The sequence below is a fragment of the Podarcis vaucheri genome, assembly GCF_965113315.1.
Source record: "Podarcis vaucheri genome assembly, chromosome: Z".
NCBI classification, from domain to species: Eukaryota; Metazoa; Chordata; class Lepidosauria; order Squamata; family Lacertidae; genus Podarcis; species Podarcis vaucheri.
In genome coordinates, this window is record NC_138758.1 from 42,879,670 (window position 1) to 43,168,027 (window position 288,358).

General features: G+C 45.5%; 2 protein-coding genes and 1 long non-coding RNA gene across 23 annotated transcripts in view; 2 read left to right on the forward strand and 1 right to left on the reverse strand.

Annotated features, from left to right (window-relative positions):
* Nucleotides 1-2,066: 2,066 nt before the first annotated feature.
* On the forward strand, nucleotides 2,067-154,028 carry EHMT1 (euchromatic histone lysine methyltransferase 1). 13 transcript variants are annotated; one of them, XM_082208791.1, is made up of 30 exons: nucleotides 2,130-2,198; nucleotides 4,184-4,302; nucleotides 69,629-69,723; nucleotides 77,400-77,487; nucleotides 80,680-81,221; nucleotides 91,067-91,220; nucleotides 96,801-96,937; nucleotides 98,101-98,283; nucleotides 101,538-101,618; nucleotides 101,850-101,996; nucleotides 106,863-106,983; nucleotides 109,016-109,147; nucleotides 112,551-112,696; nucleotides 115,854-115,997; nucleotides 117,942-118,168; nucleotides 120,849-121,016; nucleotides 122,211-122,293; nucleotides 123,457-123,563; nucleotides 124,463-124,585; nucleotides 128,357-128,458; nucleotides 129,175-129,279; nucleotides 131,368-131,522; nucleotides 134,623-134,790; nucleotides 135,563-135,707; nucleotides 136,928-137,005; nucleotides 138,613-138,728; nucleotides 142,776-142,862; nucleotides 147,685-147,763; nucleotides 149,052-149,227; nucleotides 152,222-154,028. In XM_082208791.1, the coding sequence occupies exons 4-30, from the start codon at nucleotides 77,409-77,411 to the stop codon at nucleotides 152,412-152,414; spliced, it is 3,978 nt and encodes a 1,325-aa protein (XP_082064917.1). In that variant the 5' UTR covers nucleotides 2,130-2,198; nucleotides 4,184-4,302; nucleotides 69,629-69,723; nucleotides 77,400-77,408; the 3' UTR covers nucleotides 152,415-154,028. The 13 variants fall into 13 exon arrangements, with proteins under 13 accessions (XP_082064907.1, XP_082064913.1, XP_082064912.1 ...); XM_082208793.1 differs by having other exon boundaries at nucleotides 4,184-4,299; XM_082208781.1 differs by lacking the exons at nucleotides 4,184-4,302; nucleotides 69,629-69,723 and adding an exon at nucleotides 50,763-50,888 and having other exon boundaries at nucleotides 2,067-2,198.
* Nucleotides 73,188-101,594, reverse strand: LOC309524420. The gene is made up of 3 exons (XR_014215906.1): nucleotides 101,464-101,594; nucleotides 100,148-101,171; nucleotides 73,188-73,876 (listed from the first exon to the last, which is right to left on the reverse strand). It is a non-coding gene; the product is annotated as an uncharacterized lncRNA (long non-coding RNA).
* Nucleotides 154,029-194,434: 40,406 nt separating the features above from the next.
* CACNA1B (calcium voltage-gated channel subunit alpha1 B) overlaps nucleotides 194,435-288,358 on the forward strand; it is a 341,428-nt gene continuing 247,504 nt past the window's right edge. For all 9 annotated transcript variants that reach the window (XM_082208748.1, XM_082208756.1, XM_082208749.1 and 6 more), the window contains exons 1-3: nucleotides 194,435-194,850; nucleotides 198,513-198,619; nucleotides 213,381-213,520. In XM_082208748.1, coding sequence (XP_082064874.1) covers nucleotides 194,547-194,850; nucleotides 198,513-198,619; nucleotides 213,381-213,520 — 551 coding nt within the window. In that variant the 5' untranslated portion in view covers nucleotides 194,435-194,546. The remainder of the gene's footprint in view (nucleotides 194,851-198,512; nucleotides 198,620-213,380; nucleotides 213,521-288,358) is intronic.

Genomic DNA, 288,358 nt, shown 5'->3' on the forward strand with positions numbered 1-288,358 from the left:
TTTGCCGCTTGCGCATGCGCAGAAACGCAAAATGACGTCACGCACATGCGCAGAAACAGCAAATTGCAATCCACATGTGTGCAGATGCGCCGCTGAGGGTTGTGCTTTTTTCATGTTGCAAATGTCCCTCTGGAATGTATCCTGTTTGCAACCAGAGGTACCACTGTACTTCATTTAGTGGAGGGAAGCTCCTTGATTTTAACGCATGGGCAGATTATTCAGCCGTATTTTAGCATTTGAAAAAATTGATATTGTTTTAAGTGTATTTATTACGATCATGTCTTGCACTGAGCTGCTGTTGACGGATTTAGGTGGGACAAAAATTATTATAAAAAATTAAACATATTTACTCAGAAGCATGTCCTACTGAGTACAGTGAGACTTAATTCTCACATGAGTCCTTCTCAACTCTATATGGAAGGCCACGGATTGAACCCAGGACCTTCTGCACACGAAGCATATGTTCTACCACTGATCTTGGTCATTCACTTAAAATACAGCAACAAGGGAAGCCACCGTACACAGATTGGTTCATCTAACTCCTTATTATCTATGGTGATGGTCAGAGGCCTTTTTGTAGTTCTACAAACACTGGGATTCCATGCAGCGTTTCCATACTCACTTGTTGTGAGCGGGTGGTACTTACGCACAACCCCAACCTCTGAGCAGTGTGAAATGGAAGGGGTACCAGGTTTATTTGCACATATATACAACATGAGCCTGTGATGGAGGGGTTCAACAGCAAGAGGTTCTGGCTTCTCCCATAGCCACAGCAGCCTTGGACTTTAACAGATGCCAACCACTGCTCTCAAATATTGCTCTCTGACTCTCTCTCTCTCTCTCTAGCCCACTGCTTCATATTTCCTTTGTGTTGTTTTAATGGCTCATCCCCAGGCTATCACCTAAAAAGCAAATTAGCCAGACTTAATTAGCTTTTCACACTTGTTTATTCCCTGGGATTAAAGAGGTGTCTGACACAATGCTTAAAACACATGGGTCTTGATTAGATACCAACGTGGGTTTCTGACATGCAGTCTGAACACACAAGCCTTAATTAAATTCTAACACTAGCTTGATTCGGAAAACAGTGGTACCTCGGGATGCGAACAGGATCTGTTCTGGAGCCCCGTTCGCATCCTGAATGGAAGGTAAGATGAGACGGCGCGTCTGCGTGGGTTGCGTTCTGCCGCTTCCGCACGTGCGCGTGACGTCATTTTGAGCGCCTGTGCATGCGTGAGCAGCGAAACCCAGAAGTAACGCACTCTGTTACTTCCAGGTTGCTGTGGAGCGCAACCCAAAAGTGCTCAACCTGAAGCACATTCAACCCGAGGTGTGACTGTATAGGGTGTACTGGACCCAGCAACTCATAACAGTACTATTTTGCCTGCACAAGTATCCAAAGTTAGAGAGTACGTTGGCTCCAATTTATAGTATCCAATAACATAAGAAGAACCCTGCTGGATCAAGCCAAATGCCCTTCTTGCTTTAATTTCTTACTTCCAGGCATGGGGAAGGAAGGGCCTCCCCCCCCCCCATACCAGAATTGTGTACAACCACACTCCACATACCTGTACAACAAAAATAACACCCAAATGCTTTTATATAAACTTTTTTTAAAAATAAAAAACCTATTTCCCATAGGTGCATAGCTGTCAACGTTTCCCTTTTTTTAAAGGGAAATTCCCTTATTCCGAATAGGATTCCTCGCAAGAAAAGGGAAAAAGTGACAGCTGTGCATAGGTGAGATCGATTTGGGAAAGCAGAACAAAAAATGCAACTTTTATTTTAAAAATGCGTTTTTTAAAAAAATAAAAATGCATTTTAAAAATTTTATTTACAAAAATGCGCCCCACGCTGTGCAAGAAAGCACGTAACCTAATTTTATAGTATTTCATCTCTCCTCCCCTCTCCTTCAAGAATTTCCCTTTCTCCCGGATCTGTGGGCATTCCTGGCCCGGCGCGGTACTGTACGGACAAACGGAGTTTTAATGGGCGCCGCCATGCCAGCCAGGGAGGCGCAATGGGCGCTGACATGCCATGCAAGGCGGCGCAGGCGCAGCGGGAGCCTCCCTAGCGAATGAATGGAAGGGGGCGGGGCGCGCGGGCCTGAGAGCGTTCAAAAGGGAGAAGGGGGAAAAACTAAGTGGGCGGAGTTACGCTCTAGGGCTGCTTCGTCCACGGCCACAGCGGATGCCGAGGTTGGTAACACTTTTGGGGCTTCACTGGGGAGGGGTGCTGTGGGAGGAAGAGGAGGAGGGAGCTGGGAGGAGGAGGAGGAAGAGGTGTCGAGGGGCAGACCGCGGTGCGGGGAAAGAAGGGCCGCTCATGGCATCGCCCCAAGTCAGGCGCGACCTGGCAGCGAAGCTTCCACACGCGCTGTTCTGTACTCGCACCCACCCTCCGGCACCCCATGGTTCGGTCTAGTCCCTCCAAAGGAAAGCCGGAGTGCTGGCCGCTTCCATTGTGGGAGACGGGGGGGGCAAGGGGAGAAAGCAGCCCGGGAGAGGGTGACCACCCCCGTTAGCCCTGCATAGAGCGCTTGGTGGAATAGAGGGTGGTGTGGCTGCTATGCAGGTTCCGGGGTTCCTCCGTCGGTGGCAGACTATGCAGAGTCCCGGGGTCGGCGTGGAGAGGCCTCGGGCCCGGGTTCTCGCCGGAGGGGCGGGGCCAGCCGAAGGGGAGGGGGCGGAGCGTGTGCTTGTTTGCGTGTGGCCTTTGGTAAAGCGCACGCAGGGCCGCCTTATGCCTGAATTCAGGGCGCGGGGTCCACGGGCTGTTATGAGGTGTCCAGGCTGCGGGGCTCTCATTGGGTCAAGCCGAGGGCGGGAAGGGTTGGGGAAGCCAACCCTCCCCCTCGTTGCTGTTGGTTGGGAAAAGCAAGTAAAAAAAAAAAAACCACAAACACGTTTAATTTAAATCTTACGAAAAATAAAATGTGTTTGTGTTTTTTTTTAAAAAAAACTTGCTTTTTAAGACATACAAAAAGTTTGTCTCGTAAAGCACATTAAAGTCACTTCAGCCATTTCTAAGCACCTGAGTGGGGTTGCCGAAACGGGAACGTTTTTAACAGCAGGCGCCGAAAATAGCACAGCGGAAGCGACCGCTGAGTATCATGGGGCAGGGCGTTCCGAAGTTGTGGGAACCACCGCGCTATAAAGAATTGTGTCCTTTACAGGTGTGTCCTTCACAAGCGCACTTGGAACGGTGGCGATTCCGCCAATGGAGTTGAGGCTACACCTGCATCAGATTCCCTTAAAGCTGTTGCTCCGCCCCCTCCCCTTTTTTATGGGGTAGAACTTGTATTTGTGTATTTATTTTTAATTCAGAGATTTATTTACTTTAATACAAAGGTTGTTTTTTTCATAGCATAAACGCAGAGCGATAAAAACCATTTCCATTTCCACCACTAAAGTATTTCACCTCCTGGGGTAAAGTCAAACTACTTCGTAGGCAGCACAGAAGCGACTTCCCTGGGGTCAGTTTGAAGGGAGTTTGTGGGCTGCCCTCACCAATGTTGTCCAAAGGAAAGCAGAACAATATGTTTGGCACCATCTTATATTCAGGAGTTGCAGGAAGAGGGCATACAAGGCATCATCCAACTCTTTGTGGGGCTCCACTCTGGACCAGCCCCATCTGCCCCTCATTTCCCTCTACACTACAGCAGGTGCAGAAACCACCTTATTAACCATTGGATCCACTATTGCTCTCATCTGCTCAATCCATGGGAGCCTGTCTTTGTATGCAGGGGAAGGATTTGAAACTTACTAATTACTTTCACCTGGTTTAGCTGGCCAGTTACAGCCATTCCTGGGGTGTGGCTGCTCTTGCATGCTGAGAGCTTCTAGGAGCCCCTGGTGAGAGCTGAGTGCAGCCCATACACACTCCAGTTAAGTGTTATTAACATTACTAATATTTATTAGTCGCTTTACTGATAGAAATAACCAAGAGCAACTTCTAACCGCAACAGGAATACTAACAAACACGAGCAGGGCCACTTAATTGATTGCTCTAATTTTTCATAATCACATAAAATAGATTGATTCTGTTTCCATCCAAATCAGTCAGATTTTATATATATGTCAAAATATTAAGGTTAAAAAAAGGCTTTGAGGGTGTTTTTTTTAAAGTGGTGTATAAATTTTATGAAACAAGCAAACAAAATAAACAAATCGTGTTCTCACAGTGGCCAACCAGATTCCTGTGAGAAGCCTGCAAGCTGGACCAGAGTGCTGCAGCCACTCTTCCCTGCACTATTTCCCTGTAACTGGTATTAAAAGCACACTGCGTCTGACAGTGCAGGTAGTAAGTATTGCATACATATTCTTGTTTCATGCTCAGGTTCAAGTAACTTGCCCAAGATCGTCTGTTTCAGTTCCAGGCCTGGCTTACTAGGAGCGTTGGACCCACGATTCTCATTTTAAGATCCAGCGCCTCTGCCTTGGATACATTTAATTTGATAAATAGCAGGAGAAGGACATGCCAAACTGACCACTAGAGAAGGGTGTTTCGCTGCCAATTTTAGATGGGGCTGCTGTTCCTTTGACTTTCTCATTGTGCCCTTTTTGGGAATAATTCACACAGCAGCACAGCACGCAGATCAGGTTTTGCCAGGCTTCGGCTTTGTAGATTTAAAGCATGCGTCTTCTCCCAAAGAATATTGGGAATAGTGGTTGGTTAAGAAAGCTGGGAGCTGTAGCTGTAGCTCCCATCATGGGTTTTTTTTTGGGGTGGGGGTGGGGAAGCCATGTGCTTTAGATGTATCTTGTGTATGCAGCTTAAGGAAGAACATGTTAAAAGTTGCTTGGCTCCTGAGCAGGAGTGCAGGAAATTGGCTGAAAAGGAACTTATCTCAAGGTGAAAGAAGACAATGCATCTTTTTACCAGTGGTCTTTACAGGGTTTTCAGCCACGAGGAGGCTTTGTGTGTGTGTTCTAAACATACTGGTACCCATTTATAGAACACTCAGAAACACTGGAGAAGATGCTACATCTGGGTGCCAGATCTTTCAAGAAAGCTGTGCTTGCCAACTTCCTGGAGCGCGCCGTCTCAGTAGCTGTCATAGTCGTAATTCTGAGCATCTCTGGAGATTAAAAAGCGCAGCTTCTAAATGTAGCACCAGGGACAGGAAGTTTAACATGCACAAAAGATTCATTTCCCTCTGCCTTCTCCTTGAACTGGGGGCTAGGTTTGTAGTACAGTCATACCTCATGTTACGGATGCTTCAGGTTACGTGTTTTCGGGTTGCGGAGTGCAGGAAACTCGGAAGTACCGGAACGGGTTACTTCTGGGTTTCGTCGCTCGCACATGCGCAGAAGCACTAAATCGTGCTTTGTGCATGTGCAGAAGTGCCAAATCACACCTGCACTGAGGCGGCAATTCAGGATGCGAACGCTGCGGGTTGTGGACGTGCCTTTGTCACAGATTAACGTCCACAACCCGAGGTTCCACTGTATTTGATACTTTGCAATATAGAGCATGTCCACTGAAGTTTGTGCAACTGTTGCAGTGATAAAAGTAGGAACATACAGATAATTAGTGGCGGATTTAAAGGTATGTGCAGTATGCACAGAATTGGGGGGCCCCAGTGGTTTAGGGCTCCCCATGTTAATAGTATACATAGTTAACAGAGAGGATACCTTTGAAACATGATGGCAGACAACTGCCAATACTTTTTAGTATTTTAGTGTGTTGTGGTATTTTCACTTTTCATTTCTCCTACTTCCCAAATAATCCAGTGGGGTCCTGCTCTGTAAGGGCAGGGGTTGCCAGTAGATTAATCAGCTAAATCAGAGGTTTTCAACCTTTTTGAGTCCACAGCTCCCTTGACCAACTACATTCTGCAGCTCCCCTGTGGGGAAACATGTTCCAAAATTCAGAAGCCCAATTATTTCAACCATTGCCTGCAGAGCTGGCAGCTTCTCACCCTTTTTCAAACACCCTCCTTTGTGAAGTGTCCCCTCAGCCTCCTCTCTTTGGGAGTCCTGCGGACAGTCACCATGACCACCCCTGGTCCCTGAGCCTCCACCCCAAAGAGAGGCGACTCCTCGTGCCTTTTCACAGAGGCCTGGGAGGAGAATGCAGCCAGCATTAGCGGCCAAGTGGAGACTGACAGAAGGTAAATGTGAGGCCACCATCTTACTCACCTTGAGAGAGGTGGCAGTGGTAGCTGCAGGCGCCGCTGGGCCTGTGTGGCGGAAAAGCTCCCCTTTGGTGCCAGGCACTCAGCTCCCAGGCAGGCCTTGCACACAGCAAGCACAAGAAAGGCCAGCACAGTGCCTGCCGGCCTGCCTGGCCGCCCACTTATCTGTCCATTCCCAACAGCAAGGGCTGGTGGCTAGGCTCCCTCACCCACTTGCTTGCTTAATCCAAGACTGCTTCAGCTCCTGGCAACCAGCACCCCCTGGCCAGCCCCAGAGGCACCACTCGCCTGCGGAGCATGTAGCCAGGGCTTCAACAAACAGCCCTGCAATCCTTTGGGAGGCAGAGACACAAGATGGCATCAGAGCAGCGAGGTAAGGAAAGAGGGACAGAGGCCAGTGTTTCCCGCGGCACCCCTGACCATCAAGGCACTGCAGGATACCATAGCACACTGGTTGAAAATCCCTGAGCTAGATAGTCTGATAGTCTACATCTGAGAGGGGCAACTTCTAAAGAAATAAACAGCTTGCATACTTTGTTTCCTGTCCTCTCCATTCCATTGTTCTTTCGTTTTTTGATAGGGCGGGGCTTGCTCAGGTTCGTGTGGCAGCAGGCCTTTGGTTTTGATGATGCGTATTTGTGTCATAGTTGGCCTCATTGTAGAAAAGACATCCATTCCTGTGGGAGATACTGGGAAACTTGGTATTACCTACTCTGACTGTCAGTGGCTCTCTAGGGTTCAAGGTAGAGGTCTTCCCTGTTCTTTCACCTTATCCTTTAAGCTGGAAATCCCAGGAATTGAACCTCTCGTCTTCTGAATGCAAAAAAGTGCTTTACCAATGAGCTTTGTTCCCATTCCTCACAACTAGTTAGTTGGGTATAGGTTTTAACTCTTCAGAGATAACTGAGCTCATTGTGGCATAAAAGTTTCTTTTTCCTTTTATTAATTTTATTCCATATTACATCACAATGCAAATATACCATTGTGGCACAAAAGTTTCTTACACATTAAAAGTGTAATAAGGTTCTGTTGAATGAGGTCAGATTCATCTAGTCCTACATCTTGTTTTCACAGAGGCTAATTGGATACACCTGTGGAAAGCCTGAAATCAGGACCTGAGTGCAACAGCCATTTGTGGTTCCCAGCAACTGGGATTTAGAAACAAACTGCCTCTGGAGGTAGAATGTGGCTAATTGCCATTGATAGCATCATCAACCACGAATTTGTCTAATCAACATTTAAAGCCATTTAAATAGGTCACCATTGCTACCTAGTGAAAGAGTGAATTCCATATCTTAACTATGCCCTGTGTGAAGAAATATTTCCTTAGCGTGGGGAATAGTTCACATGGAGTTCAGTGCTTGGGGAGGGGGTCAACCTAGCTGATCAGATAAGAGCTGAGTTTTTCCAAGGCCAAAAGCCCGAGCATGCAATGCTGAACCAATTCCTTTTATTTTCCCTTTCAGTTATGTCAGGTGGAGTGGTGTATCTCCAGGCCAATGAATGACAACTTATGTTAAGGGGGGGGGGGACACACAGAAAGTGGATTGAAATATAAAAGCAGCAGAAAAAGACCTGTCTTTTTCTGTGGATGTGAATAGCCAGCATGCAGCTTAAATGGATGAAATTTGGAGTGGTGTGGCTAGACTAGGATTATAGTCAGGTAAGTGGCTTATTCTATGCTTTGCAGACAAATGCAGGAGAGGACAAAAACATAGGAATGCATTCCTTGCTTGTCCATACAGGAAAGGAGAGGGGTTTGGAGGGTCAATTGTTTTGAGTGATTGGCATGAAATCCCAGGGCTCACCAAGTGGATGCAACTTAAATGAGGAGATCTCCATCAGATTTGGAGGAGGCCAGGAGAACATGACTGCTGAGCTCTTGACTCATTTTGGAATTGTTCTTTTTGGAGATGGATTGCATTTGCCTCTAGTCCAGATACTGCAGGCTGTATTTTAACTGGCATTTGCAAATAAAGCCTCAATACAGGTTATTTTCTCCAGTTGTAGTTCTCAGATCTTTTGCTGTGATCTCTTGCTGGACCATCAGAGGAACAATGTACAGTGGTGCCTCGCAAGACGAAATTAATTCGTTCCGCAAGTTTTTTCTTCTTGCGAGTTTTTCGTCTTGCGAAGCACGGTTTCCCATAGGAATGCATTGAAAATCAATTAATGCGTTCCTATGGAAACCGCTTGCCAGGCTGGCGGTGCGGAGAAGGGCTTTTCTCCCCACCGCAAGCCTTCAGGACAGGTACGGGAACAGAGGGGAAGGGGCACAGCGCTTCTCTGTTCCCGGGGCTTGCGGTGGGAGGAGGGTTTTTCCTCCCCACCGCCAACATTCAGAACAGCATTCTGAATGTTGGTGGTGGGAAGGAAAACCCTCCTCCGACCACAAGTCTTCAGGACAGCCATCCGAAGGCTGGCGGCGGGAGGAGGTCTCTCCGCCCCACCGCCAGGCTTCAGAGCAGTCTTCCAAAGGCTGGCGGCGGGAGGAGGTCTCTCCGCCCCACCGCCAGGCTTCGGAGCAGTCTTCCAAAGGCTGGCGGCGGGAGGAGGTCTCTCCGCCCCACCGCCAGGCTTCGGAGCATCCTTCCGAAGCCTGGCTGCGGGAGGAGGTCTCTCCGCCCCACCACAGGCTTCGGAGCAGCCTTCCGAAGGCTGGCGGCGGGAGGAGGTCTCTCCGCCCCACCGCCAGCCTTCGGAGGAGGTCCGAGGACAGTGGGGAAGACGCGCTGCGCTTCCCCGCTGTCCCGGAGATTTCCCTATGGGCTTTCGTCTTGCGAAGGAAGCCCATAGGGAAATTCGTTTTGCGAAGCGCCTCCAAAACGGAAAACCCTTTCGTCTAGCAGGTTTTCCGTCTTGCGAGGCGTTCGTCTTGCGGGGCACCACTGTACCTTTTTTTATATAGCTTGGGATGTGGAAGCTGTTGCCTTCCAGCTCCCATCATGCTAGTCAGCATGGCCATTGGCCATAGTTGACTGGACTCATAGGTACAATAAATGTTGCTGCCTGAGGCAAAGGAGCAAATGGTCCCCCACAGTCAACGTGCACAGTGTGTTTATGAGTTTTAAACATCAGTCCTCTGGGAACGATAGCTCTGTGAGGGGAATAGTGGGTTTCCCAACAACTCTCAGCATGCTTAACAAGCCACACTTCCCAGGATTCTGTGCAGGGAGCCATGGCTGTGAAAAGGTTTGTGACAGTGTGGATGTGGCCAATTGGATTTACTTCTGAGTTAAAACACAGGGTTGCCCTGAACAATAATCAAGCTTGCTGGCTCTAAAAAACACACCCAGTAATTTCGCTACCACTTACCTGAACTGTGGCTGATTGTGAGGGGGATTCCCACTTTCCCACCCCCCCTCCTTTTAACTTGACTGGTGAGCTCTGATGGGGAAATGCTTGAACTCCTTGCTTTTTATTCCTTCCCAGTCTTTTAACTTGAGCCTGGCCTGCTGTGAGGTAATTTATTGCTTTCTCACATTTTGACTTCATAAAGAATACCTGAGCCATTTCATAGAATCATAGAATCATAGAGTTGGAAGAGACCACAAGGGCCATCGAGTCCAACCCCCTGCCAAGCAGGAAACACCATCAGAGCACTCCTGACATATGGTTGTCAAGCCTCTGCTTAAACACCTCCAAAGAAGGAGACTCCACCACACTCCTTGGCAGCAAATAACTCTATGATTCTATGATTCTATGAAATTCCACTGTCGAACAGCTCTTACTGTCAGGAAGTTCTTCCTAATGTTTAGGTGGAATCTTCTTTCTTGTAGTTTGGATCCATTGCTCCGTGTCCGCTTCTCTGGAGCAGCAGAAAACAACCTTTCTCCCTCCTCTATGTGACATCCTTTTATATATTTGAACATGGCTATCATATCACCCCTTAACCTCCTCTTCTCCAGGCTAAACATGCCCAGCTCCCTTAGCCGTTCCTCATAAGGCATCGTTTCCAGGCCTTTTTCTTGTCGGTTTAATGCTTTATGCACGAGGAAGCAGCTTTGGACACCCCACTGGATGACCTGCTGCTTCCCTTGAAAATGGGCCCTGATTCAAAAACGGACCTCCTCCTCCCAAGACCAGACTTTGGTCACATTCACAGCATACATTTGGAGCACTGTTAATATCACTTTTATGGCTTTCCCTAAAGAATCCTGGGAACTGCAGTTTAAGGGTTCTGAGAGGCATTAGAAGACAATTCGCAGAGCTACAGTTCCCAGCAGTCTTAACGAGCTACAGTTCCTGGGATTCTTTGTGGGAAGCCATGCTGGTAAAGACTGTTTTGGGTGTGGGTTAAGAGATAGTGTAGCAGCAGGGTGACCAAACATACTTTACTTTTCCCTCTACCTCTCTCTGCTTCACCTACAAAAGTATCAGCCTTCACATGCACCCAAAAGCTGATAAAAGGGGTTGGTAATACGTGAGAGTGTAAAACCTCTAAAGGCTGCCTACATTGAGCCCTCAAAATGTTGTAGTGGCATATCCACACCGTGCATTTGAAACAAATATAACCCCTGGTAAGAGCTGCTTGAAAGTGGTACACACTACCTTGGAAGATGGTGGATTCTCCTTAAATGGAGGTTTTTAAGCAGATGTTGGGGATGCGGGTGGCACTGTGGGTTAAGCCTAGGACTTGCCGATCAGAAGGTCGGCGGTTCGAATCCCTGTGACGGGGTGAGTTCCCGTTGCTCGGTCCCTGCTCTTGCCAACCTAGCAGTTCGAAATCACATCAAAGTGCAAGTAGATAAATAGGTACCGCTCTGGCGGGAAGGTAAACGGCATTTCCGTGCGCTGCTCTGGTTCTCCAGAAGCGGCTTAGTCATGCTTGCCACATGACCTGGAAGCTGTACGCGGGCTCCCTCTGCCAGTAAAGCGAGATGGGCGCCGCAACCCCAGAGTCATCCATGACTGGACCTAATGGTCAGGGGTCCTTTTACCTTTTTAAGCAGATGTTGGGTGGCCATCTGCCAGGGACTGTAAGCCTGGCCATCACATGGGTGGAATTGGTCCCTCCCCAGTTTCCATTTCTGTGGTTGTATAACAGACCTAACTTCTCCTACACTCTTAAACCACTGTGTGTGTCTCCATCACCTTTCTTTGTTATCCCTTCAGATTTATTATTTGGAAAGGGAAAAGGTGCTAAGCTGTTTCTGTTCTTGCAGTGCCCTTGGAAAACCAGAAAGGTGAGTTCAGTGGTTCAAGTTCTGTGCACAGCTGCCTGAAAGTAAGCCTCGCTGAAACACAGTGGGATGTCTTCCTGAGTGAACATGCATGGGTTTGCGTTGCATAGGAAATGTTTATTATTAAGTTGGATAGTGCTGGTGTTTAATGTGCAGTGTATCACTGGGATGTGGGTCTGAAATTCCCAATGCAAAATCAAGTGGGTCATAGTGATTGGGAATTAATGGTGACTATTTAAAAATATCCATTTGTCCCCCTAAACCTGTCAAGACAATTAATGTTATTGTTGTAATTTATTCAGTTTATTTCTTAAGATTACTTTATGCAAAGATACTTGGGCAAACAAAAGTTTTCTTCTTTTACCTGTCTGCTTTCCTTGAAAAGTATTGCAGTTACGAAGTGGCAACTATTAGTGTTGCTAATCTTTATTAAACAAACAAACAAACACCACCAGTGATTTCTAGCCCTACTTTTAAGGTGGTTGGGGGAGAATTTGCTTGCATTGTCATTATAAGATGAACGTGGGTTTTAATGTTCCAATTCATTTCCTCTGTGTCTAGGCCTGCAAGTGGTGATGGCCATTGTCACGCAATCACGTATTATCGACTGCTCATTTAGGCCAGTGTCTTTGAAAAAGGAAATCCATAGGAACCAATTTCCAACTTTCAAGGAGGGAAGCTTGTTCCTAGATGGGGATTAATGGGCCAGCTCATCTTCTTATTGATGTCCTGACTTCTGACAGGTTACAATCAGGGGTGGAGTCGGATCTCTTGGGGCCCTTGGCATGACATTTCTGATGAGTGCTGCAACCTCCCCCCGTTTCCCATCTATCTAGGCTATAGAGCAGAAATTTCCAAACCCTGTGTCACGACACGTTTAGTGTGTCAGCCGCATTGTGTACATGTGTCATGCAAGCTCTTCCTGTGTTTTTCCTGGGGCTTAAAAGGGGTTAGGGACGCGGGTGGCGCTGTGGGTAAAACCTCAGTGCCTAGGACTTGCTGATCGTAAGGTCGGCGGTTCGAATCCCCGCGGCGGGTGAGCTCCCGTCATTCGGTCCCAGGCCCTGCCCACCTAGCAGTTCGAAAGCACCCTTAAGTGCAAGTAGATAAATAGGTACCGCTTTATAGCGGGAAGGTAAATGGCGTTTCCGTGTGCTGCTCTGGTGCCGGTTCACCAGATGCAGCTTAGTCACGCTGGCCACGTGACCCGGAAGTGTCTACGGACAGCGCCGGCTCCCGGCCTCTTGAGCGAGATGAGCACGCAACCCTAGAGTCGGTCATGACTGGCCCGTACGGGCAGGGGTACCTTTACCTTTACCTTTAAAAGGGGTTAGTTTAACCTCCAGTTTGCTAGTAAAGCTGAATTACTGTGTCACAAGGTGGTGCATGTCTAAAACGTGTGTCACCAACATGAAAAGTTTGGAAAGCTCTGCTACAGAGCTATGAAATCAATAAATTTCATAGATCTATTGGCCAGGGCATTACATTTGAGGTAATGTAAAATGGTGAATGCACACTATAAATGGGAAACTAAGCTTGGCTCTTGTTCAAAAGTGACATTGCTGGACTGCAGCACAAGAGTTTATATGATTCTGCAGGCAAAGTTTTTAGTGTTGTGATGGAAAGCTTGGAGGACCCACCTGTCGGGAAACCAAATCAGAACTTTATTGTGTCTCTCAACAAAGACAGGAAATTCAAATACTCACCTCACAGAGTGTTTGTTGAGGGGGAGGAAGGGAAAGGAGAATGTTAGCCGCTTTGAGACTCCTTAGGGTAGTGATAAAGCGGGATATCAAATCCAAACTCATCATCATCATCATCATCAGCCCATCAAGGGCAGGGAGAAACCTTTGGAATGACCCAGGAAATGGGTCTAAGTTTTTCTATCATACAATAAAATTATATCCAAATGAAGTGCTCAAAAGATTTATAGAAGGCCTATAGCTCAGTGGCAGAGTATTTGCTTTGCATGCAGAAGGTTCCAGGTTCAATTCCCGGTGCCTCCAGGTAGGGCTTTGAAAGTCTCCCTGCCTGAAACCCTGTAGAGCTTGATTGGTGTGACTTCAGTTTCAAATAGCTTCCTATGTTCATCAGTTTTTTTTAAAATCCCCCAAAACAACAAAAACCTCACCTTTCTGTGTTTAGTGAAAAAGTCAAGGGCAGACAAAATAATCGCCAGTCTCCTAGAGAGAGAGAGAGAATACAGAATTATATCGAAAGACATATAGCTTTCATGAGATGGAAAGTACATCTGAGACTGAAGATTGTTTTTTCAGTCCTTGGGAAGTAAATAGCACATGGTGCTAAGGAACATCAAGGTGAACTTTGGAATTGTTTATGGGCTGATATGTGTTGTGTGAACTCTATTCTTGAAATGGCATTTCTTAATGTCCACTGCTGCGGTTCTCATTTCATGAAATGGATGCAATGTCTAAAAGGAGAGAGAAAGAGAAAGAAATCTTGCGGGAGCGTGCTCACTGGAAGACTAATCCTTCAGAGGGAGTTGGCAAGTTAAGCCACTGTGTTTCTCTGCAGTTGGCTGCAGTAAACAACTGTTCAAAAGACATGGGGGGTGGAAATGGATGGAGGGACAGATTGACATACACTGTGCATATCTCCCTGCGTTTGCTTTTGATGTGGAGAGCTTCAGAAATGCTTTTTTATTTAAAGCAGAAAGCCATTAAAACATGGGTAGGCAAACTAAGGCCCGGGGGCCGGATCTGGCCCAATCGCCTTCTCAATCCGGCCTGCGGACGGTCCGGGAATCAGCATGTTTTTACATGAGTATAATGCGTCCTTATATTTAACATGCATCTCTGGGTTATTTGTGGGGCATAGGAATTCGTTCACCCCTCCCCAAATATAGTCTGGCCCCCCACAAGGTCTGAGGGACAGTGGACCGGCCCCCCTGCTGAAAAAGTTTGCTGACCCTTGCATTAAAAGATCAGTGCAGTATTCTCTTGGGTGACTTTCGCAATGTATTTGTCTCTGTTTCTAGGCCAATCTAATCCTCTTTTATAGGACGGCCATGCTAACACTCTGGAAGTAGCAGGCAATGCAGTGTCAGACCACAGCCGCAGTCTTAATCATTTCAACAGTGCAAACCTAACCGTGTCTACTTAGAAGTAAGTCCTTTTGACTTAAATGGGGCTTGGACCCATTTATGTGGGTTTAGGATTTCAGGCTATGGTAGGAAGGAAGCCCCATAGAATGCATGGGGACTTGTATCTGAATACTTTTGCATAAGATTGTGCTGTGCAGGACATTTCTAGGTACAGTGTGGTGCCTCGGTTTTCAAACGTCTTCATTGACGAACGTTTTGATTTTCGAACTCTGTAAACCCGGAAGTAAATGCTTCAGTTTTCAAACACGCCTCGGAAGTCGAACATGCCACGTGGCTTCTGCTGAATACAAGATCCTGAGTGCAATAGCTGTCGGCTATTGAGTTTTCAGTTTTCGAACTTTTCAGAACTTGAACAGTCTTCCGGAATGGATTACATTTGAAAACCGAGGTACCACTGTAATGCCTATCAGACAATGTTCTGTAGTGGTGGTGGCGCACCTGTAGCACTTGTTAAAGGTAAAGGTAAAGGGACCCCTGACCATTAGGTCCAGTCGTGACCGGCTCTGGGGTTGTGGCACTCATCTCACTTTATTGGCCAAGGGAGCTGGCGTGCAGCTTCCGGGTCATGTGGCCAGCATGACTAAGCCGCTTCTGGTGAACCAAAGCAGCGCACGGAAATGGCGTTTATCTTCTCGCCGGAGTGGTACCTATTTATCTACTTGCACTTTGATGTGCTTTCGAACTGCTAGGTTGGCAGGAGCAGGGATCGAGCAACGGGAGCTCACCCTGTCACAGGGATTCGAACCACTGACCTTCTGATTGGCAAGTCCTAGGCTCTGTGGTTTAGACCACAGCACCACCCACGTCCCTCCGTAGCACTTGTTACTACTTCCTTACAATTTTGTGTTTTTAAAAATAAATATATTCCCTTCAGGCGTTGCTGACAAATACGTAAAGAAATAGACATGGCTGTTTGGAAAGGAATCCAGTTTTTACTTATGCTTAAATAAATTCAAACTTACTACTTCAGTTGGGAACAGCCTATGGGAGTATGTCAGTTCTCCTGTGTGCATACTTCACATGCCAAGGTTTATTTTCCTGGCCTGGTTGAATTGTGTCCTTAAACATGGATAATGCCTCTTTCTTGCCGGAACAAGAGTGTATGGTAGAAACTAGCCTACCATACACATGTAACATTTATCTTTCTTGCTTCATCCAGTTTAGCCTCTGGCACTGACTGCCACTGGCATTTTGCCCTTGGAAGGTTTCCTAGAAAGAAAAGCCGCCCTCCGGCTGAAAAAGGCCCCCCACCCCTGCTTCTAAGAAAAGCAAATTGTCTTTCAAGTTTAAGGTGAACTTTAAAAAATAAAATACATAGTTTGTCTTTCAAGTTTAAGGTGAACTTTAAAAAATAAAATACATAGTTTGGTTCATTCTTGTTCTTGATATGGATAGAGAAAGCCATGAGGCAATCTACTGCTAATGAATCCATCTGGGAGATGATGAAATTGGAGTGAGCTGATTGGTAACTGAAAATGCTGAGGGATTTGTAGGGAACGGGCATTGAGGGTTATAGTTTTAGCATAAACTAGTGGCATCTGGTACCCACTGGGGCCTGCGGGGCTAAGCATGGTGCAGAGGGCAGTTATGTAGCTAGTGGGTCGGCAGAGCCAGAGATCACACTTGACCATCCTGCACCTCTGATGGTGGGGTGGGGAATCAAGCAACTGAAATGGTGGCGGTGGGTCTTTCCCTTCTATGAGGTCAGATCAGAAATGGGAAAGGGGGGGAAGGTTTGAAGTTTGATTATGGAAGGGAACTTTATCAAATTTGGGGGAGTAAGTGCATTTGCCTCTAGGGCTGTATCATGAGACTGGTTTGATGCACAAATTTACAATAGCACACAAGGTAGTTATTTGCTGGAGAAGCTGCAAAGCAAAGAAGAAGAAAAAAGAGGAGCGTAGGAAGCTGCTTTATGTTGGTCTGGCTAGTTTAGTTGACAAGGGACGCGGGTGGTGCTGTGGGTTAAACCACTGTGCCGCTTGGACTTACCAATCGGAAGGTCGGCGGTTCGAATCCCCGCAACAGGGTGAGCTCCCATTGCTCAGTCCCAGCTCCTGCCAACCTAGCAATTCGAAAACACACAGTGCAAGTAGATAAATAGGTACCGCTCTGGCGGGAAGGTAAACGGCGTTTCCGTGCGCCGCTCTGGTTTCGCCAGAAGCGGCTTAGTTATGCTGGTCACATGACCCGGAAAAAACTGCGGACAAACGGCAGCTCCCTCGGCCAGTACAGCGAGATGAGCACCACAACCCCAGAGTTGTCTGTGACTGGACTTGAATAGTCAGGGGTCCCTTTACCTTTACCTTTGATTTAGCTAGATGTTGATTTAGCTAGATGTTGAGGAAAAAAATGAGCTTTTGGGATGGGGGTAGATATAGGGAGAAAAGTACCGTATTTTTCGCCCTATAAGACACACTTTTCCCCCTCCAAAAATGAAGGGGAAATGTGTGTGCGTCTTATGGGGTGAATGCAGGCTTTCGCTGAAGCCTGGAGAGCGAGGGGGGTCGGTACGCACCGACCCCCCTCGCTCTCCAGGCTTCAGGAAGCTATCCGCTAGCTGTGGGAGACCCAGCTCTCCCAGGGATAGCGCAGAGCTTGCCGGCACCCAGAAGCTTGGGGCGTGCTGAGCTCCGCACGCCCCAAGCTTCGGGATTAGCGCAGTGCTCCGCTAGCCCTGGGAGAGCCGCACTGCTCTCCCACGGCTAGCGGACTGCTTGCCGTCACCCAGAAGCTTGGGGCGCGCTGAGCTCCACACGCCCCAAGCTTCAGGATTAGCGCAGCGCTCCGCTAGCCCTGTGAGAGCCGCATGGCTCTCCCACGGCTAGCGGACTGCTTGCCGTCACCCAGAAGCTTGGGGCGCGCTGAGCTCCACACGCCCCAAGCTTCGGGATTAGCGCAGCGCTCCGCTAGCCCTGTGAGAGCTGCACTGCTCTCCCACGGCTAGCGGACTGCTTGCCGTCACCCAGAAGCTTGGGGCGCGCTGAACTCCACACGCCCCAAGCTTCGGGATTAGCGCAGCGGTCAGCTAGCCCTGGGAGAGCCGCACGGCTCTCCCACGGCTAGCGAACTGCTTGCCGGCACCCGGAAGCTTGGGGCGCGCTGAGCTCCACACGCCCCAAGCTTCGGGATTAGCGCAGCGGTCAGCTAGCCCTGGGAGAGCCGCACGGCTCTCCCACGGCTAGCGAACTGCTTGCCGTCACCCAGAAGCTTGGGGCGCGCTGAGCTCCACACGCCCCAAGCTTCGGGATTAGCGCAGCGCTCCGCTAGCCCTGTGAGAGCCGCACTGCTCTCCCACGGCTAGCGGACTGCTTGCTGGCACCCAGAACCTTGGGGCGCGCTGAGCTCCGCACGCCCCAAGTTTCGGGATTAGCGCAGCGCTCCGCTAGCCTTGGGAGAGCCGCGCGGCTCTCCCAGGGCTAGCGAACTGCTTGCTGGCACCCAGAAGCTTGGGGCGCGCTGAGCTCCGCACACCCCAAGCTTCAGGATTAGTGCAGTGCTCCGCTAGCCCTGGGAGAGCCGCACGGCTCTCCCACGGCTAGCGGAGACCTTGTCGGCACCCAGAAGCTTGGGGCGTGCTGAGCTCCGCACGCCCCAAGCTTCGGGATTAGCGCAGCGCTCCGCTAGCCCTGTGAGAGCTGCACTGCTCTCCCACGGCTAGCGGACTGCTTGCCGTCACCCAGAAGCTTGGGGCGCGCTGAACTCCGCACGCCCCAAGCTTCGGGATTAGCGCAGCGCTCCGCTAGCCCTGTGAGAGCCGCACTGCTCTCCCACGGCTAGCGGACTGCTTGCTGGCACCCAGAAGCTTGGGGCGCGCTGAGCTCCGCACGCCCCAAGCTTCGGGATTAGCGCAGCGCTCCGTTAGCCTTGGGAGAGCCGCGCGGCTCTCCCAGGGCTAGCGAACTGCTTGCTGGCACCCAGAAGCTTGGGGCGCGCTGAGCTCCGCACACCCCAAGCTTCAGGATTAGTGCAGCGCTCCGCTAGCCCTGGGAGAGCCGCACGGCTCTCCCACGGCTAGCGGAGACCTTGTCGGCACCCAGAAGCTTGGGGCATGCTGAGCTCCGCACGCCCCAAGCTTCGGGATTAGTGCAGCGCACCTGGGGTGGAAATAATTCCCCCCCTTTATTCCCCCCCAAAAAAACTAGGTGCGTCCTATTGGCCGGTGTGTCTTATCGGGGGGGGGGGGGAAATACGGTATATGATTTAAAACAGTGAGGAAGAAAGGCTGATTTAAATTGAAACCATTTCCTATTGCTATTTCAAATATTTCCTAAACTGTGTTGGAAATCTGACCACTCAAGCCATGCTAATTTGCAATGAAATAGAGTATTATTTCATTCCCACGTTGTTGTTTTTTGTCTGACTGAACACAGGTTGCATAATTTCTTTTTAAAAAATAGCTATAGAGTGAATGTCTTAAAAATATTCTCCTACAGATGTTTCTCATGACCAGGTATCAGATCATTTGTGAGGTTAAATATGGGAATACAGGACATGGATTGTTTTTTCTTCTCCTGTTCCTCCTCCTAGTTTTTCTCCTTTCTGTTTCACTTTGCCTTGGGCCCAGCCACGCCTCTCCAAAAACAAAGTATTGAACAAAACTATAATGGCAATGAAATTAAATGCATGGGATGGGGGGGGGGACTTGGTTTGACAGTATTATATGCGAAAAGAATCTTGGGGTTGTACAGTGTGATGCAAAAAAGGCTAATGTAATTTTTAGCTGCATTAATAAGAACCATAGTTTCGAAGGTGATGGACTACATGGAATTGGCAGAAATGACTGGCAGAATCTGAGATCAGGGAGAAGAGGTGGTGGAAGAAGATTGGAAAAAATTTAAAGACTATTTGCAGAAATACTGTAAAATTAATGAATGTTAAAGGGATGTTGGATTGAAAACAAGTGGTATTGGTAAAAACATTAACAAGAGTATGTAAATATGGATTGATAATGGTGGAAAACATATATTTATAATAGGTTAAGATGTTGAGCAAGGATAAATGATAGATGGTAATAGCAACGATGATGATGATGAAATTCTGAAAAATGATGATGAAATCCATAGCAATAACAGCTCCACTTTATCCTACAGTAGCTTAGCCTCACATTAAATACTGGGTCCAGTTCTGGGTGCTGCAGTTTGAGAAGGAAGTAGGCTGCTTGCACACCATACACAGTGGTACCTCGGGTTCCAGACGCTTCAGGTTCCGGACTCCACTAACCCAGAAATAGTACCTTGGGTTAAGAACTTTGCTTCAGGATGAGAACAGAAATCATGCAGTGGCAGCGGGAGGCCCCATTAGCTAAAGTGGTACCTTAGTTTCAGGTTAAGAACGGACCTCCAGAACGAATTAAGTTCTTAACCCGAGGTACCACTGTATTTAAAGCATGTGACTTCCCCCCAAAATTCCGGGGAACTGAGTTTCCCTCACAGAACTATGATTTCCAGCATGCTTAGCAAACTACATTGCTCATGATTCCTTGGGGGAAGTCACATGCTTTAAATGTTTGGTGGCCTTACTGAAATTGGAATGGGTTCAGAAGAGGGAAAACAAGGATGGTATGGAAAACAAGTCCTATTAGGAAAGGTTGAAATAATTGGATACACTCAGAAAGTGCGTCATTCCAGTTCCGTGACATTTCCTTACCTGGTAATTTTTGTTTATTTTATGTGATCTTACACATGACATAAAATCCACTTATGGAAAGCTAGCGGAATCTAGCTTCGCAATCATTTTCCTGTTAATTGATTCCAGGAAAAATCCATTTGTAACCCCATTAGCCTGGGAAATTGCAGGAGTTTTAGACTTCTGCAATTTCCCCCTGGTTTTCAAAGGTCTTGACATGACAAAATTTGGAGCGCTATTTGAACATTCAGTTCTTTCCTGCTCTTTTTCTGGGTGAATCATAGGGGTACAGAAGTGTACATGCGCACAGAGGGCGGTGACATGTCCAGCAATGCCTGCTTGTTGTGTCACATCGTGCCTTCTGGTGTGAACGAAACGTGAAAGGTGGTGGTGGTATGTTGATCAGAAAGCCATAACCCAAAAAGAGAGAGAGAGCCATAACCCAGCAGCTAATGTAGCATAAAATGGATATCTGAAACTGGGATATTGTAACCAGGAAAAATAATGCAATAATCCCCCCCCCCATCTGCTTGCACCTTTATTCTCCAGAAAACAGAACTAGAGCTAATGTGTTAATGTTACAGGAGGGTAGAATTTGGGAGCAGAAGCTTGACTATGGAACCAGTTGTCTAGAGGGGTGAGCTCTGTGAGGTCGTCTCCAGGTTGACTGGAGAACTGGAAAATCAGTTGAGGATGCCTTTCCTCTGAGTTTCCTGCTTCAAGCAGAGAGATTTGGACTGTAAAATGACCTACAGGGTGGCCTTTTATTGGTGGCTCCCTGCTTGTGGGTTACCCCTCCTGTGATGTTTGACTGGTGCCATCATCCTTAAATAACTTTGGTGCCAGGCAAAAACTTATTTTTCACCAGGCCGTTGATTCTTAACTATCTGTGATGCCCTTAGTCGGGTGGAATGATTTAACCCTGCCCTAAAAAGGTAAAGGGACCCCTGACCATTAGGTCCAGTCGTGGACGACTCTGGGATTGCGGTGCTCATCTCAATTTATTGGCCGAGGGAGCCGGCGTACAGCTTCCGAGTCATGTGGCCAGCATGACTAAGCCACTTCTGGCAAACCAGAGCAGCGCACGGAAACGCCGTTTACCTTCATGCCGGAGCAGTACCTATTTATCTACTTGCACTTTGACATGCTTTCGAACTGCTAGGTTGGCAGGAGCAGGGGCCGATCAACGGGAGCTCACCCCATCATGGGGATTCGAACCGCCGACCTTCTGATCGTCAAGTCCTAGGCTCTGTGGCTTAACCCACAGCGCCACCCGCGTTTTAGAGTTTACCTCTAAAACTAGGATTTTTAATGTACATGTTTGTTTAATATATATCGTAAGTCACTTTGAGTAACCTTGATAGTGAAAGCGACCAGTACACTTAAGTAATAGTAACAGCATTTTTCAGTTTTTCCCCTTGAGTTTTAATAATGACAGGTAGGTATTGAGAAAAGAAACCAAAGAAAAATTCAGGTTTGTTTCTAAAAAAATAAAAAATAAAAAAGATTAGTTGTCACAATTGTCAGTGAAGAAATATAGGACGCAGCTCTGTGACTTTATAAATAATATATCATTCTATTTCAATATTTTGCGTCAACTCTTTTTTTCTCTTCTTCCTTCAAATTTTAAACTAATAACTTAGTTTTGTTTAAATTAAATCCTGCCACTTCCCCAAATTCTTGAATCTTTTCTATAACTCTAGGGAGAGAGTTTTTTGGATTCTCCACCATAATTACTAAATCATCAGCATAAGCTTTCAGTTTAAATGTTTTTTCCAGTTTTTATCCCTGTGATCTCATTACAGTGGTGCCTCGCAAGACGAAATTAATTTGTTCCGCGAGTTTTGTCGTCTTGCGATTTTTTTCGTCTTGCGAAGCACGGTGTCGGGAAAGTTTTGGAAAAGCTTCAAAAATCACCAAAGTCTTTAAAAACCTCAAAAAAGGCTACCACACCGTGTTCTATGAGTTGCTCCTCGAAGTCAAGTCGCAACTGTATTAAGGGTGTTAAGAAAAAGGAAACAAACTTGCAAGATGTTTCTGTCTTGCGAAGCAAGCCCATAGGGAAAATCGTCTTGTGAAGCAGCTCAAAAAACAAAAAACCCTTTCGTCTAGCGAGTTTTTTGTCTTGCGAGGCATTCGTCTAGTGAGGTACCACTGTATCTGCTCTTATATTTCTTGCAAGTACTTCTCTTGCAAGTACTTCTAGGACCAGAATAAACAACAGCAGTGATAACTGACATCCTTGTCTAGTTCCTTTTTGTATCTTACATTCATTTGTTATCACCTGATTTACAATTAGCTTAGCACTTTGTTCTGAATATATTGCCTGTATTCCTTTTAAAAATTTAAATCCACAATTAATTTCTTCAAGCAATTTTTTCATAAAATCCCAAGAAACATTGTCGAAGGCTTTTTCAGCATCTATAAACATCATTGCTGCCCCCCTTTTTTACCTCCAGGTATTCTATTACATTCAGAATATTCTCTTTCATTTGTCTACCTGGAAGGAATCCTGCCTGATCTTGATGTATATACTCAATTAATTTTTTTTCCCATTCTGGTAGCTAAAATGTTTGCAAATAATTTATAATCATTATTTAATAGAGAAATAGGCCTATAATTTTTTTATTTGCAACATATCTGAATCTTGTTTTTGGGATTACTGTAATATAAGCTTCTTTCCATGTTTCTGGGATTTCACCTGTTTTTAAAATCTCATTCATCACATCTTTCAATGGGTTTACCAATTGTTCACTTAATTTTTTATAATATTTTGCCGTTAGTCCGTCTAGTCCTGGAGACTTGCCACTTTTTGTCCAATTATTTGCCTCTAGTACTTCTTGAGCTCTTATTTGAGTATTTAAAATCACAATTTTTTCCTCTTTTATTTTTGGCAGATTACTATTTTTTATATATTCCTGTATTTTACAATTCTTTTTCTTTCCTTTCTTATACAATTCTGAGAAATACTTTACAAATGCTGCTCTTATTTCCTTCATCTTATCTGAATCTTTCCATTTATATTAATTTTATTTATGGAGTTTTTTGTTCACTTTTTTCAGCTGCCACGCTAGCAGTTTTCCTGATTTATTGGCATTTTCAAAATATTTCTGTTTCATTCTTTTTATCTTCCAGCTAATTTCTTCATTAACTATCATAGAGTATTGGGTTTGTAATATTCTAATTGCCTGCTTGACTGACTCTTTTATTAGCTTTTTTTGACAATTGTTTCTCCTTTTCCATAATTTCACCTAAGATCTCTTTTTTTCTTTCAATTTCCTTTTGAATGAATTTTGTTGTACAGTGGTAGCTCGGGTTAAATACTTAATTCTTTCTGGAGGTCCGTTTTTAACCTGAAACTGTTCTTAACCTGAGATACCACTTTAGCTAATGGGGCCTCCTGCTCCCGTCGTGCCGCCGGAGCACGATTTCTGTTCTCATCCTGAAGCAAAGTTCTTAACCCGAGGTACTATTTCTGGGTTAGCAGAGTCTGTAACCTGAAGCATATGTAACCTGAAGTGTATGTAACCCGAGGTACCATTGTATATAAGTGTTTTTACTTTCTACTCTGCCAAAGTATCAATCTGTCAAATTCTGTCCAGCTGGCAATGTGTATCCTACCTTTATCCAAAGGACAACTTGACACAGTTGTAGCCAATATGTACCCAAGAGAAAGAGAGTCTCTCAAAAGTCCAAAGTCAAACTGTTACAAAGTCTCCAAAGCTGCAAATACTATGTTCTGCTTCCATTCATAAAAAGTCCCCTTGCAGAGCCTGTCCTCAGAAATCGGAAGCTGACTTCCTTTTTGGCTTACGTTTCACCAAATCAATCAATTTAAACCTGGTTTCTTCTCTTATTCTTATTTGGTTTTTACCTCTTAATTGGGAGATCCACTGCTTATGGTGGCGGTGTGTGGCTCCGGCTGTAGAGTTCGCTGGAGCCGTGAGTGGACTCAAGCCTCTTCCTTTCCCCTGTGCAAAAACGGCAGCCGGGGGATCAGGGCCGGCGGGTTTGTACACTCTGCTGGACCCCTAGAGTCCCCACTCTTTTGTGGGGATTTTTTTTGGGGGGGCACCTAGCCCTGGCGTGCACCCCCAAGGCTCTATCAGCCTGAACCATGTTTAGACAGACAACACGGAGTGCGCCACCAGTGCCTCCGCAGCGAACCGGAAGGTCAATTTACCAAGTCTTGGAATTCCAGTCCATAGCACCTGTACCACCCATATTGCTGAACTATATGTCACTTATCTTAAAAGAAGGATACAAGGAATATATATCCTTGTCAGTGGCTCCAAAACTGGAATGTCAGTGGCTCAGAACTGGAAAGTTACATTACTCTTATTGGAAATAATGGCTTAATAAAGTTTGAGACTTGGTCATAATGGCAAAAATAGCTGAGAATTGCAGCTGACTATAGAAATTAATTCTGGGAAAACTGGTTGCTCCATATACAATATTGTCAGGAGAACAATTACCGTATTTTTCGCCCCATAAGACGCACTTTTCCCCCTCCAAAAATGAAGGGGAAATCAGGGTGCGTCTTATGGGGCGAATGCCTGCAAGCCTCTCGTGCCCGGCAGGAGGTCCCACCGGGTGCGCGAGGCTTGGGGCGGCAGCCTGTCGCCCGAAGCACGGGGAGCCCTCTGGAGGGCTCCCCCTGCTTCGTGCGAGTGTCTGCAAGCCTCGCGCACCCGGCAGGAGGTCCCGCCGGGTGCGCGAGGCTTGGGGCGGCAGCGGACTGCTTGCGCGCACCTAGAAGCTTGGGGCGTGCTGAGGTCAGCGCGCCCGAAGCTTCTGCATGCCGGCAAGCAGTCTGCTGCTGCCCCAAGCCTCCCGCACCCGGCAGGAGGTCCCGCCGGGTGCGCGAGGTTTGGGGCGGCAGCGGACTGCTTGCGCGCACCTAGAAGCTTGGGGTGTGCTGAGGTCAGCGCGCCCCAAGCTTCTGCATGCCGGCAAGCAGTCCGCTGCCGCCCCAAGCCTCGCGAACCCGGCGGGACCTCCTGCCGGGTGCGCGAGGCTTGGGGCGGCAGCGGACTGCTTGCCGGCATGCAGAAGCTTGGGGCGCGCTGAGCTCAGCACACCCCAAGCTTCTGGATTAGCGCAGGGGTCCGCTAGCCCTGGGAGAGGCGCCCGGCTCTCCCACGCTAGCGGAGACCTTGCCGGCACGCAGAAGCTTGGGGCGCGCTGAGCTCCACACGCCCCAAGCTCCTGGTGTAGCACAGCGCACCTGGGGGGGAAATAAAATTTTTTTCCTTTATTTCCCCCCCAAAAATCTAGGTGCGTCTTATGGGCCGGTGCGTCTTATGGGGCGAAAAATACGGTACTTCCTGCAAAAGCAAATTCAAGTAGGGTTCTGTTTGCTTTGAATTTTGAAATTTTATGTTAAGCCATATTTTTTGCAGAATATTATGATCTGAAGTAATTTTATCTGGGTCGAGTTTTGTGGTGGTGGTTAATCATTGTCAAATGATTAAATTTAAAAAGTTCAGAAATTAATGGATCTAAGTCAGTCATGTGCATTATTTTCAGTGGGTCTACTCTGAGTAAGACTAGCATTGGCTGCAACCCACAGTTAGCCACCTGCAGGTTAAACCCACTTAAATTACTGGGCATGGCTTACTTAGGTATGATAATTTCACCCTATGGTGAAATTACCCTATGGTAACAACTGGTTGAAGCAAGGTCTAAAAGCTAACTGGGCAGACTTCAGAACATGAGATGAAAATGAAATGCAGGTAGAGTGCAAATATTCATACTCTTGTTTTTAATTGTTTTCCTAAGTCACTTGGAGTTTGTTTATGGACTGAATTCAAGGTGCTCATGTTAATGTTTAAAGCCTTAAACAATTTAGGCCCCAAATATCTGAAAGACCGTCTCCTGCACTATAGTACTAAGATTGGCAGAGGGGGCCCTCTTGGTAGTTTCACCACCCTCAGAGATGGTGGCAGGGTGTGTGTTCCCCAGGATAGGGCCTTCTCTGTGGTAGCCTGTGGAATGCCCTCCCATTGGATGTCAAGGTGATGGACAACTACCTGACATTCAGAAGACATCTTAAGGCGGCCCTATTCAGGGAAGCTTTTAATGTATGATATTTTAGTGTTTTTTGGTTTCTGTGGAAGCCGCCCAGAGTGGCTGGGGAAACCCAGCCAGATGGGCGGGGTACAAATAATAAATTATTATTATTATTATTATTATTATTATTATTAGCCCCTAAATTGTGGAGCTCCCCACACGGGTTCATCTGGCACCTTCATTATACAGCTTCTGGTAAATTCTGAAGGGGCACCCCCTTAACATTGGTTTTTTGCACTTGAGTATGTTTATAGGGACGCGGGTGGTGCTGTGGGTTAAACCACAGAGCCTAGGACTTGCCAATCAGAAGGTTGGCAGTTCGAATCCCCGTGAAGGGGTTAGCTCCTGTTGCTCGGTCCCTTCTCCTGCCAACCTAGCAGTTCAAAAGCACGTCAAAGTGCAAGTAGATAAATAGGTACTGCTCCAGCGGGAGGGTAAAGGGCGTTTCTGTGTGCTGCTCTGGTTTGCCAGAAGCGGCTTTGTCATGCTGGCCACATGACCTGGAAGCTGTACGCCGGCTCCCTCAGCCAATAAAGCGAGATGAGCACTGCAACCCCAGAGTCAGTCACGACTGGACCTAATGGTCAGGGGTCCCTTTACTTTTACCCATGTTTTTAGGACCCACCTTATCCTTGTGATGGTAAGTTTTTTTAAACTGGTTTTAGTCTTGTAACCCACACTAGGACATTCACACCGGCTTATTTATTCTGAATGTTTGCAAGTCATGCCAGTAAAGGTTTGATGAGGACAATGACTAGGACATTAAAGTGAAGGGTGGGTTAATAATAATAATATAATGTAACAAGATGATGATTGTGTCCATCAATTTCTGTTAGATTGCGCTGAGTAAGGCACATGTGAAAAATGGTGATGTTCCCTGATTCACTCAAGGTGAATCTCCTGAATAGCCAGTCTTGCCAAGATAACCACCCTGAGCAAGACAGATAACAGAGTGCTTAAAACACCTAAGGAGAAAGGGAAAGTGGCAAATAGGCTAGGCGATGCCTTGTCTTCAGTCATTACTTGTCTAATAAGGACCATTGGAGGCTTGTGGCCTTTTCTGCAGTCCCTTAACTCCTTTAGCTGCTCATTATCCAGTTGATGACAATCTTAAATTCTTACGTTATAGCTCTGAGGACTGTAATTATGAGTGGTGATGAGTCCTCTTTATGCCAAGAGGGCTTTAAAAAAAATGTCTCAAAAACAGGAGCTGTAGTCATCTCCCTGGCAATTTTATCTCCCTCTTACACGCCCCACCCTTTTGCTTTATGTTCCAGGAGAAAAGGTCAGTCTAACTTGCTAGCATTCCCTAGCTCAGAGTGTTCCAACACAGAACCTTCTTCTTACAGTACCTCTGGTCCTCTAACCTTGTTCAGTGCCGTTGATGTATATTTAGGGGGGAAATGTTGCAAGGGAAAGAGCTGCAACTTTTGAAAGCTTTGCTTCTCTTTTGTTCCAGGGACACATCATCTGTATGCTCCTTGATGATTTTTACATGTTCCTTGATGATTTTACGTTGAAAACTGCCCTGTAATCTATAGATGAAGGGTGCTACAAAATGTTAATAATAATAATAATTTTCATCAGAAATATGTAAAAACAGGGAGATGTCTGCAACAGAAAGACATTTATGTGAGGGAGGCATGCTTTTTGTTTGCCTGCTGAAGGGAGCTAAACAAGGATGCTAATAAATGCACATGCAACACATAATTATTCTGAATAAATCCAGTCTTTGGCTAGCAGCCTGCAGGAAAGTGACCCCAAATTCACACTTAACAACTTTATTAAGGGATTATGATTCCTGCCGTGATTCCTGCGTCATGGAGAGTGGGCTTAGTTCACTGCTGGAACTCATGCTAAAGGCGTCTGGCTCAGTGCCTACCACCTTCGGGTGCGACTGGGAAAAACTTCCGTCTGCAGCCCTGGAGCACCACTGCAAGGCAGCATGGGAAGTCCTGAGCATGAGGGACCTCATGGCCTGACTCAGTCTAAGGCAACCTCCTCTGTTTCCATTTAGAAACAGTCCTTTATTTGCCACCAAGACGACTGAACTTCAACTTTTAGGCCAAGGGCAACAGTTCTGTGGTAGAACATGTCTGTTGGCATGCCGGAGGACCTAGGCAGTGTTTCTCAAACGTGGGTCCCCAGCTGTTGGACTACAACTCCCATCATCCCTGACCACTGATCCTGCTAGCTAGGGATGATGGGAGTTATTGTCCCAAAACAGGTTTGAGAAACACTGACCTAGGGTCACTCCTTGGCATCTCCTAGGTAGGGCTGGGAAAGACTCCTGTCTGGAACCCCAGAGAAGCACTCCTGATCACTGTAGACTTGTGCTTCTCAAGATCCACCAACCATGGTCCGCTTGAAAATTGCTTATGGTATTGCTGGACCATGTAGTGATTTTTCTGCCTGTTGGAGCAATTGTAATACACTGTGCTAGATGCTGTATGAATTTTAATTTGTATTGCTTTATTTCATTACAACTTGCCTTCCATAGAATTCAAATTGTAATACACTCCAGAACAAATTAAGTTCTTAATCTGAGGTACCACTGTACAATACAAGAAATGCAAGAAATATAATTAAAACAGATATTAATATTTTAATGCAAACATACAGTGGATCCCAGGTGGTCTACAGACCATGGTTTGGGAACCTCTGGACTGAACAATACACAAGTAGATAAGCCAGTGGTCTGACTAGGTATAAGGTAGCTTCCAAAATGGAAAAGCTGTCTGTTACAGTACACAAGGAAACTCCTCGGTAGCCCCATAATGTGTTATTACTATCAAATACTGCCCATTTTTATGTAGCCGCTAGCCTAATGCACGTGTGCTTTAAGCACATAAGAAGAGTCTGTTGGATCAAGATGAAGACCTATGAAGTCCAGCATCCTGTTCTCGCAGTGGACATTCAGGTACTTGTGGGAAGCCTGAAAGCAGGACTCAAGTGCAATAGCACTCTCCCCACTTACAGTTCTCAGCAACTGTCATTCATTATATCCTCTGACAGTGGAGTGAGGAAATCTTCTCATTGGACGTTACTCTGGCTACCTTCATTGGAAGCAGTGTTAGGAACTGGGGTATGAAACTAGGTGCCATGTGGCTCCTGGGACCCGGGGCTTGGCAGTGAGTTGCAAAAAGGACTCACTGGTGAATGCGTTGTTGTGGTGGTGGTGAGTTCTACCCCATGACTACTGTGTCCTAAAATCCCCTCCATGAAAACAAAAATGTTTTGCATATTGAAAACTCATCTAAGCTGATTAATTTGTTTACTCCTATGATCCTCTCCTACACATGCCTTTTTTTCTGAAACCCATTTGCCCTTCGGATGTTGATGCTTGCAAAATGCTGCCCTTGGTTGAAAAGATAGAAGCTGCACATTGAAAAAGCGCTCTTGCTGTAAGCGATGATTTATATTTCAACAGAATTAAGCCTCAGTAGGGTCAAAGAGGACCCACTTATCTTTCCTTTATAATCCATCTACAGATGAAGAAAGGATGGGTGGAAGGGGTTGAGCCTGTTGTGAAAGTGATGTGCCTTCTCATGTTGGAATTTGCGCAAAGCAGTGACAGACTAAATAGGAATCCTTAAAACTACACAGTGCCAAATCTAGAAATAAAAGAGATAATGTTCTTGGGACCAGCCCAGCTGCTTGAGGTGAAGGACAAGATGGTGTCCCCAGTTCCATGTATAGAAGCCAGCTAGCCTAGGTCCCATCTGCGTCATATTTTTAAAGCCTGCCATTGTAAACAGTCATGACTTTTGCCAAAGTATCATGCGTACTGTAGCTTGCTGATAGCGGTGTGAGTTGTTTAAAAAGATAAAGGTAAAGGGACCCCTGACAATTGAGTCCAGTTGCAGACAACTCTGGGGTTGTGGTGCTCATCTTGCTTTACTAGCCGAGGGAGGCAGTGTTTGTCCGCAGACAGTTTTCCGGGTCATGTGGCCAGCATGACTAAGCTGCTTCTGGCACAACGGAACACCGAAACCAGAGCCGCGCATGGAAACGCCATTTACCTTCCTGCCGGATCGGTACCTATTTATCTACCTGCACTTTGACATACTTTTAAACTGCTAGGTTGGCAGGAGCTGGGGCCGAGCAATGGGAGCTCACCCTGTTGCATGGATTGAGCTTCTGATTGGCAAGCCCAAGAGGCTCAGTGGTTTAGACCACAGCGCCACCCGTGTCCCTGGTGTGAGTTGTTAGGAGACTCCTATTCCCCTTATGGAGCTATAGTTCCCTAGGAAGAGGGATTGATTCCTAAACTTGTTTGTTTACTTTTGCAAAAAGTGTAAGTCCAAGGGAACAGCATTTTGCAAAATAAATCCATGCTGGATGTTGGAAATACCTTCCCCAGACAATATTTTTCTAGTCTACTTTGCACCAGGTGCTATCTGTAAAGTGACATAAGATCATAGCTTTGTTCAGAGATATGCTGTTGAAAAGTGGCAGACATCTGAAAGTGACCTCAAAACTTTAAGCAACCTGAATTGCATGCTTTTGGGTTTTGTTTTGTTTTTAATACTGTTTCCCTCTCCCTCCCTCTTAAAGAATTACAAATCCATGTTGCCATAGAAACTACAGAGGTTGATTGAAACACCTGAATTTAGAAGCTTTTTTAAGGGGGGTGGGTGGGACCATAAAGAAAGATCCACAGTCTTATGTCACAGAGAAAGCTGGCTTGATTTATATGACTGATGCTCTTATTTTTACACAGGAAGAATATTTATTCACATATTGTTGGGGAGTTGAACTTGTCCTCAAATGTCTGAGCTTTTCCGTTTTCATTTGAGGCTCCAGAAATAACCTTGATTTGGTTCAGGGATAAAGAGCATGGTGGAATTCATTTGTTTTAGCCTTCCTCACTCAGGGAGGAATGCATATTGTATAATTAACTTGAAAGGGTTTTGTTTCTTGACAAGCTTTGTCTTTGTGTGTAATTATAAGTGTGCATCACAATTTGGTCGTCTACTTTTTTTTAAGATGCATTTTAGGGTCTGTGGGGGTATGAGAACCAAATATTCTATAATGTGTATAAAACTACCCCTCCCAACTCTTTGCAAGGAATACTGTCTCTCCTGTTCCTTCAATTTCCTTCCTCCTTTTTCCCCTCTCTGACTGGTAATGCAATCATTGGGCCTCTGGGGGCATTGTGAGATTGCACTACAGAGCATGCTCCTGAGAGCACCTACTGTGGCTTTGGTTGGAACGCGTGGAGGGAGTAGATTAGGCCTCTGAAACGCCTTGACAAGAATCCCAAAAGGCCTGCACAGACAGACTTGAGGTATGAGCACTTCCAAGTTATATTTTAAAGGGCTGGTTTCTCTCTCTCTCCCCCCCCACCCTTGTCCTTGGGAGGGTATTTCGGAAGGAAATGCCTCTGTACTGAAATAACTCTAGCAGCAAAGCAGTGCCTTTCTGTTATCAGATCCTTTTATCTACTCTGCTGGAAGGGGGTCCTTGTAGCCTGGAACCTTTTCCATTTCCACTGAATGGCAGAGCTGGCTCTGAATTATGAGGCATGCTTCTGTTTTACTTGAAGGCAAGCTGCTCTTGCAAACGTTTATGGAGTCATGCCTCAAAGCAGGCAAAGCCATGCTCAAAGCAGCAAGTTGGTTGCTGCTGCTGCTATTGCTGTTCTGTCTGCCCAGCTTTTCTCATTCTTTGCTATAACCTTTTCCTTGTCCATTGCAAATTACATTGTTCTCAACCTTTTGTGTAAGGGGCAGCAAGAATGTATTTTGAGAGCTCCAAAGAGTAAATAGCACAAGGTAACTAAAACCAACCAGCCAGACAAACAAACTAGGGCTCTAGGGGATTTTGTGGCTACTTTGTTAGGCATGTTGCTTTTTAATGCAGGATTTTGAAATAATTGCTTTAACTGGACCTTATCCCTTCAAAATGGCTTCTGTGTATTAATTTTAAAAGTATAAATGGTCTTCTGTTTTACTCAAACAATAATTCCAAATACTGTATGCCCAGTATTGGAGATGGCGCAGCAAGCTCTTAAGGTGCCAAACATTTTTATTTGAAGTTGGTTTATTATCCTGGATGAGGTTTGCAAGGCTACTTTCTTTTGTATGGTAAATAGTTTTCCTCGCATAAAGGTAAATAAAAGGTAAATTGTGTGTAGAATGACTTTTAATGGGCCTTTCTTGGCTTTGATTTCCTGATTGTATTGATAGAAGTGTGGTACACTTGAAGTTAGAATCTGTTATGTTTAGAAAACAATTCTAAATGTACCTGGCTTTGAAGTCAAAGAGGACCTAGTTTAGAGCTGAGCAATGTTGCCACCAAGTCATCTGTGCCTTTTATAGCGTTCACAGTTGATTGTATTTCAGTCACACTTAAAATTGATGCTATTTTAGGCTGGCAGGCCCAGGTGAAACTAACACTTTAAAAAACCCACGTGCTCCTCTGGATCATCTGGGGTAATGGTTTTCTGCAGGGTTTCTGTGCAACACTACTGGGAAAGCACAAAATAAGGAGGGAAATTCACTAGCACTGGCCAGGCACTTGTGACTGGCTGTCCATTCACAAATCCAGCCTTTGAAGTGTTTGGTTTCAGCCTTTTGTTTTACTTTCATGAGTCTCCCAGGTGCCTGCCACCATTATCAGGTCAATCACCTTTGGATAACATACTGCGGTTACAATAAGGTGAAATAGAAGTAACTGTGCTTTCATTTTGTTCCTTGTTGAAACAGGCCTCAGCCTCTGGCATCCATCTTGGAAAAACAGCCTGAGTGCTGGAGCTTGCTCTGTTTTAACTTCCTAGACAAAATTATTCACCTCTTCGCCAGCTGTGTTGCATTCTTCACCCTGTAGCTTATAACAGGTATACATGCATGAATTAGAGGAGCCCCGGGGGGAGTGGGGAAGAAGAGACTAAATGAACAGAGTATAAATGAATTCAGTATATACTGCTGTACATACAAAAAAATACTGCCTGCCTTATATAACAGAAAACTATTGTGTTTATAAATCCATTCCTTCTCTGGGTTTGGGTTTGGAATAGTGTAGAACAGGCTTTGCAAACCCAGTGCCCTCCTGATGTTTCAGACTACAACTCCCTTCAGCTTATGCAAGCACCAGTCTTCTGCAAAATAACACAAAACCCTCTTCCTCGTAGTTCATACGCACTGGAGTACAATGCTGTCAGATATTTATTCTCTTATTCAGAAGACCTATAAACCTCTTGATCAAAAAACGTCCCTAAACAGTGTGTAAATAAGATTGGAGGTAAACCGCAGCTGAAATCCATAATCTTGATTGAAAGCGTATAGACATAATACCATCATCATTAAAAACAAACATATATGAAAACCTCTCATTTGATAACTTGTTAGCCACAAAAGTGGTCTTGACTATTGTGATAGGACTTGAGATCTGGAGAGGACCATGGTCAGAATTGAGAACCTTAACGATCTCAACAACAACAATTCTATTCTGATTTTTGGCACAAAAGCCCATACAGCACTGAATAGCACATCAATGCAAAAATTATTGATTGATTCCATTCTCTCAAAGGAGCCTAGGCTAGCAAATACATAAATGATACACATTTAAAAGATCTAAAAACAATTTCAATATAGACCGGGAAATATTTATTCTTAAAAGGCTTGATAGAAGATAAAGGTCTTCAGTAGGTGCTGAAAGGGAAACTGAGATGGCACCTGTCTTAATATTTATTGGGAGGGAATTCCAAAGGGTGGTGCCGATAACATTAAAGGCCCACTACAAAGGGTAAACCTATCTTTCATGAATTCTGGTCCCATGCTCTCTGGGACCTTATATACCCAAACTAAACCACCCAAACCAGCACCTTGAACTTATAATAATAGTACAACCCCTTTGGCCCTCCATTTGTTGCTGAACTCCCATCATCCTTGGACATTGAACTATTATCCTTCATCATACTCTGAACTTTGAAATTATAACCACATACAGCAGAATGAGGGGGAAGAGTCTTCAAGGGGCAAAACTAAAGGTTACAATACAGACATAGGACTATTTGCATGCAGAACAGATGCTATACCACAGAGCTACACACAACACTTATTTCAGAGAGCAAACTAATAGGGAAAATGAAAAGGAGATAAAAGAAGCAAAATGCAACAGACTTCAGGGAAGATGGAATTCTAGTAAGTCACAAGGCTCAGGATGCTTAGTGAAAATCAAAGTAGAGATGGTGGTGATTTGGTATTTGAAGGAATAAGGGGAATTTGAACATGTACAAAGAGAGAGAGGAGAGGAGACATTTTTGCAATAATGCTGAATGTTGTGTTGGTATTCAGGATCTCTAGCAATGCACATAAAGGAAGATGGCCATGGAGGTTCTTGTTTGCTTATTGCATTGACATCCATCTTGACTCCAAGGAATTCAAGGTGGTATATGTAGTTCTCATCCTCCCTATTTTATCCTCCCCACAACACTGTAAGATAGGTTGACTAGCCCTCAAGTAAATTTTCCTCAATTCTAAAATTGAAAATGGAATGAACTGAAAGCTGCTTGTGACCTGGAAGTCCATCTTTTGAGCTTCTTCTCTGCTAATTAGCACAGTGTCAGTCTGCTTTTATCTCTCTCAAGAGGTGCTCCGGTGTTTCCATTAATAACTGCCATGGCGATACACAGCAGTAGGAGATCTGGATTTGTGGAGAGTTTGTGGCACAATGATTTTTACAGTAGCTGGACAACGGGTTTGCGTTCATCTTTTCCGAATGATTTGGAGTACCAGACCAGAGCAGAGCAGCACTGGATGTGCTGGACTGTTGTCTTGCCTTGGTAATGATTTGGATGAAAGCCAACAAACTGAAGCTCAATCCAGATAAGTCTGAGGCAATATTCGTGAGTGGTTCCCTAGGTCAGATTGCCTCATCTTGATGTGATTACACTCCCTCTGAAGGAGCAGGTGAATAGTCGAGGGGTACTCCTGGATCCTTTGATGCCACTTGAGGCTCAGGTGGCTTCAGTGGCGCAGAGTGCTTTCCATCATGTTTGGCTGGTGATGCAGCTGCGTCCCTATCTAGACAAGGGATAGTCTTAACTACTGTTGTCTGTTCTTTGGTAATCTCTACAATGCATTATACATGGGTCTGTCTTTGAATACAGTTTGGAAACATCAGCTGGTGCAGAATTCATTGGCTAGGTTGCTCACCAGTTTGAGCATATTACACTGATCTCAGCCCAACTGCACTGGCTGCCAGTTAGTGTCTGGTCCCAGTTCAAAGTGTTATAAAGCCTTAAATGGCCCAGGACCACAATACATCAATGACTGCTTCTCCCCATAGGAACCAACCCGGATCCTGTGATCACCATTTGAGGCCCTTCTTCGTGTGTACCTTCCATGAGAAGTCTGGAAGGTGGCAAAATGATAACAAGCCTTTTCTGTGGTGGAATTCTCTCCCCAAGGTGGCTTGCCTGGTGCCTTTGTTACATATCTTTAGGCACCAGGCAAAAACGTTCCTCTATAACTAGACCTTTGGCTGATTAAGCATTCTATGGCCTATTAAACCTGGAGGAGGAAGACTATTGTTTTTGTTCGTTTTTGGTTTTGATTTGTTTGTAGTCCTCATCGGGAGACTGACTCTTTCCTGCATTTTTGTCAGATCAGTAGAAAGGAAACGGCATTAATAGGCTGCAGATATGCTACAAATGTACTGTATTTTTCACTCTATTAGACGCACCGGACGATAGGACGCACCTAGTTTTTAGAGGGGGGATGCAAGAAAAAAAGTATTCTTTAAAGGGAGCGCTGAGCAGAGCCTGTATGCATCCCAGGCTCTGCTCAGTGCTCCCTTTCACGAGCCGCATGGAGCGTGTGTGCGGGGCGTGCAGGCTTTTCCCTGGCTGTTGGGGGCTTTTCTGGGAGGTGCAAAAGCCACCCACAAAAGCCAGGGACAGCCGCACGAAGCCTCCGCAGGGCAGCGTGAGGAACGCTCCCCGTGCCCTGTGGAGGCTGCGCGCAGCTAAGCCATAAGCCAAGACAGCCAGCGGGATCGCAGTGCAGCTTAGCCAAGCAGCCTCTCCTGGGCAAGGGGAGCCTTCATCCCCTGCCCAGGAGAGGCTGTGCGCGGCTAAGGCTCCCCCAAGAGCTGCGCTCCCTTTAAAGAGCATGCGGTGTGTGCGGCTCTTGGGGGCTTTTTCCCAAGGAGGCGGTGTGTGCGGCTCTTTATAGGGAGCGCTGAGCAGATCCTCCCGCCTGCATTCGCTCCATAAGACACACTTTCCCCCTTACTTTTTAGGAGGGGAAAAGTGCGTCTTATAGAGCGAAAAATACGGTAAGTGCAGACTCCTAGATGGGTTGAATCACTATGCTTTGGGGGATTTAGCCAAAGCTCTTTTTCTTTACAGATTAGTGCATGCGAATTCTGCACATGAATAAGATTTGTGTTGTTATTTATTATTTCTGTAGCACCATCTGTGCATGGTACTTCATAAAGAATAGTTTCAATAACACACACTTTGTTATCAGTTTCACATTACCAAATATATAATGCAAACTAGTTTGGAATGGGATGGGTATAATTAGATAACTTCCATGATTTGATGAACTTCACAGTTCCTTGTTTTCTTGAGCGTTGACGAAAAGTACCAAAACTTTGCCTCCTTTTAGTTTTTCCTGTTAAATCAGCCTTTCAAAGGGATAAAAATAGAAAAAAGGTTGAGCACAAGGTTTATTGACCTGTAATTTTTTCTCCTCCTTGGTTTTTTACCAACGTCCAAGGGGATGTCAGAATCTTTTCCCACTGTAATTATGTGAGCTAGTAAAGTTGTCAGCTTTTTGCACTCAAGTTGAGGCTTCCTTATTTTTATCTCAAGTTGAGAAAATCTCACACTACTTTCCTTTGACAGTGGTTGCATTTTTGCAACCTTAGTCAACCTGTTTCACGAGGACGTCTCTGCAAGGCTGCACAAGTGTATACCATATTTTAGTTTGTGTCCACCATGAGAAATGCATTGCAGAAATGCATGCAACTTTTTTAAGGCTTTTTGCTGATAAGAGTGTTGGGGTTCCTTTGAGTAGCTTGATTCTATGGGCACTTTGCAATAAGGTTATGTAATGCTCAATTTGACCAAAAGTATGAGTCACCTCTGTGTTTCATACATAGCTTAAGGCTGCAATAAGCCCCACCCAAGGTCATAAGAGTGACCTTATTGGTGCTATTTGGTGACAGTCATAAGAAGCAAAAAAATAAGCATGTTGGCCATCCTTGGTAGAGTATTGGTTCTTGGCATACTGATAGATCTCTGGTGATTTGAAGTAGATTGGCAAAGATGCCAGAATCCTGATACAGTGAAGGCAATAACAAAATGATCTGGAGGTATTCTACTTGTGCAACCTCACCCTGAAGAATATACAGTGGTACCTCGGGTTACAGACGCTTCAGGTTACTTACTCTTCAGGTTACACACTCCGCTAACCCAGAAATAGTGCTTCAGGTTAAGAACTTTGCTTCAGGATAAGAACAGAAATCGGGCTCTGGTGGTGCGGCGACAGCCAGTAGGCCCCATTAGCTAAAGTGGTGCTTCAGGTTAAGAACAGTTTAGGTTAAGAACGGACCTCCGGAACGAATTAAGTACTTAACCCGAGGTACCACTGTAATAGGTTGTTGACTCCCAAAAGGATAAAGTCTGCATTTGTCCCTGTACTGTGGAATGTCCTTCTCTCTGTCACACGTGAAGCAGTGACCACCAGTTGCTTCAGATGTCTTGCAAAGATCTTGCCTGTTTGCCTAGGCTTTCCCTGGCTCTTAAAACAGGACCCAGTTTGTGTGTATGAATCCCCTGAACTCTGTTTCATTTGCTTTTATATCTTCATACTGTTGCATTGGTTTTAGGTTGCATTTTTGTTTTAATGGTTGTTGCTTTTACATTGCTTGCACTGCACACCTGTTTAGATACTGGTTGTTTTGGAAAACACTAAATGTTTTAGAAATGCTTTTAAATAAAATGAATAAACTAAAATGACACTGACCCCACATTATATTACTGAAGTGAAGAGTGGGGGTTAACCAGGAGTGGATTTGTGTGGGGGAAGAAATGCTGCCTCAATTCAAAAACAAAGTCCTGGCTTCAAAAGGATTTAGTTCTAAGTCTGCCTTTTGCAGCTTTCTTCACTTGGTGGATCTTGAGTTTCCAGTTAAAAAACCCAAAGTAGACTCCACAAGCCTGACACCTGCCTTCTCCAACTTTAAAGCAGCTTCTTTGGGCGAATAGCATGTAGGCTCAGAACTATTCTGCTGGCCTTTGAAGGAGTTCTACATTCTAGTTTCTTCAAATCAAATAGTTCAGCCACAAAACAAAAAGAGTGTAAAAACAATTTAAAACAGTTCCACATTAAAAAAAAACTAGTTCCAGAGCCAGAACCAGATGGGGATAAAAGAACTCTGCTCATTAGGCTGGTTGGAAGAGGAAGGTTTTTTCCAACAGATGCTAAAAAGATAACAGAGATAACACCTATTATGTAGTATAAGAGCAGGTGCTGGCCACACTAAAGGTCTAATTCCAATATCACCTGGAATTGACCTCCTTATAAGATGGTACCTGCAGGAAGTCCTCTCCTGCAGAGCACAGGGATTGGCTGGGTCTGTAAAGGGTGAGAGTCTTTCTGGTTCTAAGCTTATAGGGCTTTATAAACAAATCCCTGCACCTTGGTATTATCTGGGTCAGTATGGTGTGTGGAACTTCAGTGAACATGCTACAGCTGTGTTCCAACTCTGTATGCTTCTTTACAGTGGTGCCTCGCAAGACGAAATTAATCTGTTCCGCGAGTCTCTTTGTCTTGCGGTTTTTTCGTCTTGCGAAGCACGGCTATTAGCGGCTATTAGCGGCTTAGCGGCTTTAAGAAAAAGGAAACAAACTCACAAGAACTCGCAAGACGTTTCGTCTTGCGAAGCAAGCCCATAGGGAAATTTGTCTTGCGGAACGACTCAAAAATGGAAAACTCTTTCGTCTTGCGCGTTTTTCGTCTTGCGAGGTACCACTGTACTTCCATATTTGTCTGTTCTGTGTTGCCATCTGTAGGAACTAAGTTATTTTGATTATTAGTATACCTTTTGGTTAAAGCCTTTGCTTATTTAAATGAATAACTGCACTTGTGGGGTGTGTGAGAGCAGCCTTTGCCTGCTTGCTAAATCTAATCTTCTTCTGAAGACAACAGAATAAATGGATAAAAAGCCTGTAGGCTGATATTGAACAAATCAACATAATACACAGCAGTCTCATGAAGGGCTGGTTCTGCTTTTGTGGAAAGCTAACTAGCTTATTATTATTATTATTAATTGAATTTATATAACTGAACTCAGGGGGACCTCGCAATGAAGGTTGCACAATAGCTGAAGAAGAGCATCATTTGGCTTTGACTGAAATGTGAAATTGGTTAACTGTGAACAAAAACACACATCTTATCCCTAAGATCAACCCTTGTAACAGAGGACTGGAAAGTAGCCAATGTAATTTTTAGAAAGAAATCAGAGAAATTTATATACTGGTTAGCTTGAAATGGTAGAAAACACAATTTTTTAAAATCAAGTGTATAGAAGAACAAGTCTTGCTGAAGAAGAATCAGCATGGCTTCTGTGAAGGTAAGTTCCAACTCGCTATTTTGTGAGTGCTAATAGGCATATGGATGAGGTGTGATCAGGTAGACATAATGTATTTGGACTTTTGAAGAACTATTTGCAAAGCCTCTCACCAGAGGCTCATGAATAAAGACAGCTGTCATTGGAGAAGAGGACCAGCCCTCTTATGGATTAAAAAGTGGCTAAAGAACAGGAAGCAGAAAGTAATGCCTTCTTTGCTTGTTCATTTATGACTCAGTTGGGGCAAGCAGTAAGGGTTTGTGGGCAGTGTTAGAAACTGAGCTATAAAAACTATTTGCCATATGACCCCATAAAGCTGAAAATAATTTGCATGTATTGCTAGCTCCAGCTAAGATCTGACCCGTGCCACAGCATGGCAGCAAAAAAATGCTTCTGTGCACCAGCTAGCCAGATGGTGCCCATGCTCCTTCACTTGGTCACAAGTGGTCAATAGTCAGGTGCAAAATGTGCCTGCTTCCTGGCTAATTTTGAGCACTGTTTGCAGGTGGTTAAAAACAAAAAGGAATTGTGTGGAATCTCCAAAGGACTCTCTTCAAGTTGGATGGATGGGCAAAAAGGAGCACTAATGGGTTCTGAATGTGAGTGACTAACCAGGAAAACTTTTTTCTACCTCTGGATTGTGGATAGTTAAATGAAGACATTGACCCCAATGGCTGTGAAAAGGCAAATTGCGTGCTAAGGATCATTGTGAAAGGAATGGAAAATAAAACAGCTAATAACATAGTGCCTTTATAGCAATCAATGCCGTGACCACGCTTTGAATACTGTGTGCATTTCTGATCACTCCATCTCAAAAAGAATATTGCAGATCTGGAAAAGGTGCAGAGAGGTTGCTGGAGAAATTCCCCCACGAGAGCACAGTGTTTTGCATGCTTTAACTTAGGAAAAAATGTGAGAAAGGGATGTTTATAAAATAATGTACGCTGTGGAGAAAGTGGACAACGAGTTGCTTTTCACCTCCCTTTATAATACAAGAATCTGAGCTCATCTACTAAAGCTGAATGTTAGAAGTTTCCAAAAAGAGAAAAGGAAATTGAGTTCTTCACTCAATGCCTAGTTAAACTATGGAACTGACTTCCACAAGGCGGGAAGATGGCCACCATCATGAATGCATTTAAGATAGGATTAGACAATTCACGGAGGAGAAGGCTACCAGTGGCCGTGGACATAATGGCTATGTTCTCCCTTCACAGAATGCCTCTTGAGTAACAACAGCTGTGTATCGCAAATGGAGGGAGGATTGTTGCACTCTGGTCTTATTTGCAAGATGTGGTGACTGCCAAATTAGTGGATGAGAAGGCCATCTGTAGCTACTAGCCAGCTATCTCCAGGTTCAGAGGCACATGCCTTTAAATACCAGGTGCTGATAATTGCAAGAAGGGATATTGTTTTTGTTTTGTTTAGGTCCTTTGGCTTTGCCATAAAAGGGTTTGGACACATTCCCAATGAGGAAAGGCTGAAGTATTTGGGGCTATTTAGCTTGTGGGAGAGGCTAATGGTAGGAAGAAAGTGACTAGAGATACGATGTTTTCCTTTTTATCGGGCTGGCACTTGTAGCAGTGTTGGTCACTGAATAGAGGAGGGTGGCTGGATGTTCAGAACAGACCAAAACATGCACTGTGCTTCTGTGCAATGCAAAAATAATTTATGGAATTTGCTGCCCCAGAGTGTGATGATGGTGACTGCCTCAGATGGCTTAAAGTGAAATTGGACAAATGGCATTGGCCATAATATCTAAATCGGGTCTCCATGTTCAGAAGCAGTATATTGTGGAATAACTTCCTGGGCAGGGAAAGGGCATCAATAGAAGAGCAGCTATTATTGTTACGGAGTTTACAAAATAATATTAAGATCTTCAACCTGACCTGGTAGTGTAGGGGCAACCAGTGCAAACTTTTGAGCACTGGAGTTATGTGCTGATGGCAGCCTGTCGCTGTCCACAGTTTTGCTGCAGCTGGAGTCTCCAAACCAGGCCCAAGGGTAGCCCCACATAGAGCGCATTGCAGTAGTCGACTCTTGAGATTATCAAGTTCCTGCAGAGGCAGCCTTAAACTCTGGAACCTGACCTTTTAGCAAAACCCACCTGGGAAACGGGAAAAATGCTCTTTTTGCTCTTGATGCATCCTTTCTTCACTCTGCAGTTCAGGCAAATCTGTTTTTCAAAAAGCGGTGTGCTAATGTGTAACCTTTGATGTTAAAAGGCCTTTACATGGTTTTCTACTTAAATTGTTCATCCACTGGAAGCAGAGTTCCTGCTCTGTTATAAGCAACAGAATCTTGACTTGCATGCTTTCCACCCCATCCCCAAATACCACAGAAGAAAATGCTTTTGGGCACACATCTTCTGAAAGAGGTAGCCCTAATCAGCTGGCTTGCTGCTTTAATCTATATACAGTGGTACCTCGGGTTACAGATGCTTCAGGTTACAGACGCTTCAGGTTACAGACTCCGCTAACCCAGAAATAGTACCTTGGGTTAAGAACTTTGCTTCAGGATGAGAACAGAAATCGCGCAGCGGTGGCGGGAGGCCCCATTAGCTAAAGTGGTGCTTCAGGTTAAGAACAGTTTCAGGTTAAGAACGGACCTCCAGAACAAATTAAGTTCTTAACCCGAGGTACCACTGTATTTTAATAATAGTTCTGTTGGTACCTAGCTGGTTTTCCAAAAAGGCTCATCCCCCCCACCCCGCCGCCCTGTACTGACAAGAGTTGAAGGCTTATTTTCATTATGTAACCATTAAAAAAGAAGCCCTGCTTGCAAGATTTGCAAGAGCCCCCCTCCCTGGTTTCCAAGGAAACAAGCTGGAAATGCTTGAGCTAGGTGTAGATATAATCATCAGATGTGCCAGTTTCTTATGGGATCCAAATATATTTAATATGATATTTTAGGGTTGAAAAAGGAGAGTGCTAGTTTTGTGGTGGTCCTTTTCAGCAGGACCTATGAGGTTTAACATAAGAGGGGCTCTACTGGATTAGACCAAAGGCCCATCAAGCCCACATGTCACAGTGACCCACAAGCAGGACCTGAGTGTAACAGCTTTGACCCCAATTGCTATACCAATCACCTGTCACTTATTGCTTCTGACAGCGGAGGCAGAACAATAGCCATCTTGTCTAGTAGCCGCTAGTAGACTTGTCCTCCATGAATTTGTCTAACTCTCCCTTAAAGTCACCCAGTTGAGTGACCATCACTATATCATGTGGGAAGATTCAGGCTGGCAGACTATGTATTTTGCCCAAGAGAAAGCATATGTCCAGATCCTGAATTTGGAAGTAGATGAACCTTCCCAGGAGAGGTGGCTTCATAAGACCCAAATGACTGCCTCAAGGCCTCTGCAGTGCGAACAGGATAAACAAGCTTCTTTCAGAGAAATAAGAGGCCCCACAAAGTGCACATTTTAAATACCGTTATGGTTGACCTTCCAGCGCTTGGCAAAGTACAAGATCTGAAGATACCTGGTAAAGGTTTATAGCCTTGGCCTTGACATTTTCCTCTGATCAGGAGTGTCCTGTGAGATGAACGGCTTTCAGAAAGAGGAGCCAGTTTTAGTGTAGGATACTTGTGGTCAGTTGGGAGATGCAGAGTAGCTGCCTCTGGCCAGGACTGAATTTTGCTCTTTTGGTTAGCTTTGCCTTTAGAAAACGAAATGAAAATTGAACAATGGTTGCCCTGGCTTGAAATGATGAGGAAGCAGGGCCCAAGTTGCTCAGCCCAGTCTTGACACATGTGCTTCAATTTTAAGCATCTAGTTCAGGGGTCAGCAAACTTTTTCAGCAGGGGGCCACTCCACTGTCCCTCAGACCTTGTGGGGGGCCGGATTATATTTTGAAAAAGAACGAATTCCTATGCCCCACAAATAACCCAGAGATGCATTTTAAATAAAAACACACATTCTACTCATGTAAAAACACCAGGCAGGCCCCACAAATAACCCAGAGATGCATTTTAAATAAAAGGACACATTCTACTCATGTAAAAACACGCTGATTCCCGGACCGTCCATGGGCCAGATTGAGAAGGCAGTTGGGCCGGATCTGGCCCCTGGGCCTTAGTTTGCCTACCCATGATTTAGATTGAGTACAGAAATATTCTCATAGTGTTACTAACTCCCTGCTTGCGTGCATCTGGCATGTACATCACCACCAATGTGCATTGTTTTTGGCCCTGGAATGGGGTGGGATGGGGTTTATGTGCACTCTGCTAAATGCAACCCCTGTGCAAATGGGAGTTGCTTGTATCCCCTAGTGCAGGCTTCCTCAACCTTGGCCCTCCAGATGTTTTTGGCCTACAACTCCCATGACCCCTAGCTAGCAGGACCCAGTGGTCAGGGATGATGGGAATTGTAGTCTCAAAACATCTGGGGGGCCGAGGTTGAGGAAGCCTGCCCTAGTGTGTCTTTGCATTGCATACTGATGATCTTCCCCACCAGCACCTGAAATGTTTTGTTACCTAATAGGAGAAACGAGTAGTAGACAGAAAGGGGCAGAATTTAAACAAGTATTGGATGGATATTTCTGATTGCCCAGTAGAACTTGGGAGAGGCAAAGGGATGAGTGGGGCAAGTTGCATTTTAGAGAATTGATCACAGTAAAACACTTTGATTCTTAATTCTCCTGTGGTTTCCTTCTTTGCTCCTGTGAGTAGCACCATTGATTCTAAACAGCTACTCATGTAAACTGGAAAGATGTCTAGCATTTTACTGTGGGAATTGTTTTTTGTGTGTGCGCATGTGCATTATCTTTTTGACGCTCGGGTTCCTTGATTTGCTTTTTGACATTCTGAGAAGGCATGTGGAATACGAATTAGAAATGAAGGAGTAATTGTATTGTGATATCCCCTCCTCTGTTATGAAGATGGTTGCTAGCAATAGCTCAATTAACAAATCATAGGCTGGATCTTTATTTAGTAGTTCTTTTTGTGCTTCTGTACATTGCACGTGTGTGTCCCTCCAAATATGAACATGAATTGGCTTGGGATGGGTTTCTAGGCAGTGTGTGAAAGATTCCATGTTTAGGGTTAACACGGGAACCTCTCTCACTATCTACATTTTGAAATGTTTGTATCAGTTGGAACATTCTTTAATGGCATCTGATGAAACTTGTGGCCTAGGGTTTCAAACGTTTTCTTCTAATGGATGTGCATTCTTTTGAAGACAAGTTCTTGCACTCATTCTGCTTGGAGATGCATGGCTGCTTTTTGTTGCCTTCTGCCTGTCACAAGTAGGGAGCTGAATCCTGCATTTTTATATGCCTGAACAAGTCACCTTGATAGGGGCTGTGGATGTAACAAGGCGAGGTTGGCTGAATCCCTGAGTCTTTCTGAGCTTAATGGCACTTCCTTCTGCTTACGTTTCATTAAAGCTCTGAAATGGCTGAAGATCAGCTTCTACTGAGCATGCTCTGTTGTGGAAACTGCACCCATAGAGGGAGATGGAATTGTGAACGAAGGAATTAGAGGCCTGGAAGGAGATTTCGCAGCTTTCTCCAGACAGAACCAGAGGTAGGGGTTATCTGGCAGCTTCATTCTCTTGCCAAGGGGGCTTCAGCTGACTATGGGGCTCTAATTGCTGGAATCGGTTTTGAAAGCAGCACAGCCAAGCAGTTGACAGGAGATGGCTTCAGACTGCTTCCTGCTGATATTTGTGTGTGTGGAGGACTTGAACACAAATATATGTAGTTTGGCTGGCCTGTTCAACCAGCGCAGAGCAAGGACCTGCTTTTCCAGTGTTTTGGAGCGTGGGCTGGTAACCAGGAGAGGGAAAGAACTGGCAGAGATGGCTTATGATGTGATTCTGAGCTGGGCCTCTACATCTCACATGGGAAGCCTTCGTGGTCAAAGGCACGAAAGCAATTTAAGTTTCACACCAAAATCTGCTGACTTGTCGTGAAGCTACGGAATGCCATTGCAATAATCTTCTTTTCTTCTGCAGATGATTTATACGATTTACTGACTTATTTATTTATTTTAGCATTTGTTTTGCTTTTCATGGTCTGGTCAATAACATTATACCATGGCAAAGCAAGCAGGCAGGTGAACAAAAGGAGTCTTTCTAGCATTGCAGAGACATGGGATGGTATATTTGTGTGTGGTGCATGGGGCCTTGGTTTGATGCATTGTTTCGCTCTGATTGGCATGTCAGTTCAAGGGGAAAGAACAGCTTTGTCACCCCAAGGCTTTGCCAAAAGGTGGTTTCTGTCATGGCTGGGTTTCTGCTGTTGCACTAGACTGGAAAAGGGAAGTGGTATCCTAAAAAGAGAGGTCCATAACTCCAGGCTTGTTGCTCCACAGTTGTTCTTTTGGATTATTTTGATTTTGGTGTAGGGTTTTGGATTAGCAAAGATTGACACAGGTCCTGTGTGGCTTCCTAAGCAATCAACCTTCCAGGCAGTGAAAAAACAAAACAAAATCCCTCTTCACTGAAAAAAAGGGCCTCAACTGGGGTTAGTGTTTTATATGCTGTTTTGTGTTTGATTCCCAAGATTGCGCCTGCTGCTTGGAAATGTTGCTTGTGTAGATCAGCAAAGCTTGCCAATTTGCTGTGCATTCGCAAATGCAAGCGCAGCAGGGGATTTGAAAAGGACAAGACATGAAAATCTTTCAGTTTCTAGACAGCGCCTACCTAACCTAGGTCAGACGTCATGGTTCAGAGAGGTTTGTCTTGAAATAAAGCCTGTTTCTGGCAGAGCTGCTGCAACTTTCACAGGCAAAAGGTTCACCAGCTGAATCTGGAATGGAAGAGCAGTTTTGCAGACTTGGCTGGGAAGAGTTTGGGATATAATTGACCTAATTTACTCTCTCTTATATAAATGGTAAAAGAGTCGCAAGAGCTGTCTGGAAAAGTTGGCAGCCCTAGGCCATCCGTAGGGCTCAGACCATCCTTCGCCATTGTGGTGCCCTGCAGGTGTTTTTGGACAACAGCTGTCATTAGCCCCAGCCATCATGACACAACTGCCTTGTGTGGTTAAGTCTTTCATGTTAGGCCAATCAGTAGAGTTACCTGGATTAAACTATGTGGGGCAGTGATATAGATTTAAAGTCTCAAAGTCTCTAGCTATGTATGAGGTGACACTCCCTTACACTGATAATTGTAAGTCAGGAAGCAGCACAGTCATTCATAAATGTATTTTGAGCTGTGAAAATAAGGCTAAGCATGAGGGTCTGTGAACAGAAACTAGATCTGAAGTCAGTGCAGGAGGCGAGACTTTGCTTGTCTACAAAGATCTATTCTTTACTCAGGTCATTGGCTTTTTATTACTTTCCCTTCAAAATAGTTTCCGCCCACGTTTTCCTGTACATTTGCCTTCACAGAGAGAGGACTTTACAAGATGCTCAATGTTAAAAATCTTATGAACCCATTTTTGCTGTTGCATGAAAAAGAAAGTGAACTAGACTTTCACTGGTTCACACTACCTCCTTGCAATTACTTCATCACTTTTATTTTTGGAAATTGCAAGGGTGAGTTGCAGTCCCCACCCATGGGTGTTTTTCTGCTCATTATATGTGGAGTAGAGGCCTCACCTTTTGCCTGGCAGAATCCATTGCTTGGTTGACTAACAGAATCAACGCCACTCAAGCCAACAGCAGGCACTACAAGTGTCAGCAGACAATTGAGAAGTTTTTTTTTAAGGGGGCGGATTGCTAGGACAGAAACAAAAAAAACAGGGTTTTCTGCAAAGAGCACAAGAGTGTACAAAATTTAAGCGGTTGAGATAGGAAGGGAAGTGATGTGGGGCGGGGGAGACACCTTAGCCCAAGAGAATTGGAAGCAGAGCTGTTGCTCCTGTTATCTGCAGTGTTTTTGTAAAAAGCAGCATGGAGGAAGCCATTTTGTCTGCCTCTTTCACTGTCAGAGTTAAGATCACATCCAACATGGCTATGCCTTTATCTCACTGTACAACATCTCTGATTATTTCCATCTGTCTCCTCCTCCTTAGGTAGTAGAGAAACGAATTCCCTTGGCTGAATGCAGTCCCATTGATTTAAAGCAGTATTCTTGAAGCACATTCTTGGAAGTTAACAAAGAGTGTGTGTGATTCAGATATTCCTTTTCACTCAAGCAATTTCTAGTTTATGCATCTGCTGCTGCTACTACATGCAGTGGGGCTTAATGAAGACAAGAGATGACCATTATAAAGTACTGTATTTAATGTGTTGTTGTTTGCTGAAGTTCACAGGTTTTGCACGTTGAGCCTTGCCTATAGTTTGTTTTTCAGATATAGTATAGCAGTTATATATTGACCTGATTAGGTTTCATTGAGTTGACGATTCTCAACTTGCATTGTCAGATCAGAACAAGAGCATTGTACACCAGCAGATATTTATTATGAATGTTTTAAGAGTGCAATCCATTGTATTGTGTGCACACCATTCATTTAAAGCACATTACTTCTTCCCAAAGAATCCTGTGAACTGCAGTTTGTTAAGGATGCTGGGAATTGTAGCTCTGGGGCAGGGGTAAACAACAGCAATTCCCAATATTCTGTCGAGGAAGCCATGTGCTTTAAATGTACTTTTAAATGCACAGTGTGTACAGAGCAAAAGCGTTGCTTAAAACTGCTGAAATGAATAGGGCATAGGTTTTCTTAGCAGTGACCCTGATAACTTCCCCATCTTCCTTTGCCCTCCCAACATTTACATTTCTGGTGGATTGAAGAATTAAGCAAATGCAGGTCTTGCTGAGCTTTGACTTCACCTGTAAAAACGGGTGGCCTTAGAATGGGGCAGAAGTTTGGTTCCTCAGTCTCAGATGCTGAATAGGAACGTAGGAAAGCTGTCTTAAACTAAGTCAGACCACTGCCCCATCAACAGTAGCTCAGTATTGTCCACAGTTACTGGCACTGGCTCTAGGGTTTCAGTCAGGAGATCCCACATCTCTAGGGTTTCAGGCAGCTATGACACTTACCTTTCAAAACCGTTTGTGGAGCCTTGTAGGTTTAGAATACCAATCTCCTCCTGAGAGTTATTTCAATGGTAGTAAACAATGGCACTCAGTTGGTTTTTTTGCAGGGATGGTCATCTACACCCCGCCCCCCGAGTATACAGAGGAAAATGAGATTTCTGTGGCATGGGCTGAGTAGCTTTAATTTAATGGGAAAAATAAAAGATGCAGGAAAAATAATTTTTTCTCCCCTTGGGAGTCCTTTGTTTGCTGCAGTCTCTTTATGTATGTTGTGCTGCATTATAATTTCAGTTAAGACTTGAAAAGTGACACACCAGGTCTTGGAAGAGATAAGGTCAAGAGGGAACTGAGAGGTTTGTGCAGGGTGTGTGCAGAAGGCTGGATTTGGGACCTTTCCGCTTTTATACCTGCCGGGAAGGAAACTCTGAAAATTACGTATTATTATGATGTAATTAACCAAAAGCCCTTAAGGAAGAATGTGTCCTTTTTGGAAAGGAATGTTCTTGTTTTTTCCTTCCTTTCTGAAAATAGGAGATCTTGAAAGGAAGAAAGATAAAGTAAAAGAAAGAAAGAAAGAATTTCATGCACTATTTTCAGTTTCTAAAGGAGCTTGATACCTATATGGCCACTTGCAGAACACATTGTGAAAAGAAGCTGTACAGTGGTACCTCGGGTTAAGAACTTAATTCGTTCCGGAGGTCCGTTCTTAACCTGAAACTGTTCTTAACCTGAAGCACCACTTTAGCTAATAGGGCCTCCCGCTTCCGCCGAGCTGCTGGAGCACGATTTCTGTTCTCATCCTGAAGCAAAGTTCTTAACCCGAGGTTAGACTGGGTATTTCTGGGTTAGCAGAGTCTCTAACCTGAAGCGTCTGTAATCCGAGGTATAACTGCTTTTCTTGAACTGAAACTTTCCCTTGATAGTAGCAACTTCCAGGAAGGTTGCCCTGTTTCTTTGGTTGCAGCAAAAGCAACTTAGGTTGCATATACACCGTGTATTTAAATCACACGGCCCCAAAGAATCCTGGAAATTTGTTGTTACCCCTCACAGAGCTACATTCCTCAGCAATCTAACAAATCACTCTTCCCAGGGTTTTTTGGTGGGTGGGATGGGGAGACGAGCTTTAAATTTTTGGTGTGTGTGTAGCCAAAGAATCTTGTGGCACTTCAAAGACTAATTAAATTGTGACGCATTTGAGGCTCCATTAGGCCCCATTCTTACCTGGAAGCCTATTTTGGAGGTGTTGAGGCTCTAGAACAGAGCTTTCCAAACTGTGTGTTGCAACACATTAGTGTGTTGGCTGCAGTGTGTAGGTATGTCACTTGAACGCTCCCTGTGCTCCTCCCAGGGCTGGAAAGCGGTTAGTTTAACCTCTGGTTTGCTAGTAAAATGGAATTACTGTGTCGTGAAATGATGCATGTCTAAAAAGTGTGCCACCAACTTGAAAAGTTTGGGAAGCTCTGCTCTAGAGGCTTCTAAAATAGGCTGTCTTCAAGTCAGAACAGAACCTAGGACAGGCATAGGCAAACTCGACCCTCCAGATGTTTTGGGACTACAACTCCCATCATCCCTAGCTAACAGGACCAGTGGTCAGGGATGATGGGAGTTGTAGTCCCAAAACATCTGGAGGGCCGAGTTTGCCTATTCCTAACCTAGGGGATATCTTAGTGACTAGTTTCTAAGGCCAACTCGCTTAACACTAACCGTTGTTTAGCCAGTACATCCAAACTAATTTCATCCCTCTTGAAGGGGAAGAGTTGTGTTTCTCTCTCTGGGAGGAGGAGAGCAGGAATGAATTCACAAAGTCACAAAGCAGATTGAATAGTTAAAACCTACTCAGCCTCTTTTCCTAAAATGCCAGTAGTCTCACACCACCCTGCCACCGCCTTGTGTGTGAGAGGCGATCATTGAAGTGGTGACCTTTGTTTTAAGAGCATGGTTTGTGCCTATGAAATGGCTGCTGTTTCAGCAGCAAGGAACGTTGGAAGGGAAATGGATCTCCTTCCTGGGCAGACTCACTGTGGTGCAAAAGGCCTGTAGAGGGAGCCCTGCCCTGTGTGGCCTTAGCTATGTCTGTTTGCTCATGTATTCCTCTTCTGCTACAAACAGCCTTTGTCCTGGGCGTCGGACAATGAACGCAGGAACATTTGGGCCATGTTCAGGAAGACACAGCTAGAGCTGAATGTAAAGACTGGTGATGAGCTTCACTTCTGGGTATTGCAACAGATCATTGTAGTAAGTCATGCTTGCAGTGCTTCACTGAATGAGGGTTGGCGGTGTTGTTTTTTTAACCCCTCTCCTGTCAACTCTGCACATTAAAGCTTTGGGTTTAGGGCAGTAGCCACTGAATGGCAGGGCCTGGAGCTAGCAACACGTCTTAATCTTTCCAGGACTGCTTTGGAGCACATGCTCTGCATTTCGACTTTGTGAATTGGCCATGCTTTCAACACCCAAAGCAGGGAATCGTGCACCTGGCAATGTGGGCTCTAGTTCACCAAAGCTGGTGCCGAAATAAAAAATATGTCGGGTCTTTAAGGTGCCATGGGACTCTTTCAGTAAGGAAGGGAGACCTGTTGAATTGCTTGCAACTTGCATCTTGCTTAGGATTGGGCTATTACAACATAGACCAAGATATGACGGACCTGGGCAGGGAATCAATGAGAGGTTAAAAACTGCTTGGTGTGGGAAAAAGGTTTAGTGTGGAAAAATTAGTGAGTCTCAGACATAAAGGGCAGAAGCATGTACAGAGTGCACCCTCTTTGCCAATGAGGAATTCCTCTATTTAGAAAGATTACTCCACAATACAGCAGTATTTCTTTATTTCTAACATTTTTTGATTCCTAGTAATGGTGACTGATGAGGATGATCGATTTATAAAAATAATAAATATTATTGTTTACTAGCTCAGTATTGTCCTTCCTGGGGTCTCATTTGCACTGTACAGTGGTACCTCGGGTTACATATGCTTCAGGTTACATATGCTTCAGGTTACAGACATACCTCAGGTTAAGAACTTTGCTTCAGGATGGGAACAGAAATTGTGCTCTGGCGGCGTGGCAGCAGTGGGAGGCCCCATTGGCTAAAGTGGTGCTTCAGGTTAAGAAGAGTTTCAGGTTAAGTACAGACCTCCGGAACGAATTAAGTACCTAACCTGAGGTACCACTGTACATTTAAAGAGGTAACATGCCTCTCACTGGGTTCCCCCAAAGAATCCTAGGGACTGTAGTTTGTTCAGGATGCTGAGAGTTATTAGATGACACCCCCAACCCCCCCCATACAATGCCCAAAGTTCTCTGCAAAGAGGGATTGATTGTTTAACTGTAGTTCCAGTTCCACAGATTGATGTGGTTGATATGGTTGGGCATATCTGTAGTAAGGCAATTGCTCAGGTAAACTGGTCACAAGCTATTAAGGGCTTCTTGATAAAGAATAGTTGCTTACCTTTCTATTGCCAAGAGAGCACTAAAATGGATAGATTCCGCCTGTTCCATTTAAAATAAAAAATCATAGCCCCACAGCATATCTCAACTCTGTCCTTCCCATCTCCTCTTTCTGGTATTTGGAGAAAAGCTAAATCTTTAGCATCACCGCAAATACATGTTGACTTTTCTTTTTTCATTTGTGCTTGTCTTTAGCTTTAGCTTTTTCTTTGGTAGGGTGTGCTGATTTTTATGTATATATGTAGGTAGTGCTTTGACTGTCATGAAGGATTGCAATGATACGAGCTTTAACAGTGAAAAAGGTGGGAGAACTGCCTGAGATTTAGAAGCTGTGTTTATTCCGAATTTCCATCCAGTTTGTTTGGTTGAATTGTGTGAGTTGCTGAAGCATTCTGTGGCTGTTTACATTTATATCGAGTTCTGCTCGTGTGTCCTCATTAACCCCCCTTTAAAAAAAAGTATATGTTTCTGAACCTGTTGGTGACTGAAACAAAAAATTCAAACTGAGAACAACTGTAGCCATACACCTTGATGCAGCTAAAATACACTTCAACCTGGAGTTTGCAAACACCTTTTTTTGCATTTATACTCATGTTGGGAATCTTAAATTCCAAGCTCCTCCACCATTTTGCCTGTTGCAGTTGGGCCCCTGGCATAAAGAGCTTCTCCATAAAACCTTTTTACTGTACTTTCCTTCTAGGCGAGTGTAATCTGCCTTGAGTTTGGCATAGTGTTAGAACGTGTGCCGATTATCTCGGTTAACCGCATATCATATCTAGAGAGAAGGGCATTGTCCTTGTATCTGTGCTGCCTGAAATACCAGCAGCTACTGAGAAGCCTGCAAGTTTCTCTTTGAAATGGCTGGAGCTTTGAAGGGTGAAATAGTTCTCCACTGAGCATGCTCACTTTAGAGGGAGCTTTAATCACATGAGCAGCAACTGAATGAGGATCTGGTTGAGTCTTCCTCAAAATAAGAAGACATTTGCTGTGTTGATAGGTACAGTATCTTGTCACTTCAACCCTTTCCTTGTGCCATCAGTAGTAGATTCCTTCCTCTTGCAGGAATACTGCCAGCTGCTAAAAGGAGGGAATCTTGGACACAAGATTTAAAAGATGATCATGGCTGGATTTAGTTACTGTATTTTTGTACTGTCCGTTCCCCTACTCGAGAAGCGAAACAGCAGAGCAGAATGCTGCCTCTTGCAAATCGGTGCAGGATATTTTAATGGTGTCTGGGACTTGGGTTTTAGGGTTAAAGAGGATGGAGTGTCTGGAGAGTTTCGTAGTAAAATTACCTGCTGGACTTTTTTTCTTGTTGCTGCTGCTGTTCAGTAGAATGGTATCTATAGTTGAGTGAAAAAGTACCAGTTTTAGAGTGGTTGTGCTGAAATTCCGTAAATGATTGCGATTTTACGTTTTCCTGCCTCATTTAATGTACATTTTTGGGGGAGTGGGGGAGAGGGCTGGGAAGGGGTCGGTTAACAAGAAGTTATAAACTATTCCTTAAGCATGTTGTTTCTCACTGGGATGGCCAGTTTTGACCTCAAACCCTTTAATACACACACACACACACACACACACACACGGATAATGGGAGGTTTGAGTCTCTTGGAGGACTGGGGAGGGGAAAATGGCCAGTAGTTTGAGTTTCACTTGCCTGATGTGAAGTGTTTAAAAAACAACAACATTTCTTTGTGTCAGGAATACCCATAGTTGTGTGTTCGGAACAGTGTGATGTAGACCTGGTGTCTTCGCTTTGAGAAAGAGCAAGCCAGGTATCAGTGGGGCTTGCCTTCTCTAGGGCAGGTGGTGTAATATCTCTATTCAAGGTGAAAGGCCCAAGCATAGAGAGCTATGTACAAGGTGTGACCGGAAAGTTCATTGAATGGTCACAGAAATCGGACATATTTGAACATACATTCGGCATCAGAAACCCACGAAATACTCACAATTGTGTATGGAGATAAAGCTGTGACTTGAAAGACAGTGTATGAGTGGTTTAAGTGTTTCTGTGAAGGGCGGCAAACCATCGAAGATGACCCTCAGTTTGCCAGACAGTTGATGAGCAGAACGGCGGCAAATGTCAACAGAGTTTGTTGGTTATTGATGTGGGACTGGCGTTTGTCCGTCTAAATGGTGGTGGAAGAATTGCATATTCCGCGTGAAATTGTTACTGAGGTTGCTGAGTTGTCCCACCCTCCATATTCTCCTGACCCGGCCCCACCGGATTTCTTTTTCCAAAACTGAAATCTGCACTGAAAGGGTCTGGTGCGTCTTATAGATCGAAAAATACGGTGGAAGAATGGAAGAATTGTGAAGTTGGAATGGTGGTGGAAGAATTGCATATTCCGCGTGAAATTGTTACTGAGGTTGCTGAGTTGTCCCACCCTCCATATTCTCCTGACCCGGCCCCACCGGATTTCTTTTTCCAAAACTGAAATCTGCACTGAAAGGGTCTGGTGCGTCTTATAGATCGAAAAATATGGTGGAAGAATGGAAGAATTGTGAAGTTGGAATGGTGGTGGAAGAATTGCATATTCCGCGTGAAATTGTTACTGAGGTTGCTGAGTTGTCCCACCCTCCATATTCTCCTGATCTCGCCCCACCGGATTTCCCCACCGAATTGGGGAGTTGGAAGGGACCCTGAGTGTCATTAGTCCAATCCCCTGAAATGCAGGAATCTCAATTATATCATGCTTGACATTTGGCCATCAAGCCTCTGCTTAAAAACCTCCAAGGAAGGAGAGTCTACTACCTCTTGTGGGAGAGTCTCTTCCACTGTTAAACAGCTCTTACTGTCAGAAAGCTCTTCCTGGTGTATAGTTGAAATTTACTTTCTTGTAACTTGACTAGGGCTGGGCAGTATCTTGATTTACAGTCCAAAACCGGTTTGAAGTCCATATTATGATGTCAGTTTCGTAATTTTTGACCTGGCAATATATCATGAATCGTGACATGTGTGTGTGTGTGTGTGTGTTTGCATGCATTGCGAAAACCACAGTGCAGGGAAAAACTGAAGTCAGCCAATACCTCTACATAGCTCCATCTTTATTTCAGACATCATGATGTACTTCTGTTGATGTAGCCTAGAATAGCATTTCTTTTTGCTGCTGCATCACATTGCTGACTGATGTTATGTTTGTGGTGTGCTAAGACCCTAGATCATTTTAACATTAGGCACAGGTATGCTTCCTAAGCCTAGAACCTGAGATTTGTCCCTGTTGAATTACATTCTTTAGCCAGTAAACCAGTCTATGGTTTTGAGGGAAACATTTCCACACACACTTCATTTATATTCTTGCCGTGTTTAATGGTTTCATGATCTGTCCATATGATCCGCAAGTCTATCTTTATAATCTTTTATAAATAATTTTTTATTAAATTTTACAATTTTATCATCATCACAATCATTATTTCAAAAACAAAATACTTTATAAATCCTCTGCCCCCCCATGACTTCCTTCAACTTCCTTTCCTGGTTTTTCTGGCATATTACCTCACCCTGCTTATTGGTTAATTCTTACTCTTCTTCACCTATCATTTTAACATCTTATTTCTATTTCTGCATTTTGTAAATTGCAAGTGTTTAATCAAACACTGCAAGTGAGTCCATTTCTTCTCATTGATTCTGTATATAAAACATAAATTGTTCCCTGTCCTTCTTAAAATCTCTATTGCCTTTATCTCGAAGTCTTTCTGTTAGTTTTGCCATTTCAGCGTATTCCATCAGTTTTCCTTGCCATTCTTCTTTAGTTGGTATTTCAGTGCTTTACCATCTTTGTGCTAGCAATATCTTGGCTGCAGTTGTAGCATACATGAACAGTTTTTCCCTCTCTTTCAGCAAATCGTGACCTGAAATGCCTAATAATAACTCGTCTGGATTTTTCACAAAAGTTAACTTCAATTCATTGTAAATCATTTCCCAATATTTTAAAATTCATTTACAATTCCATGACATATGAAAGAACGTACCCTCTTTTTCCTTACCTTTCCAACACTTTTGGAACCTGTTTTAAACATTTTTTTGCCATCTTTACGGATGTAATATACCATCTATACATCATTTTCATTTCTCTTTTAGCAGTATACAGGCAGCAAATTTTAAAATCACTTTCCATAACTTTTCCCAGTCTTCCATTTGTTTATTGTGTCCAATATCTTGTGCCCACTTGATCATTACACTTTCCACCTCCTCATCTTTGGTTTCCCATTCTAATAAGAAATTATACATTTTCTTTAGAAGTTTGGTATTCTCATTTATAATTTCTCTTTGGAATCTAGATGTGGTGTAACTAAATCCTTTCTTATTGTCTTCTTTAAAAACCTTGTTTATTTTACGATATTGCAACCAGTCATAAACATAATCTTTTATATCATTAAACTCCTTAAACTTTTATTTCCCTTCTCTCTCTTCTAGTAGATCCCTATATGTGGGCCATTCTCTTTCCATATTTATTTTTTGAATTGAGATTACTTCTAATGGAGATACCCACCATGGAGTCTTTTGTTCTAATAGGGCTTTGTATTTTCCCCTTTAAAAGTGGCTTCCTAATTATATGATTGTAAAATGCTTTATGAACCTTCCCTTTATTATACCATAAATACACATGCCATCCAAATCTGTTATCATGTCCTACCAGATCTAACAAATCTGTATTCTCTAATTTGATCCAATCCCGGATCCAAGTAACACAGGACGCTTCATAATAACATTTAAAATACGGAAGGGAGAATCCTCTTCTATCTTTATTGTCTGTAAGTATTTTGTATTTTATCCTTAGTTTCTTCCGTTTCCAGATGAATTTTGAGATAGCTTTTTGCCATTTTTGAAAGCATATTGTACAACTTATAAACAGTATTGTCTGTTTGTGTGTTATTTTGTTCTTAAGGGGAGAGGTCAGGGCTGCCGGGGAGTGGGTCCCAGCCAACAAAATGGCTGGGGCATGTTCCACAGGGGGGGGATGCACTGGGACAACCAATCTCGGTGATCACGGGTAGGAGGAGGAGTTACATTAAGACCAGACCATGTCATTACAGAGGAGGCAGGTTTAGTCGTTGTCTGAGGATTATTCCTGCCTTCGGGTCTGGTCCTGACCGGATGGATACTAGAATCAGCAAGGGATACCCACATGACCTGAAGGTGCTGCTGTGCAATGCCAGGTCAATGATTCATAAGACCACTGGCATCCATTACTTGATCATGGATGGAGGACTTGACCTGGCATGTGTGACAGAGACTTGGTTGGATGAAGCAGATGGGCCTGTCCTTGCTGCTGCCTGTCCACCAGGTTTCTCTTATGCACAGCAACCCAGGTCATGTGGGCGGGGAGGGGGGGTTGCAGTGATTTTTTAGGAAGTCATTAGTTTGCACCAGGTGTCCTATTGGGAAGACCCAGTTTTCCGAGTGCATGTTCTGGAAGTTGGGCAATAGGGGCAGTACAGGATTCCTTTTGGTGTACCGACCTCCCCGCTGCACCAAGGATTCCCTGCCCGAGCTGCTTCAGGTTGTGGCGGATGTTCTCTTGGAGACACCTAGCTTGGTTGTCCTAGGGGATTTTAACATCCATGCCGACACGACCTTACAAGGGGCCGCTCAGGACTTCGTGGAAAGCATGGCCTCCATGGGGCTGTCCCTGAATAAGTCTGGCCCAACCCATAGCCGCGGACATGCCTTGGACCTGGTGTTTACCTCTATGGATGTTGGTGATCTGACACTAAGTAAAAGCGAAACGAAAGAAGTGCCATGGTCAGATCACTTCCTGGTGCAACATGACTTCTCCGTGACCCTTCCCCTCTGCAGGGAGGTCCGCCCCTGCCACTTAATGGATCCAAATGGTTTCCAGAGAGTGGTAGGGGATGCTTTATCCCATGTTGATGGCCTTTTAGCCGATTCCCTGGTGGCCCGCTGGAATGTGGAGTTAGCCAGGGCTATTGACTGTTTGGCTCCGAAGCGCCCTCTCCGATTGCATGGAGCCTGGATAGCCCCGTGGTTTTCCATGGATCTGAGGGCAATGAAACAATCGTTGAGACGGCTAGAGCGCCGGTGGCGGATAACTCATTCCGAATCTGACCGGACACAGGTTAGAGCTCAACGTCGAGCCTACCAAGTGGCGATAGCGATGGCGAAGAAGACTTTCTTCGCCGCCTCTATTGCATCTGCAGAAAACAGCAGCAGGAGACTTTTTCAGGTGGTTCACAATTTAGCGGAACCACCTGCAACATTGGCCCAGTACGGGCCACATGATCTCCTGCAATGATTTTGCAAAGTTTTTTGCAGATAAAATCGCTCAGATTTGGGTAGAAGTAGACTCCACCGTGGGAGCAGGGCCAGGGCGGGAGAGTGTTAGAGTCCTGTCTAGTCAAGTTGCGTGGGATCAATTCCAACCTGTTACCTCCGAGGATGTGGACAGGCTGCTTGGACGAAGCCAACCACCTGTCTCCTGGATCCTTGCCCATCCTGGCTTATAAAAGCTAGCCGGGAAGGACTGGGCGATGGGCTTCGTGGGGTGGTGAATGCTTCCCTCCATGAGGGAGCCTTCCCAGACCCGCTGAAAGAGGCGGTTATTAAACCGCTTCTTAAAAAAACATCTTTAGATGCGGCCACGATGGCCAATTATCGCCCAGTCTCAAATTTTCCATTCTTGGGCAAGGTGATTGAGCGAGTGGTTGCTGAACAACTCCAGGCACGCCTGGAAGAAGCGGACCATTTGGATCCCTTCCAGTCGAGATTCAGGCCTCATCATGGGACTGAAACTGCCTTGGTCGCACTGGTTGATGATCTCCGGCGGGCTAGGGACAAAGGTGAGAGCTGTTTCCTAGTTCTGCTGGATCTCTCAGTGGCGTTTGATACCATCGACCATAACATAAGGACCGTCTTGAGGGGCTGGGAGCTGGGGGCACTGTCATACAGTGGTTCTGCTCCTTCCTCCTGGGCCGTGTTCAGAAAGTGGTGGTGGGGGATGAGTGTTCAGACCCCTGGGCTCTCACTTGTGGGGTGCCTCAGGGTTCCGTCCTCTCCCCCATGCTTTTCAACATTTACATGCAGCCACTGGGAGAGATCATCAGGAGGTTTGGGCTGGGTGTTCATCAGTATGCGGATGATACCCAGCTTTACCTCTCTTTTAAATCAGAACCAGTGAAGGCGGTGAAGGTCCTGTGTGAGTGTCTGGAAGCGGTTGGAGGATGGATGGCGGCTAACAGATTGAGGTTGAATCCTGACAAGACAGAAGTACTGTTTTGGGGGGACAGGAGGCGAGCAGGTGTGGAGGATTCCCTGGTCCTGAATGGGGTAACTGTGCCCCTGAAGGACCAGGTGCGCAGCCTGGGAGTCATTTTGGACTCACAGCTGTCCATGGAGGCACAGGTCAAATCTGTGTCCAGGGCAGCTGTTTACCAGCTCCATCTGGTACGTAGGCTGAGACCCTATCTGCCTGCAGACTGTCTCGCCAGAGTGGTACATGCTCTGGTTATCTTCCGCTTGGACTACTGCAATGCGCTGTACGTGGGGCTACCTTTGAAGGTGACCCGGAAACTACAACTAATCCAGAATGCGGCAGCTAGACTGGTGACTGGGAGCGGCCGCCGAGACCAAATAACACCGGTCTTGAAAGACCTACATTGGCTCCCAGTACGTTTCCGAGCACAATTCAAAGTGTTGGTGCTGACCTTTAAAGCCCTAAATGGCCCTCGGTCCAGTATATTTGAAGGAGCGTCTCCACCCCCATCGTTCTGCCCGGACACTGAGGTCCAGCTCCGAGGGCCTTCTGGCGGTTCCCTCACTGCGAGAGGCCAAGTTACAGGGAACCAGGCAGAGGGCCTTCTCGGTAGTGGTGCCCGCCCTGTGAAATGCCCTCCCATCAGATGTCAAAGCGATAAACAACTACCTGACATTCAGAAGACATCTGAAGGCAGCCCTGTTCAGGGAAGTTTTTAATATGTGACATTTTAGTGTATTTTTCATCTTTGTTGGAAGCCGCCCAGAGTGGCTGGGGAAACCCAGCCAGATGGGCAGGGTACAAATAATAAATAATAATAATAATAATTATTATTATTGTTGTTGTTGTTGTTGTTGTTTGGAATAAAAACATTGTTGGCAATACGTTTATCTTTATTCCTCTAATTCAGGGGTCTGCAACCCGCGGCTCCGGAGCCACATGTGGCTCTTTTACACCTTTGCCGCGGCTCCGGGGCGGATACTAGCGAGGGGAGGAGGCGCATTGTGCGCCCCGACACTCCCCACTATGGCGGGCGCTGTACTGGCTGTGATGTCGCATGGGGGCGGTGCGTGCATTAGTCACGCACTGTCCCGACGTCACCTTCCCGCCCGCTGTCAGATCGCAGCTCCGGAGATATTTGTTTTAAATGTCACAATGGTTTTGCGGCTCCCAGTTTTTTTTCCTTCGGAAACGGGTCCAAGTGGTTCTTTTTGTCTTAAAGGTTGCAGACCCCTGCCCTAATTCTACCTATCTTTATAATTTTGAGCTTGTCATCCAGCAAGGGAGACGTGTTTTTTTTCCAACCAGAAGAATTTAAAAGAGCTATGTGAAATACACTTTGGAATGGAAAAGAACTTTAGCACAAGTAAACTATCCTTGAATATGATTTTTTTCTTTTCTTAGCTGGTTGCTGGTCCTGGGCCTAGGACCGTACCTTCAGATGCATTTGATGTTTGTAATGCTTTTCATGAAATGAGCTTTATTACTGATAACTGTTGTAGAAAATTTGATTTGGTCATATTTAAATGTCCATTCTCAATGCCTTCCAACAGACAAATTATTTCATTTTGCAGAACTGAATGGAGAATGTTGAATAACCACAATTAGAAATAATGCATTTACTGTTAATTGCACAGTTAAAAGGTGTAATTAGTTATCTTTATGCTACTTTCCATTGGTTTTGCCAGCACTGTGTGAGCTGCACAAGTATAGAAGAAAAGATACGTTTCAGTGTATAACAAATAATGCACTTAACTTTTTTAAAAAAGTTTCTAATCTAGTTTCTCAGCTGCTTATGTGGGGTTTGTGAACACACACACACACACAAACACACACAGCGCTACCTCGGGTTACATACGCTTCAGGTTACAGATTCCGCTAACCGATAACTTCAGGTTACAGATTCCGCTAACCGATAACCCAGGAATAGTACCTCTGGTTAAGAACTTTGCTTCAGGATAAGAACAGAAATTGTGCTCTGGCGGCGTGGCAGCAGCAGGAGGCCCCATTAGCTAAAGTGGTGCTTCAGGTTAAGAACAATTTCTGGTTAAGAACAGACCTCCGGAACGAATTAAGTTCTTAACCCAAGGTACCACTGTGTGTGTGTGTGTGTGTGTGTGTGTGTGTGTGTGTGTGTGTATATATATATATATATATATATATATATATATATATATATAATGGATTGTGAAACCTCTAAAGCAAGCAGGAGGGCACTTAGTAGAAATTGTAGTGAGCAGGATCACATTGTTCTGTGTAACGCCTTGCTCCTGCCTATGACTACCAAGCAGTTACACATTCACCTTTTCTTGGCAAAGAGCAAGGATCACTGCCACAGAAGTGTAAACATGGCCATTGGTATTTAATTATCAAGAAAATCTTGTATAGGCCACCTTTTGAGGCATAGCTTGCTCATGGTTGATTGTTGTTGTTTAGTTGTTCAGTTGTGTCCGACTTTTCTTGACCCCGTGGACCAGAGCACGCCAGGCACTCCTGTCTTCCACTGCCTCCCGCAGTTTGGTCAAACTCATGCTGGTAGCTTCGAGAACAGTGTTCAACCATCTCGTCCTCTGTCATCCCCTTTTCCTTGTACTCTCAATCCTTCCCAACATCAGGGTCTTTTCCAGGGAGTCTTCTCTTCTCATGAGGTGGCCAAAGTATTGGAGCCTCAGCTTCACGATCTGGCCTTCCAGTGAGCACTCAGGGCTGATTTCCTTCAGAATGGAGAGGTTTGATCTTCCTGCAGTCCATGGGACTCTCAAGAGTCTCCTCCAGCACCATGATTCAAAAGCATCAATTCTTCGGCCTTCTTTATGGTCCAGCTCTCACGTCTATACATCACTACTGGGAAAACCATAGCTTTCAACAGTATATCTTGGAAATTTATGAAAAAAAAACATAAAGTTAATGGGATCAGGAGAAACTTTTAGTAGAAGCATTTTTCCAAATCAGAAAGCAAAACTGATCATAAATACCTGACAGCTTCAATATAAAGAAAGGAACTAGACAAGGCTGTCCATTATCGCCATTGCTATTTATTGTAGTCCTGGAAATATTGGCAATGATAATTAGAGAAGATAAGGAATTAGAGAAGATTAGAGATAAAAGGAATAAGAATAGGAAAGAAAGGCTTTAAATTAAAAGCATATGCAGATGATTTAGTAATAACAGAAGACCCATTTGAAAGCTTACCAAAAATCTTAGAAAGAACCCACGAATTCGGCCAGGTAGCAGTATTTAAATTGAATATAGATAAAGCTAAGTTCTTGGCTAAAAAATATGAAGGATCAAGATAAATTACAATTGCAGGCATCGCCTGGTCTATCAATTGTCAAAAAAATTAAATATTTAGGAATCTGGATCACCGCGGGAAGCATAAATTTATATAACAACAATTACATTAGGACATGGAAAGAGATTAAAAGAGAATTATTAATATGGAACAGATTGAATCTCTCATTTTGGGGGAGAATTTACACAATTAAAATGAATGTGCTGCCCAAAATGTTGTTCCTATTTCAGGCGATCCCAGTAATAGGCAGGGCAGGATGCTTCAAAGAATGAGGAGACACTTTTCAAATTACATCTGGCAGGGCAAAAAGCCCAGAATAAAACTTAAGTTAATTAATAGACATTAAAGCTTTGCCTTGCCAGATTTGAAGATCTATTACGAGGCATCATGTCTATGCTGGTTAAAAGAATGGTTTTTTTGAACTATATAATAGCACTATACACAGTATGGGATAAATACAAAGGCCTATTGGAACAGAAAACTCCCTGGTGGTTTTCACCGTTAGAAGTCATTTTGGTAAAGGGGAAAAAAACATGAAAAAGAATTGGGCAACCTATAAAGAATTATTGAAAGAGGAGGCAAATCAGTTGAGGTTAAAGCAATTTGAAGAAATTAGGCATTATGTGATAGACTGGCTGCAATATTATCAATTGAATGAAACCTTTAAATTAGATAAGAAAAATTCAACAGAAAATTCAAAGCTAGAAAAAGTATTAATACAAAATAAAAGCAAAGTGTTATCCAAAATGTAGATATTATTATTATTTGATTGGGAAGTAAAAGATGAAGAGGTAAAAGAAGTCATGATTAAATGGGCAAAAGACTTTGGGCATACGATACAGATGGATGCATGGGAAAAATTGTGGACCAGAGATTTAAAATTTACGGTGTGCTACACACTAAAAGAAAATGTTATGAAGAAGTTTTACAGGTGGAATTTAACACCTAGTAAACTAGCAAAGTTGTACAAAATAAACTCAAATAAATGTTGGGGGGAGAGTAAGTAGGTAGAAGGAACACTTACATATGTGGTGGGGATGTAAGAAAATTAGAAACTTTTGGGATAGTATTTATGAAGAATTGAAAAAAATGTTCAAACCTTTGTCAAAAAGCCCGAAGCATTTCTCTTGGGTTTATTACCATCAGATATCCCAAGCGATAAAAGGAGGATATTTTTATATGCCACTACAGCAGCAAGAATGCTTATTGCCATAAAATGGAAAGGCGAAGAGGTTCCAACAAAGGAAGAGTGGCAAATAAAGCTATTTGAATGCATTGAGCTGGCCAAAATGACAGAAATTATTAGGAACCAAACAACCCAAAAGTTCAGTTAGGAATGGGAGTGTTATAAAAATTACCTAGAAAAAATTGTTTTCAAATAAAACTCTTACTATGCTTTGATTGACTTTTGCAAAAGACAAAATAGTTATTATAATTGAATAACTTATAATTAATTGAATAATTGAATAACTTAATACCAAGAAATGAAAAACATCTAAAGAAGGCAGTTAAGGAAAGAAAAGAATAACTCAAATTGAGGTGGTGGACGGAAATTAACACAAAGCACTAGAGTGCTTAGGTTTGATAATTCAGAATAGTAATCATGGGTTATTGATGGAGGGAAAGATATTTAGTTGTTGTGTATTTTTATGTATTTGTTTATTCTTAGTTTTAGTTTGAATTTTGGATGGAATTTTTCTGCATATGTATGTAAAGCAAAATTCAGTAAAAAATATTAAAAGAAAGAAAGAAATCATGTAAAGTAGCTACAAATCCAAAGAAACCTTTTGGCATTATTTTTAACCTCCCTTGCAAGCCTGAGCTGATTCTGAGCTTTGACCTACCTGGTCTTCTCCATGCAGCTGGTATTCTGGAACTGGAAGTCTATAGCAGACACTCACAGTAAGGTTGCTGTTATTTCTCTATCCTACAGTTTTTACCCATATGCAGTGGTACCTCGGGTTACATACACTTCAGGTTACAGACTCCGCTAACCCAGAAATAGTACCTCAGGTTAAGAACTTTACCTCAGGATGAGAACAGAAATCACGCGGCAGCAGCGGGAGGCCCCATTAGCTAAAGTGGTACCTCAGGTTAAGAACAGTTTCAGGTTAAGAACGGAGCTCCGGAACGAATTAAGTTCCTAACCTGAGGTACCACTGTACTCTCAATCTGCCTTCCACACTCCAAGTGTGGATTTCTCCACAAGTGTACACATTATTTACATATAATTCTTCTACTTCTCCCTTCCTGCTTGACTTATTCCTTTTAAGCAGATTGTACCCCTCAGTTTCTACGTTCCAGTCATGAGTTTCAGTAATGCTTATTCAGTCATATTTTCCACCATGTATTAAGAGGTCAAGTTTTTGCTTGCTTATTTATTATATTCTGTGCATTTGTGTAGAGGCAACTGAAATGCACACTACTGCCTCTGTCTTCCTCCATAGGGAGTCACCTGCCATCACCACGTGATGCAGCAACACTTGAGGGTAAGGAAACTGGACTCAGAATTGGGAGTCATTGCACACATGATGGGAATTGTTAACCCCAACTTGGTGCAGCCATTTTATCTATTTATCTTCAACTCTGTTGTTGTTGTTTAGTCGTGTCCGACTCTTCGTGACCCCATGAACCAGAGCACGGCAGGCACTCCTGTCTTCCACTGCCTCCCTCAGTTTGGTCAAACTCATGTTGGTAGCTTCGAGAACACTGTCCAACCATCTCGTCCTCTGTCGTCCCTTTCTTCTTGTGCCCTCCATCTTTCCCAACATCAGGGTCTTTTCCAGGGAGTCTTCTCTTCTCATGAGGTGGCCAAAGTATTGGAGCATCAGCTTCACGATCTGTTCTTCCAGTGAGCACTCAGGGCTGATTTTCAACTCTGATCTTCAACTCTTTTAATGTGATTACTGATCTGTCTTTTCTCATTTATCCTTATAATGGTGCCCTCTGAGATGTGAATAGTACTGTACTGGAGAACGAAAGAGATCTTGCAGAAAATTCTTTTTTTTTCTTGCAGAAGATACCTTATTCCTTCTGCCTGAAATGTGGATGTTCTGCTACTTTCTGGCCTTTCCTCAGTGGTCAGGGTCAGGGAGTTGCAGCCCAACAGCATATTTGGAACCCAAGGTTGCAGAACTCTGTGTTAGGGCAAGGGATATAACTCAGTGGTGGATTCCATGTTTTGTTAGCAAAAAGTTCCAGGTTTGGTCTCTGACATCTTCAGTTATAAGGATTGGGCAACAGATGATGTAAAAGACTTCTGTTTGCCTAAGACCATGGAGTGGTCCAGTGACCATCCAGTGAGGCTATGTAAATATTAGCAGCTGGAAACGCTGTGAAATTTATCCCCCCCCCATGTTTCAAGTTGTTTTTCTTTACTTTGCTGCACATGTCAGAGACGTGGCAAGGTTGTCTTCACCCAGTGCATGTTACCCTATTCATTTCCTTGTGCCAAACTTCTATTTGCTGAAGCTGGCACCTGCGCAGGTATACTGGCTGCCTGAAATCTACCTCAGCTGCACTGCAGCTTCCATTTTCTAAGTGTATGGATATTGATTTGAGGAGAGTGCATGAAAGAGGAATCCTGAAGAAGCTTATGGGAGACAGGTAGATAACAGCTAACATCATGCTTAAAACAGCTTAAAACACCAAAGGTTGGGAGGTGGCACAAATGGTAACACAACTTCTAAGGAGATGAATGTGGGCTAGACAGACCAATAGTCTGACCTGTTGGAAGGCAAACAGCTCTGTGTCTAGACTAGTGCTTTTCAAACCTGGGTCCTCAGCTGTTGGACTACATCACCCATCTTCCCTAGCTAGCAGGACCAGTGGTCAGGGATGATGATGGAAATTGTAGCCCAACAACCGCTGGGGACCCAGGTTTGAGAAACCCTGGTCTAGATCATAGAATCACAGTGGATCATTTCCTCATGGTTGTCTTGTGCAGCACACAGCACACCCTGTAAATTAAACCATCCGGGTAGGTGTCTCCCATGTTACCTGCTTCCTGGTCCACTTGAGCACATTCTGTTAAAAAGCCAAGAGCCTCCAGGAGCCCTATAGAGGATGAGGATTTTAGGACCTGCTGCTATGGAAAATTTCCTTTTTACTCCAAGCTATTACTGTCTGTCCATCCTTCTTGTGTCCAACAAGGGCCCTTGTGCATGACCTCTTGGGTGTTCTGCTGATGCCAGTTCTGTTTGTTTTAAAAAGCAAAAGCTGGTTCCTTGGTGTGACAAGCTTTCGAATTTAATGCCTTGTGGAAGAGCAGGGCTGGCCAGGTGTGGTGTTGACTGTCTACCTGGGGATGCAAGAAGCTACCTTACATAGTCAGACCATGGTTCCATCAAGCAAATTACATGGGTAGGCACTCTCCAGGGTTTCAAACAGGGAATCTTTCCCAGTTCTACCTGGAAAGGCCATTGACTGAATCTGGGACCTTCTACATTCAAAGTATTTGCTCTGCCAGTGAGCTATGGTCCTTAACGCAAAAGAACCAGGAGCATAGTGTTATACAGGGTCATACCATTGGTCCATCTAGCTCTGTATAGTCAGGAGCATAGTGTTATACAGGGTCATACCATTGGTCCATCTAGCTCTGTATAGTCAGCGCTGACTTGCAGTGACTCTTCAGGGATTCAAAGAGGGAAACGCCAGGGAATTTAATCTTTGCATGCCAAGCAGATACTCTACCCTTGAACTGTTCCTCTTCTTGTACAGCTACTCCCCTCTCTTTCTTAGTGTGTGCTTCTTTGAACACAGCTCTTGGGTTCTGTGATGGAAGAAAGGCAAGATATAAAAGTAAAAAAAACCAAGCTGATAAAACAAGCATTTGCCTGTTTCTAGAAATCAACCCTTAAAAACATTTGAAGTAGGGTTTTTTTTTTGGGGGGGGGAATATATCCTAGAGTCTTCAAAGATGTGGTGTTAAGTAAGTTCGAGAATTCCTTCCCTTTTAAAAAGTCACCTGGGGGCTTTAGCAAGCTTTTGTTTTTTAACCCTGTATGAGGAGCTTGTGTGTGTGAGAGACACACACTAGCAATTTTGAAATTTCATTTGTACAGATTTGGTTGCCGCTAATCGCTGTGTTTGAATTGCTTTAAGAGGGTGGCAGATTCCCTGTGCCTAACAGTCTCCAGAACATACGATAATCTGGTAAATCCCCCTGATCTAACTGCACAGTATATGCCTGCACGAATGTGTTTTTTTAAAAAAGAAAAAGAAATCGTTTGCACAAACTATACATTCCCTGGAAATTTGCTGCTTTGGGGCGTCCTCAACCTTCTCCTATTGCAGACAGTACTGCTGATGTCCAAAATATTAATGCCCAGAAAGAGGAACCAGAGTGGTGCTAAGAGGGAATTATTTGGGAAAGCCACCCCCTTAAAATGCATTTTCCTGTATCTTTTTCATTTTTGAGAGGATCTGTGCTTTCCTCCCTTCCTTTTGGTTTGGGGCTTTAGTTTAAGGTGATACTTGGTAGGCAGGTGGGTTACCTGTGCCCAGAGGAGATGGCTCTTGACTACTTTGTAGGGCTTTTTTTGCACCATCCACATTGGGGATGCCTTCTTTTGTTTGCCGGTGCCTATTGCAGACATGTGTGTGGGCTTGCATTTGAAGATGGAAGTAGCTATTTTGCTGGAATTTAGCAACTCCATTTGTTGAAGGGAAATAACACATAGGCAACCCTTTCTTCCTCTCCCTACTCCCCCCTACCCCCCAAAAGAAACTCCCCACTGGAAGGCATCAGGGAGGATTGGCATTCAGTCACAAAGAAAAATGCCACCTGGAAATCTTGCTTCCCATTTCAAGGGCAGTTCCTGCAGGACATGTTTTCTACTGGGCTGGATTCTTGCATTCCTTTTCTTCTTTTTTTAAGAGCCCAAATGGCTTTAGACCTGAAAACGTGGAACATGCCCTTATATATATATATATAAAACAAACAAACCAGCGACTCAGTCCAGGATCTTCTCTACTTTTTCAGAGAGAGGTGCCTTTCTAAACTGGGCCGGGGGTGTTGAACTGAGAGAGAGAGGCTCTCCTCACATTGCAAACACTAGCTGCTTCTTCTGGCAAAAAAAGAAAGAGAAGGGGGGAAAATGGCAGGTCGTCCGTATGTCTGTAAACAATGCAGTTATGAAATGGCAGTCCTCAGCTGAGCCGGAGCATGCTCACAAAGCAGCCTGTAGGGGGAGGTGATCTGAGAGGAGATGATCTAATTCAGAGCAATTTTGGGGATTGAAGGGAAAGGCCAGGCTCCATCCCCCATGACAGAGCAGAAACGAGACTTCTGGGAGTAGGGCCTTGTAGGCTGTGTCTGGGAGCTTGTAAAGGGATCTGCTGCTCTTCCTGGGGTCTTTCTTGGCTACTGGGTGGTGAAGATGCCTTGTTTTCTGCTTGGGTTTTGTTTGCTTGTTTAAATGCTATTCCAAAAGGGACCAAGTCTTAGCTGATGACTTTATCTGGGCTTAGTGGGGATATAGACCTTTGGGTGTAGTTCCTTCTTCTTAGTCCTCCCCCCTCCTCACAGCTTTTCTCTCTCTGTTCCTCATGCTGAAACCCTCCCCACCCTCCTTTAGCTAGAGTGCCTGGTTTACTTTGGCCTTTTCCTCCTACTGGCTGAGTCTCATTTTGAACATTTTTTTGCACTCCTTGGTGGGGAGGCCTTGCACACTCCATTTCACAAGCACATGTTTGGGGGCAATGGGCATGGACACCCTTGTTGTGTTTTATCTCATACCTGTCTGAATTCTCCCCATCTAATCTTCTGAAATTTAGAATCAGCCAGGTACAGGGGGAGGAAAGGAGAAGGGCAGTTCTGATTATTTGGGGTTGAAACCTTTATTCAAAATGGTAACTTCTGGGAAGTGAATATTCTCTCTCTCTGTGTGTGATCTTTATCTATCTAACATCTATCTCGCTATATGTTCCCATATTCATTATTTGTATTTCTATGGGCCAACAATCCTAGTTGGGTTTGCATTGCCTCTTCTCTCCCTTTATAATGCTTTGTTCTTGTTACTCTTGTAGGTCTTCTAGTGGCCTGAGGTTTTCGAAATGGACTGTTTCCTGCCATCAAGAAGGTCCTAGTTTGCCAGACAGATCCTAAGCATGTTTACCCGTAAGTAAGTCCCATTTTATATCCTTGAGACTTACTTCCAGGTAAGTGTGCTTAGGATAGCACCTTAAATGCTCTTCTTTCATCTCCCTCCTCCCTTCCTGATGTGTCTTTCCCCTACCCTTGGGGTTATGAGACCAGAGGTTCAGGATAATACTGCAGTATTTTTTTGCAGGGGAGGGTACCAATGACAGCCTGAGCAAAAAGACATTCTCCCTACTGTGTGTTTGGGCATGGAGTTCTGCATTGACCCTTGCAATTAATGCTTAATAGCTCAAAGGGCCTCTGTGATTCCTTTCCTTTTATGTGTGTGAATGTGGGGGGGGGGGCGGCGTTTAATAGCTGTGCTAGACAAGAGGTATTGTCTTGGTGAGCTGGCCTTATGAAATGGTTTTGAATATTAAAAGGCACACCTGAGAACAATAGGGAGGGAGATTTCTTTGTTTGATTGCTGTGGGTCCCATGCTGCAAAGGGCCTCAACCTGCAAAGAGGCAGTGGGGGAAAATGATGATGTAAACCAACGACCTTCCCTCTTTTTTTTTGCATCCTCCATTTTTTGGGGGTCTTATTCAGGAATGTGCAGCATCATTTATGGGCATCTTCGGTGTGCTTGGGGTATCAAAAATCACGCCTATAAAATGCTTTTCAAAATATCCTTCTCTGGAACTGCATCTGCATTTTAATTATTTTTAAAAATAAATCAGTAAAATTAATACTGGTTAATAATTGGCAACAAAAACGCTTTGCTTCCTTGTTTCCCTTCCTGCCCTGCCAGTGTTAAGGAGGCCAGTTAAATAAGAATCACCAAGCTGTAAAGGATGCTGCGTGGGTTTAATCACTAGTTGTTGGGAGTTGCATTATTTTATTTATTATTAAGGGCTTTCGTCTATCAGTTTTGCCTCCTATACATATTGCATGCTTAGGCTGTTTTTCCACAGTACGTGAATAGTTTCTTTGGCGAAACAAAATCCTAGAGTACGTGATTAGAATGCGGTGGGTTTTTGTGTTGGTGTGGGGTTTCTTTTTACTAGAGATAGAGGTGTGAAGTTGTGACTCTAGAAAGCATTAGACCCTTGTGTTGGGTGGGATGTGGGGCTGTGTTGCAAGAGATGGGAAGGGCAGCCTAGCTCTTCTGAATCATTTTGCTCCATCCATCTGTGTGTGCTTTATAGGCCTTTCAGAACATTCCTTCTGGTTGTTTTTTGGGAGGTGTGGGTCCAATTTCCTGCATGCAGATTTTGCTCTGGCTGGGTACAGTATTTTTATACTAGCATGGCTAGATGTTAGCCTCCCCTTGATTTGTTTCCTGCATGTCTTCTGTGGGTTGACCTATTTCAGTTGAAATAAGAAGGCGTTGCTTCTGGGTTTCCCTTTTGTGTGTGCGTCTGCGCTTCCAAATGATAATTTCAAAACAACATCATCAACAAAACCACAGACCAAGAGAAGCCCAGTTAAGGATGGCACCTTAGCATGTTGAACACCTCCTCTGTGTGAGGAAGGGTGTGGGGAAGAGTAGGAGGAGTGAAGGCCGAAGAAAGCTGTGCTTTGCTGTTGAAAGGCTCCTTTTAGTACGTTCTCATTAGATAGATGCAAGTTGCTCCAGGATAGGGTTTTGAGGCTTTGCTCTTAATGGATCTGGTTCAGCGTTTGGAAAAGATGCTCATCCTTGGGGTTTGGGGTCTTCAGGAGCATTCCTTGCATGCACCTTCTGTCATTCCAAGGTAGCAGCGGAGAACGGGACTCAGAAATGGAATGGAAAACCATTCCTAGCTTGAGCTCTTTGGATTGCCATATCCCCCACCCCCTTTCTTTAAAAAAAAAACAACCTCTACAAAGGGGCCTCACCAGCTCCAGGCTTTGAGATGCAATGATTTTTCCACTGTGTTTCTGTGTCTGCATGTCATATAAATGCATATGTATGCCTAACCTTTGTGATGAATCTCCAGCAGCCGAAGATTAATAATCACTCTGTTGTGGGCAGGGAGAATGGAGGAAGACAGCTGTAGGGAAAGGGAGGGAGGAGAGTGATTAGGAGACTCTTATTCTGAAGCAGTCTTTGCTTGGCCGTTGGCTTTTGTTTGGGAGTGCTGTTAGAGCAGACATTTCTCTGCATGGGAGGGTTGGGTATAAGATTTCTCTGCCAATCAGGAGCCGACAGATTGGGGCATGGTGGAGTGTGAGCAGAAGGGAAGTTTGCTTTGCATTTAAGTGGGTGTGGGAGGAGAAATGGAGGTACTGTCACAGTTGTTGGGGGAAACATGTTGGGGTGGGCTTTGGTGGGTGTTTGGAAGGAGCTGGTGGGGCATTGCAGTCTGTGGCTGATTTGTGGGGAGCAGTGTGTGGCTCGAGTGTCGTCTTTGGGGCAGGATGTAGGGTTCTCCATGGCTCTGTTTTGTGAGAAATGCCATTCAGGCTTGCAAATGCTGGTTGCAGTTCATATTTATGATTTGATAAAGGTGGAGGGAGTTTGCATCCTTGGCATTTTCATGGAGTTGAAGCAAGTGCCTCCTTTGGTTATAATACACTTCAAAACCTGTCGTTCCCCTTCTCCCTACAAGACAAAGAGATAAAATAGTCCTCATTTAAACACCACTGTTGGATTTGGGATGTTGTCTTTTGGTGGAGTGAAACTTAATTTTAAAAGAATTAAGGAGCTCTTGGAAGAATGGCTGCAAATGGTGCTCAGTGCATACAAGGCTGGCAAAAGTGGCTAATGGGATAGCTGTTTTTGCATTCCTGGAGGTAGGGATCATGAGCACATTGTGCATTGTCTTTGAAAAGCATTGTTGCATGAACTTTGTGGAAGTGTTCAAACTGTTGGTTATGGCTTGCTCTGTCTTCATAGCCTATTCTGTTGACTACCTGCAAAAGCCTTTGCCAGCTGTGTTGGCTGGGGCTGATGGGAATTATAGTCCACAATATCTGGAGAGCACTAGTTGGTGAAGGCTGCTCTACAGTATGTTCTGGTTTCCCAGGTACTTCAGAGAATTCTGAATTTCCTCTCTGACCCTAAACAATACCTACCTTGTTTGATAGGGGTGTCTGTTTCAAAGATCCTCAAGTACAGTGGTGCCTCGCAAGACTTCCGAGTCTCTTCGTCTAGCGGGTTTTTTCGTCTTGCGAAGCAACCCTATTAGCGGATTAGCGCTATTAGCGGTTTAGCGGCTATTAAAGGCTTAGCGGCTATTAAAGGCTTAGCGGATTAGCGGCTAAAAGGCTATTAGCGGCTTAGCGGCTTAGAAAAGGGGGGGGGGAGCAAAAAAAAAATCGGACCACTCGCTAGACGTTTTCGTCTTGCAAAGCAAGCCCATAGGGAAAATCGTCTTGCGAAGCAGCTCAAAAACGGAAAACCTTTTCATCTAGCGGGTTTTCCGTCTTGCGAGGCATTCGTCTTGCGGGGCACCACTGTATAGCAATCAAACCAGCCACCTCAAACCCTGTGGCGTTTTGCTGGAATTGAAGCACACAAATGAAATGCCTGCCTGCCAATTTTTATTATGGGGCTTGGATAGTGAGAGAAAGTGCTTTTGGTGAGCATAGATGCAAAAGGGCCATAGCCCTGTGTTAGAGCTCTTGCCATATGTATGCTCATCGTCCCAGGTTCAATCCCTGGCATATCCATTTGGAGCTGAACATGTTCCCTGTCTGAAACCCTGGAGAGCCTCTGCCAGTCAGTGTCTATACAATACTGAGCTGGGTGGACCAATGGTTCTGACTCAGTATAAGGCAGCTCCCCATGTCCCCTGTTTTTATGTTAGCATTGAGTGCCCTGGTTTTTCTTTTTCGTGGCTTGCACTTTGTTCGCAGCCATGAAAAACACCTCTTAACAGATGAAACATTGGATTGGCTTCTAGGATTCTGGGTGTCCCTTGAAAGGGAGATGCTTCAGTATATGCTGCACACCTGATTCATGTTTGCTCACCCTCTGATGCTGTGCCTCTTCAGTGTGTCCAAGACTGACACTGGCAAAAGGGGGGGCCTCTTGGAAGGCAAATTCATGGAGGACAAGGCTAGCAGTGACTACTGGAGACATTGACTGTGGTCTTCTTCCGCTGTCAGAGGCGTTTTGCCTCTTGAGTGTCAGTTACTGGGAGTCGCAAGTGAGAAGAGAGTGCTGTTGTGCTCTGAGGTGCTGCTTGCAGGCTTCCTATTGGCACATCTGGTGAGAGGGAAAAGCAAAATGCTCACTGACTGTAGCAGGAAGGATCTGGGGGGGCAAAAGGACACATACCTTCTTGTCTGCAAGAATTCATTTAACACAGTGCACTTGCTTCTGAGCACAGCCAAGTAGTTTACAGTCATAACTCGGGTTACAGACACTTCAGGTTGCATTTTTTCAGGTTGCGGACCGCCAAAACCCGGAAGTACCAGAACGGGTGGAACCATTGGCCCACCTAGCTCAGTCCTTGCCCAGCCCTACTTGTGGCTGCCGGGGATTGAACCCGGACCTTTCTGCAGGCAAAGCAGATGCTCCAGAACTGAGCTGTGGGCCTTTCCAGGAACCTATGAACCAGCGTTATACAGAGTCAGACCATTTGTCAGTCTTAGCCCAGTATTGTCAACTCGGACTGGCAGCAGCTCTTTGAGGTCTTGAGTGGAGGCAGGTTCATTTCCCACATTTTGCTACTTCATCCTATTATTATTTTTCTTTTGTATAAACACAAAGAAACCTGGTGATGCCAGGGATGGAACTGGGGCTTTTCTGCAGGCAAAGCATATAATATTCTCCACCACTGGGTTATAGCCATTCCCCCAGATCTCTGGGAGATAGGGAGGATTACTTATATTGTTTATTTCTTCGTAAGGTCCCTTTGCCATAAGATCCCAAGGTGGTTTGCAGCAATAGAATACAGTGGACGCTCGGGTTGCGAACATGATCCGTGCAAGAGCGGCACGTCTGTGCATGCGCAAAGCGTGATTTGGTGCTTCTGCGCATGCGCAACTGCCGAAACCTGGAAGTAATCCATTACGGTAGTTCCGGTGGTCCGTAACCTGAAAAAACGCAACCTGAAGCATCTGTAACCCGAGGTATGACTGTATACAATTATAAAAGCAAATGAAACCATTGCAGTTATAAAACACACAAATGGAATGGAACAATACAAATTCAAGCAGAAGAGGGGGTTCTGCAAAACAAAACGCTTTAGCTTTTGAATTTAGTTAATAGTTGTATTTTGTTTTTCCAGTGACAATCTTCAGCTCAAAGCGGCTCACGATAATAGCAGTGACATTAAAATTAGCCAGCATTACAATAGCCACAACCACGTCATAAACACAATAGGATATAAATACGGCAGAAAGTAAATGAAGTAAACAGTGCAATTCAATACAAACTCAATAAAATAAATGGCTGCTGAGCACCAGCCTTGTGCCAGGTGACATACTGGCTTTTGCTGCACTGAACGCAGAAGCAGCGCATGTCCAGGCAGCAAAAACCTTTCATAGTTGTTCGTCTAGACTTCTTTTTCACCTTCGAAGAAAGGAATCAGTTGCTTCTGTGTTGTTTTTGGAGGAGTGGAGCAACAGGTTCCGAAGAGGAACCAGATTGTCTTCCTGTCCATCAAAAACGATAAAGGGCTCGGAGCAGTTCACCTCGACTGCAGTGCCTGGGACTTTGTAGCATAGAGGAAAGGCAAGTCAGAAGTGACATGGTAGAAGTTTATGAAACTTTGCAAGGCATGGAGAAGTGGATAGAGAAAAGCTTTTGCCTCTCTCATAACCCTGGAACTAGCGGACATCCAGTGAAGTTGGACGTTGGAAGGTTCAGGACAGACAGAAGAAAATACTATTTTTTTACACCGCACGTGGAACCCTCTCTTACAGGAGGCAGTGATGGCCACTAACTTGGGCTGCACAGATTAATGGAGAGTAAGGTTGATCAGCGACTGCTAGCCATGATAGAGGCTGTGTTCTACCTCTGTGGTTGGAAGTAGGGATGCTTCTGAATGCTAGTTGCTGGAAAGCACAGGAAAGGGCAGGTGGGCTGTTGTGCTCAGGTCCTACTTTAAGGGTTCACACAGGCATTTGGTTGGCATCTTTGAGAATGTGATGCCCTACTAGATATGCCATCGACTGATTGAGCATGGCTCTTCTTAACGTTAATTACTTGGAGGTTTTGAGCTGGATGCGTTATCTAGATCGCCAGGGTTTGTTTCAAACACTTAACTCTGCTGCACTATAGGACTTAAGTGATTGTTTTTACTGTTAGCTTAGTCTTGCTTTTTTTTTTGGAAATATTTTTTGTCATCGTCATCCCCATCCCTTCCAGTACTTCATTTCATTTTTATGTTCCTATATTCGGCCTATTATTGCCTGTATTCCTAAGTACATAGACCGGAGAAAAAGTTATATGGAAATTTGAAGCTGCTTTATTTGTTTATTTCTGGGTTAGATAATTGGTCTTCATAGCCCAAAACTATCTGCTCTGAGTGGGAGCAGCTTTTGAAGATCTGAGACTTCTTAGCAGAGACTCTTTTTACATCAGGGGTGGGAAACCTCAGACCTAGAGGCCAAATGTGGCTCTCTAGGACCCTGCCTCGCCCTTGGGAGCCTCCTCAGACCAGTCTTTCTGAACCTTGGGTCCCCGTATTTTATTGGACTACAACTCCCATCATCCCTAGCTAGCAGGACCAGTGGTCAGGGATGATGGGTGTTGTAGTACAACAACATACAGGGACCCAAGGTTCAGAAAGGCCGCCTTAGGCAATGCATTCCCCTCAACCACATATCCTCCTTGAGTCTTTTTGCCTGGCTGGCAATCATCTTGCTTTCCTGGCTGGAGGATAGACATATAAGGAACACCAGGTTAGGGTGAGAGTTCTGGCTTGAATTAGACCCATGTAGTGAAGATTATATGGGAATGTCAGAGACTGCCTTAAACCCTTATATAACCAGTGGTCTGCAGGTGAGTTTCTCCTGCAAGTTCCAAAGATCTCAGAAGCCCCACTCTGCAGTAACTCAGAGCAGAGCTTTTGGAGTGGCTGACCCCATTGTGTAGATTAGCGTTCCTATTGAGATACCCACTATCTTCACTTTCTGAAAACAGCTTGCTTCTTTCTGTTTCCCCAGCTGGATAAATGGATCTTTGCCACATGTACCTAGTTTATATTGGTTTTGTTTTGTTTTAAATGTGTTGGCTGCTTTTTTGTACTTTTAACTATTTGTTTGTTTTGCAGCTTTTATTGTGCATCATCACCTTCAGACAATTTTATAGAAGGCAGTTAATAAATTAATGGTGATGATAACAGTAATAATAATTTGAATCGAAGTTATTCTACTCCAGACTTAGCTCTTTTAACCCAGCAGTGGGAAACCACCAACTCACTTTCCTAATTAGTCCCACCAAGCCTCTCCATGTGGCCCAAGCCATGCTCATATATGATGTCAGGGTTGATGGGAGTTGTGGGTCTTGCACAGTTGGCATTTGTCAATGTCAACAATCAGCTGATTGTTGTTGCTTCTATCCATTCTCCAGTGATCATCTGGTCAGGGTATAACCACTACACTTCCTTGTAACTTTCTGGCAGTTTCTTGTTGCAGTTACTTGGGAGTACCTTTTTTTTTGGCCTATGGGACTCAGCTCTGGTTTGCGGAAGAAAGCATGTCCTACTCAGCAGTGCCTCTTGCTAATTTATAAGCATATAAGAATCTGAATTTCCTCTCTTCCCTTCTATTCCATTTAGCAAGCTCTAATGAGTAAAGGAGAAGCCAGAAGAGAGATTTGTATGAAGACAGAGCTGTTGAAAGATATCACCAACAGCAAGGAAGAAGGTAAGCAATGCATTCTGCTTGGGGCTGACCTTATGGGCATCCTTTTCAGGCCAGAACTCTTGCACTTCTGGGCCCTCTTGTAAACCTTAGGGGGCCTGGTGTTAAGGGAGGAAAACCTTACATTAAAGCAAGAATGCAGGCAAACAACCATGGTATTTGACTGGGTGAATTCGTTATCGGCATATATTCAGGCAGTGTGCAGAAGACACCCCAAATAAATGTGGGTCAACCCAGAAGCAAGTCCTATTGAGTTCAGTGATGCTTATTCCCAAGCAAGTAGAATTGTGATCTAGGTCTTGGAGCTATGGAATGGGTTTAAAACACACATTTTTTTCCCTTTCTGAATCTCATTGGTAAAAAAATATGTTTTGGATCTGCACTGGTCAAGTCCCTAAGAGAGGACAAAGTGAATGTAGAGCTTAGATTTTTAATTGTAGCAAAAATTCCTTTAGCAGGCGTGTTCAACCTCTGTGTCTTACAATGCTCCCTGTCAAGGGGAAACCATTTTAAAAATGAATATAAACCACCACAGGTATACACACAACTTGAAATGTTTATAGTGTTATTTAACAGCTGCACTACTCTTGCAGTTCAGTGACACAGATATCTATCAGAATTCCTCAATGAAATGTGAATTTGAAGAAACCACCAAAATGTTTGTTTTCTGTTGAGAATGTCCACCTTGTTTGTCTACTTACAGTTGCATTTATCTTAAATTTGAGGCAGCATGTGTGGAATTAGCTCATTTTATTATTATTATTTTAATGATATTTATTAAGGTTTCAAAGAAAAGAATTACATGAATTAAAAAAAGAAGAAAAAGAAAGACAAAAATAAAAGTAAAAGAAAAAATACAAAATAGAAAAAAGATAAAAAACACTTTAAAAAATACATCAGTCTTTCCATACCTTACATTCATTTCCTTGTTTCCCTGACCTCCTCACGCCTCCCTTTTTTGTATTCCAATTCAGTTAGTTAATTCAGCAATTTCTTTCCCTCTTTGTTTTTATCTTAGTCCTTTAACATAATATATTATAACTTTGGATTCTCACCTGTTAACAATCCATTTTTACACACACCTTTATAACATTGCTGCTTAAACCACTTAGCTTCATTCTGACATCATTCTAACATTCATTAATTTTGCAATATTTCTGTAAATAGTCTTTAAATTTCTTCCAATCTTCTTCCACCGACTCTTCTCCCTGGTCTCGGATTCTGCCAGTCATTTCCGCCAATTCCATGTAGTCCATCACCTTCATCTGCCATTCTTCCAGAGTGGGTAGATCTTGTGTCTTCCAGTACTTTGCAATAAGTATTCTTGCTGCTGTTGTGGCATACATAAAAAAAGTTCTGTCCTTCTTTGGCACCATTTGGCCGACCATGCCCAGGAGAAAGGCCTCTGGTTTCTTCAGAAAGGTATATTTAAATACCCTTTTCATTTCATTATAAATCATCTCCCAGAAAGCCTTAATCCTTGGGCACGTCCACCAAAGGTGAAAGAATGTACCTTCAGTTTCTTTACATTTCCAACATTTATTATTGGGCAAATGATAGATTTTTGCAAGCTTGACTGGTGTCATGTACCACCTGTATATCATTTTCATAATATTCTCTCTTAAGGCATTCTGTGAATTTCATACCTGTGGTCCATAACTGTTCCCAGTCAGCCATCATTATGTTATGTCCAACATCTTGTGCCCATTTAATCATAGCAGATTTCACCGTTTCGGAATTAGCTCATTTTATATCCTCATGACCCTGTTGTGGGAGGGTAGACTTGCCTGAGATTAATCTTGAGGGGACAATTTGAGAAATGTCCTTTCTTATAAGCATAAGAACTCCCATGCTGTAAGGTGGACAAGAAAGAGTGTTTGCTTTGAATGTGGAAGATTTTGGTTGAGCTAGTTTCTGGTCATCTGCAGAAATAGTGTCTGTAGAAAAGGTGTGAAATTGTTGAGAATATTTGTGCTCATCTTTGTACTTCATCGATCCCGCCCCCCACAAATATACACACAATGAAGATCAAGATAGTTATGAGCAGCACCCGGTGATAAAACAGGCTAACAAGGCCCTGGAGTACGGGCAATAATTTTTGTAATACTGCACTGGTTTTTGATGAAAATGAGGATTCTAGTGCAGAAGGGGTGTGTGTGTGTGTGTGTGTGTGTGTGTGTGCGTGCGTGCGCGCATAACCTGTATACACACAGAGAGAGAGAGAGAGAGAGAGAGAGAGAGAGAGTATTCCAGAGAGTATTCCAGAAGGGCATTCATCGCAGTAGAAAAGTAATACTATGGTTATTAAAATAATGAGTTGCTTTATGAACTTTGCTTTGTAGAACAAATAAAATAAAGTAAGTTGATCAAAACCATATCTGCAGATACTGTATACAATAAGTAATCCATATTGTGGAAAGCCGTTCTTGAATAAAAATATCTTCAGTGGGTGCCTAGACAAGTTTCCCCCTATATTGGTATATTTATCAAAGGAGCCAACTAGTTTGTGGGTTAAAGAATAAGCAATAATACAATCATTTTAATAAACTGTTAAATACAATAGCACTGCCTTTACAAATTCTAAGAATAATAAAATAAATTCATTAGATGTATATCTGAATTGTTGCATAAATGACTGGGGCACACTTTGGAGAGGCGTATATTTAAAATATTTCCAATATAGATCCAGATTGGAATATAAATATCACGTACAAAAGGCTGGGTGAAAGAGGAAGGTCTTTGGTAGGCACTGATAAGATGACAGAGACAGCACCTGTCTGACATGAAGTGGAAGGGAGTTCCAAAGAGCAGGAGCTCTCTCTTCCAGTATGCTGTTGAAAACCAGTAGCTGGGAGTCATAGGTGAGGAAATGCTGTTGCACCAGGTGCTGCTTTCAGGATTCCCACATTCATCTTACTTTGAGAATTGGAGGTGCACTAGATGTGCTTTTGGCCTCAAATAGCCAAGGTTTCCTTATGCTTGGAAGAACATAGGAAGTCGCTGTATATTGAGTCAGACCAGTGGTCCATCTAGCTCAGTATTTTATACACTGGCTGAGGGGATTGTACCTGGAGTTGCTGGGGTTTGAATCTGAAACTTTATATGCATAGAAAGCAGGTGCTCTGCCACTGAGCTGTGGCCCGTATGTTCCTTTCAGCCTTCACTCCATCTATCCCCCTCTTTTTCTGCCTCCAGGATTTAATGCTATGGCAGCAGATGAAAATGCCATAGAGAAGCATATTGGAGAGCCAAAGATGGCCCCTGGAGGTGAAACCAATGGCTCCTATGAAAGCAACGAAGCCAAGAGCCACACAAATGCAGCTAAGAACCCTCAGGACAGTGTAAAAGTGAGCCAAGGGGACTCCACTGCGAAGCTGAGCAGAGTAGCCGAGAACGGCATTTCTGAGAGAGACAGTGACACTGGGAAGCAGAACCACATAAAAGCAAACGATTTCATGCATACTTCGGTCACGGGGAGCAATGGCTACATTTTGCCGAAGCAGGTGGCTCATGGGCCGCCCAAACGGACTTCTAGTGGGGCTTTTGCCACGAAGACACTTCCCGCAGGAGGAGGCAAAGCAAAGGCGATGAGCACCTTCTCCCAGGCACAGGCTGCTCTGCCGGCTAAGTCTGGGGAGGGTGGGAATGAAATGGAGGCTAAGAAATCAGCAGCGGCGCCTGCCAGCGTCAAGATCCACAGAGCTCGAAAGACGATGCCCAAGCCCTCCTCTAGCCTGGTAAAGTATACATAAAGTATCTGCTAATAAATTGTGAGGCGAGGTGTGTGGGTGTGTGTAGAGGTTGGGTATGTGTGAGTGTGGGCCAATGTAAGCTTGAGACTGTTGTGCAGCATTTATTCTCTCCCCAGGTGTCTGTCAAACTTGAATGTCTCTGTAGAATTCTGGGGGTTCCCAGCTCCTGAGAAGAATGACTTCTGGGGCAAACTCAGTCTAGAGTTACTTTATCTGTAACTTTGATATAGAAAAAGATTTTGTGATCTTCTAGGACAGGAGTTGCCAATGTGGTGCCAGTGAACACAACAGCAGCCTTCAGGTCCTGCCCTGGTTCCCATTCTCTGAACACACACATACACTGTCCCCTTGGTCACGACGAGGTGAGGCGGTTACTTCTTTTCTCGCTTTAAAAGTGCATAGAGCTGAAGGAGGAAGTTGGAAGAGGGGCACTCTTTCCCACTTCCTCTTCAAGCTCTATGTGCTTTTCCAGGCTAAAGGGTCCAGCTTTCAAACAGATCCCTTGGAAAAGGAAGTGAATGTGTTCACGTTTTCTTTCTGCCTATTGTTTGAGGAGCAGCTGCTGATTCAGGGTCAGTGAGAGAGACTTGATCAGAAGAGTAATATCTGTAGTACTCCCTCAAAAAATTCAAAGGTGCCCACAGATGTTGCAAAGGTTGAGAACCCCTGTTGTAGGAGCACTGTGACCAGCAAGTGTCCTTTGAAGTGGTTATTTTTTTGCATTCACCCATTCATTTCCTTCATTAAATTGTATAGCTGGAACATTCTGTGCTCATCCTGTAACAAGAGCAGTTGATATATCTCTCCCTCCTGCTTCGGAAGGGGATGATGTGTTTCTCCCATCGCTTGCAGACAGTGCACAAGGAACTCGCTTGATGGTTTCATGCCTTTAAGATCTGCCCTGGTGTAATTGTATCTCTATTTGCATTTTTTATATACAAATATCTATCTATCATCTATCTATCTACCTACCTATCTCTAGAAGATCATGTGATGGCTTTATACAGCCAGGCACCCAAGACATTGATCGATAAACATTTACACAACTTACACATGTGTGATTCTTGCATGAAGCTCAGGTCTTTAAGCTTGCCAGTAGATTCTTGGTTCTTGGATTTATTGGCTCATCAGCAATCCTTCCACATTTTCCAGAGCAGCTGCCCTGGGGCAGGCTGTAGATATCTGGCATTGTGTTCAGGGAGGCTTTGCTCAGAGTGCATAAACCTTGCATTGGTTTTTAAAGGCTCCTGCACTTGTGTGTTGTTAACAGGGTCCTAGGATTGTGGTAGTGGTGGTTCACCTTTCAGAAATGTGTTTCCAACAGCCTATTCTCACCTGATGCCTGGCAAGTGTATTTAAGGTGCAGGAAGGAATTGCTTGAAGTTGTATAGTCAGAGCACGTCAAAGTGCAAGTAGATAAATAGGTACTGCTCCAGCGGGAAGGTAAATGGCGTTTCCGTGTGCTGCTCTGGTTCGCCAGAAGCAGGTTATATTTGCTGGCCACATGACCCGGAAGCTGTACGCTGGCTCCCTTGGCCAATAAAGCGAGATGAGCGCCGCAACCCCAGAGTCAGCCACGACTGGACCTAATGGTCAGGGGTCCCTTTACCTTTACCTTTACCTTTACCTCATGTTATGTTTGTTTCAGGTTGCACGTTTTCAGGTTGCGTCCTGCAGCGACCCGGAAGTACCAGAAAGGGTTACTTCCGGGTTTCGCCGCTCATGCATGCACTGACGCGCAAAATGACATCATGTGCATACGCAGAAATGGCGAATCGTGACCCGTGCGTGCACAGACGCGGGTTGCATTCTTTTCAGGTTGCAAACGGGCCTCTGGAATGGATCCCGTTCGCAACCAGAGGTACCACTGTATATATAAGTCATTCAGGTAAAAGGCTGCTGAAGATGCCTTGATTCTTTCAGCAATTCGTGAGGGTAAGCAGAGAAACTCACCAGCATTGAGCCAAGGTTTAGAATGGAGAAAGGCTACGTATTGTAGATGTTAGTGCAGATGTTAGTGCAGAGGTAGGGAATTGCAGGGCTGGAGGCCAAGTGCGCCCCTTGAAGCCTCTCTTTCTGGTCCTCGGAACTCTCCCCAGGCCACTGATCCTCACTGATACTACTTGCACCTCCAGTATTTTTGTTTATCTGGAATGTAGAGCGGGATGTGTGTAGAAACTAGCTTACTGTACGGAGGAACAAATTTGCATTCATGCCCTGCCCACCACTGGCATGTGGACCTCTTATCTGAAAAAGGGAACTCCAGGATGGAATGTGGTACTTGGACAGCTGCCAAAATCTTCCCACTGCCTTGTTAGCTGAAAATAGTGGCGGCTAGGGATTTGTGATTTTTCTCTTCCTTGGAACAGTTACGGACAGGCCCCCCCCCCCAATTTATGCACGTTCAATACACACACAACCATGTATATGTGAATCTCACTGAACCTGGAAGTGACCTGGAAACATCATAAACACATCACTGAAACATCATTTGGTGCATAGCTTATTATATATCTGAGTTTCTGGGTATACCCCCGTCACCAGCAACTTGTGAGTCTGCAGCCTGTTTGAGTTGCATGTCTCTGCATTGACCTGTGTGGAAAGCCTGTTGGTTTTCATAAGAATCACCCAGGTTTTCAGGTTTTTTTAGGCTACCTTTTGAAGCAAAGGCACTGTGTGTAAAGAAAGGGTTGTATCAAAATGTTTGTTTGCTTCAGATTAGACCTACTGAAATAAATGTGCTTTTAGAAGTACCGTATTTCTCGCTCTATAAGACGCACCACAAGATGCACCTAGTTTTTGGAGGAGGAAAACAAGGAAAAAAATATTCTGAATCTCAGAAGCCAGAACAGCAAGAGGGATTGCTGCGCAGTGAAAGCAGCGATCCCTCTTGCTGTTCTGGCTTCTGTGATAGCTGCGCAGCCTGCATTCGCTCCATAAGACGCACACACATTTCTCCTTACTTTTTAGGAGGGGAAAAGTGAGTCTTATAGAGCAAAAAATACGGTAACTGACCCAGCTATGGATCTTACAGAAGAACAGGGATAATGTGCTTTCTGCAGTGAAAGCTTCTATTTGGCCACTGTCATCACTGGAGGTTAACGCTGAACCTGAGAAGAGTGTCACATTTATATTTTCAGCCACAGATTTCTGATGGTAAAGTGGGAAGGGAGGAAAAACCCTGACTGCAACCCTGGAGAGCCACTGCCAGTCAGCGTAGACCAGCAGTTAGATGATTTGATTTTGCTATTAAACACTTTATTATCTTCCTAGAATGAACTGTACTGCTTCAGTTTCGCAGGTGCGGATCAGATTTTTAAAGTTCTCACTATGTTAAAAACACATCTCTAGTAGGTAGAAATGAACAGGGCAAGGGATTTATCTGATTATCAAGAGGTTTTCTGGTTCCTTCATCCTGCGGGTTTAATACTTGAAATGTGAATTAGGCTGGAAACAAATGAGGCATCAGATTGTCTGGTTATGGCAAAAATATTATGCATGATCTTTTTCTTCCTTTTGATTTCTGAGCCAAATTAGCTGATAATAATTTGCTTATTTATACGCCGCCAATCTAGCAGGGTTGCTACTTAATTTTTGGTGCCTGAAAAAAAGTAGGGTAGTTAATTCATTATTTTCACCCCTTACTTTTCTGTTTTTGACAACTTTCCTCTATTATCCTGAAGGGTTTCCTTGGATGTTTATTTTACGGGCAAGCAAATTGCCTTAAAACACAGATGGGGAAATTCAGGCCTGGGGGCCAAATCCAACTTCCTGAACTCCTCTATCTGGCCCTTGGAATTTCCCCCAGGCCACATGACTTACTGACTCTGCTCATCCCCTGAGTGTTTTTTGCTTACCTGGAATGTACCCTTGAACATGTCTGGATGAGGTTTAGGAGAGCAGTGTGTGTAGGAGATACTCAACTACTATCTCTGGTTGCGAATGGGATCTGTTGCGGAGCCCCATTCGCAACATGAGCAGAACGCAACCCGCGTCTGCGCGTGCTGCGATTCACTGCTTCTGCGCATGCGCATGATGTCATTTTGAACGTCTGTGCATGCGCGAGTGGCGAAACCTGGAAGTAACCCTTTCTGGTACTTCCGGATCGCCGCAGGACGCAACCTGAAAAGATTTAACCTGAAGCAAACGTAACAAGAGCTATGAAGGTAAAATTGCTCCAGCCACTTTTGTCTCTGGCCCTACGTACCTACCCCTGGCATGCAGCCCTTGGAAAGTTGCCAGGAAAGAATATGGTCATGGAATTGCAGTGTTGGAAAAGGGACCCTTAGGGTCATCTAGTCAAACCCCCTGCAGTACATGAATCTTTTGGCCATTGTGGGGCTTGAACCCATAACATTTAAGAGCCTCATACTCTACCAACTGAGTCTTCTCAGTTCCTTGGGCAGAAATTAAGTTCCTTACCCCTTGCCTTAAAGAAAGGGAAGATTTTGGGAGAAATGTCAGTCTGTTTGGTTTTTTTTCCCCTTTCCCCTGCAGCATTTTAGGACTTAAAAATAAAGGTGTACGTATGTGTATGTCTGTGTGTTACAACTAAACTTTCCATAGAATCATAGAATCTTATGAGTTGGAAGGGATTCCAAGGGTCATCTATTCCAACCCTGTGTAATGCCGGACTCTCAACTAAAGCATCCATGACAGGTGGCCATGATCTTGCAGGTTTACTTCCTTTCTGTTGTATAAGGACTATCTTCTTGTTTGTGTTTTCGATCTGGGATTTTTTTAGTCTCTTTGGCATCTGTTGCATTTGCTTCTTCCTGCGAAATATAAGTCTCCTTGCATTGGAATTGCTGTTGTTTGGCTCTGAACTGGCAGCCAATTTGAAACTCTTAGTTGGGAGCAGGACTCCAGGAAAACACTCCAGGGACATTTCTTTAATCATTTCATATAAGAGACTGACATGTGTAAGTGACCCGGTCTTGTCCCAGGCTATTACAATGCTGGTGGAAGACAGCTCTGTTGTTGATTTTGCTATATTATTATATTATATTATATTATATTATATTATATTATATTATATTATATTATATTATATTATATTATATTATATTATATTATATTATTATATTACAACTTGCTGGTCACTTGTTATGCAAAAAGGTCTCTAAGTTAGGGTTGCCATATTTTAAAGAGCAAAAAAGAGGACACATTTGATGATAAAAAAATGAAATAAAAATGGGGGGAGGGGTGGTATTTAAGAGATACCAATGAAAGTAGAGTAAGAGCAAAAAGAATATATAGTTAAAAGAAAAGTGTTGCCCCCCCAAGAGAAAGAATTAAAAATAGAAATAATAAGAAGGAATTATTGTTTTTAATAATATTGCAAATAACAACAGCAACAAAGATGATGATGATGGTGATGATGATGATGATAATAATAATAATAATAATAATAATAATAATAATAATAATAAAGCAATATATATGTGTATATATGTGGAGAATAAAGAAAAAGAAAAAAGGGGGTAGAGGGAAGGGTGTGTGTTTGTATATAAAAATAATATATATCTGAATGAAATTGAACTGTAGGGCCCAATCGATGTCAAAAATCAAATGTTGAAGAAAATTTAAAATAGAGAATTATAAGGTCAAATTAATGTTAAAGATCAAAGGAAAATTTAAAAATAGACATAAAATTCAAACCCAAGGATGGTCCAAACTGCAGAAGCAACAACATCAGGCTTGCGGGGCTCAGCCATGTGTGAGAGAGTTTGGGGGTGGTGGCAGTATTGGGGAGTGGGGTTGGGTTAGACTTCTCCCCTCTGCCCTCACACGGGAGGGCTCTGCCCCACGGTCCCGGGGGGGGGGCCTGATCCCCCGCAAGCAGCTGGCATGAAGCAGGAGTAGGAGAGAAGGCCTCTCCGGCCCCCTCTAAATGTTCCTCAGAGGCTGTAGCTGTCTGGGGGCCTCCTTTCAGCATTGCCCTATTCCCGAACGCTTGCTCCTGGTCGTGAAGGCCGCTGAGATCCTGCTCACGAGTAGTGCCCGGGAGCGCTGCTTGCCTGCCGGTGTAGAAGCAGGCCCTTGCCGGGCAGCTGCTCTGTCTCAATGGCCTGGCAAGCTGGTCTTGCCGTACCTGGAGGTGGGCTGAGGGCACCCAACAAGCCTGTCTCCTGCTGCCTACCTCTCAGTTGGGTGAAGGTGGCAGTGCCAGGCAGAATAATAATAATAATAATAATAATAATAATAATAATAATTGATTTATATCCCGCCCTCCCCAGCCGAAGCCGGGCTCAGAGCGGCTAACAACAATAAAAGTAACACAGCATTCTAAAATCAATTCATTCTAAAATCAGGATTACCAAAGGATGGGGTCAGGCTGTGCCTTGGCCAAAGGCCTGGTGGAACAGCTCTGTCTTGCAGGCCCTGAGGAAAGATGTCAAGTCCCGCAGGGCCCTACTCTCTTGTGACAGAGCGTTCCACCAGATCGGGGCCACAGCCGAAAAAGCCCTGGCTCTGGTTGAGGCCAGCCTAACCTCTCTGTGGCCTGGGACCTCCAAGATGTTTTTGTTTGAAGACCGTAAGGTCCTCCTTCGTGGGACATACCAGGAGAGGCGGTCCCGTAGGTACGAGGGTCCTAGGCCGTATGGGGCTTTAAAGATTAAAACCAGCACCTTAAACCTGATCCTGTACTCCACCGGGAGCCAGTGCAGTTGGTGTAGCACCGAGTGAATGTGATCCCACAGTGAGGACCCCGTAAGGAGTCTCACTGCGGCATTCTGCATCCGCTGGAGTTTCTGCACCTGCTGAAGCACGTAGGAGCTGCAACGCTGGCACAGGGCGGCCTTGCAGTTCCAGCCCTGCATTGATAGCAGCTCCTTCAGCCCTGTCACAGCCCTTTCCATCTTCAAACTGGGCCCTGCCATAACCACAGAGGTTCAAGAGGGTGAGAAGAGCTCAGGGATGAGACTGGTGTGACAGAAAGAGCGTGCAGATCTTGCAGGGCGGGCACAGGAGAAAGAACACACAGATCGAGAACGAAGGTGGTAAAAAGAGTGTGTGGATCGGGCCCGGGTGGGTGGGAGAAAGACTGCACGGATGTCCTTCTTTCCTGTCCTGAAAATTGAACTGTATGTTATTCAGAAATGCTGCTTTAAAACCCGGACTTTTTTGCGATTTCTAAGAATTTCTCCCCGCCTCTCGGATGGTAATTCCACCTCTGAAAAAGAGGACATATCTGAGAAAATCCAGACGTGTGGCAACCCTATATAAGTGACGTTCAGTGAATCTACATTTGTAAGTGTAAGTGAAAGATGCATATAATAAAAAGCACATATAAACAAAAACACTTGCAATCCATTGAAAAAACCCACAAGGCAATCTACAGCAACAGCAGCAGAAAACTTCAGTTGCACAACAACACCAGAGTCCTATCAGATGCCTAGGAGTTGTATTCCACATTAGTTCTACTCAGAGTAGTCCCACTGAAATTAACAGACATGACTGAGGTCTGTTAATTTCAATACTCTTAACTTGATTGAATTAATACAATGGGTTTTTATCACTCTCTTTGTTTGTTGGTTTTCCTATGATCCACTACCATTCTTTCATGTGAATGGCTGCTCTTAATAAGATACTTATCACTGCCTGTACTTTTCTGGTTTCATTTCCTGGTCTCACAATTGATGATTCTGACTGCACGCCCCTCCCCAGGCACCCCAATATGTGTACATCCTTGAAACTCGGGACACTTAATTGATCTGATGAAGTGTACTCTATAAAACCTTATGCCATAATAAATTAATGTGAGACTTTTTTGAGACTCATGTGAGACCCTAGTTTGCTTGCCTTTTGTGGGCTAGCAGAGGAGAGACACAGAGCTTGCCTTTCCATACTAGAGGTGGAGAAGAAGGCTGCTTCTCTGTTTGATTGTCATCACAGGTGCAGTGAAGGATAATTTCTCTTCTGTCTGCCCACTGACCTGCCCTCATGGAATTCCATACACTCTGTCCGCATGCATTTAGTGTTCTCCTGTGGCAACCAGGCTATCCCTTATATACCATGGGTTGTATCCGGTACTCAGAATAGGACCCATTTAAATGGATGGACATGACTAACTTAGGTGCATTAACTTCAGTTGGTGTACTCTGAAGTTTGATGCAACCCAAAGCATCTGGTTGGCAACTCTTAGAACCCAGTGTTGGACTCGATGGACTGCAGTGGTCCAGCAGACTCCTCTTCTGTTCTTAAGACTGCTTAAATGGTGCATTCATCTCCCAGAAGCCATTAACTGTAGTTTTCTGGCTTGGACATAATAGGAAACTCTTCTTAGCTGAAGGCTTCCTAGTTTGTTTACTTTCTTATGCAAAGGGTAGGGGAGCAGAGCAACTCTGTTCAAGACCATTAGTTCCGTTCATATCATATTAACCTGAAATATGATCATCCAAACATAGCCCATGCCTGCCAGGTTCAGAGGCTGGCATTGCCCATTCCCTCTTCTTGAGGCCTTAGCACAGGAGTAGCCAACATAGTGCATGCCAGATGTTGCTGGGCTGCAGTTTCCACCACCTCTTTATCATTGGCCTTGTTGGCTGGGGGCTGATGGAACTACAGTGGCACCTCTGGATACGAACTTAATTCATTCCAGAGGTCCATTATTCTCCTGAAACTGTTCTTAACATGAAGCACCATTAGCGAAAGCGTGCCTGCTACTGCGTGCACTCCTCTGGCGCACGATTCCCGCTCGCATCCCGGGGCAAAGCTCACAATTGGGAGCAACTGCTTCCGGGTTAGTGCAGCTCATAACCAGATGCATGTGCAACCAGAAGCAATCATGTCCAGAGGTACCACTGTAGTTTCCAGCAACATTTGGGAGAGTACCACATTGGCTGCTCCTGCCTTACCACACTCTGCTCCAGTGCAAGCCACGACTAGCTGCTTGATCCATCAGTCCAGAGGCCCATCTAGTCCAGCATCCTGTTCTTAACAGTGGCCAACCACACACCCTGACGGGAATGACCACAAGCAGTACATGCATTCTCTTGTGCTGGCAGTGGAAATTCTGCCTCTTCAATCACCTGTGCCCTTCAATCACCTGCGCCCTTCAAAATCAAAACACAGTGCAGGGTCATAACCTCTATTCACATGGTGTCATAAGAAATGTTTGTCCCAGTATTCACTGCCTTGGACTATTTTCTAATGGAGAGGTGCTTTAAGTAAAATGAGTCTGAAGTGTGTCCATTCCTAGCCTAGTACATGTGTGTTCCATTAAGCAGATGTACCGAGTGCCTAAACCTCTGCCAATAGAACCATCAACAGGCACTTTTCATTATTGATGGCTGCTTTAGATGAGTGCCTCTTAACAGCCTCCTGTAATTTCACTTTGATCCTTCATGCATTTTTTTTATTAAAAAAAAATGAAAACAAAAAGAAAGAAGGGCACCTTATGTGGCTGAAAGAAAACTTGTGGGCTTTAGGTGTCTTTACTCATCGGCTGTGCTCAAGTTCGGATCAGCTGATAAGCAGCTTAGCGGCTTAGAAAAGGGAGGGGGAAGGAAAAAAAACCAGCAGGAACTCGCAAGACATTGTCATCTTGCGAAGCAAGCCCATAGGAAATTCGTTTTGCGAAGCACCTCCAAAACGGAAAACTCTTTCGTCTAGCGAGTTTTCTGTCTTGCAAGGCATTCGTCTTGCGGGGCACCACTGTATGTGCCTTTTAAAATGAGGATTAAACATATTTCCTTCCTTCCTTCCTTCCTTCCTTCCTTCCTTCCTTCCTTCCTTCCTTCCTTCCTTTTTAAAGTAATGTTTTCTTAAGCTAGTTGATTTTCACCAGAAAAATATAAAGGGTTCTTTTTGATTTCTGTTCCCAGCACACAAGTAGAGACCCCAAAGAAACACCCAAGGAAGATGGAAGAAGGGAACTTTCGGAATTTGGGAAGCCCATCTCTTTGCCCCCTGTTCCTGGCCTTCATTCATCTCTACCTCAGAACCAGAGCTATATGGCAGCATCAAAATCACAGACAGGTAAAGAATTAACAGTGCATACCCCCCCTTTCTATTTCCTATTGGGAAGACCCAGTTTTCTGAGTGCATGTTCTGGAAGTTGGGCAATAGGGGCAGTACAGGATTCCTTTTGGTGTACCGACCTCCCCGCTGCGTCAAGGATTCCCTGCCCGAGCTGCTTCAGGTCGTGGCGGATGTTCTCCTGGAGACACCTAGCTTTGTCGTCCTAGGGATTTTAACATCCATGCCGACACGACCTTACAAGGGGCCGCTCGGGACTTCGTGGAAAGCATGGCCTCCATGGGGCTGTCCCTGAATAAGTCTGGCCCAACCCATAGCCGCGGACATGCCTTGGACCTGGTGTTTACCTCTATGGATGTTGGTGATCTGACACTAAGTAAAAGCGAAACGAAAGAAGTGCCATGGTCAGGCCACTTCCTGGTGCAACTGGACTTCTCTGCGACCCATCCCCTCTGCAGGGAGGTGGGACCAATTCGGATGGTCCGCCCCCGCCACTTAATGGATCCAAATGGTTTCCAGAGAGTGGTAGGGGATGCTTTATCCCATGTTGATGGCCTTTCAGCCGATTCCCTGGTGGCCCGCTGGAATGTGGAGTTAACCAGGGCTATTGACTGTTTGGCTCCGAAGCGCCCTCTCCGATTGCATGGAGCCCGGACAGCCCCGTGGTTTTCCACGGATCTGAGGGCAATGAAACAATCGTTGAGACGGCTAGAGCGCCGGTGGCGGATAACTCATTCCGAATCTGACCGGACACAGGTTAGAGCTCAACGTCGAGCCTACCAAGTGGCGATAGCGATGGTGAAGAAGAATTTCTTCACCGCCTCTATTGCATCTGCAGAAAACAGCAGCAGGAGACTTTTTCAGGTGGTTCACAATTTAGCGGAACCACCTGCAACATCGGGGCCCAGTACGGGCCACATGTTCTCCTGCAATGATTTTGCAAAGTTTTTTGCAGATAAAATCGCTCAGATTCGGGAAGAAGTAGACTCCACCGTGGGAGCAGGGCCGGGGCGGGAGAGTGCAAGAGTTCTGTCTGGTCAAGTTGAGTGGGATCAATTCCAATCTGTTACCTCCGAGGATGTGGACAGGCTGCTTGGATGAGTGAAACCAACCACCTGTCCATCCTGGCTAATAAAAGCAAGCTGGGAAGGGCTGGGCGATGGGCTTAGTGGGGTGGTGAATGCTTCCCTCCGTGAGGGAGCCTTCCCAGACCCGCTGAAAGAGGCGGTTATTAAACCGCTTCTTAAAAAACCATCTTTAGATGCGGCCACGATGGCCAACTATCGCCCAGTCTCAAATCTTCCATTCCTGGGCAAGGTGATTGAGCGAGCGGTTGCCGAACAACTCCAGGCACGCCTGGAAGAAGCGGACCATTTGGATCCCTTCCAGTCGGGATTCAGGCCTCATCATGGGACTGAAACTGCCTTGGTCGCACTGGTTGATGATCTCCGGCGGGCTAGGGACAAAGGTGAGAGCTGTTTCCTAGTTCTGCTGGATCTCTCAGCGGCGTTCGATACCATCGACCATAGCATCCTTCTGGACCGTCTTGAGGAGCTGGGAGCTGGGGGCACTGTTATACAGTGGTTCCGCTCCTTCCTCCTGGGCCGTGTTCAGAAAGTGGTGGTGGGGGATGAGTGTTCAGACCCCTGGGCTCTCACTTGTGGGGTGCCTCAGGGTTCTGTCCTCCCCCCCATGCTTTTCAACATCTACATGCGGCCGCTGGGAGAGATCATCAGGAGGTTTGGGCTGGGTGTTCATCAGTATGCGGATGATACCCAGCTCTACCTCTCTTTTAAATCAGAACCAGTGAAGGCGGTGAAGGTCCTGTGTGAGTGTCTGGAGGCGGTTGGAGGATGGATGGCGGCTAACAGATTGAGGTTGAATCCTGACAAGACAGAAGTACTGTTTTTGGGGGACAAGAGGTGGGCAGGTGTGGAGGATTCCCTGGTCCTGAATGGGGTAACTGTGCCCCTGAAGGACCAGGTGCGCAGCCTGGGAGTCATTTTGGACTCACAGCTGTCCATGGAGGCACAGGTCAAATCTGTGTCCAGGGCAGCTGTTTACCAGCTCCATCTGGTACGTAGGCTGAGACCCTATCTGCCTGCGGACTGTCTCGCCAGAGTGGTGCATGCTCTGGTTATCTCCCGCTTGGACTACTGCAATGCACTCTACGTGGGGCTACCTTTGAAGGTGACTCGGAAACTACAACTAATCCAGAACGCGGCAGCTAGACTGGTGACTGGGAGCGGCCGCCGAGACCATATAACACCGGTCTTGAAAGACCTGCATTGGCTCCCAGTACGTTTCCGAGCACAATTCAAAGTGTTGGTGCTGACCTTTAAAGCCCTAAATGGCCCTCGGTCCAGTATACCTGAAGGAGCGTCTCCACCCCCATCATTCTGCCCGGACGCTGAGGTCCAGCGCCGAGGGCCTTCTGCCGGTTCCCTCATTGCGAGAAGCAAAGCTACAGGGAACCAGGCAGAGGGCCTTCTCGGTAGTGGCGCCCGCCCTGTGGAACACGCTTCCAGCAGATGTCAAGGCGATAAACAACTACCTGACATTCAGGAGACATCTTAAGGCAGCCTTGTTCAGGGAAGTTTTTAACGTGTGATATTTTATTGTATTTTTGGTTTTTATGGAAGCCGCCCAGAGTGGCTGGGGAGGCCCAGCCAGATGGGCGGGGTATAAATAATAAATTATTATTATTATTATTATTATTATTATTATTATTATTATGGGGAGGCAAAAACTTAAGTTGGGAGCCTGCTGGCCTTTTCTGTAACCCAGGGTTTCCCAAATTGTGGTCTGCAGACTACCAAAGGCCCATGAGCTTCATCAGGTGGTCCACAGGGTGTCCATAAAAATAAAATTAAAAAGCATACCACATCTAGCACAGAGCATTATAATTGCTAAAACAGGGGGGGGGGAAATGTAAGTGGTCTGTCAAGACCCTCAGCAATTTTCAAGTGGGGTGGGGTGGGGTGGGGGTGAGGGAACCACTGTTGTGGCCACTTCCACTACCGCCATCTGCCCCCTTTGATTGGATTATCAGCCCTTGCAATTTAAGGAGAAAATTGCTGGAACATTGTAGAGGTGGAGCTGAAGTTCCATGCACCTAAAGCTTAAATGAGGGACAAATTTGGCTTAACACACCAATAAATAGAAGGTCAGGGGCTTGTCTGCTGTTGTTTTTTAAATGTAATAGTGTGTGTGTGTCTTGTGTATTTTCAAATGAACCATAGCATGCAAGAAGGGGAAGCTTAAGCCCTTCCCTCCCCAGCCGAGATCCGGACAGATAAGAACTGCCATAAGAAAAGAAGCAGAGACCTGCTGGATGGAGCCCTTTAGTCCAGCATCCTCTTCAAACAGTGGCCAGCCATATACCTTTGGGAAGCTTGCAAGCAGAACCGAGCCCAACAATGCTCTCTTCACACTTGCAGTTCTCAGCAGCTGGCATTGGAGGAGGGGTGAAAAACAAGGCACATCTAATCCTGTTACCTAATGCTTGTTTCTTTTTACTCTTCCACCAACTCTTACATGTGTGTTTCCCCAGGAGACAATCAGTTTTCCCTTTCCTCTATGCAAGGAGCAGAGGTGGCCCAGTAATTCTCAGAACCCTTAACAAACTAAAGCTCCCAGGATTCTTAGGGGGAAGCCATTACCGTTTGAGTTGTATATTAGTGCTTTAAAAGTATGATGCAGATACAGGCTTGGATTCTAAGGGCCCATACATACCTCACATTAATGTGGACTGTGAACCTTTTGTGTCTTCTTTAATTGCCTCTTGTACATGGGGCATTCTCCTCCAACTTCTTGGAAGGAATTCAGTAGCGCTGTGGTCTATAAATCGCCGAGCCTCTTGGGCCTGCTGATTGTAAGGTCGGCAGTTCAAATCTGTGTGACGGGGTGAACTCCCATTGCTTTTTCCCAGCTTTTGCCAACCTAGCAGTTTGAAAGCATACCAGCACGAGCAAATAAATAGGTACCACTGCGGTGAGAAGGTAAACGGCATTTCTGTGTGCTCTGGCTTCTGTCATGGCCTCCTGTTGCACCAGAAGCGGTTTAGTCATGCTGGCCACATGACCTGGAAAGCTGTCTGTGGACAAACGCCGGCTCCTTCGGTCTGAAAGCAGAGATAAGTGCCACACTCCGTAGTCAAATTCTACTAGACAACCACCCAAGGGTCCTTTACCTTTAAAAGTAAAGGTAAAGAGGTCCAGCCATGACCTACACGGGTTGTGGTGCTCATCTCGCTCTATTGGCCGAGGGAGCCAGTGTACAGCTTCCAGGTCATGAGGCCAGCATGACTAAGCTGCTTCTGGCGAACTAGAGCAGTGCACGGAAACACCGTTTACCTTCCCACCGGAGTGGTACCTATTTATCTACTTGGACCTCATGCTTTCGAACTGCTAGGTTGGCAGGAGCAGGGACCGAGCAATGGGAGCTCACCCTGTTCCGGGGATTCGAACAGCCAACCTTCTGATTGGCAAGTCCTAGATTCTGTGGTTTAACCCACAGCGCCACCCACGTCAAAATTCTACTAGACAACCGTCCAAGGGTCCTTTACCTACCATTAACTCCAGCTTCTGCTGTCCCATTACCTACCATTAACTCCAGCTTCTGCTGTCCCACTCTTTCTCCTCCCTAAATCCAGAGATTCCTTGTGCCAGTGTTTCTCAGACTAGCCAGCAGGACCAGTGGTCAGGAGTGATGAGAGTTGTCGTCCAACAACAGCTGGTGATCCAAGTTTGAGAAACACCACCTATGCTTTGGAAATCTCGAGAGGAGAGCTGCATCAGGGAATCTCTGGATTTGGGAAGGCAGCAAAGTCTTTGCATCATAGCCTAATTTCTATTCTGCATTGGGGAAACTTTTTGGTGTTGTGGGAGGAGTGAAACTGCCATTGGACACAGCCTGCATCTTTATCATGAAGAGGCTTGACCTCACCCCTAAATGTGCACTCCTCCATTGTCTCCCAAGACAGATGGATGCCAACTGTATGATGCAGATTTGTATAAGTTTGATGCTGCCTTTTAATAGCCTTTAATCAGTTGCTTTGCTTGTCCTCTTAAGAGTGCATTTAAAGCACTGCGAGATCACTTTAAGCAGCCATTACTTCCCCCACAGAATTCTGGGAACTGTAGTTTCTTAAAGAGAGTTGTTGTATCTCATAGAGCTACAAATCACAGAGTGATTGAGCAGTCTCTTCCTCTTCCCAGGGGATTCTGAGAATTGTAGAGGGGGAATGGCAAGATCAGTATAATGCAAAGAAACAATGCAGTGCTCCTGACCTCCCCACTTGCCCCCCAGTCTCCTGGTAAGCAGCTGCAGTGCAACCAAACAGAGGTCAGGTGAGCAGTGCAGCTCCACCAAGCGCTCTGCTTCTGCTTATAACTAAAACAGGGGGAGTGAAAATGGGACTTGGTGTTTGATTGTGTGTTCCTTTGTACTTAATTAACTGTTTACTGAATTAACTGTTGGATGCTGCATCTGACCCACCCTTATACCTTATACCTTCTTATGTTTCTGCACCCTACTTTCTGCCTCCTGATTATTTTCTCTTTTGTCCCTCCCGTCCAGCTGCTTCAGTATCTAGGAAGAAGAAGCGAAGAATGGGAACGTACAGCCTGGTTCCCAAGAAAAAGACCAAAGTTTTGAAACAGAGGACTATGATTGAGATGTTCAGGAGCCTTGCCCATTCCACTTCAGGTGGCAAGGTGAGGGCTGTGGAAGAGAGTGAGGTGCTTGGTGGATGAATGGAAGGTGGCGTCAGCCACTCTCGCAGCCGGAGATGGTGGTACAGATCAGCAAGGAACTTCTCTTTGTGCAGTGTAGCTGTATAATCCAGGGAATTGTTTCTTTTAGAAGAAATGTGACTTATCACAACAGGTGACAGACTGTTTTTGGGTCTCTTTCTTTCTTAAGAATCCAGTGGTTCTGCTGGATTGGACCAAAGGCCCATCTAGGTCAACATCCCTCCATCTCACAGTGATGCCCCAATAGGAAGCTTGCATGTGGTTTGTGAGGGTTAACAGTCCCTGCAGATATTTGTGGGGAAAAGGAAGACAGAGGAGCACCCATGGTCAACCCATAAAATGATTATATATATTCAGTAAGCCTAGTTGTAGATCTCTTCATTTTTAATTACTTTGCTATTGCATTTTAAGCTTACCCTTTCTCCAGTTTGCTCAGGGCAGTGTGCATAGGCCCCGTCCCAACTTTATTTGTTCAGTACAGACAGGGTAGGAGGATATCTATGGCCCTCTGCTTGTCATTAAGCTCCAACTCCCCACCAGCATCAATTAGTATGGGCAATGGTGAGGTTCGATGGGAGGCCCACTGACATTCCCTGCCCCTGGTTTACAGGACTGCAGCCTGAAATAAGCAAACAAGGAGTGGGAAACCTTTAGTCCTCCAGATGTGGTTGGGCTCCAGTTCCTATCATGCCTTGCTGGCTCCTTGTTTGATGGGAATTGGAGCCAAACAACAGGCTCCTTGTCCCTGGTTTAATGCAAAGTGGAACCTGTATATATTTGTAGCAGGGGAGGGAAACCTTGACCCTGGTGGCCAAATTGAGCCCTCCTCAGTTTTCTGCCTGGGATTCAGGGCTCTTTGCAAGACACAGTCCTCACCAGCTCTGCTCCATGCCTTCCTCAAGTACTTTTGCCTGGCTGGAATGTGTGATTGAACTGTGGTAAGGCCTCTTGCTTCCTGCCTGGAGAGGTTTGTGCAGGGGTGTGGCGTTCTGTGTTGCTGCTTGAAGACACTGCGTCTTCACCGTGGCCCTCAGAAGGTTCCCACCAGTGAGTGTGGCCCTCAGCCTGAAAAATGTGTTGACTTCCCTTTCGATTTAACTGTTTGTCCACATGGGTGCATTCAGGTTGAAAAGGGTGATTCTAGCCCTCATGTGAACGGGGAGAGCTTAGATGCGGATTCTGAAGAAGAGGACTCAGATGAACTGGAAGAAGACAATGAACGTGGAACTGAGCAGCAGGCTGCCTTCCCTACAGAGGAGAACAGAATGGCTAAGGAGGGAGTTGTCGATGGCAGCCGTGCCAGAAAGGTGATTTGAATGCTTGTTTGAGATGCTTGAGGACAACTTTTAACTTTGATCAATATAGGTGGGAGTACGCGGGTGGCGCTGTGGGTTAAACCACAGAGCCTAGGACTTGCTGATCAGAAGGTTGGCGGTTCGAATTCCTGCGATGGGGTGAGCTCCCGTTGTTCAGTCCCTGCTCCTGCCAACCTAGCAGTTCAAAAGCACTTCAAAGTGCAAGTAGATAAATAGGCGGGAAGGTAAGTGGCGTTTCTGTGTGGTGCTCTGGTTCATCAGAAGTGGCTTAGTCATGCTGGCCACATGACCCGGAAGCTGTACGCCGGCTCCCTCGGCCAATAGAGCGAGATGAGCGTTCTCCAGATGTTGTTATATCCAGATGTTTCAAGGAGGAAATGGGAGCTGCAATATTATGTCAGTTAATTGGGTTGATGGGTCAGTTAAAATATTTTGTTCATTCTTTTTAAAAAGTCCTGGATAAATTGGAGCACAGGCTCGTTATTTTTAAATACTTGTTTTAATTGCCACATTAAAAAATGATGTTTTATTAAAGAGTGATATTAGCTTTGCAAGCTGCATTTCTCACCCCCTTCCATGCCATCACTTACTCCTCTGCATAGTCACCAGTCTGATTAGCTTATAGTACTAGAGATTCATGGGGGCATAAATGACAAAAACCAGTCTAATAGCCCTTAAACGTTTCCAAAACAAATGCACGTTTGTAAATCATCATTGTGGATGGCAGCTGTCCATCTTCACATTGCTTCATTTTCAAAATGTATTTTGTCCCTCAAGGAAAAAGCAAAAGTTTTCCCTGGGTGGCTTTAAAGAAATTTAAATAAAATGCCAGAAATCTGCTTCCACCTTAAAAAAAGAAGCCCTTATACAGGAGGCAGCGATTCTTCTCTGAGAGTTCCCTCTGCAATATATGGGGGCATTATCTTAAAAAAAATTAAATAGAAGCTTGATTCCACTCCCTACCTTTCAGAATTTCCAATTTGCATGCAAACATATGCAGATTTAATCAGCAAAAACCTGTACAATAAATTGACAAAAGGCTTCTTTTAATCAGGAGGTAAAAAAAAGTTTATGGCAGATTTGATCTCTCTCTTTTTCTCTCCTTCTCCCCTAGCCACCTTCAGTTGGATCTTTTTAAAATTTGAAGCATAAAGCAGTAAAGAGAGATATATTGGTGATTATTGGTTCAGTTGGACCCAAATTTATTTACTCATTTATTGTCCCACCTTTCAACTCCAAGGAGCTGAACATGGTGTACACTGTTTTCACCCTCCTTGTTTTTTTATCCTCACAACATCCCTTTGAGGTAGGTTAGGCTGAGTGAGCTTCACACCTGAGTGGGGATTTCAATCCTGGCCAACCCAGATCAAATTCCAGCACTCTAGCCAATACAGCATCCCTAAGGAACATTCATTCCATGCACCGCAACATCTACAATGGAGGTGAAAGGGGCAGAAGCCTCAGTGGCTCAGTGCTGATTCTTTCCCCTGGCTTTGTGAGGGCGTGGGGTGGGAAAATGACACCCATATACTCACCTACAATACCAAAACCAAACCAAAACAGAGCTCATAAACATTACAAGTTTGTTACTGTAGTTAACCTGCTTTTAAGCTAATACAGTGTATATAAAAATGTGTTCCAAATACCGTTAAATTTGCCCATGTGTGACAGATGTGCCCAGTAAGGAGCACAACTTGCTACCTGGTCCGTGGCAGCTCTGGCCTCTGGGCTATTCTGGCTCCACTATCTAATCTCTGAAGACCAACGTACAATGCAAAAACACAGCTGCCCGCAAAATGCAACAAGGCTTATTTTGCTGATAGGAACTAAGCATCAAGACCACATCAATACTGACCTGTTGCCTAGATATAAGCTTCTGCCAGCGGGAGTGAGCCTTGAGGCTTGGTGCTTCTGTGTAGGAGTTGCCCTGGCTTCTTCCCTGGAATGGAATCTCTGCCTTGGGAGTATCTGCGGTTTGGTTTCTGGTGTAAACTACAGATAAAGGGAGGAAAACAGTTCCTCAATTAGAACTGCAGTGTAGATGATTCATGGCTGCCACATGAGGCTGAAGGTGCATTCCAAACTATGTGCTGCTGCTGCTATTATTATTTAATAATTTTATTACTTATGCCCCACTCATCAGGCTGGGTTGCCCCAGCCACTCTGGGCGACATACTGCACATACATAATAAAACATCAAACGTTTAAAACTTCGCGATACAGGACTGCCTTCTAAAAATTCTTTATAGTGTAGTTAATTTATCTCCTTGATATCTGATGGGAGGGCATTCCACAGGGAGGGTGAACAAAACGAATAAAACAAAAACCTAGGAACCAGAACCAGGGACCATGAAACCTGCTTTGTGTTTCCAAATTTAAGGAGGACACCCAATTTAGGGTTGTAGCCAACTAAGGTCTACGAAGACCCAGTGGAACTTAGTGGATCTATGTTAGCCATATGCATGAATTTCAGTGAGTCTTCTCTGAGCAGGAGTAAAGCACAAACACAAGTAACTTCTATTGCATTAGTCCTTCAATCAAAGCAGAACAAAGCAAGGTTACAAAATCTAAACCAGGTAACAGAATTTCCATAAACTTAAAAACGATAACTCTATTCACTATTTAAAAGTAGAGATTAATAAAAGTAATAATTAAGACTAATAAAATGAGAACATATTCCTATTGAAACATACTAAAACACATTTTAAGAAATAAAACACTTTACTTAGTATAAAACATAAATCTATATTAAGGTGTGTTTTTCATAATACTGGATGCAGCTGTTGGTTTGCTGCACCCAGCAAGTTGCTTCTGAGTCAAAAGTGGACAATTCCGTGCTAGGTAAAAACAAATAATCTGACCTAGCATAAGATAGCAACCTTGGTGTTAAAATGATGTGGCTTTAGAAAGTAAGTGTTACAGCTGCAAAGATCAAGTTAAAAGAAAAGAAAGGTTAACAATTAGATAAAATTAAGGGTGAGGATTTGCTGAACTAAATATTTGAAATTGGAATGCAGAAAGGGGAGGTATGAGGAGGTCGGTGAAGTAAGTTTTAAGAAAATAAGGGTTTGAAATTATACTTGTTTTTTTTCTTGTTTGTGTTCGATTTGTATTGTTTGATTATATAATTTGTGAAACTTTAATAAATATCTTATAAAAAAAGATAGCAACCTTGGTTCTTTCATTGGGCGACAGCTTTTCTCATCTGATTTACTTTCTTGCTCACTTTCCTTTGGCCACCACAGATTGTCCATGGTGAGTCCGAGGATGAGCAAGACTCTGTTGACTCCGGGGAAGATGAGGAAGACGGTGACGAGTCTGACTTGGTGAGCTGTTCCTCCTGTATGCCTTCCCACCTCAGTTTATGTGTGCAGCAAGAATGATGGTGAGGAACACCCATGCAAGGCTCAGCATTCTTCCTGATAATAACATTTAAAAACAAAACAAACATATTTTTTTTGACCCAGTTGCTCTGCCTGCTTTTATGGGTTTCAAACAATGTTTTCACCTTCTAAACAGTTCTGTATTACAATAAAAGTTTATTGATTTCTTGTTAGGCCTCAGCAGGGGTCTGCCCTTGCTTGCCAGATGCCAAGACAAGGGCGTGGTCCAGACAGGCATGGTCGAGGCTGGAGCAAGCAGGACAGAAGCAGGGGCTTGGTCCAAACAGGGACTATCCAGGGCCATCTTTCACGGGAGGCAAGGCAAGGCACGAGGAGTCTGCTGCTACTGTTGTTGCTGCTGCTGCTGTTGTTGTTGCTGCTGCTGCTGCTGCTGCTGTTGCTGCTGCTGCTGCTGCTCATAGTGACCTAAATTGCTCAGACTGAGAAGGGAAACCCCGTGGCAATGGCTTTTATCAGTCTCAGAGAGCCAGGATTGGCCTGTAGATGATCAGCTGATGCTTACTGCAGCCTAGGGGGTAGTTCCCTTGTACTGTGTCACTTAGACAGGTTTGTAGGAGAGGACTAGATGGCATAGCACCAGGGATGCAGGAGGTAAGGCTCTGGTTCCTGATGGCTGGGTGCTTCAATTCAAGACACAAATGCGCAGCATCACAGGCACTGCACTATACTGCCCCACACCATATGCACACTTTCCCCATGTGCTTTTCTTTCTCGTGTTTCAAATTCTGCTTTGGCCTTTGATTCAGCTCTTTTCCCTTTCTTCGCCTTCTTTGCTGATTTCAAGTGATGGGAGTTGCAGTGGAATCCCGAAGCATAAAGACTTTTGTTGGGTTTGAATACAGGGGGTCCCAGGTTTGAACGCTTGCTCTGACACAGAGCCTGTTTGGCTTGCATTGGGCAAGTTGCTGTACCTTGATAAAATCAGTGGTAAGGCATATTGGTAGATTGATTTGCAAAGATGAATATTGTCCTGCTTGCCTCAAGCCACAGTTTGCAGCTATATCTGAACCAGTCAACTGTGGTTTGGGTATGGATGTACGTCTCCAACAAAATACTGAGAATGCACTTCTCCATAAGATTTCCACAGTGCAATCTTATGCATGCTTCCTCAGAAATAAATTCCATTGTATTCATTGGGGCTTACTCTTAGGAAAGTGTGCACAATCTTGCAGCCTTGTTTCTCCAGTTAAGTTCTTCTCTTGATGTAGTGTTAATACAGGCACAAAATATATTTGCTACTCAGTGTTTGTAACAGATCTGAGATCTGTCAACTGATTAAAGAATTCTTAGTGAATCAGTAAGCTGCTTTTAACAATTATTAATTTGTGACCTTCTAAAAATTATGCACAATTAATATATTACCGAAACTGTTCATGGAAAGTTTTGCAGGAGAATATTAAAAATGAAACAGCATTAGTTTCCATGAGTTGTACACAAGTTGAACTGTTAAAATGTTCTCTTGTTGAACTGGTATTATGTTACCAGAATCTAATCCACTAGATACATATAGGCTTAACATTTCCAGTTCCGTGGTTTGAAGGATCAGACCTGAGACCAATCTTGGCTTACAGAACGGTTTAAACAAGCCCTCCAAACCAAGATGGCAAACCACAGTTTGTTCCTGGTTTAGAGGACTCACGGAAAGCAGACTTTACTGGTTCTGGTGTATCTGTAAACTATGGTTTGATTAAATCCTTAAATTATTAATTAATCACTGAGTAAGTGATGGGAAGAGACAGCGCACAAACACAGGGCTTGTTTCTTGTCCTCCTAACCACAGCTGAATGATCTCCAGGAATTTTGTTTGATCTCCCCCCCCCCTTTGTGTTGAATGTGCTGATTAATTGAGTGGTGGGGTGGATTTTCGTCTGGTATTAATAGTCTTGTTGATTTTAATCAGTGAACTCCTTCAGCCTTCCTGGCTTAGTGAAATGCACATGTATGAGGGCTCCCAGAATGCAGTTTTCAGCCACTTTGCTCTGGACCTTTTTATTGTTGCACTTTGCTGAGTCAATCCAAGGTTTGGCTTAACAGGTCTCCTGAACCTGGGACTTGTGGTTAAGCGCTCGCTTCTCAAGAAAAAAAACTTGGCTGCAGCTCATGATTAGCAAGCCAGAGACCTTAGCCAAGCCATGGCTTGGCTCAACATGACATGGGAACCTGAAAGGAGCAGAGAGGTGCAGAACCAGAAGGGTGTGGTTGAAAAGGAGATGTGCCCTGGGGAGAGTCTCAGGGGCCAGAGGAAGAGGCTTGGAGGGCCACATGCAGACCCCAGGCCTAAGATTTGCCACCCTTCATTTAAGCATCAAAAGAAGTTGTAATCAGCCCATCCCGAAATATTTCGGCTTCAGTCCTGCACAGACCTGGGCTTTCTTTTTTAAAAAATCTGTTCAGTGGGACTTAAGTGCATATATAATTGTGCAACAGGATAACACCTTTTTCCCAGGAGTTAGCTGACAGACAGTTAAGGATTTTCTTTTTCACTCCTTTGGTTTAACCTTGTTTTAAACGGTTATAAATGCAGATAGGATACCTCCAGATACCATATTGTCTTACATTCAATGTAACCAAAAGACTTTATAATCTGAACAAAAAAAGAGAGACATTGCACATTCTTTTGCAATTCATGAAAATATTTAATAAAAATTATTATTAAAAAAATAATAAATGTAGATATGAGATAAACGTCCTATTTGCAAATTTTTGTCCCAATGGAGCAGATTCCTTTGCCCATGTTAAAACACCTCATGCTTGAATTTCTCTGGAAGGGCGAGTTTTGCCTATTAGTAAGTTGAGTCAGACTGTCCAGTATTGAAACCCTGCTGTACTGATGATCAGGCTGCAGCTGTAGCCTTCCTTTTCAGTACAAAGCCCAGTCTGTGCTCATAAATATGGGCAGGGATAAGCAGAGCATAGATTAGGATCTGCTGGAAAATAGCTGGGTGATCTGCAGTACAATAACAACAAGAGGTTCTCCTCTTACATTTTAAGACATTGTTATTTCAGTGTTCTTTTTGCCTGGGTGGTAACCATCTGGCCTGTTCCCGACATCATGATCCTGGCTTCTTAAACTGTGTTTGGGAAGTAATAGGTGCCTATGCACTCCTCTTTTGCTTACTGGCTTTAGTGCTGGGATCCTTGCTCAAACTTCATTTCCTCATTGCATTAAAACCAGGGATCTGTGGTCTAATGGTGGCTTGCCAGGATAAAAGATCCCTTTAGGTGAATCAACATTAAACCACAGTTTTGGGTATCAAGACTTAATTGAGAAGAGCAGTTAAAAGAGACATGGATCTAAATGCTGAAGGTGATAAGAGGTAAGTGAATGACCTTCATAAACCATGGTGCAACCCAGTATGGCCTGGTTGACACATCATGCTAAACCATAGCTTTGCGTGTATGCGCTATGCACAGGCACAAATGAGCCGCAGTGACTCCTGGGCTTAATCTCCTTTCCCCTCTCCTCCCACACACATACAAGGGGAGCAGTTCAGAATCTTTCTTTTCTGCTTTTGGTTAACTGCAGTTTGTTGTATTGTTTTGTTTGACAAATTGTGGTTAACATTTACTGCAGCTAGTTTAAAACAAGCCACTTTCAAACCGATGGTTTCTGAAGCAAGCTTTTGAAAATTAACCAATCTAAAAAAAAATTAATGTTAATCACAGTTCTGGGTCCCATTGTCTCGGCAACCTGGGGTTCACCAAAAATATGTGCATCTGAATTTTCTGGAGGCCCCCTGTGACTTATTCCTGCTCATGCACATTTTGCTAAATAATGAACACATGAAGACAGATTGTCTGGATTTGTTGCTCTTTGGTTTTGCTCCTTTCTTGTGCTTTGCTCACCAGCATTTTATTTGTAATGATTATATCTATCCTCTCTCTGTGATTACTTTTGATTGTTAGGTGCTTTATAAAGTTCTTTTTCAGCAGAAGAGTGGGGCAAAAAATGTTTTTAAAGAAACAAATATGCGGCTAGAAACTGGAAGTAAAATGCTTTTATACTATGCGCCTGCACTGAATAGTAAAGATTACATGATATAGTAAAGTGCAAAATAAGTGAGGTTGGGCAAAGTTGCCTACATCACATCATATGGATCAGGCCAGTGGCCCACCTAGTCCCAGCATCCTGTTCTCAAAGTGACCAGCCAGATGCCTCTGGTAAGCCCGCGCGAGCCTTACTTCTCCGGATCCATCACCATCCACTTCTCAGCCCAGGTAGATATTCTCCCAAACCACCTTGCAGTTAAAAATCTGAGCAATCATAAAGTTCCAAGAGAGTCTTCAGGTCCCTGACAGGTGGAGCTGATCTTCCCATCAAGAAGTCCCTGATAATATTCCGAAGGACCTCAAGATGCCACAGAAAGCAGTTTTAGAACTTAAGAAAAGCCCTGCTAAATCAGGCCAAAGGTCCACCTAGTCCACCATCTTGTTCCCACAGTGGCCAACCAGAGTTCCCCCTCCTGTGGTTTCTGGCAGCTGGTGAGAAGAGGCCTATTCTCTCCGACAGTGTAGGTAGAACATAGATGTCATGGCCAGTAGCCATCGGTAGCATTAGGTTTCTCTTGGCAGAGAAGTTGGGTTGTCTGGAGACACACAGGTTTAGCTAAAAAGGAAGCAGAACACAGAAATGAGTCTGAGACTAATTTCTTTCCAAGCTTGCGGATCTCTCTGTACTACCTTGGCGTATGTGGTGGCAGCTCTGTGGTATTTTCATGGAAGGAGCTATATTACGCAACACAAGACATGCCAGTCTTTGTGGCTGACCTAAAAATGGTGAAGGGAGAGGCAAGTTCAATAATAATAATAATAATAATAATAATAATAATAATAATAATAATTCAATATGAATATTGAATACAGTCAGGCCAACGACCAGCTGAATGAAGCTCCAAGACCACCGTGTGGTCCATGGGCCACAGCTCAGGAACCCCTGATCTAGGCAAGAGTCAAGAAGCTCAAGCTTTCATATTGCCCCTGGTGGGTAGGGGGGAGAGTAGAGGATTGTATTTCTGAAATACGTTGGGCTTTTTAAAAACTCAGGTGCTTTTGAGAGCATTGCCTCTCTCCTGTTGCCTACTAATCACAAAGAAAGGTGAAGAGCATAGCTTAGGATCAGTCAGGCCACTGCTTTCCTGAAGCAGATGCCTCCTGTGGTTTTTGCAGAGTTCGGAATCCAGCCTCAAGAAGAAGGTGATGAAGAAGAAAGGCAAGATGGAGAGTCCCTGGCTGAAACCCACCCGGAAGAGGAGGCGGAGGAGTAAAAAGAAACAAGCTGGTGCATTGGGTAACAGGATCAAATGTGTCTTATTTTCTATCCCTTCACCCCAGTAGTTTTTGTTCAGTGGAGACTGAGGCCCCAGTCATACTATACATTTAAAGTAGCATCATACCACTTTAAACAGCCATGGCTTCTCCCCCAAAATATTCCTTTGAACTGCACTTTATTAAGGGCGCTGAGAGTTGTTAGGAGACTCCCTATTCCCACCAAAGAGCAGTTTTAACAATCCATTCCTCTTCCCAGGTAACTTGGAATTGTAGCTCTGTGATGGGAACAACTCTCCTCTGCCTCCTTTACAAACTACAACTCCCGGGATTCTTTGTGGGAAGCCATGACTGTTTAAAGTGATGTGATGTGGCTATAAGTGCATAGCACAGATGGGGGCTGAGCAGGTTCTTTCCTCCTTCTTTTCCCTTGCAGTGGGAGCACAAGCAGATTGTACCTTCACTTGGCTTAGGATAGGGGATCCAAAACTGAGACCACAGAGCCATCATGAGGAATGCCACCTGACTCCTCAGTTTCCAGCCAAGATGCAGGAGTAGTAATGTTCAGAAGAAGTAGGGGTCCAATTTGGAATGATGAGATAAGACTCAGCCCCTTCCCATTTGCCATTTCTCCCGGCCCCAACACTTCAAAGGTGGCTTTCTAAGCAAAGTAGTTGCTGTTCTGGGACTTGCGCTTAGGAGCCAGGGGGTCTACTTTTTCCTTCTTTTTAAGGAACCTAGGAAGCTGCCTTGTATTGAGTCAGACCAATGGTCCATCAACCTTGGTATTGTTGCCTACAAAGACTGGCAGTGGCTGTACAGCATTTGATACAGGGAGTGTTTCCCAGTCCTAACTAGACATGCCAGGGATTGAACCTGGAACCTTCTGTGTGCAAAGCAGAAGCTGTTCCATTGAGCTAAGATTTTTGCTTCCCAAATAGTGTTGCTTTGACTTTCCTCTCCTGGGCTGAGAAGGGCAACTGGTGTGTCCGGCAAACCTTTGCTTATAGAGAAATAATTGGAAGAGGTAGTATCCTCCATGGGTGAGGGCAATACTCTTCTCCCAAGAGGCTCAAGATCTTACAGGGCTTAGGGGAAAAGTTCTGCAGGCCCTCCTCTTATCCTTGCACCAATGCTTGGTAAAAACCGCTTTGGTCGTTCAGTATCTGATCGGTGACCCTCAAGTAGCTGAGAGCATTTATTCCCTCCTCATACTGGCTCTTGGATAGTGACACGATTTTAGGAGAAAGAAGAGGCTTTAAAAAAACCCTGCAGGGTTAATGTCTGGCTCTAGATCTCCTGAGTGACTAGGCTGGCATTGTGCTTTGTTGGAGGGAGGAGGGCAAAATATTTTGGGGTGAGGAGGGGAGTGTGTGTGTGTGTGTGTGTGTGTGTGCACTTGTCTCTTGGAAGGAGCAAATAGGAAAAAGAGGCATGAACTAAATCCCTGCTAGAGGTTCTCACATTCGTTTTCATTAGCAAACCCTGCTTTGCTCATTGAGAAGCTGTACAATTGGCTCCTTTTTTTTCTTTTTTCTTTTGCCTTGAGCCAGATGTCTCCTGTCCCCTTCATCTTGTTTTCTACACCATTGGGTCTCTTTTTAAGCATTGCTGAGATCTAAAGCCCTTTTGCATTAGGGTGTGTAGGGTGAGTCAAGGCAAGCCCAGGTCCTTCTCCCTTCCTCTTTCTCATCCACGTTTCTGCTGCTAATGCAGTGCAGCAGCAGACAGATGTGTCTGAAAGGGAGGACCTCTCCTCCTGGTAGCTGGCACCTTTTTTCCCCTCTCCCAAAAAACAGTGCAAGGGTGGGGTGAAATCTGCCTTATTCAGGCAGAGAGAGTAGGAAGAAGGGCTGAAAAGATCAATTGGCCCAGTTGTTGCATTTTAATTATTCTATTAGCATCTGTATTTGCTAGAGATCCATCAGCCTGTAGCCTGCATACAGTCTGCTAGAGATGAATGTGGCCTTTTAAGAGAGAGAGGGAGAGAGACACACACATACATGCATAGTTCTTTTCTTTGCTATATAAATATGTGTATATTTTAAACCCAGGTTCGGAAGCCTACAAGTCTTCCTTAGACAGTGGAGAAGGAACTGGGGTGGAGAATAACATGGAGTACATGGAAGTCTCTCTGGATTCCTTGGATCTCCGAGTGAAGGGAATTCTATCTTCGCAATCAGAAGGTGAGTGTCAGCGTTCTAAATATGGCCATGTACCATTTTGGTTCTTTGTTTCCTTGGATTTCATTTCTCTGTATTAAGATGATGCCCCCTGGTGGCTGCCAATATTGAGACTGAGAAGAGGCCAAAAAGGCATATCAGTGGATCAAATGGAGAGTGAGACTAGAGCAAGGGAGAGCAGCTAGTAGATCACCTTTGACCTAGCAGTGTGTGTGTGTGTGTGTGTATTTGTGTGGATACTGCAGGAAATAACGCTGATGGGAATATCCTGGGGAGCGTTAAGGCTTTAGAACACCTCTGGGTGCAGTTGTCATCTTAGACAATTTGACTAATCCCTGTGGCTTTGTCCCCTTGGTCGTGTCTTCGTTTTTTGCTTTCTATTTTCCCCTTGCCAAGAAAAGAAAAAAGAGTTGTTCTCCCCTTCCAGTTTCCTCCAGTGCTGCTCCCTGTTCTCAGGCAAGAGGCATGTGACAAAATTCCAGAAGGGCTCCTTCAGAGAAGTAGAAGGTGGCACACAGCTGACGCATGCCAGAGGACCGCTTTGTAGAGCAGATGGGAGATTCCTGGCAGTCTGGCTGGGGCGTTACTGAGCCACTGCTCAAGGCAGTCTGGCAATCCAGCCTTTTCATCTGGGCAGGAGCTGTGCCATTCCCGCTTAGTATTGGCTGGGTGCCACCTTTTGCATTTAAGAAGGTCCGTGGCTCTGTGATGTAGCACCTGCTTCTGGACCAGTGGGCTGAGTCTGCAGGAAGCAGTTTCCTATGTTCCAGAGGGCAGGACTTGGGTCAACAGGCTCAGATTACAAGTTCACAGCTCCAGTAGATAGGAATGCACTTGCTTGTGTCTCACAAAAAGGCCGCAGTGCCGCAGTAGAGCATCTGTTTTGCATGCCAAAAGTCCTGCATTCACTTCCCAGCAGGGCTAGGAGGCAGCCCATCTGAATTCCTGGTGAGCTGCTGTCAGTCAGTGTAGACAAAAAACAAGATGGACAAAAGGTCAATCTTGCAGGGTTTGTTTGGAGAAGTACAATGGCAGTGAGTAGAATATCTGCAGACCATGCAAGAGGGTTCCCAGTTCAATCCCCAGTACCTCCAGGTTGGGCAGGAAGAGAACCCTGTCTGAAATCCTGGAGAGCTGCTGCCAGTCAGTGTAAACAAGAGGTGGACCCAGGAGTCTGACTTGTTTATAAGGCAGCTTCCTATGTTCATAAGAATGTATGGATGGGTGCAGAATTCCATTTGGACCTTCACCCTTATGTTCCCCATGTTCTTGTGTTGATGATGGTGCTTGTTTGTAGCCTGTTCACCCAGTTAGTCTGCAGTAGGCTGAGCAGACTCTTCACGATGCATGCTCCACAGTGCTTTTATGCTTAAGAAAAGCGATTCAGAAAAATCTGCCCTCTCCTCTCCTCCCTCCTCCTCCTTCCTGCGGTTGTTACCTCTGGAGAGAAGCTTGATGAGACAAATAACATTGATTTCAAGAGAGGTGCTTGCACCAACACTGCGACCAGTACATTGATTTCAAGTGGCAGCTGTTGAAAACCTGATCCAGGAAATGATGGACCGGTTTAACAATTCATTTTTTTAATGGCCTCTGTATCATCCAATTGCAAACATAAAGAGTCCTCCAAAACAAATCTAGTTTTGAGCATTGTTCGGATTAGAAAAAAAACCCAAAATAAGATAAAAGGAAAAAGAAAGGCTGTATAAGAATGTAAGAAATAGTCTTGCTGGAGTGGGCCAAAGGGCCAGGATCCTGTTGTCTCACTGGCCAACCTGATGTCTCTGGGAAATCCGTAAGCAGGACCTGAGTTATCTCATGCTGGCACTGGAAACTCCGCATGGCTCTAGGCTTCTGCAGAGCATGAGACTGAGTCACCAGGCCTATTTTTATAGTGTAGGTGTGCTGCCTGCAGGGAATGCTGTAGCTCAGTGAATCATAGCTCATCTGCTTTGCATGCAGGAAGGCCCAGGTCGAATCCCCAGCATCCTCAGCACTGGGAACATTGGTTGTCTGAAACCCTGGAGATCTGCTGTCAACCAGTATAGACTGAGCTATATGCACCAATGGTTCTGTCTTGTTATAAGGCCACTGCATAATATAAGGCAACTTCAAAGCCAGCAAGCAGGGCCTGGTTTTTGCTCCCTTAACAACTGGTACGCAGGGGCATACTGCCTATGATAATGAGTGTAGTATGCAGGTATCAGGATTGTCAAGGCCCTTGACGAGCCTTATGCTTCATGTGTTTTTCTAAATTCCCTTTTAAGCCGTCGAAGCGGGTGGCCATCATTGCGTCTTGCAGGGAATTCAGTTCAATGGTGAATAGTGAAGGAGAATAGCTTTCCCCCCTGGGTTGCTTCAGGTATCCCGACTTTGATTGAAATAGGCTAGAGTTTGGAAGACTGTAGAGACTTAAGTGGAACCATAGAATTGTGGTATTGGAGGGGATCCCAAGGGTCATCTAGTCCAGCCCCCTGCAGTGCCAGAATATCAACTAATGCATACATGACAGATGGTCATCTAATCTCTGCTTAAAAGCCTCAGTCCAAGGAAGGAGAGTACACCCACCGTCTGAGGGAATCCATTCCACTGTTGAACAGTTCTTGCCATCAGAAAGTTCTTCCTGATCTTTAGTCACAATCACCTTTCTGTAGCATGATGCCATTTGTTTGTGTCCTACCCAGACTTGATTCCCCCCCCCCTTAGGGAGCTTATACACCTAATCCAAAAGAAGTGAGTGTGAATCCACACTGAGTGAGGCAGATTATGTACACCCATACATCTGTGTAGGTCAGAGCTGCTGTGCTAGGCTCTCCACAGGTGGGCCACTGTTGCTTATCACAAGGGAGAGACAGCAAGAAGGTTGGTGTTGTGCAGATTCACCAGCAAAAGCTCCAGATCGTCTCTGCCTGTTGCATTTGCACTGCCCTGTCCCCTCCTCTTCCTTCACTTAGTTTTATATATCATTTCCATCCTGGAGGTCTGGGAAGGACTGCCAGCCTGCCTATGTGAAGATGCAGGCTGGAAGAATTGCAAAGTGCTTGGGGTGTCTTGTCTATATGGGGCCTTCAGAATGTCAGACATTCTTACACAGCCTTGACCAGGCTTCCTCAACCTCAGCCCTCCAGATGTTTTTGGCCTACAACTCCCATGATCCCTAGCTAGCAGGACCAGTGGTCAGGGATGATGGGAATTGTAGTCCCAAAAAATCTGGAGGGCCGAGTTTGAGGAAGCCTGGCCGTGACCATAAATAAATAAATATAAAAATGAAGTTGCCAGCTAGTGACTGTTTACAGCCTGTGTTACCATTGTGCAGAGGTTTCCCTCCCTTCTCAGTCTCCTTATGTGGATTGCAGGAGAGTTGGGTGGTTTACTTACTCTTTGTGTGTGTTGCTTTTTCCTGCAGGTCTTTCCAATGGCCCTGAAGCAATGGAAACAGACAGCCTTCAGGAAGCGCCTCTCTGTAGCTGTCGAATGGAAACTCCCAAAAGCCGGGAGATCACCACACTAGCCAATAACCAGTGCATGGCAACTGAGAGTGTGGACAAGGAGGTGGTGTCACCCTTCTCTCTCTCTTTTTCTGTTGATCATTGTAGTTGGCACATGGCACCCTCCATTGGAGCGTCATCTCTGCTTGGCAAGGGACCTGGTTGGCATGTCCTACAAAGGCACATGCTAATCTCCTCCCCTTCCTCAAAATAACTAGTGCTTTGCTACACACAGACTTGAAAACAGTCCATACATGGGGCTTCTTTCTTGCTCAGGTTCTGAAGTGTGCAGCTCATCCGCAAGGACCAGGGTGGGTGGGATCCCAGGCAGAGAGAGGGCATTGAAGTCTGGAAGAGAGGTAACTATTTATTGGAGATGGAAGCAGTCCATAATATCCAGAGATAAGCCCTGCCAGAGCTGGCTAAAGTGCCTTCTAGTCCGTTCCGGCCAGATGCCCCAGATGGAAAGCCTTGCAAACAGGACCTGAGTGCAACAGCACTCTCCCTACCTCCAGTCTCCAATAAACTATTCAGAGGCCCCTCCAGCAGTGCAGGTATTACACAGGGACAGAGAAATCTGCCTTATATGATCAGATCATTCATCCATTTAGCTGAGTATTGTCTACACCAGGCATAGGCAAACTCGGCCCTCCAGATATTCTGGGACTACAACTCCCATCATCCCTGACCACTGGTCCTGTTAGCTAGGGATGATGGGAGTTGTAGTCCCAAAACATATGGAGGGCCGAGTTTGCCTATGCCTGGTCTACACTGACTACCAGCGGCTTTGCAGGATTCAGGCATGGAATCATTCCCAGGCCTACGTGGAGATGTTAGATTGAACCCGGGACCTTTTGCATACTTGCTTACTAGGGTGTTGAGAACAGAAACCTTCCTGCACAGAGGTAGCTAATGCTTTAGCTCACTCTTAAGAGCACGAGACACGCCTCTTTGCTGGAATTTGCTGTTTTGTTTTGCCTAATAATAATAATAATAATAATACTTCCCATGTTTTGTGCATGGGTGCATAACCAAAGCACAACAAATTAAGTTGGGGTGGAATGTGGATGCCTTGGTTTCTTCTGAATACCTTACACTTTTCACAAAGTTCCAGGTGAAATAATTGTGGTTTGCACAGGGATTGTCTCCCCAACCCCCAGATCTTGCATATGTCCTATGCTTGTGTTTCCCACCTCCCCCCCCCACTCTTTCCCTTTCTAGTGCTGTCTCTGATGAGCTCCGCTGCCACTGGCTGTTCTGTGGCCCAGTAAAGTTCTCTGATGCTGCTGCAGACTGCATGCCAACAGCTGCCACCCCGTAGTTTCTCAATTAGCCACCGCTGGGGGAGCCAAGATCTAATGAGTGCCTGTGGTCAAGGAGATAACTGGCAGATTCTTCTCCTGCTACTATGGCTTCGATGGCATCTCCTCAGAACTGATAAACAGGGCCAAAGAGTTAGGCTGGGTGCTTTCTCGGATCTGTGTTTGGGAAGAAGGGTGGCTGTGTTCTACCTCTACTGCTAAAGAGAGGGTGCCTCTGAATGCCAGTTGCATATGTAGAGAGTGTTGTTGTGCTCAGGCCCTTTTGGGGGGCTTCCTATAGGCATCCAGTTTTCCATTGTAAAAGCAGGACACTGGGCTACATGGCTCTTTCTCTTCTTAACAGCCTTAAGGAGTTCCAGTTCTAATCCCTGATGGATGAAGTCCAGATTCTAATCGCTTTTGTGTACTTAGGAGGAGTGGAGAATAAAGGATTGTTACGTTCTTATGAATGCAAGTTACATCTTTTCCTCCCCCCCCCATATTTTATTAGCCATAACTTCCCACCTTAAAATAGGGTGTTTCCAGGGGGCACGATATGTTCAAACAGAGTGGACAGGAAAACACAGAGGGTTTTTGGAAGCCCAAGTGCAGGTGCCCTTCTTGTACAATTTCAGGCATATTAATGTTCAGGAAGGAAGTGCTAGGGCTGGTTCATGTGTGCACAGCCTTCACAACAGGTACAAGAGAAAACTGCTCTTAAGGGAAGGGCTGTGATTCAGTGGTAGAGCATCTGCTTTGCCTATAGGGTCTGATCCCAGGTATGGCTGGGAGAGACCCCTGCCTAGAACCCTGAAGAGCTGCTGTAGGCAGTAGATGAATGAATGCTCTGGCTCTGTATGAGGAAACATCCAATGTTCCAGAGGGTAGGACCAGGCATCTCCAGGTAGGACTATGAGAGATTCCTGTCTGAAACCCTGGAGAGCAGTTACTGGCCAGCATAGTCTTGAGTCTACATAAGCTTCCTGTGTTCCTGACATCAAGTGATGACTTGCATGAGCGATTAGGCTATAACAGACTGTTTTGAATTTGAGCTCACATGTTCAGGTGCCAGACATCAAATGTAGAGAAATGAAGTGATGTGCAGTGTACAGTCCTGATTGCCTCAACTCAAAAGAAGATACTGTAGAGTTGGGAAATGTTCAGGAAAGGGCAACCAAAGTGATCAAGGGAATGGAGTGAAAAGGGACTTTTTAATTTTGATTAAAGGCAAAGTAAGAGGTGACATGATGGAAGGCGAGTAAAGATTAAAGATGGATTAAAGGCGAGTAAGAGGTGACATGATGGAAGCCATCCCACCCCACCCTCATCAATTAGGAAAAAGGCAGCTACATCAGTCACCACTGCACTCACTCACAGAGCGAAGCTCTTTGCTCCTTTCCCTTGTTTAGAATGGGAGGGAGGATGTGTGCCCAGACTTGGCCCCCAGTGAAATGTGAGCATGTTTAACAGGATGTTCAGTTCAGGAAAGGCAGGGCCAATGCGAACAGAAATGGGGGGGATAAATGGTGAGGCCTTTTGCAGGTGCCATAAGGAGGTACTGGCAGACACACTTGTTCCTGCAGGTGCTGCTTGGGCACGTCTTGGTGCAACGCACCTCTTCTTTAAACAGGACTGAGCAAGAAGTGGAAGACGTTGCTCCCACGTGGCTTGCCTTTGGTGATTCTGGAACTGTGTTTAGTCCTCGTCCTACAGCCATGTGCCAAAGAGAGTAAAGTGGAACATTTCTCGTGCTGATATGAAGTATTAAGCTGCTTGGTGTGCATGTCTTTGAAATGGGGGCTTTCAGTTCAGTCAGTTCAGTGTGTGAACTCTCAATGCACAGCACAGCATAGCAGAGAAGAAGAGTTTGTGTCCCCCCTCTGGTGCACTCTCCAAGAATGACGTCTTTTCCTCCTCCAGCTAAGCCGTTGCACAAGCCAGGTGCTGAAATATGAGCTGATGCGCCCTTCTAACAAAGTCCAGTTCTTGGTACTTTGTGAGGACCACAGAGGGAGGATGGTGAAGCATCAGTGCTGCCCCGGTTGTGGCTTCTTTTGCACTGCGGTAAGTTTCTCTTTTGGGCCAGAGGGTTGGTGGGCCAGGGGTGGTTTGTGCTGGGCTGGCAGGAGAAGAATGACAGTGGCCTTTGTAGGAAAGGGCACTTTGCTCCCCATTTTGTTGCATTCTTTAAAGAGGACAAAAAGAATTATTGAAATGCAGGCAAGGTAAAAAAGCTATGTGGCAGTTGTGGGGAGCCTGTGACCCTCCAGGTTCTGCTGGATTACCACTTCCACCAGGCCCAAGCAGCATGGCCAGTGGTCAGGCATGACGGGAGCTGAAGTCCAATGGTGTGTGGAGGGTCACAGGCTCCCCATCCCTTCTCTGCGGTATGGGTTTGCAAACTCTATTGTAGGAATGTAGGACTCAGTCAAACCAAGAATCAGTCTAGCTCAGTATTGCCTACAGCAGGGATAGCCATTACGGTGCGTCACAGATACTGTTGGACTACAACTCCGATTGTCACTGAGCATTGCCTGTGCTGACTGGGACTGATGGGAGTTGTAGTTTAGCAACATCTGGAGGTTACTACATGCTGCTTCTGATCTGGCAGTGACTTTCCAGGATTTCATATGATGTATGAGCAAGTTCTCTTAAAACACAGGTTCAAAACCTCCCCTAGTTGTAGGAGATCGTTGATCTCTGAGGTTGCTGCATTCTTTAATGTGGTGGTGGGGTTGGGGTGGCAGGAGGGGCACACACTAATGCAGGTTTGGAGAACCTTTTGCTGGACTGCAGCTCTCACCATCCCTGACCACTGACCATACTGGCTGGAAGTCCATTAGCATCTGGAAGTCTAGACCTTACCTATCCTTGACCTTTGAGTGATGGAGGGCTGTCCCTCAGCTCACTGTGGAACTACAAGCAGAGCTCACTGTAGAACTACAAGCCACCTGTTTGGGGATGGTCTGAATCTTTGGATTTCCTGCATCCAAGGGGAAGTTTGACTAGAAGCCCTGCCTCTATTGTGTCATATGACTCTTTTCTAGCTTTCAATCTGACAATCCTACAGCCCACACAATATTTCTTTCTGGCTCAGGGTGAATTTTTCACCATTGCCGTAAGAGATGCAGGAAGCTGTGGGCCAACCACTCTCATCATCCCTGATAATTGGCCATGCTGGCTGGCGATGGTTGGAGTTCGTTGGAGCCCAGCAATGCCTGGAGGACATTTCCTGCCCTATTGAAATCAAAGGGTGGCATCCAGCGATACTTGTCAATTCATCGAAAATAATGAGCCTGTGTTACTCGTGTCAATAAATGTCAGTGAATCAGCTTTGGATGAAAGCCAAAACTTTGTGTAGGATAGAGGCTTTGATTTGTGGCACTGACCACATCATGACAAGGAATAGGGCATCTAGTTGTCTCTGTTGCAGGGTTAGGGAACTTGTGTCCCCCTGAATATTGTTAAGAGACTCCGGCTCCCACCATCCCTGACTATTGGCCAAGCTGACTATGGCCCATGGGTGTTGGAGTCCAGCGGCACCTGGAGGTCACCGGGTTCCCCATCCCTGCTTTTACAAGGCAGCTCCCTCTCTCAGAAGGGAATAACTCAGTGCTAAGTAGACCTGTTGGCCACTGTGGGAACAGAACTTGATGGGTCTTTGGCCTGATCCAGCTGGGCCCTTCTTACATTCTACCTCCGCTATTGCAGGCACTATGGCTCGGGAGGCCAAGTAGGGAGTGCTGTTGCGCTCGGGTCTTGCTTGCAGGCTTCCCACTGGGGCATCTGGTTGGCCACTGTGAGAACAGGATGCTGGGACCACCCAGGTGAGCCTTCGGTTTGATCCAGCAGGGCTCTTCTTAAGGTCTTCTGTAAAAACTGCAATCAAAGTACGATACTCTCCAGCAGGTAGAGGTTGAAAAGCCTCAGCCAAAGGTGAAGCACCACTTGGAGATGTGTAACTCATGGATATTCCTTCTTTGCATTGTGTCTCTTTTCTTTAACCAGGGCACTTTCATGGAGTGCCAGCCAGAAAGCAGCGTCTCCCACCGGTTCCACAGGGATTGTGCCTCCCAGGTCAAAGGCATGAGCTACTGCCCACACTGTGGGGAAGAGGCCTCGAAGGCCAAAGAAGTGACTATAGCAAAGGCGGACACAACCTCCACGCTTCCGCTGAGCTACGAGCTGAAGAAACCTGGGACTTCCGAGGGGAGGGCAGACACGACAACCGGAAGGTGAGTCCAGAGGGTGGCGGTGCTGAGCATGTGTTGGGGCCCACTGCCCACCTCCCCAGCCATGCTCAGCATTGTTGTTCCTTTCTGTTCATTTTCACTCTTTCAAGAATGAGAGGGGTAGGGGGGGTCTCAGGTCCAGGGCAAAATGTTCCCTGGTACCTGCTGCGTGACACACGTCCTCACCAGCCCTACTGTACACCCTCCTTGAGTGTTTCTTCCCTTGCTGGAATGTGTGCTTGAGCTCTGTCCGAATGAAAGACAGAGAGGAGTGTTTTTTGTGTATGTGTTTTTTATGGTGAGGGTGCGTAGAAGCAAGCCGACTGTGCGAAGCTAACAATGTGCACTTTTTTGCCCCCCACCAATTTTGCCTCTGGCCCCGCTGGCACATGGCCCCTGGAAGGTTGCCCAGGTTGGAATGTGGCCCTTTGGGGTGGAGAAGGTTCCTCACCCCAGGTCTGCTTTGTGAAGTGCTACCCTGTTTGGTATGCCTTGCCTTGCTGCTCACAGCCAAGGTTGCAACAGCTGGCAGCCGTCCACAGAATCCACTTGCAAAGCTGTGACCTCAAATGCCATCCTCTCTCTGGCCATTAAGTCTCCCGTAGGATGCGCTATGCACTTGGCTCTCTTGGAATGCATCACTTCATCCTGTAGGAAAGCAGGTTGCATTATAAACTCAAGCTTGGCAAATCACAGGGAGAAGAACTATGTGCTTCTGCCTCACATGTTAACTTTCTGCTGTGAGAGTTACTATTTTTTAATAGTGAGGGCTGGATCTAGGTAAGCTGCTTCTCCTACCTGCAGCCTGAAGGGAAGCAATCCAGTGAGGGCTGTACTGTCCATGTTCTCTGCCTTTCTGCTAAAAAGAGCTAGACCACACAGTGAATGGAGAGAAGGATTTTAGGTGGAGTGGTTACAAAACAATGGTGTGATGCTACTGAGTATTTGCTAACTATTTGCCTTTAAACCCTACATCTTTTTCCTTGCTTGATGCAAAATGTGAGAGTGTTATTAATGGTTTGTGAAGTGTGCATTTAACAGAGAAAGCATCCTCATACTGAGTCATCACTGGCCCATCCAGCTCAGGATTGCCCACACTGACTGGCAGCAGCCTTCCTGGTTTCTAGGGATGGAACCAGGGACTGAGCGAGGGACCTTCTGTTGTTGTTTTTTTGTTTTTTTAAATATATTTATTAGAATTTCCAATTATTACAAACAAAAAGAAAAAAGCAAACATAAAAAACAAAAAACATAAATTTCCCAACTTATTTTCTATAACATATTTCCCCGACCTCCTCATACCTCCCCTTCTTGTATATCCAGTTTCAATTATTTATACAGCAAATCCTTGTCTCAAAGCATTACAGCTTGAAAAGAAAAGAAAAAGAAAACACCTTATTTTCTCTTCCACATCTTAGATTATTATAACTTCAAATAAAAGAAACCATTTTATCAAGTTCCTTTTGCCATTACAGCTAGAAACCACTTAATTTCAATCCAACATCATTCAGCATTCCTTAATTTTACAATATTTTTGTAAATAGTCCTTGAATTTTTTCCAATCTTCTTCTGCCGACTCTTCTCCCTGGTCACGGATTCTGCCAGTCATTTCTACCAGTCCCATACAGTCAATCAGCTTCATCTGCCATTCTTCCAAAGTGGGCAAATCTTGCATCTTCCAATACTTTGCAATAAGTATTCTTGCTGCTGTCGTTGCATACATAAAAAAAGTTCTATCCTTCTTTAACACTGATTGGCCGACAATGCCCAATGAGCGAGGGACCTTCTGAATGCAAAGCAGATGCTCGTCTTGCCCCTTATATTTACTGAATTGATTCCTGCTGTCTTCAGGTTAGATTCTTCTGCAGATACCATCTTATCAGAAAGTCCATTCCACACAATGCAGGAAGGCGGCCTTTTGTGCTCCCTTAAAATACACAAGGAGCTGCCTTATTCTAAGTCGAAACCATTGGTGCACGTAGCTCAGTGTACTGACTGGCAGTGGCTCCCTAGGGCAGCCTTTCTCAACCTATGGGTCCCCAGATGTTGTTGAACTACAACTCCCATCACCCCTAGCTAGCAAGGCCAGAGCTAAGGGATGATGGGAGTTGTAGTCCAACAACATCTGGGGACCCACAGGTTGAGAATCGCTGCTCTAGGGTTTTTGGACAGGGAGTGTTTCCCAGCCCCATGTAGAGCTGCCTGGGATTGACCCTGAGACCTTCTGCATTCATTCATTCATTCATTTATTTCATAAAATTTATATACCACTTAACTCTGAAAAATCTCAAAGTGGTTTTCAAAAGACAAGACAGTAAAACCAAGAAAAACTCACAACCATGCTTTAGAACATGCAAAGGTTAAAGTATTGAAACAGATAAAATCACCTGAGCTTTTCTAAGCCACCTGGGTAGGCTTGTATAAGCAGGAATGTTTTTAGCAGGTGCCAGGAAGAGAACAGTGAAGGCACCTGCTTGATCTCAACAGGACGGGAGTTCCAAAGTGTAGGTGCTGCCATACAAACAATCAAATGCTTACAAATGTGGAAAAGGTGTTATGCGGCACCTGTAGCTGTGCCAGTTCCACCACTCACAGCAGTCAGGTGGGCACATGTGGGCTACCCACATCATGCAAAGCAAATGCTATGGTCCTCCCTTAACCCTTCCTCTTTTTTTGGTCACAGTGGGACTGGAGCACAGCTGTCTGAAGAAGTCCGGTCTGAGACTTCGTCTGCTGAGGGATTTGACTTGGCCGGGACATCTGCCTTTCCCAAACCTGCCCCAGCCTGTCTCTCCCAGGGACCAGTGAAAGAAACCCTGGAAAGCGCCTTGATCGCCCTAGATTCCGAAAAGTAAGAATGAGCTGGCTGTCAGCCCATGGGAATTGTCTTGGTAGTTTTTGTGGATGTTACCTGGGTGTGGGCCCAGTCAGTCTCTTGGAAGCCAGGACATATTTAGCAGTTACTTAGAGAAAGGCTTTTGGTGTGGCTTCTCCTGTTCTTTTCTTTTTTCTTTTAAAAATAATTTTGCTAAAGATTTTCACGAAGTACAAAAGATTGCACAATCTCTTTTTTGTTCAGATTATAACAAATTATAATATAACCATATAACAGATTATATGGTTACATTCAGTATAAGACTATGGTATCCGGGGGAGAGAGCGTGGAGGTTCTGTGGCAATGCATTCCTGTTCAGATACGACAGGTGCCTGCTACCTGCACTTACCAGAAAGAACTGAAGACATTTTTGTTCCAGTAGACTTTTCTAGCTGAATAAATCGGGTCTTTGCCAGAAGCACCTGCTCATTAGTGTTTTAGTCTTGTCTTTAAATGCATTTTTGTGTGTGCGTTTAACTGTTTGTGTGTGTGTGTGTGTGTGTGTGTGTGTGTGTGTGTAAACCTCCTTGAGACAATAGTTTAGAAGGCGATTAAAAAATCTGTGTTGTTAATAAATAATAATAACCAGCCTTTTGTATGTAGGACCATACTTGCCTAAATTCTTGTCACCAAATTCTGATAATTTATCAGGCAGTTAAGAAACCCAGTAACTGAGCTTAGCTAAAACAACAACAACAACAACTAGCAGAGCGTTATTTGCTCTTTTAACAAGAAATAAGCAAACAGAAATAGCCTTGGTTGACTTGTTGATGTTACATGGGTGTGGAACTGATCAGTCTATTTAGAAGCAGGATAATGAGCATAATGAACAAAGAGTTAAAAGAAGCAGAAAAAAAAGTTGACCATGCAAGTAGACCTCAGCCAACTGGGTGACTATGGTCATCTTTCAGTAGGGCAATACACCAGTCCTATACATTGGATTCACGTCAGTGTGGTGTGGACAATAACATGGGGGAGCCGAGTTCAAATCTCCACTCTGCCACCACTCTGCTCACTGGGTTACTTGGGGCCACTCACTGTCACGTCAGCATCCCTACCTCATAGAGTTGTTGTGAGGATTTTTTAAACTGGGGTGGGGGTGGGGGGGGGGTGAGAGGAGATGTTAAAAACTCTTCAGTAATACTAGTAATAACTGTTTCCTTTTGACAGACCCAAGAAATTACGGTTTCACTCAAAGCAGCTGTACTTCTCTGCCAGGCAAGGGGAGCTGCAAAAGGTTCTTCTCATGCTGGGTAAGTGATTCCCCCATGTTTTTCTTAACTGATGGATAACTCCCATCACATGGCAGAGGCGAGTTTTGCTCCTGCTGAGAATGTAGCCTTGATTGATGCCTTGGAGGAGGAAGGGACTGCACTTTAGAAGAAAGTATTTGCGCCAAGACTTCACCAGAAGGCTCATAGAAAGAAACCTCAGTTGAACCCCCTCCCAAAGTATTTAGTTATGTCAGGGCAATTATATCAGGGCTAAATAAGCGGATATATTGTTCTGCCTTGTGGTGGAGCAAGGCTCAACCAGGGTGTAGAATAAAAGTGGGGTTCAAGTAGGCCAGGCCAGTGTTCTGGTTGTGCTCTGGGGAACCCCGAGCTCTGTAGTTGCACCAGCAGCAAAAAGGCTGAACTGAAACCTTTCATAGCCGTAGCTTGCTTGCATTTCACCTGAACTGGGAAACCTACAGTTAACAGTGTTGGAAGAAGCCAGGATGTTTGGCCAGCTTCAAGGTACAGGCTAGTCTTCTTGCAAACCTTAGCTTACCAAATTTGGACAGCATGGGTATCCATAGAAAGCATAGCGGTGTAGTGGTTAGAGTGTTGGACTTGGTACCTGGGAGATGAGGGTTCACCTCCCCACTCAGCCATGAAACTTCTTGGACCAGTTGCCTAACCTACTTCCCAGGGTCCTTATGAAGATGAAACAGGGAGGGGGAGAAGTTTTTGTGCCATCTTGAGCTCCCTGGAAGACAGATGGGCTAGGAATGTAATAGCAAATAAATAAAATATAGCCAGTAGAAGGCTTCCAGGTAGATTGGTTGATTTACTTGTGTTTGTGGTCAAAAGAGTAATTCATATCTCTGCTTATTAAGCTAAGGTGTGATGATCCCAGGTGTGATATTTTCCTTTAGTGGGAAGCTGCCTCACAACCGTGGCAGAATCCTGAGCGAGAAAAAGGCTTTGCTGTCATCAGGACCGTCTCCTGTAGGTCACGAGACTATTTGGTATCCCAGCTGTGTAATGGGGCAATTCTGTTTGCCTATGGAGGCTTCCTGATAACCCCCTCCAGATAGCCAATATTATCAAGGAATCAGATACAATCTTGCTCCCGGTGCCCCATCAGAAACAGCCTTTCTATGACTCTGTTCCCCTTGACTTTACACTGTGGGCCTGTGTTTGTTCTGTAGTGGATGGGATCGATCCAAACTTCAAAATGGAACACCAGAACAAGAGAACTCCTCTCCACGCAGCAGCGGAGTCAGGACATATGGACGTTTGCCACATGCTGATCCAGGTTTATCCCAGTTTTTTAGTTGTTTTTTTTGGGGGGGTGTCAAAAGGGTGGTCAGTTTCCTTGTCACTGCTCCTGCCAGTGCATCTCTCTGCCAACTCCCACTGCAGAAGCCCCATCCCTGTCCAATAAACCAGTGGTTTCAGGTTTTCTATTCTTCCACTTAAACAGATACTGAGCCTGTTCTAGTTTAGAAGGAACGTATTGCGAAATCCTACTAGGGATGAGTCATGCTGATCTGGGACTTTAGTTAAGTGTGAATTGATAGGATGTTAAGGACCCCTCTGAGGTTTTCACAGGGTGTTTTGGCTGCCCTTTTAAAAGAGAGAATTAATTAACCTTTCAGCCTGTGTGGTGTAGGTTAGAGTGCCAGACTAGGACCTGAGACGCCCAGGTTCGAATTCTTATCTGGCCATAAGGCTGTGTGTGTGTGTTTTTGTTTGTTTATTTTATACAACACCCTTCATCCAAATATTATAGTGCAGTTTACAGTATAAAAACACAAAAAGCACAACATAACAACAACAAACACACCCACTCCCTGACACATATAAAAAGTCAAAGATTGCTTAATCAGCCAAAGGTAAAGAGGAAAGTTTTTGCCTGGTAATAGATAACGAAGGCTCCAGGTGAGTCTCCCCAGGCAGAGAATTCCACAAATAGCAAATATGGAAGGCCACAGGTTAGCCTCCCCAGTGCACTAGATGAATGACAACGTGACTTACTCCATTTTGCGTTGATAAACTTCTCTGCTTTCGGGTCGCATTGGCCCAAGCCATAGGCTCAGGGGAACAGGAAGCTGCATATTTCTTAGTGACACAGGGTAAGTTGTTAATCGGCCATGAGCCCAGCTGTGTGACTCTCTGCAGTAACTGTTACCATGTGTATCTGTCTTGGCACAGGCTGGCGCTAATATAGACACCTGCTCTCAGGACCAGAGGACCCCCCTTATGGAAGCAGCAGAGAATAACCACCTGGAGACTGTGAAATACCTCATCAAGGCTGGAGCATTAGTGGATCCCAGGGTACTGATGGCGTCTGGATTTTTTTATATCTAAGGTGGCAATGGTCTCATTGGCATGTCAGATTATGACTCAGTGCAAATGCACAGGAAACACAGGCTCTGAGAGGAGAGAGCGGACACTTTGCTGCTCAGGTTGTTTTGCTGCTGAGCTAAGCAGTGACTTTGCTATGTCATCATCAAAACCTGGTTTCATGGTTTACATTTATCCAGACTAACCACGACCCATAACCAGGGTTTGTCGTATGCTTTGCAGCTTGTGGTCTGTCTGGAAGAGCTAAAGCACAATCCTTGGCTCCGATGACGTGCTAAACTGAACCTTATCTTTTGTCAGCAGAGTGACTGGGAGGAGAAAAGCAGATGCAATCTCCTTTCTGAGAGTCCACACACTCGTGCGTTTGTGCTGAGACACTAATTGGCTTAGTGTGATGTGCAAACCAGGACATGGTGTGGTGTTCTGCCCTCATTTGCAATGAGCTATTTGTCGTAAGATTGCAGGTTGTTTGCAATCTTTTTTTAAAAAACAAATGTCCTAGGACAGAGAATTTTAAAGCAGTTCCGGGGCTGTATTGGCTGATTGATTGATTCAATTTCTATACCACCCTTCATCTAAGGATCACAGGGTGGTTTACAGTATAAAAACACAAAAATAAATAACACAATAGCAAAGAAAACAATAGGCTGTCCCCCCACAAGGTTTGAAAGGCCATAGGTTGTTTAATTAGCCAAAGGCCAGGGAGAGGAAGAATGTGTTCGCCTGGTGCCTAAAGATATGTAAAGAAGGTGCCAAGCAAGTGTCCCAGGGGAGAAGGTTCCACAGATGGGGAACCACCACAGAGAAGGTCCATTCTTGTATTGTTACCCTTCAGTCCTTGCATAGAGGGAGCATACTAAGAAGGGTCCGAATCAGTTCATTTGGGGAGGGTTTTGCCTTGCGGTTTTGCAGTCCTGAGCCATTTCAGGCTTTATAGGTCAAAACCAGCAATTTGAATTGGACCCAGAAACCAATTGGCAGCCAGTGGAGTTGGGCCAGGATTGGCCTTATAGGCTGAAACCATTTTGCCCTGGTGAGTAGCCAGGCCGCTGAATTCTGTACCAGCTGAAGTTTCCAAACCATCATCAGAGGGCAGCCCCATGTATAATGCATTGCAGTAATCTAACCTAGAGGTCCCAGAATATGGACAACATATCAAACACACCTCTCATTTTCCCCTTTGCTGTTTCTTCCTTTTCGCTTGTGGCAAGCTGTAGCATGGATGACAACAGGCCAGTTTGTGCTTGCAGGCGGTCACCTAGCCATTCCCTCCAGCCTCAAGATTTTGAGATTTAGTGTGTGGGATACACCTGGGGCCATGGTAAATGCTAAGGACAGAGACCTGCACATTCCACCATGTTACTCTGCTGCTGCAAGAATTGCACTGGCTGTCAGTTAGCTACTGAAGGATAGCCTGATCTCACCCTCCACTGCCTCAGCCTGAGCAGAAAGGTCTGCCTTGGCAGGACATGAAAATGGATACAGCAGTGAGGCCAGACACACCTCGGATGGGAGGGCATTCTGCACCATTGGGGCCACAAAAGAAAATGTTCCACATGCAATGCTGCTCCACAAACGTCACAGGGCAGCAGACATGCTAGCAGGACCTCCCTCTTCGTCTCTGAGTGGGAAACATCTAGCCATTATTAAACTACGAGCCCATTAACCCTGACCATCAGCCATGCTAGTTGTGACTGGTGGAAGCTGTGGTTTGGGAGCACCAGCTGCCAGTTAGCCACCAGGCTAAATTCAAGGTGCTGCTCTCGCCCCTTATATACCCAGCCAATCAGTGTGCTCTGCAGGGGAGGGCTCTCACAGACACCAGGCTATCTTGCTCACCCATATGGAGGATAACAAGGAAAGTGTGGTCAAATCAACATCTGTTACCTTCACCACTTTTACTTCTGGCCCTGTCCACCTCTTGCATGTGGCCGCTAGAAAGTTGCCTAGAGAGGAGCACGGCCATCTGGCTGGCAAATCTTCCCACCCCTGCTATATAACAAAACCTGAATCTAGACTGGTTTATTCATGTACAATTCCTGTAGCCTATTAATCATCCTTGAATGGTGACCTGATCTCTCTCTCTCTCTCTCTCTCTCTCTCTCTCTCTCTCTCACACACACACACACACACACGCACGCACACACACACACACACACACACACACACCTGCAAAAAAAGCAGCCCATTTGACTTCAATTGCTAATGAGCAGGAGTTAGTAGGGGAGCCAGAGATAATAGATTTCAGACAGGGGCAGCATGCTATGCCCTGCAGGTGGAGGTGAGCCTCTGGGGGATAGGGCTTAAGTTCCCTGGCGATCAGTGGATCAGTGCTGTGTGCATGGCTGCCAGAATGAGGTGGGCATGAGCGGTTGTGCTACTGAGGTGGTAGAATAGTTTTGTGTCACTTCAGGCTAAGAAGTGGGGGGAATCACATTTTTAGATGTGCCAGCTTAGGCTCGTTGATTTGGAAAGTGACCTTAGAGGTCCTCTACTCCAACCCTCTTCTCAACACAAGATGCATCTACAACATTCCCAACAGATGACCATTCAGCCTCTGCTTAAATAACCTTCACCACCCTATCCTTAAACCAGTGTAGCAAGGGGAGACTGGCCTGAAAAGACTGGTGCACAGTAGCACTTCTTGCCATCCCAGCTTTCTACCTGCTCATTCTGTTGCCTGTGTTTCTTCTCCTTTCCTGCAGGATATCCCGCAATACCTCTTTAGCAAAGGGATTATCAAGGCATTACAGTCAACAGCCCCACCTCCTTCCTGTTTCCAGCCCAACAAGTATTTATATTTGCTCTGACAAAAAATGAAGTGTGACCGGTGGTGGAGCATCCACTTTGCATTCAGGAATAGAGCGTGTCAAATTTTTAAGCTTTCAGATTCCCCAAATGAGGGACACTAAAAGGTTGTAACATGACCCGGGAGTTCAAAATTTGTTTTAGTTAAATTAATATAGTTTAGTTTTGCTTGCTAAGTAAAACGTGTGTAAAATTGCATAGGAATCATTTAAAATGATTGCCAAGTACCTGCAGTTATTATTACTATTATTAAGCGTTACCTGATATTCTCAGAAGATAACATTAATTTTTTTCGGTTTTCTGAAAGCAGTTTATGTTCCTTATCAAACGTAGACTTACTAGCTAAATGTTGTCCAATCACCAAAATAAAAGATTAAAATTCCTCACACCCCAAAACATTTTTAAGACCCCTCCCTGAATAAATTTGCAAAAATTTAAGTTTTGCCCCTGATTGCAAGAGGGTTTCAATCCCTGGCATCAGTAGAGAAATCGGAGTCTGAAATCCTGGAGGGCTGCTGCCAGTCAGTGTTGACAATACTGAGTTTGATGCACCAGTGGCCTGGGACTATATTGGGCAGCTTCCTATGTTCTCTTTGAGATGGGTCTCTAGCTCAGTGGTAGAGCATCTGCTTTGCCTCCAGAAGGTCCCAGGTTTGATCCCTGGCATCTCCATGTAGGTCTGGGGCTGCCCCTTGCCTGAAATCCCAGAGAGCTGCTGCTAGTCAGTGTAGACAACACAGAACTAGATGGACCAGTGGCTTGAACTCTGCAATTTCTACTGCAAACGTATTGGGTTGAGGGCCTACACTCAGCTTGATGGGTCATATTATTTAGGCTCTGGCCTCCAGCGTGCTTTCTTCCAGAAATCCACACTGAAAACATACCAGTGACTTGAAGTGATACATATTCCTGCTTTTGTGTGTCCTTGTTCAGGATGCGGAAGGTTCCACCTGTTTGCACCTGGCAGCCAAGAAGGGCCATTACGACGTGGTGCAGTACCTCCTGTGCAACGAGCAGGTGGATGTCAACTGCCAGGTAAGCTGCTGCCCATGCAGTCCTTCCAAAGCATCAGGACAATGAGCCGTGTGTGGCAGACACTTGCACACTCAGAAAAATGCCCCCTCCCTAGACTCTCATATGCTGGGATTTGGGACCCTTTCAACTTTAGGGCCACACTCCCTTCTGGGCAACCTTCCAAGGGCCATGTGCCACTGGTGGGCAGAGCCAGAGGCAAAAGTGAGTGGAGCTACTAATGTTGGTTTTACCTTAGCACAGTAGACTAGCTTCTACACAAACAACCTCTCTGTCCTCCAACCAGGTGAGCAAGAGGCGCTATTAGAATTCAAGAACGTGTTCCAGCCAGGCTAAAACACTCAAGGAGGTTGCAAGGCAGGGCTGGTGAAGGGTGTAGCCTGGGGGAGAGTCCCAAGGGGCAGGACCTGAGGTTCCCCTTCCCTGCTCTGGGGTCTGGAGCTACGCAAGATAGGTATGGTAATACCACATTCTGCTGCTGGTGGAAGTGCAACATATCTGCGGACTGCAGCCTAGTAGTAGTAATAATAGAACCTGGAGATGTTCTGCATAGCCAACATTCTCCACTCCTGGACTGTCTTAATGCAGTACGGGAGCACACATGTTTGGAGTGATTAGTGCAACAGCCTGAAGTTTGCAGGCCTGAGGTTCCCCACACCTGGGCTGCCACCAGATGGAGCTTGGGGTCTGATCGAGCTGGGTTCTTCCTACATTCCCAGGATGATGGAGGCTGGACACCAATGATATGGGCCACTGAGTACAAACACGTTGAGCTGGTGAAGCTGCTGCTGGCCAAAGGGTCAGACATCAACATCCGGGACAATGTAAGTCTTGGGCTCTGCTCTGCTTAGTATTTGGTAGCAGTTTAAATTGTCAGGCCTGGTCAGACTGCAGTTTCCATAGTTGCTGGGGATGGTGGGGGTTGGAGTCTAGCAACATTTGGAGGGCACCAGGTTCCCCATCCATACTCTTTAAGAGCCCCCTGCCCCGCCCTCAGGAGGAAATGCATTTTCTAAATAGGGACATTCTCAATTCCTTGCGTGCAGTATAGAATGCTGCTCCTTAGACCCAGGGTGGGAAACCTGTGATCCGCTAGGTTCGCTCTTCAACTTTGGGTTGGGTCCCCAGATGTTGCTGCGTTTGTCATTCCCTCAATCTCCACCCAGTTTAGCTAATGATGAAGGATTATGGGAGTTGCAGTGCAACACCTGGGGGCCCAGAATTCATGAATACTGCTCTGCGTGTTGCTGGACTATAGTTCTCGTCATCACTGGCCGCTGGTCAATCTGGCTGCTAGGAGTTATAGGCTGGCCACATTCCCTTGGGGCGGGGAAAACCCTTCCCAATTAACACTCTTCCTTGTATTGAGAACCAGGATTGGCCCAGGGATTGTGGTTCAGGGAAGAGGGGAACCTTTTTCAGCTCAAGTGCAGTGTTGGGCATTATAACAAGAGCAACTCAGAGCCTGTTTACTCAGGAGTAACTTTTGCCATGTTTGGCAAGGCTTACTCCCCAGCAAGGGCTATAGGTTTGCACAAATCTTTCAGGTGGAACAGTGAGTGGGTTGGCATCTGCCTCTGATTCAAGGGTGGGGATGTTTTTTATCTCGGCCAAAGGTCCACATTCCTTCTGGGCAGCATTCCTGGAAGTATATACACAAGTGGTGAGTGGAGCCAGATGCAAAAGTAGGTGGAGGGACAAATGCACATTTTCCCTTTGCACAAGAGGCTAGATTCCACACAACTCATAAACTCCTTCTCTGTCTTCCATGCAGACAAGCAAGAGGCATGATCAGAGTCCAACAAGGCCCCTGGACTTCAAGTTCCTCACCCATGGCCTATACATATGCATTTTTCTGTGCACAGGTCTCTCTTTAGACTAATGCCAAACAAACAGACAGGTAGTAAGGTGGCGGTGGTCAGCGCCAAGGTCCTACTTCTCCCATGTCCACAAGAGCATTTGTCTGGAAAGCCTGTATTTCAGTATCGACAAGGTTATGCCTTGAACACCAGGCTGGCAGAGGAAGCACAGAGCAGACACAACCACTTCTGTTGCCATTGAACATCTGCAGGATGAGGCTCATTTGCTGAGTCTCATTGAGATGGGGGAGCAGAGCCCTCAAGGAAAACACCCTCTCGCTCCAGGGCAGCTGCTAACAGCTTTGGCCTATGATGTGATAGGGAAGACGAGATTTGGTCTTGTTTCTGTTCCTCTACTCCCACCCTGTGAAAGATTCGTCCTAGTAGAGCCCTTAATAATAGCCCAGGAGGGGTTCCAGGCAGCTCTCCAGAGCTGAGCAACAGTAGAAAAATCCACAGGCTCAAATGATAAAAAAGCCCTTTTCTGCAGCAGGCCAATCAGTATTCAAATCTTTCCAGATCTGGAGGGAAACTTTGCAGCCAGGAGCAAACTTTGCAGCCAGGAGGCAGCCTCTGACTGAGGATGGTGGAGGCACTGCTGCCTCCCTCCATCCCTCTACAAATTTGCCAGCTGCTGCCCCCCCTAGGGGGACTTGTCTTTTCGAGACTTCTACGGGTGTCCTACATGTCTGGGTCACACAGTTCCTCTGCTAATACCTTCGTGTCTGTGGCAGCGTCTCCCCATGGGTTCACCCAGATCATGCTGCGACCTGCAGACAAATGACTCATCTGTCCTTATAAGGCAAGGAGGGCAGCCCTCGCTTCAAGCTTCCCCCTCCCCCACCATCCTCAGTGAACTCGGAGGCGGCTGTTGCTGGGAGCTCCCTGCCTCACATGCCTGAAAGCACAGCTTGAGCAGCCTAGAAAAGGCAGCCCACGTACTGCAGGGAACAAGAGCTTAAGGACAGGGTAGTCCGTCCCCCCCTCCCTGGTGCCAAGGATGAGCACACTAAACTTTCTGTCCTCCCCCCCTCCCCCCTGCCAAATTTCCAGGAGGAGAACATTTGTTTACACTGGGCTGCTTTTTCGGGGTGCGTCGACATTGCGGAGATTTTGCTGGCTGCTAAGTGTGATCTGCACGCAGTGAATATCCACGGAGATTCCCCACTGCACATCGCGGCCCGAGAGAACCGCTACGAGTGTGTGGTGTAAGTATGCCCCACCCCCAGGAGTCCCCCCCCTCTCCCTTCATTGCCCTCCTCATGGGCGGGGGGGAGGCTCCCGGGATGGACGGGCAAGGGGAAAGGTGATGCCTTGTGGTACCTTCCCATTTCTTCCACTCAGCCTCTGCTGAACATGATAAAGGTAAAGGGACCCCTGACCATTAGGTCCAGTCGTGGCCGACTCTGGGGTGGCGGCGCTCATCTCGCTTTATTGGCCGAGGGAGCCGGCGTACAGCTTCTGGGTCACGTGGCCAGCATGACTAAGCCGCTTCTGGCGAACCAGAGCAGCGCACGGAAACACCGTTTACCTTCCCGCCGGAGTGGTACCTATTTATCTACTTGCACTTTGACGTGCTTTTGAACTGCTAGGTTGGCAGGAGCAGCTGAACATGATAGAGGTGTATAAAAGCTTTCCCCAAATGCACAATTTTGTACACTAAAAAGTTTTTCTTAGTCTCACAACACCGGAAAAGCTGAGCATTGAAGTAACAGTTTTTATCGTGCCACGCCTACTGTACTTACCTATTTCTTTCACGGCCGAACCAAAACTCCTTTAAATTTCTTGCATATTGTGGCTTTAAAAGGGGTTGGGGGATGACACAGCACATATTTGGAATTCGCTTCCACAATAGGTACTGATTACCTCCAGTTTAGATGGCTTTGAAAGAAGGTTAGACAAATCCATAGAGGAGGAGTAAGTCAGTGGCTGCCAGCCACAATGGCTACGTTCTCCCCTCCACCGTCAGAGGCAGTGTACCCGAGAATTGCAAGTTGAGAAACCCCTGTTTCACTCAGGTCCTGCTTGTGGGCTTGTTGTCAATCTTTTTTATTAAATGATTGCACACAGGGAAGACGTTCAAACATTAGATCTCAGTCTGAGAATTGTGCATTCAAAGGCCCAAGTGCATGGCCTCAGGCAAGCTACTTGAATCTGAGCATGAAACAAGGGTATTTATGTAATATATACTGCTTTCACTGTCAGAGGCAGTATGCCCATGAATACTAGTTGCTGGGAATCGCAAGCGGGGATAGTGCTGTTGCACCCAGGTCCTGCTTGCAGGCTTCCCATTGAGGCATCTGTTTGGCCACTGTGAGACCAAGAGGCAGGACCAGAAGGACCTCTCGACTGATCTGGCAGGGCTCTTGCGTTCTTACAAATGCCAAAAGTCAGGAAGAGAGCAGTGCTTTGCTATTTGCTTTTGTTAAAAAACTCTGGCATCGGAGCAGTACATTTGACTGCCATTCTGCAAACAGTTGCAACCAATGGTGCTGCGATTTCTGCCACTGGAGGGCAAAGCAGCCTTAGGTTGCCCCCTAAGTGTTTATCAGGCAGGCAAACCTCCAGATGCTAGCGTTATTGCTCATGTTTCAGGTCAAACTACCTGGGCCTTTAGCGATGGGGAGCCTATGCTCCCTATGCCCCCAAATGCTGTTGGACTACAGCTGTCACCATCCCTAACCATAGAGCAGTGGTTGTCAATCAGTGCTCCTCAGCACCCTGGTGTGCCTTGAATGATAGTCAGGTGTGCTGCAGGCAGCACTGGCCTCCATCCCTCCTTCCTTCCTTCCCTCCCTCTTCTGATGCCCCCTTGTGTCTCTACCTCCCAGAAGCTCTCACGGCTGTTCATTGCAGTGGCCCTGGCTACAAGCTCCCTAAGTGAATGGTGCCATTGCTGCCTCCTGAGATGAGTAAGTTGCTGGCCTCACATTCAGCTGCCTTTGACCAGGGGCATCCACTTCCCAGGTCCCTGTGAGGTGGCGTGAGGAAGTGGCTCTCTTTGGGGTGCCTAAGGGGGGTGCCTTAGAGACCAGGGACTGCTGGTGTAGTGGCAGCAACCACCACCACTGCTGCAAGTACCACTCCCCAAGGAGGGGAGAGGAGAAGAGGCAAAGCTGAAGGAACCCTTCACAAGGGAAAGAGGCAGGAGGGTGCCATCTCTGCAGGCAAGGGGCAACATAACTGGGCTCCTGAGGCGTGAGTGTGTTTCTTCACAGGGGAGCAACAGAAAGAATGTAGTTGGTCAAGGGAGCCATGGACTCAGAAGGGTTGAGAACCTCTGCCATAGGCCATGCTGACTGTGGTTCATGGGAGTCAGGCATCCAATAAGATTCAGAGAGCCTCTCCTGTGATAGAGCAGTTGGCCACCTAAAACATGGAAAGGGCTTCCTCTTAGACAGGTCCATTTCAACTGTGTGAAGGGGAATGGCTGGAGCACAGTGGTGGAACACATGCTTGGGATGCAGAAGAAGGTCCCCCAGGTTCAAGGGCTTAGTGCAGCCTCCCCCGATCTGGTGTCTTCCAGATGTTGGAATGCAACCCCTCTCCCATCATTCCTGGCTACTGACGCTGATGGGAGCTGCAGTCGAGCAGCACTTAGAGAGCACCAGGTTGGGGAAAGGTGGTGCACGTTTTGAAGTCCAGTGCCTCTTGGTGACTACTCCTCTAGCCACCCAAGGAGAGTTAGGCAGGCAGCTGTATTGATCCATTAGATACATTGATAGGCTTCATTGTGTATAATATACAGCAATTCTGCACAATCCTGTGAAGAGTTATCTGGGTATATGCTCCATTGAATTCAGTGGTGATTCCTTCTGACTGCACAATTAGAGGGACCTCACTCCAGGCCTCTCCGCCTGACCACTGGAACGCTCTCTGCGTCATTCCACTTTTAAGCTGCCTTATACTGAGTCAGACCATTGATTCATCTAGCTTGGCATTAACTAAGCTGACAGCTCTCCAGGCTTTCAGACAGGGAGACCACCCCAGCCCTACCTGGAGAGATTGAAACTGGGACTTTCTGTGTGCAAAATAGATGCTCTAACCACTGAGCTATAGTGGTGGTGGTGGTGGTGATGTTAATTTTATTTGTACCCCATCCATCTGACTGGGTTGCCCCAGCCACTCTGGGCGGCTTCCAACGAAGTAAAAAAACACAGTAAGATATCAAACATTAAAACTTCCCTATACAGGGCTGCCTTGAGATGTCTTCTAAAAGTCATATATAAAGATAGCTGCTAGATGACTTAGGGCTACATTAGTTTCACATCTTTTTGGCTCCCACCCTCTTTCCCCCTCATCTTGCAGCCTCTTTCTTTCACGTGGTTCGGACGTTGCCCTGAAAAACAAAGAAGGCGAAACTCCCCTGCAGTGTTCGAGCTACAACACTCAAGTCTGGGTTGCTCTGCAAATGAACAAGACCCTCAAGGATTCGATGCCTGACAAGCCAATCCAGGTGGAGAAGATACTGAGCAGGTGTGAGAGGTTTGCCTGCCCCACCCATAGGCCACTGCCCAATGCCGATGCAACTCTGGAGTGCCCTAGTGACGAGCTTAATGTTGGGCAACCAAATGTGTAATTCAAAGAACAGGGATCTCTGGCGGCAAAGGGTCATTCAGAGAGTCTTGGCTACAGATGTTCTAGTTCGGAAACACCAAGATGAAATGTCAGTATGCTCTGCCTCCCAAGTCAGAGACAGCGATGCTTCTGAATATCAGTTGCTGGAAACCACAGTAGTGGGAGAGTGCTCTTGTCCTCTGGTCCTCCATGCAGGTTTCCCACAGGAGTCCAGGAGGCTACTATGAGAAGAAGATGCAGGACTAGATGGACCATTGTCCTGGTCCAACAGAGTTCTTCTTCAGTAATTAAAAGCAATGTCATACTGGTTCATTTATTGCTTTAGGACAGGCATAGGCAAACTCAGCCCTCCAGATGTTTTTGGCCTACAACTCGCATGATCCCTAGCTAGCAGGACCGGTGGTCAGGGATGATGGGAATTATAGTCGCAAAACATCTGGAGGGCTGAGTTTGCCTATGCCTGCTTTAGGATGACTTTGAGTTGTACCCAACTAAGTTCTGTTAGAGTAGACCCATTGGAATGAATGGATTTGTTGCATCCATTGGTTTCAGTGGGTCTACTCTAAGCAGCCCTAGCACTGGAGACAATACACAGGGAAGTGCTCTCGCTTTGTGTATCTTTTATTCTTGTAGCTGAAAAGTGATTATTTTCTTCTCCCTGCTGCGACAGAGACATTGCCCGGGGTTATGAACGGATCCCGATTCCTTGCGTCAATTCTGTCGACGTCGAGCCCTGTCCTAGCGACTACAAATACGTTTCGCAGAATTGTGTGACGTCCCCCATGCACATTGATAGGAACATCACTCATTTGCAGGTTAGACAGGCTGCTTGCAGCTACCTTTTTGATCTTCCCTTTTTTCTTTTCTCTCTCCTGCTATTTATATGATAGCCCACTTTGCACACGTTTCTTGAGGTGGCTTATGAAGAAAAGAAAGGAAGGCATACAGTGTCCAGAATGAATGAATGAATCTTTAATTGCTTCAGCCATCGGCCATAACAATAAAACAACAATACGATATACAGTGCAATGTCCAGTGTTTAAAACATAGATTGAAAACCCCAAAGCAGCATTCATGGTGCAAAAGCCCTCCTGAAATAAAAACTGTTTGGACTTAACACCTGAGATTTCTCCCCTTTCTCCTTGTCGTGAAAGAGGGGGCTCTCTGCTCAGTTCACACCTGAGCAGGCTGCTCAATCTCCTCCTCCTCTTTCTTGTCTACTCCCTTTACTCCTTTGCAGTTTGTGTGGGAACTGATGCGCTCAGTTTTTCTTCCTCTGTCATCTCCTTTTGGAACTTAGGAGCTCATCATGGAATGTGAATACAGAATAGCCAGTTCCACCTACCCTCCTCCCAATGTCTATTATGGCTGAAGCTGTGGAGCAGGTTAAGAACGGGACTGGAGCAAAACGGGGCTTGTAGACAGTCAGATGATTGGAGGCATCTGCATAACCTTGCGCACAGCACTTTGGACATTCTGGCAATCAGCTGATCATTGGGGATTGTGGAGTGCTGTGCCCTTGCAGCCCTACATAGTCTGGTGAACAGGCAAAGATGAGTCCTCTTATGCCATTGCAATGTCAGGTGATTGGCAGGCAGTTTTACACCACCTGCCTTTCAGACTTGGGCTGCAGCAGTGAAGGAGCTCAGGATCCACTACCACTTGGAATCCAGCTCCTCAGCCCTGATCAGAATAAGATTGCAGAATACAGATGTCCATCCTGACAAATGTCCATTGCCTTCCTAAAACCCTCACCCCACTAATGGGGCCCCAGATATTTGGTATTTCCCCCATCTGACAGAGAGCTTGAGCTCCAGAACCTCTGTTGGCTTTCATAGCAGGATCCCTCCTCCTTTTTAAATATCCTTTTATCCAGCACTACACACTAGTGGCATGCAAAGCCTACATGATGCTTCTTCGTAGATCAACTAGCTGGGCCCCACAAGCTCCTTGCAGGCCAGCATCATGCAGTCCTTTGGATTATATGCACATACACACACGTGTGACTTGCTGCTTCTTGCTGTTTTGCTTGCAGTACTGTGTGTGCATAGACGACTGCTCCTCCAGCAACTGCTTGTGTGGACAGCTGAGTATGCGCTGCTGGTATGACAAGGTGAGGACGTTTGCCTGCTTTCTCAGCTTTGTGGATTTGGAGGGTGTGGGTGGTGGGACTGGGGGGGGTCACTACTGCTCAGGCCTAGGGGGGAGCTCCTCTTCCCTGTTAAGGGGAATCCTCAGATGGGTTATCTCTCCCACTTGCAAATTAAGTTGTTCTTACCCCTCCAAGTTCCACCCTGCCTAGCGCAATGTGCAGGGTCAGCTGAAAGACATAATCCTTTCCCCTTGAAATGCATAGTTTGATTTCCTAGGGGAGTCACAGAGGGTTTGAGGCTTGATTTGGACTCATTGCTTCTGCAGAAGAATCTATGAGAATACTTGTGGGCAGTATTGAGGGGGAAGGAGGGAGACATACAGGTGAGATGTTGGGGAGCAACAGCAGCACTGTAGCTCTTTGAGGGAAGGGGAGCAGATGCTTTTTCAGAGGCAGGGCTGTAGCTCAGCGTCTGTGCTTCTGCTTTGCCTGAGGAAGGACCCAGGTTCAGTCCCCAGCAGCAGCTCCAGGTTGGGGTAGAAAAGTACCTCACCTCTGAAGGCTTGTAGCACGGCTACCAGTCAGTGTGGACAGTACTGAGCTAGATGTACCAATGAACTGAGTCAGCATAAGACAGCATTATGTGCTCCTATGTCTTTAAGTACGCTATGACTTGAGGGAAGGGATGTAGATCAGTGGTAGGACATCTGCTCTGCAAGAAGAAGAAGAGGAGTAGTTTGGACTTGATATCCGCTTTATCACTCCCTTTAAAAGGTAAAGGGACCCCTGACCCTTAGGTCCAGTCGTGACCGACTCTGGGGTTGCGGTGCTCATCTTGCTTTATTGGCCGAGGGAGCCAGCGTACAGCTTCCAGGTCATGTGGCCAGCATGACTAAGCTGCTTCTGGCGAACTGGAGCAGCACACGGAAATGCCATTTACCTTCCCGCTGGAGCGGTACCTATTTATCTACTTGCACAACCTAGCTTTCGAACTGCTAGGTTGGCAGGAGCAGGGACTGAGCAACGGGAGCACACCCTGTTGCGGGGATTCGAACCGCTGACCTTCTGATCGGCAAGTCCTAGGTTCTGTGGTTTAACCCACAGCGCCACCCACGTCCCATATCACTCCCCTTAAGGAGTCTCAGAGCTGCTAACAATCTCTTTTCCCTTCCTCCCCCACAATAAACACTCTATAAGGCGAGTGGGGCTGAGAGACTTCAGAGAAGTGTGACTAGCCCAAGGTCACTCAGCAGCTGTATGTGGAGGAGCGGGGAAGCGAACCTGGTTCACCAGATTACCAGTCCACCGCTCTTAACCACTACACCACGCTGACTCAAGGTTCAATGCCACAGGTTCAATGCACGGCATCTCAAGGTAGAGCTCGGAGTGACTCTAGTCAAATGCTGTAGAGCTTCTGCCAGTCAGTGTAGACTTCTCAGCTAGGTGGACTAGTGGTCTGACTCAATATAAGATTAATTCTTATGTTTACTTAAGGAGCAGGCTGGATGCCCTGGACCAGGATAGACCAGAGCTGTGGCATAAGTCCTCATTCTTCATAAAACATTGCAATTCTTCCTGTGCACAAATGTACACCTAATGCATACCTTGTCCACTTGCCCTCTCTGCAGGATGGCCGGCTCCTGCCGGAATTCAGCACTACCGAGCCGCCTTTGATCTTTGAGTGCAACCATGCCTGCTCGTGTTGGAGGAATTGCCGGAATCGTGTGGTGCAAAATGGACTCCGGTAAGACAGTTAATACTGGTTTTTTTTGGGGGGGGGCTGCTCACCCTGTTCTGTGACTGAGAGGCAGTGGGGTATAGTGGTAGGAGCAGGAGAGCCTGCAGCCCTCCAGATATCATTGGACTCCACCTCCTTTCAGCCCCAGGCAGTGTGACCTGGTGATCAGGAGTGATGGGAGCAGCAAATATTTGTGACTGCTGGTTTGCAGTGCTGGACTAGGACCAGGGACACCCAAGCTCAAATGGTGCGCTGGGGATAGTAGACACATTGAAACAGATGGACATCACTCACTTGAATACTTCAATATCAATGGATCTACTTTGAGTAGAACTTGAATGGGCACATCTCTCAGCCTTGGGATTTAGAGAAGATTGCTTATCATGAGGGAAGAATCACATGCACCATTCTGAGTTCCTTGAAGGATATAGTTACCTAAAACCCAAGGAGAGTTTTTGAAATGGAAAGGAAGTGGGGACCTGGAAGCCCGAACGCCTTGGGTCACTGTTGTGAACCAAAGCAAATTCTGAAGGTTGGCTAGGATGAGGAAATGAGCGGATTGTTAGAGCTGCTGGGATATTCTTGTCATGCCTTATCCTGGCCCCACTTAGCCATTTCCTCTGACAGGGCCTTAACAATTAACAACAATAATTGCAATAATGGTACTTTTATGGCACAGTGGTACCTCAGGTTACATACACCTCAGGCTACATACGCTTCAGGTTACAGACTCCGCTAACCCATAAATAATACCTTGGGTTAAGAACTTTGCTTCAGGATGAGAACAGAAATCGTGCTCTAGCGGCGCGGCGGCAGCAGGAGGCCCCATTAGCTAAAGTGGTGCTTCAGGTTAAGAACAATTTCAGGTTAAGTACGGACCTCCGGAACGACTTAAGTACTTAACCCGAGGTACCACTGTATATTTGAAAGATGCACTTTCATTCCATCTGAGTCTGTGGTGGAATTTGTAACCTTTTGCTCACTGTGCTTTTGATACTTGCCTCTGTCAGCTGGACGGATGCCCTCAGTATTACTATATGTAATTGCATCATTACTGTATTTTGATCACCCTGCTGAATGTGTGCTTTATCACCTCCTGATCTATATGATTTCCCTTGCCTTTTTTTTTTATACAAAAGGGGGAATCCTGGGTGCTTTTAAATGGAACTGTTCTATCACGGGTATTTTAATTATTTGTTTAATTATTATCTCTCCTACATGGTCGATTTAGGCAGAGGGAGGGAGAGCGGCCATCCCAAGAATCACCCACTAAGCTTTGTAACCCGGTTGAAGCTGTTGCAAGTCCAGCACCTCCAGCCTCTACTAGTTGCTTATCTCATCCTAACCTTCGTTTCCAGGTTTTGAAGCCCTTTGTGCGAGGCTTTAAGCTGTACTCTTGTCATCTTCATTTCTTGTGTTGATTCGAGAAATGCCCTGGGCCTTCCTTTTAATGTATTTTGAAGGCATTTTCAGGGCTTTGGTGTAGGAATGCTTAAACTGAGGTGCCGGCGGCAGAGGAGGGGGGACTTCCAGTTAGGCTGACGCTGCAGGTGTATTCTAAGGTGGTCTTGGGATTTCTACTAATCCAGCAGAATAGCTTAAAATGCACCAACATTTCCCCTTCATCCCTCTGCTCCTTTCTCCAGTTATAAAAATGTAGCTTTGAAGCAGGAGTCTGTTCAAGTTCCGGATACCTTCTTGATAGTGTGGTTTGTTTTAAGCCAGCACACTAGACTGCTATGGACTGATGGGTTGACACCCTTCTCAAAACAATCATCTTCATAGAATCATAAGAGTTGGAATGGGTCCCAAGGGTCACCTAGTGCAATGCAGGAATCTCAACTAATGCATCCATGACAGATGGCCGTCCAACCTTTGCTTAGAAACCTCCAAGGAAATAGTCCACAGCCTCCCAAGGAAGTCCGTTCCTTAAGTTCTTCCTACTGTTTAGTAGGAATCTCTTTTCTTGTAACTTGAAGTCCTACCCTCCGGAGCAGGAGAAAAGAAGCTTGCTGCATCATCCTTGAGACTTTGGATGATAGCTATTGTATTTCCTCTCGCCTCTTTTCCAGGCTAAACATATCCAGCTCTTTCAACAGTTCCTCATAAGGCTTGGTTTCCAGCCCCTTCATCATCTGGGTTTCCCTCCTCTGCCAGTTTGTCAATATCCTCCTTAAATTGTGGTGCCCAGAACTGGTTGCAGGACTCCAGGACATTATACTTCTGCTGATACTGTCTAGAATAGCATTAGCCCTCCCCCCCTTTTTAAATTTTTGCTGCTGTATCACATGTTGACCCATGTTAAGCTTTGTGGTCTACAAAGACCTCTAGATCCTTTTCACATGTACTACCTGACGAGCCAGGTTTCCCCCTTCCTGCATTTGTGCAGCTGGTTATTCCTGCTTTTAATTCTTACTCTTCCCTTTTACCAGATTGTAAATATTGCCTTTTTACTTGGAAGTGAGTCCCGCTGAGTTTATTGCATAGGACTGTGGCCTTAATGAACAAGGGAACCTACAACAAAATGTTACAGTGTAAGGTTGGCAGCCAGCCTGTTCTTCCAGGATTCTCTATTCCAACCCCACCCACTCCTGCTCAATTTTGCATTTCACTTAAAACATGCAACATTTGGTGGCCGCTGAGCAAACTCAGCCCACATTGGACTGACACTCTCTCTCTCTCTCTCTCTCTCTCTCTCTCTCTCTCTCTCTGTGTGTGTGCGCGTGTTTTTCTGTTTCATTAGACATTCCTCTCCCCATATTCTTTCTACTTCTGCTAACATGGGGGTCCCTCCACATGCTGGCAAACTGGGAATACCACTCAGTCGCGCAGTTTAGGACATACCACACCTTTCCTCAGCAGAGTTTCTTTTTCTTTGAGAAAAATAAGCCTTTCACGTAAATGTAAACTAAGCTTTAGTAATAAAGAAAACTACAACAAAATAACATGATGAGAGAAGCCAAACAGGAGGCAAGTTTGAGGCAAGAAACAAGAGGAGGCACTTGGTCCCTCATAACTGACACACTCAACTGAACACACCCTGAAGAGAGGGGCTGATTCTGGAGCAAAGCACGCAAGCCCCGCCCACCAGACACCAGGCACTCTACTATTCAAATTAGGCCCAAGTGTTTTTCTTACAGGGACACACCATAGAAGTGGATTCTGGAAGTGTTGATGCTAGGGAAGCCATATCGGCTTCCTGCAATGATCTACAAATATTTGAAGAATTTCAAGCTGGGGGGGGGGAGCATAGATAAAACCAAGAGAAAGATTGTGTAGGTGGCACATCAATAATTATTCCTTGAAGGCAGCCTACATGACTCACCTGAATTCTGATCGGTAGCAGAGACAGGATTCTGTTTTGAGTGTTTGGCTGGGAGAGTAAACTAGTCTGAAAATGAGTCCTGTGGGCTGCAGGCTGGCAAACAGCTTCAAGACATGTTGAAGAAGAAGACGTGTCCAACTGAGTTCAGCTCAGAGTAGACCCGCTAAAATGAATAGATCTAAGCAAGTCATGTTCATTATTTTCAGTGGGCCTTCTCTGAGTAGGACAACATTGGATGCAGTCCAAAATAAAATGAAAATTATTGGTTTCTGCATCAAATATTCAAGTTACTTTCAACTGGAAACACAAGTCCACAGAAATTAATCTAGCTGTTTCTGTGACACACATTGCCTCTGTTCCATGTAAAGCTGACATTACTTTATGCTGCAATTTTAGCTCATGGGATAGTTTTTAAAACAGTTGGTTTTCTGATATTCCAGTTTTTAAACATGTTGACGTTTATTTTACAATTTTTCATATAAATTTTACATTCTTTAGGTTTCATCCAATGCTAGGCCTTTTCAGAATAGGCCTGTTGAAAATAATGGGCACAACTAACTTACACCCATTAATTTCGGGGCATCTGCTCTTTAAGTAGAACTTAGTTGGACACAACTTTGAACCCTCAGAGGTTTTGTTTGCAGCTAAGCAGGGAATTAATTGTATCTACAAATGCATTTTTTAAAAATTGAGTGCAAGTTCTCACAGGGTTGATCTTTGCTTTCCAGGATTCGATTACAGCTTTATCGGACGCAGAAGATGAGCTGGGGCGTGCGGACAATGCAGGACATTCCACTGGGGACCTTTGTTTGCGAGTGAGTGCCTTGCCTTTAGAAAAAAAAACTGTTGGAAGCGTGAGCCAGTGTGGTGTGAGAGCCAGTGTGGTCTAGTGGTTAAGAGCGGTGGACTCGTAATCTGGTGAACCGGGTTCGATTCCCTGCTTCTCCTCATGCAGCTGCTGGGTGACCTTGGGCCAGTCACACTTCTCTGAAGTCTCTCAGCCCCACTCACCTCACAGAGTGTTTGTTGTGGGGGAGGAAGGAAAAGGAGAATGTTAGCCGCTCTGAGACTCCTTAGGGTGGTGATAAAGCAGGATATCAAATGCAAACTCCTCTTCTCTTCTTTCAACATAGTAGGAAAAGAGAACTCTCTTTAAAGCTTGTGTCATCACAAGGGCTTAACCTTCGTGCACCCCAAACACACACTTGCTTACTCAGTCTCTGACCCTTCCGTATGTGGACCCTTGAGTTTTAGCCCATGTGCCATTATTCTCATATCTTGGAAGAGGCTATGGAATGTGGGTTCAAGGCCTCATATTCATCTTGGGCTCAGGTTTTATCCAGTTGTCGTATGGACTTGGAAATATCTCAGGCAAAAATTCATTCCCCGTAAGAACTGTTTTCTGTGGCTGTTCTCTGCCCTCTCTTAACGATCAGGCAATCAATAGGAATGCTGTTGAAATAAATAAATAAATAAATTCTGCAAGGTTGCCAAGTACCATTCACCAGCAACTTACATGATCTGTTGCACTACCTAGTATGTGACAGTGACAAACACCTTGTGTGGTGGGTAGTGATGCACGTGCATACTCACTCACCCTCCCAGTTCACTGCGACTAGTTGCCCGTGGGCTTAATACAGGGGTAGGCCACATGCTGAACCACCCCCGCCCTGGTCCACCGCTAACCATTCTCCTCATTGTCCTTGTTGCTTTCTGTTCAGCTGCTCTCCGAAAGTAAGGCAAGTGCTTGCGGGGCACCTTAGGCCTGGGGACCAAATGTAGCCCATCATACTTCTCTATCTGGCTTTTGAGACTCTCTCCAGGCTATACCCCTTCTGGCCATGCCCTATGGACTGTGATAATGCCTCTTCTTTCCCTGCGCGGAGAGGTGTATGAGAGTGGAAACCTTTAATTTTTGCATGGCTTTGAATGTGGCCTGATTCATAAAACGCATACTACCTCTGGTTTGTGGCCCTCGAGAAGACTGCCCATGAGGGGATGTGGCCCCCAGGCTGAAAAACATCCCTGTCTTCATTCAGCCTTGCTTCCAGAGCCTCCTTCCCCCCCCCCACAGTAAAAAGAAATATCAAGTGCCCCTTGTGAAACCCGGTTCTTCAGCACAGCCTTAGGAAGGTTTGCTGCATTAGAAATTGGCCATGTTTTTACACCCTGGGAGTTTCAGAAAGCTCTTCCTGGCCATCATTTGTTTCCCTTGGACTATCTTAAGTGGAGAGGAGATTAATCACGTTGATGTCTGGAGCCTGCCTGCTCTGGTGATTAATGAGCCTTCCTGGTTCTGCCCTTCACATCAGTGCAGGGCGCCTTTGGTTTTAGCGGCTAATCGCTCTCCCGCATTTGATGTCATAATCCTCTGTATGACATCACATCTATTTCCGTGGAAAAGAAAAGGAAACACAGTGCCTATGGTGGAAGAGTGGGCCTTCAATAACAGAAGGGGACAACTGGCCGTGAACTCATACATGTGGACTTCATACATACAATACTTTGTGGAGTTAAGGGAGACCATTTGCTTCCTTCTGTCCTGTTTTGTGAATAAGAAAATAACAAAGAGCCCTGGTGGATCCACATCTGCTCCAGCGTCCTGTTTTCACAGTGGCCAAGCAGATACCCCAATGGAAAGCCTGCAAAGCAGGACCTGAGCACAACAGCAGTACTCTCCCAACAATTGGCAGTCAGAGGCAGTAGAGGGAGAGCATACCCACTGCAGATAGTAGCAGTTGACAGCCATGAATTTGTTTTACTCCTTTTAAACCCACCCAACCTGGTGGCAGTGGGTTCTATTAGCTTCCAACATTCAGCTTCATTGGGTGGTCCCAGGTTCTAGTATTTCGGGAGAGGGAGAAATACCGTATTTTTCGCTCTATGGGACACACTTTTCCCCCTCCAAAAATTAAGGGGAAATGTATGTGTGTCCTATGGAGCGAATGCAGGCTCCTTGGCTACAGCGATAGCAACGTGAAGCCTCCAAAGCACAGAGGGAGCGCTTCCTCCGTGCTCCGGAGGCTTCGCGTTGCTTTCGCAGGACCTCACACTGCGCTCCAAAGGCTTTTGGTTCCTTTTGCTGAAGCTGGGAGAGCAAGACTCTCCTGGCTTCAGCAGAGAGAAAGAGCTGCACAGCGCCCCTTCAGCGAAGCGGGGGGAGAAATGGAAGGGGCTCCGTTTCTCCTGCCGCTTCGCTGAAGGGGCGCTGAGCAGAGAGGGGGAGAATTATTATTTTTTCCGTTCTCCCCCTCCTATGGTCCGGTGCGTCCTATGGTCTGGTGCGTCCTTTGGAGCGAAAAATACAGTACTCATTTTGTGCTTTCTCCACACCATGCATGGTGACATACGCTTCTGTCATTGCCTCCCCCCCTCCTAAATCAGGTGGGGGAACCTGTGGCTCTCCAGATGTTGCTGGACTCCCATCTCCTGCCGTGGTCTAGCCAGCATGGCCAATGGTCAGGGATGATGATAGTTTTCAGTCCATCAGCAGCTGGAGGAGCACAGGTTCCCCATCCCTTTTCTAAACTAAAACGAAGAGCGCATAAGGTGTCTCCTCAAAGGGTTAGTTTCTGTAGCCCCTCAATCATTTTAGTTGCCCTTTTCCTGTACCCTTTTCAGGTGTGCAGTCAAGCTCTCACTTGGAGCCAAGAGAGATAAGATGCAGAGAATTCACAACAGCCACAGAGAAAGCCTGCCTGAAAAAGCATTCCTTAAAACAAAACAAAAATGGCCACCTAAACATCCCTAATTGATTCCAGAGGGCTGGAGGTGCAACACTAAAAGCCTGGTTACTAGTACATAACTAAATGAACCTCTGGGGTATGTGGCACTCTCAGCATTACCCCGTCAGAGGAGCACAGTTGCCAGGCAAGAGTGTCCCTTGGGTCTCGTATATTTCTTAATAACCTTTGAACAGCCCAAGGCAGTTTGAACCTCCAGAGCAAGCCTGATGGATGCGACTTTTCCTCAGCAGCCCAGGTGAATTTTTTACAGCCTCTGCAATGCTACAGAACTGCTTGATGAGATGCAAAGTCAGAGGCTCAAAAGACCTGAGAAAGGAGGTATGCAGCGTAAAGGCAGCCTAGCTAGCAACCTTTAAAGTGTGTGTCTGTTGATTTCATATACTTACTGAATCTGTATCCAGTCCTTCCTCCGCAGAGGAGCCCAGAGTGGCAAACAGATACACAATTTAAAAACAGAAACATTCTAAGGCAGATTAACACATTCTAAAAACAATTACAGCTGAAAGAGATCTAAAAGCAATTACAGTTAAAAATGTTCTTAAAGTAATTACAATTAGAAATGTTATTCCTAGCACATCTTGTTAGAGTTGCTCTGAACCAGATTATTACTTTCTAATTAACCTGGAATGACATATTAGCATTGTTTAGGAGAAGGTGGGCGGAAACGGTTTCACCCTTAAATGTGCCCATGTGTTTAGGAGGCCCACCTTTTAACCTAACTCACCAATGAATCTGGAAGAGATTGTGATGCAGGAGGGACACTCCAGAGTGGAAGGTTCCCAGCAGCCCTGGCCACCATAGCAAATGGTCAAGGATGATGGGAGTTGTAGTCCAGCAGCACCTTGAGGGCCACAGGACCTCCACCCCAGCTTTAAAGGATGCTAGGAGGCAACTCTGAAGTGGTCTCGCTGTGTCTTGGAAAAGCTGCAGATAGAAGAGGTGGAGCCTTCAGGGTGACCAGATAGCTCTGCAGCCAGAGCAGGAATGGGAAGACCCTCTGGTCTCTCCCTGGGCCACACTCCTCACTGGTCTGGTTTCACATTATTGAGTGACTTTGGCAGACTGAAAATGCTTTGGGAGCATCTCTAACAGACTCGTTGGTATAGAGCAGGCATCCCCAAACTCGGCCCTCCAGATGTTTTGGGACTACAGTTCCCATCACCCCTGACCACTGGTCCTGCTAGCTAGGGATGATGGCAGTTGTAGTCCCAAAACACCTGGAGGGCCGAGGTTGGGGATGCCTGGTATAGAGTAATGGAGGCTGCTCTGCTGGGAAAATGGAGCCCAGACTAAGCAACACTAGTCTGCTCTCAGCCAGCCATCACATGCCTGTCATCCTACTTACAACCAGCCCAGAATGTGCTGGCCTTGCCTGTAAGCTTCCTCTTCTTTAGTCTCAGTGCTGTTCCCATGTAGAACTCAGCAGGGCAGAGCAGGACAACATGTTGGCATCACTTGTCATTGCCTCTGGACCCACCTACTGTTGGTCTCCCTGCCATCTGCCCTACCAGTCCCAATGGGCGCCAGCAAGTGCCTTCAGACTTTTCAGACCCAGGACCCTATTTTAACCCAAATATGCATTTGGGGACTCATTAATTGATCTCTTATCATGTAGCTCCTCCTACAGTTCATTAAAGGCCACTGCTCTGGAGTAACATGCCAGGCTGTGACTTTTTCCTTCTGGGAACAGAGTGCAAGCTGACCCCTTGAGGGGAGCAGCCATTCAGGTCACCCAAAACTTGTCAAAATGGAGAGGACTAGGTTTTGGGATGTTAAGGAAGAGGCTGTCTTGGAAGGAGGTTCTTTTGAATGCATCAACTACCGTATGTCCAAATCTCCTGCAGCAAAAAGGTCATTAGTCTCCAATTCTGCTTTCTCATTTCTCCCGCAGGTATGTTGGAGAGCTAATTTCTGATTCAGAGGCAAATGTACGGGAAGAAGACACCTACCTTTTTGAACTTGGCGACCAGGTAGTAAATCTGAAGGGCTCGCAGGACAAGCAGAAAGTGCTAAAACAAATTCTGCCTCTCCCCCCCATTTCACCATCTGTAAGCTGGTGTGACAGGAAGCTCTTCTCGCCTTTTAGGAAAAGCAAAACATCCTGTAGAATTGGGAAGGGGAAAGGGCTGAGAGACTCAGGGGACAGATGATGGGGGAAACTGGGACATCTTCTTCTGGGCCACCAGCTCATAAACAGCCTCTGCTGAGCACGACTCTTTGCCCAAAGGTGATGAGGGGCTGGAGGGGAACAAGGATTAGTTACCAAGGATTGTACCCAGCGCCAGTCCTGCTCAAAGTAGACTCACTGGAGAATAACAGACACTATTTAACTTGGATCCAGTAATCTCAGTGGGCCTACTCTGAGTAGAACTTAGTTGGGTACAACCCCGAAAGGCAAAATGCCTCATGCAGACCCACTTCCACCAAGGGGCATTAGTTGGATGCTGCCCCTTAATAACTTTTAATTCAGTTGTTTTGCTTGTTCTTAAGGCCATATCTACACTATGCATTTAAAGCAGTGCAACACCACTTTTAAACAGTCATGGCTTCCACGAAAGAATCCTGCGAACTGAAGGTGTTAAGGATGCTGAGAGCTGCTAGGGACACCTACTCCCACTCACAGAGCTACAATTCCCAAAGTGTTTTAGCAGTCAACCCTTCTTCCCAAGGAATTCCGGGAATAGTAGAGGAGGAAGGGTCAGCATAGTGCAAATGCATCCCCCCCCTCCTCACAGGGTACTCTGGGGATTGTACCTCTGTGATGGGAATAGGGAGTTCTCCTAGCAGTACTCTGCACCCTTAACAAACTATGGCTCTCAGGATTCTTTGGGCGAAGTGGTATAAAGCTGCTTTTATTGTATACTGCAAATGGGACCTCCATCTCTATTGAACGAAAAGTATTCAGTGGGGGGGGGAATGGAAAATGAGACATATTTGATCCTGTTTCCCAACTCTAGAAACTGTAGCTCTGTGAGGAAGAATGTTGGGGGTAGGAGGGTTTTTTCTAGCAGTACTCTGCACCCTTAACAAGCAGCAGTTCCCATAATTCTTCGGTGGAAACCATGACTTCCAAAGTGGTACAAGAATTGCTTTAGGTACATGGTGCATATGGGGCCTAGGTGAGTGGCTAAAATACCTGCGCAGGATAACTCTTCCAATAATTTCCTCCAGCTCCAGCAGAGACTGATTTTACATGGAACAAAAACTCAGGTCCAATAATAGGTTCTCTCTCTCTCTCCCCCTCCCCAACTTCCTCAGGACAAAGACATGTACTGCATAGATGCCCGCTTTTACGGCAACATCAGCCGCTTCATCAACCATTTCTGCGAGCCCAACCTGACCGCCGTACGAGTGTTCATGTCCCACCAGGACCTGCGCTTTCCCAGAATTGCATTCTTCAGTACCAAGAATATCCAAGCGGGAGAAGAGATTGGGTATGTGTAAGAGGAAGAGGAAGAAATGGCAGGAATGGAAAGCAGGAGGAGGAGGGAGGAAGAAGAGTTGCTTAAGCACAGGGATGGAAGCAGCCCTTGGTCTGTCAGGGACAGCCATTCCTTCAGGGATAATATTTGTGTGGTGAGGGGTCAGATTGTGGGCATCTGTGGGTATAGTGTCTGTACATCATGTCTGATCTCCCAAGTGCTAGAAACTCACTCTTTCGGGGAAGGGAGCAGATAAGTGCTGGGAATTAGGATTATGGTTCATCAGTTCACAGGGAGGGGAATTGCTCCCCCTTGACCGCCAGCCCTGTCTCCATGGACTCCCTTGGGTCACATGCTAGCAGTGGGGAGGTCTGAAACCAGCAGAGGTCTGGGTCAGAGCCTACCCATTTCCATCTCCCTGTTTGGCAGGCTCCTTCTCTTTGGGTTGCATTCAACAAAACAAGGTCACACTCGGACCATACATTCAATGTGCATTTCATTGAATCGTGGAACTGTGGAGTTGGAAAGAACCACAAAGGTCATTAGTCCAACCCCCCCCTTGAACCCACAACCCCAAGATTAGAGTGTCTCATGCTCTATTGACTGAGCTATATTAAAGCTCATGACTTCTCCCTAAAAATCCTGGGAACTGTATTTTGTTAAGGGAGCTGGGGATTGCTGCTCTTGGGGTGGGGTGGGGAACCTATCCTCAATTGGTGTGCTCATGCTAACATCAGATATAACACCCCCCCCCAATAAAAAAACATATTTCTCAGGGACAGATTTATTTTGGCAGCACTCTGCACTGATGGCTTTCAAGGGGCTTTGGAAATTAGGTTGAGGGGCTGCAACCCACTCCTGTGGCAGCCGCTTGTTTGATTTTCTGGATCTGCTTTCAAGCGTTCCTCCAGCTCTGTGCATGTGTTGGCCTTCTTCAGATCTGCACATGTGTGTTCACGCCCTCACCCCTTGCCCCAGCTTACTTGCACAGAAGCCATGAAACAGATGCTGAGAAGTGACACTAAAAAGCAAATCAATCTACATAAGGAGGCGTCTGTAACTTCCTGCTCATGGGAACCCATTGCACCACAGTAACAGACTATCGGCTATGCATTTGGCAGGTTATGGGCAGCGTTCGAAATTAGCTGGGTGCCATTTGCACTTTGTGACCAGCAACCGGTCTTTTGAGACTGAGTGGAGATGCCTTGGCCCCTAGCATCTCCACCTGCCTGGCTGCAGCAAAAAGATGCACATCTTTTGCTGCTGGGCTACCCCACAAAACACCTTATTCACCTGGCAGCAAAGCAGCAAAAGACGTGTCTTTTTTTTTTTTTTACTGCCAAGCAAATCAGGTGTTCTGCACTCATCTTTTGCTTCTGCACTGCCCTGCAGAACACCTGATTTGCCCAGCAGCAAAAAAATAAAAAATACTTTTTTGCCATCACCGCACTGCCAGGCGAATCATCTGGTCTGGTAATGTGGAAGAAGAAGAAAGTGCCTAGACATTTTGTTTTGGTGCCCACAACCTAGTTCCCACATGGCTCCTAGCGTTCCTATCTTAGTTTCTAACACTGGTCAGGGGTCCAGGCCCCTGGTATTTCCAGGTTTTTTTTGCTGCCAGTCAGTGTAGACAATACTGAGTTTGATGGGCCAGTGTTCACATTATAAGGGGCCATGAATCAGTAAATGCAGATGGTCACTTGTTCAACTATTTTTTGTGGTTGGGGTATGGGCTTGGTATGGGGAAAATGAATTTCGAAGGTGGGGTCGTTAATAAGCTTGAACTGAGCTTGATTAAGCTTTCCTAGCTTTCTGCTGGCTCTTAAGATCCTGTTTCATTTTAAAAATGTATTTTGCACTTCCCTTTCTTAAAATCACTGTATTCCTTGTTTATATTGGAACCCAACTTGGAAATTTTTTCTTTAAAAAGTCAATATTATAGGAACAGAAAAAGCTGCCTGATTACTGATTCAGACCATTGGTCCACCCAGCTGATTATTGTCTACACCAGGCATGGCCAAACTTAGCCCTCCAGCTGTTTTGGGACTACAACTCCCATCATCCCTAGCTAACGGGACCAGTGGTCAGGGATGATGGGAATGGTAGTCCCAAAACATATGGAGGGCCAAGTTTGGCCTTGCCTGGTCTACACTGACTGGTGTAGTCTTCAAGCTATGCATATTCCATCAGCTTAAGTTGCCATTCTTTAGTTGGAATCTCGCTCATTTTCCATTTTTGGACTAATGAAACACAGGCCGTAGTAGTGGCATACATAAATAACCTTGTTTGACACCTGGGAAATTCTGTTTGAATTATCCCCAACAAAAAAGGACTCTGGTTTTTTTGGGAAGGTACTTTTAAACTTGATTTTCAATTCATTATGGATCATTTCCCAATACCCTTTTACAAGTCCACCATAAATGGAAAAAATGTTCCCTCAACCTCCTTGCATCCCCAGCACTTATCTGATTCAGTCTTATTCATCTTAACAAGTCTACTCGGAGCTAAATACCATCTGTAAATCATCTTCATGTAGTTCTCCTTCAAAGAATTAACATGCCGTGAACTTCAAATAACTTTTCCAAAGTTTCCCCCCGAGGTTAAAGTCTATACCAAGGTCTAGTGCAGGCTTCCTCAACCTCTGCCCTCCAGATGTTTTTGGCCTACAACTCCCATGATCCCTAGCTGGCAGGACCAGTGGTCATGGATGATGGGAATTGTAGTCTCAAAACAAGTTGAAGAAGCCTGGTCTAGTGTTTCCATCCAAGCTGATCCTTATAAGAACTACTAAACCGTTCTTCAGGCATTCACCCCCACTTTGGCCCCACCCACTTCCTACATGTAGCCCTTGGGAGACTGCTTCGAAGGGAGTGGTGGCCTCCGTCGGTTGGTGGGGGGGCCCCATTCCCCTGTGCTGGTTTTGGTGGTGGTGGAATCAACTGTGCGGCTTCCTCCTGCGTATATTTGCCAGAAGTACAACTCTCTCTCTCTCTCTCTCTCTCTCAGGTTTGACTATGGCGATAGGTTCTGGGAAGTCAAGGGCAATTACTTCAGTTGCCTGTGCGGCTCTCCCAAGTGCAGGTACACCAGCGCCATTCTGGCTCAGAGGCAGGCCAGCACTTCCTCGTCCCAGGAGGTGTTGGAGAGCCGGCTCCCTGACACGAGCTCTACAACAGCAGTGGCAACAACCTCCTTTTGAGGGCTTTCTACACACATAGAAAGGAAAACAAAACACCACCACAGATTGTAAGATATTTCTTTTTTATATATTTTCAAGAAAGGAGACTTCCCCCTCCCGTAAAAAAAACCCCAACGCAAAATACCACCCCACAGCCCTGCAGCAGTCCAGCGTTGAGGCGCTGCTATTGAGTGTTACTGGAGAAAGGAACCAGGCACCTTGTGCTTCGTCACAGATGACGCAGGTCCACCCTGCTTTCTTCTTGCACCCACAGCAGACCAGGAAGTAGCTGGCTTGTGAACCAGGGGCAGCTGCTCTCATCCTTCCATGCTGAGAGGCCCTTTAGAGGCCTCTCTTAATGTGATCCCTGTTCTCCGAGCCAAGGAAGAGGTCTTCCGCCCACCCACTTGATTCCCCTACCTGAAAGGACAAGATTTGAATGGACTGCTGATGTTGCATCTCTCCAGTTGTAGTAGAACTCTGAATACTTGATGAAATGTGATGATGATTATGGTGATGATGATTTCTTGAAGCCAAACCCACCTCCATGGCACAAGCACCGGGACGAAGCTTAAACTTTGCAGGCAGACCTTCCTTTCTCGCTCATCGTCCGAGGATTGAAACGGAACTTCTTTTGAACAAGGTGCCTGCCTTAGCCAGCGTATTTGCTGTTCTCCGTCACAACCTCTTAATTATTTGTCCAAGCCTCACAGAGGTTCTCCCAAGTCCAGATAGGGGCTTCTTCATTACAGAGAGTTTTCGTTTTTCCCAGTGTTTCGGCGCATACACCCCTATCGTGCAATGGGAGGCTTGGAAGGATTCCTTGTGTCATACATAACACTAACTCTGGAAAAGGAATTGAGGATTTTTTTTCGTTTGTTTTCCCATACAGAGAAACTGGCACTTACAGAGAGGCCCTCTTTCAGGCATTTCCTGAAGCTAAAGCTCAGCCTGGGCACCCCTGAGAACATGGTGGCAAATGTGGTCTATCTGTGCCATCGCCATTTTTCTGATTTCATTTATTTCCTCCCCATGACTCCCCATGTAAAGCTACATATTGTGAGGTTGACGGTTGGATTGAACTGATTTCTCTTGTACCATACTGGGGGGAGCTGAACAGAAAAGCAACTCACCCGAGCAACTCAACGGTGCTGATTTTAGTGTGATTTTTTTCTCACTACTACGTAAAATGAAATTTTCAATTGTATAATAAAAAGAAGAAAAAAAGAAAAGAACAAAGTGATCTTAGTATAAAATGCAGGGACGACAAAACCCACAAGACCTTTTGTTAGTATTGTAGTGGGAATAAAATCTGTCATCACCTTTTGTGCGGTGGTAAAGCAGATCATCTTTTCCCCCATTTATCTCTTAAATACTGTAATTAGTGCAGTACCAGGTTTGGGGACTTTTTGTTTTGTTTTTTGTGGGGTTAATTTTTCTTTTTTGGAGAGGGAGGGGTGCATCTCTTCTAAACCGTTCATATTGCTGGGTGGTCTTACCCCCCCCTTTTCCGTTCTGTTAAATGTTTTTCTTTTTCTTTTTTTTTTTTTTTTTTGAGTTTCAAAGGTTCCCACCTTTGGGCTCCTGTCATTTCCTTGTTCTGTTTTCAATGAAATCAATAAAAAGTGCATTAAAGATTTTGCCCCCTTTGGCCTCTTTAGTCTTTACTAGATTAAATTTTTGCAATACTTCCCCTTGCGCTCCCTACTATGCACACTTTTATTCTAGTTTAATTAATCCAGGAACAATTACCATCCTCAGAGCAGGGTTCACTGTGCAGCTATATCACATGTTTCTAAGCAGCTCAAAAATCAAGCAATAACAATGGCATTCGAACATTTCTGTAACTTTTTTTTTTAGGTACTCATAGGACTTTGTATTGTGGTTTTGTATTGTTTTTGTATTGTGTTGTGGTTTTGTATTGTGTTCCCAACAAGAACCCTGAAAGGCAAGTCACTCATGGCTATCCTCTAAATCTGAGGCTGAGTGGCTTATCAGACACCACCTCCTGCAAGTGGGATTCCAAGTCTAAATTAGAAAGTGGAGAGGGTTGCGGGTGGGTGTGCACACATATGCGACTTTATAAGAGAGAGACAGGCAAAGACCCAAACCGTTAACGAAATGATTACTTTTTTCTGTGCCTCTGAAAAGGGCATAAAGCTTTTCTTGACTGTTATTTACCTTCTCCATTCATTGCCTTCTCCAAACCAAAACTCAATGCATCATAATCTACAAGTAACAACTGGTGAGGACTGTAGCTCAATGGTGCAGCATCTACTTTTCATGCAGAAAGTACCAGGTCCAGTTCCTGGAATCTGCAAGTAGGACTGGGAGGGACGCATCCCTGAAACCCTGCTGCCAGTCAACATAGACAGTACTAAACTAGACGAATCAACAGTTTTGCTAAATGTGAGGCATATTTCTATGTTCCCAACAGCTGCACTTGATGCACATTTCCCCAGGAGGTTTGCCTTCCTTTTGTTTACCCAAACCTTCCTATTACCCATATAGGATTCTCTATTTCTGCCATTTGTATAATTCTTGTCCTGGCTATAATGTGTGGATCATATGGGAATTTTTAAAGACTACTCATCCACATGCACCTTGGCCAGCTGGAATGAGCTGCTTAAGTTTCATTGGGGGTATTGGTGCTACTTAAGTGGAAGAAACTGAATTTAGGGAGATTTTATACTCTGGCACTGATGTGGTTGCAGGCAAGGGAGAATCCTAGTAATAGGAAGCTTTGCAGTAGGGGTGGGTAAACTCTAGGCCTGAAGGCTGAATGTGGCCCTCCAGACCTTTCTGGCCCTCTGAGCAATCACCACCACCTCAGCCACGCCCATTCTTCCCAGGCCACACCCACAGCCAACCCTACTTGAGTGTCCTTTGCATGCCTGGAATCTGTCCTTGAACTCTTGCCTCTTGCTTCCCTGGATGAAGGAGAGGGAGAGTTGTGTATAGAAACTAGCCTGCTGTAAAAAAAAGAGAGTAATATTTGTGGCCCCCAGAAGGTTGCCCAGAAAGGGGATGTGGCCCTCAGGCTGAATGCTTCCCTATCCTGGCATGTGAATAATACTGAGCTAAACTGGACCCTGTGGTCTGCCTCTGTCATGATGCTTTGCAGACTAAATAGTACAGGTTCCAGTTTGCCAATGGGTGGTTCCTATCTGCTGGTTTTCCTACCACCATTTCCCAAAACTTAAATATATCAGAGTGAATCTGAGGCTGGTGGGAGACCAGGCCGCTGCTCTGCAAATGTCACTGGCAAAAAGCATTTTCACACACCAAATGGTGATGCTCTGGGGTGACAGTGGAGGCGGAGGCCCCGCCAATCTGTGATGGGTTCCCCTAGGAGTAGCAGCCTCTTCCCGTTGGCAAAGCTCAGGTTTGAGGAGGCCGCAGGCTATTCACAGCTGACTGCCCTCCTGCGCAGCCTCAGTCCGTGCTTGTTTACCCTAAGATAGAAGAAAGTCCATTTGAATTACAGCGAGTGTGATTCTTGCACTGCTTTTCTGCAACTGCTCTCAGTGTGGGGTAAGGCACAAAGCAATAAATATCCTACAACTCAACTAAAAAAATCCCCATTGTTGTCTATAAGCAAAACAGCAGCAAGATCTGCCTGAAGGATCAGCCTTTTGTTGCCGTTCTCCCTTTGCTACGGGTGCCAACTTGGGGTGGTGAATCGTTTCCCACCTGAGGACCCTGTTTTCCTCTGGGCTGTCTTCCAGGGACCATACACTGGTGGCTGGCGAGGCCAGATGCAAAGGAAAATGGATGCAAAGGCAACTGGAGTTGTTATCCTTGTGCAGTAGGCTAGTTTGTATACATATGCACACCTCTAAGATGCAAGCAAGCAAAAGCCATTATTACAGTTCAAAGTCCACATTCCAGGCTTGCAAGAACACTCAAGGAAAAAGAAGGGTGGTGGTGTGAGTGGTCTGAGGAATGAATGTGGCCAAGAAAGAAGTGGTATGGTATGGGGAGAGTTCCAAGGGCCAAATAAGAGAGGCCTGGAGGGCCACATTGAGCCCCTGGGCCTGAGGTTGCCAACCCCTGATCTAAAGAATGGAATGCAGGCTTCCTCATCCACTAGGAGGCTGGTCCCATTTTATGGAATAACAACAGCAAGGCCAAATAAACTGCTCATACAAAGCCCGTTGCAGATCTCTGATAATTTATCGTTCCCAATTCGACATCCCTGTAATTTGAAGCAAGGCTTAAGTGCCAGCCAGTCTTAAGTTTAAGAATTTAGGATTGCATATAACTCTGAGTCAGCCCATTGACATGAATGGACCTAGGCTAGTCATGTTCATTAATTTCATGGGGCTACTTTTGAGTACGATTGGCTTTGCTTCAACCCTTTGGTTGTAGGGGGAGGAGGACACATTGAGTGACCCAAATCCACAAATGTTGACAATGATTCCCCCCTCCCCAAAATAACCTGGGAATTGTAGCTCTGTGAGAGGAAAACTAGAGTCCCCACTGTTCTTGGGGATAGGGACATCATGTGCTTTAGTGAATGGTGTAGATTTGCCTACAGTTTTCCTCCTCTACCTCCACCCCACACATATGTAAGTCTACATTGACTGGAGGCATGAACCAAAGGATGAGAGCAAAAGGACTCTTGGCTGAAGGCAGAAAAGAGCACAAAGGGGGTCTCGGCCTGAGGCTCTCAGCTATGGGCCAGAGGCTGCTGTGCAAGCTATGAACCAATAGGAAGAATGGAGAGGGAAACGGTTGCATGCCAGTTAGAGAACCAACCCTTCCTTCCTTCCTTCCTTCCTTCCTTCCTTCCTTCCTTCCTTCCTTCCTTCCCCTCCTTTCCTTTCCTTTGCAGGCATTATAGTAGATGAGATGGAATTGATAAATGCACTCTGAAAATGATACTTGAATTATAAGCAATACATGCTGAGGCAATTAACATCAACTCTTTTCCCCCCTCCATTGTTTTCAGTACAAGATGGTTCTTTCTTAAAATTGTGGTTTTCATCCTCACAATAACTCTGTTAGGTAAAGTTTAGAATATGCTCAAGGCCACAGCATGAGCCTCAGGGATTTGATCCTGGCTCTCCTGCAAGCCAGGCTTGAGACTGGATTTTGACAAGCCGTGTTTGTGAAATTGCTCCCCGGCCCAACCCCACCTAATGACATTTCTGGCAGCTGCCTGCCATGGAGTTGAATTAAACTGGTTCAATTAACAGTTAATGGCAGCAGTTCATTGTTGATAATAAGGCTGTCAGGCTCCTGTCCCAAAACATGACAGAGACTTTTACTTCTTAATAAATCTTCACTGCTAATAGTATAGATTCAAGGGACGCGGGTGGCGCTGTGGGTTAAACCACAGAGCCTAGGACTTGCCGATCAGAAGGTCAGCGGTTCGAATCCCCGCTCCTGTTGCTCGGTCCCTGCTCCTGCCAACCTAGCAGTTCGAAAGCACATCAAAGTGCAAGTAGATAAATAGGTACCGCCCTGGCGGGAAGGTAAATGGCGTTCCCGTGCACTGCTCTGGTTCACCAGAAGCGGCTTAGTCATGACCCGGAAGCTGTACGCCGGCTCCCTCAGCCAATAAAGCGAGATGAGCGCCGCAACCCCAGAGTCAGCCACGACAGAACCTAATGGTCAGGGGTCCCTTTACCTTTTAATAGTATAGATTTGGTCCTGAGCAAAAGGCCAGAAGCGAAGATCCCAAGGTATGAGCAAGGCAAGATGTTCATAAACAAATGGAAGTGATGAAGTTGTCCCAACAGTTGGCATACCCTTCCTACCAAGCTTTTAAAGACAAGATGTGGTGAGCTCACTTACTGGACTCTCGCCCTACAAGTCTGTTGTGCATGCACACCCATGCTCTGGGTTGATACATCTAATGTTCCAACTACAAAGGCAGGGTCTGATCCCTGGCAACCAAACTTATGTCTGCCTCTCTGCCTCCAGCTCCACCACCACCTCCTGTTCAGCCCCTCCCCCTGGCTGGTCCAGATCCTCCCTGGTGGTAGCTCTGTCCTGAACCCTGGTGTACTTATTATTGACCAGTGCCATTGGTGTATACAGTCTCAAAGGCAAATGCTAGCAAGTAGTCTGGCACTCCAGCAGTCAGGAAAGACAGTCAAGGTTCAATACAGCAAACCCAAATCAAAAGTCCCAACAGTCAGGTCAGGTCCTGCCTCTGCAGCCAGTCCAGGGGCAGGGAACTTGGAGTTCAGTTCTGAAATACATGGTCCTGTGGAGCTCTTGGACACCCAGGCCATGGTCTATTAACGTGGGGAGTTGAGCAGACACAGTACCTCATCTCTGCTTCGAGCATCTGGGCTTGATGAGACGTGACCCTCTCCTGTTCTGAGCCTACTCTAGCTGAGGACTCGCACACCACCTTCCTGAACTAATGAGCCCCACCTGGCCAGCTAGGGAGTTGGGCTGTGGGCCCTTGCCTGCCTCAGCCACCTAGAGCATATCTTTCACTGCTCCCCACGCTCAGAGCCCACTGTGTTCATGCAGACTGGGGCCCCTCTGGTTCCCCATCCCCTCTGTTGCCCCATGGGTACTTTCTATGGCCCCAACTTCTCCATCCCCAGTTTGCCATGGTGTGTACCAGTCGCAGCTACAGCTCTCTCCAGAATGCTCTTCCTCCTTCCCCTTGTCTTGCCAGTCATGACACTCTGCTTCTCCCTCACTGACATCTAGAGCAGCAAGGGGAGGACATCTCCATCCATGCGTGCCAGCCTTTCATCCCCATGTCTGTTTCTTCTTCCTCTTCCTCGTCTGTCTGGGACTGCCAAGGGACCCATGCACCAACACACAACTGCTATTTACTCCAGGTTTGGATTGCTGCCCCACCACAAGAGCTGAATTAGCATTGTGGCATCCAACAGGCATCAACTAGGATTGCCATATGTCCGGGAAATCACAGACGTGCTCTCTTTTGGGGGGCCAGCATGCCCATCTGGGGGATTTTTAAATTTTAAAGGGAATGTCTGGGTTTGGGGGAGATTACTATTATTATTATTATTATTATTATTATTATTATTATTATTATTGCTACTACTACTACTACTACTACTGTTACTAAGGGACGAGGGTGGCGCTGTGGGTTAAACCACAGAGCCTAGGACTTGCTGATCAGAACTTCAGCGGTTCGAATCCCCGTGATGGAGTGAGCTCCTGTTGCTCGGTCCCTGCTCCTGCCCACCTGGCAGTTCGAAAGCACGCCAGAGTGCAAGTAGATAAATAGGTACCGCCCTGGCAGAAAGGTAAATGGCGTTTCCGTGCGCTGCTCTGGTTCTCCATGAAGTGGCTTAGTCATGCTGGCCACATGACCCAGAAGCTGTACGCCGGCTCCCTTGGCGAATAAAGCGAGATGAGCGCCGCAACCCCAGAGTCGTCCGAGACTGGACCTAATGGTCAGGGGTCCCTTTACCTTTACTCCTGTTACTACTACTATTACTATTACTATTATTATTATTATTATTATTATTATTATTATTATTATTATTAGCTTGGGCGCAGGCTGCTCTGCATGCCATGGCCGCTGCCAGCCCAACCTGGGGGGAAAGGCGTGTGGGTGCGGTGGCCACCCCAACCTGCACCCGTGTGCCTCTTTCCCCTGCTCGGGCTGGCAGCGGCTTGGACTGTCCTCTTTTTTGCTCTTCAAGATATGGCAACCCTACATCAACAGAGTTCAATGACATATTCCAGACAGACAGAAAGCACTTGGAAATGGTGCAAAGCAGGGCTGGCGAGGAGTGTGCAGTTTGGGAGAGTTCCAAGGTCCTGACCGAGGGGCCTGGAGGGGCTGCAATCAGTCTCTGCGCATGAGGTTCCCCACTGTCATGTTCTGTTTTTCCCATGGAAAAAAAATGCAACACTGGAGGCAAGGCTGTTTAAAAGCTGCCACAGGCATCTTGAAGTGAGCAACTTGCTCTGGGTAAGGCTGGGAGCAGACGGAGGCCTTCTGTCTCCAGACTTCCTCCTCCAGGCTGCACCCCATTAAGAGAACTTCAGAGCCTTATAGGTCCAAGCTTGTGGACACTCCTCCTCTATTCCTGTTGCGCTCCCTGCACTGCCAGACCAGTGATGTGCAGTGGGAGGCATCTGGTGCCCATGATGCTCCAGACTTTTAGCCCCACAGACCTTGGTGGTCTGGAAGGTTCTCCAGCTTTCTAGTAGCCTTTGGCACAATTTTCTCCCTATCTTCAGCACCTGGCTCTGAGCCCTGGACCTGACCCATCTGCTACCTCTGCATCTTTGAACTGTGTCCAGATCACTACTAGATTTGGGTCACGACACTTAACCCTGCTGTCAAGCATACTCGGATATGACTCCAGCACTGCCCACCATTTGCTGTGGCTTCCTCCACTATTGGCTGACGGTCCCTGGTCAGTGGCCCTTTCATAGGGAAAAAAGAAAAGGGTCCTCCTACCATGGACATAGCCGGGGGGGGGGCAGCTGCCCTCATCAATAAAAATCAAAAAGGCACAGCAAACTGAGGTTCTGCCCCCCCAAAGGCCTGCCCCCCAACAAAAATCCTGGATACACCCATGCTCCCCACTGTTTTAATTGCATGAAAAATGAGAATTCTATAGCAGGAAGCTTCCCCCTGACAGATTGATGCCCAAAAGCTGGTTGACCACTGTCGGCTGACTTTGAATTCAGGTGTTGTTGTTTTTTGCCTTGCCATGGCAATAGGAAAAATGAAATGAACATATCTTCCTGCCAGTTCTCCTCCTTCTTCTCTTGCTGGTGTTGATCAAGCTGCAGGCTAGACTCTTCCCTTGGGAAGGCTGCGACCCAACACTAGGCTGTAAGCTTTTTGAACTGGTGTCTTGTTCATTGATTTCCTAATAGCCTGGTTTAGATTAAAGCCTACCCTGGCCTTTTTGTCTCATTAATTACCCTCTTCAGCACTTTGGGAGTTAGCAGAAAGGAGGTCTGGTGAACTCTGCAAAGCTGCCCTCCTTTGGGGAGAAAGTTGCGGTTGGATTGGCAAGATCAGCTCTTCACCTTGAGGAGCAGGGAGGAGGAAGGGTAGCTTGCATGGGTGGAAGTTGAGTCTTTGGGTAAACTGAAGATAAGTGGGAGTCAAGCTACTCCTCTGTACTTCCCTGGGGAGGGAAGACCACTTGTGAGCTCTGCCAGCAGATGATCATTTCTATTGCCCTCTCCAAGTTTATGCTGTTCTTTAAACCGTGGGCTTTGAGGAACAGGTGACTGCCCTGTTAGGGGCGCATTACAGCAGTCATGGCCAGAGCACTCTGGGACTGGTAGGGAGGCAAGGAGTCCAGCAGTAGGTGGCACCAATGACAGGCAAAGGCAACTCCTAGTTTTGCCCCCATTTTTCCTCCCTGCCAAATTCTGCAAGGAACTAAGGAGAAGATGCTGACAGCCATGACTATCCCCTGCACTGGGAAAGGTGGGGATGTTGACCCATTTGCCCTCATGGACCAATTTTCACTATGTAAGAGAGGAATTTAGACCTCAAGGAGGCATTGGGAACGGTGACCATGCAAGACATTTACAAGAAATTACTGAAAGAAAATGGCTCCAGCAGAGATTATAGTCACCAGACAAAAAGGCTTCTTGTAGCCAACCAATCACAGGCAGAACCCACTAACTCCACCTGTGTCCCCACCCTCCTGCCTACTGAGTTCTACAATGGCAACACTGAGGCTATGTGCTCACTAACCCTTTCATAACACGAATCGTGTTTCTCAATCCAGAATCATTTATGCTCGCCCTCAACATGCTGCTTTCAATCTAGATTGGTTTTAGATCCAGCTGTCCACAAGGTTGAGCGGAGGTTGGTTAAGACACATTTGGTAAAGCCACCCTTGATTAGGTGCCTTTTCCTACCTGCGGGTTCCCCCAGGTGAATGAAGAGGAAAGAAATGATGATTGCAGCCTCGGTCTACACTCACCCACAATGTCATGGGCAGGTGTGGATACAACACACTCCCCACTCCATTGCCAGGACCACATATATCTATTTTCTAATGCACTGTGGGGTAATGCAGAATTGATTTGCAACAAGATAGATTTAGATGGTGGGTGTACCACATAGGAAAAACAAGTACTCTATCGCCATTTACTCCAGAATAAAATGCTGTGGGTGTGCAGCCTGAGACTAAGGAAGAGGGAACTGACAGTTCCCCCCTCGGACTGCTTATAAATAAGAAGACAGGGAGGTGGCAGGGCAGGGCAGTGTGTGTGTGTGTGTGTGTGTGGCTCTTCATATTCTGTGGACAGAAAAGTGGGAAGTACAGCTCACAATGGGGCTCTCCAGATGTTGCTGAACAATGACTCACATCTTCCCTGACTATCCTGGCTGGGTTTGATGGATGCTGCCCCATAAATATAGGAATCTGCCCTACACTGAGTCAGGCCACTAGTCCATCTAACTCAGTACTGTTGACACTGACTGGCAGTAGCTCTGCAGGATTTCAGATAGGGGACAGTCCAAGGCCTACCTGGCAATGCCAGGGGCCGAACTTGGAATCTTCTATATTAGGCATGTCCAACTGATCGATCACAATATACCGGTTGACCGCAGGACACCCCTGGTCGACCCTGGCTGATCGCATGATCCTGACTGATCGCCCAAAACAACAACAACTTTGGGTCTTCCTCCCCAAAAGAAGCTCAACAACTTTGGTGAAGGCTCTCCAAAGAAAGCTCAACAACTTTGGTCAATCCAGCGAGTAGATCACTGCCAGTTTTTGTTTTTGTTATAGTGGAAGTAGATTGCAGTCTCTTGGGAGTTGGATGTGCCTGTTCTATATGCAAAGCAGATGTTCTACCCTTCCTTTCTACAGCCCTCCCCTTAAGGCATAGGAAGCTGCCTTGTACTCGGACCATTGGCCCATCTAGCTCAGTATTGCCAACACTGACCAGGCGCAGCTCCCAGTGTTTCAGGCAGTGTCTCTCCTAGCCCTACCTGGAGATGCTAGTGCTTGAACATGCAACCTTCTGAATGCGAAGCAAATGCTCTAACCAGAGTTACAGTCATCGCTCCAGGGCTCTGGAGGTTCAAAGGTCCACCGTTCTTGCGTCCTTGAAACGTATTCCACCCCCACTCCATCCTTACCCTCTCCCAGTCACAAAGTAGAGGACTACTTTGATACCTCTGCTCATTTCGCATGTAGACAGAGGCTTCAAAGAGTTTCTTGGAAATTAAAAGCAGTTGCTTTAGAGGTGTGTGTGTGCATGCGCGCGCTTGCGTGTGTGCAAGCAATGCCTGTGAAAATGTCTTTGAGCCCAGGCCGCCTTATGCTGATTTCAAGCACATATCCAAGCGGAAGTGTTGCTGGAGGATCCTTATCTCTCTCAGGCTGACATATTATGAGAAAGCTGATGGGGAGGGGGCGATAGGACAGCTGCCTGCGCAATTGGCAGGTGAGGATGGTTCTGCCTATACAAATGTGAGCCATTTCCTCACACAAGAGGCTTTGCAGGGCTCCTTGAGAAATATTAGCTCATCTTCCCCCCACCCTCCGCATAGTAGCTCATATTCCATCTCCACCCCTCACCCCCGAAAGAGAGGCTGGCTATCAACTTTTTAATTTCCTTTCGTGACAGTGCGTGCACATTGTCTCGGCTGGGTAAGTAAAACTGAGGGGATCGTTATCTTTTATCAGAAAATGAAGGCCCCGCACTGGAAGCATCCGTAGCCTTCCTTGCCATGCAATCATCTGCTCCTAAAATGCTTGTGATCCTTGGTTTGAAGATGGTTTGCCGAGCGCCGGGTGAAATTCAAGCAAGACAGATCCCCTCCTAGAATTTTCGTAGGTCAGGGCTTGGCTGCAGGCGGCAATCTGATGTGAGTCTGGAGCTATAGAAAAGCTAGCAAGCAGTGTGGTGTAGTGGTTAGAATGGACTAGGATCTTGGAGGCTAGGGTTTAGACCCCCCCCCCACTTAGCCATGAAGCTCACTGAGCAGGGACAGCCCAAGACATTTTGGCACCTGAGGTGAAGCTCAGAATGGCACCCCACCAGGGAAGGACAGGTAGGTGAAGATCTGCATCTGGAACAGGGTGGCGGGAATAAAGATCTACATTGGGAACCAGAGGTGGAGGGGGGTGGGAATCAAATCAAGCTTCCCTGAAATCAAATGGCGGGGTTGGGGTGGGAGAGAAAGGGCCTGCTCTGAATCATGCCAGGCAAGTGTAGACCCCAGAGGGCAGCCCCAGGCATTTCCTCCCTAGGGGTGGAAGAAGACCGGCAGGGGGCTGCTGAGGAGGCAGCATATCTGGCCCCCAAGGAGTGTTCCAATGCATTCCTTGGAGGTTGGATCTGTTGCCCCCATGGAACCTGCTGCCTGAGGTGGTCACCTCACCTTGCCTGGCACCTAGGATTCAGGCCATATGTTTAAAATGCAACAATGCCACTTTAAACAGTCATGGCTTCCCGAAAGAATTCTGGGAGTTGTAGTTTAAGGCTTCTGAAAGTTGTTAGGAGACCCTTTATTTCCCTCCTAGAGCTGCAATTCTCAAAGTATGTTTAAGAATCGATCCCTCGTCCCTGGGAACTCTGGAGATTTGGCAGCAGGGGGTCTCCTAAGAACTCTCAGCCGCCTGACAAACAGCACTTCCCATGATTCTTTGGTTCCCATGATTCTTTCATTTTGTTTAAAGTCAGTCATGCTGCTTTAAATGTATGGTGTGGATCTGGCCTAAGCGATGCAGCCAGATCCTACCAGTGATCACTTGAAAGCTAATCCAATTGTATTCAGTGGTGCTTCCCCTCAGGTATGTGTGTATAGGTTTGTGCTCTTAAAAGTTTGATTAAAGTGCTTTAAAAAAACAGGCTCCTGCTGCTGTTCTTCTTATGTACAGTATTTCTTTTATTTACATGTGAGCTGCCTTTATGTGTGGTCATTTGGGTATAAAGGATTTGGGTTACGTCTTTGTTTTACCATCTTTTTTCTTTGTAAAAACCAGACTTTCCACCCTTTGTCTGAGGACAGCACTGAGGACAACTGTTTCCATTTTGTGAGTTCTCAGTCTGGAACATTATTGCAAACATAAATTTCTTGCAAAACTTTGTGTCCTGTGATAGTTTATGACCACCACTGCTGTTAAGCACGGAAGCATTCTTTGTAGGCAAAAAAATACCTGGAGGGGTGAAAGGAAAGGAAGACTCATGGCCGGTGTGTGTGTGTGTGTGTTTCTTATATCAAGTAACTTATAACTAAGGAAGATGGGGTATTAAGAAGGAAAAGAGATTCAACATGGGCAGAAGACACAAAGGGGTCGGAAACCTCTGGCACATGGGCCAAATTTAACCTATGATGCTGTTTTCTAAAACCTGCATTCACCTGCTCCTCACTCATTGTCATATGAGGCAACAGATGTGGGACAGGTAGAGATGTGGGTGAGGAGCAAGGGGTTCCCATCTTGCTTTGTCAATATCTCCCTTACATCTCTGTAGGCCACCTGCTACCTACCTGCCAAATGGGGCCAGAAAGGTAAAAGAAGATAAACATCTGGCTCTTAGTAAAGGTAAAGGGACCCCTGACCATTAGGTTCAGTCGTGGCCAACTCTGGGGTTGTGGCACTCATCTCACTTTATTGGCTGAGGGAGCTGACGTACAGCTTCCGGGTCATGTGGCCAGCATGACTAAGCCGTTTCTGGTGAACCAGAGCAGCGCACGGAAACGCCGTTTTACCTTCTTGCTGGAGCGGTACCTATTTATCTACTTGCACTTTGACATGCTTTCAAACTGCTAGGTTGGCAGGAGCAAGGACCGAGCAACGGGAGCTCACCCCATCACAGGGATTCGAACCGCCAACCACCTGATCGGCAAGTACTAGGCTCTGTGGTTTAACCCACAGCACCACCCGTGTCCCTTCTGGCTCTTAGAGCACAACATAAAAAAAGAGAACACAAAACACATAATAAAACAAAAACAAACCAATAATCCACCCTCCCACAAATACATTTAAATGGCCATAGAATGTTTAACCAGTCAAAGGCCTGTTTATAAAGAAATATTTTCACCTGGCATCTAATGATATGTAATGAAGGAGTCAGGCAAATTTCCCTAGGGGAACATGCCACAAAATGGGGAGCCACTGCAGAAAAGGCTTGTTCTCATGTTGCTACCCCCTGGACCTCTCGTGGAAAAGGCACATAAAGAAGGGCCTCAGACGATGAGTGCTGGGTCTGGGGCAGTTCAGATGGGCAGAGGCGATCCTTGAGGTTTTGTGGTCCTGAGCCATTTAAGACTTTCTAGATCAAAACAAGCACTTGGAATTGGGTCCAGAAACTAACTGCATACCCTCCAAGTGTCCCTATATTCCAAGGACAGTCCCAGAATTATGAAAGCCATCCCAGATTCTGATTTGATCCTAGAATGTCCCTATTTCTCCTGCCAGCACTGCTGCCACAAAACTTGGGGAGGAGGATGAGCTGGCAATTATCCTGAATGGTGGCGGCTGCAGTGGCAGTGGTGAGAGAGCGCCCTATTCCTTCTCCATGGCTTCTTCATAGCTGCTTCTGCAGACCTCCTCCATTGGGCAGCTCATAGCAGCTGCTGGAGAACAGGTGAGGAGAAGGAGAGGGTGCCACTGCTGAGTCCCATCCCCGTGTAATGCATTACCACTGAGGGGTGGGCAGAGGGCAGGGCCACCCTGGGCAGGAAGAAATGGGGAGCAGACCAGAGTGCAATGAGTCTTGATTATGGACTCACAGCTGTCCATGGAGGCGCAGGTTAATTCTGTGTCCAGGGCGGCTGTCTACCAGCTCCGCCTGGTATGCAGGCTGAAACCTTGTCCCTTTTAAATTTTTATTTATAAAATTGGAATTAAGGGGTTTTCTTAGGACTGGAGGTTGTGTGAGCTGTGTCCCATTGGTGTGGTGGTGGCACTTCCCCATATCCTGATAGGAAATGCTCTGAGGGGGGTGGGGGATGTTGGGGGGTATGTAATTGGCAGCCAGTGCAGGATCACCAGGATTGGTGTCATATGCTCAGACGTGCAGCTGCCTCTGCAGGCAGTTTGTAAACTGGTGCAGAATTCGGCAGCCAGGTTGCTTACCGGGGGAAGGTGGGTTGAACTTCTCATGCTCCTCCTGGCCCAACTACACTGGCTGCCAATGGCTTAGGACCGCTACCGGAAAAATAATAATTAAAGCAGGGTGGTACAATGAACAAGCCTTATTCTGCAACAATATATTTTAAGGAAACCATGTTAGCTTCAGTCTTAGCTTCTGAATGAAACAGAATTTTCTCACCACCAACCCCTTGCCTGTAAAAATTTGATTATTGTAGGGAGGCCATCTGGAACAGAATGGCATTGGGGTCCGGGGGCTGCAGCAAGAGAAGGGATCTCTGAAATGGAGACTTCCCTTCCATAAAGACATGCCTTCCATTTTTCCAATATATTAACCATTGGATCCAAACTATAACTGAAATGATTTCCAGCAGTGAAGTGGAAGTAAGTCTAGCTTTTCTTGTCTGCATTTTCTTGAGTGAGCCAGAATCCCAAATTATAATTTAATATGCTCACTCACAAGATTCTTTTCATCTAATTCTGCCTCTCTGCAGAGGATGTCAGCTGCTAGCTCCATGTCTTCGTCCAAAATTATGATGGAAGCAGTAGTTTCTGGTCTGGTTCTTTGATGGCCCACTTTGGCAGACATAGTCTCTAATTGTTGTACATTGCTCATTTGCTATTGAGGTTGACCTCATAGATTCATATTCTAAATGTATTTGCCACTTTTATCACAGCAGTCTATTTTAACAGACCCATAAAGTAACTGTAAAACAAAAACCAAACTGTTAAACGCAGTAACCATAAAGTTTATATGAAACTTATAAATCAGGAGGAAATATTTCACATAGAAGCTCAGCAGTTTCACAGGTTAGTTTTATAAGAACTCATTGGTGGATACTTTCTGGCATTTTGATTAAATTTACAGCATAACCCAATGCATGTATACTCAAAAAACTTTAGTGAAGTTTTTCCCAAGTAAGTGCACATAGGAATGCAGCCTCAAAAGTACTAATGTCTTAGTTTTGTATCCGGATATATGTGTCACAGTTGTTTGATGAAAGAGGAAAATGTCAACCCCAAATGAAGGACCATGCCAGAATAATAGCAGACACAGGATACCTGCTTCTAGTATATGAAAACTAGATGTAAGGTCACCAGACAAGGACAAAGAATGAGAAGGCCTAGTGCACTTTTCTCATGGAAATGGAATGTTGTAGAAGTGCAGAAATGCACCTTGGATCTAAGTGTGTACAGAGGCGCCAATTTGTGAGGGTGATAACATTGTGCATGCGACATCACATCATGTGTATGATGTCAAGATATTGGGAAGAACCAGGGGCAGAGCAGAACACAGCGACTGTGCAACTTTAATGGCCAGCAGCTGCTCCTCTACCTCCTCTTAGTGCTGCCACCGGTGAGAGGCTGCTTCAACTCTTTGCGTGGACAGGCGGAGTCCCCAGATCCCGAGCGCCCCCCCCATCATGTGGAATAATGACTCAAGACAACGTGCTATGGGATTAAATTGGCCACAACTTTATTAAATTTCAAATGTGGGTAGACCTTGGCTCAGGCATTGGGCGTTCTCCCTCCCCAGTCCCCAGCCAGGGACCTAGGGAGCATCAGGGTTATCCAGTGTTTGTGTGGGGGATGGGCCAGCTCTGGAGAACATATGTTCAAGCAGAGATAGCCGCCCCCATTACGCCACCGCCGCAGGGGAGAGCAATGACGACCTTTCGGCGTACGGTCAAGGCCTCCCTTCAGAAACCCCTTTAACAGTGAACCCTGGTATCACCGCCACAAAGAGGAAGATGGACTAAAGGATTCCGCTCAAGGCCTGATACCGCCAAAGTTGTGACGTTTTGCTACGGGAAAGGCGAAACCTGCCAATGCAGGGAAATTCCTTTATGGCCCTTTAACAGCGACCTTAACGTACCTGTGAAGAAAAGTTAACCTGCAAAATAAGACATTAACTGAGGGTGGGTAGGGTGGGAGACGCTCTGGAGCCAAGTGAGGATTTCCAGGTAAGATCCTCCCTCTATTGTGTGGGCAGGTAATCCCTCCCCTACCTGGCCTGATCTCCTTGGCAACGCTTCCCCCAGGTGGGATTGGACAACTGACTGGGGTAGGCGGAGACCTCCAGGTATCCCACCTGAGGGAAGGCAAAGCCAAGCCTATGCTGATGGAGCCGCTCCAGATCCAGGGGCTGCACGCGTCCACGCAAAGGGCGCCCTCCGTTTTATGCGAGGAGTGGTCATTCCCTTCTGCAGCAGAAGGAGGGGAAGGGGCCGGCCACTGGAGCCATGCAGTAGCTGCCGCCCCGCTTTGCCTCCATGCTTGGACCTCAGCCCCCACCCTAAAAATATATTGGGGCCTAGAAATTGATGCCGCAGTTGTTTTACATGTCTATACAGGTCACTCACAGCTTTAACGTGTGCACATTCAGATTTTTGTGTTCCGAAAGAAAGGAAGGAAGGAAGGTGGAGGGGGGGGGTGAGTTTCTGGTGAAAATAATCTTGGCAATCCCACCTGACGCTGAACCCAATGTATATATGATTTTGGCTTTACACACGATCCCTGGAACATAACCCCCACATAAGTTGAGAGTCAGCTGTATAGAGGATTTATTATTGTAGATTGCGTCAAACATCTTCATGCTAAACATTCTACAGTCAATCATTCCAAAACAGAGAAAATTCATCTGAGTTTCTCAAAATTTTTATTTTTTACTCTTGAAAAAGCTGGAAAAATAGTATGCAGGGAGGAACAGGTTTGCACCAAATTTTGGATAAGTTTGGATGAGTGGGGATTAGTACAATCCCTGTTACAGTGCCATGTAAACAGTTACATTTACTTTGTGATAAAACAATTGTTGTCCCAAAGTGGCTCACCTCAGTTGAAAGGAAGGAAGGAAGGAAGGAAGGAAGGAAGGAAGGAAGGAAGGAAGCTCTAGGACAGGGGTCAGCAAACATTTTCAGCAGGGCGCTGGTCCACTGTCCCTCAGACCTTGTGGGGAGCCCAGACTATATTTTGAAAAAAAGAGAAATGAACAAATTCCTATGCCCCACCAGTAACCCAGAAGTGTGTTTTAAATAAAAAAACACACATTCTACTCATGTAAAAACATGCTGATTCCTGGACCGTCCACGGGCCGGATTTAGAAGGCGATTGGGCCGCATCCAGCCCCCAGGCCTTAGGTTGCCTACCCATGCTCTAGGAGATGAGAGGAAATAGATTTTGTTCTTTTGGTCAGCATAAGCATGTATATATACATCCAGTTTGGGCCTGGTTGATCTTCACTTGCTGGTACTGTATTCTTGCTTGAATAGGTTCAGAATGTCACTTTGCCTTCCTTCTGAAGGGGATAACTGGAACCTGGAACAGGGTGTTCTTTCTGTCAGTGAGGGGAATTATGCATTATTTTGCAGATTGCAATTTTAATAGAAAGAAAGAAGCTAAAATATATTTGAAAATGGCTTGTTAGCAAGCGGCCTTTAAATCCTGATCTTCAGCTTTATTTTAAGGGACAAAACAACAAAGTAGGCAGTTATGGGACTTCCGGGGTGGCACCATCAGTAATGGCGGATTCCCTCTGATCCGGAGGGACCAGCTCCACGGAAAACGGGTCTTTCCCGCTACGGCGAAGCGGGAACCCTTTTACAAATCACAGGCGGATGAAGCCTGTGACCATGGGACTCGGCGGGCACCTTTAGCGCCCCCCCAACCCGTAAAGGAACCCATTTACGGGCTCCGGAGCGAAGAGGGGGAAGTAGCGCGGTGCTGAGAGTCAACTGCTTCTTCCGTGGAGTGAAGCCGCACAGCCATTGCCGGAGAGCGCTGCCTTTTTCCTGGGACAATTTGGCTTTTAAAACAATTACCCGTGAGTACTTTAATTTCGGACAATTGGACTTTGAATAATGACCTGCAAGTAGAAAAGAAAATTGGACTAAGAAATTCATCTCAATTTGGCACTGAAACGGGAAGGTCTAAACAGGAAGTCAGCCTTCCTTTTCTTGTAGATAGATTAAAGCAACGATATGGTAAACTAGTGTTCAGAAAATTGCTTATAAAGGATTAACTTTCATCATTTAAAATTGTTGAACCCCCTTCGGAAGCAGGAGAAGAGGGGGGATTTTTTTTTCCGTACTGTTTAAACCTGCAGAAAGAGTGTAAAGCAAAGTAATTTTCCACCGTCTTGATCCTGGGAGCGGGTGTCAGGACTGACGTTCTTTGGGAAGCTCATTGACCAGAGAAAAATGTCTTTGACAGATAGTTAAAAGAAGAGAAACATAGTGATTCCATTGTTCTCCTCTGCATTTTAAAGGAACAAATATTGACAAAATATCTGAAAAAGGAAACTTTGTTGTTAGATCTGCCTCTAAAAGAAAAGAACAAATAGAAGTTTTTCCCCTAGAGGGAGCCTGTGAAACTGTTATTAAATCTGAATCGGGGAGCTCTACAGCTGCAACAGATTACGATCGTGGGAATAGACTTCTGACCTTGCAGAACAATGTATTCAGAAGCTCTGAAGAGTGCTTTCTGCAAAACAAGTGCCCTACTGGAACAGCTACATGAGAAGACGGACTTGATGACTGCTGCGATCGGAAATTTCGGACAGGTAGTGGGTAACTATATAGAGCCCACCCAGGAATCAAATCAGGAGTGTGCTCTGACAGATCAGATGAGGGAAGAGGATGTTGCTGAACCTCGGGCGCCAGAGATGGAGGGAGCTGTGGCCCAGCAGAAACATGAGTACTTGGAGCTGACAAATGAACTTGGAAAAAGCCAGATTTGGAAAGATAAAGTTTGGTTTGGTTTGGAAATGGGGGGTTGGATAGACCGCCCTATGCAGAGATGTTTGGACTTTTCAAGTCTGGCAATGGGCCGTGAGATGTTTGGGCTTGTGGGGGCTCTTAATTCCGGAAGGACTTTGAAACATGTTGTCAGGGCTGCCTCAGGTCTCAGCTCACAAAAGACCAACGCCAGGCTCTTCTTATATACAAGGATGATTATTGCAGTTCATTATTGGTTCCACAACCGAGGCGCGCAGCCCCGCGTCTCTTAGGCTAGACGTTTGAAGTCCCCTCTGAATCGGTCCCGCCCCTGCACCAGCTTAAGAGGCTTGTGCTAGTCCACCTCTTCCTGTCTTTCCTTTTCCGCAGGGTCTTTCTGCCCCCCTGGGTTCCTTCCCTCCTGCTCTCTCCTGAAGCGGATTCCTCAGATGCCTGCTCCCCCCTCCTTCGTGCTTTGGGGCCAGGCTCCTCCTCCGGGCTCTCTCCATTTCAGCGCGCCTCCACATTTGAACTTGGCGCGCGTTCGCTACCCCTGACCTTCCTCTTGACACTTACACTACTCCCTGTACTACTCTCCGCTCCTTCCGGCAGGACGTCCTGCCCCGATCTCCTTCCCCTGTCTCCTTCCTGCTCTGCTCCGTGTGTCACACTGGGAACTCCACTCTCTTCACTCCGTTCCTGCTGGGAAGCCGGCCCCGATCTCCCACTCCCACTCGGGGTTTCCCTGCTGCTTCCCTGCTCCTGGCAGGTCCCCCCTGTGACCCCCCTTGGCCTGACTAGGGGCGCCCCCTTCTGGGAATCCTCCGATTCACTTGAGAGACTCATGGAAGACCTCAAGTCATTGTCATCCTCTTCCTCACTGTCCTGGGATTCTTCCCCATCGCTCTCCGTCTCCCCCCTCACCTGTGCCTCTGTCCCTGAACCCCTGACACATGTTTTTAAATACCACATGGAGTTTAGTGTGGAGCATGGAAAAGGGATTGATTTGTTGAGAAGGGTCAAAAACACTGTCAAGTTGGAGTTCCCACGAGTGAAATGAGCAGGAGACAAAGTAAAGTACAGGTATAAATATGAAGAAGATCTGCGGAAGGGACATGGAAGAGACTTAAGGGCCTCAGACATAAGATTACCAGGTTAATGCGCTAGATTGATGAGATAGAAAGGACTGACAAAACCCGGGACCAGGAGGAAGAGACGCTGGATGAAGATTGGAAGAATATTTTTTTTATTTTATTAGGATTGCCCTATAAAATTGATGAATGTTAGAAAAATGTTGGAATGAAATTATTTGGCTTTAGCAAAAATGTTAAAAGAATTATGTAAGAACATCTTATGGCTATGAGAAATTGGTATAAATAATATCTAAGTTTTAAGTTTTAGGGTCTTTTATAGTAAGATAAGGTTAAAATAGATTAAGGTAATGTAATGACAGAATATTATGAAAAATGGAAAGGATTTGCTGTGACTATTAACAATTAGGATACAAAAAAAGGGAGGAGTGAGGAGGTCAAAGAAAGAAGATAATGACAGATAAGGATTTGAGAATATTGGATTTGTTTTTAAATTTTTGTGGCTTATTTTTGCCTTTTGATTGTGTTGTGTTACGTGTTTTGTTTTTATTTTTTTATTTTGATTTTTATCAATTTGTATTGCTCGACTGTGGATTGTTTCTCTTTTGTTTTTTCTTTCTTTTTCTTCTCTGTTTTTTCTGTAATTCTAAAACTCTTAATAAATATCATTAAAAAAAAGTAGGCATTTATGCATGAATTTTGGGAGTACTTCACATAGCCACTGCAAAAGAAATGGGAGAGCGCGTTATTGTGTCAAGCTTGCTCAGCTTTTGGTGTGGCATTGTTAGCAAGGTCAATGAATCTTTATAGAAGCCAACATTAAGGTGTGAACTGTATTGTTATAAAGGGACACAAAGAGGATCATACAATCATATCATACAATCATCAGTCTCAATATCATACAATTATTATATGCAATCATGATATGATATAATCATGATATGTGAAATTGTGCTGTCATATCATATGGTCATGATGTTATAATATTATATAATCCTGACCACAAGCAATAATGTAATCCTGAAATACAGTTATATCATACAATCATACAACACAACCATGCAATACAATGCAATCATGGCATCGGCTACCCCTCCTATCCTGAATTCTGTAGCTTGTCACTTTTTTTCCAGGATGTCGTGGAACCATTGGTGACTTCATTAGTAATATCACAATATTGTACAATCATATCACAATATAGAATCATAATATCATACAATCATAAAAGATAACACCCTAGAATTACATCACAATATCACACAATCATAACTTCATATAATCATTATATCCTATCACACAATCATATATTATCAACACCAAAGACCACAGCCCTGAAGGACATGCCACACACAACCTACACACCCAGGCTGCTCAATGCAAAGTTAGTTTCTAGGAGAGGGAAAGGAAGCCTCTCCCATTTTATGCTGCTCATCAGCAACATTTGTTGGGGTAGCTGTATAGAGGAAGGAGTACTTTTCTTCATTAACATTTATGTAATAGATTTACATGATATGATTATGAATGTATGTTATTATTGTCTGATATAATATGACCGTGTGCTATATTATGTTTACATGATTGTATGATAATATTGTGTGGTATGGTGTTTTGATAATGTGGTATGATTGTATGACTGTGCTTGTGTGATATTAATTGTATGAATGTGTGATCCTATGATACAGTGGTGCCTTGCAAGACGAAAAGAATCCGTTCTGTGATTCTCTTCGTCTAGTGGTTTTTTCGTCTTGCGAAGCAAGCCCATTGACGGATTAGCAGATTAGCGCTATTAGCGGCTTTTAGCGGCTTATCTGCTGATCGGATCAGCTGATAAGCGGCTTAGCGGCTTAGAAAAAGGGGGGAGGGAGGAAAAAAACCCAGCAGGAACTCACAAGACATTGTCGTCTTGCGAAGCAAGCCCATAGGAAATTCGTTTTGCGAAGCACCTCCAAAACGGAAAACTCTTTCGTCTAGCGAGTTTTCCGTCTTGTGAGGCATTCGTCTTGCAGGGCACCACTGTATTATGATTTGGTGATATGATATTATGAATCATTGTATTATTGTATCATATTATGTTATGACTGTATAGTATATTATGTTATGAGATTGTGTTTATATTGTATTATATTGTGATTTTATGAATGATCATAAATTATAGCATGATTGTATGGTTTGATATAATTGTATAACATGATATTCTGATTATATTATAAAATGGTTGTACAATATTGTATGATGACTGGGGGCAGGGAAAGTGGCAAGTGGAGTGCAACAGAATTCTGTCCTTGGCCCATTTGTTTTGTTCAACATCTTTATAAATAACTTGAATGAAGGAATTGAGGGGATGTTCATCAAATTTGCAGATGACACCAAACTGGGAGTGGTAGCCAATGCCACAGAAGACAGAATCAGGATTCAAGATGACCTTAACAGATTGGAGAACTGGGCCCAAGTTAACACAATGAATTTCAGTAGGGAAGAAAGAAGCAGCTGCACAAATATGAGATGGGAGGCACCTGGCTTGCCAGTAATACAAGGGAAAAGGATCTAGGGGTTTTAGTAGACCACAAACTTAACCTGAATTAACAGTGTAACGCAGCAGCAAAAAAGCTAATGCTATTCTAGGCTGCATCAACAGAAACATAGGGTCCCAATCAAGGGAAGTAACAGTACTGCTCTATACTACTTTGGTCAGACCACACATGGAATACTGTGTACAGTTCTGGGCACCACAGTTTAAGGAGGATAATGACAAACTGGAATGCATGCAGTGGAGGCAACCAATACTATCAAAGGTCCATACTACTGTGAGTAATGGTTGAAGGAGTTGTGTATGTTTAGCCTGGATAAGAGGAAACAGAGACTGAGATATGATAGCCTTCTTCAGATATCTAAAGGGCCATCACATGGAAGATAGGGCCAGCTTGCTTTCTTCTGCTCTTGAGGGTATGGACCCAAATCACTGGGTTCAAATTACAAGAAAGGAAACATCGGGATGAACTTTTTGACAGTAAAAGCTGTTCAACAGTGGAAAAGATGTTGACACACAAACAATGGGACAATGATAACTGTGATTTTAAAGATGAATGGGAACTTTTACAAAGTACTTAAAGAAACAACAAAGTGAACTGAACTTTTTGGCAGGTTTTGAATAAACACTCATAAATTTCTTATGGACAATAATCAGTCAGACAAATTAAGGATCTATACAGTTTTGTAACATGCAGAGAATAACACTTGTTGATAAACTGGAGATTGGAGCTGCGGGAAGCCAGGGGGGAGGGGAGGGTGGATCATTTTATGGGGGGAGGGAAAAATGGGGGGTGGAAATCAAGGATGATACGTTTTAAGATAACATGTTTTGTATAAATTCTTATTAAAAAATATTTTTACAAAACCGTGGAAAAGATGCCTTCAGAATATAGTGGCTCTCCTTCGCTGAAGGTTTTTAAGCAGAGATTGGATGGCCAGCTGTCAGGGATGCTTTAATAATAATAATAAATTTTATTTATATCCCGCTCTCCCCAGCCAAAGCCAGGCTCAGAGTGGCTAACATCATATAAATAAGACAATATGCATAATACAATATACAATATGCAAATAAAATAACATTCAACATTCATTAAAATAATATAGAGTAATATTAAATAGCATTTCAAAATTAAACAGAAATCCACTCAACAGTTACAATAAGTAATTTCTAAACTCCAGTCAATAAAACAACAGCAAACCACAGTGCACAACATAATACAATACAAAATGAGAAGCAGAGACTGGAGGGTGGAGCAAGGCAGGTGGAAGGAGGTCTTGCCTGATGGAGTCTCTCCCCTCTCCATGCGCTTTAGCTGAGATTCCTGCATTGCAGGGGGTTGGGATAGATGACCCTCAGGGTCCCTTCCATCTGTACAATTCTATGATTCTGCATCTTTAGGCACCAGGTGAAAACATTGCTCTTCTCCCTGGCTGTTGGCTAATTAAACATGCATGCATGCATGCATACATACATACATACATACATACATATTGTTATGAGTTTGTGGAGCGCCTTGAACCCACTTCTAATTTTTGGGTGCCAGGTGCTGGATTTAGCATGTTAAAATCACTCAGGGAATGGGTTAGTTAGGCTGAAGACCTGGCCTCCCTTTTAATTCCTGGATCCAGCACAGATTCAATTTCTGGAAAAGCCAGGCCAGCCTGGTAATGGCCCTCTAAAGGTGAGTCATTAGGGTGACAAAGAGATTGGCTCTGGCCAGCAGGCAAATGGGAGGAACCCTTCCCTCAACTCAGAATTAGTTAGAAAGGCAAAAGCCGTTGAAGTAGCGTTTTAGAGTTTTTTGTATGATGAGAGCTAGAAAGAAAAAGGTTGCAGTTGGTTAAAGTCAGCAAGCTGCAGAGATGGTCAGAGGCATGTTTTGGAGCATGTTTGATTTTCTGTTTGAATCATTGGCTGGGGCTGGAAACCCCCTCCATTCTAGGGTCAGGTTGCATATATATGTAAACAAACAATATATCACAAAGTCACCACAGTTTCCTTTGTGTCTTATTTTCTTTTTTTAAAAAAGATTTTATTTTACTTTATAATATAATACAATAAAAAATACAAACTAATCTAAACAAAAACAAAAAGAGAAGAGGAGAAAGAAAAAAGAGAAAGAAGAATACAAAGCTTTCTATTAGAGGTAGATCTAATAGATCTAATAGATCACAATGAAGAGGGTGGAAGCTCTCACCTCTCACCTGGGAGCTTCCCTTTCTTCTCCCAGTCTCTCCCCCCCCCCCGGAGATCTTCCCTGCCCTGCCCCTACTCAGGGTCCTTCACCAACCATCTATTACCTTCATCTGTGTAGAATGCCTTCATTGATCCAGAATAGAGGATGTAACAAAGAAGAAAACCCCAGAAGCAAGAGCAAAGGAAAGAAGGGAAAGAAAAGTAACAGAAATATAGAAATAATAAAGAAATGAAAGAGTGAATGAAAGAGAAATAAACAATATGGACTTCCAGTTCTCTGTCTGTCAGTTGTATATTAAAAAAATGATTCAAAATATTCAAAGCGTTTACTTCAGGGTGGTATCCAGCTGTTACTTCTGCTAGGCAGCATTTTCCCAGTCATCAGATCCAGAGATCTCAAAATTCATTTGTTTTCTCCTTCCACACAAAAAAACCTAAAAGGCTCTCGAATTACTATTATCAATAAATGTTAACAATAGTCTCTCTCAAGCCCAACATAACAACTTTACCTCCAGTATTGAGAAACAACAAATCCTTGATCATTATTTCCACAGGAATCTCTTCACTGTGGTCATATATTAAAAGAGTATTCCATAGATATTTACTACTTGTATAGTCATTAATTCACACCCAGGTCCATATCTTCCTTTCCCATTTCCATTTCCTCTTCTTCCAAGAGTGTTGGGATATGTGAGTGAGGTCATAAGTACCAGCCCCCACCCGCAGTTACCAATCCATGCACATAAATGCATCAATATGGTGCGGGTGGCGCTGTGGGTTAAACCACAGAGCCTAGGACTTGCCAGTCAGAAGGTCGGCGGTTTTAATCCCTGCGATGGGGTGAGCTCCCGTTGCTCGGTCCCTGCTCCTGCCAACCTAGCAGTTCGAAAACATGTCAAAGTGCAAGTAGATAAATAGGTACCGCTCTGGCGGGAAGGTAAACGGTGTTTCCGTGCGCTGCTGTGGCTCACCAGAAGCGGCTTAGTCATGCTGGCGACATGATCCGGAAGCTGTACGCCGGCTCCCTCGGTCAGTAAAGTGAGATGAGCGCCACAACCCCAGAGTCGGTCAGGACTGGACCTAATGGTCAGGAGTCCCTTTACCTTTACTATGTCTCCTCAAAGCACTATATCCCATTCTCACACCCTGAAAGAACCCTGAAAAACCCAAGCCATTTCCATAAGGACTCATGCCCACAAGGTATTTAAAGTTTAAAGGGACAAACTGTCCACACCTCTGCTGTCAAATGTAAGTTGTGCCACAGTGCCTCTAGCAGCTACTCTTGGGTAGTAGCAGGCAAGACCACTGATTTCATGAATGAAACCTCCCACAGCAAGCAAGACACAGAGACACTGATGCTTCCAGTATAGATTATTATTGTTTGTTATTTTGGTATATTTTTGTGTTTTTATATTGTAAACCACCCTTTGACTTTTGGATGAAGGGTAGCATAGAAATAATAATAATAATAATAATAATAATAATAATAATAATAATAATAAATCATATTGCCCCTTTGAGCATCCTAATGGCTGAATTTTGCACCATCTGAAGTTTCCAAACCATCTTCAAAGGTAGCTCCATGTATAACACATTGCAGTAATGTAACCTAGAAGGTTATGCATGGTTTCAAAGGGCCATTTGCCCACTTTTGGGCATATGACATTGGATGAGTGATAGGTGGTGTGGTTGATTGAGGACGGCTGTGTGGAACAAATGATCCAGTCTGAGCCATGCACTTCAGATTGTCTAATGCTTGGGCTGGCCTTGTTTAGGGGAATAACTCATTAGACGGACTGGCAGGGGGTTAAAAGAACTGCCTGTATTTTTGTCCTAGACACTGATAAACACAAGGGGGGGGGGAGCTTAGGGAAGGGAAGGCCTCTTGTTTGATTAAACATCAGCTCCCCACTTCTCTCTCTCTCTTTCTCTCTGGCTCGGGAGCATGTGAAGCAATAAACATCAGCTGAAATGGATTTGGTGCCCAGGGGAAGTTCCTCATTTTCTGCAACTCTCCTCCCAGATGAATTGTGGCTTCTGCCGTCTGTGTGATCTCATTGTCTGCCACTGGACCATGAATTCAGCCCCCAGAAGCAAAATTGTCTTATCGCACAGACAGGCGGGTTTTGCTTGCAGCGATTTTCCCAGAAGAAGAATGGGGGTGGCAGCAGGTAGCCTCATTAAAGGCTACTCCATCCGTAAGCACCTTTGCCAGCTGGGATGAGCTGTTTAGGTTTCAATGGGGCATTGGTGCTGCTTAAATGGAAGGAATTCAATTTAGGGACATTTTATACCTTGGCACAGATGTGGTTGCTGGCAAGGGAAAATAAATCCTGATGTCACAGGAAGCTTTGCAGCCGAGTTGGGGGAACTCAGGCCTGAGAGCTGAATGTAGCCCTACAGGCCTCTCTGTCTGGCCCTCAGAACTCTCCTCAGGTTATGCCATATTCTCAGCCACACCAAACTCTTCCCGGGCCACACTCCCTACCGGTCCTGGTTCAAACCCTCCTCTTGCTTGCCTGGATGGAGGGTTGAGAGGGGTGTGTGAGAGAGAGTATGTAGGAGAAATGAGCCTGCTGCACAAAAGTAGCATTTATATTTGTTGCTTCTCCCGCTTTTTTCTCTGGTCTCACCTACCATTGGCATGTGGCCCCCAGAAGATTGCCCAGAAGGGAAAGAGGGGTGTGTGTGTGTCTCTTTACATGGCAATTCAGTGGGATTTATTTCCAGGTAAATATACAAAGGCGGAAGCCATGCAATAATTAATTTAATAATAATAATAATAATAATAATAATAATTTTTTATTTGTACCCCATCCATCTGGCTGGGTTGCCCCAGCCACTCTGGGTGGCTTCCAACAAAGATTAAAAATACCTTAAAATGTCACACATTAAAAACTTCCCTAAACAGGGCTGCCTTCAGATGTCTTCTAAATGTCAGGTAGTTGTTTTTCTCTTTGACATCTGGTGGGAGGGCGTTCCACAGGGCGGGCGCCACTACCGAGAAGGCCCTCTGCCTGGTTCCCTGTAGCTTTGCTTCTCACAATGAGGGAACCAACAGAAGGCCCTTGGCGCTGGATCTCAGTGTCTGGACAGAATGATGGGTGTGCGGATAATTTATTATTATTTTAGATAGCCCCAGTGGATATTCCCACCCTCACTGATGGATGGACACATTCCCTTCTAAGCAGCCTTTTGGGAGCCACAAGCAGGCAGTAAGTTGGGCCAGAAGCCAAAGCGGAGGTGAATGCCTGAAGAGCTTTAGTAGTTCTTATAAGGATCAGCCTTGGGTAGGGGGCTCTTCTTCAGGCCAAAGGCCACATTCCCTTCTAGGTAGCCTACACCCATTTACAATGTCCCTCATGCTCTCTTGTCTATTTCAATGCAATAGTAATGAGTCAGTCTTAATTTATGCAATCTCTTGGCTGCGGGGGATGAGGATGACAAGGATGACCTGCTGGACTCAACAATTTTGGTCATCCTCCCCCCCAAAAAAGCTCAACAACTTTGGCTCACCCCAAAAAAGCTCAACAACCCTGGTCAATCCAATGGGTAGATCACTGCCAGTTTATTTATAGTGGGAGTAGATCGCAGTCTCTTGGATGTTGGATACCCCTGGTCTAGACTATCGGTTCCCTTCTCCTGGTTGTGAGCATCAACACCTCCTACAGGGTAAAGAGGGGCATCCTAAACTGTCAACGAAGATGCAGAGAAAAAAGTTCTGCACTAGGAAGAACTATAGTGCTCCAGGTATTTCTCTTGGTTGTCCTTTACCTGCACTTTAACAGTATTTGGGGGACGTGGGTGGCACTGGGTTAAACCACAGAGCCTAGGACTTCCCGATCAGAAGGTCAGTGGTTCAAATCCCCGCGACAGGGTGAGCTCCCATTGCTCGGTCCCTGCTCCTGCCAACCTAGCAGTTCGAAAGCACGTCAAAGTGCAAGTAGATAAATAGGTACCACTCCGGTGGGATAGGTAAATGGTGTTTCCGTGCACTGCTCTGGTTCGCCAGAAGCGGCTTAGTCACGCTGGCCACATGACCCGGAAGCTGTACGCCGGCTCCCTCGGCCAATAAAGCGAAATGAGCGCTGCAATCCCAGAGTTGGCCACGACTGGACCTAATGGTCAGGGGTCACTTTACCTTTACCTGTTTGGTAATAAGTTTTGTCCTTCTCTCATAATACTAGAACTCAGGGCCATTCATTGAAGTTGAATGCTGGGAAATCCAGGACAGGCAAAAGGAGGCACTCCCCCCCCAGTATAATTATGCTCCTGCAAGAGGAGTAATGGACACCCACTGAAATGGTTTAAAAAGAACATTAGATAAATTCATGGAAGATGAGGCTAATAATAATTACTAATCATAGTGGTGATGTTCTGCCTCTGTCAGAGACAGTATTCCTCTGAATACCAGCTGCTGGGAACTGCAAGTGGGAAGAGTGTTTTTGCATTCAAGCCCTGCTTTTCAGCTTCCCACAGGCATCTGGTTGGTCACTGTGAGAACAGGACGCTGGACTAGAGGCGTCTTGGCCTCATCCACCAGGCTCTTCTGATATTCTTAAAAAATGCCTCCCAAGAACGTTGATCAAGCTTGTTTTGTGCTGCTCCAGAGGGTTGGACTTGAACTAATGGATTCAAATTATAAGAAAGGAGATTCTGACTGAACATTAGTAAAGACCTTTTTACAATAAGAGCTGTTCAACAGTGGACTGGGCCACCTCCGAAGGTGGAGGACTTTCCTTCGCAGGACGTTTTCAAACAGAGGTTAGATAGCCATCTGCAAGCGATCCTTTATCTGTGACTCCTGCATTGTAGGGGGTTGGGTTAAATGACCTTTGGGCATCCTGTCTGTGCTGGTCCCGGGGGGAAGGTTACCGTTGTCGTAGTCAAAGTCCAGTCCTGAGTCACTAGCCTGGAAACAGTTCACAAGGAGCGAGGCGAGGTCCGAAGCAGGAAGCCGGGCGGGGACAGGAACACTGGAGGGTCCGAAGCAGGAAGCCGGGCGGGGACAGGAACACTGGCAGGCCAGAAGCAGGAAGCTGGGCGGGGACAGGAACACTGGAAGGTCAGGTCTGGGTCCAGGTAGGAGCAGGTACTCAACGACGACGTTGCTCCTGCAACCTGGGACCGGGCTGACTGGCCTTTATCTTCTCTGAGGCCAGGGGCGGTCCCGGCGCCCAGGAGACCCGCCTCTCCTGGCCTTAAGGCGAGCACTCCTTCTGGGAGAAACCAGTTCCCTCCGCCTCTCTGCCCTGAGCCTCTGCAGTTCAGGAGAGGCTGAAGGGTTACTGGGCCCAGGGGGAGACTCACCTGTAGGCACTGAGTCCTCAACCACCTCTGGAGCCAGAATGGATTCACCTGGTGCCAGCTCCTGAGGATCTGGCACAGGTGCAGGCACTTCAGAATCAAGGCCCTGCCCCAGTTCAGCTGGCCCTGGAGGCGGGGACTCCTGTGCCGGCTGGGATTCCTCCGGTTCAGCCTCTGAATCGGATCCCCAGGCCATCACACTGTCCAACTCTATAATTCTTTGATTATAAGTCAAGGGCCTTAAATATGCAACTGGTTAATACAGGTATGAGATAAACGACACTTGTTTTGCACATCGCTTCAATGGTGAGAGAACAAGATCCATTGATTTTCGCTTTTCTTTCCCCAGCCAGCCCAGAACTGTGCCTCCAGCATGAGCCTCGCCTGTGACTGGGTCTCGTCTGCTCCTCATTAAGCCATTGAAAGCCCTCATCTCCTTTCTGCTCCATGGCTGCTCTTCCGGAGTAGGGGAAAGGAGGGGGAAGAACAAGCAGCTGCCTGCTTTGTGAGCTGAGCCAGCGTCTGAATGGAGGGAAAAGGGGAAGAAGATGTTGATGCTCTTCGCGCTGACATAGAGGGCACTAGAGGACAATGAAATCGTCGCGGCAGCTGCAAGGTGAGGGGGCTGAGGGCTGTGAAATGTGCTGCTATGGCTCTGCCTCCGAAACTTTACCTTCTGGGTTTGTATTTAGATTCTGGACTTGTGGAGACAGGCACTTCAGAGGCAGGAAAGGCAAAGAGGGAGAGACTTTTGGACCACCTGCTTATAGAATAGGAAATTACATTTGTTTGTTTGTTTGTTTGTTTAGCTATTAAATTTATGTCCTGTCTTTCCTCCCAAACGAGCTCAGGGCAGAAAACAACAAGTTACAAAAGAAGAAAAGTATTACTGTTATTACTATTCCAGTCTTTATTAAGGCATCATGCATGTGAATAGCTTAAGAGACTGGAGAAATGCATGGAGGAAAAATGCATGACAAATGCATGTCAATAGCTCCTGGCCTCTATGGCTATGCTCTGTCTCCAAGGCCCTCTGAGACAGTAATGCTTCTGAATACCAGTTGCTGGACATCACAGGTGGGGAGAGGGCTTCTGTGCTCAGGTCCTGCTTGCAGGCTTCCCACTGGGACATCCGGGTGACCACTGTGAGAATAGGGTGCTGGAGTGGATGAGCCATTGGCCTGATCCACAAAGGCTCTGAAAGCCAGCGTGGTGTAGTGGTTAAGAGTGGTAGACTCGTAATCTGGGGAACCGGGTTCGCATCTCCGCTCCTCCACATGCAGCTGCTTGGCCTAGTCACACTTCTCTGAAGTCTCTCAGCCCCATCACCTCACAGAGTGTTTGTTGTGGGGGAGGAAGGGAAAGGAGAATGTTAGCCGCTTTGAGACTCCTTCGGGTAGTGATAAAGCGGGATATCAAGTCCAAACTCTCCTCCTCCTCCTCCTCCTCCTCCTCTTCTGATGTTCTTAGATATCCAGAAACAAAAAGGATAGCTGCATCTATTGTAATAAATCTTCCAATAAACCTAAAAACATGTAAGGCTTGCTCGACTACTCCATAAACAAATTGTTTTTTTTTAAAAAAATGATATTTATTAAACTTTCAGAAAAGATTACAAAAATAGGAAAAAGAAAAAAAGGAAAAAAGAAAATACAAAATACAGAAAAATAAAAACAATTAAAAACAAATCAATCTTTCCATGTCTTGTCTTTCATTTACTTGTTTCCCTGACCTCCTCACACCTCCCTTTTTTGTATTCCAGTTCAGTTAGTTAATTCAGCAAATCCTTTCCCTCTTTGTTTTTATCTTAATCCTTTATCTTAATATATTATAACTTTAGATTCTCACCTATTAACAATCCATTTTTACATACTCCTTTGTAACATTGCTGCTAAAACCACTTAACTTCATTCCGACATCATTCTAACATTCATTAATTTTGCAGTATTTCTGTAAATAGTCTTTAAATTTCTTCCAGTCTTCTTCCACCGACTCTTCTCCCTGGTCTCGAATTCTGCCAGTCATTTCCGCCAGTTCCATATAGTCCATCACCTTCATCTGCCATTCTTCCAGGGTGGGTAGATTTTGTGTCTTCCAATACTTTGCGATAAGTATTCTTGCTGCTGTTGTAGCATACATAAAGAAAGTTCTATCCTTCTTTAACACCAATTGGCCAACCATGCCCAGGAGAAAGGCCTCTGGTTTCTTCAGAAAGGTATATTTAAATACCTTTTTCATTTCATTATAGATCATCTCCCAAAAAGTCTTAATCCTTGGGCACGTCCACCAAAGGTGAAAGAATGTACCTTCAGTTTCTTTACATTTCCAACATTTATTATCGGGCAAATGATAAATTTTTGCAAGCTTGACTGGTGTCATGTACCACCTGTATATCATTTTCATAATATTCTCTCTTAAGGCATTAGATGCCATAAACTTCATACCTGTGGTCCATAACTGTTCCCAGTCAGCCATCATTATGTTATGTCCAACATCTTGTGCCCATTTAATCATAGCAGATTTCACCGTTTCATCCTGAGTATTCCATTTCAACAGCAAGTTATACATCTTTGACAAAATCTTGGTTTTGGGATCTAACAGTTCTGTTTCCAATTTTGATTTTTCCACCTGGAAGTCAATTTTCTTGTCCAAATTATATGCCTCCATTATCTGGTAATAATGAAGCCAATCTCGCACTTTATTTTTTAGTTTTTCAAAACTCTGCAATTTCAATTTGTCTCCCTCCATAAACAAATTGTTTTTTCTCCTATCATATCTAACCCCTTTTGATAATTTAAGCATATATATATACTATATCCCAAAGTTTCACAATCTATTGCTCCATCACTGAGGTTCTTCCAGTCTGCTGTCATCAACATGAGCAGCTGTTAAAAGACGTAGTTGTATATCTACTGGCAGCACCAGGTCTTTTTCAACGCCAAAGGGTACAATTAGGGGATCTAGTGGTAGTCTGTAACCTGTTATCATTTCAATCTCATTTTCCAGCTCCTTCCAAAATGTCTTCATCTTGGGACAGAACCAAAATAATGTGGGTCTTATCTGCTTTTGCTAACTTACACCCTTACACCTCCAGTGTGTTATTATCATTTGCATAAATATGGTGTCGGAATATATATATATACACCACACCCCTCAACAGTATTTATAGGAACTCAAACACCAGATTCTGCTCTGTTCCAGTAACAAGAAGCCGAAAGCACCAGCCTGAAGATGACGAGTGAGACCTCGTCGAAACGTCGCACAGACACCCCGACTCTTACACGGGAAGACACCCGAAGACACCAAAACCTGCATTCCTGTACCCGTGAAAATCTACGAAAGCATATATATATATATATATATGCAGGTTTTGGTGTCTTCGGGTGTCTTCCCGTGTAAGAGTCGGGGTGTCTGTGCGACGTTTTGACGAGGTCTCACTCGTCATCTTCAGGCTGGTGCTTTCGGCTTCTTGTTACTGGAACAGAGCAGAATCTGGTGTTTGAGTTCCTATAAATACTGTTGAGGGGTGTGGTGTATAGCCTCCAACGTTCTGGGCAGAGAGGAAGTTCCTAGATTAGTGTGCCTTTTCTTCTTTTGTTCCTTAATTACTTGAGGGATATCTTGAGTGATTTCATGAGTGATATTCTGAATACCACTGGGTGGGTCATTAAGTGTAGATTAGTTGCTAAAGCTTTTGTGTCTTGACCTCTTGAGCTTGTGAAGAGTTTTTCTGAGAAGATGGCTGTGCTGCATTTAGTTGTGCTCTGGCTTGGCTTCGTGTATAGGGGCGAGCTGTGGTTTTGTGCCTTGTGCCAGCCAGATCTGTGTAGGGATTGCAGGGGGGTGCAGCATCCGGAGGTGCCACTATAGTTTGGCTACTGGATGGAGTCTGTAATATGTCTGTGGAGAGGGTCTGGGTTTGGGTCTGGTGTGGTTGATTGGTGACGGCGTTCTGTGTGCCTCTGGTTCTGGTGTCGGTTTTTGTGGGGAGGGCTAATTTCCAGATGTCTGGCAGGCGGGACGTGTCGTCACGCTTGTTCATGTTGTGAGGGTGTTTCTCTATCTCGATGGCTTCCATGATTATTCTCTTGTGGTGATGTTCCATGTTAAAGAGCAATTTGGAATCTGCAAAATTAATTTCGTGTCCTGTTTCTTTCATGTGTTGGAAAAGAGAGGAAGTTTTTTCTTCTTTTTTGACGGCATTCTTGTGTTCTGCGATACGTGCATTTATTCGTCTGTTTGTTTGTCCAATGTACGTGGCTGGGCAGACTTTGCAGGGTATTTCATAGACCCCTTGGTTTTCCAGCTGGATTTTGTCTTTTGGGTTTCTGAGGATATTGGCTATTTTTTGGTTGGTGCAGAAGGCTGTTTTGATATTGTGTTTATGGAGGATTTTGCTGATTTTGTCTGTAGTGCCCTTGATATAAGGAAGGAGGGCCATGCCATTGTTTTCTTCTGTGTCTTGGTTTTTGGGGGGTGTTTCTTTTTGGATTAGCTTCGTAACCCTGTTTTTCTGGTATCCATTGGCGATTAACACAAAAAAAGAAATTGTGTGTGTGTGTGTGTATGTATTGGAATTGCTTTAAATATTTTTTTAACACACACACACACACAATTCTAGTACAAATCCAGACTGTGAAAGATCTCAACTTAAAAGTCTTGTTGGAAATGAAGGTCTTCAGTAAGTGCCAAAAAGACAGAGTGTTTGTCTAATATTTAATGGAAGCGAATTCCAAATAGCAGATGCCATAACATTAAACATCCAATTTCTATTTTGTGCAGGATTGACCTCCTGATAAGATGACATCTGCAGGAGGCCTCACCCACAGAGCATAGTGATCAATTGGGAATCTAAGGGGTTAGGTGATCTCCCTTGTGAGTTGGGAACCCTGGGATGCTGCAACTCCCATCATCCCACACCACTGGCCGTGCTGGCTGGGGCTGATGGCAGTTGGAGTCCAGCAACATCTAGAGGGTCATAATTCCCCCTCATTGCCACATAAGTACTGGTACATATCTCCATCCAGGCAAGCAAGAGACATTCTCATGGTTCAAGGAAACATTCCAGCCAAACAGAAACATGGGAGGAGGACATGGAGCAGGATCAGTTGATTGTGTGACCTGGGGAGAGGAAATGGCCAACTGATTGAAAGTCCCTCTTTCTTGGTTGATTGAGTCTGATACCCAGCAGGCTTTGGGATCATTTAGTTTTATTTTGGCAGTGCCAATGCTGTACAATAGGGATGAGGAACCTATAGTCCTCCAGATGTTCCTGGACTACAACTCACATCATTTCTGAGTTTTGGCCATGCTGGCTGGGGCTGATGGGAGTTGGAGTCCAAAAGTATCTGGAAGGAACCAGGTTCCCCATCCCCCTTCTAAGAAGCATCCCCCCTCTCTCCAGAGGGAATTAATCTTCTAGACATTCCTTCATCTCTTCCATACAGTAGGGAGTTCACCTTTTAGAGCAGGGGTGAGGAGGCTGTGGCCCTCCAGGTGTTGCTGGATGGCTACTCCCAGAATCCCTAATCATTGGGCATGTTGTATGCTGCTGTGGTGGGAGCTTGAGTTCAACAACATCTGGAGGGACACAGGTTTCCCACTCTTGAAGGGAGGAACTGGAACCTGGACTGCATCACCAACTGCCTGGCACCAGAAAGCCTCCATACCCACCTATGTACATATCCTCAATAACATTGTAACCTTGTTTGGATTTTAATTGTAAACCACAATGCGGGTCTATCTTGGCAGCAAAGTAAGGTGTACAAAAATGTGGTATATCTAGAGTTCCAGTCGACAGTAGCTCCTGAATCATTGCTGAATTTGGAATGGGGAAACTTGGGTGACGTGAGGCAGGTCACTCTCTTCAGCCTAGCTTAAGTAAAATAAGAACTCCATGAACGTCTTGGATACAGGAGTGGAATAGAAATGGAACCAATTATCACTAGCCCACAGCATTCAGAGACCTTTATATGCTCTGCCCCTTTGTTGAAATCAGGCGCATTGCAGACATAGTCCCCCCACTGCTTAGGGCTTCCTCCCTATTTATTTTGTGTAGTTCTCTGAACACTGGTATTCCCCAAAATCTGCTGATGCTACGTTTTGGGGGCTGCCCAGTTGGTGCTCACCCATTTATTTATTGCATAAGATTTTTATACTGCTTGATTAAAAAAAGAACAACCCTCAAAGCTGTTTACAAAAAAGATGTGCAGTGCCATTTCTACAAAATCACTGGCACTCAAAACCTGAACATTGGAAATAGAAGGGATGGCAGGGCCAGCCAGAGACAGTTTGGCACCTGAGTTAAACCACAAAATGGTGCAAACACCCCTCACCAGTGAAGAAGAGGGGAGTGATGACGCACATCAGAAACATGGGGGAAAATAAATAAATAAATAAAGACAAACATGTGGGAATTTGGGGGGGGGGACGAGACCAGCATTGCCTCCTATTCACCAAGAGGTCACTGTAGAGGTGGTATTGGGAGCAGGGGCTGCCAAGGAGGCAGCAGATCTGGCCCTCAAGGAATGGTGTTGCAGCTGACACTGGCACCATGGCAGCAGCAGCAGCAGCAGGCAATTTGGCATTCATTGGAGGCTGGATCTGCCACCCCTGTGGATTCTACTGCTTAAGGTGGCCGCCTCACCTTGTCTCATGGGTGGGCTGGCCCTGAGGGATAGGGATGATGATGTGTAGTATTAGTATGAGCAACTGAGTTCATTATACTGGCCTTAATGAATCAAGAGTGGGGAACCTTTTTCATTTCAAGGGCCACATTCACTTCTGAGCAACCTTCTAGGGGCCACATACAGTGGGGGGCATGGCCAGGGGCGAAAGTACTGTATGGGACAATGAATACTTATTTTGCCTTTGTAGGATAGACTAGTTCTACACACACCTCTCTATCATTCCTGCAGGCAAGCAAGAGTTGTCATCAGAGTTCGAAGGTGTATTCCAGCCAGGCAAAAACACTTGTGACACCAGGCAAAAATCTGTGAAGTATGGCTGAAGAAGGGTGTGGTCTGGGGAGAAACCTGAGTGCCAGGTAAAGGCGCCTGGAGGGCCACATTTGGGTGAGCTTCCTCACTCTTGCTATAAATTAATGAGTGTCTTAATCTTTAGTTTTGTAGCTAGGTGGGGTAATTTGGGAATTAAAGAACAATAGATCAACACTTTACTTTCTATTTTGTTCTAGCTGCTGTTATGTGGCATTTTGGGCTCCAGAGTTTGAGCCAGATCATTCTGAGCTACTGAAGCGCACTGTGAATCAGCTTGTTAGGTGACAAATGGCTGCCCCAGGGTTAGATGCTGGCTTAATGAATGTATTTAGTGAGCTAGCAATCAGCCTTCTCACAGGAGGAAAATAATAAAAAATATAGATGTACATGAAAGACAATAGTCTATGCTGAAAAGCTATACTCCTTGCTCAGAGGTTAATGACTAATCACAAAAACATGAACCAGCAGCAAACACAATGGATTGAGAACAAACAAATCTTCAAATACAGAGAAATTGAAATCATTAAAATCGGGGGGGGGGGGGGTGGAGGGGAAGAAAGCCAAAAACATAATTACCAAGTATCGAAGAATTAGATGAAAATATCCCTTTTGGAAGGGTAAAATTCAATTCAATTGTTTTGACTTTTGCCTTTGCCTATGGCAGTTCTGGGAACCCCTTTTATCCCGAGGGCCATATTCTCTTCTAGACAACATTCCAAGGGCCACACGTCACTGGTGGGTGGGGGTAGAGGCAAAAGTAGGTTGAGCAATGAAGGCAAATTTTTGTACTGTTTTCATACAGTAAACTACCTGTCCTCCATCCAGGCAAGCAAGCAAGAACACACTCCAGTCAGGCCAAAACCCTCAAGGAGAATGTGAAGCACAACAGGTCAGATGAGGCCTGGGAAAGGAATGTGTTTTGGAGGGGAGAGACCTAAGGGCCAGAGGAGGAGACTTGGAGGGCCACATCTGGTCCTCAACCCGAGGCTTCCCATGTGGGGTGCCAACTTGAATAAAATATTGTGGGGGCCCAGGAAAACCCTGCCTGACATAATCCATCTCATGACACAGTGCACACACACAATCTGAATGGGAATACCTATCAACTTTGTGGAGGCCTGGCCCACTCAAATATTTTATTATGGGGACCGAAGCCCCATGGCCCCTAGGAGTTGGCCCCTATGCTTCCAGTACCTGGCATTGGACTTGAACCAGCAGTAACAATCTGTGAAACAAAAGGGCACTGCCAATTCTTGATGTGAGCATTCTACAAACATAGATCTAAAAATGAGGGAGTGCAATCAGTATGTTTCAGTACCATAAGGAATATCCCCATAAGCTTAAAAAAGTTATTTTTCAAAAAACTGCAGAGTCATGCACATATCACTGCTTACTGCATTGTTCTTTCTGCTGAATGTGCCTCCCTCTAATTTCCCTTTCCTACTGAATTTATCAGTTTGGGAAAACTAATATATTTTAATTTGTAATCTGTTTGAACTCCCATTTTATTAAGGCTGGCACCTGATTATCAAAACCTCAAGCTGCAAGTCTATGCATGCCAACTCAGAAGGAAGTCCTGTCGAATTCAATGGGGCCTGCTTCCAGGTAAGTGGGGATTGCAGCCATAAATCAATGAATCATATACAATCAACAGTGCAAGCTGATCCATGAAGACTCAGAAGCCTCACCAAGTTAAATGGGACATACTGTACTCTCACTTGCGTGCACAAAGGATTGCAACATGAAAGCACAGTCCTAAACATACCTACATAAAAGTAAATTCCACATTTGTTTTCAACCCGCTTGTGGAGACTACCAGAGGTCACAAAGGAAGGAATATATGACAACAAGAAGAAGATGAGGAAAATAATAAAGAGAAGATTGATTAGAACTGTGAATATTATTTGGACAGAACTGTGAATATTAAAGCAGCAGCAAGAGAGATGTTTGGATCCCTTTCTGAGCTCGAAGCATGGGTACCCCCAACAAAAATTTAAAAATTTGGCTGTGTAATTTGGAATTAATGTGATTTGATTGGCCTGTTAATAAAAATTATTTGGGGGGGGGAGTAAATTGCACAGAGTTCAATGGGGCTCACTCTCAGATGTGTAGGATTGAAATCTTGGGGCCCGTCTGCACTATGATAGCACTGTAAGCAGTCATTGCTTCCCCCACAGAACCCTGGGAAGTGTAGTTTGTCAAAGATGCTGAAAGTTGCCAGGAGACCCCAGTTTCCCTCTCTCACACAGCTATAATTTTCTGAGTTTCTTGGGAATTGTAGCTTTGTGGAGAGAATCTTGCATGAATCCTGCAAATACACTTGCAGTTATATAGTTGCTATTAATTTAAAAACTCATCATTCAAGCATTCTAAAATAACTAACTAACTAACTTGGGCTGTATCTTATGTCTTTGCCCTATGCACAATTCTGAAAGTGGTCCAAGCAGGAGGAAAGGAAATTTATTTCAGCAGCTTGAAACAGAAGGACATTGTTCTGTTTGCATGTGTGGAAGGTGGGTCTCTTGTTGCATGCCAGGCAACCCCTTGGCCCAATGGTAGCCCACTCAGTGCCTTCCAATTGTCATCATGGGCAGTGGTCAGGGATGATGGGAGTTGGAGTCCAACAATATCTGGCTGTCATTGTGTTGTCTCCAACACTAGTCCTACTCAGAATAGATCCACTGAGTACAACTAACTTATGGCAATTAATTAAAGTGGGTCTCCTCTGTGCAGGACAAACGTTGCCTGCAGACTTTTAAGATGAGAGTCTCAGGTGGACCACTGAAATAGCTCCAGAGCTTGCCTAGGCAGGAAGGGAGGGTGGCTGTGCCTATCGGGAATGGTGGGTGTGCAGTTAGGGAGGCCAACAGAAGGTGGAGCGGGAGCCAATGAGAGGCAGAGCCAGTCTATGATGGTTGTAATAAGGAAAGCAGGTGAGGGCAGGCTGAGGTTGGTCGGGCAGTGCCCCATTCTCCTTCAAGCCCAGACTCCACTGGGAAGGCGACCCTCATCTTGAGAGACTCTGGGGAGTAGTTGCTAATCGAAATCGCAGACAGCACTGGCCCAAACTGAGTCGATATCCCACTCTTGTCTTGCGCCTCCAACATTGTTTTCAGCACCTGGACAGCTCCTAGCGCAAGAGGAACGCGGCCGCCTCGCTGCCTGCCTTTCTTTTCTCGCACAATGAACTTCGCCGCCACCGACGTTGGCGGGACGCCTCCCTGGCGCCCGGTCTAACAAGCAAGCCAGGAACCCGATACGCTCGCAGCCCCCCCGCTCGCTCGCCCCACACTTTCTCCTCTCCTACGATCAATAGAGCTCATCAACCACCTTCTCTGCTTAGGCTGAAAATGCCTAGAAGCCTGGCGCTTTGCTCGTAAGCGTTAGCCGGCCAGCCCAATCCGCCCCTTTTCTGGACACCAAGCCCTTGGGAAGGGGCGTCTCCCCTCCTCTCCCCCTCCCTGCTGATTGATACGGGGCTTGGCTGGGAATCCTTGTAGCGCTGGGTGGAGTAGGCGCCGGTGATTGGCTACCCGGCAGTCAGCTGCCTGGGCTTTTTGTGCGCTCGCGTGTGCGAGTGTGTGTGAGTGTGGAGGGGCGAGGTTCACAAACCGGTTGCTCTTGACGCTTCCATTTCGTTTTCTCCAAGGCTGGAGATCTTGGACGGAGGAAGCCCTGGAGGAGGAGGAGGAGCGGGGCAGCCGCAGCTGCTGCCCCGTCTCTGCCTCATCCCCGTTTTCTCTATCCAGCAAAAAAGGGAAGAGCCCCAGAAGCACAAGATTTTCTCCTCCTTCACCCTGCCGGTGCAAAAAAGAAAGAAACAGAGAATGAATAACCCCAGGGCGCCGGCGGATCAGGCAAGCTGAGCCTCGGGAGGGGAAGCCCTTCGTGCCTCCTACGAACAGCCACGGGCGAGACCTGAAAAGGGCCGTTGCGGGAAGTTGAGCCCTTCCTCCAAGGACTGAGCCTCGCCCTCACCTCCATCGCTTGACGGCTCCCTCCCTTTTCCTTCTCCTCCTCCTCCTCTCCTTCCTTCTCGCCGAGCCTCGCCCCAGCGTGGCGGCGGCGGCAGCAGCAGCAGCTGCTTAACCGCCTCCTCCTCCTTTTGCTGCCTTCAAGCTCCAGCCGCAGCCAGCCAACCTTCGCCAGGATCGCAGCAGCAGCAGCGGCGGCGGCAACCCAGTGAGCCTCGCTCCCTCCCTCCTCCTCTGGCGCTGGGATGCGTCTTCCTCCTCGCGGCTCGGCTGCCAGCTTGGAGTGCTGCGACGCGCTTGGAGCACTATGGCTCGCTTCGGAGACGACCTACCCAGCCGCTATGGAGGTGGTGGCGGGGGTGGCGGCGGCGGCAGCGGCGGCGGGCCGGTGGTGGGCGGCGGAGGCCGCGGCAGTAGCCGCCAAGGACCCCCGGGCCAGCCCGGCCAGCGACCCCAGGTGTACAAACAATCTAAGGCCCAGCGGGCCCGGACCATGGCAATTTACAACCCCATCCCGGTCAAGCAGAACTGCTTCACTGTCAACCGCTCCCTCTTCATCTTCAGCGAGGACAACGTGATCCGCAAGTATGCCAAGAGGATCACGGAGTGGCCATATCCTTTGCTTGGCGGACGGTGGGGGGGGGGGAGTTTGGAGGGAGGCGGTTGGGGTCCGAGACTTCAGCAACGCGTGGGGACTGTCCTCCTCTTCCCGCCCCGTGGCCCGAGCACAGGGTAGGCTGAGGGTGCCTTCTGATGAATCTGGACAGCTCACGTGTCATTTTTTTGCGCGAGTCGAGGGAATGGGGTTCAGGGACAGTTGCAGGTGTTCTTCCAGGCGTGGTTGTATTGGGGAGGCCGGGGGTCGCATTTCATGTCGCGGCTGGGCGTGCCTGGTCCTCTGGGTGAGCCAAGGCTCCTCTCCCCCATCTCCCAACTTTACATCAAACTCTTCTTAGACTAGATAAATGATTTTTTTTAAAAAAGGGGGGAAGGGGCTTCTCGCTGCAAGCCCGCCCCCCCCCCGCCGCGTGTCTGTATAGATTCCCTGAGACACCTGGGATGGGGTCTTCCTGTCCCCTAGGGAGCACTAAGAGGTTCGTGGCACAGTGTGCTCTCCTCTGGAGTATTTTCTCTGGAGTATTTTCTGTCACCTGAAGCGACAGGTTAACCTCCCTAAACGTTGCCACACCTGACTTGATTCACTTTCCTACTTCATCCCTCTCTCCAGCTGTTTGTGTGGGTGTGGGTGGGTGGGTGGCAGAAATCTCAAGGTGGGGTCTGGTTTATTGCTGTCTCCTTTTGGATCAAGAAGGCTGATGAAACTTCCCTCTCTCCCCTTCATTTCAAAGCCTTAAGTTGTTACCACCCAAAATAAGTCAGTTCTTTATACCATACATTTATTAGGATTTAAAGAAGTTGGTTCATGTCTCTTAATAAGCCACTGTTTCGAGTAAACTGTGTGTCACACAATATCTGCATTTGGGACAATGCAGTTCAAAGCCTTTCTTGAAAAGACTGGTGTAGCTGTTGAGTGTGTGTGTTTTTGTATTATGTGGTGTGGCTCTACTTCAGTTTTGCACATTTCACTGTGGCATTGTAGAAGCAGTACCTTTCTTCAGAATTCCTGCATGCTCTTGTTAGTTTTAGCTTGTTCTTTTCATTTGTGTTCTATGTCAGGATAATCTCAGCAGTGCTGGCAAAGTACTTAGATTCTTGTCCTGATAGTTAGGCTGTGGAAGACTTTCAGGGTGATCACCTCTCTAGCTAAGAATATCACCACTGATTTCTTTTAAAACCAATTCTGGTATTTGGATTAGATCAATCTTCTTCTTTTTTAAAGAATTGGGCATGTTTCAGTATATTGTCACCAATTGTGAGTTGTAAATTGTTGACATGTTATTGGGATGCATTTTGGTAAAACTTACATCAAGCCAAAATCCCTAACTGAAGAAAGCTACACAAGTGTGCCTGCCTTCTACTATGTAAATGTGTGTGTACACAATTGTATATGGACAGAGCAAAAGCTTCTGTACACACACACACACACACACACACGTTGTGCCACAGCCAATTACATTTTACTAAGAGCAGACCCACTGAAAATAATGGACCTAAATTAGTTATGTCCATTAATTTCAATGGATCTGCTCTGAGTATGTTGAAACACTGGATGCAACCTGATGTGTGCTATGTCAGCACATATGGCAAGCAAAATATCTCAGTTTTTACACCATCTGAACCTTCTGCACAAGTAAATAGCCCTATTTGCTATTTCAGAAGCCCGCTCAATTTTGTATATCATGCGTGCCCATGTCTGACTTCTATGGAGCTGAAAGGACCACAGTCTGTGCATATTTCCTCTCTCTCTCTCCACTTGTCCTGACTCAAGAGGAGTCCCATCCTAGGAACAAGTCAGACTGTCAGTTCATCTGGCTAATTGTTGTCTATACTGAGTGCAGTCTCTCTCCAGGGTTTCATACTGGGATGCTCTCCCTGCTGTACCTGGAGATGGTGGGGGTTGAACATGGGACCTTCTGCATGTGAAGCAGATGCTGTACCCATTGAGCTATATGGCCCTTCCCTGTGCCTTTCTTCCTTTCATGTTGTAAGCAGTTGTGGCCATGGTAGTGGAACTGTCTGTAGCAGAATGAGCAAAAATGAGGTTCTTCCATCCTGAGCTTAGGGTTAGGTTGCTAAGTAATCCCTCCCTCCCTCTCTCTGTGTGTGTCCAAATATGTATTGGCAGATCTGCACTAGTGTCAGCAGTGTGCTTTCATGGCAGCATTCCCAGGGGGGTCTCCTGTTGTTTTCTTTTTATCTGAAATCATATAGCTAATAATGCACGCAGAACAGCAACCAGACCTGCCCTTAGCAACATGGCAAGCTGTTCCCCTTCCCAGTTGAAACTGTGTGCATGCAGGGGAAGTATTGACAGGGCAAACAGAATCCACCAGATTGCTGGAAGAGGCGAATTGGAAGGCATCTGTGCTGCAGCCAAGCTTGGGATAAATGTACCTCAAAGAAAAGCCTTGTGGCAATTCAAGTGTTGCATTTCTGCAAGGCTAGATTCTTTCATTGCACTGGTGGTGGGGGTGGGGTGCAGAAGCTTATTGGGAACTTCAGAAGCTCTCTAGTAATGGATGGTGACTGTAAGGCAAGCTTCATTTGGAGTGTTTTGGTTGGGGGTGGGTAAGTCTGCTCCAGCACAAGCATCTAGGAGGGCTGGGTGTGTGCTAGTGTGCTGGTGTGCCTACGACGGTGACTGGTGCAAGGTTTAAATCAAGCCGTCTCTGGTACCCAGGGGAGCTCGCTGTGCTGCTGAAACACTTCCCTGCCATCTGGGCCTTGGCCTAGAATTGGGCATGGATCCAGTGATACACACGCTGCAGAGAAGGGAGCTCGCTCGCTATAAAGGCACAAGGCTACTCTGACATAAATCCTTGCTTGGAAATGAATTAAGATCTATTCTCTATGGGTCCCCCCCTTTTTTCTTTTAGTCAGGCCCTTTTGCTACAAGGCAGCACAGATTTTGCTTTCTATACTGGCTTGGCAAGGCTGTTGTTGTGTAGTGATTCAAAACATGATCTGATATGTGCTGGTTCACATTTCAGCAAAGCGCAGAACTTGTTGTGTGGCCTTTTTGGACAAGCTGTCTGCTCTTAACTTCAGCTCTTTCCCAGGGAGGATAAGAATAATGCCAGGCTACTTTACACGGTTTGTGCCGGGATTAGGCCAATGAGTTGAGAAACAGCACCTACCGTATTTTTTGCTCTATAAGACTCACTTTTTCCCTCCTAAAAAGGGGAAATGTGTGTGCGTCTTATGGAGCGAATGCAGGCTGCACAGCTCTCCCAGAAGCCAGAACAGCAAGAGGGATTGCTGTTCTGGCTTCAGAGATTCAGAATTTTTTTTTTCTTATTTTCCTCCTCCAAAAACTAGGTGCATCTTGTGGTCTGGTGCGTCTTATAGAGTGAAAAATACGCTTTTAAAGCTGTTCGTCAGCAGAATGGACTCCCTTGGGAGGTGGTGGACTTTCCTTCCTTGGGGGTATTTAAGCAGAGGTTGGATGGCCACCTGTCATGAATGCTTTAGTTGAGATTCCTGCATTTGCATGGGGTTGGACTAGATGACCCTTGGGGTCCCTTCCAGTTTTACAACTCTATGAAAATGGCATTTGAAAGCATTGGAAACACATACACATGAGTCCAGTTTATTGCTGATTTTCTCTTGCATACTTCCGTTGACCAGTTTTTTTCTTTAACTCTTGCTTCCACTCCTTTTGAATATATGATCTTGGCTACAATCATTGCTAATTGCATCGTCTTGGCCTTGGAGCAACACTTACCAGTTGACGACAAGACACCCATGTCAGAGAGGCTGGTGAGTACCATTTATTTGGTGGGGGAGGGCAATGTTGTCATTCTTACTCTCTTACTTAATTGTATTTATCTGATTCCATTTATGAAGCACTTCCTGTAAAATCTGTGTCTGTGGTTGGCATCTGTCTGTCAGTAAAGGCTTCAGCCATAAGAATTATTATTATTATTAATCTACATAGCAAGAACAATCCCATATATAAAAAGGATTTAAAGCAATAAAAAACAATAATTTCCCAGTCCTCTATACATGCAGATAAAAATCTCCACTTAAATGGCTCATTGGAAAAAATGAAGGTCTTCAAAAGACACCATGCCTGATGTGCAATGGGAGGCAGTTCCAAAGGATCGGTGCCTGCTGCACTCAAAGTCCAGCATCATGCAGAATCAGGAGTGCCAACTTGGCCCTACGACTGTGGGTGCCCAGGGTCTTGGGTGCCATGCAGTGTACAAGGCCCTGGCACCAAAATTTGTGGGTGCCTTGCCCATTCATGGGATTTTTTGTGGGTGTTTGGGCACCCAGGGCCCCAGGGAATTGGCACCAATGTGCAGAGAGGACACCCTGATGAGATGGTGTTTTGATTCACAGGGGATACTGTTATCAGATGGCTATGTTCTGCCCAGTGGCGTAGCGTGGGGGGTGCAGGGGGGGCCGGCCGCACCGGGCGCAACATCTGGGGGTTAGGGTTAGGGGGTGCAAATCCATGGGTTAGGGGGCGCAAATTACTTGCCTTGCCCCGGGTGCTGACAACCCACGCTACGCCACTGGTTCTGCCATCACCATCAGATGCAGTATGCCTCTGAAAGCCACTTGCTGTGAATCACACATGGTGTTGTGCTCCGGTCCTGCTTATGGGCTTCCCAGAGAAATCTGGTTGGCCCCTGTGACAACAGGATGCTGGACTAGATGGGCCCCCTTTGGCTCTTCTTATTTCTTAACTAGGTCAATGCTGAAAGCCTTATCCAATGGATAGCCTTATGTAATGAAGGATAAGGCTATGTTCTACCTCTACATCCACTGCTGGAGACATACGCTTCTGAATACTAGTTGCTGTGAACTGCAGTTGGGAGAGCCCTGTTGACCTGTTTGCTCGTTTCCCAACGGGACATCTGGGAAAACAGGATACTGGACTAGATGGCCCTTTTGACTGATCCAGCAGAGCTCTTCTTATGTTCTAACTCTTTATTAGTCTACAGAGAGTAAGCAAAGTACAGTGGGGGAATGAACAACTAACTGGTTATGAAGCCATCAGAATAAGCATCTGGGGAGAAGGAGTCCTAAGATGGAATGCAGGAGGAGTCAGTTTTTGGGTAAACGTTGGTTGGGGAGCTGCATTGTGGAGTTCAGAGACATGTGAATTTCAAAGGATGTCAGTGTTTTGGTTCCTGGACTGTTTTGGAAAATGCGAATTTGATTGGTTCACTCTCAGATGTGAACGGAATGTCATCCTCCCTCATCCCTATGCCAAGGCCACTGGCTGGCTGAGGCTGATGCAAGTGGTGTGGTCCAGAGCAGTGGTAGAGGAAGCCGCTTGGGCGCCAGGGGTGGTGCACCTAGGAGCAGGGCGAGTTGCCCATAGGGGCGAGGTGCACTATAGGGTCTCTGGAGTCTGCCTGCATCCTCTTACTCAGCCGCCTTACAGCTGGGGGAGAGGCAGCGGGTGGACCGTTTGGTCAGCAGGGAGCCTATGTACACCTAAGCCACCGTGTCTCTCCCAGGAGAGATGTGTGGCTCAGGCACACTGCAGGCCCCGCGGTGAGTGCCACCTGGCATTTTGTCACCCCCTCAGTGGTGACACCCGGGGTGGCTTTCACCCACCTCACCCCCTTCCTCTGCCCCTGGTCCAGGGAGGGGTGGGTCTATGTTTGAAGGAAGCACCAATTCTGTTTTCTCAAAAAGGGTCACATAGAGGCATTTGATAGTTTTGAACTGCTCATGTGAAGGAGAGAAGAAGGGAGGAGGAGGGGGGGGTCTTCTTCTGAAGATGAAATTTGATGGATTTACCATATTCCCTTTAAGAGAAAACAACACTGGGAGCAGCCCACTCACAAAGAAAATAACTTACCAGCAGGCTTTATGGTAATGAGGCAATTATAATATTTCAAATGCAAAGCAGAATGATTTTTGGGATAATCTCTTCATTCTTTATCAGCTGGCAGGGAGGGGGTGGTGGAGAGAAACAGGCAGCCAGGGGTAGACATTTTCCTTGTTTTTTTAAAGGATGCTTTGGAATGTTTCCGATGCTCAACCTAAGTGGGTATGGCTGCTCCTAGCACAGGGAGATGAAACCTTGAAACCTCCCTCCTTTGAAACATGTTAAACCTAAAAAAAGAACATTGGGGAATTAAGTAAAAAGCTGAGGGTTTTAGGCAATTCCTTTTGCCTGTTTTTAGATGGTTCATTCCATATTCCACAAGTCAGTTAAGATAACAGTTCCTGGATTTCATCTGTTATTGTAAATGGGTGGAAGTTCTCTTTATGCGAGAGTGTATCCAGACTGCCATAGGTGAGGGCCCACTCTTCCCATGGGTAAAAGGTAAAGGACCTCTGGATGGTTAAGTCCTGTCAAAGGCAACTATGGGGTCATCTTGCTTCAGGCCGAGAGAGCCGGCGTTTGTCCACAGACAGCTTTCCGGGTCATGTGGCCAGCAGGACTAAACTGCTTCTGGTACCCAGAGGACTGTGACAAGTGCCAGAGTGCATGGAAATGCTGTTTACCTTCCTGCCACAGCGGTACCTATTTATCTATTTGCACTTTACCTTACCTTTTTTCCTATGAGTAGACTAGGTCTGTGGACCAGTTACACCTGGATGGACAGTTACAAAAGGCCCTATTGGAGCCCTGGTCTACAGCTCATTGGTCACAATGGGTAGACCAGGGTAGACCAGGTGGCCAAAATTCCCAATGTGTTTCAATTGAGAAAGGGCCTTAGCTCATGGATAGAGCATCTGCTCTGAATGCAGAAGGCCCCAGTATCAATCTCTGGCATCTCCAAGTAGGACTGGGAAATAAGTCCTGCCTGGAACCCTGGGGAGTTGCTGTCAACCAGTATAGACAATACTGAGCTAGATGGACCAATCGCCTAATTCAAAATGAGGTAATTTCCTACATTGCTGTGTTCTGTGGCCCATACAAGGGCTCCTTCACATATAGATACTGATCTGGAGGTCTGCACATGGACTGATTCACTTGCCTAGCATGCAATTTAAAACCATGTGGTTCCATAAGTTTGTCTCTTGGAGGTGAAATCTAGGGCTTTAAAAAAAAGATCCAAAACCCTTAACTGAGTATATGATTTTTACATCAGTTAGTTGATTATATTTGTATAAATGCATATATCATTAGAACAATGTTTTGAAGTGGAATATCATACTTTTAGATAGTGGGCATGAAGATATCTTGTAGTAGGTAACATCTTAGAAGAAGCACCTACTTCCCGTGATCTTAGAAAAGGCATTCTTCCTTGTGTGTGAGAGTTAAGAAAATATGCCTTTTCCAAGTACAGGTGTGTGTGTGTGTGTGTGTGTGTGTGTATGGGTTGTATTCAAAGTTAATCTTACTCAAAGTAGAGCCACTAAAATATTGGACACGACTAAGTTAGGTGAAGTAATTTCATTGGGTCTACTCTCGGTAAAACATAGTTGGATGCAACTCTTTACATTTTTTGAAGTGTTGCCAAATTAATTGAAGATGTATGTTTAGCCAATCATCTGTCTTCTTTATGAATTTATTAATTTTATATAAAGATGTCTTTCTCACCCATCTGCTGCCACTTAGGGAAGTTACTAACAATTTAAAATCACAGTGCAATAAAAAAAGTTAAAAAGGAAAAAAGAATGAAATAAAATACCTAGCATTTAAAATACACAATCATACAAAATATAGAGGCAAGAAATATAGAAATCTACAAGCGTCTTAAAATGTGACCGCTAGACTGGTTATTTTTTGGTTTGAGACATATTGCTATGGCTGCCTTAACTTAGTTCCCTGAATTGTGGTGAAAAATTTCTTATGATTAATAATCATTAGAAAGAAGCATGTTGTTATTAAAACAATTATTAGTTTTTAATAGTAAACTGATAACTATATAAGCCCTCCTTTACAAGCTTTTTTTTGTTATTTGTAAAAAATCCTACCCTGCCAACAATAAGAAAAAAAATATCATGGTGGTTAATGTGAAATCAACATTAAAATTATTATTAGTATTGTTATTTATAAAATTTGTATAACGCCCCTCATCTGAAGACCTCAGGGTGGTTCACAGCATAATTAGAGTGGCTTGTGAATAACATTCATGAAAGAAATCCCAAATTTGTCACAAATCAGTAGGTCAGATTAACGGAGCAACAGGGCTGGATTATGCATCAGAGAAAGCCTGGAAGAACTGTTGCATATGTATTGGATACAGAATATTGTCAATCTTACAATATTTTGGATGAGAAAAACCATACTGAAAGCCTTGATTTGCCATCTTATTTGCCTGTCTGAAGTAATGAGAACATAAAATCACGATGGTAATTAAATACGTATCTCAATCACCTTTCATCAGAAGGTTCCAGGGCAGTATATGAAAGTGTGAAAATAATTCAAGCATATAAATATGATATATTTGGAACAAATGCACAAAACAAAGAGCAGATGAAAACTTACGGTATAACAAAAAGAACAAAAGTAATTTTATCCAACATGTCATTATTTTGTGAGATGGATTCAAGAGCATCATTGAAGCTCCTAATTTGTACCATTAAAGTAAAGCACTCTGGCTGCACTAGCACAAAAAAGGGGGGAAACGCTAAGAAAAAAGGATCTGCAATGAAAATCTTGGGATGAAGGCATTTTAAACACTGCCTGAGCAAATAGGGATGAATGCTTGTTGTCACATAATGACCCTGTTAACAAATCAGAATGAGTGCTCAATAAAGGCCAGATATAATCTAACCTTCGTGTGAGCTTTGTGCAACAGATCAGAATGAATGCTCAACAAATAAGTAATCTGGGAGAGCCATGAAGGTTCCAGCGTTTCTTAAATCTAGTTGATCCACTATTTGGCACAGAAAGTGAGTAGGAAATGACTTCAATTAGCATATCACAATCGCAACAGATCAGACTTCCGGGGTGGCACCATCGGTAATGGCGGACTCCCTCTGATCTGGAGGGACCAGCTCCATGGGAAACAGGTCTTTTCCGCTACGGCGAAGCGGGGACCCTTTCAAAAATCACAGGCAGATGAAGCCTGTGACCATGGGACTCGGCGGGCACCTTTAGCGCCCCCCAACCCGCAAAGGAACCCACTAACGGGCTCCGGAGCGAAGAGGGGGAAGTGGCGCGGTGCTGAGAGTCAACTGCTTCTTCCGTGGAGCGAAGCCGCACAGCCGTTGCTGGAGAGCGCTGCCTTTTTCCTGGGACAATTTGGCTTTTAAAACAATCACCGTGAGTACTTAATTTTCGGACAATTGGACTCTAAATAAGGACTTGCAAGTAGAAAGGAAAATTGGACTTAAAAGTTTATTTCAACTTGGTACTGAAATGGGAAGGTCTAAACAGGAAGTCAGCCTTCCGTTTCTTTGTAGATAGATTAAAGCAAAGACATGGCAAACTAGAGTTCAGAAAATCGCTTGTAAAGGATTAACTTTCACCATTTAATATTGTTGAACCCCCTTCGGGAAGCAGGAGAAGTGGGGTTTTTTTTTTTTACTGTTTAAACCTGCAGAAGTGAGTGTAAAGCAAAGTAATTTTCCACCGTCTTGATCCTGGAGTGGGGTGTCAGGACTGACGTTTTTTGAAGCTCATTGACCAGAGACAAACGTTTTTGACAGATAGCTAAAAGAAGAGAAACATAGTGATCCCATTGCTCCCTTTCGCATTTTAAAGGAACAAATATTGACAAAATAACTGAAAAAGGAAACTTTGTTGTTAGATCCGCCTTTATAAGAAAAGAACAAATAGACGTTTTTCCCCTAGAGGGAGCCTGTGAAACTGTAACCAACTCTGAATCGGGGAGCTTGCAGCTGCTACAGATTACGATCGTGGGAATAGACTTCTGACCTTGTAGGACAATGTATTCAGAAGCTCTGTTGTGTGCTCTCTGTAAAACAAGTGCCCTATTGGAACAGCTACATGAGAAGAAGGACTTGATGACTGATGCAATCAGAAATTTTGAACAGGCAGTGGGAAATTATATGGAGCCCACCCAGGAATCAAATCAGGAGTGTGCCCTGACAGAACAGATGAGGGAAGAGGATGTTGCTGAATCTTGGGCACCAGAGATGGAGGGAGCTGCGGCCCAGCAGGAACATGAGTTTTTGGATTTGACAAATGAGCTTGGAAAAAGCCAGATTTGGAAAGATAAAGTTTGGTTTGGCTTGGAAATGGGGGGTTGGATAGACCCCCCTATGCAGGGATGTTTGGTCTTTTCAAGTCTGGTAATGGGCCGTGAGATGTTTGGGGTTGTGGGGGCTCTTAATTTTGGAGCGACTTTGAAATAGGTTAAATACTACATGGAGTTCAGTGTGGACTATGGAAAAGGGGCTGATTTGTCGAGAAGGGTCAAAAACATTGTTAAGCTGGAGTTCCCACGAGTGAAAGGAGCAGGAGACAAAGGAAAATATAGCTATAAATATGAAGAAGAGCTGCGGAAGGGACATGGAAGGGACTTAAGGGCCTTGGATATAAGATTACCAGGTTAATGCGCTAGATTGATGGGATAGAAAGGACTGACAAAACCCGGTAACAGGAGGAAGAGACGCTGGAGGAAGATTGGATTGTTTTTTTTTTCTTCTATTAGGAGTGTTTTACAAAATTGATGAATGTTAGAAAAATGCTGGAACGAAATTATTTGGCTTTAGTAAAAATATGTAAAGAATTATGTAAGAATATTATGGTTATGAGAAATTGGTAAAAGATTTAAGTTTTAAGCTTTAAGGTTCTTTGTAGTAAAATAAGATTAAAATAGATTAAGGTAATGTAATGACAGAATATTATGAAATATAGAAAGGATTTGCTGTGACAATTAACAACTAGGATACAAAAAAAGGGAGGAGGAGGAGGTCAAAGAAAGAAGGTAATGACAGTTAAGGATTCAAGAATATTGGATTTGTTTTTAAATGTTTGGGGTATAGTTTTGTTTTTTGATTGGGTTGTGTTATTTTTTGATTTTGATTTTTATTAATTTGTATTGTTTGATGTGGTTTGTTTTTTCTTGATTTTTTCTTTCTTTTTTCTCTACCTTGTTTTCTTTTGTAATTTGTAATAAAAATTTTTCAATACATATCATTAAAAAAAAGAAAAAGCTTTGTGCAACAGATCAGAATGAATGCTCAACAAGTAAGTCATCTGGGAGAGCCATGAAGGTTCCAGCCCTTCTTAAATCCAGTTGATCCACTATTTGGCACAGAAAGTGAGTAGGAAATGACTTCAATTAGCATATCACAATCACAAAAGGAGGCTAGAGAGCTTTGGAGATGGAGATGGTTGCCAATGCATTTCAGTAAAACTCTTTAGCAAAAGAAGGCAGTGGTGGCCACCAATTTGGACAACTTTACAAGGTTAAGTCCAGTCACGGATGACTCTGGGGTTGCGGCGCTCATCTCACTTTACTGGCCGAGGGAGCCGACGTTTGTCCCCAGACAGCTTCCGGGTCATGTGGCCAGCATGACTAAGCCGCTTCTGGCGAACCAGAGCAGCGTGTGGAAATGTCGCTTACCTTCCCGCCGGAACTGCTAGGTTGGCAGGAGCTGGGACCGAACAATGGGAGCTCACCCTGTTGCAGGGATTTGAACCGCTGACCTTCTGATCGGCAAGCCCTAGACTCTGTGGTTTAGACTACAGTGCCACCTGTGTCCCTTTACAAGAGCACGAGACAAATTCATGAGGAGGAAGGTTATCAGGGGCTTCCTGTCATGATGGCTATACTCTGGCTTCACTGAGGCAATATGCCTCTGACTATCAGTTGCTGGAAACCACAGGCGGGGAGAGTGTGCTTATTTCTGTGTCCTTCTTGTCAGTTTCGTACAGGTATCATCTGTTTGGCCATTGTGAAAACAGGATTCTGGACTAGATGGGCCATTGGCCTGATCCAGCACACTCTTCTTATGTTCTTAAAAGAAACGTGCTGTAAAAACCAAATCCAATAGCCAACCATCAGTATAATACTTAGAAACAAAGACAAAATTATCTAACCATAATATACACAGCTTACAGTTCACTCTTCCGTGTTTATTCAAAAGTAAGCCCCACTTACTGTCTCCAAACTGCGGGAGACAGTGGAAGACAGAAGTGCCTGGCGTGCTCTGGTCCATGGGGTCACGAAGAGTCGGACACAACTAAATGACTGAACAACAGCAACAAAGCCCCACTATAGGCAATGCTAGTCCTACTTGGAGTAGAGCTGTAGAAATTGATGCACAAGACTAAGTTAGGTGCCTTGGATTGTATTCAGCTAAATTCTACTCTGAGAAGGGTAGACACTGAAATCGATGGGTCTAAGCTATTTATTCCCTTTAATTTCACTGAATATACTCTGAGTAGAACTAACATTGGGTACTACCCATTAACTTCAAAGGGTAAACTCTGAATTGACCTTAGTTGGGTACAACCTGTTGAGGTTAATGGTGTTTACACTTGAGTAAGCAAATACAGTGTTATGGCCTTAGATCAGGCATGGCCAAACTTGGCCCTCCAGCTGTTTTGCGACTACAACTCCCATCATCCCTAGCTAACAGGACCAGGGGTTAGGAATGATGGGAATTGTAGTCCCCAAACAGCTGGAGGGCCAAGTTTGGCCATGCCTGCCTTAGATGCTCAATGTTTAAACAATTCAATGACTGTTGAATTGTTTAAATGCTGAGTGTTTCAGCTATGTGCACTGTGTATTATGGTTAGATACCTGCTGATATTTTTTCTTATTTTAATAATGGCCAGCTGCTCTGAGACTAGTTTTCCACAAATAAGGAGCTTTAAATTCCTCCCTTTTGTCATATTTTGTGTGCTATTTTCTCTTCCACCTTAAGCTTGGAGGAAATAATATCTCAGGAAGCCTGTGTCATTATATCTTGTTTGAATAGCTTAGTCAGGTCATTAGTAAGTATACCAGGATTTGAAAGTGCCAATTTGTACCCAGGTGAGACCAGAGGTGTAGCAACTGCCTGCAGCGCCCCAAATACTAAGCAACTGCTGTGATCCCTCAAGCTCCCCTGCCACCCAGAATCCAAACCCCCAATGCACAGCAGCCACTGTGTCACAGTACAGACCCCCCCATGGCACCCTATGACCTGCCCCCCCCACTGGCCTGGTGTGGACCACTCCTGGCTAGCTACACTACCGGGTGAGACCAAAACAGTTGTTCAGTAGCAACTTCTGCAAAACCTTTATTGATAAAGGTTTAAAGACGGGAGTTGTGTGAGGAAATGACCCCTTTCTCATGACTTTTGATTTGAAGACAGACCAAAACTGCCTCTTGAACCAGTGATACAAGCACAGCATATTTTCAGGTGTGCTTAAGAATTCTGCCATCTGGTATATGGTGGCATTAGGGATAGAAGGAGCTGTCATTTTTTGTTGTTGTTTCTCTGTTCCACTCCTTCCAAACCTTAAGTTCAGTTCTCCACATTCTCAAATTTTGAAAAGTTCTTATTTGTCAGCATTTTAGTTCAAACTTCTCCTAATGAGTACACTATTGTGTGCAATTTTGACTAATATCCATGCTTTACACACAATTTTGACTAATATCCATGTTTTACACGCAATTTTCTGCAGTATGGATGCATTTTTGTATGGTATTCAAATTTATGGAGAGGAAGTAATTTTCAATTTGGGTTTTCCTCTTCCTCTTCCTCTTTTGGTCCAGTTCTGATGCTGCCCTGTTGATTGATGGTTCCATTCACCCTTGTCCTGCAGTAACTCTTGCTAGAATCATCTCCCAGGAAGGGATTAATTTGCCAAAGTTGTTTTCTCATCCCCACTCCCAATCTTGAAATCCAGTTCCTCACACTTCTGTAGCATCTTGCACTTGTTGGGTGGGGGTGGGGGTGGCAGGGCAGATGGGGATCTTAATGAAAACTTACAAGCCTTTTAGAGTCAATTTCTTCCTAATTTTCATCTGTGGTTTTGACTAATATACACATCCCCCCCAAAAAAGAGTTTCCCCTAAAATGATATGCATGCTTTCTCTTAATTTGGGCCCATGTTCTTTGCTTGGAAGATATGCACAACCAAAACCACAAAACTGTAGATTTCAAAGGATAGCTATACTTTGCTTTGTGTATTGGTTCACAAAATGGGAATTGATTCCTTCCTCTTCAAAATGCAAACAGTATCAAAATTTCTCCTCCATCCCTACTCCCAGTGGCATCCTGCTTGCTTGCGCATCCCCTCTAGACCAGAGAAAAGATTGGAGCACATGGTCCTCATTGTAACTAATCCATGCAGAAGGCTTCTCATTTACCCAGGATGTGCTGCTTGTTGGTTCTGACATGGAGGCAGGGCATAGCAGCTTTCTCCCTTATTTAACATGACAGCCTTTTCACTCGGCTAATGGGCCTTGTTCTGTATCCTAACCACAGGCTCTTTAAAAGCAGCGAGGCATGAGCCAGTCATATTAACCTCTGTTGAAAAGAGGAAGTCTTTTCTTTCGCATGGCACACCTAAGCCTTTTGGGATGGTCTTTTTAGGGGCCCGGGTAGCCTGCTCTGGGATTAGGTTGTGAGGGATGCTAATGAGATTTATTCTAGGCTGCATTGCTTTGCTGCAAAGAACACCTCCAATGAGACTTTTGTTTTTGTTGGGGGGGTGGGGTGGGGCGGGATAACTGTGTTTGTGTCTTGTAGCAAAAGAAGTGGCACCATAAAGACTGACAAATATATTGTGACATCAGCTTTTGTGGACTACAGGAAAGCTTATGCCGTAATAAATCTGTTAGTCTTTAAGGCTCTGGAAGACTCTCTGTACGACTCTAAACTCTGAGTTGTTCATCCTTAAGTGAGATGGGTAGACATTGCTCTTTTGTCATATAATTTTGGATTAGCACTTTAGGTCTTCTTTGTTTGCTGTTTTTACATGGAGTAGACCTACTCAAGTTTATGAGCTTAGCCATGGCCATTAATAAATGGGTAGAAAAAATACTAAATATAACCCAGTATTTCTTATTGCCCTTCTTCAGAGCATCGCAGGGCAGTTCACAATATAAAAACAGAAAATACATAGCATAATAAACAAAACAACAATACCCCACACTTGTTTTTATCCTGTATGATAGTATGATATATTACGATTGTATGATATTATGATGTCACAGTTATGTGATATTATGATTTTATATTATGATTGCATGGTATTGTATCATGATTGTATGATATTATGATTATGTAAGATTGATTGCAGCCTCCGGGAGCTCATAATCAGGACTTGTAAACAGGGGCATTTGTGAGGGTGGTTTGAGGGGAAAGTCTCAAGTGCTGCCTCAGGGGGTACACAGGACCAAGAGACTGTTACGATATTGAAGCAATGCGGCCGCGAGCTGGTAGCTTGAAAGCAAAACATAATGGGAATGTTGGGACTGTTCCGTGGGAAACAGAGGGACAGTCTATTCACAGTGCGAAGCACCGGAATTAGCTCAGAGTGTAATATGAGCTGTACAGGAAGTACAGGAGGAGTTTGTCTCTCGGCTGTTGGAGTTTGAAGAGAGCAGACGTGTTTTCTGTAACGCTGCAAAGACAGAAATAAAGGCATGTAAATACGTTTCTGTCTATCTCTTTCCCCTGCCCGGGGGGGCAGGAAAGAGGGCGTGTGTTCTTCTCACGCTGAGAAGGATCGCCTATCACGACCTCTGCCTGGATCCTGCCGGGAATGCAGACAGGGAGGTCAACCGGAGATCAAGCCGGGTGCCTGGAGAGTGGCCAGTTTCTCCTGATAAAGGCTTGATTCCCAACAGAGACATGGGTGGTGAGGGAGCTGCTGCGGTGACCAGCAACACTTATGCCATGCTTGTCACAAGTCTTGCCCGAGAAGGTGCAAAACTACACTTGGTTGCCTTGCTGAACGAGAAGGCACAGCAACTTGAGCTCACTAACCACACTCTGAGCTACTGGCCAAGAGGAGGAATTCCTTGATAGAGCAGAGTGGACTGTCCTGGAGCAGTGATGCACATAGGGAGGTGGAATATCTCCCCATGCAGGAGACGAACCTCTGGAGGAACATGACACACGGATGCGAGATTGCCAGGATCCATGTATTACTGGAGTGGCAAGGTTGATTCCATGCCCTCACCTTGGACTGCCTACGGGCCTCCACAGGGTTTAATCTGGCACTGCAGACATGCATTCTGGACCTTAAGAAGGCTGATTTCAAAAAGCTTAAGGAACTACTGGGTGAGATCACATGGTCAGAAATACTTCAAAGATTAATGGGAGTTTCTTAAAGGTGAAAGATGGAAGACACAGGTGCAGACAATTCCAACAAGAAAGAAATTGGGAGGCATCTAAAGAAACCAGGGTAGCTGCATAAGGAGCTTACAGATGAGCTTAGATTTAACAAGGCCATGAATAAGAAATGAAAGAAAGGGGAAATCACGAAAGAAGAGTATACATGAGTAACCAACAGTCTCAGAGAGAAGGTCAGGCAGGCCAATGCTCAGAATGAGTTCAGGCTTACAAGATACATTAATAATGATAATAAAAAAGATGTCAAGTCCCGCAGGGCCCTAGTCTCTTTTGACAGAGCGTTCAACCAAGTCGGGGCCAGTACTGAAAAGGCCCTGGCCCTAGTTGAGACCAATCTATCCACCTTGCGACCTGGGACCTCCAAAATGTTGTCCTTTGTGTACCTTAAGGTCCTCCATGGGGCATACCAGGAGAGGTGGTGCCATAGGTACATGGGCCCTAGGCTGCATAGGGCTTTAAAGGTCAAAACCAGCACCTTAAACCTGACCCTGTACTCCACCAGGAGCCAGTGCTGCTGGGAAAGCACTGGATGAATGTGATCCCATGGCAATGTTCCTGTAAGGAGCCTCGCCACGACATTCTGCACCCGTTGGAGTTTCTAGGTCAGCTTCAAGGGCAGCCCTGTGTAGAGTGAGTTACAATAATCAAGCCTGGAGGTGATTGTCTCATGGATCACTGTGGCCAGATCAGGGTGAGAAAGGTAAGGGACCAACTGCTTAATACAGCGGAGATGGAAAAACGCCACCTTTGGTGTGGCTGCAACCTGCGCCTCCATGGAAAGCAAAGTTCTCTGATTGGAAAAGACAGAGAAATGCTATTGGGTGATAGAGAGAAGGCAGAAATGATCAATACCTACGGTACTTTGCCTCCATCTTCACCCAAAAGGAAAGTGGTGCCCAAGCTGGTGATAATGGAATAAACAATGCAAGAAGGAAGCTGCAGCCCCAGATAGGAAGGGGGGGGGTAAGGGAACATCTAGCTACTTTAAATGAATTCAGATCTTCAGGGTCTGATGAGCTGCAACCAAGGGTACTAAAGGAGCTTGCATAAGTAATCTCAGCGTCTATAAACTGAGAATTCCTGGAAACAGGTGAGATCCCTACCGTCTGGAGGTGGGCAAAAGTTGTTTCCTCCAAAAAGAGGAAAAAGAAGACCTAGGTAACTACTAACTGGTCAGCTTGAAACTGATACCAAGAAAGACCCTAGAACAAACAATTGAATGGTTGATCTGTGAGCACTTAGAAAAGGATGTTGTGATTACTAAGACCTTGCATGGTTTCTTCAAAAACAAGTAGTGCCAAATGAGTCTCATTACTTTTTTTTTGATGGCGTTACAAGCAGTGGTGGAAAATGAGGGAGGGGGGCACATCTAGGGAGACAGGTTCTTTGCACCTTCACAGGTGGTGAACATGGCTATTGTCAAACAGGTATCTGTTCAGAGCTGCTCCGAGTTGCCCTGCAACTTTCTGCAACAACTTCATCGTGTGTTCTGGCACCTATTTTTCTTGGGGGGGGGAATACTGATGACAACTCCCAACATTTCTGAGTTCTGGCCATGCTGGCCAGGGCTGATGTGAGTTGGAGTCCAACAATACCTAGAGCGAACAAAGTTTTCCACCCCTACTCTAAGAAGCAACTCCCTTTAGGAGGGGATCCTTTCATGCGGTGGGGAATTCTGCTTCTTTGAACAGGGGTGAGGAGGCTGTGGCACTCCAGATGTTGCCAGATGTCAACTCCCAGCATCCCTGACCATTGGCTGTGTTGCCTTCTGCTCTGATGGAAGCTGCAGTGCAGTAAGATCCACCTGCTTTATTCCTGTCAAGCTGCTAACAATATTCCCTCTTTGCTTCTTAGCTGACCTCAATTTTGGCTCAAAACGGGGAAAGTGATTGTGTAGATTCACTCTGCAAAGGGGGCAGAATCAATGAGGAAAGTAGAAAATCAGGAAGGATTTCGGGAAATGGGACACGAGGTAGTGATTCCAGTTTCAACTCATAAAAAGGCCTCAGATTATATGCAGAAGACATTGGATGACTGTATGATAACATAGGCTTGGAGGACTCTCCTCCTTTCTTTTCAATCTTCATTTGCTTCACTATTTCATAAGTTTGAACCTAAAACACAAACATGAGGTGACTCACAGGAGAGGAAATGCAGGGTAGGATGGCTGAGGGTGAAGTTTACAGTCTGTACAGTGTAGAAAAACCAAACCAAACAGTGAACTCTTGATAGCAAGAAATAAAACGTGAATTGACTATCCCAGCACCTGTAGAATTGTAGCTCTTTGCCTGACATTGCTGTTCTTCCCCTTCCCTCCTCTTCTTTTTAGGATGACACTGAGCCATATTTTATTGGAATATTTTGCTTTGAAGCTGGCATTAAGATCATCGCGCTGGGTTTTGCTTTCCACAAAGGCTCTTATCTCCGAAACGGCTGGAATGTGATGGATTTTGTTGTCGTCCTTACAGGGTAAGTGATCTCCCCCTCTCCCTGCTCTCTCTCCCCCGTCTCCACAATTTGTAGAAATTATGCTGAGAGTGAATTGCTTTGATGCTTATTATTTTCATCAGCAAGGTGAAGAAGAGAGTATGATGCTATTAAGATTCTATAGTAAAGCTATATTTGAAGACTTACAGAGGAGCTGTTGTGGAGGTGAATTTGGGCAAGCCTTTGTCTAGCCCAAGTTTATGAACACACTTAAAAAATAATAGATGGTTGGCAGATCTTAACTCTGAAAGGCAATCCTTTTCATTTCTTTCTTCTTCTTTTTAATGCCAAATCGTCTTCTGAAAAGTACAGAACAGTTTTAAAAGCAGGAAATGTTTTAGAGGTGGATTAGATCGGACAATATGTGAACAAAAGGAGGTTCACTTTGCCTTTGAGACCAAGAAGAATGCAAAGGGGTAGGAGTCACGAAGTAGCAGAATACTGAATAAAAATGATCAATACGCTGGATATTTTGGAAAGATGATGATTTGCTCTTCAGTTATAAAACATCTAGTTGTGCCCTATTTTGAGCTTCTGGATATGGTATAATAAGGAGTGGGTGTCCATTTTCCTCCTTGTACCTTTACAGTTATTGACTGGTATAAACTGAGAAGTACCTCAGACGTGTTGCTGAGCTGAAATACCCAACTGGTATCTCTGAATTATTTGGGGGATTGGGTAAAGGGGGGGTGAGGGGTTGGTAAGGGGAATGGGGCAGTCCTAAGTAAGTTTGGCAAGCAACATAAGCAGGGGCTGCATCCCCAAGTATTTATATAGATGGCAGACTGGCTTAGAGGTATTCTCCCTTTACTCATGGACAGGTCTGTGCTTTTGTCTGCTGTAACATGTGCCATTGCACTGAAACTAAATAAAGTGTACACCTGGCTCTTCATAATAATTGTTTTATTCACATGTAAATTGATTCATCATGGCTAATCAGTTAAACTCGTATGTTCAGACGGTTCAGTCTTAAGCATGAATCCTCCAAAGTAAGATTAGCATTCATGTTCAGTTAAGGAAGCTATTGTATCTAGCCAAGTTCTACTCAGAGCAGTACAGTCATACCTCGGGTTACAGACACTTCAGGTTGCGGTTTTTTGGGTTACGGACTGCCGAAACCCGGAAGTACTGGAACGGGTTACTTCTGGGTTTCGGCAGTCGCGTATGCGCAGAAGTGCCAAATTGCAACCCGCGCATGTGCAGACATGCTGCTGAGGGTTGCAGACGCTGTGGGTTGTGGACATGCATCCCACACGGATCACGTTCGCAACCTGAGCGTCCACTGTACACAAATGAGTCATGTCCATACATTCCAGTGTGTCTGCTCTGAGATGGGATGAATAATGGTTACAAACCTTAATTCTTAATGAAATTAAAGTAAGCACACTAAACCAGAAATACCTAATAATGGCCTACTTGGATCAGGGGAGTGCTGTGAACATAGCATATCTTGATTGAATTGAATTGAATTGAATTGAATAAATTTATTACGGTCATAGACCAGAAGAAAGGGAAAAAAAGGCAGCAATAATTTACAAGGGAATGATGGTGTCAGTTAAAAGTTGTAAAATTATACATAAAAACAATACACATACACACACACACCCACACCCACACACATATACATACTCATATATGCACTACAGTATATGTATGGGCTTAAAAAAAGGGGGGGGGCTTATCCAGGGGTCAGATCTTTTACTTTTTTACAGCTAATGCCCTCCGCTTGATCGCGGCCGCCAGAAAACTTGGCCACTTTCAATGTTACTTCTGGGTTTTTGTCTCCTAGTAGGATTTTCAGCCGCTGAGATTCAGATCGACCTGGAAATTTCTGAACGATAGGGGAGATAAACAATAACCTGATATCCCCGTAAAGGTCGCAGTGTAACAGCACATGTGAAGCCGTTTCCACCTCCTTCAGACCACATGGGCAAACTCGTTCAGCATAGGGTGTGCCCTCGTATCTGCCCTTTAGTAAGGCAGATGGCAATACATCAAATCTAGTAAGGGTAAACGCCCGCCTATATTTTGCGATTTGTAGATCCATCAAATATGGGGTTAGATTAAACCCTTTCCCATAATCTTGGATAGCTGGATATTTATCTATCTTGCTCATATGGTCCTGAAGCTCTACATCTCCTATTCGCTGGCTCACCATCATTTTAGCCTTTTCAAAGCCTGAGGCTATGAGTTCTTGTGAGGAAAGCCCCAGGCCCCTCAATTTTTCATAAAGCGACAATCTCCATTTAGACTGGAACGGGTCTAGTAGAGTCAATGGAGCCACTCCCACTGGGAAAAATATGAGTTTTAGCCAGAAGTGAATCTTCAGGATCCATATCCTGGCATTAATAGGGAGTTGGCCAACCTCCAGCCTAACGGCAGTGTTAGAGACACAGGTAGGTAACCCTAGTAGGGAACGGTAAAATTTAGTTTGTACAGATTCCAGGGACTTGAGTTTTTGACAATTAAATATCTGGGTGCCATACGTCAATTGTGGAAGTATTTTTGCAACAAAGACCTGGGAGGCAGCAGGAACATATTGACCTCCTTTTCTGTAAAAGAATCTTATGATAGCTCTGGAAGATCTTTGCGCATTTACAATGGAATTCTTAATCTGATGGCACCAAGATCGCTTAATTCTTAATTCTTAATGAAATTAAAGTAAGCACACTAAACCAGAAATACCTAATAATGGCCTACTTGGATCAGGGGAGTGCTGTGAACATAGCATATCTTGATGTCAGTAGGTTTTTTACTAAGTCCCCAATGATATTCTTGTGGAGATATGTGGGCTGGACAAGGTAACTCTTATGCGGATTTGTAGCTGGTTGACTGACTGAACCCAAAGAGTCCTCACTAACAGTTCCTAATCATCCTGCAAAAAAGTGACAGTTGGGATGCCACAGGGTTCTGTCCTGGACCTGTTGTTGTTCAACAACTTTATAAGTGACTTGGATGAATATATGGAGGGGATGCTCATCAGATTTGCAGATGGCTGGAAGGGGATGCCAGTGCTGCAGAAGACAGAATCAGGATTTAATATGATCTTAACAGGTTGGAGAACTGGGAAAAAACTGACAAAATGAATTTTAATAGGGACAAATGTCAGGTTCTACACTTAGGTAGGAAGAACCAGTTGCCCAAATCTAAGATGGGGGGGCACCAGGCTTGCCAGTAGTATATGTGAGAAGGATCTAGGAAAGCTTAACATGAGTCAGCAGTGTGGTGCAGCAGAAAAAAAGCTAATGCTATTCTAGGCTGCATCAATAGACATATATTGTCATGATCAAGGTAAGTAATATTACCACTCTATTCCCCCTTGGTCAGACCACACCTGGAGTACTGTATCCAGGTCTGGGACCACAGTTTATGAAATATATTGATAAGCTAGAACGTGTTTAGAGGAGGACAACCAAGTTGATCAGGGGTCTGGAAATCAAGCCTTATGAGGAACGGTTGAGGGATCTGGGTATGTATAGGATGGTAAAAAGGAGACTGAGAGGAGACAGGATTGCATTCTTCAACTATCTAAAGGGCTGTCACATGGAAGAGGGAACAAGCTTGATTTCTCTTGCTCTGGAGGCTAGGACCTCAGTTTACAAGAAAGGAGATTCTGACTAAATACAAGGAATAACTTTCAGACAACTATCAGCGGAGCAAACTCTCTTGGAAGTTAGTGGACTTTCCTTCCTTGGAAGTTTTTAAGCAGAGGTTGGATGGCCATCTGTCAGGGATGATTTAGTTGAGATTTCTGCATTTCAGGGGGTTGGACTGGATGCTCCTTGGGGTCCCATCCAACTCTACAATTCTGTGGTTCTAAAAATGTCAATAATAACCTTATCATGTTTATATGAAAACATCTAAGAGTAGAAAACATATTACCCAAACAGGTCTTTCTCAATGGTAATATATTTCCATTTACAGCTGAGTGGAGGAAACTGGTGACCCTTCAGACGTTGCTGAACTACAGTTTCTGTTGTTGCTAACAATTATGCTGTTTGGTTGGGAGGTGGGAGTCCTACAAAATCTGGAGAGCTGCATCCCTTTATTTAAGACATTTCTATGCTGCTTAGTTATTCGCATTTCTAAGCAGCGTACATAGATACAGTCCACAGAATTGTCCACAAATGGGGACAATTAAATAATCAAAAATTATAGGAAAACCAAACACTTCCTTAAAATGCCTGCTAGAATAAGAAAGTATTTGCCATGTGCCTGAAGTTCACCAAGGTGTGTGTGTGCGCCTGTTTAATCTCAGTTGGGAAGGAGTTTCAAATGCACCTTTTCTAGTAGTTACAAGCCAGCCATCTGAGCCATGGTAGACCACCATCAGAGATTGCTCCAAAAATCATAGTGATCAGGCATGGAAATAAGGGATCGGGTGGTGCCCAAGATTTCCTAGACTCACAGTGCAAGGAGCATTGTAAATTACTACAAGAATCTTTACTAGAATAATTATTTTCCTAAACCGTATGTAGTTCTTGGTGCTCTTATTTGAGGATATTCCCTTTTGCAAGACTCATTGAGTTTGAGTGGACTTACTTCCAAGGAAGTTCAGTTAGGGTTGCCATTTTAAGGTTTATTTTCTTTGGATTAAAGCCCAGACTTAACACAGAGTAGAGCTTTCTCAGAGTTAACTGAAGCTAGTAAATTTCAACTGAATGTTCAGTGGCTCAAACTCAAGACTGCTTAATGCCAATAAGTTTCTCTTCAGTGCTCCAACCCAGTATATTATGATCATAATCAAGGTGGATCCCCTCCCCGTTCTTTCAAATATATACCTATAGGTAAAATGGGATTCTGATCTGTGTCTATGACAACGAGAACAGCTTGGTTATGTTTGAGTTGTTCCAGATTGATTTTCTGTTCTGAACTATGCCTTCATGTATGTGGCATAAAACTTAAAATACCATATTTCCCCATGTATAAGACGAGGTTTCCCCCCTAAAAAATAATGTCAAAAATTAGAGGGCGTCTTATATACGGGGCCATCTCCCCCCATTTACTTAAATCTGAGTCCCCCAAAATAGTCTTATACATGGGGGCGTCTTATAGACAGAAAAATACGGCAGCTGCTCTACCTTGTGGAAAAATCATGAGTAATGGGATCTGTTGGGATACCCTCCTAAATATTATGGTAGGTTGTGTGTCTTCATAGCTTAGGATTTTATTCAAAGTTTGACCTGCATCAGTAGACTCATTAAAATTGATGGGCATGACTGACTTGGGAAGGACACTTGCTCTATGGTTAGAGCATCTGTTTTGCATGCAGAAGATCTCAAGTTCAATCTCTGCCATCTCCAAGTAGGGCTTTTGAAGCACCACCAGGGAGTTCTTCCTATTTAGTCTAAATCTCTTCCCTCTTGTGATTTGAACCCATTAGTTAGGATCCTACCTTGGGGGAGGGGCCATAGCTCAGAGCTAGAGCAGCTGCTTTGTGTGCAGAAGTCCCCAGCTTCAATCCCAGGTATCCCCAAGTAGGACTGGGAATGTCTCAGCCTGAAACTCCAGAGTTGTTGCTAGTCAGTGTTGACAGTACAGTGGACGCTTGGGTTGAGAACGTTATCCGTGCGGGAAGCATGTTCGCAACCTGCAGCATTTGCAACCCGCAGCGCCACGTGTACGCATGCGCGGGTTGCGATTTGGCACTTCTGCGCGTGCACAAAGCGCGATTTAGCACTGTTGCACATGCGCGACCGCCAAAACCTAGAAGTAATCCATTCCGGTACTTCCGAGTTTTGGCACGTCTGTAACCCCAAAAAATGCAACCTGAAGCATCTGTAACCCGAGGTATGACTGTATTCAACTAGATGGACCAATGGTCTGATTTGGGTTAATATTAGTAGGTCTGCTCTGAGTAAAACTTAGTTGCATACAACACTTTTATTGCATAGGGGACTCTAAGAGAAAGGAGGCTGGTGACGTGTGAGGCAAGGGTATTTTCCGTCCCATTGCTTGAAAGAAGTTAATTATTTTCTGGTGAGCTGCTGATGGATGCTGTCTTAGTCATAGGATCATAAACAAAGATGTGATGTTACATGTGCACACACGATGTAAGCGATTCGTTTTAGAAAAAAAATGCCAGCCTTTTTTTTGGTATCATTATTGCAAGTAGTTTTAAGTGCTGTTTGATCTTTGAATATAATTGCACAATAGCAAGTTTGATTAGACAGCTGTAATAAGAAGCCTTGTTGCTCTCATCAAACACATGCATTCTTTTGAAGTGCAAGAGTGTTAATGTCAAGGCTTCTGGCTTCTCCTGCTGATCCTAGCTGGGATGTATTGAAAGTGTCTTGTACATGGAGCTTCCTACCAGGCGGGCAGCAGGGAGAGGACTTTGTATATATAGTTGGTGACATTTCTTCGCAGAGAGGTTCTCTGCGGGGAAGAGGTTGCTACATTAACTGTAATGCCTGCCATTTCAACTTGCAAGACCAAGAGCAAAAACCAAACAAACGCCCCTCCACAGCTTTATTTCAGCACTACACATATTGCTGAAACATAGAAATTTATAACTGGTTCACTGAATGATCATTATCTAAATACAGTGGACACTCGGGTTGTGAACATGATCCGTGCAGGATGCACGTTCACAACCTGCAGTGTTTGCTACCCATGTCTGCGCACGCGTGGGTTGCGATTCAGTGCTTCTGCGCATGTGCGACCGTCGAAACCTGGAAGTAACCCGTTCCAGTACTTCTGGGTTTTGGCGGTCCACAACCCAAAAAAATGCAGCCCGAAGTGTCTGTAACCCGAGGTATGGCTGTAATGGGCAAAGGTCATTATATTCAAATATCCACATGGAAGATGGAGGAAGCTTGTTTTCTGCTGCTCTAGTCTAGAGGGTAGGACCCAAGCCAATAGTTACAAATGACAACAAAGGAGATTCTGACTAAACATTAGGAAGAACCTTCTGACAGTAAGAGCTGTTTGACAGTGGAATGGACTCCTGTCAGGACACTGACTGGCAGGCGCTGATGAGTGTGCTCCAGGGGAAGCGGAGAAGCGGGGATGGAGTCTGACTTGGGAGAGGGAGCCTCTACCAGGCAGGAGGCAAGAGTCAGAGGCAGGAGAAGCTCCAGAGCTGGAGGGTGGAGCACAGGATGGGTTGGAAAAAGAGGAGGAATAGGCAGGCCAGGCAAGTGAAGGACCAGGTGTTCCTCCACCCTTTCTTGCACCACTGTCTCCCAGAACCAGGAGAGGACTGAAGTGGGAAGAGCAGAGGCAGCTTCCATCCAGGCAAAGCCTCCAGCTGTGTGTGTATAGCCCATGGGGGGGGGAGGTAAATAAATGAGTGGAGGGAGAGTGCCCCCCAATTGTTGCAACTGCTCCATAGAGCACAGACTGGGAAATAGCTGCCTATACACGAGACAGCTGTGCTATAGAAATGATTGTAAGGGTCAGCTTGACAATAAACTTTCTGTCCTGTTCATTCTTTTGGCAGGGGAGTGCACTTCATAATTCCCTAGAAAGGCAGACCCTCCAAGTGTCCCTATTTTCCAGGGACACCTCTGATTTAGAGAAGCCATCCCCATTTCTTTTTGACACCAGAATGTCCCACTTTTCCTTAGGATGTCCCTGTTTTCATTTGAGAAATGTTGGAGGCTATAGAGTTATCTGACCCCCGAGCTGTCTGAAGGCAATGCTGTATAGGGAATGTTTTTAAACATTTAATGTTTTATTATGTTTGTATATATGTTGGAAGCTGCCCAGAGTGGCTGGGACAACCCAGTAAGTTGTGTCACGTATAAATAGTAAAATTATAAGGTGGTGGACTCTCCTTCATTGCAGGTTTTCATACAGAGGTTCGGTGGCCATCTGTCAGGGATTATTTAGCTGTGATTATTGCATTACAGGGGGTTGAACTTTCCAAGTCTATGATTCTATGATCATCAAAGGTTGCTACTAGATGGTCAGCATTTTCCAGGAGGGATTCATGACCATAGCAGAAGTTTACATTTGCACTGTTAAAGCATTTTAAAGTGCTTGCCATAGTGCAACAACTCCACTTAAAAAGCAATTGATGGCATGTATGGCCTGTAGCTCTACAGTTGTTGTAGGATCCCTGTATCTATCAGCCCCAGCAAGTTTGGCTAATGACTAGGAATGATCATTGCTGAGCAGATGCATAAACACCCAATGAAGAGATTAGGATGAATGCCTGTAAATAAATTGGAATGACTGCTCAGCGAAGATGTCCAATGGTAACCTCTGCGTAAGCTTTGTCCAAGCACATCTGGATGAAGGCTCAATAAATAGTGTTTGATGGAGCCCAAAATATCATGATAAGCCAGGTTTTCTGGTTTACCATGGCTTATTGTGTGCAAGCAGAGAGCAATTACGGCACATTCTGCCTGATTGCTCTTCCTTGGTCACAAGAAAGAGAAACTAACAGGAATCCACAATGAAACTTGGCTTCCCATTACAGCTAAGCCTAGAATGGCAGTTTCCTTCTCCCAAGCCAGTTGGAATCACAAACCAGACTTCAATAAACCATGGTGGTGTTTTTAGTTTAGGAATTCTGGCTTATTAAGGAGAAACAAGCCATTATCTCAGAGCCATATATAATGGAAACCCAAGCAGTAGCGAGGAAGTAAGTGCTGGTGCATGAGAAACCATGATAAGCTGGGAACTCAGGTGTGTAAATAAAGTGCATTGTCTTGGAACAGACATAATTCTGACATGATGAACCTGCAATTGCTTCTTTGCATGACCATGGAACACAGGAAGCTAACTTATTTTGAGTAAGGTAAAAGGTCCATATAGTTTGGTGTTCTCTATAACAAGGGTGAAAAGCCTCAAGCTTGAGAGCCAAATATGACACACACACTCTGACCCATGAGACGCTTTCTAGGTCACACCCCTTTCCTCAGGCTAAACCTCTCACTAAAAACTCCTTCTCTACAGTCCACCAGCCCTTCTTTGCATTCTCCTTGAGTTTTATTGTCTGGATGAAATATGTCATTGAATTCTGGTAGTGCCTTTGGATGGAGGACAGAGAGGAGAGTGAGTGAGAAACTAGCTGAATGTAACAAAGTAAAATTTACCCTGTTGCTTCATCCCTTTTGCAGCTGGCCCACCCAACCACTGGAATGTGGCCCCCAAAAGGCTGCCCAGAAGGGAATGTGACTCTTGGTGTGACCTCTGTAGCAGCTGCTCTCCATGGTTTCAGGCAAAAGTGTACCCCAAGTGTACCTGTACAATCCTGGCCATTGAAACTGGGGGCCTTTCATTAAAGAGAGAAACCATGAAAGGAATCATGTCCAACCAAAAAAGCTTTCTTCTTTTTGCAGAGAACTCTGAACAAAGAGGACTGGATTAGAAAGGGATGAGCATGGAATTGCCTTTGATTCGGATGGAAATATTTGGCGCTGACTACTTTTGAATAGAGCCTTTGAGAAAATAGCTTTGTTTGCTGGTGTGATGGATTCCATTTTGATTTCTTTTCTAAGACAAGGTGTCATTAAGCCAATTTCTTTTCAGCATCTCCAGCTGTGAGAGAGAAAACAGCAAAATAATCTACAGTAGTGAGGTTACTGGGGACACAGTATTTAATGTATGGAACTTTGAAGACTTGGTTATTCCCAAACCCGACTTCCAACTTTGAATTGCATGGAGTACAGATTGGTTGTGGTGCATATCAGGGACACTGACTTGCCCCCCCCCACATTGAGGGGCCCCGGTGTCACATGACATGTCCAGCCCCCACCCAACATGCCAGCACTCTCCCGGTGGCAGTGGGGGATGGCACCCTCATCAATATTGGTCAGGGGCTCAGCCCCTGTCCACAAATGCTGAGGTGGCCGTAACCCCTTCCGTCTCTTATAATTTGCATCCCTGGTGCATATACATAGAAGCTGTGTTTTTAATGCATTGTTATTGTAGCAGATTAGAGACTGAGCTATGACTCAGGAAATCCTGTTTTTAATTCGCCTCTACCATATGCTTGGGAGCTGGTCTTGCAAAAGGGTTTCAGCGACCTCCCAAAAAGCAATTAAAGTGGCTACAATGCATCATTAAAAAAGAGGATACAAATTTACAAAGGCTGATCTGTGTTCAGATGCAGTTTTATAAATTCCTATAATTTAAGTAGAAATGCAATAGATCCTATCATCATAGTGGGGGATGACTGTAGCCAGTATCCCTGCTCAGTCTGCTGACCAGATGCTACTGTCGTTGGGCTGCTTCAAGGCCCCTTCCTGTTCTCCATTCCAATGGTTCTTTATTTTTAAACCAGACTTGGGCTGGACTGCCCTTCTAACAGAGAACATCTTCAACCAGAAGAGTGTAAAGTAGAGCACATGGCCATCTATTCTAACTGAAAACATTTTATGCCCAGGGATGCTTACAGACTGAGCTTTAAAATATATACATTTGACATATGCTTTGGTCTCAGTCTTGTCTTCAACATTTCATTTTAATGGATTTTTGTTTTAAATGAAGGATTGGGGAACCTCTTATCTCTAGTCTAGGCCAAACTTGGCCTGCTGGGCTTCCCCATGTCAAGCCATGACCACCCAGCCTACACATGGTGTCATACAGGTAAGGGTGGATCTTGGCCAAACTTGTTCGAGTGGCCAGGGGCGTATGAAGTGGGGGCAGGCCGCCCTGTGTACCACTGTGTGTGTGTGTGTGTTACAAGATGCCCCCTGCCTCCCCCCAGGTTGTAGGTGACCGAGGGCACACACTGTCCATATGGGCGCCACCCGCGCAGTGTCCATATGGGCTGCCACTCTTATGCGCCGTCCATCGGGGCTGCCGCTCTCTCACTCTGTCCTTGGGGTGCCGCGTGAACACACTCTGTATGGGCTGCCGCTCTCACGGCCGTCATACGGGCTGCCTCTCGCATGCACACTCCATACAGGCTGTCTCGCCCCGGGTGCCAGAGATGGTTCCTCCGCCACCGCAAGGGGCTTCCCAAGTGCCTGGTTTGCTAAAAGCTTTTGAAGTGCTTGGCAAAGCAGGAACCCAATGGTAAGCAAGATCACCCCTCCTCTTGTATCGGTAGCTGTGAAGGAAGGGCGATTCTGCTTGCTCTGGGTATCCCCATCTCCTTTGTCTCAACAGCTGTTGAAATGAAGGTGGGGGAGGGGAAACCTTGTTTTTAGCAGCCCTCAGCAGCAAGTCGTTTGATTGGACCTGGGACCTTCTGCATGCAAAGTGAATTCTCTATCACTGAGCTAAGGCTCTTTTCCAAAGGAGTGTAGGGAGCTGCTTTATACACAGTCTGCCTGCTTTATTTTTGTTGTTTAGTCCTTTAGTCATGTCCGACTCTTCGTGACCCCATGGACCAGAGCATGCCAGGCACTTCTGTCTTCCACTGCCTCCCGCAGTTTAGTCAAACTCATGCTGGTAGCTTCGAGAACACTGTCCAACCATCTTGTCCTCTGTCGTCCCCTTCTCCTTGTGCCCTCCATCTTTCCCAACATCAGGGTCTTTTCCAGGGAGTCTTCTCTTCTCATGAGGTGGCCAAAGTATTGGAGCCTCAGCTTCAGGATCTGTCCTTCCAGTGAGCACTCAGGGCTGATTTCCTTCAGAATGGAGAGGTGTGATCCTCTTGCAGTCCATGGGACTCTCAAGCGTCTCCTCCAGCCTGCTTTATACCTGCTTTATACCACAGTCTATACATTGGTCTACCTAGCTCTATCTTGCCCTACACTGTCTGGCAGCATCTCTCCAGGATTTCATACAGGAACTTTCTCCTGCTATACATGGAGACACCAGGGATTGAACCTGTGTTACTGGGGCTTTGTCTGCTGCCAACTTAAATAATGGTGGTGTGACTATCAGTGCCACTCATTTCCCTTTATCTTGCAACTAAGTATATTTGTATAACACACCAGTTACTGTATCACTGATCCTGGCGTGTTGAGAATCTGCTTTGTCACAATGGAAAATTCTTTATGCTCTAAGCAGTCAACGCCCAGCCTAGTCCAGGTTGTTGAAAACCAAAGAGTAAATCCTGTGGAAGGAATACTCATTTGGTAACAATGCATCTGTACTGGAGAAAATTGTGTGCTAAAACATGGATACTAGTCAAAACTGCACACAAAGGTGTGTTCATTAGGAGACGTTTGTAATAAATAAAATAAACCCTTCCATGGTTCTCCACAAAATTAGTTTGGAATACGACAAGCTATTTCCCCTTTTATTGTTAGTGTGTGTGTGTGGGGGGGGGAGCAGTAGGAGGAAGTAAGCTGGTTTTATTTGGGCTCCTCTCCTCATCAATGCATAGCACTTGATTCCAAAACTGCTCCCTTCCCAAATGCCCCCCATCTCTCTTCATCTTCCCTGAACCCCCAGTTTGAATCTTAAAACGTTTGCTTTGGCTATTGCAACATAATGACCACGGGTTTTATTTTAATTTTTTGGGTCTGTCAATCTCAGACATTGGAACTTGTTAATTAGAAAAATAAACCAAGAGTTCTAGTGTCTTCTGCCAGGATCAATATAGCATCAAGCTGAACAGAAGCCTAATACATTGCAGCTGAAAGCAGCTTGTTCCAGAAAGCATTCACTTGGTGTCTTAGAGCAAAAGGCTTTTGGTGCTGCTATCTTCTCCACTTCCCGGGAAACCTGGTGATTTGCTGTTAATAACAGCATGAGGGACATAGGCTTCTCTCCTCTTGACAGATTATCTTTCCATCAAATGTGTCTTTTAAAATTCCTTTGGGGCAGCTGTGCACCAAGGCAATAGCACACCCTGAGGAAGCCAACTTCCAGGTGGAGGAGAATAGGAGGGGGCTATTAATTTAGTGCCTGTTCGATTTAATAATAATAATAATAATAATAATAATAATAATAATAATAATAATAATTTTTTATTTATACCCCGCCCTCCCCAGCCAAGGCCGGGCTCAGAGCGTCTTACAAGCAATAATAAAAACAAGATGAATGATTACAACTTAAAAACAAAAATAAAATATAACATTAAAATAATGGAACATTAAAATATTAAAATGTAGCCTCATTGTAGGAGAAGGAAAAGAAAAAAGAAAATGGGGGGGAGGGAATCAAATTGGCTCCAAGCCAAAGGCCAGGCGGAACAACTCTGTCTTACAGGCCCTGCGGAAAGAAATCAGATCCTGCAGGGCCCTGGTCTCATGAGACAGAGCGTTCCACCAAGTTGGGGCCAGTGCTGAAAAGGCCCTGGCTCTGGTTGAAGCCAATCTAACTTCCTTAGGGCCTGGGACCACTAGGGTGTTGTTATTTATGGACCTTGAGGCTCTCCGTGGGGCATACCAGGCGAGGCGGTCCCGTAGGTACGAGGGTCCTAGGCCGTGAAGGGCTTTAAAGGTCAAAAGCAGCACCTTAAATCTGACCCTGTACTCCACCGGGAGCCAGTGCAGCTTGTAAAGCACTGGATGAATATGCTCCCATGGCAGAGACCCCGTGAGGAGCCTCGCTGCAGCATTCTGTACCCGCTGGAGTTTCTGGGACAGCTTCAAGGGCAGCCCCGCATAGAGCGAATTACAGTAGTCAAGCCTGGAGATGACTGTCGCATGGATCACTGTGGCCAGGTCGGGGCGGGAAAGGTAAGGGACCAACTGCTTGATGCGGCGAAGGTGGAAAAATGTCGCCTTGGCTGTTGCTGTAACTTGTGCCTCCATGGAAAGGGAGGCGTCAAGGATTACACCCAAACTCTTAACGGAAGGCAATGGCACTAACTGGGCCCCCTCAAGAGAAGGGAGTTGGTCCCTCATCCCCATACCATCCCGACCCAGCCATAGGACCTCTGTCTTCGAAGGATTTAGTTTCAATCGGCTCCCACGAAACCATCCAGCCACAGCTTCCAAGCATCTGGTCAGTGTGTCCGGGGCCAAGTCAGTGTGGCCATCCATCAGCAGATAGAGCTGAGTGTCATCAGTATATTGGTGACAGCCCAGCCCAAAGCTCCGGATAATCTGGGCAAGGGGGCGCATAAAGATGTTAAAAAGCATCGGGGAGAGAATTGCGCCCTGTGGCACTCCACACACCAAGTAGTGGCGTGACGACATTTCCCTCCCTAGTGTCCCCCTCTGTCCACGACCAGAGATAAAAGAGCACAACCAGTTACGGGCTATGCCCTGTATCCCCACGTCTGCGAGGCGATGGTCCAGAAGATCATGATCGACCATGTCAAAGGCTGCTGACAAATCTAAAAGGATCAGCAGCCCTGACCCGCCTCGATCCAGTTGTCTACGGATATCATCTGTTTGGTCAACCAGAGCCGTCTCCGTCCCAAAACCAGGACGGAAACCGGACTGAAATGGATCTAATGCCGATGTTTCCTCCAGAAACCTACCAAGCTGTTCAGCAACCGCTCTCTCAATTACCTTACCCAGGTATGGAAGATTTGAAACTGGGCGGTAATTGGATAGGTCTAAGGGATCTAATGAAGTTTTCTTTAAGAGTGGACGCACCACTGCTTCCTTCAGTTCCCCTGGGAATGTCCCCGTGTCAAGGGACAAATTGATAATTTCAACCAGGGGGGTCCGCGCAACATCTGGACACTCCCTAATCAGCCAAGACGGGCACGGATCAAGGAGGCAGGTGGTGGGCCTACCAACTTGGAGGAATCTATCCACATCAGTAGGGAGTATCCAATCGAAATGATCCAACACTGGACCTGAAGTCAGTCGAGGGGCCTCCAGTATTTACATGTAAACTGCTTAGAGGTTTTTGGGTTGTCTTTCTTTTTTTTACAATCAAGTGGCACATAAATTTTACGAGATAAGTAAATGATAAATACATATATTTCTACATCTTGGGATTTGGGTGGACCTATGCCTAGGAACATGGGACGCGGGTGGCGCTGTGGGTTAAACCACAGAGCCTAGGACTTGCTGATCAGAAGGTCGGCGATTCAAATCCCCATGACAGGGTGAGCTCCCATTGTTCAGTCCCAGCTCCTGCCAACCTAGCAGTTCGAAATCACATCAAAGTGCAAGTAGATAAATAGGTACTGCTCCAGCAGGAAGGTAAATGACGTTTCCGTGTGCTGCTCTGGTTCTCCAGAAGTGGTTTAGTCATGCTGGTCACATGACCCGGAAGCTGTACGCCGGCTCCCTCGGCCAATAAAGTGAGATGAGCGCCGCAACCCCAGAGTTGGTCATGACTGGACCTAATGGTCAGGGGTCCCTTTACCTTTACCTTTAACTTACTCCTAGGAACATAGGGTACTGAGTCAGAACTTTGGCCCACCTAGCTCAGTATGGTCTGCACTAGCTGACAGTGGCTCTCTAGGGTTTCAGGCAGGGGTTGTCTCCCAACCCCACCTGGATTGGGATGCTTGGGACTGACCCCAGGGCCTTCTGCATGTAAAACAGGTTCTTTACCTTTGAGTCGTGTTTTGCCTTTTTGTACCCTGAAAATTCAAGTATGCAACAGGGTATCAGGAAGTTAGTGGTGGGGCTTGTTGAACTTGTGGGAGAAATAAAATTGGAGTCTGAATTTTTCCCCCTAACCCTGCTGTTGGACATCAGCAAGCTTTATGCTGGGCAAAATACAATAGTTGAATTGCTATTGGCCATGGTAGGGGGAGGTTGTCGGGTTCAGCTGTAATGCCATTGTGAACAGGGAGCCAGGATGATGCACTCAGCTCTTCTGTTTCCACACTTACAATTCATCCAATCTTGGTTCCATCCAAACCTCTCAGATTATTATTTGTGTTTGTCTGCAAATAGGGTAGTTGGGCATTGCCAAAACAAAAAGTACAAAAATAGAACACAGAGATTAGCATAAAATGTGCATGTGCATGGATTCAAGCTTATAAAATATCTGTCATGTAAATAAAAGCACAAAGGAGGGCATTGAATGTTAGTCATACTCAGAACAGACTCATTGAAGTTGATGGAGAAGGGTAACTTAGCTCCATTAATTTCAAACGGTTCCTTTTTTTAGTAGAACTTAGTTGGATGCAGCCCAACATGTCTCAGGATAGTGAGGGATACTGTTGATCTTTGTAGTGGATCCCAGTGCTAACCACCAATTAATACGTAGTGGATTTACCCTGCTAACTGTCCCCAATCAAATATAGCGGATCCACCTAATGGTATAACAATTAAATGAATGTCTACGATTTACTACAAGCTAGCTGATTTTGTGTGTGTTTGTGTGTGGGGGTCTTGTGTGAGTGAAAATGTGATTCAGAGAGTCTCAAGCAGGAGTTAATCAAACAAGGGAAGCTTTATTTACAAAAAAGAAAGAAAGAAAGAAATTGGTGAAACAAAGTTGGGTCAGGAGATTAACTTATTACTTAAAGTAATTACTTAAACTAAATATAAGGATGTCACAGGCTTAAACACAGTACTGCAAGCACGGCTGCTCCCTTTACTCAAAATCATCTGTTTCACTTCAGTTTCTGTTACTCCTTTCTAGTCCCTTATGCTTTGTTCGGGCAGATACTTCAGGTCAATGCTTTTAACACAGTTTATTATTTTGGTTCACAAGCAAAGGGTCACTTTTTGTCAGTTACCCACTCTCTTATCCAACTCCTAAGGTATTCCATTTAGCATAACAGGCCCAGGGGATCCCCTCACCCCTTATTACTGGCCTGGGAGTCTTCTTTACCTAGAAGATCTCCCCCCTCCTGGTTAGAATGAGACTCAAAGAATCTGTATTCACACAGCTATACATCTCATAGCTCAGACTCAGCCCTTCAAGTAACTCCTGCTTGTATACCTTCCCAGACCCTCAACACCCAAGCTATGAGACTCCTTCCTCTAGCTATCGGTATTCTCCTCAATGTGGATGTTCAACTCAAATCAGAACAGGTCTTCCCTCAGTCAAATCGTATCCTAATCCATCTCTCCCATTCAGTGCTATTTTTCTAGAAAAAGAGGTGCTGGAACTCACAATGAACACCTCCCTTGTTCTCTTAGAATGGCAATTGTGCCCAGCTGAGAGGTGCCGGAACTGAGTTCTGGTAAGTTCCAGCTGAAAAAAGCCCTGCTCCCATCTCAAATAAAGCCCTATCTCTGTCCCCAGGTTGGGCAAAGTATGGGACAAGTGGGGGACTGGGGGGTTGGGGGACTAAACATCACTTTACCTGGTGCAGAAATGGCTACAAAGCAATCCATTACAACGAGTTGTTTCCATTGCTGGTCATACTAATAGAGTAGACCCAATGGAATTTATGGATCTAAGTTAGCAATGCACATTAATTTCAATGACTCACATCCTCCCCACCTGCTGTATTTCTGCTTGTCAGTAAATGTTGAAACCCAGCCAGAGAAAGAAAGGTGGAGATAGCAATAAATTCTGTTTCCTAACAGAGTTTTGCCTCCAACATCCTCTTCCATATAACTGCTAATGCCAATTCATTCACACACAAATGCAGCATATTCAGACAAGTTCTTCCAAACACTAGGGTTACACCTTTTCTTGTCACATATTTGAGGCATTTTAAAAAGAATTCATCTGTTATGTATAGGCATTCATAGTAGCATTGAATTGTAGAGTTGGAAGGGAGCATGAGGGTCATTCTAGTACAACCCCCTGCAATTCAGGAATCTTAAGCATCATTTATACCACTTTATACCAACACGCTTATACCACTTTAACCAACACGCTTATACCACTTTAACCCCAAAGAATCCTAGTTTATTTGGGGACCCCCTATTCCTTTCCCAGATATATAGTTCCTGGCAAGAAGAATTGATTGCTATACCACTGTTCTTTCTCAGGTAGAAAAACGTCTCGGCCCAGTCCTATCCTGCCTATTTAAACAGACAGGAATGACTTCCCTGAGCAGGTCACCATGTGGAGTTTCATCATTTGTCTAGGCAGCCTTTCTCAACCTGTGGTTACCCAGATGTTGTTGAACTACAACTCCCATCACCCCTAGCTAGCAAGGCCAGAGCTCAGGGATGATGGGAGTTGTAGTCCAGCAACATCTGGGGACCCACAGGTTGAGGACCGCTGGTCTAGAGGAATGTCACCAGACTCTGGCCGGGCTCCTCTCCATCACAGTCTTCATCTGAGACTTTCCTCCAGGCGCTTCCTCTGGAGAAGGCTTGGATGGTGGTGACAAGGAAGAGGGTATTTTTGGTGGTGGCTCTCACTTGTGGAATGCTTTCCCCAGTGAAGGCTGTTTTTGGCACATGTTAAAAGCTTCCCTCAGGCACCTAATGGATTATGATGATATCACTGTTTACTGGTTGTATGTTTTCGTGGCTGTTTCATTGGGTTTTAAAAAATGGTTTGTGGTATGGTTTACACTGTAATTGGCTCTCCTTTGTGCTCTAATTCTTTTGCAAGCCACTTCCAGCATCAGCCAAAACTCACCTCCCCCCCACAGCCCTCCTTCACCTATTGTTTTATATCCTAGGATGATGTGGCATCCGGCCAGGCAAACTGGAAAAGGCCTATCTATTTGTCTCTATGGCAACGGCCAACCTCTTTGGACATATAAATGGAAGTACCTAAGGGTCAGCTAAGTCTATTATCTTGCAAAAAGACTGGTCTGACTGGTTCAACATTTTCTTCTACTAGATTCTAAACCTCACTGGTTACAGAATCACAGGCTTGGAAGGGACTTGCAGATATCCCAGGTGACCCCCCTCCAAAGAATATAACAATGATATTGTGAGTTTGGAGGCGGGGGTTCCCTGGATGCTGGAGGCATTAAAATCTAATGGAAAATTCAATTGTTGAATTAGCCAGGCCAGCTTCTAGTTAATGGGCCCGAAGTATGGGTCATTAGTATAAGAAAAGAAGTTGCTTTGTGCCAGAGGGCAAATGAGTGAGCCCTCTCCCTCACCAGGCTGAAAGTTAGAAGGACAAAATCCTCTGTGTGTGTGTGTGTGTGTGTGTGTGTGTGTGTGAGAGAGAGAGAGAGAGAGAGAGAGAGAGAGAGAGATATCTGGGCTAGAAGTAGGCTGCAGGCAGAATTCTGAGAGTGAGAGCCATTCTTGGTTTCTGCTTGAATCCAAGGCTGTGGCTATGGGAGAAGCAAGACCTTCTGGGGTGTTAATGATTCATGTGCCTGCTCAGTCTGCTGTCAAGGTGCTCACTGTTGACAGTGCTCAGGCAGCTTCAAGGACCCTCTTCTGCTCTCCCTTCCTTAAACCAGACTTGGACAGGACAACTTTTCACATAAGAGGACTGTCCTCTCTAAGGCAGGGAAAACAGCCAGGCTCCTTGCAAAGCAGATTGCAAGATGAAGTTGAAATAAATGAATGACCATTAGGGATAGGGGAGAAATTTGGTTCAGTTTTCCTCTAAAGGAAAACCTATCTAATTTCTGCTTCTCAAAATAGGACACAGATCAAAAGGCAGACCTCTTTCAAAAAGGGCATTTCTCCTTATTTTGCATTGCAGTTCTTGTCAAGTAATATATACCCCCTCCAAAAAAATACAAATACTAGTGTAAAGTGTGTGTAAGAATGAATACATTAGTGAAAATAACACATAGCAATGCCTTTTTGTAGGTAAATTTAATTGTTATTTGCTTTTCTCCACTCTTCGGCCAAAAAGGCTCCTGTAGCAGCTTACACACAATCAATTAAACTAAGACAGTCCCTGACTGTCATCTTATAATATAAAATCAAAACACACAAGGGAAAAGGGACGAGGAGGGGAAAAATCAAATTCAGGCATGAGTTGTTCTTACAATGACCAGCTTGACTAATTTAGGGGTAGGATGTGACTGATGAAGCTGGTCTGTCACAGCAAAGCTGATGGAGTGAGCGCTGATTCCCATTTCTTCCGCCGGTGGGGTGAAATTGGTTGCCAAAAATGTGTTTTAGTCAAAGCTGCCTACAAAAAGAAAATAAAAAGTATACATTAGGATAAGTTTGCATGAAAATGCTGACAGATCTTCATGGCACCTTAAAAAAAATATCACAGTCCCAAACTGATGTGGAAACAATGCAGGTGATTTTATGAATGAGGAATGTTTGGCAGGAATGTGAAACTGAAATGGGCAGCTTGGCCCACCCTTAATGAAAACTCAATTCTTCCTGTGTGCAAGGAGCCTCTGTATGTAACTCTATACTGAGCAAAAACACAGGAGAGGGAAGTGAGTAATTTTATTCTCTCTCCTTTACCATTTATTTCATTCCTGTCTCCCTGCCTGCTGTGATCTAGCAACAAGAAATGCATATTGAGCTTGAACAGCAAAGAGTCTGCAGCACTCAGCATGTTCTCATCATTCGTGTTGTGTTTTCCATTTTATTACCAGAGGTTTAAAGATGTTGTGTCGCTCTAAGTGGGGAGAGGATAAATAAATGGTCATTATTCAGTGAAGGACGAAGGGAGAGCTGCTTCCCCAGCAAGGCGAGAGGAACCTGATGCAATCATTCCCCCGTTGGGTTCCCTGGTTTTATTTTCTGTGGGTTTTTTGCTTTACTGCATTTATTTATTTGCTTTGCAGAAAGGTGGGAAATAAATCTTGATTCCTGAACAGTAATGAAACATAGGAAAGTTATCTGTTTTGATGCTGTAAGGGTGTTCGTCAACAAATCACTGTCGATCCCAGACCTCCAATCCGGGCAGGACCCACACAGAGATTGCGTGAAATGGAAGACCTCCTTTTCTGGTTTGTTTGGCTCCTCTTGGCACCTTCTGGACCACCTTCCTTCCTTCTTCTTTAATTCCAGAAAGAAAAAGTTGTTGGTGTTTCTCCAGTGATATTATTGGAGAGTGTTTGTAAACAGTGGCGGAGCTTCATCCTCCAGCACCGGGAGGTGGAGAGCAGGTGGGGGCCATAGCTGTCAATGTTTTCCCCTTTTTAAGGGAAATTCCCTTATTCCGAATAGGATTCCTCGCAAGAAAAGGGGAAAGTTGACAGCTATGGCGGGGTCATGGCTGGCATGCATCCCGGGGGTGTGGCACATGTCCCAGGAGCCTGGCTCTCATCCTGGGGAAGTGGCACACCACCCTGGGGGCATGGCACACTGCACACAGGGGCGTGGCGCCCAGAGCGGGTGGGGGGAACAGCCTCAATGGCACCCCACCGGGATCGCGCTGCCGGGGGCAGTGTGCTCCCCCCGCTCCCCTCTTCCTCCGCCAGTGTTTGTAAGCTCTGCCTGGAAAAAGGAGAGAGAGAATTAGATGGGAAGCCAGCTTCCTTTTAGTAGCAGGCTCCTTCCACAAAGCTGGTAACCCAAAATGGGCTCATTAGTCACAGCATTGGTCTTGCATGATTTGGTGCTATTCAAAGTGGAGGCTGGGAGAAGGGAATTAGCAGCCATTCTGGGCTACTTAGTCCACAGAAATGACTGCTCATTTTTCTTGCAGCAGTTGCAGGGAGATTGGGCCAGTGGCGGAGCTTCATACTCTGGTACTGGGGGCGGAGAGCAAACGGGGGCGTGGCTGATGCGCGTCCTGGGGGTATGCAGTGCCACCTGCGGGGGCATGGTGCCCAGCATGTGTGTGGGGGGTGTATGTAGCCATGATGGCACCCACCAAGATCATGGTGCCAGGGCGGTACACTTCCCCTGCCCCCCTCTTCCTCCGCCAGTGGTTTGGGCATCCCACCCTGCTCATTATGCCTATTGTCTATTTCCTTGCCCCCTCTTTTTTAAATCAAATTCACAATACTGTCCAGGTTGGGGGCAGGAGATCTGTGGCGCTCCAGCTGTTGGTGGAAGATGGCAATGCTGATTTAGGAGTTTCTTCCTGGGAAGCATCTCAAAGCAACTTCACAATACAATTAATAAATGTGTACCATAAAGTCATGTGTAAAGACAGCTAAAACAATTTCATATAAATTTAAATGATTCAAACAGTGACCGAGCATATGCTGTCTAGGTTGTGGGCATGTGGGTGCATCCCTGAGGGATGGTGGGGCATGGAGAGAGTCTGCTGCAAAGCGATGCAGGGGGTGTGCTTGCGTGTCACAGTCCAGGAGGAGGTGGTGGCAGCGTTGCCGTCCACTCGCCTCTCCCTATCAGAGAGGTCCTGTTGTGAGGAAGCAGCAGCTTCCTTGTGTGCCACAGCCTCTCTCTGTCACTCGTTCAGGCTTGACTCAGGGATGGAACTGCTGCTGGAGGCATTGGGCTGCCAAAAGGAAGCTGTCTCTGCAAATGCCAGTGTCAGGGGTTCAGGAGCAGAGGCGAGGGCAAGGGAGGAAACAGAGAGCGAGGGGGAGGAGGCAGAAGAAAGGATGAGTGACGACGACGACCCGAGATCTCCGAGTCTGTCCAGTGAATCAGAAGATTCACAAAGAGGAGCACCAGTGGCAAGGGCAAGGGGGGAGACTAGGGGGACACCCCAGGAAGAAAGAGCCAGAGGGGACTCAGAGGGGAGCAGTTGGAGATCGGGACCTACGTCACCGCCAGAGAGTAGGGAAGAGGAAGAGCGCCTGAGAAGCAGCGCGTGCGCAATCCACGCCCCCAACAGGGGGAGGGGTGGAACCGATGGAGGTTGGGAGTGCAAGGGCTCAGTCAGCAGCCAGAGCCCTAGCACCGGCAGCAGTGAAAGCGAAGCCTCCTAGAGGGAACAGGAAGTGTTACATCTGCGAGGATCCAGGCCATTTGGCGAAAGAGTGTCCCCGGAGGCTCCACAAGCACACTGCAGCCTCAGCAATGGTGACTGCAGCAACGCAGCAAGGAGAACCACAGCAGGGAAACGACGATGTCTGGCTGGAAGAGGAGGCACTGGGGCCCAGCCAGACGTGTCAGTGAAGCAGTCCCCAGAGATTTTACCGCCCATGGACCCCCTCCCGCCCAAGCCAGTAGTGAGGCTCACCGCATCGCTCCAGCTACCCAATGGAATCACCATGGACGTGCCAATCACCGTCGACTCGGGAAGCAATGCAGACTTCATAGGGCAGGACTTTGTCGACCGGCACGCTATACAGTTGCTGCCTGCCGCGCTGCCACTGCAGGTTGTCACGGTGGATGGCAGGGAGCTGTTAGGGGGGCAAGTGGTGAAGCAGACGCCACCTATGGTGCTGCGGCTTGGAAATCACAAGGAGATTATCAGCTTCAACGTCACTCAACTCTCAGACACGCCTATCGTATTGGGCATGAGTTGGCTGGACAGGCACAGCCCGACGCTGGCTTGGTACCAGAGGCAGCTGACCTTCGGTTCTTCCTTTTGTGCTGAACACTGCATCATGCCCCAGCAAGAAGGGGAGCAAGAGGAGTCACAGCTGTTGCTCGGCACGCTGCAAGCGATTCCCCACAAGTACGCAGAATTTTTGGAGGTTTTCTGCGAGAAGGAGGCAGACAAGCTACCCCCCCACAGACCATATGACTGCAAGATTGACCTGCTGCCGGGGGCGGCGCTGCCCAAAGGGAAGCTGTATTCCATGTCTGAAGACGAACTGCAGGAACTCAAGGAGTTCATTGATCATAATTTGAAACGCGGTTTCATCCGAGAGTCCCAGGCAGCGGGGGGCAGTCCTGTATTCTTTGTGAAGAAGCGAGACACGCCCCAGAAAAGGCTCGTGGTGGACTACCGCATTTTGAACAGTGTCACCAAGCCGTCGGACTTCCCCATGCCCCGAATCGACGACCTCCTCGCGAAAGTACGCAAGGGCAGCGTGTTCACCAAGTTGGACCTGCGAGGGGCGTACAACCTGATTCGCATGCGGGAAGGAGATGAGTGGAAGACAGCCATGTTCACACCCCTGGGCACCTACGAATATAGAGTTATGCCTTTTGGATTGCAAAATGGCTCCCACGTTTTTCAAGCTTTCATGCATCACGTGTTGGCGGGGCTCCTCTACAAGACGTGCGTCTGTTTCTTGGATGACATCCTGATCTTTTCGGAATCGCAGCAGGAGCATGACAGACACGTCAGGGAAGTGCTGAGCAGGCTCCAGCAACATAGGCTTTACGCCAAGCTGGAGAAGTGCCAATTCGACGTGACGGAGGTGGATTTCCTGGGATACAGGTTGTCTGACAAGGGGCTCGCCATGGACAGCGCCAAGGTTCGAGCGGTGTTGGATTGGAAAAGCCCACGCAACCGGAAGGAGGTCCAACGATTTGTCGGCTTCGCGAACTTCTATCGCAAGTTCATCAAAGGCTTCGCTATGCAGACTGCAGCCATTACAGACACGCTCAGTTCCAAGAAAAAGAAGTTCATCTGGACAGCGCAGGCGGAGCAGTCCTTTCAGGCACTCAAGCGTCTTTTCGCCTCGGAGGAACAGCTGCTTCATGTCGATCCTAGCAGGCCGATGAGAGTTGAAACAGACGCCTCGGACAGGGCCGTCGGAGCAGTCCTGCTGCAGAAGGACCCGCAGGGGGTTTGGAGGCCCGGAGCGTTTTACTCCAGGAAGCTCAGCAAGTCCGAACAGAATTACACCATCTGGGACAGGGAGTTGCTGGCTATTCATGCAGCGTTCAAAGCATGGAGGCACTTCCTGATTGGAGCCAAGCACACGGTGCAGGTCTGCACGGACCACAAGAATCTGGAGCACTGGCGCACGGCACAGTTCCTGAACCAGAGGCAGATACGTTGGGCTGAGTTCTTTGCGAATTTCGACTTCCGAATAGAGTATGTCCCGGGGGACACCAACATCATGGCGGACGCGCTATCCCGTAAGCCACAGTATCTGGAGGACGCCACGCCAGCGGCCGCCATGCACATCTTCGCGCCAACAGTGTGGGCGTGCGCTGCGGCGACAGTGGACCTGGAGGCGGTGCGACAAGCGTTGCAGAATGACTCTTTCGCGCAAGCAAAGATGGCTGAGATGCGAAGGGGCACGGCAGCGACCAACGGGTTCCAGCTGAGAGATGGGTTGCTCATCCGCAAAGGGGCCATCTACGTGCCGGGAGACGAACTTCGCGCCAAGGTACTGCATCAGCTGCACGACGCGCCCACTGCCGGGCACTTTGGCAAGGAGAAGACGGTGGAATTAGTCGCCAGGGATTTCTGGTGGCCCGGAATGAGAGGGGAGGTCGCGGACTACGTGGCGAGGTGCGACACCTGCCAGAGGGCCAAACCAGTGCACAGACCGCCGGCCGGACTGTTGGAACCGCTGCAAACTCCGGTCGAGCCATGGGAGAGAGTCGCCCTGGACTTCGTCACGGATCTGCCCAGTTCGAGGGGCAAGACGGCCGTGCTGGTGGTGGTGGACTTGTTCTCCAAGATGGCGCATTTCATCCCGTGTGCGAAGGTGGCCACGGCGGAACAAACCGCCAAACTGTTCATAGACCACGTGTTCAAGGTTCACGGTCTGCCACGGTCTATTCTGTCCGACCGCGGGCGGCAGTTCATCTCGAACTTCTGGCAGAAGCTGATGGGCTTCCTAAACGTCAAGATCAACCTGGCGTCGGCGAGACACCCGCAGACCAACGGGCAAGCGGAGCGGGTCAATGCCATCATGCAGCAGTACCTGAGATGCTATGCGAATCAACAGCCTGCGACGTGGGTGGATTACCTGCCGCTCGCCGAGTTCGCCTACAACAACACGAAGCACGTGTCCACGGGGGTCACGCCGTTCTTCGCCAACAACGGGAGGCACCCCAGAACCTTCCCGGGACTGGAAAGACTGGTGGAGGGGGAGCCGCAGACAGCAGATGCGTTCGCGTCGGAGTTGCAAGAGGTTCACGATCAGCTGCGGCGGCACCTGGAGCTGGCCAAACACGCATACAAGGTGCAGGCAGACAAACACAGAAGGGTTGGCGAAGAGATCCAGGTGGGAGACTGGGTCTGGTTAGCAGCCCACGCAGTGCCGGCCAGGTCGTTGGCCAAGAAGAAACTAGGGCATAAGCAACTGGGGCCCTACCAAGTCGAAGAGCAGGTCAACCCGGTGGCTTTCAGGCTGGCGCTTCCGGAGGGTTCCAGAATGCATCCGGTGTTCCACAGATCGGTGCTCACTCCCTACAAGGCACCGCACAGGTTTCAGGAACCCGGCACGGCGCCGAGTCCGCTCCGAGAGGGAACCAGGCAACGGGGAGTGGCACAGGAGGTGTGCCTCAACGAAGTCACGGAGATTTTGGACTCCAGATGGGGGGAAGAGGGGGTAGAATACCTTCTCGCTAAGGAGGGCACCCCGGCCAATGCCAACAGCTGGGTGCCGGGCTACGCTCTAGATGAACCTCTGCTCAAGGAAGAGTTTCATGCCCTCTTTCCCCATAGGCCAATGCCGGCGGACTTTTTCGACGACTGGCTTTTCACGCCCACGCTTTCAGCCAGCACGTTCCGGGGGTTCGACTCGGATGAGGAACCGACACGAGACGCCCGTTCCCCGGAGGGGTCACCCTCGGGATCTGCCTCAGAACCCTCGTATTGGTGGGATGATCGACCAGAGGAGCAGTGGCGCAGGAAGTGGCTGGAGGGTCCAGGACGAGCTACGCCTACAGAAGGAAGCGAGGGAGAGACCGACATGGACTTTTTCGGGGACAACCAGGGTCTCGAGCACGGCGGCACGGAGATGGAAGCAGAGGTGACCGTCGTTGACGAGAGCAGGGAGGAAGAACCGGGAGTCTGCGGATGGAGGCCGGCCACGGGAAGCGAACTGTACCCGACATTCGTCCCTTTGACACTGCAGCACCCAGTTCCCGCACCGGAGGGAGGGGAGGGGGGAAGGGGGGGCTTTGAGGGGGGGATGGATGTCAGGGGTTCAGGAGCAGAGGCGAGGGCAAGGGAGGAAACAGAGAGCGAGGGGGAGGAGGCAGAAGAAAGGATGAGTGACGACGACGACCCGAGATCTCCGAGTCTGTCCAGTGAATCAGAAGATTCACAAAGAGGAGCACCAGTGGCAAGGGCAAGGGGGGAGACTAGGGGGACACCCCAGGAAGAAAGAGCCAGAGGGGACTCAGAGGGGAGCAGTTGGAGATCGGGACCTACGTCACCGCCAGAGAGTAGGGAAGAGGAAGAGCGCCTGGGAACTAGCGCTGGCAGCTCACAACAGGAGGGAGGGCACGAGTCAGGAGTGGCCACACCTTCATCGGGGAGCGAAGTGACGGTTAGACGGAAAGTGGAAGGTTGGGCGCGCGCGCCAAGTTCAAATGCACAGGAAGGTGGCGCAGTAGGCAGCCCGGAAAGAGAGCCAGGTCCTAAAGCCCGGCGCAAGGAGACAGGGGAGTCAGGGGGGTCAGCGTCAGAAGAATCCCGGAAGGGAGAGACCCAGGGGGGCAGAGGGACCCAGAGGAGAACTGTCAGGCGGAAAAGGTGGAGCAGGGCTAGGATATTAAGTTGGTGCGCAAGGGGCGGAGACTCAGAAGGAGCTTCGCCGACCTAAGCATAAGGCGTAGGGTTGCACGCAGCAGCTCAAGAATGGAGACTGTAACTCAATAAAGACTTTTAATCAACAACCGCTGGCTAGCGTGATCCTCTGTGAGCTAGGATCTGGAAGTAACCCTGACAGCCAGGATCCAATGAGAGAGCCTTTTGTGGGGGTGCCTGGTCATGCTCTCTCAAAAAAATGTGCCCAGGGCCATGCCACCAGTACCTCCCCCAGTGCTACACCACTGGATTCAAATCTGATAGTTATGCCTCAGGTTATAGCCGCTTCAGGTTACGTTTTTTCGGGTTAAAGGTAAAGGGGCCCCTGACCATTAGGTCCAGTCGTGGCTGACTCTGGGGTTGCAGCACTCATCTCGCTTTATTGGCCAAGGGAGCCAGCGTACAGCTTCCGGGTCATGTGACCAGCATGACTAATCCGCTTCTGGCGAACCAGAGCTGCGCACGGAAACGCCGTTTACCTTCCCGCCGGAGCGGTACCTATTTATCTACTTGCACTTTGACACACTTTTGAACTGCTAGGTTGGCAGGAGCTGGGACCGAGCAACAGGAGCTCACCCTGTCTCGGGGATTCAAACTACCAACCTGATCGGCAAGTCCTAAGCTCTGTGGTTTAACCCACACAGACCACCAAAACCCGGAAGTACTGGAATGGGTTACTTCCGGGTTTGGGCAGTTGCGCATGTGCAGAAGCGCTAAATCGCAACCCGCACATGTGCAGATGCAGGTTGTGAATGTGCATCCCGCACAGATCACGTTCGCAACCCGAGCATCCACTGTACAGATCCATGGGATAAAAAACACTCAGAAGTCTTATTGAAAGAGTAAGGCTTCAGTAGGCACCAAAAAGACAAGCAGCAGCACCTGTCTGATATGCAGTGGGAGGGAGTTCCAAAGGGTTGGTGCATTATTCCTATATCTTACTGATAAGATGGTATCTGTATGAGGCCCTCTCCTGCAGGTCACAGAGATTGTTTGTGTATATATACACATCCCTTGTGTATATAAGGGATGATATGATCTTTTAGCTATTCTGAAACTAGACAGAGCTTTGTACACCAGTACCAGCACTTTGGTAGCTAACTGGCAGCCAGTGTTCCCAGACTACCGTTCCCTTCAGCCCCAGGCCCAATGGTCAGGGTTAGTGGGGCTTGTAGTTCAGTAACCACTAGAGGGTCTCAGGTTCCCCATCCCTTGGCCCAGAGGAAGATGTAAGAAGAGGAGATACTCAGAGGAGACCCTCCTGGCAGGTCTGTTGCCCTCTGCATATCATGGGGCAGCGTTTCATGAGAGGTGCTTGTACTGTGGTGGCCCCAAGTTGTAGGATACCCTCCCCTCTGGTGCATCTGGCCTCATCATGGTATCCATTTTGATCATCTGTCAGGATGTACCTTTTTGCTCAGGCTTTAAGGGTGAAGGATGAGATCAAATTATCCCTCCCATTGAATGTTTATGCATGGCATGGTTCAATGGCACTGAGTTGTGTGTAACTTCCCCTCTGACAAATTGGTGAAGGGTGGGCTATAAATAAGGAAAATGAGAGCCCTGCTGTGTGCAGAATCCCTTTTCAGCCTGATGGCAGCATTAAAGCACACCCCCAGTCACAGGAATTGTAGTTTACCCCTATCTAAACTATGATTCCCAGCACCTTTAGTTGACCACCGTTTCCAGGATTCTTTCTGGAGGGGGAAAATGTGTATGTAGACAGAAAATATCTAGAGAGTGAAGTTGACTAGACTGCAAGGCTAAGATCAGCTCTGCAACTAGGAAGGAGCACCTTGTTAATCTCAGATTAGGATGAAATGGAAGTTCTGGTGCAAGGTTAATAAAGGAGTGATCCTTTGCTCTGCAGCTGTTGTATAAAGCTCCTGTCTCAGTGGAGCGCCAAGGAAGGCAGCAGGGTGAGGCTTCATTTCAGAGATCCCTGTTAAAACATTAACATCATCACTTTGAAGACACCGTTAAAAGTCAATTACATTAATGGGGCTCGGTTGGAATTGTGCTAAGTGTGGCTCTGGTCAGAAGCAAGCAACTTTGCAAAATTGGCCCCTTGATACTGCAGCACATTCACCCTCTTCCTCATGTTTTCTCTCACTCTTCCCTTGATTTTGGCATCTTAGTCATACTAGCTCATTTTTTCACTCAATCAAGGTTATAATTATTACTGTTGTTGTTGTTGCTATTACTGCTACTACACTGGAGAGACACAAGATTCAAACTGCATTCCCAGGGCAGGATGGAATTTCCCCACCTCTCCATAGTAGCAGTTGTAATAATAGTATTACACCACAATCCATTGCGTCTTACTCATATATACAGTGGTGCCTCGCAAGACGAAATTAATTCGTTCTGCGAGTTTTTTCGTCTTGCGAATTTTTCGTCTTGCGAAGCACGGTCAAGTCGCAACTGCACCTCTTCAAGTGGTTTTAAGAAAAAGGAAACAAACTTGCAAGATGTTTTCGTCTTGCGAAGCAAGCCCATAGGGAAATTCGTCTTGCGAAGCAACTCAAAAAACGAAAAACTCTTTCGTCTTGTGAGTTTTTCGTCTTCCGAGGCATTCATCTTGCGAGGTACCACTGTACGGTAATTGTTTTTTTGAATACAGCAGTGAGCCCTTTTGCTGGTTCCAAGATTCTGCACAGGCACACAAAATCTGCAGAATTTTGTTATGAGTACAGAATATTCCTGGGAATCTTAGTTTCCTTTAAAAAAGAACATAGCAAAAAAAACCAAGTTTCTAGACCACATGGCTTCCATCATAGGCTTGAAACTTTGTGGGTAATTCCTAGTGAAATCTCTGAAGGCAGTGGAGAGTTTGATTTAGCCTCACAGTGGTATTTGCAGGGGTCATTGCCTTGCATAGCACATTATAGTTCCTCAGAACTACATGAAGTAGATCACATTATACATCAGCACAAGTGGGGTCTACAACAAAATGTTGCAGTGTGGAGTCAGTTGATGGGTGGTGTGTGTGTGTTTTGTTCCAGCAGAGGAATGACCGGGAGATTGGATTTGGCAACTCTGAAGGCCTGTCTTTACTTGCCCCATACATGACATCATGTATGATTTATGGATGATATACAGTATGTATTATGTCAAATGTAGGGTGTAGCTTACCAGAAATGGCCTTGTGGGGCAGGCGGACAGGTAGTCCTGGTGGGCCAAGATTGGCCTGCAGCTCAGAGGTTTTCCACTCCTGATTTGTTTAGACCCCAAATTTGTTGTTGCTGAAGAAGAGCAGCCCATGTCCATTTGCAAAGGAGCAATAAAGCAGTTGGTACTGTGATGATTTAGAGCAGGTCTGTGGGTTCTTTTTCAGCCAAGGGTTGCATTCCTTCCTGAGCAATCTTCCAAGGGCCATATGCCTGTGATGGGTGAGGCCACAAGCAAAAGTGGGTGAGGCCACAAGCAAAAGTGGGTGGAGCAACAGATGCAAATTTTACCTTTGTGCAGTAGGCTTGTTTCCACACATACATCTCTCTCTCCTCCTTCTGGGCAAACAAGTGGCCTTATCATTCCAGCCAGGCAAAGGACAGAGCTCTGAGGGCCAGAATGTGAGGCCTGGGGCAAGGCAGGTAATAGTGAGACCCCAGGCTGCTGTGCTACATCTCCTCTTCACAGGGGGCCTCCAGTAAATATTTGCTAACCAGAGATCCCATTGACACTCTGGTTTCAAACCAGGACAGTTCTCACTGTTCCCAGCTCTTACAGGACCTTGCCCTTTGAAGAAACCCTGCTCTTTCTAACCAATAATTTTCAATTATTGCTGTGCTGAATTTTAAATTGGAGAGGTGCTGAATTTTCAGTTTGCGCTGTGCTGAAACTTGTCCTCCAACTGGCCGATTTGTCACTCATAAAAGGTTTCTGTTCTGGGTTGCCTTAGGATTTTGCTATGTTTCTGGGTGTGAGACTGAGCTTGCTTTTATTATTGTGAGATAGCTGCATGTCCTGAAGGGCACGTTTCTGCTCTTTCTCCATTTTTTTTGCTGTAAAGATTTAAATATTTTTTTTAATAATACAACTGTACTGGACAATTCTGTATATTCAATACAACAAACTTTTTTTTAAAAAAAGTTAAAATATATAGACTATAAATATTTCAATCTACATCAACCAGATACCGGTATATACTTTTACTGTCTCAACTTGAATATATTACTAATCACGTGCCCTCTAACCTTAATCTGTATTTGAATTTTTTTAAAATAGATATTTTAATTGTTTAATTGTTTGTGTATTTGGGTTCCTTTAGGAGAACTGGTGGGATTTAAAGTTGTTAAGGATAACAGCAGCTTTATTTTTACTTTTAAAAATTTATACAGCCTGGTGTGTACTCCCCATTGTTAGTTAATTAAACAACATTAAACATACTCCGGCAAAGAGTACAGATTGGCCATGTCCTGCACTTAATTGTTCCAACACAAAATAAATAAGCTCAGTTCCTTGATGAAGTTGTTGTATCTTCTCTCACTATACATTTTTTTTAGTTTCATCATAAAGTGATGCCAAATGCTAGGGGAAAAGAAAACATAAGGGGTTGTTGCTGTTAATTACATGTCTTTCACCCTAAAGTCCCAAGTGCTAGTCCTACTCAGAGTAGAGCCATTAAAATGAATTTACATGATTAACTTAGGTCTATTAACCTCAGTGTGTCTACTCTGAATAAAACCTAGATGGCTGCTACTCAAATTTTCAGCACAGCATTATTTCCAATATGAGCAGCAAACAACCATTAGTTATTGTGGAAATGACACCCCTTCGCTGCTTATCTTATATTGTTAAAATTATATATTGAATAAAATTATATACTGAAATTGTTGATATTGGGGGGATATGGTGGGTGTAATAATATTTATTTATTTATTTATTGTTTGTTTGTTTGTTTGTTTATCACTTCTCTATCCCACCTTTCCTCCAAGGAGTTCAAGGTGATGTGCATAGCTGTTCCCTCCCTGTTTCATCCTCACAACAACTATAGGAGATGGGTTAATCCATGGGTAGGCAAACTAAGGCCTGGGGGCCGGATCTGGCCCAATCGCCTTCTAAATCTGGTCCATGGATGGTCTGCGAATCAGTGTATTTTTACATGTGTCCTATACCTGAAGGAGCATCTCCACCCCCATTGTTCTGCCCGGACACTGAGATCCTGCGGCGAGGGCCTTCTGGCGGTTCCCTCATTGCGAGAAGTGAGGCTACAGGGAACCAGACAGAGGGCTTTCTCGGTAGTAGCGCCCGCCCTGTGGAATGCCCTCCCACCAGATGTCAAAGAGATAAATAATTACCTGACATTCAGAAGACATCTTAAGGCAGCCCTGTTCAGGGAAGTTTTTAATATGTAACGCTGTACTGTTATTAACACTGATTGGGAGCCGCCCAGAGTGGCTGGGGAAACTCAGCCAGATGGGCGGGGTATAAATAATAAATTATTATTATTATTTTATTTAAAATGCATCTCTGGGTTACTTGTGGGGCATAGGAATTTGTTCATTCCCCCCCTCCCCCAATATAGTCTGCCCCCTCCACGGTCTGAGGGACAGTGAACCGGCCCCCTGCTGAAAAAGTTTGCTGTCCCCTGGTTGGTCCATGACTGACAAGTCCACGATTTCTAAGTGAATGGGGATCTGAACCCTGCTTTCCCACCTCGACTTTCCTCTTTGTGTTGTTTGTAAACATGGTGCCTTCCTATGCATTCCTGTTCAGAAGTGTGTCTCACAGCATTCAATGTGTCCAGTGTTTGTTGAGTTGCAGTCTTATTTGTTTGACTTCCAAGAATGCTTCTGAGATGTCAACAAAAGGTGAAACATTCCACCACCAGATATTATATTCTCATTAGATGTCCTTTTTACAGTTCTGGCCATCTTAATATGATTACGCTGGCAACTATTATGGGTTTGCCAAGCCAAAGTCTAAAAAAGAGAACAGAGAAAAAAATTCCTTTGGGTAGCATTAAGGACACAGTTGCTGCTAAAATGGTCTGCATGCCAGATGGTTTTCAAAGCCAGGAACCAATATAGGAACTGCCTTTAGACTGAGGCAGACTATTGGTGCATCTAGCTCAGTATTGCCTGCACAGATTGGCAGCAGCTCTCTGGGATTTCAGACAGGAGTCTTTCCCTAGGGAAGCTGGATGAAGTATTGCCAATGTCCAGGGATGATGGGAGTTGGAGCCCAACAGAATCTGAAAGGCCACAGATTTTCCACTGCTGATTTGAAGGATTTTTAACTTGCTGCATGTGGCATGTTCCCTGCATGAGGAGAAGTGGGGTGAGCAGAACTGTTTTGAGAGTTTCACTTCAGCAAGTTCAGTTTTGCACAAAAATCAACTATGGGAGTGGGGTGTGTGCGAGCATATTCTGGTTTTCAGCAAGAAAGCCCTGAACTCACTGGTGAATGACTTCTGATTATCCAAATCTGAAGCTACAGAAATGGAGACTTCAGCGTTGGGCGGGAAAGGAATTTATTTTAGCTTTACAGTCATTGCAAATTCAGACAGGATGAGCTGCCTCCTGGCTGTGGAAACACACAGGGCTGATACTTCCTTTTATGATTTTAAAAGCAGCCTTGGCATGTGTTTTATTCAGAAAATAGTGGCCAAGGGAAGTGTAATTTTTATGCTGAAGATGCAACAGTAGCCCAAGATGGGCCTATCTCTTGCCTCTAGAATGCCTTGATTCTTTTCAATTCAGGGGCCTATCTGTTCCGAACTTAAAAATGGAAAGCCTAATGCTGGTGGTCAACAAAAGAGGTTTAAAGACTGTCTCAAGGCAAATCTAAAAAAATGTAGTATAAACACTGACAACTGGGAAACACTGGCCTGTGAGTGCTCCAGTTGGAGAACAGCCTTTACCAAGGGTGTTGTGGGCTTTGAAGACACTTGAACTCAGGACCCAAGGGAGAAACGTGCTAAGAGGAAGGCATGCTTGGCAAATCCACACCGTGATCAAGTCCCGCCCGGAAACCAATGTCCCCACTGTGGATGGACGTGTGCATCCAGAATTAGCCTCCACAGTCACTTGCAGACTCAGTTACGAGTGATCGCCGAAGATGATGATGATGAAGAAGATGCTTACTTTGAAATCTTCCTTTCCATTTCCCCACTGATCCCAGTTGGGATGGGAGAGGTATCCTCTTACAAGGCTGAAAGATGTTGGAACTGATAGGTGTGTCATAAAAGCTCTTTGGCAGGTGATTCTACTGAGCTTTACTCAAAGTAGAAACATTGAAATTGATGGACCTGGGTTAGTCATGTCTATCAATTTCAGTGGGTCTACTCTGAGTGGAATTAACAGTGGAGACAACCTACTGTCTTTCTTTTATTTCCCCCAAGAAGCTCAGGGCAGCACCTATTGTTCTATCCCTTCCCCCCACTTCATTCCCCCACTTCATGGCTGAGTGAGATTTCAAACTCTGGTCTCCTAAGTCCTCGTTCAAAACCTTTAACCCAATGCTGAGTATCTGGTTAGCTTTCTTTAGTGCACCACAGTGGTGTGGGACAAGGATTGAAAGCTTCACACACACACTTTATAATTTCACATACTGTTTAGAACATATCGCAGGATGGGTCTGTAACAGCAGTTCTAAAAAGTAGCATCAGGATATAGACCAGGTACAATCTGGGCTGCTTACCAAGGTTTCTGGCAGGTGTTCGTTGAAGCTCCTTATGGTGTTTCTGAAAAATTCTCTGTACTCCCCTGCCTGTGGATTCAATAGCATCTCCAGGTACAGGAGGGAGAGACTCCTGCCTGAAACCCCCTGCCAATCAGAGTAGGCTTACCTGGATGGAGATGTCTGTGTGTTTGTGTAAAGGTAAAGGACCCCTGGATGGTTAAGTCCAGTCAAAGGTAACTTTGGGGTTCTGTGCTCATCTCACTTTCAGGCCAAGGGAGCTGGCCTTTGTCCACAGACAGCTTTCTGGGTCATGTGGCCAGCATGACTAAACCATTTCTGGTGGAAGCCAGAGAGCACAGAAACACCATTTACCATCCCACCACAGCGGTACCTGTTTATCTCCTTGCACTGGCGTGCTTTCAAACTGCTAGGTTGGCAGGAGCTGGGGCAGAGCAATGGGAGCTCACCCCGCCGTGGGGATTCGAACCACCAACCTTCTGATTGGCAACCCCAAGTGGTTTAGAGCACAGAGCCACCTGCATCCCGCATGTGTTTGTGTAGAAGCTTCTGATTTCTGTGTGACTGGAATGTAGCCCTATTTTGCGAATGTGAGGGCCTCATCTGTTGCTCCACCAGCTTTGGCACCTGCTGCTCCATTTTCTCCTTTTTGTTTAAAATATTCTTTTAAGAAGCCTTGAAAGGTTTATTCTACTTGAGAAGAGCATGTAAATGTTGCTGGTGAGGTCAACAATTAGCTATTTATATCCTGTTCTACAAAAAGTACCTGGAGTGGTGTACAACTTAATAATAAAACCATATCATATAATCCATAGGTCTTTTCATCCCATAGGTCAGGACCCACAGGCGGATCACAAGGTCACACTGGGTAGCCCACAGAAGGGCTGTTGCTGCCATGTTGGATTCCAGCTTAGGCTGACTAGACATGCACGTCTGGACTAGGGCACATTCTTCCATTGAGATGCTCATGTCATCAATTTCTATGAGTGTTGCAATGTGTTAGGAGAAAGGCATGAACCGTTTTAAGACACGCATTTCTGGCAAACCAGTGCTTGTGGTTTTCTCCTGCCATGTGGCAGAACTAGTTTTCATCTAATAGTAACACCGAGGCAACACTATGCCTACTGCTTTGTGAATTGCCATTCTAGGGTTAATAATGTGTGTTATTAGCACCTTTAAGTGTAAATCAAAAGTGAAAATGTGAGAGTGGGTCCTATGTTGTAGCTAGGGAGTCAGAGGTGGCTCTCAGATCTGGATCCGTTGAAAAACAATGACAATATCCTTTTTTTAATTAAAAAAAAATCACACACCCATGCGCAGCAACAGACAGTTTCCAAAGGCTATAACAAAATACGACCACTGCTTACTAATACAGTGAAACACCAAAGTACTGGCACCAAAAGGAAATGATGTTATACCGTATTTTTCGCTCTATAAGACGCACCAGACCACAAGACGCACCAAGTTTTTGGAGGAGGAAAACAAGAAAAAAAATATTCTGAATCTCAGAAGCCAGAACAGCAAGAAGGATCGCTGCGCAGTGAAAGCAGCTATCCCTCTTGCTGTTCTGGCTTCTGGGATAGCTGCGCAGCCTGCATTCGCTCCATAAGACGCACACACATTTCCCCTTACTTTTTAGGAGGGAAAAAGTGAGTCTTATAGAGCAAAAAATACGGTATATTTTAAACTGCCAACAATAAAATTAGTCGAAAGACTAATCCATTGAAGGAGAAGCTTCCTCAGTGGAAACAGTTTTTGAACAATACACTTTCCCCATTGCACCCTCATTCTGCCTCCTAAGGCCACCTTCACACCCTACATTTAAAGTGCCATGATACCACTTTGAACAGCCACAGCTTCTCCTAAAGAATTATGGGAGCTGTAGTTTGTTCATGGGTGCTGAGAGTTGTTAGGAGACCCCTTATTCAGAGCTATCGTTCTCAGAGTTTCCTGGGAAGAGGGATTGACTGTTAAACCACTTTTGGGAATTGTAGTTCTGTGAAGGGAATAAGGGGTTTCCTAGCCACTCTCAGCACGCTTAACAAATTACAACTCCCAGAATTGTTTAGTGGGGAGCCATGGCTATTTAAAACGGCACCATTCTGCTTTAAATGTATAGTTTGAATGTGCACAAAATCTGCTCTGGAGCATCCCCTGTGGGGCTGCAAGGAAAAAGAAAAGAATAACCAAAAGCTGTAAGCTAAGTGTCACCCTTCATCTGCTTTGGACCTTTTAAGTGTGTCAACAGTTTTGATTTGGAGAGGTGTGAAGTAGGAGATGTTGGAGAGGGTGGTTAATGCTAACAGGCCTTAGCTCCTCCCGCTTCACCGAAGAGGTTGGCAAACCATAGCAGAGTGATGTCTCTCTCCTCCTTTCCCCTCAACCCTGACTGCTTGGATCATTTTCCTTTTGTTGCTGAAAGGAAAGCACAGTATCAAGGGAAAACAAGTGTGATTCTCCTGAAGGACAGGGGAGGACACCCTCCAAACAAAGGGGATGCTGCCTCAAGGACTCTTCTCTGATTCATTTGCTAAGCCACTTTTGAAAGGACAGGAGTCTCTAGAAATAGAGCACACCGTGGTGTCTGTGCATCAGAAGCAGGGAATTTCAGGCCCTGAGGAGGGGTGGAATGAAGCTTTCCAGAACTCAATGTCCAGTCCCCTGAACTCTCCCAAAGCCACACACTCCAGTCCTCAGGCTCCACTGCTCTCTGACCCTGTTTCATTCCCAGAGCGTTTTTGGCGGGCTGTCACATTGCATGCACGCATGCTGCTTGGCCTCTGCTGCTGCTGCTCTGCCCTCTGCCTTACCTCCACTGGCTCTATGTCACTGTGGCAGCAACTTGGCTGGGGCCTCTGCCTCTGCTGTGGGGCCTCTGTTGGGGCCCACTGCAGCAGCCAAAGTGCTTCTAAGGTGTGTCTGCAGCAGCGCCTTTCCCAGCGGTGGTGGTGATGGCTAAACCTTTGCCTTCCAGTCCGGCATGCAGTCAGGTGGTTCCAACCTTGAGCTCCAGCAACTGGCAGTGCTGGCAGGAGCCTACCCTTTCTGCTCCACCACACCCTCCAAGGTACATTTGCTGCTTGCCCAAGGGTATATTCCTTTTGCTAGAGCAGTGTTTCCCAAACGTTTTTGGGCAACGGCACACCTGTTTACTGAAAAAAAATCTCGCGGCACACCACCATTAAAGCCCCGCCCCGTGACGTCAGCGCGCAGCGTCACGCCGGGAGGGACGCACAAAAGTGAAAGTTTTTTCCCTCAGCAGCTCCTCTCAGCTGCGCTCAATCCGCCTCGGAGCGCAGGAGCGATGCCTCTCTCTGGCTCTCCCTCCGCGCAGGCTGAGGGAGGGAGGGAGGGGCGCGTGTGACCCGTCTCTGCTGGGAGACCAAACCCAGCGAGGCAGAGTCGCGCGGAGGCGCCCAGGCAGCGCTGCCGGCTGCGAGGAGGAGCGCCAGGCAGCAGCAGGAGGCGCGACCTCTCCTCGCCGCCGCCGCCCCGCCTCTCGCCGCCCGACTCGCCCGCCTCCCTCCAGGTATCTCGCGGCACACCAGCCGATGTCTCACGGCACACTCGTGTGCCGCGGAACACCGGTTGGGAAACACTGTGCTAGAGGGAATGATAAGAAATTCCTGGAGGGAAAGCAGGGCTCCCACGCTGATCCCTGGTGGTAATGATGCGACTGACAAGCCTGGGGGTCAGAAGGAAACACAGTTTTTGTAAGAGAGGGTGAGTTTGTGCTCTGTTAGCATCTTATCTCACTTCCAGCCTGTCAGTCACGTATGCAGGTCAGTTATCCAGGTTTTATGTCATCAGTGTGGCACTGTGCATAGAGTGTTGGACTAAGATCTGGGAGACCAGAACTCGAATCCTCCTGCTCAACTATGAACCTCAGCGGGTGACCTTGGGCCAGAGACTGCCTCTCAGCCTAACCCTGTGGGGTACCACAGGGTTGTTGTGGGGATTAAATGAAGAGGGGTATAACCATGTGTGCCACCTTGAGCTCCTGGGAGAAAAAGAGGCTGAATGGCAATCTGTTCATGGATGCTTTAGCAACCCAGCCAGATGGGCGGAATATTATTATTATTATTATTATTATTATTATTATTATTATTATTATTAGAGATGCCTGCATTGCACAGGGTTGGGCTAGATGGCCCTCAGGACTCCTTCCAACTCTACAATTCTAGGATTCTATGAAATAATTTTTTTAAAAAATCAAAATATAAAAAAAATATAATGCGTCCTCTTTTAACAAAAACAACACACATTTTTTGCAGTTTAGAAAGAGACAGGGAAAGGCATTGAGAAGCATGGGTTGAACAAATGAGGAGAAGGTACATGAACACCCCAAATTTAACAGTCCTATTTTAAAATAATTGCAATAACATTTGAGGGCAATATTCCACTGTGCCCTTGCTTTTTATGTTAAGCTTTTGAATCTGAAGCTGCACTCCTCCCCCACGTTATTCCAAATATTCTTCCTTAACATTTTAGCCTATCATATCCTTACCCATTGTCTAGCTATCTAAAGCAACAGCACCTGTAAATCCATCAGGCTAAACTAAACAAAATTATTGTGTATTTGTTTACATTTGTATGAAAGGAGTGTTTTGAGGTATGCAGTGCTTGTGTTGTGGCGGTTTATGAACCCCCCCCCCAGAAGCCAATGCTCATTGTCTGATAGCCACACTGTTAAATCAGAATGAATGCGGAATGAATGTAATCTATTTATGGTTGAGTGGGAGCCAACCCCCCCTCCCAGGTTGTACTCTATCCACCTTTAAAAAAAAATATTACATACACCACTTCAATTTTTTTAAAAATAAAAAACCCCACAAGGTGGTTTGCAAACAGATAAAACAATACAGTGGTGCCCCGCAAGATGAATGCCTCACAAGACGGAAAACTCGCTAGACGAAAGAGCTTTCCGTTTTGGAGGTGCTTCACAAAACAAATCTCCTATGGGCTTGCTTCGCAAGACAACAATGTCTTGCGAGTTCCTGGGGTTTTTTTCCCCTTCCCCCCTTTTTCTAAGCCGCTAAGCTGCTTATCAGCTGATCCGATCAGCCGATCAGCCGCTAAAAGCCGCTAAAAGCGCTAATCCGCTAATCCATCAATGGGCTTGCTTCGCAAGACGAAAAAACCGCTAGACGAAGAGAATCACAGAACGGATTCTTTTCGTCTTGCGAGGCACCACTGTAAAATCAAGAAAAACCTACAAACCTACTTTTAAACATGCGAAAGTTAAAATACTAAAACAGATTAAAATTACCCCAACTTTCTAAGCCATACTGCAGTGGCTTTCTAAATATGGGACATAGTCTCATTACTGCGTGCATAAGCAATTTGGAATCAATGCTCAATATACGGGTCCCCTGGAGAAGGACTTGGGGTGCTGCTTCCATAGAGAGAGCAAATGGGGGAACAGTGGACCTTGGCTGTGCTTTGGGGTGCTTTAAGCTGCCTTCCTCCACCTCTGCTCAACCTGTATATTTATAAACGGAAGCCAATAATATAATAGGGTTTGAAATGCAGAGCAGTATCCTGTACACTAGCGATCTCATTGTCAGGAGAAGCTGTGTTGTAGAGGAAGCCTACTGCTGCCTACAGAAAGAAGCCACCTACAGACAGAAGCACATTAAAATATTTTGCGCATTCAAAATAATTTGAGATCTGGTTCTCCCAACTCTGGGACTTAATAGAAAAATTGACAACCCATGCCCAAGAGAGCTGAATAGACAAGAAAACTACAAGTTTTTGACCAACCAGGCATAGTATTATTACACCAATAAAATATAGTTATAGACAGTGCTTTTTTTCTGGGGGGACGCAGGGGTACGCATACTCCTAAACATTTTGTGAATCTTTGTACTTTGGTCCATTTACTGTATTTATTTTTCCTGATTTGAACTATAGAATGGAGATTTTCTTGAATCAAAATGAGAGCACCCCTAGACATTTTTTTTGGTTATAGGCATCCGATATTCAATATCTTTGTTTAAAACTTAAATGATGTAAGAGTTAAATTCAATTAAATAGACATTTGCTGCCTCTGCTAGGGGTGGGTGGGAATGTTCACTGTTGGTTGCTTCTCATATAAAGAAGTGAAAACATTTTTTTGGGGGGGGGAATCTTTTGTGAAAATGAAAATTGAGCCTTCTGGGTTTCCTGCATCTCTTGGAGGCTCCCAGATGTCTTGGAATGCCCCACCCTAAATCTATTGAATCATCCTTTCTTCTTTGCTTTTGCTGGAAGAGGAACATCACCCTTGCCTAGTTTCTATGGTGATCTTCCACTTAGCTTGGGAGTTTGCAGCACGGATGCTTCCAAGCGGTGTGCTTTGTATCTGTTCTCTTTCCTGCACTATCTTTTCATTTCTGTGCATAGCTGTCAACTTTTCCCTTTTCTTGCGAGGAATCCTATTCGGAATGAGGGAATTTCCCTTAAAAAAAGGGAAACGTTGACAGCTATGTTTCTGTGTATATACTCAAGTATGGGTCCTCCAAACAACCACGTCCTACAGAGGGTGCATTTCACAAGAGATTGGCAATTGCCTGCATTTCATCCTGCAGAATAATATTTTTGACTGTTGCAATGTGACCGGGTGATGTTTGTATGCTGGAAGACTGGTCCTACCAATGGCTTTGGGAAGAATGCATGAGCGACAGCACCTGAATATGTGTGTGTGTGGCGGGGGCAGAAGATAGTGATAGGAAATGGAGAATGGGGTGCAATTTAAATAAGCAATATGTGATGTGCCAATCCTGGGCTGCAACCCCAAAGAAAACAAGGAACTTGGGAAGCTGCCTGTTGTTCCATTTAGCTGAGTATCTCTGTCAATAATGACTGGCAGCAGCTCTCTGGGATTTCAGGCAGGAGAGGCATCTAGCCCTACCTGGAGATGCCCAGGACTGAACCTGGGGTTTTCCTCATGCAAAGCTGGTCTTCTGTCATTCTGTTACAGCTCTGAAATTGTGAGTAAGATCAATGTTTGTGAAATGTGTTCAGCAGGCGTGATGGGGCACCCTGTGGTTCAGGAGTTGTGCCCACAGAATTTTGGCTCTAGGTTTGGGAGCACCCTGAGCAGCCTCTCCCTTGCCTGCACTTGCCCCCATGTAGTGCTGGAACTGGGAAGTTCAGGCCCAGGGGCCAAATGCATCCCACTAGGCTTACAGGCCACACTTGCCAGAGCGGTGCATGCTCTGGTTATCTCCTGCTTGGACTACTGCAATGCGCTCTGCGTGGGGCTACCTTTCAAGGTGACTTGGAAACTGCAATTAATCCAGAATGCGGCAGCTAGAATGGTGACTGGGAGCGGCCGCCGAGACCATATAACACCTTTCCTGAAACCCCTAAATTGGCTCACAGTGCATTTCTGAGCACAATTCAAAGTATTGGTGCTGCCCTTTAAAGCCCTAAACAGCCTCAGCCCAGTAAACCTGAAGGAGCGTCTCCACCCCCATCATCCAGCCCAGACGCTGAGGTCCAGCGCTGAGGGCCTTCTGGCAGTTCCCTCACTGCGAGAAGTGAGGCTACAGGGAACCAGGCAGAGGGCCTTCTCGGTAGTGGCCTGCCCTGTGGAACACCCTCCCAGCAGATGTCAAGGCAATAAACAACTATTTTACTTTTATTTATTTATTTTTTAAATGATATTTATTAGAATTTCAAAAACAAAAAAATTACATAGTGAAAAGTAAAAAAGACAAGGGAAAATATAGCAAAAAAGAGAGAAAAAACATACAAAATACGAAGTATAGAAAAATAAAAAAATAAAAAACACACTTAAAAACAAATTAATCCTTCCGTATCTTACATTTCATTTCCTTGCTTTCCTGACCTCCTCTCACCTCCCTTTTTTGTATTCCAGTTCAATTGGTTAACATCTATTTTACTTTTAAAATACAACTGAAGGCGGCCAAGTTTTTAATATCTGATGCTGTATTGTTTTTAATATTTGGTTGGAAGCCGCCTATAGTGGCTGGGGAAACCCAGCCAGATGGGCGGGGTATTAATAATAATAATAATAATAATAATAATAATAATAATAATAATAATAATAATTTTCTGACCAGCCCTTTTTCGCACCTTCCTTTGTGTGTATCTTGTGTCCTTGAGTTCTGATGATGACTCTTTCATCTCTGGATGGAGGATTGAGGGGAGTGTGTAGTAGAAACAACCTATACAAAGGTAGCATTTGCATTCTTTGCTCTGCTTTTGCCTCTGGCCCCACCCACCAGCTCTTGGAAGGCTGCCCAGAAGGGAATGTGCCTCTCAGAGCGTTAAAGGTTCCTTGGCTCTGGCTTTGAGTAAAGCGAGACTACTTGACTTCCAGTTTATTAGAGTTTTGCTGCCGCCAGCACCAGGTAAAGTCCTGCGCTTGGTGAGAGGGAGGCTAACAGTTGCAGCTTCAATGTCACTCGAGGGGCCAGGAGGCAGCGGAAATGGTATATGAGTCCTACTGGGATGTGTGGGCTCTAGCATTTGTCCAGCATGTCAGGTGCAGGCTCTGGCAAAAAGTATTTCTGGATGTCAGCTCCATCACTCATGGTCAGAGTGAATTTTTTTTGCATGAATAAAGTCCCCTAGGATTCCCAGCAAAAGGATTTCAGGCTATTGAAAGCCCTTGCATGAGCCCTTGGAAAGTTGCTGCCAGTCAGAGTAGAGAGCTTGTGAATGAGGTGGATCTCATGGAGAAGGAGGCTATGGGTAGCTACTAACTATGATGGCTATTCTCTACCACCACAGCTGGAGGCAATAATGGTTCTGAATACAAGTTGCTGGAAACTGCAAGAGAGGAGACTCCTCTTGTGCTCAGGTGCACTTGCAGGTTTTCCCCAGGCATCTGGTTGGCCACAGGAAGAACAGGAACTGGACTGGATGAGCTCTTCTCATGTTCCTATTGTAGCTCAGTTATAGGGTTTGGCTTTTCATGCAGACACTTAAGCATGTCTGGCCTCTCCCATGAAAAGAATTTCAAATAGTAAGGTGGGAAAAGAATGCCTGGCAGAAGCTGCCAATCAGAGGAGATGATGATGATGGACTAGAAAAAGGGGTGGGTCTCATCACTCTCCTCATGCCCTCCCCTGGCACACCCCCTCTCCCTAGTCCTGCTTTATTTTATTTACTTCACAAAATTTATGCACCACTTGATTGTGAAAAACCTTGAAGTGGTTTACAAAAGATAAAACAGTAGAATCAAGGGGGGGGGGGAAGAGACCACAACCCTACTTTAAAACATACAAAAGTTAAAATACTGTGGGATATAGCTATTGATGACAAATGCATACAAAAGTGCTATATGGGGAATATGCAGGAGAAATGATTTTGAGGAGATATGGAAGGTATTTGTAGAATTTGTACTGTTAAAACAGAAAGGGGTCAAAGCATCCCAAGAGGTGTTGAAATTTTGGGAGGTTGCGTAGTTACAATGGAATGGTCCCAGGGGTGGGGTGCACATTTTTATTTATTTATTTATTTATTTATTTATTTATTTATTTATTACCTTGTCAGAAGAAGAGGAGGAATAAGTTAAAATACTAAAACAGATTAATAGGAATGTTTCTAGCAGACACCAAAAAGATTACAGTGAAGGTTTGCACCCTGCTTGCATGTTTTGCCTGGCTAATGATGCTGCCTGGTTGCCTAGGTGGAGGATAGAGGTGTGTGTGTGTGTGTGTGTGTGTGTGTGAAGACTAATTCACTGTACAAAGGTGAAATTTACACCATTGCTCCACTCACTTTCACCACTGGCCCTGGCATGTGGCCTCTACAAGCTTATTCAGAAGGGAATGTGGCTCTTGGATTGAAACAGGTTCCCATCTCCCGGGGTGAGATGGACCAATGATCTGATTCACTAGAAAGTGACACCACTAAAATATATGCTGAGTGCCCTCAAATTTGATTTATTTTTTTCATAGCCCTGGCAACATATTTGTGTCCCAGAAATATATTTTCTTTGCTGCCTTCCTGACAAATTGCCCATAGTAGCATGCAAAACAAAACACAATCATTTACAGTGAGAGCAAAAGCAAATAAGAGTATAGTCAAGATTAAAGAGCAGACAAAATTCATACGAATGGCAAGAGCAGCAGAGAGAGCAATTAAGCAGCCCTGGCAAACAGGAAAGTCTTTACTGAAAGGCAACAAAAGAGTGTCTGGCTTTGATTCACACACACACACACACACACACACACACACACACCTGGGACTCAGAGGAACACGTGGATATGGATGTGGCACCTCTCAGGGAGTCACCATCCCCTGCACCCTCCTGATCCATAGCTGTGTTGCCCATCATCAAGGGAAAACGATGGCTCAAGCCAGGATAGAGATCAGTGGGCCCAGAACAGCTGGAAAGCTCAGGATCTTGGACAAGGAATGGGGTGCTGGTTCAGGTCCAGCAGCCTTGCAGCTGAGGCAGAAAAATCAGGTTGCACCAGCAACATCTTTGGAGTGCCTAGCAGAGAGAGTCTTACGAAAGGTGTTGCATCTGGCTGGGAAAAGAGATATGTTCTTTCCCCCCTGCATCTGTAAGCTTCTTCTAGGCTTGGGGTGGGGGAACTAAATATCCTAACCTCCTCTTCTCCCAAAGGGTCACTTTGACAGGTGGGTTCAAACCTGAAGGGAACCCTGTTGTTGTTGTTATTGTTGTTATTGTTGTTGTTGCTGTTGTTGCTGTTGCTACTGCTGCTATCTTCCCTGCCCATCACCATGATGTCCCTGGATGGGTCACAACAACTTAAAGATGCCATATGAGATTACGCATGGTGTAGAGAAAGTGGATCGAGAAAGGATTTTCTCTGTTTCACATAATATTAGGACTTGGGGCCATCCAATGAAGCTAAATGGACAGGACAGGATTTTATTTTTTTAAAATAAAAAAGTTATACTATTGACTTTGCTCCCACAAGAGGTAAAGGTAAAGGTAAAGGGACCCCTGACCATTAGGTCCGGTCGTGACCAACTCTGGGGTTGCGGTGCTCATCTCGCTTTATTGGCCGAGGGAGCCGGCGTACAGCTTCCGGGTCATGTGGCCAGCATGACTAAGCTGCTTCTGGTGAACCAGAGCAGCACACAGAAATGCTGTTTACCTTCCCGCCGGAGCGGTACCTATTTATCTACTTGCACTTTGACGTGCTTTCGAACTGCTAGGTTGGCAGGAGCAGGGACTGAGCAATGGGAGCTCACCCTGTCACGGGGATTTGAACCGCCGACCTTCCGATCGGCAAGTCCTAGGCTTTATGGTTTAACCCACAGTGCCACCCGCGTCCCACCCCACAAGAGGTAGTTATGGCCATTAACTTAGATGGTTTTAAAAGAGGATTAGACAAATTCATGGATGAAAAGGGTCTCAGTGCTGCAATGATTATGTTCTGCCTAAGTATGCCTCTGCATACCAGTTGCTGGGAATCACAAGTGGGGAGAGTTGCTGCTGCACTCAGGTCTTGCTTTTGGGCTTCTCATTGGAGCATCTGGTTGGCCACTGTGAGAACAGGATGCTGAGCTAGATGGGTCCTTGGTGTGATCCAGCAGACAGGTGCATCTTCTGCAGCAGCAGAAAGATTTCATAGTAGATTCTGACAGTCTTGACTTGAATCCCTTGTTATTTATTTATTTTTAAGGGATTCTTCTTCTTCTTTTTTTAGGCTTGGCAAATAGACAGCCCATGAGCCATAATCAAATCTCATGCTCCAGGGCATAAGATAATTACCTGCAAGGACTAGGAAGGAAACATAGTGTATTCTCTAACAACCCCCCTCCCAGTTTACTTAAGGAGGAAAGTCCTGGACTGAGTTGTTTTTTTTTTTTTAAAAATTGACATAAGTATTGGCCCAGGAAGCTTGTGTATGCTCCAACTCTCCTTAATTATTTATTTGTTTTTATTTATTTAAAGTATTTATAAAAATATTTTGGGGCACAGCTCTCCCCGAACAAGGAGAGATACAGCACTGAGATGAGATATATTAATGTCTCTCATACATTTCTGATGACCTGTTTATTGAGCATTTATCCTGTTTTTTTGCACAAAGTTTTCAGAAAGGTTAGATGGGTTTATTTGTTCACAGTGAGGTTAGACAGAGTTGCACCAAGCAAGTGCTACCCCTCCCCCATTTTGCAATATATAGGTGTGTGTGTGTGTGTAAAGGTAAAAGGTAAAGGGACTCCTGACCATTAGGTCCAGTTGTGGATGACTCTGGGGTTGCGGCGCTCATCTCGCTTTATTGGCCGAGGGAGCCAGCATACAGCTTCTGGGTCATGTGGCCAGCATGACTAAGCCGCTTCTGGTGAACTAGAGCAGCACACGGAAACGGCGTTTACCTTCCCGCTGGAGTGGTACCTATTTATCTACTTGCACTTTGACGTGCTTTCGAACTGCTTGGTTGGCAGGAGCAGGGACCGAGCAACGGGAGCTCACCCCGTCGTGGGGATTCGAACCGCCGACCTTCTGATCGGCAAGTCCTAGGCTCTGTGGTTTAACCCGCAGCACCACCCGTGTCCCGTGTGTGTGTGTATGTATATGTATGTGATTGAATCCACCCTGAAATTAGCAATTGTCTTAAAGTGCCCTAGATACACGTGGCACATCAAAATGCATTAGAATACAATATTGTAAAGAAGCACAGAGTCTCAAGAATCGGGAGCAAAAACACTGTGTAATCTTGAATAGATGCACATTACAGGAATAAAATCTGCACTGTAGGGGAAATTAGTAGTTCAGGTGGAAGGAAGCTACCATGATCAAACCACGCCAGATCCTGACAGGGTGGAGGGGCCCGTGACATATCCACAAGGGCCCTTTCTTCAGCCGAAATTGTGGGCTATGCACCCACTTAAAAAACAAATCAATGTAACCACACAGGCAGATGGGATCAGCATATTCTTTGATTCCTGCCCTGCAGTCCTTTGCAAGAAACAGAGACTCTTATAGCTTCCAGCTGCCTTCTTCTGTATGAGCTATAAATGTGTATTAATGAGAGAATATTGCCTCAAGCACTTCCTGTGGGAACTCACATCAGCAGAAGAGTTACTGTGAAGGTGTCAGCGAAAGGTAGTTGAAGGAGGGGGGCGCCACCAGTGTCTTGGCAACAAAAGAGGACACAGACTCATATGCAATGTGCACCTGCTAGTTTGTACCTGTAGATGCAAATGCAGAAACTATTACTACAATTTTTATCAGAAATACACCTTACTGAAGATGCACTAGGGGCGACCTGTGTGCCTGATCTGTCTGCTGTCCAGGAGGTGTTAAGTGTTTAGGGGAAATTTCCAGTCTCCCCTGCTTCTTAGGGTTCTTTAAACAGGACCTTAGGTATGTAAGAAACTTTCAAACAAAAAAACCTCTGACCCAGGGGTTGATTGTGGCTCTCCAAGCCTCTCTCTATTCTCAAAACTTTTCTCAGGGCCACACAGTTCCCAGGCCCTACTCTGCACCCGGGCAGCTGGAACGCATCATAGAACTCTGATAATGCTTGTCTGAATGAAGGATAGAGAGGGTGATTACAAAGGTTAAATGCACGTTTGCTGCTCTGTCCCCTTTTGCCTCTGACCCCACCCACTGCCAGACATGTGCCCTCTGGCAAGTTGCCTAAAAGTTCATGTGGCCCTTGGGCTGGAAAAAAGGTCCCTCTATCCTTGACATAGAGGGCTGCCTTTTTGAAGCAGAACGCATAGACACCATATTAGTTTTGGGGGAAAGGGCCAAACAGATGTAGCTGTTGGGGTTACTGCTTAGAAACAACTAGATTTCTGTCCAGTGAGAAGCTATCCTTATTACTAGCTGTATTTTAAAATGGCTTACCACTCCTTCCCTCAGACAAGGTACTTAAGGGACCAACAGAGCTCTTTAAAATGTGCTGGTAAAAACATAGCTTTGCAAAATGCATGATATGGCACTGAAGAGAAGCCTCACAGAAGCAGCCTAATTAAGCATGGTGAGTGTGTGCATATATAGTATGCTAGGAGAATGGCAAAGGTTTCTTTCTATCCTGCTGCTCTGCCTCTTGCTCCTGGTCATACATTTGAGTCCAAATGGAATGTAGGAAGCTGCCTTCTATTGAATCAATCCCTTGGCCCATCTAGCTTAGCATTGCTTACACGGACTGGCAGCAGCTCTCTAGGGCTTCAGGTTCGGACTTTCTCCCAGCCCTACTTGGAGATGCCGGGGTTGGACCTTCTGAATGCAAAGCAGGTGTTCTATACCTGAGTTACAGCTCTTTGCTTGGGTCCATGTGTAGAAATTCAGTAACAAATGTTGATTCCTGACATCGCAGACCTCATAAAAAAGTGGGTCTTTAGTGTGGTGGCACCTAGCCTTTGGAATCTTTGCCCATTACATATCAGACGGGTGCCATCTCTTTTTTTCCTACTGGTGCCTACAGAATACCTTCCTCTTTCATTCAGCCTTTCAAATGAAGGTCTTTACCCCAGTCTGCACCTGTAATGGAACTATTTTAAAACTGTTTTCATATGTGGAAACAATCCATTAGACTTGCTCCCACATATGCTCAAGTCTCTTTCAGGACTTCAACAACAAAATGCAACTGTGTCTAAGATATGTTTATTTTGAAGCTGTGCAGAAGAGAAGGTGGCTATCACTTATCATAATTCTAGTCCATTGGATCAACCGGTGAAAGTGACAGTTGGTAAATCCAGGAGAGACATAACAAAGGACTGCTTCATGCAGTGCAAAGTTTGCATGTGAGATTGGAGCATGGTCACTGATTTAAGATGAAATTGAATGTAGACTGGTCCATTGGGGCTAATGGGGCACTACACCACAACCTTCAGCAGGGGCGAAACTAGGCCTTATTTTACCCGAGTCAAAGACCCTGTTCGGCACCCTCCCACACACATTTGCATACACATACACAAGCTGGGAGCCTCAATGGTGCCCCTCTGGAGGCTTCGCCCAGGGCAAAAAACTTGGCTGCCCCCTCCCCCCACGTAGTTATGGCTCTGCCTTCAGTCAGCCCTCAACCAGCCCCCACCTGCTTGCCTTCCTGCAGTCAGTCCAGGTGGTGGTGGGACTGGCTATCAGCTTCTTCCACCTTGGTCTCAGTGTTTCCCCATATAGAACTCGGGAATGGGGACAAAGCTAGAGTGAGTTGGCTCCACTAGTCATAGGCTCTGATGTCTCCCTGCTTTTTGTCCTACCAGCCCCACTGGACCTCAACTACCACTGGAACATTATGGAAATTCATGGAGAGTAGGGTGCCTCACTCCATGTTCAAATGTCAGTTGCATAGGAACAAATAGGATTGTTGCCTTCATATGTTGCTTGTGGGCTTCCGTATTATTGTTCTGTTACATTTTCCTTTACAAGGCTGTGTCTTTTTTTGAAACTCATAATATTCCTTTTCTAAATGAAGTTGATATAGTCACATCATATGTAGGGACTTGGTTCCAAGAGTAGCAAAAATTGCATGTAGTCAAATTTGCATTTTCCTTGGTTGGAAAGTCCCATGGGGAGGTGGAAGGGAGAGGGAGGCAGGCAGGCAAGCACAGAGAGACTCAGGCAGAAGAAAAAGACTAGTGTGGATCTGTGAGATTGAAACTACATATACTAAAAATGTATGTAAGACACAACTCGGTTCTAATATCAGAATGAAGCTTTGTTCACTGGTGTATGATTTTTAAAGCTACATGTGGGGGAAAAAATCTTTTTATCTTTTAAACCCAAGGTCCACGTTACCTTATTGGCAACTTATTGGCAACGTTACCTTATTGGCAACTTTCCAGTTGTGGGGAGTAATAAAAAACTTTCCATTTGTGGGGAGTAATAAAAAAAGAAAACCTGGGCTCTCTATCCTCCATCCAGATAAGCAAAAGGCCTTATTGGAGTCCAAGACTAGGGCTCTGCGGGACTTGACATCTTTCTGCAGGGCCTGCAAGACAGAGCTGTTCCGTCCAGCCTTTGGTTTGGACTCAGTCTGACCCATATGTTGCCCTCCCCTTATGGTCTTGATCTATCGGCTACTTTTAAAATGAGGCTGCATTTTAAATTGCATTTTAACCTGTATTTTAAATTGGTTAGTTGTCCCCCCCCCGCCGCCATTATGTTTTTACTGTGATTTTATTGGTGTTAGCTGCCCTGAGCCCAGCTCTGGCCGGGGAGGGCGGGCTATAAATTATTATTATTATTATTATTATTATTATTATTATTATTATTATTATTATTGACACTCTGCAGGCAGGTGAAGAGAATGAAGCAGGGCCAGTGAGAGGTGTCGTCTGAAGAGAGCCTTGAGGGCCAGATAGAGAGGCTTGGAGGGCCACATTCAGCCCTCAGATCTTAGGGCTCCAACATAGAGTTATAGCCTATGGTTCTTATCATTAGTTAGGGTTTAGCGGCCCAGTAGGTCAATGTGCAGATTTTATCCCTGATTCAGACACTCAGTTAACAGGTGGGGCTTCCTTCATGCCTGGGATTTTGCTAACACTGTACAGAGGGAGGCAAGTGTTAAGCTCCCTTTTACTGAATACTTCCAATATATTTCAGCATCTTTCTGCCTCTCCACTCTCTCTTAATTGCTGGGCTTTGAGAAAAGAAGCAACTGATGTTTCATTTTGAGGGAGAACTTATCTGGAAGGACATAGAAGAGTGCCTTCTCCCAGTTTATCTAAAGCTTCCTATTTTTAACATGGCACACTGACTGGGATAACAAGATTAGCAATTTGATCATTTATGTTAATTTTCTCAGTGCCAAAATATCTTTCATTGGAACTGTCATTCAGGAGGGATGTTAAATTGCCCATTCAGTATTAATCCCATGCTTTGACTGTGGATGTGGTGTCATTTCAGTAAATGGGTTCTGAGCCCATTTCCCTCCCACAGCCAAAACTGTAGAGATAGCACTTTAAATTATGTCCCCAAAATTTATCTTTCTGAGCACACCTGGTTTATATATCATGGTTTTGCTTTTGTTTTATTAAAAAAAAGAGCCACGGAAGATTAATAACTGAATTTGGGGGAAATAATGAATTTGGGAGTTTTGATACGGAATTTGTAGGCTGAAAGAAGCTTAAGTTTCAGTTTGATAAAGTCATAGACTACTTTTTATAACCCACCCCCCAGCAATGTACAATAAAATAAAAACAACCAATATAAATACCAATTAAAATCTTAATGTTTCTTGATGAGTACAGCTATGTGTGGCACCCTCAATCTGAAGCCTAATCAGGACAACTTGGATTGACCCGGGATTCAGCCCAATCAAATTGAAGCAGCCCCAGCTTATCTGTCCTACTGTTCTACATCTGCTCTACAGAACCCCATACCAGATCAGAGAAGCTCATATACAGCCCTACTTAAGAAGTCAGAACACAAAATTATTCCACCAGCCCAGCATAAATTCAGCATACAATCTAACAACTGGAAATGCAACTCTGCAGCCCAATTTAACTCAAAATTGCAATGAAAAGACAATGTGGGTCTGTGGTTGAAAAAGGTTCCTTGCTCCTGATTTCAGGTTTCTGGTAAAAACAGCAACAGCCAAAGTAGATCTCACAATCCTGAAGTCTGGATGATCCCACTGTACTTCTGAGGAAGGTTGGAAGTTTCCTTAGAATTAGCAGCACACTCCAGTGTATCTGAGGTACCCACCGTGGTGTCCTTCAGAAGTTGTTGGAGTCCAACAACTTCGGGGGGGGGGGGCATCACAATGGATACACATGATATGTTGGATAATGCAGTAATTTCCAAACCTGCTTAGAAGCAGCATGAGATCATCCAATGGGTTGCTCCACTACAACTCTCATTGTCCATCACTGACCATGCTTCTGGGGCTAATGGGAATTGGAGTCCAGCAATATATGACCATAAAGAAGGCTGATTGCCGAAGAATTGATGCTTTTGAATTATGGTGCTGGAGGAGACTCTTGAGAGTTCCATGGACTGCAAGGAGATCAAACCTATCCATTCTTAAAGAAATCAGCCCTGAGTGCTCACTGGAAGGACAGATCGTGAAGCTGAGGCTCCAATACTTTGGCCACCTCATGAGAAGAGAAGACTCCCTGGGAAAGACCCTGATGTTGGGAAAGATGGAGGGCACAAGGAGAAGGGGACAACAGAGGACGAGATGGTTGGACAGTTCTTGAAGCTACCAGCATGAGCTTGACCAAACTGCGGGAGGCAGTGGGAGACAGGAGTGCCTGGCGTGCTCTGGTCCATGGGGTCACGAAGAGTCGGACACGACTAAACGACTAAACAACAATATATGAGAGAGTCGCTATGTTGGCTACTATTGCTGTAGATTCTGTGGTGGGGTGGGAATTTCAGGCTTGAAGGCTAAATGCAGCCCTCCAGTCCTCTCTTTCTGGCCCCTAGGACTCTCCCCAGGCCACACCCCTTCCTAGACCTGCTCTGTACCCTCATCAAGTGTGCCCACCTGGGCCCTCTATTATTTATAAACGAGTTGGAGGAAGGAATTGAGGGGATGCTCATCGAATTTGCAGATGACACCAAACTTGGGAGGGTTAGCTAACACCATAGAAGACAGATTTGGGATTCAAGATGACTTTAGCAGATTGGAAAACTGGACTCAAACTAACAAAATGAATTTCAATAAGTACAAATGTCAGGTTCTACAATTAGGCAGGAAGACTCAGCTGCACAAATATTACTTGCCAGTAGTACATGTGAAAAGGATTTAGTTAACATAAGTCAACAGTGTGATTCAGTAGAAAAAAAAGCTAATGATATTCTAGGCCTCATCAACAGAAGTGTAGTGCCCAGATCAAGGGAAGTAATAATCCAGCTCAATTCTACCTTTAATCCAGCTCTATTCTGCCTTGGTGTCCAATTCTGGGCACCACAGTTTAAGAAGGATAGCGACAAACTGGAATGTGTGCAAAGGGGGAAATCAAGATGATCAAGGGTCTGGAAACCAAACCTTTTGAGGAACGGTTGAAGGAACTGGGTATGTTTAGTCTGGAAAAGAAGAGAATGAGAGGAGATATGAGAGCCATTTTCAGATATCTAAAGGGCTGTCACATGGAACATGGAGCAAGCTTGTTTTCTCCTGCTCCAGATGGTAAGACCAATGGACTCAAGTTACAAGAAGGAAGATTCTGACCAAAAATTAGGAAGAACTTTCTGACAATAAGAACTGTCTGACAGTGCAACAGACTCCCTTGGCAAGTTGTGGACTCTCCTTTCTTTGAGGTTTTTAAGCAGACTTTGGATGGCCATCTGCCAGGGATTTGAGATTCCTGCATTGCAGGAGATTGGACCAAATGACTTTCAGGGTTCCTTCCAACTCTACAATTCTGTGATTCTATGATAAGTGCTTTTGCCTGGCTGTCCTGCATCCTTGAACTGTGGTAATGCCTCTTGCTTGCCTGGATGGGGAGTTGTACAGGTGGTGGTGATGGTGCAGGAACCTCTGGATTTTGCATGGCTACAGTATCATCTACTGTACAAATAGAAGAATTGAATCTGTTTCTCTGCCCACCTTTTGCTTCTGGCATGTGGCCCCTGACAGGCTAACCATGAGGCAATGTGGCCCTCTGGCTGAAAAATCTCCCCATTTTGCCCTGTTTCTGTAAGACAGCAGTGTAATTCTGAGGCTTTTGAACCTGCTGAAAAGCATAATGGGGTCACCCATGGTTATTGCATGACTCCCTCTAGGCAAATAGGAAGGTAGCCCTGCAGAGAACTTGCTGTCCCTCTCCCAAGAATTATTTCCCTTTTATGCACATGTAGCATTATCCACAGGCTCCTTTGATGTTCAGTGACTGAAGGGGGTTGGAAGCCATATAAAAGCTGTCTATGTGCCACATTGATGTGGGGGCATTCATATTTTATGTCTCTTACAGAGCTGCCTCTCTCGCTTAGGCTCAGCCCCTTGATTGTATATATTGAGAATGGTTCCCACCATTTCAACCCCCCCCCCAGTGGCTGGGCCAGTATTTTTCAGGTCTCAGGCTACATATTACCAGAGAGGGCTTCTTTCTAGCTTGCCTGAATGATGGCAAAACAGCTCTTGAACAAGAGGTCCAGGTTTTGTTTTGCTTTTTACCTTTTTAAGCTGGATCTTTCTTCTTCTGTTCCTCACTCTCTCTATCCTTTTTCTTTTCATTCATTCAGCAGCCTTTGCACAAAATAAATAATTCAGAACTAAAAATGTAAAAGGGAGAGCAGTGTTCATGCATGATGGAGGATGGGAAGAGACAAATGCTGGTAGTGGCAGAGCAGTGAGGCAATAAAAGGAATCTGAAGATGGAAGACATTCCCTTGCCTAAGGAGACAGCGAAGGCCAGGGTGTCTCCTGGCTAGGGGGTAGCACAGTCTCTCTCTCTCTACATTTCCAGGAAAACTTGTCTGCCTTCCAGAATTTCCATTAGTATAGCAAACCTGGTTTTTCCTGCATGAATAAGAATACAAGAGCAGCCCTTCTGGATCAGGCCAAGGGTCCATCCTGTTCTCACAAGGTGAGAACACCAGATGCCCAGGTGCCCATATGCCCAGATGGCCTGCAAACAGAAGCTGAGTACAACAGCTTTGCCTATCTGTGAGTCCCAGCAGCTGGTATTCAGAGGCATTTTGCCTTCAACAGTGGAAAGGAAAAATAGCCATCGTGGTTAATAGCTAGGTAAAGGTAAAGGGACCCCTGACCATTAGGTCCAGTCGTGGGCGACTCTGGGGTTGCGGCGCTCATCTTGCTTTATTGGCCGAGGGAGCCGGTGTACAGCTTCCGGGTCATGTGGCCAGCAGGACTGTTGATAGCTTTATTCCCCATTGATTTCAATTTAAATTGGGATTTTCAGCCTAGAGCCCAAAATGCAGCCCTCAGGACCTCTCTGTTTGGCCCTTAGGACTCACTCCAGGCCACACCTTCTCTCTCTACAGGCCATGCCCCTCACCAGCTTTGCTTCACACCCAGTACCAGATTACCAAATAGGCAGAAAAACGCATTACAGTTGTACCTCAAGTTACAAATGCCTCAGGTTACAAACGCTTCAGGTTACAAACTCCACAGACCTGGAAGACTTACCTTGAGTTGAGAACTTTGCCCCAGGATGAGAATGGAAATCGTTTGCTGGCAGCACAACAGCAGCAAGAGGCCCCATTAGTGAAAGCGCGCTTAAGAACTGTTCGTTAAGAACAGTTTCAGGTTAAGAACGGACCTCTGGAACGAATTAAGTTCGTAACTAGAGGTACCACCGTAGGAGATAATTTGCAGGAGGGAGGCAAGATTTTGACTGCCTAGGTGCCTCCACAGGGTTGAATCTGGTACTCTCCATACCCCAAATATTTTTGCCTGGCTGGAAAGGAATCATTCACCTCGGTTAACACCTCACACAGAAACAGGGTTCCCAAATGAGTCTTCCATCCAGGCACTGACCATACCTGCTTAGCTTCACCTAGAATGCTGCTTCATGTTCCTTGAGATACTGTAGGCTTAGTCAAGGGGTGGGAAACCTCAGGCCAGAGGTCCCAGTGAGCCCCTCCAAGCCTCTGTAAATGGCCCTCAGGGCTCTTCCCAGCCTCACCCTCTACTGCTCCTGATTTGTACCTTCCTTGAGTGTTTATACTTGGCTCCAATGTATCCTTGAATTCTGATAATGCCTCTTGCTTGTCTGGATTGAGGTTAGAGGAGGGGTGGGTGAGTTTCTGTAGGAGCTGGCCTACTGTGCAGAGTTAAATTGGCATTCATTGCTCCACCCAGTTTTGCCTCTGGTTCCATCCACCACTGACCTGTGGCCTCTAGAAGGTTGCCCAGAAGGGATGCAGCCCTTTGACCGAAAGAGGCTCGCTGCCTGTGGCTTTAGGGACCACTCATTGATGTAACATGAGGAACCTTAGACTGTTCCATCCCAGTTGTCAATATGGCTGCTTCAGCTTTCCTTCCGCCTCTCCACACTCTCTCTGCTTCAAATTAAGATGTCCTGAGATCCTTTGTTAGCAATTCTATCCTTGGCATTGTAATTAGTTGTATAGCTTTGACTGCTTCTCAAGCACGATGAAATTCTGATTCAAAGTGAGCAGTGAAGGGGAGCTCCCTGGGTGCTCGCTCACCTCCGTTGTGCTTCGCTGAGTGCTTGACTGAATCACTGTTGCCAGGTGGACTTTGTCAAATGCAAGCAATGCTGTTGGGATTTCAGTGTTTTACCAAAGACCCATGTTTAAAACTTCATTCATTTTCTGGGTGGGAAGGAACATACCTGTCTACCCTGGTTTTTGACATTTGAGATACATATTTCCAGGGCCCACTTTTCTTGTTGTTATAATCTTAAGCTGTTTATACTCTTATTTCAAGGGATGCGGGTGGCACTGTGGGCTAAACCACAGACCCTAGGACTTGCTGATCAGAAGGTCAGCGGTTTGAATCCCCACGACGGGGTGAGCTCCCGTTGCTCAGTCCCTGCTCCTGCCAACCTAGCAGTTCGAAAGCACGTCAAAGTGCAAGTAGATAAATAGGTACCGCCCTGGCGGGAAGGTAAACAGCATTTCCGTGCGCTGCTCTGGTTTGCCAGAAGTGACTTAGTCATGCTGGTCACATGACCTGGAAGCTGTATACCGGCTGCCTCGGCCAATAAAGCGAGATGAGCGCCGCAACCCCAGAGTCAGCCACAACTGGACCTAATGGTCAGGGGTCCTTTTACCTTTACCTTACTGTTATTTAACACTCTGTTTTAATATTTATAGTGCTTTTAATTTTTTTTGCTAACCTGCCCTGCAGGTGTTGTGGTGCCCAAAGTGAAATGCTTCACTGCTGCCCGTGCAATTGTGTGTGCCTGTGTGTGAGGCTCTGCAAGGACTTCCCCTCAAAGAAATCCATTTGCAAAGCCTTGCCACACCACTGGCAAGGCTTTGCAAGGGGATTTCTTTGAGGGGAAGTTCTTCAGGAAGGCTTCTCCTTAAAGACAAGCCCTCCTAGTCTCCCTCCAACTTGGCAGCAAGCTTTCCCACTGGCCTACCGAGGAAAGCAGGGCACTGGTATGTCCCACTCTTGCCGAAACTCAAGGCGTGGCGCCTTACGCTTCTGCTGCCTGAAGCAGCTGATTCACCACTCCTCATCTGTGGGCCAGCTCTGCTGTCCTGGAACCTAAGGGTGAAGGGCAGGTAATAAATTATAAATAATCATTATAATGCACTTCTTCTCTATACAGCCAAGCAAGAGGCATTTATTGAGGTTCAAGGATACAGTCTAGCCAGAAAAACACTCAAGGATGGTGCCAACCAGGGTCAGTAAACAGTGCAGCTCAGGATAGTGTTATGGTCTGGGAAGAGTCTCAGAGGCCGGACAGAGAAGGTTGGAGGGGTCCTTTTGCCGCCCTGCCTCTGGCCTGAGGTTCCCCACAGCAGCTGTGCTTTAATGCCTTGTCATCACTTGCTATGCCCCAGTATCTACTACCTGAGGCATCTCCTTTTGCCAACTGGCAGGGCTGGCCCTGATGCCAGTGGATGAAGGAAGCAACATGCTGAGAGAGGAAGGCAGGAAGGAACAGCGTTCTAAGCATGTTCCTGGCTTCCACAGAATTAAAATAACGTTAAGCAATATTAAAACTGGAACCAGAGCTTTGTCTGACAGCCTCCATGCAATGCAAAGGTTGCAAAAACATGAAGGCAGCACCACCTAACATTCTTCAAGTTGGTGGGGTGGGGCGGCCAATTAAAATTCTCCAGTGGTTGAGGGAGGAGCTGAAACAAGAAAATGTTTAAGATTGTTTCTCCTGCGAATTTCATCTCAGCTCTATTTTTGTGCCCTGCCAGGGCCTGGCTGTCTTCCAAGGCTGCTTAGCTCTGTTTAGCTGCAGACCTGGTTGCCCTCAGGGTATGATTAGCCAATGGGATTTTTGGCTAATGATGCAAAACTTTCATGGGGGCATTCCCTCCCCCCCGATTTGTGAAGGGAAGGAGCAGAGAAAGAGAGGCAAGCACAGCACAAGCAGAGATAGAAACATTACAATTTCCCCTGTTACTTGCCCTTGTTTTGTTAGATTTTCAAATTTTATTTTTAAAGGCAAGCTTTACTGAGGGCAGTAGTTTTCAAACTCCATGGGCTAGGAATGCTGATGTGATTATAGGATGGCTGTGTACCCTGCTTAATGTACAACAGTCACCTTTTTTAAGGCGTCCTCTGTTTCAGGGGTGGGGAATGTATTTATCTCAGGGGCTGCATTCCCTTTTTGACATCATTCTGGAAAATCCAGACACAAAAGTTGTTGAGCTTTGCAAAATCTCCAAAACAATTAAGTTTTAAAGCTGTTTTTAAGGAAATTCGGTAAAAAAAAAAAACTTCCGACATGGGTTGCCATACACCCAGGTTTTTGCCTGGACGTTATTCCCGTTGGACAAATCCCAAGAATGTCTGGGAAATCTCAGACACAAGGCAGCCCTAATTCTGGGGGCCATGTGCCAATGAAGGGAAAGGGCAGGGAAAATACTATAATTTGCAACCATTGCCCCATCCACCTTTACTTTTGGTCCCCAGGTGGCTGCTTTGAAAGGGAACGTGTCGCTTTGGTTGACAAAGGGCCCCCATCCTTGCCTTATGGTAACCTGGCCACAGGTTGCTTTGGGCTTTCAAAGGCTATTGCCAGCACTTTAAATTAGCCCAGAAACAAATTTGATAACTGGCACAGTTGACGTAGGATTAGTTCAATGTGCTCTGACTATGCTATGAACCCAGAGTCTAGCAGCATCATGGTACAGCTCAGAAGGTGGTAAAGTCCTTGCCTAAGGAGCTGGACCAAGTTCAGGGCTCTTAGGGTGACAGACAGCAGGAGCTCACAGAAGGACCTGTCATAGCACCAGGGCCCATAGAGCCAGACTAAGAACCCTTTCCCCCAAGGAAGCAGAGGACCTCACTAGTCCAGGGAGCATGCTGAGAGTGAGGCCATGGGGTGTAGGAGTGTAGGAGGTGGTCTGCCCTAGACCAGAAGGTTGGTCCTTTAAGAACCTCTACAAGAAGGGAGATCAGGGATGATGACCTGAGGCTTAGGAGCCAGTTGTGGCCTCCTGGCTTCTTGGTCTGGCCTTTGGAACTGTTCACAGGCCACACCTCCTCATCCCAGGCCACACCCTTCATAGGCCCCACTACACCCCCAAGTGTTTTTGGGTGGTATGTGGATATGCTGATGACCACCTGTTGTTCAGTCTGCATGGAGGAGAAAGAGGGGCATGTGTGAGTTTATTTAGCAACTCGTGTACCCTACAAAATGTGACATTTACATCTGTAGCCCCGCCCGCTCTTGGTTCTCTTTGTGTTCAACCATTGTTGGAGGAAGCGTCTCACTTTCAGGGCTCTCTGTGGCTCGGCACACCTCACCCCGTCTTTCCACAGGGGCTTCGATACAAGGACAGAACAGAGTGGCTGGTGGCTTTTAACAAACAGAAAAGGACCTGGACCTGGAGATACTGGGAAACTGAACCTGGGACGTTCTGCATGGAAAGAGGGCACTCTGCCACTGAACTGTGACCCTTCCCCTAAAAATAAACTAGGATTCCTGCCCTCATGGTTCTGAATAAAGGACTGATTTAAATAGGAAAACACAGAAAGCTGCTCTATGCTGAGTCCATTGGTCCATCTTGCTCAGTATTTTCTAGGCAGGAGTCTCTCCCAGCCCTTCTTGGAGATGCCAGAAATTGACTCTGGGACCTTCTGCATGGAAAACAGGTGCTCTGCATTTGCAGTAAGTACCTCTTCTTCGTTTAGACCGAAGAGGGCTGTCCCATGAGATTTTTCCTCAGAGGCAGATCTGCCCCAGGCAGTGAATCATCTCTTGCCAGGACACACTGCACCTTATGGTTCAGGGGCTAGGGGGAGTCAGAGATCCGTACGGCTAATCTGGTTTGCATTTGTGTCTGAGTCACTCAAAATTCCTAGACATTTTACAGCAGGAGGTGGAGATTAATTTCTGTCTTCGTGGGTTAGGGGAGGTTTTCTGGATGAGTCTAATTAACTTCTACCTAGAAGGAGACCCCCTGAAATCAATGTACCTAACTGTATTGTGCCCATTAATTTCCGTAGGGCTCCTCTCAGTAGGACTAACATTGGTTTTAATTTGGAGTTGACTTTCTTGGAATTTCTTGAGAAAAGACTCAAGTTTTATAAGGAATCTGACTGTTTTCTCTAACAGTGAGTTAAGTCTCAGAATCTGCAGTTGACCAGCTGCTTTCTACATCTTTAGTTTTTAAACTAAATAGCACAGCCCTCCTTTTATATGGGACGTAGTTTAGAATTATAGAATTATTTTATCATTTAAAAATATTTATATACTGCTTAATTAGATAAAGCTCTACACACATTTTTAAAATAATGGAACATAAAAAGCTGTTTTATACTGAGTTGGGCCAACTGTCCATCTAGTTCAATATTGTCTACACAATCAGCAGCTCTCTAGGATTAGGAAATTAACCAGAAAAATTAACTGGTTTTCTCCTGGTTTTATATGTAGATTTTTAAATACATTTTTTTCATACATAATTGTTTTTAATCATTTTGAATATGGAAGTGTTTCTAAATGTTCTTACATTTTTCTTTGTTTGTGAGTTCAATGGTTGGGTTTGTTTTATGAATGTACTCTCTATTGTCATAACTCACCCTGGGACCTTCTGGTTAAGGGCAGGTCAGAAATCTAATAAAATAACTAAATAAAAATTCTGAAATTCTTTCTATTTTGCTGTAACAAAAATTAAACAAAAATAAAACAAGGTTCTCTTAGGTGGCTTCTTTGAAAAAAAAAAGTAACCTCAGGTAATAATTTTCTCATTGATAAGCCAGATAAATGATATGATTAATACAAACTGGTTTATCTGTAGTAGTTAACATTACTAAAAACATTGTCAGTCTACTTTTAACAGAAGAGCATTGGCCATATTGTTTATCATATGTTTCGTAGAGGTCGCCCTTGCAATTTTTTAAAAAAAGAAATCTTACATATTGGAATGGCATGTAAGAAGGGGAAAAGTATTGTTACATCTTTTTCATCTATTATTTTAGGGGCATAGCTTTGTTATGGTTTACCATGACATTGCTAGAACTTTAATGACCCCATCTTCTTTGCACATTCTCCCTTGCTCCACTGTTAGCATTTGTTGCTTCTCATGTTAACAGTCCTGCAATTCAAACAGTACTTACCTGGGAGTAAGCCCGCAGTGGGACATCTCAGTAGGCATGATTTGGATTGCAGCCTTAACAGGTTGCCTGGATGGCTGGGTGCTGCTTCCCACAGTCCTTCTCATAATATATTTTCAAAGGAGCAGCTTGACTTCATGAAAGCTGAGCAGTAATGTAGGGAGGGTGTTTGATCTACAAAGCTGGTTCTTTGCTGAGAATGAAAAATGCAAGGCCATTTTCTTTAAGTTGGGTTCTGATGTGTATTCTTAGGGACTGTTCCCCCCTTCCCTCCACGCACCTTTGATGTTTTGCTGCTGTTGCCCTTTCTGAATTGCCTAGATTGACACTCTCTGGTTCCTGCTCTTCTTCTGGGGTTCTTAGGGAATGTTTTGCTGCATCTCTGAATACCAGTTGAATGAAGCCACCAGGACAGGGGTTGCTCTTGTGTTAAGGTCCTGCTTGCAGGTTTCCCACAGGCATCTGGCTGGACCGTGTGAGAACAGGATGCTGGACTAGACAAGGCTCTTTTTATGATTATTAGTTCTACTTCCCCAATGTTACTGAATCATTGCTATTTGGAGGGGTGCATTTGTAGTGTAATGGGACAAGAGCCTCCAACTTGGACAATTCATGGTATGAAATATTGCATTTTGCATGATATATAGGGGGGTGATGGTACACTTCACTCTGTGCATGTGGGGGGGGGGGAATGAGAGGTTTTATCTACGTTCTACCCAGAGTAGAATCATTTAAATTAATGGACCTAATATAGTCATGCTCATTTATTTCAATGGATCTACGCTGAGGGCTCACCCACATTGCCGTTTACCCTTCTGCTTTCCCCTGAGAAAACCTGTGGCTTACCACTGAATCAGACCAAATAGCAATCAGGTTTTGCACAGATTGTCATTTGTTCCCATTAAGCTGTAGAGAGTGTGCTTTCCAGGGGAAAGCTGTGGGTCAAATGCAAATCTGCTTGAACCTGGGCCTAGAGAGCATGGGACAAGTGGAAAACCACTCAGATCCATGTTTTCTGGGCATGGGACAAGTGTGGACGAGCCTTGAGTAGGACTAACATTGGTTACAACCCATGATCTATATTATTATATCTGTGAACTAGATTAATTTGAGTTGTTGTGCTAGTGGAATCCAACATGATTTGAATGAATGAATCCTTATTGCTAAAAGCTATAAGCCGTCACAATGCGTAGGATACAAATAATTGATTTAAAACCGAACAAACAACAGCAGCAAAGCAAACATACAAAAATGCAAAAATCACTCTTGCATAAGTTAAGCACCCCATGTCTCACACTCCCCCTTATGATACTTGTCTTGGTGCCTAGCTCTCAACTTACTTGCAGCCTAGGCAAATTTTGCAACCCGTGCAGTAATAAATACATTATTGCCAGCCAGAAAAATGGAGATTTGCTTGAGGTGGAGTTCGGTTGGAAAGAGAGCAAAGGATGTAATCGAGGGGTTTTTGTCTAGGGGATGTATATAAAAAGGGCATCGTAAGAAATATTGTTGAGTGTCCTCCATGTCTCCCGACTCACAGAAGCAGAGTTTTTGGTACACAGGGGCGTTCTTGAATCTTCCCAATAGATATGCGGAGGGCATACACTGAAGACGCAAAGCTGTAAATGCTTTTCTAAGTGGTGACATTGTGAAATTAATAAAGTACTGCTCCAGCCCAAAAGATGTTTTATATATTGGATACCAGGTTGCATATGCCATCTGGGAAAGTGAGTCCAAATAATTTAGAGTCCAAATAATTTTTTCTCTCTGATGAGTTGTTTAACATTGTTAGAGGCAAAATTTGGTAGGGAGTTCACATTAATCCCATAATAATGGAGAGTTTGCCCAAGAGCTTCGGGGCATAAATTGCAATTGCTCTAGGAAGCATTTTTTTAGGGAGCCTAGTATTACTCATGCTAGCTAGCTTCAGCCAGTATAGGGCTAGCGCTACATGTACACTGGTTTGTAAGGAGATTAGCCATGTTTTAGCTCTTAAAAAGGGGGCAGGTGTACCTTTGGGGACAATCAACAGTGATTTCAGGAAGGAATTCTGCACCACTTCTAACAAGAGGACATTACTATATCCCCAAATCTCTGCACCGCACAATAATTGCAGCACAATCTTCTTTTGAAATGCTTCAACTATGGGGGCAATTAAATTCCCCCCCAAACTCTGGAAAATTGTAAGAAAGAATGGATAGAGTGACAGGATTTCAATTTAGCTGCAAGTAGGTGTAGCTTCCAGGACAGTTTTGAATTAAAACCCAAGCCCAGGGACTTATTATTGTTCAATAGGTTTATTGTCCAAACTCCATCTGTGAGGTTTTCCTCTTCTTCGTCCAGCATGATTAGTTCTGCTAGTGCAAATTTCCACCATGTTCTTCCCCAATCTGTTGGGGTTTGCAGAGGGTGGGGTGAAATCAGTGAGACCGTTCTATCTGGAAAGCAGAAATGCTTGCACTGATGGAATGATCTTCTTAGTGAAACATTGGACTCCACTCTATAGGTTATATATAACATTCAATATGCGCACACCAGTGGGGGACAAATGATAGTATTTCCGGTCTGCATCACTTTTACATAACTCTGTTCCATCCTGTTTTGCAATTTTGTTTTTGTTTTAAATTCATAAAAAATTAGCATTTAGATATGTATTATTGAAACTGCACACTTTAAGCTCATTTTAGATAAAATATTTTTAGGAAAGAATTGCACTAGATCAGTGTGAAAGTTGATAGATTCCAATCCACAAAGTCATCCAGTAGATGTGGATCAAGTTGGTTCATAGTGGAATTTGTAAAGACCAAATTTCCCCAAGCATTGTTAAAACAAACACAAATTCACAGTCTCAAATCAGGAAGAACCAGCTCTCTTCAATAACACTATTAGAGGCCTTTTAGTGTGGAGAAAAAGTGAGTAACAGGCAACAAGAGGTGTATAAGATTATGCATGGTGTGGAGGAGGTGGATGGGCAGAAGATGTTTCTCCCTCTCTCATAATACTAGAATTTTGGGTTTTGCAGTAATAATAATAATAATAATAATAATAATAATAATAATAATTATTATTATTATTATTATTATTATTATTATTATTATTATTATTATTAATACCCTGCCCTCTATAGCCAAGGCTGGGCTCAGGGCAGCTAACAAGCAATAATAAAAACAAGTTGAATGAATACAACTTAAAAACAAAATTAAAATACAACATTAAAATATTGAAACATTAAAATATTAAAATGTAGCCTCATCACAGGAGGAGAAAGGAAAAGAAAAAAGAAAGAGGGGGAGGGAATCAAATTGGCTCCAAGCCAAAGGCCAGGCGGAACAACTCTGTCTTACAGGCCCTGCGGAAAGAAATCAGATCCCGCAGGGCCCTGGTCTCATGAGGCAGAGTGTTCCACCAGGCCGGAGCCAGAGTTGAAAAGGCCCTGGCTCTGGTTGAGGTTATTCTGACTTCCTTAGGGCCTGGGACCACTAGGGTGTTGCTATTTATGGACCTTGAGGCTCTCCGTGGGGCATACCAGGAGAGGCGGTCCCGTAGGTACGAGGGTCCTAGGCAGTGAAGGGCTTTAAAGGTCAAAACCAGCACCTTAAATCTGACCCTGTACTCTACCGGGAGCCAGTGCAGTTTGAAAAGCACTGGGTGAATATGCTCCTATGGAAGAGACCCCATGAGGAGCCTCGCTGCCGCATTCTGCACCCTCTGGAGTTTCTGGGACAGCTTCAAGGGCAGCCCCGCGTAGAGCGAATTACAGTTGTCAAGCCTGGAGGTGACCATCGAATGGATCACTGTGGCCAGTATGCCTCTGAATGCCAGTTGTTGGAAACTGCAGGGGAGGAGGGGTGCTTTTGTGCTCAGGTCATGCATGCAGGCTTCCTGTAGGCATCTGGTTGGCCATCGTGAGAGCACAATACTGGATTAAATGGACCTTTCTTCTGAACCAGCAGGTAAGATGTGTTCTTATCTGCAGTCTCCTTGAAAGCAACCCAAAGTAGCCCTTGAGAGAAGGATGACAAGATTAGTCTCAAGATTATTTTCTTTTTGGCCAGAATTCTTTTCTTTTTGTTCGCCACCATATTTGATATTTAAGATCTCATATTTGATATTCAAGCTGCCTGATTGAAAGAGCATTCAACAGCCTTTCTAAGGGGGTTGGTGGATTCTGAGGATGCTTTGAACTTCCACCGGACCTGCAGCACTGTCCCTATTTCTTTCTTCATTCTCTCTCTCTCTTTTTAAATTTATGGCGTGGATATTTTTAGGCCAGGGATGACAAATATAGTTAATGCATTCGGGTGCTGACGTCAAAGCTGGAGCGAGTGAGTAGGTGGAATGGCAAATGTTTGATCTATCATCTTCATACGGATACTTCCCCTCTGTTCTTCCTCCCTCTCTCCCTCTGCTTTTCAGCCAGAAAGTAAAGTTCTAGAGCTTCTGTGGTAGTCTGGACTTTTCTAGACATAGATATGATGCAATTTCATATTGTGGTTTAAGTGGTTTAAGTGTGAATGCCTCTTCGCAGGGAGCACTGAGAGTGTAGTTCTGGGAGTGGAATGGGTGGAGAATCTCCCCCTCCACGCGCACGGTGGGTGGAGGCCAGTCCCCACGTGATTTGGATTCCCGGCCACATCACGTGTGCAGGGGCCCTGAAGCCCGCAACCCCACCTCCTCTGTAGGGCAGAAGTGGCTTTGGAAGCCATGACTGTTCAAAGTGGTACAACAGCACTTTAAATGTGTGGGGTGAGTATGGCCAAAGGCTCTGTGAGAGTTCTCTCCTGGAATATAGGAAGAGCCTTGCTAAAGATGTTGGCTATTTGCAGTTTAGTGGCACTGCAGAGAGCTTGCTGGGGAGAGCATGCATAACAAGGAACTCAAAAATAACTTTAGCAAGGTTTTAATAACAGAAACAAAAACTCCTTTTACACTAAAGATAACAACAACAAACATGACCCAATCCATCCCCCAGGGTGATGAGAAAATTAGGTGCTGCTCCTTATATACTATGCCCAAATGCTGACACAGCTTAATTAACACAACCTAGCAGCACCTGCTATGTTTCACAGCTGTAAGACTGGGTCTCATTATTTGCCCTGGCCCTTGAAGACATACACAACTTGTGAAACAATAATGAACCTTCACATTTTACAGTGACCATTCAATGGATCAGACCAAAAGCCCATCTAGTCTGGAATGGTGTTCCCACAGTGGCCAACCAGATGCCTAGAAGAGGATCCACACATCTGGCAATAAGGGCTTCCCAAAATATAATGCCTGGTGTACATTAGGTTACTGTACTGGGCAGAAATGGAAGTGGAGGTGAGGAACATAGGAAGCAACTTTATAGTGTTGGACCATTGGTCAATCTAGCTCAGTATGACACTGACTGGCAGGTTTTCAAATTGGAGAACCCTCCAGCACTACCTTGAGATGCTGGATATTGCACCTGGAACCTTCTACATGCAAAGCAGATACACTGCCATAGAACTATGGCCCTTCCGCTGAAGGATGCCCCCATACATTCTGCAGGTGGCGAGAGAATAACACCACACAGCAAAATTCTGCAGTGTGGAAGGTTTCCTGTTCAGAATTCCAGCCACTCCACTCAGTTCCATTCCTCCTCTCCAGGTTTCCCACTCTCCCCATTCAGCTGTCACTCAGCCTTCTTTTACCACTGAGCATGCTCACTCTGCCTTGGGCTGTTTGGGGCCTGGTGCCCCCACCCTCAGGGTTGTGTATCCAACTAAGGTATACACTAAGTCAGCCATGCCCATTCATTTCCCCCCAAGCCTGTTGGTGGTGGTGGTGTGTGTGTGTGTCAGAGAGAGAAAGAGAGATTGAGGAGTGCTATTTTAGCTAGAAAAGCAATATAACTCACATCCCAAGTACTGGAAATGGGGGGATAATGCACAATCAATTACTACAGTTGTTAAGCTGCCTCCGGCTATTGATGGCCAAGTGGTGCATTACATGTTAATAGATTATTTCTTGAGAGAAATATTCTGGATATTTGTGAGAAGCAGGGAGTGCTGTGAAACAAATTCTTCATTGCGAGAAGATTCTAGAGTTGACTCCATCGACAAAGTAATGATACCCTTCTGTGTTCTTCTCCCCCACCTGCTTTAAGGGAGCGTTAGTGAACCTCAGCCCCATGGGATGAATGCAACCCTCAAAGCTTTACTACTACTACTACTACCACCATTATTATTATTATTATTATTATTATTATTATTATTATTATTTACATACCCTCCCAACATTTCTCCAATAATTTTATTATTTATACCCTACCCATCTGACTGGGTTGATTGAACCATTCTAGATGGCTTTCAACATATATAAAAACAGAATAAAACAATAAACATTAAAAAACCCTTCACTATACAGGGCTGCCTAAAGGTTGTATAGTTACTTATCTCCTTGGCTTGGTGTGTGTGTGTGTCACATAACTCCATAGCCTCCAACTATTAAAAGATTCTATACACAATAACTATAAAAAGGCTGAAAGCAGTTAAAAACATTCACAGCCAGGAAGCAAAGTTCGAGAGCTTCTGTGAAAGTCTAGACTTTTCTAGACGTAGATGTGATTCACTCTTTCAAATCACACACTGTTAAGCAGTGCTGTTTGTGAGGAGGTGTAGCCGATAGGAATTATGTAAGGAGTGTGGGCTTCCGTTGTGCTTTGCTAAGTGAAACAGTTAATAATGTGTATTTTCCTTTGTTAACAGATGCAGGATTCCCCCCCCCCCGCCAGTGTGGCTAAAAGCTGCTGACATCTCCTCTGCCTCTGCAGACACCCCCTGCGGATAATATTTTTATAGCATGCACTTGTGGGTGGTGGAATTTGTTTCCCCCCTGTTTTACCCCCTCCTTTTTTAGAAAATACTTTCATTCATGCAGGAGAGTGCTACGCATCGCGCTCATGAGTAATGATGTCAATCCTGGGAATAAGACTGTGATGCATAGAGCTAAATGACCCCCCCACCCCACGTGTCTGAGCCAGTGACTGAAATAGGGCGGGGAGTGATGATGGAGGGAAGTGAAATGGTTTTGTTAAAAAGGCTTTAATAAACTTCTTAATATGCTGTCTTTTAAAAAATAAAAATAAAAATCTATAAGTGGTTTGCAACATTTTTTTAAAAAACATAGACAATCAGTTACATCCATTGTTAGGACAGTGGTACCTTGGGTTAAGAACGTAATGCGTTCTGGAGGTTCGTTCGTAACCTGACACTGTTCTTAACCTGAGGTACCACTTTAGTTAATGGGGCCTCCCGCTGCCGCTGCGCGATTTCTGTTCTCATCCTGAAGCGAAGCTCTTAACCCAAGGTACTATTTCTGGGTTAGCGGAGTCTGTAACCTGAAGTGTCTGGAACCTGAAATGTCTGGAACCCGAGGTACCTTTGTACTACTCAGAGTTATTATTCTAGAAAAAGTGGTGCCAGAGTTCACCATGAACACTTCCTTTAGAATGGCAATGGCATCCACCTGAGAGGCGCTGGAACTCAGTTCTGGTGAGTTCTGTCTGGGGAAAAATTGCCCTGGTTCTACTCAGAGTAAACACACAGAGATTCATGGGTATTACTACCATTGGTTCATTGGGTGGGACTCAACAAATGAACCCTGTCAGCAGAAACTCATGCAGGGGCTTCAGCTTATGCAATGGGGCTTTCTCCCCCTCTTCCTGTGCTCCCCCTAAAATTATTCTCTCTGGCAAGCTGAATGCTTGCTCTGACTGAACCACTAACACAGCACAGTGTAGAATTCCTCCTGTTAATTTCCATGGGTTTACTTTGAGTTGAACTTAGTTGGAGACAACCTGCACTCATTCGAACAGAAATAATATAAAATCAGTAAAACAGTAATATAAAAGTATACAAAAGCATGGATTCAGTAATTCTTTGTGGTTGGGGCGGGGGTGGTGGGAAGCCTTGTGTTTTAAATGTATATAGTGTGGATGTGACCAAGATGGTGTATGCCGCTGTTTCTCCCACGACTATCCTACTACAGTGGTACCTCGGGTTAAGTACTTAATTCGTTCCGGAGGTCCGTACTTAACCTGAAACTGTTCTTAACCTGAAGCACCACTTTAGCTAATGGGGCCTCCTGCTGCTGCCGTGCTGCCAGAGCACGATTTCTGTTCTCATCCTGAAGCAAACTTCTTAACCTGAAGCACTATTTCTGGTTCAGCGGAGTCTGTAACCTGAAGCATATGTAACCTGAAGTATCACTGTATCTAGCAACAGCTGTAGGGCACCACGTTGACTACACTCACCCTGTTTCCATCTTAGAACCTTGACCAGACTGGAGGTGTTTATGGAGCTAGGGAAGGCGGCAGAAGACAAAGCACTGCAGAGGCACTTGGGATAAAATAGCTCAGGAGGAGAGCACATGCCTTTAATGTAAAATAAAACTAAATACCTGTTAGCATCCAGTTGGTGTTTCTTATACTTCTGATTAATCTGCATTCCATTTTGTTTACCTCTTGATTTGTAATTTAAACCTAAGCTAAAATTCAAAACCACATATTTTTTATGAGGTCTTAGGGCTAGCGATGACAAACCTAGTCAGCATCTTAAAAAGCAGAGACATCACCTTGCTGACAAAAATCTGTATAGTTAAAGCTATGGTTTTCCCAGTAGTGGTGTGTGGAAGTGAGAGCTGGACCATAAAGAAGGCTGATCGCCAAAGAATTGATGCTTTTGAATTATGGTGCTGGAGGAGAGTCTTGAGAGTCCCATGGACTGCAAGAACATCAAACCTATCCATTTTGAAGGAAATCAGCCCTGAGTGCTCACTGGAAGGACAGATCCTGAAGCTGAGGCTCTGATACTTTGGCCACCTCATGAGAAGAGAAGACTTCATGGAAAAGACCATGATGTTGGGAAAGATGGAGGGCACAAGAAGGGGACGACAGAGGACGAGATGGTTGGACAGTGTTCTTGAAACTACCAATATGAATTTGAGGAAACTCCGGGAGGCAGTGGAAGACAGGAGTGCCCAGCATGCTTTGGTCTATGGGGTCACAAAGAGTTGGACATGACTAAACGACTAAACAAGAACAACAAGGGCTAGCACTTCACACATCAGCATTGCTGACCACATGCTTGAGGTGGTAGATGATGTTGTCTACCTGGACTCTGCCATAACTAGCAACCTTTCCACCAACATTGAGTTGGACAAGCATCTTAACAAGGCAGCTACGGCAATGGCCGCCTTTCCAAAAGGATAGGGGAGAATGTCCAATATCTGGATGAAGGTCTATCAGGCTTGGGTGCTGAGCATGCTGTTTTATGGAAGTGAGATACAAGCAACTTACACCTGCCAGGAGCGACACCTCAATGCCTTCCACACATGTTGCGTCAGGAAGACTTTGGGCATTACATGGAAGGACAGAGTCTCATACAAAGATGTGGCTCCCAAGCCCACAATCCCAACATGTTCACTCTTCTGCCTCAGTGACGTCTACGCTGGCTTGGTCTGCCCACAGAGTGGAAGATGGCAGATTCCCAAGTTGGTAGACCAACTCCGTGTTACAAAGACATCTGCAAATGTGACAGGAAGTCTGGCAACATCAACCTTGCTGTGTGGGAATTCCTTGCAGACGACTGCAGTGCCTGGAGACAGGCAGTCAAGTCATGTGACCAGAGAAGGAATGATGGCTGGGAAGAGCGCAGAGAGAATAAATGCCATGGTGCGTCTGCAGCAGCACAACCGGACACCTTTCTCTGCCCCAGTTGCAACAAAACCTGTCTCTCCATCATCAGTCTTTATAGCCACAGCAGGTGCTGCAACTGTCCAACAGCTTGACCTCATCCCCAATGGTGCACTCCTAGTGGAGTGGCAGGGTCAGAGGCAAAATTGGATCATATAATTGAAGAATTGTAGAGTTGGAAGGGGCACCAAGGGTCATCTAGTCTAACTCCCTGCAATACAGAGGTCACAACTAAAGAATCCCTGACAAATGGCCACAGAATCTCTGTTTAAAAACCTCCAGTGAATGAGAGTCCACCAACTTCTGAGGCAATGCTAAACAGCTCTTACCACCAGAAAGTTCTTCCTAATGTTTAGTTGCAATCTCAAAGCTTACTGAGACTCTTATGGGGGAGGGGTTTGCATGTGTGTGTGTGTGTGTGTGTGTGTACAAGAATTGTAAGTATGTGTATGGGAATGTTATTTGATGTTCTAATGATATAATGCATTTGTATTTTTAATGGAAGTTGCTTGGAGACCTTGGTAGCAAGTGACTAATACTTCTAAGAAGTAATGACAATTAAAGATGCATAATGTCTGTCTGCTCTTTCACCTGACATCCTTATGGCCATTGCTTTAGCCATAGGATTAGCACCAAGGCTTGTCTGATGTCACCCCCCTCCCCCAGGGGGACACTGAGTTTTGCAGAATTACTGTTTGTTTGTGGTTTTTTTAAAAAAACAACAACCCTAAAGAGTAATGCCGTCCTCAAAAACAGAAGATGAAGAAAGCAGAATGAGAACAAGACATGCTGAGTAGATACGAAGTGCTGAGTATCAGTTGGGGGCGATAGGAAAAGGAGGAGTAGAATGGAGTCTCCTGCAGGGGGTCATGGCTGACTGGCTGGTAGAAACCCCAGGCAAGAATCCTCCTGCTACAAGATGAGATTTGATCACAGCATTTTTTTCTGGGCTGTGTGTGTGTGTGTGTGTGTGTGAGAGAGAGAGAGAGAGAGAGAGAGAGAGAGAGATCATCCAAATCACCAATGCAGGTGTAGGGAACCTTTGGCACTTCAGATGTTCCTGAACTAGAACTCCCATCATCCCTGGTCACTGCCCATGCTTTCTGGTGCTGATGGGAGTTGTAGTCCAACAGCATCTGGAGGACCAAAGCTTCCCCGTAGCTGCTGTGTTATAACTAAGCCAAATGATGTCCATTGCAGGAAATTGCGTCATCTCGCCCTGCCTACCTGTGCAATCATCTCTCCCCTTCGGTTGCCTCCCTGTGCCTAGCTCAGTACTGTCTGCACTGGCAGGTCTCTCCAGGGTTTCAGACAGGGAGTCTCTCCCAGCCCTTACCTGCAGAGGCTGGGAATTGAAGCATGTAAAGCAGATGCTTTACCAAATCTACTAAATCCCACTGAGCTACAGCCCTCGGGAGTAAGCCCTTTGGGGGGGATAAGGACCTTTCTTCACAAAGTGTCATGCACGTAGATAGTGCTCTATAAATAATAGATGGAGATTTGCCTTTGCCTCTGTTGTAGCTGACCCACTTCACCTACAAAGCTAACACTTCTTGAAAAACAGGGTGCTTTACTGCAACCCGTGCAATCGGCTTCTAGGCGTAAGAACAGTAAAATTAACAACGGTGGAATTTTTATTTTATTTTATTTTGAGGGGAGGGTGTGTTCCTTGGCTATTTATTTTAATCTGGGTGCTCCTCTAGTTTGTTGCCTATTCTACAGTGCTTCTTCTTTTCCACCACCCACTTCCTAGCGTGGATTGGGCCTCTCCTGTTTGGAGTGTGGCATTGTAAACAGTCAGTCCCTGTCACTTTGCATCACTTGGGGCTTGATTGCTTGGGCAGACACGCTGTTTGCCGTGTTGGTGGTGTTCTATGAACAAACACAGTGAATCCGTTAAGTGCTTAAAAAAAATAAAAATCTAAGCAGCATTTCCCTCCTCTGCTTCTCCATATAGCAGACTTCTGAGTGCAGCTTTGCTTTAAAAAAAAAAAAGTTACCTTGCCTTTTAGCTTTGAGAGCATTGCTGATTAAGGGCCCTTGGTTTGTGTGAGCCCTGGAAAGTGAGGATCTATTGATATTTTTCAACATCGGCTGGAGTTGGCAAGCTAGCTCTAGTTACTGTAGGATTAGCTGGTAACTCTGAACAGATTCATAATTGGAATTCCCCTGGAGGAGGCAAAATGTGCAGAATTCCAACTCTGAACCATAGGAGGTAGAGGCAGCATTCCTCATGAGAACAGAAGCCTTAAGGAGCATATACAACCTTATCTGTCTGCTAGTGCAAGGGATCTTGTGTTAGTGGAACGGTGAATTTTTATTTTAATCTAGTGCAACAGTTGCACAACAGAGTGTGCAATCTGTTTCCCAGAAAATTCACCAGCTACCTGCTTGCGCATTATCTTAGCAATGTTTCTCTGGCATAAAACATTTCACCAGTGAAACAAATATACAGCTACATTGCAACAACCCATGGTGTGTGTGTGTGTCCCAAGAAATGGGTACAGGTGGTACAACTGTACCTCATTCCGTGCTAGGAAGAGCCCTGCTGCAGAGCAGTAGCTGCTGCCTGCCTGAGTTACTTGTTGGTAGATGGAAATGGTTAGATTCTGATTTTCCTACCAGGGCTGCAATTCACAGAGTGGTTTAACAACCAGTCCATTGGAACTGTAGCTCTGTGAAGGGAATAGGGGGTGTCCTAACACGTCTCAAGCTACAGCTCCCTGAATTATTTGCGGGGAAGTCATGTCTGTTTAAAAGGGCTATGATACAGCTTTAAATGTATAGTGCAGATGGGGCCTAAATCTGTCTGATCCATGACATGGATTTTAAGCCAGAGCCATGCACTGTTTTTCCTCCTCATCCTAATTGCTGGTGTTCCTAGGGCAGGCTGGGAAGCTAATTGGAAATTCTGACAGCAGGCAGCTAGACTGACTCCACAGGGCAGGCAGCAAGCTGGAGATGAGTTCAGAGGTACATCAATTTTTAGCTGCAAGCCTGACCCATTTAGTGGAAGTTTTGGGGCTCTTCCACCCACTTCTCACTTGTAAAGAGCCATGGTGCAAGATGCTAAACTTGTTCAAGTACAGATTTTGTCTAGAGAGATGACTCCCAACCCACCCTCCCCTGGCCAATCTGAAAGTTTATCTCCTAATACTTAGATTGCTGAAAGGTCTTTGGAAATCTCATACCAGTTGCAACTGCAGCTTGTCTGACGTGCTTGTTATTTCTTGTCTTATTTGAAGCCAAATCCATTGCGTTACTACTTGTATA

Coding starts and splice junctions, on each gene's coding strand:
- EHMT1 (XM_082208781.1), top strand. CDS start 2,082: ATGGAAGGGGGCGGGGCGCGCGGGCCTGAGAGCGTTCAAAAGGGAGAA. Junction 98,284..101,537: donor ATGGCAGCCGTGCCAGAAAG/GTGATTTGAATG, acceptor TGGCCACCACAG/ATTGTCCATGGTGAGTCCGA. Junction 121,017..122,210: donor ATCGCCCTAGATTCCGAAAA/GTAAGAATGAGC, acceptor TCCTTTTGACAG/ACCCAAGAAATTACGGTTTC.